Genomic DNA, 244,794 nt, shown 5'->3' on the forward strand with positions numbered 1-244,794 from the left:
TAGATATTCAGTGAAGAGCAGGCTTTTATTGAAGGAAAGGAAATTACATTTTCACACTCTAAAATCCGCATTGCACGGAGCTGCAGCAGTGTACACGGTAACTCTTTAGGACACTTGTAGTGGAGTACATGACACCCGATCTGCCTAATTCTGACAGTCAGCTGATTAAGCTTTCAGTGTCACACTCTCCCTAGCAACGCTCCCTCCTCCCTAGCAACAGCTTCAGCAGCTGCCCGGAAGCGGCGCCCGGATGTGCTGTTCCTCCCCTCACAGGTAGGGGCAGATGAGAGGCCCGCTGACTGCTCTGACCGGCGGCGGTGCTCAGAGCCCGGACTGAGTGATTTGTGCGGCCCGATAGGCCTTCGCTGGTCCCCGGAGTGGAGGAAGGGGAGAATGCGGAAGGCGGGGGCACCGGACACACAGGACAGGTAGGAAAGGCTTGGGCCGCATCCCCCGACAACCATTGTAATAATGGACAGAGCTCCGGCTATGCTCACTGTATCCATGGAGGACTGCAGACATGGCTGGGGATGGGGGAGCTCAGGGATAACTTTTATCCTTTGTAGCAGCTCAGTGTAGGGTCCATTGTGAGAGTCTGGGGCATTGCATGTGTGTTCTCATCTCCCACCCTCAGCCTGGACCTCCGTTGCCCAGTCATGTGATCTCTATACACAGACCAGCAATGTGTTCTCTATACACAGGTCAGCACCGTGATCTCTATACACAGACCAGCAATGTGTTCTCTATACACAGGTCAGCACCGTGATCTCTATACACATGTCAGCACCGTGATCTCTATACACAGGTCAGCACCGTGATCTCTATACACAGGTCAGCACCGTGATCTCTATACACAGACCAGCAATGTGTTCTCTATACACAGGTCAGCACCGTGATCTCTATACACATGTCAGCACCGTGATCTCTATACACATGTCAGCACCGTGATCTCTATACACAGGTCAGCACCGTGATCTCTATACACAGACCAGCAATGTGTTCTCTATACACAGGTCAGCACCGTGATCTCTATACACAGACCAGCAATGTGTTCTCTATACACAGGTCAGCACCGTGATCTCTATACACATGTCAGCACCGTGATCTCTATACACAGGTCAGCACCGTGATCTCTATACACAGACCGGCAATGCGTTCTCTGTACACGGACCGGCAATGCGTTCTCTGTACACGGACCGGCACTGCGTTCTCTGTACACGGACCGGCACTGCGATCTCTGTACACGGACCGGCACTGCGATCTCTGTACACGGACCGGCACTGCGATCTCTGTACACGGACCGGCACTGCGATCTCTGTACACGGACCGGCACTGCGATCTCTGTACACGGACCGGCACTGCGATCTCTGTACACGGACCGGCACTGCGATCTCTGTACACGGACCGGCACTGCGATCTCTGTACACGGACCGGCACTGCGATCTCTGTACACGGACCGGCACTGCGATCTCCGTATATTGTCTGCTAGGACCAAGAAATATCTCCTAAACCTATACGCATGTAGGCCACAGATCGCGGCAATATGCCGCGAGCGTAGGCTCCCGTGCGCATGCAAGACTCAGAAGTCGCTACGAGATCCATGGCAGCGGCGAAGAGGAAGACGGAGGACTGCTTCGGGGGCTTCATTCTCAGGTAAGTTATTCATAATGAGCTAGTATGCTATGCATACTAGCTCATTATGTCTTTGTCTTGCAGGATTTTTTTTTTTTTTTTCAGGATTTTTTAAAAAGGTTTTACAACCACTTTAATGACCACGATTACACAGAACGTACTGCAACGTACTCCCATGCCAGGTGTTTACATTCAGCTGGGCCACTCAGTTTAGAACAGACAGGTTGAGCCGCTTTGCATGTAATTGCAAAAGGAACATAGCAAATAGATTTTGGCTTAAAGCCACATAGGGCTGTAACTAACGATTATTTTCATAATCGATTAGTTGGCTGATTATTGTTTTGATTAATCAACTAATCGGTTAATAACCATAAAAAATAAGTAAAAAAAAAAAAAGTGGGTCAAATTGACGTTCATTTTCAACTACAGTGATGGGAAAATTTGGAAATAAATAATAGAAAACTTCTTGGTCAAAGGAATTTTCAGACAGTGTATGTGGTTTTCATTCAGAAATTATATTAATTTTAAAAACAAGTGAAAATTTCAAACAAAATTCTTTCATTCAGCGAATGTACAAAGATTTTTTGTCTGAATATTCTCATCTGAAAATTGATCCGTGTGGCCAGCATAAGGCTCGGTGCACACCTATTTAGTTTGCTTTTGATCTGTTTCTGCAGTGCTTTTTTCCGTGCGTTTTGGATTTCTGCGCACGTCATTTTACTGCAATTTGCGTTTTTGCATTTTTTTTTGAGGCAGATTAAAAAACACAAATTGCTTCAAAAACTCATTACATGCTTTTCTGCAGCTTCTCCATTGAAGTATATTGAACCAAAGGAGCACCATTTTGCGTTTAAAAGTCCCTGACCCTTTCCAAATATGCAGCGGCTGAAAAAAAGCACAGATATGAACGTTTCCAATAGGAAACCATGTCAATGAACTGTAGTGTAGTTCTGCAAAAAGCATCAATAAACATATAGATGTGAACCAGGTCTAAGACATTTAGTAACATAATGGGGTTAAAAAGACTAAAATGAGCCCTTTATAGTAAAAAAAAAAAAAAAAAAAGCAGATAATCATTACTTTAAGGGGTTCATTTTTTTTTTACTGTAGAACTGTTAAAGTAATATTTACAGTAGCGATTATTTACTCTTTTTGTACTATAAAGAGCTAATTTTAGTTTTTTTTTAACCCCATTATGTTACTGGCCGATTAATCGATTATGAAAATAGTAATCGATTAATTTCATAATCGATTAGTTGTCGGTTAATCGATTCATTGTTTCAGCCCTAAAGCCACATCTGACGTGGGAAATGCAAAAAAAAAGTGCGGGGCTGGCTAACGCCTAACCTGCCTACTTCACCTGACTTTAAAGGCTCCCCATGGGAGACACAAAGGAATGTGTAAAACATCTCTTTATTTATAAAGGTTAAAATAATGCACTCTTTTTGCACATGGAGCAGTTGCATGCAGTTAGGGACAAATCAGCATCCCTGGATGTAAACAGTCAGCATGCGGGTTCGCTCACCTGTCCCTAGTGTGTTAAAGAGCAATTGCACACAGTATCTCACAAAAGTATATACACCCCTCAAACTTTTGTAAATATTATATTTATTTATTATTTATTTATTTCAGGTACTTATATAGCGCCGCCAATTTACACAGCGCTTTACATATACATTGTACATTCACATCAGTCCCTACCCTCAAGGAGCTTACAATCTTAGGTCCCTAACTCGCTTTCATGCATACTAAGGACAATTTAGACAGGATCCAATTAACCTACCTGCATGTCTTTGGAGTGTGGGAGGAAACCTTCATGTTGTGATAACACTGAAGAAATGACACTTTGCTACAATGTAAAGTAGTGGGTGTACAGCTTCTGTAACAGTGTCAATTTGCTGTCCCCTCAAAATAACTCAACACACAGTCATTAATGTCGAAACCACTGGCAACAAAAGTGAGTACACCCCTACGTGAAAATGTCCAAATTGGGCCATTTTCCCTCCCTGGTGTCATGTGACTCGTTAGTGTTACAAGGTCTCAGGTGTGAATGGGGAGATGGCGTGTTAAATTTGGTGTTATCATTCTCACTGTCTCTCATACCGGTCATTGGACGTTCAACATGACACCCCATGGCAAAGAAGTCGCTGAGGATCTGAAAAAAGGTTGTTGCTCTACATAACGATGGCCTAGGCAACCTCAGCCCTCCAGCTGTTTTAAAACTACAAGTCCCATGAGGCATTGCAAGACCCTGACAATTACAGGCATGAATCCTAGAAACAGAGGCATGATGGGATTTGTAGTTTCACCACAGCTGGAGTGCCGAGGTTGCCTACCCCTGGCCCAGGCTATAAGAAGATTGCCAAGACCCTGAAACTGAGCTGAAGTATGGTGGCCAAGACTATACAGTGGTTTTACAGAACAGGTTCCACTCAGAACAGAACTCGCCATGGTCGACCAAAGTTGCGTCCACGTGCACAGCATCATATCCAGAGGTTGGGATATAGACGTATGAGTGCTGCCAGCATTGCTGCAGAGTTTGAAGGGGTGGGGGAGTAGTCTATTAATGCTCAGACCATATGCTGCACACTGCATCAAATGTGTCTACATGGCTATCGTACCAGAAGCAAGCCTCTTCTAAAGATGATGCACAAGAAAGCCCGCAAGCAGTTTGCTGAAGACAAGCAGACTAAAGACATGGACTACTGGAACCATGTCCTATGGTCTCATGAGACCAAGATAAACATAGTTTCTTCAGATGGTGTCAGGCGTGTGTGGTGGCAACCAGGTGAGGAGTACAAAGACAAGTTTGTCTTGCCTACAGTCAAGGATGGTGGTGGGAATGTCATGGTCTGGGGCTGCATGAGTGCTGCCAGCACTGGGGAGCTACAGTTCATTGAGGGAACCATGAATGCCAACATGTACTGTGACATACTGAAGCAGAGCATGATCTCCTCCCTTCGGAGACTGGGCTGCAGGGCAGTATTCCAACATAATGACCCCAAACACACCTTCAAGACGACCACTGCCTTGCTAAAGAAGCTGAGGGTAAAGGTGATGGATTGGAGAAGCATGTCTCCAGACCTAGACCCTATTAAGCATCTGCTGGGTATCCTCAAACTGAATTTGGAGGAGCGCAAGGTCTCTAACATCCACCAACTCCATGATGTCGTCATGAAGCAGTTGAAGAGGACACCAGTGGCAACCTCTGGTGAATTCCATGCCCAAAAGGGTTAAGGCAGTGCTGGAAAATAATGGTGGCAACACTAAATATTGACACTTTGGGCCCAATTTGGACATTTTCACTTAGGGGTGTACTCACTTTTGTTGCCAGTGGTTTAGTCATTAATGGCTGTGTTGAGTTATTTTGAGGGTACAGTAAATTTACATTGTTATACAAGCTATACACTCACTACTTTACATTGTAGCAAAGTGTCATTTCTTCAGTGTTGTCACATGAAATATATAATAAAATATTTACAAAAATGTGAGGGGTGTACTCACTTTTTGTGTGTGTGTGCTCAAAAGTTTGCATAACCTGGCAGAAATTGTGAAATTTTGGCATTAATATTGAAAATGACTAATCATGACAAAAAAGGTATTTTATTTAACCACTTAAAGCGGTTGTATAGTATTTTGTTTTATTTTTTTATTTTTTTATAAGTTTTACCTACAGGTAAGTCTATAATAAGGCTTACCTGTAGGTAAAAAAAAAAAAAATCTCCTAAACCTGTATGGTTTAGGAGATATTCCCCTTGCAATGGGCCACTGCAGTCAGAGGATTCTCGGCTGAAAGTCCAGCAGGCGCCGGACCCTGCCAGAAAGAAATCACCCGTGTGCATGCGCAGGAGTGACGATATCGCGGCTCCGCCCACTTACAGCGCGGGAGCCGCGATACACGGAACACACGCCAAGGGAACATGTCAGCTCCCTTGGCGTGGATTGGGTGAGATGTCGGGGCCTCGTTTTAAGGTAAGTATTTCATAATGAGCTAGTATGCGGTGCATACTAGCTCATTATGACTTTTCCCTTGCAGGTCAGAAAAAAAACGTCAGCGGGTTTTCTCCCGCTTTAAGGACTGAGCCTCTTTCTGAGATTTTGGTGTTTACAAGATGAAAACAGTTTTTTTTTTTGCTAAAAAATATACTTTTTTGAATAAAAAAAATGGTGCCCGCTCGTGGAATGGCAACAAACTTTTACCCATAAAAAATCTCCATAGGCAACATTTTAAAAAAATCTACAGGTTGCATGTTTTGAGTTACAGAGGAAGTCTAAGGTTAGAATGATTGTGGTGATACCTCACATGTGTGGTTTGAACACCGTTTTTATATATGGGCACTGCTCACATATGTGTTCACTTCTGCACGTGAGCTCGGCTGGATGGGGGGCGTTTAAAAAAAAAAAAAAATTCTCATTTATTTTACCTCTTATTTTTTATTTTTACACTTTTTTTTTTTTTAAAGTGTCACTTTTATTCCTATTACAAGGAACGTAAACATTTACACTAAAATGCAATAAAAAAGAAAAAAAAAAGTATCTTTAACCACTACAATACAGGGCACCCCATTCCTTCCCAGCCCAATTTTCAGCATTCTCACAATTTCAATGACAATTGCGCTGTCATGCTACGCTGTACCCAGATTAAATTGTTATCATTTTGCTTGCACAAATAGAGCTTTATTTTGGTGTTATTTATTAACGACTCAGTTTTTTATTTTTTGTGATATGAGCGAAAAAAGAGTGTAAATTTGTAAAAAAAAAAACAAACAGTATTTTCTTCTTTCTATTTTAAAAGAAATCCAATAAAATCGAATTTTGTCATAAATTTAAGCCAAAATGTATTCTGCTACATGTCTTTGGTAAAAAAAAAAAATTTGGTTAAGTGCATAATAATTGGTTTGTGTGATCATGGACAGATGTACGCAAATGATCATATACATATGTGTGCAGGTGATCACGGACATAGGTGTACAGATAATCATTGGGACATGTGATTTTAGTGGGACATATGTGGGGGTCATGTTTTTATTATTAGGGACATGTGTGTTTTGGGGACATATGTGGGGACATTGTGTTTATACTGTGTGGTGTGTTGTGTGTTGTGTGTTTTACACAAACTGGTGATCAGTGAGTAAAAAGCTGTAAAAAAACAGCTCATACTCGCTGATCATCAGCCGGCTGCAGCGATCGGCTCTCCTCTCCTCAGTGATGACTTCCGTGTGAGGAGAGGAGGAGCCGATTGCCTAGCAACCGGCTGTTTATTTACATCACATGACGGCCGTGATTGGACAAGGCCATCGTGTGATCAGGAGGGCCAATCACAGAGCCCTCCTGCCGATCCGAGATGCGCCGTGTCCGGGTGACACGGGCGCATCGGGATCGCGATTCCCCTACTTCTGATGGACGTTCAGGAACGTCCACTCAGAAGTAGAGAGCTCCCACCCGGCCGTATATGTACATTGGCCGGGTGGGAAGTAGTTAAGAGCTATAGGCAGAAGTGACATTTTGAAGTTGCTTTCGCCCTGCAATGGTATGGAGACGGGTGGGGACCATCTTCCCCTCACTCATCTCCATACCACATACGGAAGAGGACTCAATGGCCTCCGCCTCTACCAACGGCTCTGGTAAGCAGCGGAGGGCACTGGAGCGCTGTGGGAAGGGGCTCTCTCTCGCTGCCGATAAATATGATCTCGCAGCGAATCTGCCACAGGGACCACTTTTATCTGAAAGCGGACCGCCCATTGAAGAAGAGGATATCGGGGTTATGGTAGCTAGCTGCTGCCATAACAATGATATCCTTCGTCAAAGTGCTGACGTATAACATAGGCATGTGGTCCGTAAGTGGTTAAGGATAGCAATCACATGAAGCCATTTATTAACACATCATTTTTTGCATTCTTTTTAAATCATAATGATAACAGAAATCACCCAAATGGCCCTGATTAAAAAAAAGTTTACATACCCTGGAATGTTTGGCCTTGGTACAGACGCAGAAGGTGGCACACACAAGTTAAAATGACAATTAAAGGTTCATTTCCCACAATTATTGTCTGTGTATAAAGTCAATGAGTTTGTTAGCTCTCACATGGATGTACTAAGCAGGCTAGACACTGAGCCATGAGGAGGTAGAAAAGAATTGTCAAAAGACCTGCATAACAAGGTAATAAAACTTTATAAAGATGGAAAAGGATATAAAAAGATATCCAAAGCCTTGAATATGCCAGTCAGTACTGTTCAATCCCTTAAGAAGTGGAAAATTTGGGGATCTCTGGATACCAAACCAAGGTCAGGTAGATCAAGAGAGATTTCAGCCACAACTGCGACAGGAACTGTTCGAGATAAAGAGAAAAATCCACAGGTAACCTCAGGAGAAATGCGGGCTGCTCTGGGAAAAAGATGGTCTGCTTGTTTTAACCACTTGACCACTGGGCACTTAAACACCCTTAATAACCAGACCAATTTTCAGCTTTCGGTGCTCTCACATTTTGAATGACAATTACTCAGTCATGCAACACTGGACCTATATGAAATTTTTGTCCTTTTTTCACACAAATGGAGCTTTCTTTTGGTGGTATTTAATCACCGCTGTTTTTTTTTTTTTTTTTTTTTTGTGCTATGAAAGAAAAAATACAGAAAATTCTGTAAAAAAATTTTTCTTCATTTCTGTTATAAAATTTAGCAGATTAGTAATTTTTTCTTCATAAATTTTGGCCAAAATTTATACCACTACATATCTTTGGTAAAAATAAGTACAAATTGGTGGATATTATTTGGTCTTTGTGAAAGTTATAGAGTCCACAAGCTGTGGTGCCAATATCTGAAAATTGATCACACCTGAAGTACTGACGGCCTATTTCAATTCTTGAGACCCTAACATGCCAGGAAAGTACAAATAGCCCCCAATGACCCCTTTTTGGAAAGAAGACATTCCAAGGTATTTAGTAAGAGGCATGATGAGTTTTTTGAAGTTGTCATTTTTTCCCACAATTCTTTGCAAAATCAACATTTTTTTTACTTTTTTTTTTTTTTTTCACAAAATTGTCATATTATCAGTTTATTTCTCACACAGCATATGCATACCACAAATTACACCCCAAAACACATTCTGCTATTACTCCCGAGTACGGCGATACCACATGTGTGAGACTTTTACACAGTGTGGCCACATACAGAGGCCCAACATGCATGGAGCGCCATCAGGCATTCTGGAGCACCCAGGAAAATTCTGACATTTCTCTCCTACATGTAAAAATCATCATTTATTTGCTAGAAAATTACATCGAATCCCAAAACATTATATATGTTTTTTTAGCAAACACCCTGGAGAATACAATGGTGGTCGTTGCAACTTTTTATCTCGCACGGTATTTGCGCAGCAATTTTTCGAATGCTTTTTTTTGGAAAAAAAACAGTTTTGTGCTTAAAAAAAAAAAAAAAAAAAAAAAAACACAGTAAAGTTAGCCCAATTTTTGCATAATGTGAAAGATGAAGTTACACCGAGTAAATCGATACCTAACATGTCACTCTTCAAAATTGCACAGGCTCGTGGAATGGCGCCAAACGTCGCTACTTTTTTTTTTTTTTACTGGTTATATGTTTTGAGTTACAGAGGAGGTCTAGGGCTAGAATTATTGCTCTCGCTCTAACGTTCGCAGCGATACCTCACATGTGTGGTTTGAACACCGTTTTCATATGTGGGCGGGACTTAGGTATGCGTTCGCTTCTGCATGCGAGCACATGGGAACAGGGGCGCTTTAAAAAAAAAATTTAAAATTTTATTGTTCATTTTACTTTATTTTAGTTTGACATCACGGCCGTTTACCGTGATGCGCCGGGTCCTGTGGACCCGGCGGTCACGGATGCTCTCGAGTGTGCGCCCCAGGGGGCGCGCGAGAGCGGAATTCTGGGAGGACGTCATATGACGGCCTCCCAGAGTTAAGAAACCGCCCTGAAGCCGTCATTCGGCTATAGGGCAGTTATTAAGTGGTTAAGGAGCACAATACCATACTTGAACAAAAAAGTGCTGCATGGTCAAGTTACCAGTGAGAAGCCTTTACTGTACAAGTTCCACAAAAAAGCCTGGTTACAATATGCCCAACAACACCTTGACATGCTTTATTGGGCTTTTTTTGTGGCATTGGTGCAATAAAGGTTTCCTTCTGGCAGCTCTTTTTTTGTTCACGTGTTGTTGAATTGTGGTCCTTTTAAAAACAGCCACACCGTATTTTTGGAGAGCAACCTGTATTTCTCCTGAGGTTACCTGTGGATTTTTCTTTGTATCCTGAGCAATTCTTCCACCAGTTGTGGCTGCAGTCTTGCTTGGTATCAAAAGAGCCCCTAATTTTCCATTTCTTAATAAGTGATTGAACAGCACTGGCTGGCATATTTAAGGCTTTGGATATCTTTTTATATCCTTTTCCATCTTTGTAAAGTTTCATTGCCTTGTTATGCAGGTCTTTTTACTGTGCTTTTCTACCTCCTCATGGCTCAGTGTCTAGCCTGCTTAGTGCATCCACGTGAGAGCTAACAAACTCATTGACTATTTATACACACACTAATTGTGATTTAAAAAGCCACAAATGTGGGAAATTAACCTTTTTAATTGCCATTTTAACCCGTGTGTGCGCCACCTTCTGTGTCTGTATCAAGGCCAAACATTCCAGGGTATGTAAACTTTTTTTATGAGGGCCATTTGGGTGATTTCTGTTATTTAAAAAGAATCCAAAAAAATGATGTGATAATAAATGGCTTTGTGTGATTTGCTATCCTTAAATAAAAGACAGTTTTTTGCCATGATTTTCAATATTGATGCCAAAATGTCACAATTTCTGCAAGGGTATGCAAACTTTTGAGCACAACTGTGTGTGTGTGTGTGTGTGTGTATAGCTATCCTTTTTTTTTTTTTTTTCTCAGATAACAGGTGCCTGACCGCAACCATGGGGGTCCGGCGGTGTGCAGGATTCAGGGATGCACAGTATAAAGAGTGCACAGTTGGGGGGTCTACGGAGACTGCATATTTGGGGAGTGTGCAGAGTTCAAAGATCCCAACCCCCCCCCAACATCATACCTCAGATACGGTGCGGTCGACTGGCTGACAGGCAGCGGCAGCAGGGAGAGCTGCCGAGGATGCCGGCAGTTGAAGCAGGGCAATGCCTGGATGCCCTGCACTAGCAATACCATTGGCACCCCCCCCCCCCCCGCCTGTATGTCACACAGTACAGTGTCTGGGGATGGTGGGGAGGGTTTGGTGCAGCTGCTCAGAGGAGCTCTGTCGCTTCTCAATACGGAAGACGGGTTACCGTATTGAGAAGTGACATCGCTCCTCGGAGTAGAAAGCACAGAGCTAGCACCAGAGCCCTGTGTCCATGGGGTGATTGGGATGTGCCCAGGCACACCCAGCACACACCATGCACACACCTATCAGCTGTGTGAATGATCCCCACTAAAAAAAAAAAAAAAGTGCAATTAAAGTAGTAGAACAAATTTTTTTTTTTTTCATTTTGGATACAGTATGGGAGGGTTAGCCCCTGCCAGGTTTTTTTTTTTTTTTTCCCCATCTGTGTCTCATTGCAGAGATTTCCCTTAATTTCCTGTCCCATAGCCAAACCGGAAGTCAGGAGAAATTGATGCAAATTAAGGGAATTCCTTGGGGACCCCCAGGTCGCCAGAACTAGTGTCCGCATTGGAAGATTTCCCCTCTGTTACTTTCTGGGGACAACCCAAAATTTGGGATTTTCTTTACTTTGACTTTTAATGATAATAGTAAACAGGACATATAGAGAGGATGAATCTCTTTATTGGGGGGGAAGAGATAAAAGCCATTATGGGGGGTGTTATGGGGCTGGACAGAGGACTACTGGTGTGGTGATGTCTCTGTGCTTGTGCTCCATTGAAATCTACAAGTTTCTCTGCCATGGTGCCAGATGGGACTTGTAGTCTTCAATGCACAGATCACTGTGATCGTATTACTCAGCTGTGTGTGTGGAGCCACGCTAATTGGGGGGGGGGGGGGGGGAGGAGGGACCCTCCAGGGGCAAGTGCCCTGCGATTAGGTGAGGGGCTGGGACATGTCACCAAGTCTAATGGCACACCCTAAATATGGGTGCAGCATAAAACAGGTGACGTTTGCTTTTAAAAGGTTGGCTTAGCAGAGTTTAAAGATAATTGAATTCTGTGCATCCTGCAGCAGGTTAATTACTCTGGCAGTGTGTAAACACATAGATCTTTAACCACTTCCATACCGGGCCTATTCTGACACTCATCTCCTACATGTAAAAATCATCCTTTTTTGGTAGAAAATTACTCAGAACCCCCAAACGTTATATGTTTTTTTTTTTATTAGCAGATACCCTAGGGCAGTGATGGCGAACCTTGGCACCCCAGATGTTTTAGAACTACATTTACCACGATGCTCATGCACTCTGCAGTGTAGCTGAGCATCATGGGAAATGTAGTTTCAAAACATCTGGGGTGCCAACGTTCGCCATCACTGCCCTAGGGAATAAAATGGTGGTCGTTGCCATGTATTTGCGCAACAATTTTTCAAACACTTTAAAAAAAAAAATAAAAAAAAAATGTTTTGTGAATAAAGAGATAACAAAACAGTGAAGTTAGCCCAAGTTATTTAATGTGAAAGATGATGCTACGCCGAGTAAATAGAGTCCCAACATGTCACACTTTAAAATTGTGCACACTCGTGGAATGACGCCAAACTTTGGTACTTAAAAATCTCCATAAGCGTCGCTTTACATTTTTTTTTTTTTTTACAGGTTACTAATTTAGAGTTGCAGAGGAGGTCTATTGCTAGAATTGTTGCTCTCGCTCTAACGCACGCGTCAATACCTCATCTGTCGTTTGAATGGCATTTACATTTGTGCGCGAGACAAAATGTTTTTGTTTATTTTAGTTACTTTTTTTTATACTTTATTTAAAAAAAAATTATTTTTTTTTGAGAACTTTTATTCCTATTACAAGGAATGTAAACATCCCTTGTAATAGGAATGTTGCATGACAGGTCCTCTTTATGGAGAGATGTGGGGTCTATAAGACCCCACATCTCTCCTCCAGGCTGGAAAGCATCAGATCGAAAAAAAAAAAAAAAAAAAAGACAAATCTGGTGCTTTCCAGCTGAGATCTCGGCTTTGTTGACATCCGCAGCCCGGACGTGACGTCATAACGTCGCACCCGGGTCTCCAGCCTAACGGTCTTAGAGATGACTGGTCACCAGAAATCTCTATGCTCTTCGGCCCGGAGAAGCCCCGGAGGCAGGCAGGAGGGGGATGCCCCCTCCCGCCGCCTGGAAGAACGATCAAGCAGCTGAATTGCCACTAAGATCGTTCTTGCGGTGCACAGAATCGCCAGCTGAAAAACATATCTGAAGGATAGCTGCAGGCATCATTCGGATATCACCGCTGAAAGTCAAGGACGTCATAGGACGTCCTTGAGCCGGAAGTGGTTAAGTAAATTAAGGGCCTGTGCACATTAGAAAGCTGTGCAGTAATCCTGCGTTCCATGCTGGTTTCTCACAATGCATTCAAATTGCCTTTTAACCTGCAGCGTCTTTCATTACAAAGTTAATGACACCCAAGCGCAGGTTGCAAGCGCGGTGTATTTGCTCTCACCGGATCGCATGACACAAATATGCCATGAAATCTGGTTGTAGTGCATGCGCTACTTCTGGTGTGGTGTGATTTAAACCTATTCGATATTAAAGAGGAAGTAAACCCTTCCAAACAACTTGGACCTACAGGTAAGCCTAGATTAAGGCTTACCTGTAGGTCCAAGCAATATCTCCTAAACCTATATGGTTTAGGAGATATTTGCCCGAAAATGGGCACCGCTGTCTACGGCGCATGCGCCGTAGACAGCGGCGCGCAGGCGCACTAAATGCGGCAAATCCATGAATGGATTTGCCTAATTTGTCGACTCCCGTGCGCATGCGCGGGAGTGACGTCATCGCGGCTTCGCCGAGTGGCAGCGGCGGAGCTGCGAGACGCGACTCCCGTGCGCATGCGCGGGAGTGACGTCATCGCGGCTTCGCCGCTGTGATTCGTCGGAGCTGCGAGACGCCACCAGCAACATGGATGCGGCGGACTACAGGGATCAGCGGCGACTTCGCTGGCTCCTGTGTCAGGTAAGTGACACATAATGGGCTACTATGCGATGCATAGTAGTCCATTATGCTTTACCTTTGCAGGGAAAAAAAGAGGAAGTAAACCCATCAGGGTTTACTTCCTCTTTAATGGGTTGAAATTGCACTGCAGAGAACTGCATGTGAATCGCACAGGAACACACAGCATGATCCTGTGCAATTCCCAAGCAGTGAATGGGCCCTCAAACACAGGAGAAAGTGAGCTAGGAAGCTTAAAGTGTTAACCCAAGTTAAGAAAAAGAGAGATCCTGTTCCCTTAAGACCCCTTTCACACTCGCACAAGTTGTACCCCATTATTTCTAATGAGTACCATTCATATCTGTGCGACTTCAAAGTAGTCCCTGCACTACTTTGGTCCGACTTTGATTTGACTTGAGGTCCATAGACCTCTAGATTACACAGGCATTGCTTCAAGTTCAAGGCAAAATCGTGCTGCTTTCAAGACGCACAAGTGTGCAAGGGGCCCCTAGCAGCTTAAACGGCACATTTCTTGTGCTGTGTAATCTGAAAAACAAAAAACTGCTACTTCCTGTGTCCCCCCTCTGCATTGACCACGTCAATCAGGGCTGCTGAGCTCAGTGTATGTCCCTTCGTCATCCACAGCTCTCCTCTCTCCCCCTCCTCCCTGCCTGTCAGCACCATGTTCTGTGTCCCCCCTCCCCCCCCCCCCCCCCCCGCCGCCATTAGTAGAAGTTAAAGAGGGATTCCACCTACAAAAAAAATATTAAAAGCCAGCAGCTATAAATACTAGAGCTGCTGACTTTTAATAAATGGACACTCACCTGTCCCGGGTTCCAGCGATGCCGAGGCCGATCGATCGCTCGGCCCTTGGCTGCTGCCGCCGCCACCATTCTAGATGAGGGAATCAGGAAGTGAAGCGAATCGGTTCCCTACTGCGCATGCGCGAGTCGCGCAGCGCAATAGGAATTGTCCGCGCTGTCTCTAAAACATGTGTGTGTCCCAGCAGACAGCGCAGCAGGACAGGAAATGGCGTAGACTCCCACGGGAGTCTATGCCCAGAAGTGGGTGTAAATACCTGTCTTTGACAGGTATCTCCACCCCCCTGAAAGGTGCCAATTGTGACACCGGAGGGGGGGCGGGTTCCGATCAGCGGAGGTTCCACTTTAGGGTGGAACCCCGCTTTAAAAATATATAAATGGTCACTGCCAGACCCTCTATTATTATAGGCAGGCAAAGCACACTTTAAAATTAAAAATATTGCTGCGCTAAATATTTGTGAACACTCCCAAATAACCTTAATTCTAGTGATACATGAACCTACATAGACCATATGGGTAATCAATCAACTGTATAAACTCTGATATATATTTGTAAACAGTCCATGAACTGCACAACCGGACAGAAAATAAATTAATCCTATACCAGTCCAATGGTGATAACAAAAATCTTATTGAATGTGAAAAAAGCCAAAAATTGAAAACAATTGTGAGAAAATAGTCAATAAAAATCTCAATCCATTTATCGGATCAAATGTTTTTATCCCAAATCTTGAAAAACACCTTTTCTTGGTATTTTTAATACGTGTGGGTCCTTACCGGAGCCAGTGGACCCCCTCACAAGCATAGTCAGCAACGTGTATGGAGATACCCTCTCCGGAGGTGGACAGATCCTCTGTGTATGTACTTTTCCTCCACGGCAACCTGGGAACTCACTTGTGGATCATCCCTATCCTCCAATGGCTCCGGATACCCGCAAAGTCTGCCGATAATCTCCGAAAGTAACCAAACAATGTCTGCTGTCACTGGCGTTGCGGGGAAGATGGACAGATAACCTGGCCAATCCCTGCCGTAGTATTGCGTTTCCTCGCTGTTAGGCGGAGAAATCGCTGGGACACCGGGAGACTTTGCAGCCTATCAATCTGTAGTGATGGAATTCTTCCGCTGTATCCTGCATATCACTATCCCACCAGCAGCTCTTCTGTAATCAGCAGGAACACAGGAAGCACACTTTATAAGTCTTTTATTAAAACGAGGCTTGTAAATACCTTTTTTAGAGCAATTTTCAGGCTAGTCATGTGACTTGTGGCCAGTTTCCAGGGCTGCTGTGGGAGGGGCTGAGCAGCCATGTGACCTCCCCGGCTGACATCAGAGGGAGAGTTAGGACCCTCCTGCAGTAGCCATGTATCAGAGTTGTATAGTGGCTGCAAGTCACGTGACTGGCCTAAAGATAGCTCTAAAAAGGTATTTAAATGCCTCGTTTTTATAAAAGACATATACAGTGTGCTATACCTGCCTATAATAGAGGGCTGCCAGTGATTTATACTTTTTGGTTTAACAACCACTTTACATTTTTTTATTTATTTTCCAGATCAAACCAAAAATGGGAAACCAGTGCAAATGCAGCCTTAAAATACCCTCATAATTGTATCTGCAAAGTTACATCGGCAAAAATCCCCACAAAATAGCTTTCCCTAATGTCTAGAATTTCTAGAAATCATTTTTTTTTTCTAGTAATGTATGAAGTTGTGTGACTTTAAAAAAAATAAAATAAAATCGGGACATTTTGAAAGTGTTTTTAGCTATTTAAAATAACCTTCCCTCCATTTGTGTGAAGATATTGACATTTATTAATTTTGTTATATAGCAACGCAATGTGAAATGGGAGCAATGAGACCTATAACAGCTTGATGAATACGTTTTTTTTTTATTTTTTATTTTTTCAGCTGCTCTAAAGTGTCATGATAACATGGTTCTTGATAACGGGCAGCAATTTTATTTCTATTTCTGGGTCCCTAGAGATATCCCCTCCTTATATTAAAGGTTTTTTTTTTCACCTTGATGCATCCTTTGCATTAAGGCGAAAAAAGACCTGGCAGTCACTACCCCCATTACCGCCCAGTTTTTACTCACGTAAGCCCCTTCTTCTCCTCTGTGGTCCCGGCTCTTGATTTGATAGATTGAGAGCAGTGCAACCATTGGTTCCCACTGCTGTTAATCAAATCCAATGAGGCGGGGGGCAAGGAGTCTGGCATTCGTGTCTGTGGACGCAAATGCTGGAGTCGGGAGCGCGTCTGCAAGGTAACCCCTTCGGGAGAACGCTTCTCCTAGGGGGTTATTTGATGCAGGAGGAGCCGCCTAGGGACCCCAGAAGAGGATGATCGGGGCTACTCAGTTCAAAACAAGCTGCACAGTGGAAGTAAGTATGATATGTTTGTAAACGATTGTTTTTTATTTTAAGATCATCAGAGGCACCTTCCTCACATCGGGGTCCCCAGAGTTTGCCCACACTTACATCTGGGTCCACAGATCCACCACCTCTTACACCAGGATCCACACATTTCCCCCCTTCATCAGGGTCCTAGAGTCAACCTCCTTCTTAATTCAATCGCCCAGTATCTGTGTGGAATGGTGTAGGAATGGCACTAAACCTCGGGTGGAAAAAAGTATAAAGTTAATAAAATAATAATAAATTAGTGATAAATAATAAAACCCAATGGCTATGACAAGAGTTCCCTGACAGGATTCTGCTATACAGAAATAGCGTGTAGATCAAAGTGGTAAAGATAAAAAAAATCAGTGAATACCAAAGCTTCAAATGTTTGTGTTAGACCCTCTGTCTAGTGGGTGAAAATTATGGCTAGAAAAAAAATGTGATTGTTAATGTGCTTAAAGGCACCCAAAACCAACAAATAAGGGGAAAAAGATGAAGCAAGGAAAATAAAAATACACATTAAATTAAATTACACATGAGGCCCCTTTCACACATCTGGACATTATGTCCGTATTTCATCCATCCGTTAGCGGATGAAATACAGACATACATGCGTGGGATAGCGGGTGTCTGCGGATGAACATCTGCAGACACCCGATATCGTCCGCCTCCGCAATTGTCCGATTCTGCAGACGGAGGAAAATCCTATTTTTTCACAGGTCAATAACAGGCCTGTTAACACTATAGATTTCACAGGCAGAGGGTCTAACAAACTTTAATGTGTAATTAATTATATTTAAATTAATTTTTTATTTTCCTTGTTTCATCTTTTTCCCATTTTTTTGTTGGTTTTGGGTGCCTTTAAGCACATGAACAATCACATTTTTTCCTAGCCATAATTTTCACCCACTAGACAGAGGGTCTAACTCAAATATTTGAAGTTTTGGTATTCACTGATTTTTTTATTTTTACCACTTTGATTTACACGCTATTTCTGTATAGCAGAATCCTGTCGGGGGAACTTTTGTCATAGCTAATGGGTTTTATTATTTTATTAACTATATACTTTTATCCACCAGAGGCTTAGCGCCATTCCTACACCATTCCATTCATTCTTCTTGCTCCACCTTTGGGTGGTAGCAATTTGTAGAGGCAGCTTTTCCATTTTCTATCGATACATTTTACTCACCATTTATTTCACTTTTATATATTCCGTGGCGCAGTATCACACAACATTTTTCACCCAAGATCTGCACCTCCTCTAACATTAAGTCAATGTCCAGAAGCTCCTTACCTTCCTTGAGTTCACATCTACAGGTAAAGCAGGCAGACAGGGCACTGGCAGCAGCCAGGTCTTCAGAAGGAAGTTCCGTTCTCCACTGAACACTGGGGGGGGGGGGGGCTCAGGCAAACCTTGTTGGTTGCTAGATGCTGGGCAGTACTGGCAACCAACCATTAATACTAACAGCTGTAGGAGGGGGCCGGGAGGTGTGCCAGCAACCAGAACTTGAGGAGAAAGTTCCATTCTCTCCCAGTGCTAGGGAGCGGGATCAGACTAAACACATGGCTGGTTGCTAGACGCTGGGTGGTCCTTGCAACCAACCACTAAAGTTGGCAGTGGCGAGTAAGAGCCATGACTGCAGCGGTGCCACTGCGATGGGTAGGAGAAAAGAATGTTGGATATATGGCAGCACTGGTGCGTGCTCAAGGGGCAGCACAACAATAACTGGACCTGGGGCAGCTGCCCCTTTTGCCCCCGTGTTACAGATGGCCCTTTTCACAGATAATGAATATATACAGTGTGAGCCAAATGGGACGGTGTAAACATAAAACTGATTTATTCATAACTGAATGAACCTAACATGACTGTATTACCAAGGAAAGACCCGTTTCCAAGTTTTACCTTCAAATGTTCAATGTGAGCCCCGTTTGTGACAAAACAGATTATTGCTGTTTTTCACTGTTGTCAATTTCGCTGCAAGTTTTGATGACGCTCCTCCCCATTTCCACTTGGATGTTTACTGATACCTGAATGATACTCTAACACAGTGGTCTCCAAATTGCGGCCCTCTGCTTTCCTTTATTTGGCCCTTAAGGAATTATTCCTTCCCCTGACACCAAGAATGGGGCACTATTCCTTCCCCTGACACCAAGAATGGGGCACTATTCCTTCCCCTGACACCAAGAATGGGGCACTATTCCTTCCCCTGACACCAAGAATGGGGCACTATTCCTTCCCCTGACACCAAGAATGGGGCACTATTCCTTCCCCTGACACCAAGAATGGGGCACTATTCCTTCCCCTGACACCAAGAATGGGGCACTATTCTTGTGACTGACACCAACAATTTTTCCACCTAATACCAATGATCGGGCATTGTTTACTCCCACTGGGCACAGTACGGCCCCCTAAAGTCAGTAAACTGGCCCCTTTTTTTTTTTTTTTTTAGTAAGTTTGGAGACCCCTGCCCTAGCAGAACATTGGATTGTCCGTGCAACAAAGAACAATTCACCAATGATGCTCTGGCCTTTGCTATCGCCAGACCTAACACCTTGTGCCTTTTTTTCTGTGGGCGTACACCAAGGCCCTAGTGTATGTACCCCCCATGCCACAGAACCTGAGGAACGTGAGACGATGAATCACAGAAGCAGTGGAATCATTATCTGAGGATATGCTGGCACAAGTCAGGACAGAACTAGAGTACTGTCGCTGCATCTGTCGTGTCACCAATGGGCCTCACATCGAACTTTTGTATTGCAGAGGTAAAACTTGGACAGTTTTTAAAGTATCCTTTTGTGTTTACATATAAATAAAAAAAAAGTTTTTTTCCTTTTTTTTTATTTTTTAAATGTATTTATTTATTTATTTTTTTTAAATTGTATTTATTTTTTAGAACCACTTGCCGACCATGCACAGTACAAATATTGCAACAGTGTGTGTATATATGTGATTCTGCGGTTCAAGGTAGGGGGCGCCCCGCTTGTGCTGTTATTCGTCACAGCACAAGCTGATCAACAGGTGCTGACCAATGGATGTCCGCTGTCACCCGCTGATCAGCAAGGAGAAACACAGAACAGAGCTCTGTTCTGTCTATCAGCAGGGATGTGCTGGGTTTTGTTTCTCTGCAAAGCAGGGAAAAAATCCAGCACATTTCTTAGTAAAAGCACCACATATTAAACACAAAAACACTGGTTAGGCACACTTTTAACCCTTTGATCACCTAGATCAGTGATATGCAATTAGCGGACCTCCAGCTGTTGCAAAACTACAAGTCCCATCATGCTCTGCCTCTGGGTGTCATGTTTGTAGCTGTCAGAATCTTTCTATGCCTCATGGGACTTGTAGTTCTGCAACAGCTGGAGGTCCTCTAATTGCACATCCCTGACCTAGATGTTTACTCCTTTTCCAGGCAATGTTATTAGTACAGTGACGGAGCATATTTTTAGCTCTGATCACAGTATTAGGCCTCTTTCACACTAACGTCCCGTTCAGGCCCGCCTGTCAGTTTTTCAGGCGGACCTGAACGGGTGCTCCATAGAGCTCTATGGAGCGTCGGATGTCAGCGGTGACATGTCCGCTGACATCCGACCCGCTCCGATCCGAAAAAGTGTAACGGAGGAAAAAGCTATTTTTCCATCCGTCTGCGGATCGGATCGGGTGACGACGGGCACTGCGGTCCGTCGTCATCCGATCTCCCATAGGGGAGAGCGGCGCTGTGACAGGTCCGTCCCTGCGCGGTGTGCAGAGACGGAGCTGTCATCTCCCTGCTCAGCGGGGATCGGCGGAGTGATCCCCGCTGAGCAAACGGACATCCACGGGGCGGATCAGAACTGATCCGCCCCGTGTGAAAGGACCCTTAGTGTCGCTGGTCCCACTATGGGTCAAGTCAGTTTTTGTCAGATTGTTTGCTGCAACATAAAAAATAAATATTCCAGTATATGTACCTTAGTTTGTAGACATTAGAACTTTAGTGCAAACCAATCAATATACGCTTATTGCGATGTGTTTTTTTTTTTTTTTTTTTTTTTCTACCAAAAATATGTAGCAGAATACATATTGGCCTTAATGTATGAAGAAATGTTGGTTGTTTTAATTTTTATGGGATATGTTTTATAACAGAAAGTTACATTTTTTATTTTTTCAAACTTTTTCCCTTTTTTTTTTAGTTTAAGACACAAAAGATAAAAACTCAGCGGTGATCAAATAGAGCCAAAAGAAAGCTCTATTTTTGTGATAATAGGACACTGTGCAATTGTCAGTTAAAGTAATGCAGTGTCATGTAACAAAAAAATGGCCTGGCCTTGAAGGGGGGTAAATCTTCCAGAGGTCAAGTGAATACGTGATCACATTCATTCTGTTCTCAGCAGCATGATGAGCTGCGGGAGGGAGGAGAAACGATGACACTGATCTACCCAGTGATTTCCTATGCATGGCGGGGGGGGGGGGGGAGTTATCACAAGGCTGATCATTGGATTAACTTCCAGCACAGCCAGAACACTGGCCACGCTGTCCTCTGATGCCTAGTGTGGTCATTTTTTTTTTTTTATTATTCTGGCAGGAGCCCCAGGATTTTTTCACACAAAGGAAGCAATTTAAAGAAAGCTGAATACTTTTTCATACAAGTACATGGTACAGCAGGCACATGTCAGGAATGAAATGTTGGCTTTAATGTCTTTTTATGTTTAATACAGATGTGTTAGGTTCATTCCGTTATGAATAAATCAGCTTTACTTTTGCACCTTCCTTTTTAAGTCATGCTGTATTTTGGAGTGATTAATATTATACCAGACCTGTACAAAGGACCCGTGAAATGTAATACATTTTATCTTTTTCATGGGCGTCCGTTTCCTGGAAGCTGATATTTTTTCCGTCTTTAGTTTCCTATTGTGTCTAATGGTGGCTGCTGTATAAATGGATGTTTTCATCTGTAAAGCATTGCTAATTCATATGATCTGAAGCACGTGTTCTGTGCGTATCATAAGACTGGATTCCAGCTGTACTGGGAACCCCTCATTTACATGGATTTCTGCTCTGCCATTGAGTCTTGGAAGAAAGCTGAATCCTTTGCTGGGATTACTTATTACCTCTCGGGTATGTATTGTTATTATTGGGGTATGCTTAACTTTCAGTATTCTTTTATTACTTTTTTTTTTCTAATATTGTGATCTCTAGAGTTTTGGTTATTGCTAAAAGTAAAGTCCAGACAAATTTCAAAATTCGCTTACAAATGTAAGTTTTTATTTTTTACTTTTTTTTTTTTTTAAATATACTTTATTTTTTATTTTTTGCAGCCTGTAATGGTTACTTTAGGTGACCTCAGTGTTCTGTTAGTGGGGTCAGTGTGATGCAGCAGTGATCTCCTCTACTTACCCTTCCACAATGATAGTGAATCACTGCTGCTGGAAACGGATTTAAAACTGTCAGTGCAGAAACTCTGAAGAACAGTCAACATTGGCCTGCGCAAGAATCTGAATGTTTGATACTTGTCTCCTGCAATTTTAGCAGTTGTGCTTGCTGCTTCCATGTTAAGCTTCGCTTGTCTTGTCTGAACGTTACACTTTAGCTTAGGGATGATGGTTGATAGTTGCTGCCTTGTTAACTGTATGGCCTCCTACACTGTCCTCAACACACCAGAGGGCACACCAGTTTGAAATAACAGAGCCGTCTAGCTAAGAGAAACTTCCCCGTCTTGCGTTTTCAGGAGTTGGAGGACAGTGGGGGGGGGGATTCTGATTAATATCAATACATTTTCCATGCACCAACTCAACAATGCCAAGTTCTATGTGGTGTTCTGCCAGCTGCAGAGTGGTTTGGGGTGGTTTCTATTATTGTCCAATAGCATGTGCCAAAATATTCTTTTGATTTAAAAATTGTTGTAAAATGTAGAGCGTTCCCAAAGTGGCGTAGATACTGTTTTGAAGAGGGGAGGAGAGGTAGCGGTGCAGGAGAGGTGGGTGTGTATAGGATAGTGCACTACTATCACGCAGCTCTTTGCTGCATAAATTATTTATTTATTTTTTATAAAAAGGCCCCTATGTGTCATTCAGAACAATCATGTGCACAACAAAAATGCCTTGGATACTATTAGAACATGTTTACCCCATGTCGGCAGTTACCTATAAGAATAGAAAAAATCTTCCTTCTCTGAAGTGTGCCTATTAGTAGAAGCAGATTGTGCTTTTTTTTTTTTTTTTTTATTTATATTTTAATATGACTTTTTTTATTGGCAGATTTGTATTCCTAAAGCACACCTGTCACAAAGATCACGCAAAATTGAAGAGCTGCTGCAAATAAATAGCTGGTTTATATAGTGCAGTCATAAGGCCTTATTCACACCTATGCATTTTTAGGGCTTTTTGCATTTTGCAGGTTTGCACCACATGGTTTCCTATGGAACATATTCTATAGCGCAAATCTGCAAAAAGCACTAAAAATGCATAGGTGTTAGGGCTGGGGAAAAAAATCGATTTGAATCGAGTTGAGTAGTCAAATCGATTCAAATTTTCAGCAAATTTATTATTTTTTTTCACCAGGACCGGCTCTGACACCACGCCGGTCCTGAGGAGCTGTGGGCAGGAGTTTTTAGGCAAGGCCCGCGATTTCGTCCTAGTCCACGAGGCCAGATGCCGCAGACTAGGCCGAAGCTGCGACCTCGCCTAAAAACTCCTGCCTGCAGCACCCCAGGACCGGCGCTGACAGCGCGCTGGTCCTGAGGCTGGATGCCGCGGACTAGGCCGAAGCCGAGGCCTCACCCAAAAACTTCTGCCCGCAGCTCCTCAGGACCGGCGCGGTGTCCATCAAAAAAATTTTTTTTGAATCGTCAATCGAGGTTTTTTTTTTTTTTTTTTTTTTTTTATTTTTTTAGTAAATCGCCCAGCTCTAATAAGTGTGAATCAGGCCTACAGCCCGTTTTATAAAGCAGTGCGGCTCCTTTCACACAGGTGGACCAATCGGGTCCAAAACACAAACAAAAAAGGAAGGCGCACTGACCTAGTGCATTACCATAAATAGAGCTTTATTGAAAACAGAACAAATAGCAAAATGGCTACTCACAAACAAGTATTGATAAAAGGCAGAAAACGGCCGTTTTTGTTGAGGTATTTGTCAATTCATCTGACATCAGATCTGGATGTGTCGATGTTCGGTGCGATGGATCCAATTGTATTGATTTTGCCTTTTAACAATACTCGTTTGTGAGTAGCCATTTTGCTATTTGTTCTGTTTTCAATAAAGCTCTATTTATGTTAATGCACTAGGTCAGTGCGCCTTCCTTTTTTGTTTTTCTCTAGTATTTGAACACCCAATGTTCTAAGGAGGGCTGCAAGACCTTTTTGACACCACCATCTTAAACTGTCGGTATCACACTTCGAAGACCGAGACACCAGAGCGCAGGAGAAGTTGTCTCTTTCTTGGACCAATCGGGTCTGCCTGCCAGTTTTTCAGGTTGACCCGATCAGACCATCCATTGCCCTCAGTATACACCCGCCGACATCCCATCTGATCCTATCCACCAAAAACAGACGGATGGGGGATCAGTTTCCCATCCATCTGGTGGATCAGATCGGATGACAGTTGGACGTAAATGGATATCGGACCTCCCATAGAGGAAAGCAGGATGTGTCTGTGTCTGCTGTGCATAAGCTGAGCAGATATGGATCTGCCTGCTTAGCAGGGGTCAGCAGAGAGATCCCTCGCTGAGCAGACAGATCCGGTGCTGGAGTCCACCTGTGTGAAAGAGCACTGAATGTTGTTTTCTCCAAGCACTCCCTAGTGGGGAAACTTCCAAATCAATGTGTTTTAAATGAAATTGATCGATACTCCAACAGAGAATGTTTAAAGTATGCAAACCCAACATTTCAATTTCCTGATATGTGCCTGCTATACCACGTACTTTGTATGAAAAAATATTCTCTTTGTATTGCCTCCGTTATATGAAATCCCTGGTGTTTCTGTCGGTCCCTCTGCTTTCCTATTAATAGCTGACCACACTAAGCAGGAGAACACACCATGGTTGAATTACTAGCTGTGCTGGGAACTCTGCCTGCTCCTCTCCAATGATCAGACTTGTCCTGACACTCCCCCGCCACAGCCATTCACTGGGAAGCTTAGTGTGCAGTTGTTTCTCCTCCCCCAGCTCTTTTACACCCCAGTTACGCTGATTGTGACATTGAGATTGTGCAACTTCATGCACAGATATTTATGCAAGTTGCACCTTAACTTGCAAAAAGTAGTGCGGGAACCAATTTCGACTTGTACGACTTGTCATGCGATTTGAAACCATCAAATCGTATGATAAGTTGCATTGGTATGACCAGTGGCTTATGCAGCTGAGAACAGCGATAATGTAATCACTTATAAAAATCTATTTGTTTTTTTTTATATTTCTATTTTAAACGGAATGGGTTGTTTTCAAGGTTTGATGAACAGTATGTTCACTGCATTCTAAATAGACCTGTAACTTTTAAACAATTGTGTTTATGTGAATGCAGAGGGGATAAGAGAAGTTGAACGTAGAAAAAAATGAATTTGATGCCCGGATCAACTAATATTAATTCAATTATTTTTTTGGATAATTAATAATCAATAACTTAATTGTGGGATAAATTCACCAGAAAGAGGTTGAACGTAGCTTAAACTTTTCTGTCTCATTGCAAAACAATCGCACTTTCGTATGTTTTCTAACGTGTTCTATTTGCTATGCCAGTAAAGTATGGTAAGCCACCAGGCGTGTTTACCTCCGCAAACAATTCATCATTGCCCAATTTGGCTGAACGGCTGGATTAAAATAAATATTAGCATCGGTTCTACACTAATGCCAATCTTCACTGCATACAGTGTATCCGGAAAGCATTCACAGCGCTTCACTTTTTCCACATTTTGTTATGTTAGCCTTATTCCAAAATGGATTCAATTCTTTATTTTCTTCAGTTTGAAATCTTTGCAAATGTATTAAAAACAAATAAAATCACATGTACAGTATCTCACAAGTCAGTACATCCCTCACATTTTAGTAAATATTTTATTATATCTTTTCATGTGACAACACTGAATAAATTGCTTTGCTACAATGTAAAGTAGTGAATGTACAGCTTGTATAGCAGTGTAAATTTACTGTCCCTTGAAAATAACTTCACACACAGCCATTAATGTCTAAACCGCTGGCAACAAAAGTGAGTACACCCCTAAGTGAAAATGTCCAAATTAGGCCCAACGTGTCAATATTTAGTGTGGCCACCATTACTTGACAGCACTGCCTTTAACCCTCTTGGGTATGGACTTCACCAGAGCTTCACAGATTGCCACTGGTGTCCTCTTCCACTCCTCCATGACGACATCACAGAGCTGGAGGATATTAGAGACCCTGCGCTCCTCCACCTTCCGTTGGAGGATGCCCCACAGATGCTCGATTTGGGTCTGGAGACATGCTTGGCCAGTCCATCACCTTTTATCCTCAGCTTCTTTAGCAAGGCAGTGGTTGTCTTGAAGGTGTGTTTGGGATTAGAGGTCGACCGATATGGGTTTTTCTCTGGCCGATGCCGATGCCGATATTTAGAAATCATGGCGGCCGATAGCCGATATATGATGCCGATTTTTTTTGGGCCGATATGTTAGGCCGATTTTATTTTATTTATTTATTTTTAATCCCCCTTGATCTAACACACCTTTCCCACTGGGGCGTTTTTTAAGGCGCTTTTGGGCTAAAAATAGCGCCTGTAAAGTGCCTGCAAAATGGCTCCCCTGCAGTCTGTGTGAAAGACAGAGTGATTTCACACTGAGGCGATGCGCTGGCAGGATCTTAAAAAAAAAAGTCCTGCAAGCAGCACGTTTGGACTGGTGTATACCGCTCCTCCACCACTCCTGCCCATTGATATGAATGGGCACCACTGCCGAAGCGCATGCAATGCGATTTGGCAGCGGTGCTTCATGGGCGCATTTAACCTCTTCCTTGGCCGCTAGCTGGGTTATATGTGCCCCACTAGCAGCCAAATAGCACCGCTAAAATGATGGTAAAGAGCCGCTAAAACTTGCGTTTTACCATCAACGTCTGCCCGCTCCAGTGTGAAAGCAGCCTTCATAAGTGATACAGAAAATTTCTTACACTTAAAGCGGAGGTCCACCCTAAAATGGACCTTCCGCTCATCGGATTCCTCCCCCCCTCCGGCGCCACAATTGGCACCTTTCAGGGGGGAGGGGGGTGCAGTTACCTGGATAATCCAGGTAACTGCACCCACTTCCGGGCTAGCTCTCTGCGGAAAGGGGCGTACATTACGCCCCTTTCCGCAAGTGCCCCACTGCCTGCTGGGAAACACACAGATCCCAGAGGCAGCGGGGACCGTCCTCATTGCGCAGCGCGGCTCGCGCATGCGCAGTAGGGAACCGGGAAATTAAGCCGAAAGGCTCCATTTCCTGATTCCCATACCCAAGATGGCGGCGGCAGCACTCGAGTGTCGATCTAGAGATCGGCTTCGGGTGCCGACATCGCGGGCGCGCTGGACAGGTAAGTGTCACTATTTTAAAAATCAGCAGCTGCAGTATTTGTAGCTGCTGGCTTTAAAAAAAAAAAAAACGCGGAGTCCCGGCGGACTCCCGCTTTAAACATTTATTAAACAAAACAAACCTCCAATCAGTTTACTTGTATGTATGATCTAGATAAAAAAAAAAAAAAACATATATATTAAATAAAAACGGGTAGTCAAAACTTTTGGACAAAAAAAAAAAAAAAATGGGCTAACTTTACTGTTTTTATTTTATTTTTATTTTTTAAATGGTGTATTTTTTTCCCCAAAAAATGCATTTGAAAGACCTCTGTGCAAATGCCGTGTGACATAAAATATTGCAACAACCGCTATTTTATTCCCTAGGATCTCTGCTAAAAAAATATATATCATTTTTGGGGGGTCTAAGTGATTTTCTGGCAGAAAATACAGGATTTTTACTTGTAAGCAACAAGTGTCAGAAAAGATTTAGTCTTTAAATGGTTAAACTGAGAACTTCTACACACTGAGATGACTTCATTCATTCAGAAGTGTAAACATTGTATCATTTAGTTCTTTTCTTGGCAGTCTGCCCAGAGAGGAGGAAAGTGTTGCTATGACGACTCAGGCAACTCACACTGACTTCTTACAGAAGTCATTTCAAAGTCCCGCTGTAGAATCGGCTTTTTATCAACACAATCGGCCGATGCCGATTATTTAAAAAACGGCAAATATCGGCCGATATATCGGCCAGCCGATATATCGGTCGACCTCTATTTGGGATCGTTATGTTGAAATACTGCCCTGCAGCCCAGTCTCCGAAGGGAGGAGATCATGCTCTGTTTCAGTATGTCACAGTACATGTTGGCATTTATGGTTCCCTCAATGAACTGTAGCTCCCCAGTGCTGGCAGCTCTCATGCAGCCCCAGACCATGACACTCCCACCACCATGCTGGACTGTAGGCAAGACATATTTTGTCTTTGTACTCCTCATCTGGTTGCTGCCATGCAGGCTTGACACCTTCTGAACCAAATAAGTTGATCTTGGTCTCATCAGACCACAGGACATGGTTGCAGTAATCCATGTCCTTAGTCTGCTTGTCTTCAGCAAACTGTTTGCATGTTTTCTTGTGCATCATCTTTAGAAGAGGCTTGCTACTGATAAAACCGCTATATAGACCAATTTGATGCAGTGTGCGGCATATGGTCTGAGCACTGACAGGCTGACCCTCCACCTTCAACCTCTGCAGCAATGCTGACAGCACTCGTATGTCTATTTCCCAAAGACAACATCTGGATATGACTTTGAGCATGTGCACTCAACTTCTTTGGTCGACCATGGTGAGGCCTGTTCTGAGTGAAACCTGTCCTGTTAAACCTCTGTATCTTGGCCACCGCGTTTGCAGCTCAGTTTCAAGTTCTTGGCAATCTACTTATAGCCAATGTAGAGCAATAATTCATTTTTTCATATCCTCAGAGAGTTCTTTGCCATGAGGTGCCATGTTGAACTTCCAGTGACCAGTATGAGAGAGTCAGAGCGATAACGCCAAATTTAACACACCTGCTCCTCCTTTACACCTGAGACCTTGTAATGCTAATGAGTCACATGACTCCAGGGAGGGAAAATGGCTAATTGGGCCCAGTTTGGACATTTTCACTTAGGGGTGTACTCACTTTTGTTGCCAGTGGTTTAGACATTAATGGCTGTGTATTGAGTTATTTTGAGGGGACAGCAAATTTACACTGTTATACAAGCTGTATACTCACTACTTTCAGTGTTGTCCCATGAACAGAGAAAATATTTACAAAAATGTGAGGGGTGTACTCACTGTTGTAAAATACTGTACATAAGTATATACAGCCTTTGCTTAAAGTGGTTGTATACTCTTTTTTTTTAAACTTTTACCTACAGGAAAGCCTATAATAAGGCTTACCTGTAGGTAAAAAAAAATATCTCCTAAACCTTTACGGAAGAAACGCAGAGGGAACATGTCAGCTCCCTCGGCGTGGATCGTGCCAGATGTCGGGGCCTCGTTCTAAGGTAAGTATTTCATAATGAGCTAGTATGCGGTGCATACTAGCTCATTATGCCTTTTGCTTTGCAGGTGTTAAAAAAAAAAAAAAATAGCGGGTTTACTACCGCTTTAATACTTTGTTGAAGCACCTTTGGCACCAATTACAGCCTCAAGTCTCTTTGAGTATGATGCTACAAGCTTGGCACACCTATTTTTGGGCAGTTTCTCCCATTCTTCTTTGCAAGACTTCTCAAGCTCCATCAGGTTAGATGGGGAGCGTCAGTGCACAGCCATTTTCAGATCTCTCCAGAGACGTTCAATCGGGTTCAAGTCCGGTACTCTGGCTGGTCCACTCAAGAATATTCACAGAGCTGTCCCATAGCCCCTCCTTTGTGGCATTGGCCAGGAGATGAGCGGTGCCTGGTTTCCTCCAGATATGACGCTAGCCATTCACACCAAAGAGTTCAATCTTTATTTCATCAGACAGGAGAATGTTGTTTCTTGTGGTCTGAGAGTACTTAAGGTGCCTTTTGGCAAACTCCAGACATGCTTTTATGTGCCTTAACTTCCTTCTGGCCACTCTACCATACAGGCCTGATTGGTGGAATGCTGCAGCGATGGTTGTTCTGGAAGGTTCTCCTTTCTCCACAGATAAAGGCTGGATCCCTGTCAGAGTGACCATCGGGTTCTTAGTCACTTCCCTGACTAAGGCCCTTCTCCCCCGATCGCTCAGTTTGACTGGGCAGCCGCTCTAGGAATATTTCTGGTGGTTCCAAACTTCATAATTTTATGGATGATGGAGGCCACTGTGCTCATTGGGACCTTTTAATGCTGCAGAAATTTTTCTGTACTCTTCCCCGGATCTATTTCTCGATACAATTCTGTCTCGGAGGTCTACAGACGATTGGTCTTCATGGCTTGGTTTGTGCTCTGACATGCACTATTAACTTGTATAGGCAGATGTGTTTTCATTCCAAATCATGTCCAACCAATTGAACATACCACAGGTGGACCCCAGACAAGGTGTAGAAACATCTCGGGCCAGGTTCACACTGGAGCGACATGACACTCGTCCTACTTTTGGATCTGACTTTGCCCTGCGACTTGAAGTCAGAGACGTGTCCGAATTCAATGAATGGGGATCCGACTTGGATCCCTGCCAATACCAGGCACTCTGTTTGGTATGAATCTTGAGGGGGAACTCCATGCCAAATTTTAAAAAAATAAACCGGCATGGGTTCCGAGCGAGTGTTTTTTTTATTTTATTTTTTATTTTTTTATTGACACTTTTTTTCCACCAGGTGAATGGGTAGGGGTACGATGTACCCCATACTCACGTAGGGTGGAGGGGCCGGGATCTGGGGCCCCCTTATTAAAGGCCATTATCATGGCTTGCTCCTCCCCACCTCCTTTCCTGACCATCTGAGTTGCGTGCTTGGATAAGAGTCTGGTGTGCATTTTGGGCGGACCCCCACACCGTTTTTTCTGGGTAGGGGTTTCCCCTTAAAATACATATCGGACCGAAGGGCCTGGTATGCGCTTTGAGGGGGAACCCATTCCGTTTTTTTTATTTAAAATTTGCCCCCCCCCCCCCCCCTCAAGATCATCAGAGCATAAGTCACATGCCAAAGTCGGATCAGGCAAGACGGCGATCTGACTATGATCCGACTTCAATGATATTCAATGGGCTGAAGTAGGATCAAAGTCGGACCAAAGTAGTACGGGGAGCATTTTCAAAGTCAGACCGACTTGTGTCGGACCAGTTAAAATGACTCTCATAGGGAAACATTGATTTTCACACATCATGCGACATGAGCTCCCAATGTCAGAGCGTTTGTCGCACCAGTGTAAACCCGGCCTCAAGGATGATCAGTGGAAACCGAATGCACATGGGCTCAATTTTGGGTGTCATGGCAAAGGCTGTAACTACTTATGTACATGTGATTATTATTATAATTTTTTTTTTTATCTTTAATAAATTTGCAAAGATTTCAAACAGGCTTCTTTCACGTTGTCATTATGGGGTATTGTTTGTAGAATTTTGAGGAAAAAGAATGGAATCCATTTTGGAATAAGGCTGTAACATAACATGTGGAAAAAGCTAAGTGCTGTGAATACTTTCTGGATGCACTGTACATACAGTACATGTCCATGAGCAGAAACCCATAGCAATATGAAATCTCCTGACTGACCTGACCATAGTAAAACCTGATTGCGTTGGGTTATTGCAGATTAACCATGTGCTGCCTTCCTTAAAAAAAAAAGGGGGGGATGTTGAGCATTTGCTAACTGCAGATGGCAAAGATGCTGTTCAACAGTGTTCAATAAGTGGTTAAAAGCATTTTGACCGTGTACAATATCTGCTTATAAATTAGTAATTACATTTAGATGTACTGTAGGTTTAGAACTAAATCGTTGTGAAGTTTTAATGATTATTGATTGCATCAAAAAACAGGTGGTCAAGCATCTAAATGGAGTCTGAGCAGCTGTTTCAGAGAAGCTACTACCGTAACAGTTACAACAGTATTACTAGCGCAAGTAGTGACGAGGAACTCCTGGATGGAGCTGGGGGGATGATGGACTTCCACACCCTGGAAGATGACCACTTGCTAGATGGTGATACCTTACTCGGTAAGTCTGTATGTTTTTTTTGTTTTTGTTTTTGTTTTTTCTCACCAACATGTTCATTTTGAAGGATGCATGTTATTTGTAATGCTAGTTTTACATTGCCGACACATGCCTTATAATATTAGCATCAGGCAAGAAGTTTGGTGCTTTGCACCAAGCCTCTTTTTGAGATGTGTTTACAAGTTAAAAACCGGTATTTTTGCTGGAAAATTACTTTATTCCCAAACATTATACTCTTCTTTTTTTTTTTTAACACCCTAGAGAATAAAATGGCGGTCATTGCAATACTTTCTGTCACATCGTATTTGTGCAGCCGTCTTACAAGCACACTTTTTTGGGGAAAAAAACTTGTCACGCTTCGTGGAGTGGCGACCAACTTCTACCCTTAAAAATCTCTATAGGCAATGTTTTTAATTAAAAAAATTCTGCAGGTTGCAAGTTTTGAGTTGGAGGTCTAGGGCTAGCATTATTGCTCTCACTCTACCGATCGCGGCGATACCTCACATGTGTGGTTTGAACACTGGTCTCATATGAGGGCGCTGCTCTTGTATACGTTCGCTTCTTAATTTACCTTTTATTTTTACACTGTTAAAAACAAAAATAAAAATGGTCACTTTTATTCCTATTACAAGGAAAGTAAACATCCCTTGTAATAGAAAAAAAGCATGACGGGACCGCAGATATGATATCTGTGGTCTTTTTGACAATTTGGTTTTTTATTTACTTGCAATTTAGTGTAAATATGAGATTTAAGGTAAAGGCCTCATATCTCGTATTTACACTAAAATGCAATTAAAAAAAATAGCTATTTAAAAAAAAAAAAAAAAAAAAGAAAAAAAATGGAGACTAGTTGGGACCATCTTCCCCCTCACTTGTCTCCATGCCCAGCCAGGGTGAAGACCCTATCGCCTCTGGTGCTGCCGACACCTCCAGTAATAGGTGGAGGCCACAGGGGTGCGGCGGGAGGGGGGGCCTCTCCCACCACCGAACCGCCGCAGAGACCACTTTCATCTGAAACCGGACCGCCGGCCGAACAAGAGGATACCGGGGTTATGGCAGAGCTACCATAACACTGATATTCCTCTTTTTCAAAATAAGGACGTATATCTGCGTGCGTTGGTCCGGAAGTGGTTAATGATGGAGACAGAATATCAACCAAAAATCCAGAAAAAACACATGACAAATGTTATAAATGGAGTTGCATTTCAGTGAGTAAAATAAGTATTTGATCACCAAGCAAAACATCACTTAGTACTTGGTGGAAAAACCCTTGTTGACAAGCACAGAGTTGAGACTTTTTCTTGTAGTTGGTGACCAGGTTTGCACACATCTCAGGAGGGATTTTGGTCCACTCTTCTTTACAGATCTTCTCTAAATCCTTAAGGTTTCTTGGCTGTCGGTTGGCAACTCTAAGTTTCATTTCCCGCCATAAAATTTCTGTAGGATTAAGGTCCGGAGACTGGCTAGGCCACTCCATGACCTTAATGTGCTTCTTCTTAAGCCACTCCTTTGTTGCCTTGACCCTATGTTTTGGGTCATTGTCATGCTGGAAGACCCATCCAAGACCCATCTTCTGTGTTTTGGCTGAGGGAAGAAGGTTTTCATCCAAGATTTTACAATAAATGGGCCCCTCAATGCGGCAAAGTCGACCTGTACCTTTTAGCAGAGAAACAGCCCCAAAGTATGTTTCCACCTTTCTGCTTGACTATAGGGGTGGTGTTCTTAGGGCCATAGTCAGTATTTTTCTTCCTCCAGACACGAGGAGTTAATGCCATTTTGGTTTCATCATGAAGAAGAACAAAGGATTCCTCACTGGGGACTTTTGAGGCCCGAATGTACCAAGTGCAAAATTCTTATATATAAAAAGTATTACAAATTTTATTGAGAACATTGTTAAAAAAAAAAACTTGTATGGCTGATGTTCATACAGCATAAACGGTAAAAGCAAGGCAGTACTGTACACTGTCAATACATAATAGAATGTGATCAAACAGGGATTTGTCAAGTGATAGTCCCCTACAAGCATCCAATGGGTTTCAGTATATCATCCTTCCTATATACAGCAGGTCAGATGGGAGAGATATACTGTTCGGTATACAAATGACGGTAGCCAAAAGGTTATCTATAACAGGCCTGGGAGGAAAGCTCCAACAGCTCTCCTCCCGGACCAGTCCCTGGATGCACAGCATACTACTGTTCTCTCTCCCTGGTTGGCATTGTGCATGTGCTGATCACTGTTATAGATCACATCTTTAGAAATCTCGATCCATTGCTAGCTTGTGCTTCTTGGTTGTCCCGGGCACTGTCACAGGGTGCTTCTGCCTCCCCTTAGTGTTTGAAAGGACGCTGCTGCAAGTATTTTAACCTTTTGGCTACCATCATTTGTATACTGAACAGTATATCTTTCCTCAGTGCGGCCTGCTGTATATACACCTGTAGCGCTTACCCCCAAAGGAGTGGCTGAATTTTTCTGGGATTACCGATTACCTCCTCCAGCTCGTACTCATTGTCCTTGTCTAGGGGTTCCCAGAGTTGATAAGCCAGTAACTGTAGAGACCAACACTTGTTAGGATTTTTATTTTGCATAAAACGGTTGCACAAACTCAGTCTCTAAGTTTGGAATAGAGGGTATCGGGGTAGAGTTTAGCTCAGGTGCTTGGAACTTCTGACTTCAATAAAAGTCTCTCTCTATGTACTCCTTAACTGTTGGATAAATCCTTAAGTTTTGGGTTTAGCAGCCAACAGGTAATTCTAGCTTTTCAAAGTCTCTCACGCAGACTTGGTTGGAAACTTAGTTACAACTGTAAGGGTAGATGTAGGAACTTTTCTTACTGTACCAGAATCTTTCAGCCGGTCCGGCGATACCGTAAGAATTGTGGATTCAATCAATGTCCATGGCAGCTCAGCTTCCAGGCTCTTGCTGAGCAGCCAGCCTTGTGCGTGGCTGTCTTACAGAAGAGTCCTCCCCTGGTCGTGTGTAGAGTTGCTGGGCCTCTCCAAAATCCGAGATGGCACCGGAACACCTTAGAATCCTCCTTCCAGTTACTGCGCCTCGAACTAGCCAATTCTGAGGCTCGGAAACGGATGGATCCACACCCCTGGGGGCTGGTCAGGAGGACCAGGACCACGGACTCGGCAACAACTTCTGGACCGGAACCCCGAACCACGTGACTTCCGCATCTTAAGTACCCCTTCCCGGATTAGGCAGTGAGGCAAATTCCCACTGGTTGGCTCTGAGACAGAGATTGATACCCAATGTGTCCAACCAGACTGTGTTCTATAGCCTCTCACAGGTGTACAACCCCACCTATGACCAGGCAGAAATTCTATACAGCTCAGCCAAACTGATGCCAAAGTACAATTTAGTACAAAACTCATTACAGTTTTGGGCAAAAAACGAAATTTAACATATAGCGCTACCCGTTAGGAGTACCGGCACTACACACCCTTCATGAAAGGATATCCTGAAACGTGTTGGTTGCTTTGAGGGGACTATCACTGGACAAATCACTGTTGGATCACATTCCAATATGTATTGACAGTGTACAGTACTGTTTGTGTTGTATGAATATCAGGCATACTTGTGTTTTATCATTGTTCTCAATAAAAAATTTGTAATACTTTTTATATATAAGAATTATGCATTTGTTACATTCAGGCCTCAAAAGTCCCCACTGGGGAATCCTTTGTTGTTCTTCTTCATAGTGTAATAGGAAGTTGGTCTAAACCTTTTTCGGTGAACTTACCAAGGTCAACCCTTTGCTCATTTTAATGAGGTAGTGGGTATTGTGTTGCTCTGTTTGTTGCGATAGGTGTATACTCCAAATTAATCTTTGGACAGTGCTTGGTGCTACTTCATAAACAAATTCATAAAATTAAATCAAGTTAATGATAAAGTGAGATATGTTCTATTGAACTAACAGGTGAATGAATATTAATTCTTTTGTACGTATTCCTTGTGCACAAATTAAATAGCATCTGCAGTTAGTAAAGTGACAGGTGCGTTTATGGACATTAAATAATAAACATTAATTACTGTGGTAGTAACTGAAATCAATAAACAACAAATATGAGAACCACTAAACTTGTAGTCAATCCAGTTCTAATATTTGTCCATTTATAAAAAATGTAAACCAAAAATTGAATATAAATGTATAAAGTGACAGGTGCTCTATCTTCGGGCTCCCCCTATGCCATTGCACCCACTGGAGGGCTCTTTCCTCAAGGGGGTATCTCAGATAGCTCTGAGATACCCCCTTGAGTGGAGAGCCCTCCAGTGAGTGCATTGGCATAGGGGGAGCACGGAGTGGAACATCCGCACCAATATTCTCCTACAAGCACAAAGAAAGAGCACTTCTCATTTTATATTCTAATATTTTCATATTAAATTTTTGGTTTTACATTTTTTGGCCAGCTCCTCCTGCTGCCCTCCATCCTGAGCTATTCTGCCACCTGGTAGCCAACCTTCGAGAGATGGAGATGTACTTGAATAACACTGATGAAGTTAAAGATCATCGGGCACAGTGTGTGCCCCCAACCCCCACAAAAAAGACTGTAAGACCGACCCTTCTTTTTTTATTAAAAAAAAGTGTTTTGCAGGGATCAGGAGTGCATTGTGCTTGGAATGCTGGAATCGGGGGGGGGGGGGGGGGTTAGGGGTGATGTGAAGGGTGGTAGAGGGCACTGCTATGGGGGTGACCCTGCCCATAACAATGTCCTCTGCCCCTTCACATCACCCCCCCCCCCCCCACACACACACACAGTGGTGTCGTCTGCTCCCCACTTTACCTTATAGCAGTAATCTCTGCCCTCCTCTTCACTCCCATAGCATAGTATCTTACCTGTTTCCACAGCGGTGACCGGGAGGCAGCAACGTTTTGGACAGAGGGCAGAAGCTGGCAGAGTTAATTTTCATATAAGCAAGCTGGTGATTTTGTTGCTTAGGACCACCCTGTGTGCTAGCAACAAATCTCCTGCGGTTTAACATAGAAAGTTAATTTGGCCGTTTCATTGTTGAACACATCAGCGATGAAATGGACCCATAAAAGTATCCGAGAGGTGAAATTATTTCTTTCCTCCATGAATACTCTGGTACGTTCCCATCATCCTAAGAATAGGTTAGCATATGTTGGTGCACTAAACAAGACTGAGTTTGTAGCCTTGGTAAATATAAACACCATCAGTATGTACTTGACCAGTGAGATCCATTATGATAGTATTAACTTATTAGATCTCACTATAAAAAGAAATGAAAATGGATATATTGAAAACCAATGCCCTACTTCACTGGAATATCCTTCACCCGGGCTCTCTCAAACGTGGCATTCCAACTGGGCCAATTTCTGAGGGCAAAACAGAACTGCTAAACGAAAGCATCATTCCAAACTGAAACTAAGGTATTGGTTGAATGTTTTCATAAAAGGGGCTACAAAACACGTGATCTAAAAAACTCCTATCCGAGATTTAAAGATGTACCTAGACAGAGCCTTCTTGGCCCAAAGGAAAGCAGATCCCCAGGCAGGTATGCGTATCATAGGGACATATTCAAACCATGAGAACATTTTCAATATCATCAGGCGATATTGGGGCATACTCCATGATAAAGATCTTTTGTAAAGTCCTCCCCAAAAACCCTATGGCAGTAATGGTGAATCTTGGCACCCCAGGTGTTTTGAAACTACATTTCCCGTGTTGCTCAACTACACTGCAGAGTGCATGAGCATCATGGGAAATTTAGTTCCAAAACATCTGCGGTGCCAAGGTTTGCCATCACTGCCCTATGGTCACATAGAGGCCTAGAGGCGATTCAGTTCGCATTGTGCGCTATATAAGTATTTCATTCATTCATTCATTCACATACAGAAGGGCCAAAAATCTAAAAGATTTACTGATGCGCAGCCATTTGGAGAAAGCTTCTAAGCAGCAGCCTAGATCCACTTGGCTACCTGATCAACGTAAGGGTTGTTTTAAATGTGGCCACTGTAAGCCATGTAGATACGTTCCCACAACAAAAGAATTCTTTAATCCTAAAAATGGAGAGTCAAGCCAATTACAATCCTTCAGCTGTAGCTCTGAAATAGTTATCTATGCTGTACAGTGTCCATGCTCGCGCCTATACAGGCGGTCCCCGGGTTACAAACATCTGACTTAAAAAGGACTCCTACTTGGAAAACAAAGGAAGACAACAGGAAGTGAGAAGAAATGTTCCCCTAGGAAGGGAAATTCACTCCTGTAAACATTAATATGGGAAAAAAAATTCTCCACTGAACCTTCATCATCAATCCTTGTTTCCACAACAACCCCAAATTTTCCAAATCCAATTGTCATAGGGACAGAAAGTGAGGTGAAATCTTCTGAACAGGGGCACAGACAGGAAAACAAATGTTTACAAGGGTGTTAACCCTTCCCTATCCTATACAAAAAACATAAAAAATATAATGATATGCAGCACTATAAATGTAGAATTGCAAATAAAATGTCCATAGTGTTTGAAATAAAGTCCTTGTTCAGGAGAAAACACTGGAATCACCCACAGCGTAGACAAATACAAATAAGGTGAATATGGACTTATTCTCCACCGAACATTAACACACCAGGCCTCTTACCAAAAAAGAATAGACCACTTAATCACAGGTGGTCAAACAGGCATGATAAAACCACAGAGCCACAAAACCATTAATGGAGATCACAGATGGCTGGGTCAAAAATAATAGACCACTTAATCACAGGTGGTTAACAGTGGGTCTGTTATCCTGACTGGGCGTCATATGACGTTCCGGCAGGATAACATGCCGGCGGGTGTCGATTGCGAGTGCGGCGTGTCAGTCTGACACACCGCATCTCCGATCGTGATAAGAAGCCTATGACGGAGGTTTCTTACCATGTGATCAGCTGTGACCAATCACAGCTGATCATCGCGTGAACCAGGAAGTGCCTGTAAACGGCATTCCTCGTTTCGTGCTGACAGGGAGAGCCGATCAGCGCCTGTCCCTGTCAGAGGGGGGGTCTGTGCTGATAAGCACACTGATTATCAGCACAGCCCCCATCAAATGTACCAATAAGCTGCTAATCGATGCCCAGTCAGTGCCCCATCATAATCTCCTGCCAGTGCCCAATAAAGTGCCAATCAGTGCCCAGCATTTACACCTGTCAGTAGCTGCCCATCATTGCCATCTATTAGTATTCATCAGTGCCACCTATCGGTGCCCATCAGTGCTGCATATCAGTGCCATCTATCAGTGCCCATCAATTCTACATATCAGTGCCAAATCATCAGTGCCCGTCAGTGAAAAGGAAAACAAAATTTTATAGCAGAAAAAAAACATTTTTTTTTTCAAAAATGTCAGTCTTTTATAGTTTAGCAAAAAATAAAAACTGCAGAAGTGATCAAATACCACCGAAAGAAAGCTGTATTTGTGGGAGGAAAATGTTAAAAATGTAGTTTGGGTACAACATTGCATAACTGCGCAATTGTCATTCAAAGTGCGACAGCGATGAAAGCTCAAAACTGTCCTGGGCAGGAAAGGGCAAAAGTGCCTGGTATTGAAGTGGTTAAATAGATTAGCAGAACGCTGCTTTACTCACAGGACAGCTCTGTAAGTCCCTGCCTAGCTGGAGGGGGGGGGGGGGGTGTATGCCTTTCCTTCAATCAGCTGCCCCCCAGTGTAATCCAAGACTTCTCTCACATTGCAGAATGAGGAAGTGAAAATTCTAACAAAATGTACACTTTCTAAACAGTATATAAAGCTGAAGACAGCAGATATGTACATGTAAACGTATGTAGTGAGATTTGTGTATCATCTGAGGCTGTTTACGTCACTGGGTATATGTGAGGGTTTCCATCCACTTTAAGAAAAACGGTTTCTTGAGGGCCGGTTCACACTGCTAAGTGGTGCGGGATCACATGTGATTCGCACTGCGGTGCAAATCACATGCGATGTCCATGCAATGGCAATTCAGCCATACAGATATTATGGTTGAATTAACATCGCATTCGGACCTAACGGATATTTTTTTTGGTCCGCAGCAGAATCGGACACTCTCAGCAGTTCGCATAGAGGCCAGTGTGTGCCGTCGGGAGATGTGATGCGGGAACCCGCAGTGGATTTGCAGGGTTCCTGCATCACAGCAGTGTGAACCGGCCCTGCAGGAGGTATTTTTTGTTTTGTTTTCAGCCTTAATGCTCATAATGTCGTAAAATGTTATGTGATCACTTGAGTTAAACAGTGCGTAATGGAACCTTTCTTTAGGACACGTTCACTCTACAACACGTGTCACATGATGCAGAACATTACAGCGATATGTAAATGTGTTGTGTTGCGTTGTGTTTTCATTCTTTGCCATTTGCACTCCAACGCACAGCTACAACATGGGCTGCATTTAAAAGTTTCATCCACAATTTGGTTTAGTTAATCGTTGTTTGAGCGACACGGGGCAGAAGGCACTCTGAGATGTATGGGTTATACTGCAATCCACAGGAGGATCGGACACTGCCAAAGAAAAGTGTCATGTCAGCCAGTATAACCTCTCCTGCTCCTATCATGCAGTTTCTTGTCAGTTTTTTATTGATATCCTCTCTGCTTGGGAAGAGACAAGAGACCATTTTCTTAGTTTTAATCAGGGCTTTTTGCTTTAATTAAGTTTCTTAGATTACCGCAGAGCCAAAAGTGCTCACTTTTGCAGATTTCCAGAATAGCCTTGGAAGACGTACCTGGACCACATTGTGCCAAAGCCTTAGGCCAGTGATGGCGAACCTTGGCACCCCAGATGTTTTGGAACTACATTTTCCATGATGCTCATGCACACTGCAGTGTAGTGGAGCATCATGGGAAATGTAGTTCCAAAACATCTGGAGTGCCAAGGTTCTCCATCACTGCCTTAGGCTGTTGTGACTTACCATTCTAGATACATGAGACAAGTCTGTCCTGTCTCTGGATTTGTTTTGTCTGACATCTAGGACCAGGGTGGCTCCTGCATCTAGCCCTGGAGTCTGGAAAATAATTTTGTAAGATTCTCAGTTGGGTGTTAGCTTGAAGGGCTGGATGGGGGTGGGGGGGCTGTCCAGGTTATCCTTTTGGTGCAGAGGACTTGGATCACTGGAGGAAGCTCATCTCCTCATCTCCTCATCTTCATATTCACATATTCAAGCAAATCTATTATCCTTTCAACACTGGACCTCTCCACTGCAGGATCATCCAACTCGGACATAGTCGGGCTATGCCAGTGGCGCACATCAATTATCAATGAAAAACCAGAAGTATTGCAGTCCAAAGAGAAGTAGATGAGATTCTGTCTGTGTGGAGTGCCATGTTCCAGCTGTACCTGTCATGACCATTCCAGGAGTAGAAAACTGGCAAGTGAACTTCCTCCATCAACAATGTCTGGACTCAGAATAATGGTCTCTTTACCCAGAGGTGTTTTAAGACCTCTATCTCAAGTGGGAAACTCCAGATTTGGACCTCCTGGTGTGCAAATTCAAAAATGAATTAAGCAAATTTGTCTCCAGGGCTCAGAGATCTTCTAGTGATAGCAGTGAACACTCGGAAGAATTTGTGAAAGCCGTTCAACCTGATCTATGCATTTCTTCCTCTGATACTCCATACACATCTGCTCCACAGAATCAAGATGGAGAAATTAGTGTTTATTATTGCACGAACAGGCCCAGGCTGATGTGGGACCTGGATCTCATCAGTCTCTTGGTAGACTCTCCATGGGCTCCCGCAGCTTGCCCAGATCTTCTGTCCCAAAGCCCAGGTTACCTCCCTGCTTCATGGGGTAACATTTGCAGCCCCTATTGGGTCCATATTTTCCTGTCAAGGCACACTATTACATCAGTATGTGTTTTTTTTTTTTTTTTTCGGCATTATGCACCTGTTTCCCATATTACAAGTTTGCCACCTGGTCTTCTTTTTACACGTCTATTAAGTTTTACCATGTAGATATTTATGACTCGGCTGCTGCAAGTATTGATTGTATGGGCCTTCAAGCAGCTCATTGAACTGCAAGCAAACCGATTTACCTGGTTCCCTTTATGGGCTTTTCTTTCTTTTCCTGTGATTGCTAACCCGTTAGTTGGTTTTTCTTTGGACATCCTGTAAATCTCAGAATACATTCTGCCCTATGTCCCTAAAGAATGCCTAAGACCTTTTGCAGTGCGATTTGAACAGTGCGGGTTTATGTGGTTCATTGGCGATTCCAATGCGTTTATCATGCAATTTGGATACAGCTGTGACAGCAAAGTTTATTATATTACTCCGCTCTGAGATGAAAAGAAGCCATGGGGTTTATTTACTAAAACTAAAGAGTACAAAATCTGCTGAAACTCTGCATAGAAACCAATCAGCTTCCAGGTTTTATTGCCAAAGCTTAATTGAACAAACTTAAGTAAGAAGTTGATTTTCTACTGTGCAGCTGCACCAAATTCTGAGTGCACCAGTTTTAGTAAATCTACCACTATTTATCATTGGTTTCTTTTAGAGCGAAGGGATGAACTTCGGTCTGCAAATGAGTTCTGTTTAACCACTTAAAGACCAAACCTTTTTCTGACACTTGTTGCTTACAAGTTAAAGTCAGTATTTTCTGATAGAAACATATAACATAATTTATATATAGTGTGTGTGTGTGTGTGTGTGTATGTGTATGTATGTATGTGTATATATATATATATATATATATATATATATATATATATATATATATATATATATATTATTTGTTTTTTGCAGAGATCCTAGAGAATAAAATGGTGGTCGTTGCAATATTTTTTTTATGTTTTATGTCGCACTATATTTGCGCAGCGGTGTTTCAAATGCAATATTTTGGGGAAAGAGTACACTTCAATTAATAAAAAAAAAAAAAACTAAAACTAAACAGTCAAATTAACCCAATTTTATGGGAAAATGTGAAAGATAAAAAGCGAAAAATCATGGGAGAATCGCGATCTTTCTTCTTATTCTGTCTTTGTTTTATCCAGAATGATGCAGCTCTAGCGTACATGTGAATGGCCTCCAGAGAAAGTCATGTTATTTCAATTGCCATGCGATTCCATTTGTTCTGGAATGCGCGAACCGGTAAAAATAAGAAGACACATATGGATGAGATAGTGGGCTTCCTGCCAAGCTGGCAGATCAAGTAGATTGTATCAGAGGTAGGGAGACCTTCCTGCCATATGTCCTATATCTAAATGCCCTCACCCTGAGCTGTGTACGGTCCAATGCACCCCCACCCAACATGCACCTGTCATCCGATCTCACTGTTTGTATCTGTGTCCAGATAGTGTGGACACCGGGAGAGGTGGGACTTCTTCCCTAATATGTCATGTATAGGAATAGGCCAACCAACATGCCCCATGAAGAAGCTTGTGCTACAACACTGTCCCTAGCAAACGCACTGGCTCACTAATCCAGCACTGTTCCTTTTTCCAGGTTAATTTACAATCTACTTCCTGTGAGTCTAGGGTATCGTGATTCCGCCCTCACCCCCCAGATTCCTCTTTCCTTGAATCTAACCTGTAAAGTATCAATGCTTTTGCCCCTGAGAGGGGGTAAAGCACCATACCAGCGGTCAGAATATAGTACGAAAAGTACTGATTTTGCCACGATCCTATAATAATTTGATCGTTCGTACAGAGCTTTTGAGAACTTCCCAGGACAGTTCATCAAATTTATTATTTTATCGGAAATGCACAAAAAAATAATTCATACGATACCAGATCGTACGATTTTGTTTTATCAGTACAGTTGTCATTCGAAAATGCAATAAAAATTTACCACAACACATGACATTACTTTAGTTTTTTTTTTTTTTTCTTATTCTGTCGTACAAGATTTTTCGGGATCTTAGTAAATGTTTCGAGTTCGATTTTGAGATTAGCATGCAAAAAAAAGACTATCATTCGTCTGTTCTCATTGTGTGTATCAGGGGTTAGACTCTAATAATCCTCCTGGGTAAAGGTACACTACAGAACTCTTATTACTCTGTGTGAAACCTGTGGGGTATTTTATGGACAGTAAACTGGTGGTTCTTTTTAGCAGGGAAATGTTATAGTAGCAAGAAACCTTAAAGGAAATGGTTGCAACAGACTGCATATTTGGTATGGGATTTTATATATTGGCTGAATCAAAGATATATATATATATATATATATATATATATATATATATATATATATATATATATATATATATATATATATATATATATATATATATATATATATATATATGCCACTAGAGGGAGCTCTGCATTTGACTAATTTAAATGCCTTGCTTTTACAGTTATGAGGCTATTGGCCACATAGGGAAGTGCATTGAATTTTTCTGAATCAAAGAATTGCGTTGTGAGAAGGAGCAGTAGCAGAACAAAGCTATAGCAGTCTTTGTACGTATGCCCCCCCCCCCCCCCCCCCCAATATAGCGATATAATCAAACTTTACACCAAAGCAACCTTTTTTTTTTTTTTGTTTAATAAATTACCAAAACTATCTTTTTAAAAAAGGTTGGCAAGACCATGCCCCCTTTCTTTAACCGGAACTTCAATCCCCTTTTATCTTTTGGCCACGCCAACATTTTTTGTCAGGCTGGCACCTGTGCAGCTGTGCCAAAAGGCTCTACCCTACTTCGCACAAAAATGCTTTGACGTTTAAAAAGAAATTCCCAAGTGTGGGAGAGGGGAGAATTCAGGGGAAAATACGTTTTTTAATTCAGGGTAAAGTTCCGCTTTAAGCCATTATACTTGTATTGTTTAAATTTGGTACATCATTATTGTGATCATCATTAGCTCCAAAAACCTTTCCTCGTCATATGTATTTCATAATGCTGTTGAGTTGCTGCTATTTGCCACCATCTTGTTTTGTTAGCAGCATCCATAAGACAACACCCTTTGACTCCCCACCCCTGCTGCATGATGCCACTTATGCAAAGCAAGGAATAGGTTAGGATGCTGGACAAATCTTTTTAATGAGATTCCGCACCTGTCAGGAGGATGCTCTCTCGCACAACGCCTTGGCACTGCAGGAGAGAGCTGTGATATTATTGTGCTTGGGGAGCTGTGGCTGAACCAGGAAATCAATTTTTCCTGGTGCGGTCCCTCCGGCTGGATTCACACCTATGCATTTTTAGTGCTTTTTGCATTTTGCAGATTTGCACTACAGAACATGTTCCATAGGAAACCATGTTAGGTGGGCTGTAGTGCAAATCTGCAAAATGCACTAAAAATGCATACGTGTGAATCCAGCCTAACCATTTTACAGGCAGATTAGGAGGCTATAGAATTTTCTGGGAAATGGAAAACAATTCACGTAAGCATGAAATGGCCTTTTATTGATCTGTGCTTTTAAGTGAATTGTTTTGATAATGGAAAGTGTCTCTTTAACCATTTGAGTGCCAGCACCTTTTTTAAAGTGATTGTGTTTTTTTTTTTTTCCCCCCCAGTGCAGTGGTTTCGCACAGATCAGCCCCGATCCTCCTCCTTTTGGGGTCCCCCCCCCTCCCATTGCGCTCCTGGCTCCTCCTTTTCCCTGTTTGCCACCATAGGAAGCTGGGCTCAATCCCGAGTTGCACTGTCTGCATCTATAGACACATACATTGCAGCTTGGCCTCCTCTCCATCTACCTCCTCGCTAAATTTGATTGACTGCAATGGGAGTCCAGTGAGGAGGGAGAAAGGAGCAGCAACGGATTGGGTTTAGGTAAGAATTTAGGGGGTGAGGGGGTGGGTGGGAAGTGTCTGCACCTATAAGGTTTTTTTACAGTAAAGCAGAGAATTCATAAGAGTTTGGGATTCAGGCCTCATCAACTGCTAGCAGGAAAATGTGACTTCAAAAACATGTTTAAAAGGATGTGTATTGCACACGTGTTTATATGCGTTTAGGAACTTATAGCGTTTGAGAGTAATATGCATTCTACTGACCAAAATATTAATATATTGTAGACATTGAAATAAACGTACATACTCTTTATGCATCTATCGTTTGTGCATTTAGACACCTTTTTAGGTGCTTATAGCATTTTCTCTGCTCTTCAGCTCCTCTTAAGGCGCCATGTACATTGCTGCTGGTAAACGGACGTTTAGGAGCAGTTGGGAGTTCAGAAGCTGAGTTTACAGGTATTTCAAGCACCAAACGCTTCTAAATGCGGTAACTCACGTTTAGCCGTGTTTCGTTTATATATATATATATATATATATATATATATATATATATATAAATATAATTTTTTTTTTTTTTTAAACATCGGTTACTATCTGTCAAGTTAAATTATTAAGGAGAGGTTGTAAAAACATCCCGTGTACATGAAGCCTAAGAAGCTTTGGTGAGTTTTTCTTTCTGTCTGTAAACTCTGCTCATCTAATACCTCCATGTCTCGATGGACACACAGGCTGCAAAAAATCAAGATTTTACACTTCCTGCCAAGGAGTAAGTTGATAACCCTTTTCAGCAAGGAGCACAACTAATTTTTGTTTTTAAGTAGAAGATGTTGCCTAGGCAACCAAATTTGTTTCTCTTTTTTTTAGCAGTGCAGATTAGAAAATGAAACCTGATTGGTTAGTCAACCATATATTTCGTGGACTGTGATACGTGGAAATCGATGCTTTTGTTCCTTTTGTGAATACAGTTACAGTTTCTAAAGTGGAGCTAAACCCATCAAGGCATGCCGTTAATGATAATTGTCACAGTTGCTTGCGCTATCAGCTATCAAGCCAGCAAATGGCTGATGTCATAACTGATCACGTGTGCAACACCATGGCAACTGCAGTTGCCATACAGATCTGTTTTTAGAGTGTTTAATCTGGCTATACAGATCTGATTGTACAATCTTATTCTCTTTGTGTCCATTAAGTTTGTATCCTGATAGGCAGACCCTTTGCACTACATACACTGAACTAAATATTGGGTAGTTATGGATTCCTCCTATTTATTATAAATATGTATATTCCTATAGTTGGCTAGTCTGGCAAAGCTCTAGTATAGTTACTGGTGATAGTACAATAAGGTTAGCTATTAAAAATAAACACACTGCTTATATAAACAAGGGTCTTATTTATTTCCCAGAAAATAGGAATGCTAACATAAAAACATTAAAAGAAAATATTACAGAGCATATAAAACAAAAGAACATATAAGATAAGATACTGTTATATAAGGTCCTCCTCTATATTCAGTAGCTTTAAGCTGGGCTCAAAATGGCAAGAGCCACGAGGCAATAAAGAGTTTCCATTCAGTGAGCACTTTTAAAACAAATTCAGACCCCACCCATACACATCACCCATCTAGCCTTCTATCCAATGGAAAAGAGATAAGAAGCAGTCCTTAAAGAGGAAGTAAACCCTGATGGGTTTACTTCCTCTTTTTTTCCCTGCAAAGGTAAAGCATAATGGACTACTATGCATCGCATAGTAGCTCATTATGTGTCACTTACCTGACACAGGAGCCAGCGAAGTCGCCGCTGATCCCTGTAGTCCGCCGCATCCATCTTGCTGGTGGCGTCTCGCAGCTCCGACCAATGACAGCGGAGAAGCCGCGATGACGTCACTCCCGCGCATGCGCACGGGAGTCGCGTCTCGCAGCTCCGCCTCTGCCATTCGGCGAAGCCGCGATGACGTCACTCCCGCGCATGCGCACGGGAGTCGACAAATTAGGCAAATCCATTCTTGGATTTGCCGCATTTAGTGCGCCTGCGCGCCGCTGTCTACGGCGCATGCGCCGTAGACAGTGGTGCCCATTTTCTGGCAAATATCTCCTAAACCATATAGGTTTAGGAGATATTGCTTGGACCTACAGGTAAGCCTTAATCTAGGCTTACCTGTAGGTCAAAGTGGTTTGAAGGGGTTTACTTCCTCTTTAATATCTGTCCATCCACCAGGAAGCATGCTGTAGTGTCCACTAGGGGCAGCATCTGTCCATGCATCACCGCTTTTTTACCCGGGTCATCTTTAGTCACAGGTGGCCTTTTGATGTTATGTAACAGGACATTTGAATTTGCATCTCTTCAGGGGGTCTTCATCTACCCCTATACCTCCATCAGGAGGCCTGCAATGAATTCCCATTCATAACTCCTTGTTCGGAACACCCTGCTGGGTCAACCTGCAACTTCCAACTTAGGCCACCTGGCTGTATCAACCAGAAATATGATATTAAACCATGTTGCCTTCCAACATACACTATATTAGCAAAAGTATTGGGACGCCTGCCTTTACAAGTACGCAAACATTAATGGCATCCCAGTCTTATTCCGTAGGGTTCAATATTGAGTTGGCCCATCCTATGCAGCTAAAACGGCTTCAACTCCTCTGGGAAGGCTGTCCACAAGGTGTAGGAGTGTGTCTATGGGAATGTTTGACCATTCTTCCAGAAGCAAATTTGTGAGGTCAGGCACTGATGTTGGACAAGAAAGCCTGGCTCGCAGCTTGTATGTTTTGGTAGATCCAAAGGAGATTGTAAAATAATACTGTAAGTGTAGGACCTGCTTTTGTGGAACATTATGCTGCAAAAATAGCTTATATTGTAAAGAGCTGCATAAACTGTTTGTGCTTTGTAAATCCTGTGTAATAATTTAGTTATATTACAATATTAAGTTTAGAAGCTTTACCTGAAAGGACAATGGCATACAGATATTAACACAAAACCAGCACTTGTAGAAAGTGACTTTGCTCCATAGCCGTGTTAATTTTAGTCTTAGGACTAAAATGGCATTTTAGTTTTAGTCTAATTTTTGTCTTCTGCAATTGTTTTAGTTGTATTTGGTCGACTAAATCTCCAGTACATTTTAGTCCACTAAAATCTCCAGTACATTTCAGTAATTGCAATTTAGTTTTAGTCGTATTTTAGTCATCTCAATTGTTTGAGTTTTAGTTGTAGTTTAGTTGACTAAAATAGTATTCATTTAGTCGACTAAAATGTTTTAGTCGAGTAAATTAAAGAGGAAGTAAACCCTTCCAAACAACTTGGACCTATAGGTAAGCCTAGATTAAGGCTTACCTGTAGGTCCAAGCAATATCTCCTAAACCTATATGGTTTAGGAGATATTTGCCCGAAAATGGGCACCGCTGTCTACGGCGCATGCGCCGTAGACAGCGGCGCGCAGGCGCACTAAATGCGGCAAATCCAAGAATGGATTTGCCTAATTTGTCGACTCCCGTGCGCATGCGCGGGAGTGACGTCATCGCGGCTTCGCCGTATGGCAGCAGCGGAGCTGCGAGACGCGACTCCCGTGCGCATGCGCGGGAGTGACGTCATCGCCGCTGCGCCGCTGTGATTCGTCGGAGCTGCGAGACGCCACCAGCAACATGGATGCGGCGGACTACAGGGGACAGCGGCGACTTCGCTGGCTCCTGTGTCAGGTAAGTGACACATAATGAGCTACTATGCGATGCATAGTAGTCCATTATGCTTTACCTTTGCAGGGAAAAAAAGAGGAAGTAAACCCATTAGGGTTTACTTCCTCTTTAACACTGCTCTATATTGCTTTCCAAGGTTCACTTTTTTTGATATCATGATAGGTTGCTTTTAAAGCCAAACAACTCATAGGTTGATCCCTTTTGCCCTTCACTCCCCCTCCACAGTGATAGACTGGCAGCATAATACAAATCAACCCGTTTGATTTATAACTCCTGACTACACGTGTGGGGCACTTGCACAAGCTGTATTACTAAATACTTTTAACAGCTATTAACTGTATTATTGTCTTTTTTTTTTATATATGTGACTGGAGTTCAGCTATAAAGTCATTTTAAAGTTGCAGTTTACTAGCGAAAAAGTGTTTTAAATAAAACATCTAGCATCAGAGTAAGACCCCATACACACTATTCGATTTTCTGCAGATTTTTGTCTTCAGATTTACCAAAACCATATAATATGAGGTCAAACCTTAAGAGTTTCAATTTGTATGCAGTCAGGCAAACCCTTGCACTACATGATTTTGGTAAATCTGAAGACAAAAATCTGCAGAAAATCTAATAATGTGTATGGGGCCTAAGTTTGTTCAAGGAACATGTTTGACTGCTAAAGGTGTATAGTATTTGTAACAGCAACCAGAGCGTTAAAGTGATTGTAATGGCAGTTTTTTTTTTCCCAAGGCATTCTATGCTTTAGGGAAAAGAAACCTGTGTGCAGCAGCCTCCCTCATACTTACCTGAGCGCTATCTAGATCAAGTCATTTTGCAGGAGTGTCTCGTATGGCCAGGACTCCCCTCCCCATTGGCTGAGACCGCAGTGCCATTGGCTCCTGCTGCTGTCAATCAAAGTCAGTCAGCCAACGAAGGGATAAAGGGGCCTGGGCCGCGGCTCCATGTCTGAATGGACACAGAGCTGCAACAAGGCTCGGGTGCCCCCATAGAAAGCTGCTTGATATGGGGGCACTCAATAGGAGGGAGGGGTCGGGAGCACTGAAGAGGGACCTGAGAAGAGGAGGATCCGTGCTATTCTGTACAAAACCACTGCACAGAGCAGGTAAGTTTTAACATGTTTGTTATTTTTAACTTAAAAAAAACAAGACTTTAGCATCGCTTTAAGAGCCCTTTCATACTGTGCCACCTAGGGCGTCAGCAGTAAAGCTGCACTATTTTGCCACTAGCGGGGTGGTTTTAACCCTCCGCTAGCAGCTGAAAAGGGGTTAAATCCACCCGCAAAACGCCGCCGGAGCATCGCAGCGGTGGAGGAGCGGCGAATTCACCGTTCCAAAGAAACTGCTGGCAGGACTTTTTCTGACGCCCTGCCAGTGCACCGCTCCAGTGTGAAAGCCCTTGGTTTTTCACACGGGAGTACATGGAGCAGCTGTTTTAGGGCATTTTGCAGGCGCTATTTTTAACGCCCTTAGTGTAAAAAGGGTCTAAACAAAAAACTTCCTGGCTGCAAGAACAGCTATTAGATTATTTATATATTTTGTGTTTGGCCTTTCATAGGCACTTGGCTCATTTAAAGCGGTAGTAAACCCGCAATTTTTTTTTTTTATTTTTTTTTTTTTAAACCTGCAAAGCAAAAGGCATAATGAGCTAGTATGCACCGCATACTAGCTCATTATGAAATACTTACCTTAGAACGAGGCCCCGACATCTGGCCCGATCCACGCCGAGGGAGCCGACATGCTCCCTCGGCGTCTCTTCCGGGTATCGCGGCTCCGGCGCTGTGAGTGGCCGGAGCTGCGATATCGTCACTCCCGCGCATGCGCGCTGGAGATTTCAGTCCGGCCGCACGAGCGCTGCCGGATTTTCACGGAGAGAACCCCCTTGTGCGCATGCGCCGCTGCAGTCAGCGGCGCATACCGAGGGGAATATCTCCTAAACCGTACAGGTTTAGGAGATATTTTTTTTACCTACAGGTAAGCCTTATTATAGGCTTTCCTGTAGGTAAAAGTTAAAAAATTGACCATACAACCACTTTAATCCCCTGTGAACCTTGGACCAAAGGGCAGACGTCAGGATGGCAAGCAGTGGGCTAATGGTTCCCATACCTCAGTCAAAGCTGAGTTTATTGCTGCCTTGTCCCAGGGCCAAGGAAGCTGCAGATTGGGACTGGTACTCTCTGCTCCTAATCTCTCATGAAACAAACATGTCCTCACCTTAATTTACATGTGGGGCATAGCAGCCCAATTGTAATAGTAATAGGGAAAGTGGCTGGTATTGAAGTGGTAAAGACCCTGCAAGTGCAGAAAAATACCCACTGATCTTCCAGAAATTTAATCGGCTCCTAAGTCTGGTTGTGGGATGAAAACGCAACATTTTTGTGGACTTCGTGGTGTCAGCCCTGTCCAGTTTCTTCAGGTAAGCTACTGAACCAATCCCACGGACTTCATATCCTAAGCATAGGCACTGATCAACTTGAACGATAAGAACTAGGCTGGTGAGCGAACTCTATGAAATAACACAGGTAAGTGTACAGGACTTCTGAAAAAGATCATTTATTGCAAAATATATCAAATACAGGAAGTCAATTGTTTGGGTTCACATACAGTTTAAAAATCTAACCCTTTCCCCTCTGAACAATTAAAAAAAATCACTGCCAGCCCCCCTGCAAGTACAAAGTGTACTATACGGTGTATGTGCCTTTTTTTTTTTTCATTTTAGTTCTTCTAAATACCTTTTTTCACCTTGCCGATCAGCACGTGACCACCCACTGCTCTGCTTCTCTGATGTATGCACTACAGAGGTAGGGGCTGAGATCTCCCTCTGTCTGCCGGGAGGTCACGTGACCTCAGATCAGTGAAGTGAAATAAGGAATTTAGAAGAATAATAAAAAAAAAAAAGCCCATACGCTGTATAGTACATTTTGCCCTAACGGAGGGGCTGGCATTAATTGTGAGCAGTAACTTTACTGCCACTCGGAACAGTGATCGAAGCGGGGAGGGGAGGGACGGCTCACACACAGGAGCTGGAAAGCAGGCAGGTAGGAAGGAGGAGAAAGGGCGAGAGGAGAGCTGCAGATGACTGAAGCACATAAACTGACCACGGTAATCAGGGGTCAGCAGCTATGATTACCGTGGTCAGGACACATGGAGACACAAGAACTGGCAAGATCAACTAGTTTTTTTTTTTACCGCTTAGAGAAGGAAAAATGATACCCCTACAAGCAGTTTAACATGCTTTAAAGGAACAGGATCTTTCTTTTTTTTTTCTTTACAACCATTTTAAAGCATATACAAAACTTAAAGGGGTTATAAAGGTAAAAAATGTTTCACCCTAATGCATTCTATGCATTAAGGTGAAAAAACATCCGACAATGCCAGCCCCCCCGTTTTACTTACCTGACCCCTCGAAAGTCCCTCGCTCGCCCCCAACATCCTCTTCGCTGCTCAGCCTGGCTGATTGGTTATAGTGGATGGATTGAAAGCAGCGCAGCCATTGGCTCGCGCTGCTGTCAATCACATCCAATGATGCGGCGCGCTGGGGGGGGGGCAGGGCTGAGTGATAGAGTGAGTGGCTGTATCACGGAAGTGCGCCCACAAGCACTCCTCACCATGTGAGGGAGCTCGCATGAACGCGAGAAGTCCTTGCGGGGGGAGCCGAGACAGCCACGAGGGACCCCAGAAGACCAGGTTTGGGGCCCCTCTGTGCAAAATGAGCTGCACGGTGAAGGTAAGTATAGCATGTTTGTTATTTTAAAAAAAAAAAGGGGGGGGGGGGGTTTAAGTGCCCAGTAAGCAAGTGGTTAATGCTATTCTAAATTTAGTAATGGTATTTCCCTGTTTGTTCATAATTCATTAGAATGAGATTTTACTACCCCAGACAATGTAGCCGGTTACCTCGCTCCAGGCTGACATGTTAGCAGGAAGACAGATGACCTTTCTGCTGTTTTCTTGTAGTGTATTGAGAAAGCGAGGAGACAAGCATTCAAGCAGAGAGGTAATGATAGATTACAAACGCATACTGCATGTTATGAAGCTGGCAGGGGATGAGGGAAATTGATCAGTTATGACCAATATGTTATCGATGCGCACTGCAAATTTTGGTGCGCTTTATAGATTATGAAGTGTGACATCTACTAAATTGGTGGCTAAAATGTCATTGGATGACCTTTTACAATTGTTTTACCTTTTTCTACTTCACTTTTACGCTGAGGCCCTTTTCAGGCATTTTAGCACTAAAAATAGTGCCTGAAAAGCGCCTCTCAAGCCACCCCAGTGCTTTCACACTGGGGCGGTGCGCTTGTAGGATGGAGAAATAAGTCTTATAAGCAGCATCTTTGGGGTGGAGCTGGAGTGGTGTACACATCGCTCCTAAACAGCCCCTGCAATTAAATTCAATGGGCAGTGCTGCTGAAGCGCCTGCAAAGTGCTTTGGCAGCGGCGGTTTGCGGGTGCTTTTAACCCTTTTTTGGCCTCTAGCAGGGGTTAAAAGTGCCCTGCTAGCAGTCAAGAATTTTAACCAGGGTCTAATGTTGCCTTTATTCAGTGCTCGTACCCTATATGTTTGTCCTACAACTGCAGCACAATAGCTGCTATTTTGTGATCATTTACTTGTGTGTAGTGAGTCACAAAAAATTTAAATCTAAGGCTGGCCATACATCAAACAATTAATGGGCAGGCTGAATGTACCAAGGTGCTCAATCGATCAACTTTGGTACAACCAGCCTTCTGAATTTGCTGCCAATTATTGCAAGCATCTGCTATAGCCGCTAGTGATCACTGTCTTCTCCTGGCGGGGGAAGCCGTCCCTCTGGAGAGAAGGCAACTGCTTGGCAGAAGAGAGTGCTATGTCAACACTGCGTTGATGGGGAGTCATGCAAATTTATTTTCTGCAACCCGTGGTTGCAGGAAAAAAATTTGCACAGTCTATGGGCTGCCAAAGATCCAACGATATACATAGTTTCAACCCCAAATACAGAATACAACAGGGACGTGCATTGAGGTGAGGCAGAGTCACTGTGTACTCTTAAGATAATAGTCACACAGAGAGCACGTTGTTGAAAAAACTTGATGGATCCCTGCATCAACACAGGCGATGTTGCTGCAGGGATCTCTCCCGCTGTCCATCAGAATACAATATGTGAATCAGGCTTTAGGCAGCCAGAACCTTTGCCTGGCAGTATAAAGTAACATCAAGTATGTACAGAATAAAAATGGCTCATATACCGTATATACTCGAGTATAAGCCGAGATTTTCAGCCTCTTTTTTGAGGCTGAAAGTGCCCCCCTCGGCTTATACTCGAGTCACCGCTGTCTGACTGCCCGAACAGCGTGTCGAGCAGACAGACAGCGGCCATTCTACCTTTCAAAAGCCGCGCCTCCGCCTCCGCCTGTGATAGGCGGAACACTCAATTTCCCAGCAGTCAGTGTTCCGCCTATCACGGACATCGGCTCATCCTCGGATGAGCCGATGTCCGTGATAGGCGGAACACTGACTGCTGGGAAATTGAGTGTTCCGCCTATCACAGGCGGAGGCGGAGGCGCGGCTTTTGAACAGGGGAATGGCCGCCAGGGCGCCGACGAAGAGCGGCGATCCTGGCATGGGACGACACGGAGGCTCGGGACGGGACGACACGGAGGCTCGGGACGGGACGACACGGAGGCTCGGGACGGGACGACACGGAGGCTCGGGACGGGACCGGACGGAGGCTCGGGACACAGGTAGGCTGGACACACAAGGCTGCACGGACACACACACACACACACACACACACACACACACACACACACACACACACACACACACACACACACACACACACACACACACACACACACACACACACACACACGGATGGATGGACACACACACACACACAGGGATGGATGGACACACAAACAGGGATGGATGGACACACACACACACACACACACACACACAGGGATGGATGGATGGACACACACACAGGGATGGATGGATGGACACACACACAGGGATGGATGGATGGACACACACACAGGGATGGATGGATGGACACACACACAGGGATGGACGGACACACAGGGATGGACGGACACAGAGGGATGGACGGACACAGAGGGATGGACGGACACAGAGGGATGGACGGACACACACAGGGATGGACAGGCATATCTCACCCTCGGCTTATACACGAGTCAATAGGTTTCCCAGTTTTTTGGGGGTAAATTGGGGGCCTCGGCTTATACTCGGGTCGGCCTATACTCGAGTATATACGGTAATAAAATAAGACAGCAGTAAAATTAGCCCAATTTCTTTTTATATTGTGAAAGATAATGTTACACCGAGTATATTGATACCCAACATGTCACGCTTCAAAATTGCACCGCTCGTGGAATGGCGTCAAACTTTTACCCTCAAAAATCTCCATAAGTGACATTTAAAAAAATTCTACAGGTTGCATGTTTTGCATTACAAAGGAGGTCTAGGGCTAGAATTATTGCTCTGGCTCTACCGATCGCGGCGATACCTCACGTGTGGTTTGACTACCGTTTTTATATGCGGGCGCTACTCACATATGCGTTCGCTTCTGAGCGCGAGCTTGTCGGGACGGGGTGTTTTTAAATTTTTTGCTTTACTTGATTTTATTTATTTTTACACTGTATTTAAAAAAATAATAATTGGATCACTTTTATTCCTATTACAAGGAGTGTAAACATCCCTTGTAATAGAAAAAAGCATGACAGGTCCTCCTAAATATGAGATCTGGGGTCAAAAAGTCCTCAGATCTCATATTTGGACTTAAATGCAATAAAAAAATAAATGTCATTTGAAAAAATGTTCCTTTAAGAGCTATGGGCGGAAGTGACGTTTTGACGTCGCTTCCGCCCTGCTATGGTATAGACACGTGTGGGGGCCATCTTAGCCTCGCTCGCCTCCATACCCAGCAGTGTGAAGGACCCGATCGCCTCCGCCGCTACCGACGGCTCCGATAAGCGGTGGAGGGCGCGGGAGGGGGGGTGTCACCTCTCCCGCCGCCGATAACGGTGATCTCGTGGCGAACCCGCCGCAGAGACCACCATTATCGTACACACGACCGGCGCCTGAAGAGATGGACATCTTGGTTGTGGCAGCAGCTGCTGCCGTTACCAAGATATCCCTCTTCAAAAAATGGACGTACATCATCGTGCGCCGCTCGTAAAGTGGTTAAAAAAAGAAACAATCTGCTATTTAAAACTAAAGCAACGTTAGAGGATAACTCCACTTAATTAAATCTGCAGGTCTGAGAGGATTAAGTTCACCCTGCAATATTGTACGGCAGGTTATGGCATTGAAGAATAACTGAAGGATTAACTGAAACTACAAGCCAGAAGCCTGGAACCGTTTCAGTTTTCAACTGCAAAACATTAGGTATAACCACTATATATGTTCACAACTGCAGCTTGTTGGCCTTCAAGGGATCGTTTAGTGTTTTACATCTGCAAGCAACCTGGACACTATCAGTACACATAGGACTGCTAAGGATGTTGTGGAAGAAACCTTGGCAGAATAACGTCCAATCTGATACAATGTTGCTGTACGCTGCCTACCCCTTGTGTAGATATTAGCGATGCCCTAGAATTTTTAAGCTGGCAAGGCAACTCACATCCTATCATTTTTTTTTCTTTTGTTTTACCAAGATCTCTTTAGTACAGGCCTATCTGACGAGATATAATTGAAATAGTTGGTTTAGGTAAGCGTTTGCACAATATACAGTATGCACATATACTGTGTCCATGGGCAAATGCAGTGTGTTTTCAGGTTAATTTAGTTGCTGATACTCTTATAATGTCCTGTGTATATAGTGGCTCAACATAGAAGAAAAACCCTATCCTTCTGAAAAACAAGGTCCTGTGATGGTGGTGGTACTGGGAGAAGAAAAATACCTCTTTGTCGGTGTCAGTGGGATGAACCCAGGAAGATGGGAGGCTGCTGGGAACTTAGGTGTATACCATATTTAACTTGTGTGTCCAGTGCCTGTTCGGGTTTGTGGCCTGGATTCACTTGATCTAGGGGCTCCTCTGAGGTTTTGGGGCTGCTGTGGATTGGAGGGCTAGGCATCTCTCCATGATGGGGGTGTCTAGGCCACAGAGGATGCAAATAGAGCAAGGGTACAGTCTGGGGACTCGCCTGTATGTTACAGTTCAGGCAGGGTTGCAGTAGCACTTTCAGCGCGCTGTGGACTGTGTGATGGATGAAAACTATGCCACAGAATGGATCTTGTCTGCTGAAGGCACCTTAGACCGGAAAGAGGAAAGGTGGGCTGGTCAATTTTGTTGTGGCAGATAGAGCAGGGCTCTCAGACAATCCTTGGGTACCGGTGTATGCATGGTCCTGCTTGTGTCCCACGCTCACGATCCCAATGGATAGATATGATGTAGGACTTCCCACTGCCTGATGGAGTGAGGTGACCATGTAACCAGTCCCATCCATGTTTACCAACAGGCAGCCACGCTAGGGACTCAAGTCATGTGAAGCACCGGTGTCACTTACTGACTTGAATTTACAATGAGGCCACCGGAGATTTTTCTTGTCAAACTGGAAAGCTGCTACCAAAACAAAATAACTAATGTTTCTAGGTGAGATTCAGAAAGTTCCTATGTATTTCTGTAATAGAGATTGTACATCATGCACAAATTGTAACGTGTGGCCATCCCCTGTACAGCTTTTTAAGCAGTGTTTGCACATAATAATGTATATATTTACTATTTTGCATTCAAGGCTTTTACATTTTCAGACTTTCAGTGCAATTGAAACTTGTCCTATAAATCTGTGATCTGCTGTACATTATGGTTATTTCAGAACAAGCCTAATCCTTTCACACAGGGGAAATGCTCTGTTTAAAACTTACAAAGCCTAATTCCCTCTTGAAGCCTGGCAACAGCATACTGAGACTATTATTTCAAGCATATAAGCACTGTACAGGATCTATAGTGTATGGAAAAAGGGAATGCACAATGTAGCCGGCTAGAAATAACCTCTATAAATCCAGGCTGCAGAAACATTATATTGTTAATCAAAAGTTCTGCTAATGATGGTGCCAATGTACATTAAATGACCTTTGATCAGATATTCCGGGTCACACCTACATTCATGCTCCCTGGGTTCCTGTTGGACCCACTACCACAGCTTCCGGACCAGGCACTCCTTCCGGCCCTAACACCCTGGCCGTCCCATCAAAAAGTGATGTTTTAGGTATCATTCAGCTGAAGGTTTTTCTCTTCCTTGCCTATTGAATAACGCAGGAAGTATTTAACCTTCATGTGTTACTTCTGTCTACCGGAGGATTGGACCCTGACAAACAAAGTTGTAGGCCACCCCAGGGTATAATCACACCCCCCCCCCCCCCCCAATGTTTTGAGTTTGGAACAAGAGACACCTACAAGAGACACCTATTAGCAAAAGTATGTAGGCATAGGACACGCCCCCTTAAAATCTACAAAAAATGATTAGTTAATCCCACAAGTGCTTTTTTTCCCCCACTGCTATTCTTTTATACTGACTTTTAAAGTTTACAAATGCAGCAATGTAAAGTTTGGGAAAACTGGGAAACCCTTTCAAAAAGATAAAAAGTGCATTTTATATAGAACTATATAGATCAGACCAAAATGAGGGACAAATGAGGAGGACAGAGGGACTTTGTACCAAATCGGAGGCAGTTCCTTGAAATCTGAGACGGTCCCTTGAAATCAGAGACAGTTGGGAGCTATGATATAACTCCTACCAGCATGCCTCGGGTTTTTGCTACTGTTTTTGCATAATTTCTTCAGCCCTGCTGTTGTAAAGACCTAACCCATGTGTTTTTTTTTTTGCGTGTTGCATGTGCTCTATGCTGTGTTTCCCAGCATACAGTGTAGCGAAAGCATCTTGCTGCTTCTGTTGCAGAGAGCCATGTGGAACTTTGAACTGTTCCTGCTGCCTGCCCACAGCGATGTTGACCACCTCCAGCCATCTGACTCGCTGCCAGCTGTCCAGGTTACTTGCCTTGCCTCCTTCCCTGAGCAAATACCTGTTTACTTTTGTTGTCATTCTAGACAATAGGTGGGACCGTTCTTTTGCTTTAGGTGCCTCATTCGACCGGGTTCAGGTAAGTAAAAAGGGGGGGGGTCTGGGGGGCAGCTGCATTAAGGTAAAAAAACTTCAAGGGTTTACAACCCCTTTGATGACATTTCCACCCGACCAGCATACATAGATGGCCAGGCGGGTGCACTCTAGTTCCAGGAGGATGTATCTTTATGTCCTCCTCGAACTACTCCTTGTGTGTGCCCCCTGGGGGCGCGCAGCAGTGCAGTCTAACCACCGGACTACCGATTACTGATCACATTACCTGGCCACTCAGTAGCCCTGGTACCATATGATTGCTGTGACCAACCACAGCGATCGCAGTTACAATAGTAGGTTAACCACTTAAGGACCGAGCCTCTTTTTGAGATTTGGTGTTTACAAGTTAAAAAATTTATTTTTGCTAGAAAATTACTTGGAACCTCCAAAAGATATATATTGATTTTCTTTTTCTAACACCCCAGAGAATAAAATGGCACAGTGGTCTTACAAGAGCACTTTATTTATTTTTTAAATAAACTTTTTTTAATTAAAAAATAAGACAACAGTAAAGTTAGCCTAATTTATTTTTTATATTGTGAAAGATGATGATAGGTCGAGTAAATTGATACCCAACACGTGGCGTGGCGACAAACTTTTATCCTTAAAAATCTCCGTAGGCGATGTTAAAAAATCCTTAAAAATCTCCGTAGGCGATGTTAAAAAAAAATTCTACAGGTTGCGTGTTTTGAAATACAGAGGTCTAGGGCTAGAATTATTGCTCTCGCTCTGCCAATCGCAGTTATACCTCACGTGTGGTTTGAACACACCGTTTTCATATGTGGGGGCTACTCACTAATGCGTTTGCTTCTGCACACGAGCTCGGCGGGATGGGCGCGTTAATTTATATATTTTTTTTTACTTTTTTATTTTTACACTGTACTTTAAAAAAAAAAAAAAAAAAGTCACTTTTATTCCTATTACAAGGAATCTAAACATCCCTTGTAATAGAAAAAAAGCATGACAGGACCTCTTAAATATAAGATCTGGGGTCAAAAATACCTCAGATCTCATATTTACATTAAAATTCAATATATAAAAAATGAAAGAAAAAAAAAATTGTCCCTTCAGAGCGGTGGGCGGAAGTGATGTTTTGACATCGCTTCCGCCCTGCAATGGTATGGTGTTGGGTGGGGGCCATCTTCCCCTCACTCAGGTCCATACCACACAGGGAGAAGGATCCGATTGCCTCCGCCAGTTCTGGCAGCTCTAGTAAGCGGCAGAGGTAACTGGAGCATCGCGGGAGGGGCGCTCTCCCGCCACTGATAAGTGATCTTGCAGCGAATCTGCCACAGAGACCTGTTTTATTTGAAAGCCGACCGCTCACTGAAGAAGAGGATACTGGGTTTATGGTAGCTAGCTGACATAAGTGCCAACGTATAGCTTCGTGATCCGGTCCGGAAGTGAAAACATTCATGACATTCAGTGAGCACATGGTAACAGGACCAGTCACAGGCTCTGTACCATGTGATTGCTGTGACCAATCTCCGCATTACAGTAGTAAATAAGGTTTCATGAATGAAACCACTGCTGGCTGTTAGAGATTGCTTATTACAGTGACCAGAAGAAAGCTCGATCTGTCTCAAAGTTTAATTTGGGTACAGTGTTACATGACTGAGTAATTGTCATTCAAAAGTGTGAGTCCACTGAAATCAGAAAAGTGGCCTGGGCAGGAAGGGGGTGAAAGTCTCTGGTAGTGAGGTGGTTGAAAAAGTGAACAGTGTGATTTGCTGAGATTGGCACTGCAGTCATCCCACCGCACCCAGTGTTGTAATGCAACAACTGGTGTGAATCGACCCTAAGGGCCGGTTCTCACTAGTGCGATGCTAGAACCCTGTGAATCGACTGCATCGCACCCGACACGCACGGCAATTCACACTGCCATATGCTATACTGCTGAGGAGTGTCATCATATGTTAAGGACACCCCCATTTCAGCTCGCACATCGCACTGCGAACTGACCGGACATGAATTGGATCGCATATGTGTGAACACATGCGATCTGATTCTGGTCCGAACAGAAAAAAGGGTCCTGTGCGTGTTTGGACTGAATGCGGTCCGATATCAGCCATACTATGTGTATAGATGACATCGCACGCACAGACATCGCATGTAACGTGAACAGCAGTGGCGCTGTGAATTACATGCGATGTCTGGCATCGCACCAGTATGAACCGGCACTTGGGGTCAGTTCACATCGCAAAGCACACGTCAGCCCGTGTCTGACATTCGCTTTGCATTTATGTGAGTGCTGTGAGTGTGTGTTTGTTGGAGTGAGTTTTTGCTACTTTTTTTTTTCCCTTTTGTTGCAACTTGGTGTGAACTGACACAGTAGAGACAGACATTCTGCCTTGCCCATGTGTTGACTAGTGCGCCCCTATCCTATCTATGGGGACACAGGCTGTGATCTCTCCACTCCATGTTCATGGAGATTGTCCAGATTGAGTCTCCTGTATGGAGATGAAGGATCAGAGTCTTTCCTTCTCATATCTATGGACAGGTCTACCTGCCTGTTTATATATAGACATCTGCCCATCAGGCACTGCAAAGTACAGGGTTATATACAACTACATAGAAGCCTTTGCAGGGACAGTGTCAGGCCAGCCTCTGGGGGTGGTTGTATAATGCAGTGGGTGCTGACGATTCCCTCGGTCACCGCTAGTGTGCAGTGTTGAGTCCCCAATGCTGATCCCTCGCCTCTGATGACGTCACCAAGTGTCCCTGCAAGGAGGCAGCAGTGATCAGACATGGCAGCGTCCCGGGCTGAGCTGTGATCGTTCTATCTGTCCGCCGATCCCCGACTCGTCTGTACTGCGGGATCCTCCATGGAAGAGGCGGCGGACCCCTACCTTCCCTACGATGGGGGTGGAGATGACATACCACTGCGGGAGCTCCATAAGAGAGGTACGAGCTGTGATCACAGGCTGATCGCTTATGTTTATGCTACCGAGCTGTGAAAATGGCGATCCTCCCACGGCTGTGTTCGGTCAGGTGTGGGAGGATCATCCCCGGCTCTGTTATGTACGGGGGGCACCGGGCACAGATCACCGATTCACACTGATCCCTATCACAGATCGGCCTCTATATTCTGTAGTGTGGATGACAGGGACAGGACTTACCAGGCCAGCCTTCTGGAGGGATCACAACTGCCTTCATGGGCTGCATTCAGCTACACTGTGCTCTGCTGCAACATTCCTCTCCTACAAGTAAACATCAGCGTCATTATTATTATTATTATTATTATTATTTTTGCTAGAAAATGAATCGAAACTCCTCCAACAAATATATATATTTATATAATATTTATTATTATTATTATTATTATACAGGTTTTTATATATATATATGTGTGTTTGTGTGTGTGTATATAAAAAAAAAAAATATATATATATATAATTTATTTATATAGCGCCAACAGTTTACGCAGCGCTTAACAAAATAAAGGCAGACGTTACATTACAATTTGGTACAAGAGGAATTGGAGGGCCCTGCTCATAAGAGCTTACAATTTTTTATATATATATATATATATATTTTTTTTTTTTTGTAGCAGAGACCCTAGGGATAGACATGGCGGTCGTTGCAATATTTTATGTCACACGGTAATTGTGCAGCAATTTTTCAAAAGCAATTAAAAATAATAATAATAGATTCATGAATTAAAAACAAAATAATTTTTACCCTAATTATTTTGTATTATGTGGAAGATCACGTTACACCCGGTAAATGGATACATAACATGTCACACTTTAAAATGGCTGCTTGTGGAATGGCACCAAACTTCGGTACTTAAAAATCGCCATAGGTGACACTTTACATTTTTTTTTTTTTTTTTTTTTTACAGGCTACCAGCTTAGAGCTACAGAAAAGGTCTTGTGTTAGAATTATTGCTCTCACGGTGATGCCTCACGTGTGGTTTGAACACAGTTTACATATGCGGGCACTGCCTATATATGCGCTAGCTTCTGCATGCGAGCACAAGGGGACAGTGGCACTTTAAAAAAAAAAATTCTATTTATTGTAATTTTATTTTGTTCCCTTTTTAATTTTATTTATTTATGATAATTTTCTATTTCTATTACCAGAAATGTAATCCCTTGTAATAGAAATAAGGCATAATAGGTCCTCCTTATGGAGACATCTGGGGTCAGTGAGACCCCAGATATTTCCTCTACCCTGGAAAGCATGAAATAAAAAGTAAATACATTTTTTTATCTCTGCTTTCCAGATAAAAAAAACTGGCAGTGTTTACATCTGCCAGTGCCGGAAGTGACATGATGTCACTTCCGGCCTCCATCCAGTCCACTCCTAGCTCTATGCTGATCCGCTGCTGCAGCCTCCCAATTGCATGGGAGAGAACAGAAAGGCACTGAAGAATGGCTTTTACATAACCGGGAATCGCCAGCTGAAAACACCACTTCAACCCAAGGACATCATACAGGCGTGAAGTGGTTAAAGCGGAACTGAGCCCTTCTATCCTTTTTCAGCCCAGAAAGCTGCCATTTTAGCCTCTATTGATCTTTAATATGGTTGGTAAACCCTTAAATATAATCAGTGAAGTGAATATGCCCTCAGGCGATGCACAGACATGAAAAAAAGAGGGACACAGGAACAGAGCTGAGGCTGTCAGTCAGCTGGAGATCCCTCCCCTGTCACCTTTTTTTTCTCTCGGTGTCAGGAAAACTTTTCAGAAGTGATTCATGCTGATAGCAGAGCAGTGAAGTAGTAGAAAAAAAATGACACTTGGTGTTCTTAATTGAGATAAGCACACACTATAGAGGGATATGCTTTGTTCATATTTCACGTCTGAGGTTTACAATCACTTTAAAGTGGAACTTTACCCATACCAACCTAAAGTTGTTGTAAACCCCTTAGAACCACTTTTTACTACAGTTAAGCCTATAATTAGGCTTACCCGTAGCTACCACGGATATCTCGTTTGTGGCGTTGCTTCAGCTGAGGTGCCGTTACCGACATCTCCCGAGCACATGCACGAGAGTGACATCATCTCTGCTCCGGCCAATCACAGCGCCGGAGCCTGCGATACCGGGAAGTAACTCTGGGAGACATGTCACTGGCCAAAGCAGTGTGCAGGGACCGCTGCAGGGGCTTTCATCTAAGATAAGTATATCATAATGAACTAGTATGCTTTGCATACTAGTTCATTATGCCTTTGTCTTGCAGGTTTTCAATTTTTTTTATTTCTCCCTATGGGTTTACAACCACTTTAAGCAAGGAACATTGATTCCACATTAATAAATATGCTACCAATATTAGTGTGTGCTGTAAATTGCCTCCAGAATTGCTCCTGTTTCTTCTTGCTGGAGGCTGCCATTTTGCTGAAGCCCAGAGCCCCTGAGCAGAAGTAAATCATTAAGCGGAACTAATCCCATTGATTTAATTTTCCAAAAAGTTACATTCTTGGAATGCCAACTGTCACATTTGTTTGTCCCCTCGACCAAACTGTCAAAGGGCTGGTGTCGTAACTGATCACATGTGCAGCACCATGGCAGTTGCAGATCAAACAGTAGCCGCTTCCTTGGCTGTAAAGGATAGGAGGGTTTTATTCCGCTTTAAGGCTGTCATCAGATCGGCCTCTACAAGCTCAGCAGTGCATAAAAATAGGGAGCAACTGAGCATGGGCAGGAAGGGACAGTTAATTACTGGATTTGACACAATTATAGACTCTTATTTTCAATTTTTCATAGCTATACCCGCAAAAGGGGCCAGCCTGGAGTGATTTTCTGTCTAAAGTTCCACTTTAAATTCCATGGTGTTGCACATGTGATTAGTTATGACACCAGCCGTTTGATTAGTTGTGATTTCAACCAAACTATGTTGGTTGTTATTCTTGGCATGCCGGAATGTAACTGTTTTGTGAAAGCACTAAATTGATACATTTAGCTCCTCTTTAGGACTGGTTGACACTAGTCACTGCACGGCAGAGTAATCCGGCTGTGCTCAGCACATTGAAGATGCACTGAGCTCGGTGGATTGCACAGTTTCCTTTTTGTTAAAACAAAAACAGTTGAGAGGTCACAGACATCTCATTAAGTTGAGTTGGCGGTCGTGTGGCGCAGTAGATTGCCTCTAATCTCACTCCGGTGAGAAGTACAGCATGTAGTACTTTTTCATCAGCACACCGTGACCACACACAAACTGCAACGCAGTGATGTGAACCAGGCACATGGGAAATTAGGCATTTTGCCTTGTCCATGCGGTGGGGCTGCGTTGGAATAGCCACCCAATGCAATCCCACTGCACCTTGTGTGAACCAGCCCTTACCCAAATGTACCAATCCTAACGGGTCCAAAGTTTTTAATCAGTGATCACATCGGTACAGCAGATAGCAATGTTTCGGAGTCACGCAGGACCCCTTCATCAGCCATGTGACAAAGTGTGATATAAAACAAAGATATTTAAAGAACCATCCATCAATCGATGTGCAAGAAATAGCCTTAGCCCCGCCCCTGGCGTCACATTCCCGCCATCTAAATGGACCTATTAAATTAAGAATATAACAGAAAAACACCTTTATGCCAAAAGACATCAAAATAGCAATCAGGATATACATGCGGCATCTAACTTCATAGATGCATCCAGTGGTCACATACTGGTTACAGAACAAAGAATAGAATAGGAACCACTGCAGATGTTTGGGAAGCTGCTCACATCATAATGGTTCCTCTGGGTTGCTAAGCAGAAGTGGAGGCTTGTCACCGGCCCTTATCCAAGAGTTCACATTTCACCACACTATGATGCAACCCTCTGCCATGCAAGCATTCTCTGAAGTGTTATTTGTCACATATCAATGAAGTAAAAAAAAGAATAAAACTAAGTGCCCATTCACACGTGTGGTGACTGGTGTTTTTCTGCATCTGATTATCAACAATGATAAACTCGGGTTTATTCGGACATGATTTTTGTCCAAACATGCCTGAGCTCATCTCAGATTTACCGAACCCACTTGAGTTCTCCCTCTGGGAAGCGGTCAAAGCCAAGAGCCAATCATTAGCATATGTATGGCTGCAGGGTGGGAAATCGGCTTTGACTGCTTCCTGGCAGAATAGCTCAAGGGGGTTCGTCGGTGCTCCTTCCAGGAAGTATTTGACCCCCTGCTAATTTTGTATGTTTTCCCACTGACAAAGAAATGATTAGTCTATCATTTTATGGTAGGTTTATTTTAACAGTGAGAGACAGAACATCATCAAAAATATCCAGACAAATGCAAATGAAAAAAGTTATAAATTGATTTGCCTTTTTAATTAGTGAAATAAGTATTTGATACCCTATCAGTCAGCAATATTTCTGGCTCCTAGGTCTCTTCTATATGGGTAACAAGCTGAGATTAGCAGCACTCTCATAAAGGGAGAGTTCCTAATCTTAGTTTATTACCTGTATAAAAGACACCTGTCCACAGAAGCAATCATCAGATTTCAATCTCTCCACCATGGCAAAGACCAAAGAGTTGTCCAAGGATGTCGGGCACAAGATTGTAGACCTACACAAGGTTGGAATGGGCTTCTAGACCTTCTCCAAGCAGCTTGGTGAGGGGGTGACAACAGTTGATGTGATTATTCACAACTGGTAGAAACACTAAATGACTGTCAATTTCCCTTGCTTTGGGGCTAGATGCAAGATCGCACCTAGTGAAATGATCATGAGAACGGTGAGAATCAGCCCAGAATTACACGGGAGAATCTTGTCAATGATCTCAAGGCAGCTGGGACCATAGCCACCAAGGAAACAATTGCTAACACACCACGCCATGAAGAACTGAAATTCTGCAGCACCCGCAAGGTCCCCCTGCTCAAGAAAGCACATGTACAGGCCCATCTGAAGTTTGCTAATGAACATCTTAATGATTCAGAGAAGAACTGGATGAAAGTGGCCAGATGAGAAAAATCAACTCAACTCGCCGTGCTTTGCTGCCTATGACCCCAAGAACACCATCCCCACCTTCAAATATGGAGGTGGAAACTTTATGCTTTTGGAGGCGTTTTTCTGCTAAGGGGACAGGAAAATTCATTGCAACAAAGGGACAATGGACGGGGTCATGTACTGTCAGATCTTGGGTGAGAACCTCCTTCCCTCAGCCAGGGCATTTAAAATGGGTCGCGGATGGGTATTCCAACATGATAATGATCCAAAACACGCAGATTGGCTCAAGAAGCACATTAAGGTCCTGGAGTAGCCTAGCCAGGCTTCAGCCATTCATCCCATAGAAAATATGTGGAGGGAATTGAAGGTCTGAGTTGCTAAACGTCCGCCTCGAAACCTTAATGACTTGGAGAGGATTTGCAAAGAGCAGCAGGACAAAATCCCTCCTGAGATGTATGCAAACCTGGTGGCCAACTAGAAGAGACGTCTGACCTCTGATTGCCAACAAGGGTTTTGCCACCAAGTACCAAGTCATGTTTTGCGAAGGGGTCAAATACTTATTTCACTCATTAAAATACAAATAGATTTATAATTTTTTTTTAAATGCGTTTTTCTGGATATTTTTGTTGTTCTGTCTCACTGTTGAAATAAACCTACCATTAAAATTATAGACTGATCATTTCTTTGTCAGTGGGCAAATGTACAAAATCTGCAGGGGATCAAATACTTTTTTCTCTTGCTGTATAGAAAAAAAAATGAACGTGCGCAGTGTGGAAAAATGTGGACATGCTGAATAGAAAATCTGTTTTCTATAGATGATGTTGTCTGCTGCATTTGATGCATGATCCAGTGTGGCCCATTTCAGTCTGGTGAATGGGATCCTTCCGAGTGGCAATAGAACACATGTAAAAACTTGGCATTGTGGATCATTGTGTGAATAATGCCTGGTACACACTGAGCTTTTATTTTCGTTCAGCCCAAAAAATTAAAAAAAAAGAAGAAACTGAGGCCCTCTGGAGGGAAGTGATTTATGCTGATATCATAGGAACAAAGCAGCAGACAGAAATAACACTTGGAGGAAATGCAGTCTGCTCACACAATTTGTAATCTAAACATCTTTGCCATCCTGAAGCTTCCCTCCAACCTCTTTGTATATTATTTTATATATACTGTGATTCTGTACTTGCCATATATGTTGCAGAAATCTTCCTGCCCATGCCCTGCTCCCACCCACACCCCCCCCACCTCCACGCTGTGCCTGTCACTTCCTGTTCACACAGAGGCACACCCCAGCTCTGCCCCCCCCCCCCCCCCCCCCCCCCCCCCCTTTTTCTTGGCAAACTCTGTGAGAGAGCTGTGTATGATGTCACAAGCCTAGAAAAAAAAAGTTTTACTATCCAAAGGTTAAAACAACAAGGGGCAAAAGATTGAATAGATGGAAAGTTGAAAAATAATAACACTGCCTGTATGCTCTATAGAAAACATTCAGTGGTGGTACAAAATTCTGTACATTGTATATTTTGTTTCCTTTACATTCATCATAAATACTTTTTTTTGTGTGAAAATCACCTTTGCTCCTGTAGGCCCCATTTATCAAAGGATGTAAAAAAAAAACGGTCTGTGTTGCTTCGTGCTGCCAGTATGTGAATGACATGGCTGCCATAACTTGATTCATCAATACTGTTAACCAAAGTCATTTTCCTTTTAGATGTATACATCACTGGGTATATTTGTCTAGAATTCTGTGTTCAAATCTAAAAAAAAAAAAAAATGACATAATCAGGGTTAGGTTTTATTGTTTGCTTGCAGTACTGAGTTGCCAGCGTGGAAACTGTAGCAGCTGCCAGCAGTTGTCAGGCACAGACATCGTGACGCAGCAGTAAAATGCAGGTGTTAAGGGACATCGGTCGGGGTGACTCATCCTCATATCAGTTGCTGAGGTTTTCAGCCTGTGGGTCAAACATCTGTGAAAGAAATTTTCACCCAACTTTTCGTCTCAACGGGGGTAGAATAACACCCTATTGATTTTAGCTCAGCAGAGGATATTTACACAAAGACTTTGTTGTCAATGTTCTCCATATAAAAGCTGACTGTGTGACTTTAAAGTAGAACTATAGGCAAAACTTTTCTTTATTTTTTGAATAAAGTAAGGGAGAGTTAAAACTCCTGTCAGATTATTATTATTATTTTATTTTTTTGCCATCTGTGTTCCATTGCGGAGATTTCCCTTCACTTCCTGTTCCATAGCCAAACAGGAAGTGAGAGGAAATCCTGCAAATTAAGGTAATTCCTTATGGACCCCCAGGTCACCAGAACTATCCCCATTGTAAAATTTTACTTCTATTAGTCAAACCAGAAATAATGCGATTTCCATTTCTCTAACCTTAGGCACAAATACCGTAGTAGATGACAAAGGACTCTATTAGATGGTTATTTTTGCACCATCAAAGATGGTGTATGTGTAGTACATTAAAATAAACCTGAAGTGGCACCTCTAGTTGGCTCTGTGTGAGCTCTGTTATTAGATCTGTACAAGCTTTCCCCTAGCGTGGACTTTACAATATTTTGTATTATTGAAACATAGAATTTAAAGGGGATTCAATTAGGATTTTTACCATTTCAATAACATATACCTTATAACGGGGGAACTGAACTGAGATTGAAGATTTGCTACAGAACATTAAACGTGATACTAAAATCTTGTAAATTTTTTTTTTTAAATAAACAAACCTGCTGTGAATGGTTGTGCACAGAGCAGCCTGGATTCCTCCTTCTCAGGTCCCTCCTGGCCCCTCCCCTCCTGTCGAGTGCTCCCACAGTAAGTGGCTTGCTATGGGGGCACCTGAGCCGAGACGCAGCTCTGTGGATCCATTCATACACATAGCCACATAGCCGCAGTTCGGCCCGCCCCCTCTCTCTCCTGATTGGCTAAACTGACTTTGACAGCAGCAGGAGCCAATAGCGCTGCTGCTGTGTCTTAGCCAAATCAGGAGGGAGAGGGGGAAGAATGTCCACTCCGGTCGCCTAGGCAGTTAGAGCAGAAGGGGAAGCAGGTACATGCTAAAACTAGGCCCCCAAAAAAATAAAACCTCTAAAAGTGGGGAGGATAGGGAAAGAAGGGATTAGAGTAGAACCTTGCCTTTTTAGAGTGAAGTTCGGCTTTTAAGTACTGCTGTTCAGATTTGGAGTGAGATATTTAGTGATCTCACTTCTTTGCTGCTCACTGCTCTCCTTGCTGGGAGGCTCTGACATAAGGAATCAAAATCCTGCCACTACCAAGATAGCCACCTCCACCCCTGGGACATGCTGCATAGCCAGGCATTCTAAGTCAATAATGAGAATGAGCTTAGGCGTGTTAGAATACTAGTTCAATCTGCCTGAGCTATCTTGCCAGGAAGCTGTCACTGTGGACTGCCAGTCGCAAGTGGCCAGGCATTTCCCACCCCGTAGCCATCCCTAACACAAGGGGTGTGTGTACGTGCAGCTGTTCGGCCAATGCCCTGGCCGATTTTTATGATTGGCGGTCTGCAGTGACCCGCTTCCTGGTGGGATAGCTAAGGCAGGTTTGGAGTAGTAACATGCCCGAGTGTCACTTATCATTAATGGTAAAAAGATCCCCTGCAAGGGGGCCACCAAGCTATACTGGTCTATGCCCGATCCCTACCTTTTTTGGCAATGCTTCCCAGAGTTTTTAGTTCCTCTTCAAATCAGTAGTAAACTGAAAAAGATCAAAGTAAAATGGCCCTCCCTGCAGGATCGGATATGCACCGCATACAAGCCCATAATGGCAGACATTTTTTATTTAGAATTGCAACAGCCTTAGGTGGGCATTTGATTAGTTTCCACTTTATTGGTGGAATAATTGTAAAACCACTTTAAGCAAAGAGCAGCATTCAGTTTCCAATAATTATTTAGGGGAATCGGTTATGTGTGTCATTCTTTCATGTGATTCTGGAGTGATAAAATCTTGTTGCTGCATGAGCCATAATGTTACCGCATGTTGCAAGTCCTGCTAGCTTTGCATGTGTGGCAAAATGTTCCAGTACATACCAGTCCAGTGTAGAAGTGTGTGTGAGAGTCTACTAAGAAATGAATTAATTTCTGTGGACGATTAAGATATAAGAGCAGTCTTTGGATGACAGACACTGGTGCATAAAGCACCTTATACAGTCAGGAAAAAAACCTCACAATATCCAGTGCTGACATATTTAGTACAAATCAAATTGCTGAAACTGTCGAGCGCCTGCGGCTGTGTGCCCATGTAAGAATGATAATTTTCCAATGGCTGCAGGCTGCTGTTCAGTTTCTAGCAGATTTTTTTTTTTTTTTCTGCAGACCGTGTGGGTGCACGTGATCCAGTTATATTTTAGCTACTTTTTTGTGATCTTGTGTGTTGCAGTGCATCGTGTTCAAGGTTCTCTTTCTTTGTTCGTTACCTTTGTAGTAAGGTGTGAATATGTCACCTTTTATCGCACACACAGGAGGTCATGACCTAGGAACACACCTTTAGCATTCCTAGTAGTCAGTACGTGCCTAGTGGATATGATTTCCTAGCATGATGGTGTAATCAGCCTGACACAGTGTTGAGCAACGTAGTATTGCTCAGTAGTTGATAGTTAATGTAACACTATTAAAGAAATCATAATTGACCAAATGTATTTTTCTTTTGTTATAAATTTTGCAAATTAGTATATATTGCTTCATAAATTTTGGCCTAAATTTATAGTGCTACATATCTTTGGTAAAAATAATCCAAATCTGTGTATATTATTTGGTCTTTGTGAAAGTAATAGCGTCCACATGCTATGGTGCCAATCTCTGAAAATTGATCACACCTGATGCCACTGTGGCCTAATTTCTTGAGACCCTAACAAGCCAGGAAAGTACAAATACCCCCCCCCCCCCCCCATTACCCCTTTCGGAATGTAGACATTCTATGGTATTTAGTAAGAGGCATGGTGAGTTTTTTTAAGTTGTAATTTTTACCACAATTACCGTATTTTGCCGGCATAATCAGGCGACTGGGCGTATAAGACGACCCCTATTTTTCAAGTGAAAACATAGGTTTTGGGCAATACTCGCCCCTTCTGAGGCAACACCATTTAAAAAAAAACATTAGAACCATTAAAAAACACAAAGCAAGAATGCCAACTACTCATCCGCCATGCTGTGATATGTCATAAAGTAAATCAAACAATAATACACAAACAGAGATCTATTGAATGCCTCAACTATGGAAAGTAGAATTTTTCACTAACCAAACCTATACCACTTTTGGGTTACATTCTATGGGAATTGTCCACCAAAATGCATTTAATAAACCCCCTGTCATATGTCCCAGATTTCCTGTCCCTCTTGGGGTGCCTGGGACCTCAAAGGCAAACAGCAGGATGTATAGTAGTATGAGATCAGTGAATGGATTTACCAGGGAAGTATGGTGAGCGGTGTATTATTTTAATGAATACAACACCTGCTTGGATGGGCAGAGGCTGTAGCATCATCAGCCTTGTTCTCTCTCTCTCTCTCTCTCTCTCTCTCTCTCTCCTCTCTCTTCTCTCTCTCTCTCTCTCTCTCTCTCTCTCTCCTCTCTCTCTCTCTCTCTCTCTCTCTCTCTCTCTCTCTCCTCTCTCTCTCTCTCTCTCTCTCTCTCTCTCTCTCTCTCTCTCTCTCTCTCTCTCTCTCTCTCTCTCTCTCTCTCTCTCTCTCTCTCTCTCTCTCTCTCTCTCTCTCTCTCTCTCTCTCTCTCTCTCTCTCTCTCTCTCTCTCTCTCTCTCTCTCTCTCTCTCTCTCTCTCTCTCTCTCTCTCTCTCTCTCTCTCTCTCTTCTCTCTCTCTCTCTCTCTCTCTCTCTCTCTCTCTCTCTCTCTCTCTCTCTCTCTCTCTCTCTCTCTCTCTCTCTCTCTCTCTCTTCTCTCTCTCTCTCTCTCTCTCTCTCTCTCTCTCTCTCTCATCCGAGCAGGCTACTCTATGTAGCCTGCTCAGTTGACAGAGGTTGTTACTCCAATCCAAGCAGGCTCTGTATTCATTAATAGAATACATCGCTCGCCGGGATTGGCTCAACGGCGCATACTGTTTGTAGCTGAAGCCACATACAGTATTAGCAGACATTTGGGGGCTGACATCCATCGGGCAGCATTGTATACCCGGCGTATAAGACGACCCCCGATTTTTGGGCATTCTTTTTAAGTGTAAAAGGTAGTCTTATACGCCAGAAAATACAGTATTTGCATAATCAAGATTATTTTTTTTCTTTATTCATAAAATTGTTATATTAGCAGGTTATTTCTCACACACAGCATATGCATAGCACAAATTACACCCCCCAAAAAAATTCTACTTCTCCTGAGTATAGCGATACCACATGTGTGAGTCTTTTACACAGCATGGCCACATACAGAGGCCCAACATGCAGGGAGCGTCATCAAGCGTTCCTGGAGCATAAATTACATATATAATTTCTTGACTACCTCTTACACTTTTGAAGGCCCTGGAGCACCAGAACAATGGAAACTTCCCCAAATTGACCCCATTTTGGAAATAAAACAACCCAATGTATAATCTGAGGCATAATGAGTCTTTTTAACATGTTTTTTTTTCTACAAGTTTTTGGATAATGTGTAATAAAACGCTTTTTTTTTTTTTTACACAAAGTTGTCCATTTATACAATATTTCTAACACATAGCATGTACATACCAAAATTACACCCCAAAATAGATTCTCCTATTCTTCCTGAGTATGGCGATATCACATGTGGGAGAATTTTCCACAGCCTGGTCACAGAGAGGCCCAACATGCAGGGAGCACCATCAGGTGTTTTAGAGGCATATACGTCAAATCTAATTTTGACTACCTATTACACTTTTGTGAGGCACTGTAGTGGCATGGATGGGGATGGCTGAGTATGGATCGGATGACTGAGCATGGATGAATATAGCTGAATAGGGATGGATGGCTGAACTTAAATGATGAGTATTGAGTATTGCCGAGTATGGTTGGATTGCTGGATGAGTATGACATCATGGGTGGCTGAGCATGGATGGATTGATGGCTGGAATGGGCACAGATCAGCTCTGTGGGCACTACAGATCCAGCCCACAGCGCTGCTGCACCCAATCGCTCCCCTTTCCTCTCACTGTACCGAGAGGGGAGAGAGAAAGTGTGATGGAGCGATCACGTGGTCAGTGGATATTCCCGAGTGTGCACCCCAGGGGGCATGTGGCAGCGGGACTCTGGGAGGACGTCAATGTACGCCCTCCCAGAGTTATTGAGCCACGCTGTAGCCCTCATTCGGCTATGACGAGGTCATTAACTGGTTTATAAATATACTTCACAATGAAGTATGCTGGAATATCCCTGGATAGGAATCCCTCTTTGGGGCTATGTGGTTCCATTTTATGTGGTGGAGAGGAGGGAACAGTCATACAGTATACAGTGTCCTCAAAACCCACCAACAGGCCAGATTTTAACTAGAATACTGCAATCACTGAGCAGAAAATGATATCACCTCTGATGTATTTCAGTTATCTTGCAAACCTGGCCTGCTAGTGGGTCCTAAGGACAGGAGTTTAGAACCACTGGTACAGACCATATAACAAAAAGTTGAGTGCTTACTTGTGGCTATCCACAGTGTTGAATGTTGAAAGTACATTGCTGTTAATAATTAACGAAGTTATACGTGAGCGCTGCGACAATATTCTTCCACTACTTATAGATGATCTTGCTGTGTCTTTGTAGTTAGTTGGCCTTCTCAGTTGAGATAAAGGCATAAGACACACATCCTATTAAAGCATTACAGTTGCTGTTCTTGTTTTTGTTAATTCAGCAAGAGTTCGTTTGATATGTGCTGCTATCTGAGGGTGGTTCTTGTGGTGAGATCCTGTGTTTTTCTTTGATAAACTTTGGTAGCATTGTGTTAAGTGCAAATAAAGTTCATTGGGTTGCATTCTTCTGAAACAATAGGCCATTTAATATTTGCTCATCTGCCACATTCCAGGAACCGTTTAAAGGCCATACAGACACCTTTGGATACCTGCTAAACTTCCTGCCAGCTTATTGGCGTTTTCTTCCTATCAATTGGGGCATACAGTAGTTTTAGGTAAATGGGTTTTATTGGATTGACAATCTTGCTTGTCTCGTTGCATTGTTTTTTTTTTCCAAGCTGGCATGTTGATTTAGTGCATCAGCCCTACTGATCCTTTGTGCGTGTTACTCTAAGGGTCCTTTCACACGGGGCGGATCAGTTCTGATCCGCCCTGTGGATATCCGTTTGCTCAGCGGGGATCACTCCGCCGATCCCCGCTGAGCAGGGAGATGACAGGTCCGTCTCTGCATACTGCGCAGGGACGGACCTGTCACAGCGCCGCTCTCCCCTATGGGAGATCGGATGACGACGGACCGCAGTGCCCGTCGTCACCCGATCCGATGACGGATGGAAAAATAGCTTTTTCCTCCGTTTAAACTTTTTCGGATCGGAGTGGGTCGGATGTTAGCGGACATGTCATCGCTGACATCCGACGCTCCATAGAGCTCTATGGAGCACCCGTTCAGGTCCGCCTGAAAAACTGACAGGCGGGCCTGAACGGGACGTCAGTGTGAAAGGGGCCTAAATGTCTTCTGAGTCTTGCATTAGAGTGCTTGCCTTTCAGCCCAAGCTCTGATCTGTTACTGAAGGATGATTTCTAGGTCCAAAGTCATGGCAACTCTTTGCTGAAGCCTGACCCCATGGACACTCTTTGCTATGCGAGTAGGCTGTGCAGACCATTCATTCAAAGAACCCTCAGAGAAGACTGGAAGCCTTGGAAAAAGGCTGTTTTTGCACTTGCTAGTTCTACCCTGCAGTTGGTCCTGTTTGGGGCTGTCCCAGACCTTGGTGACTAGTCAGAGTACCTTAAATGAGATATCCAACAATGGCATAGACCAGAACAAAATTTTCCCAAACAAAATATTCATCACATTTTAACTTTGTGTGTGAGTCTTCGTTCTGATGGTGGCTTCTTTTGCATTGGTTTTCTTTGCAGTTCCATTCCCGGAATCTTCAGCTCAACATCTTGTCGCTGTGGGCAAAATCCTCTGTCCCTGGACATTGCTGATTTGTCACACCTCAAGGGCCAGGCTTTGTGGTTTTAGAACCCTACCATAACCTCAATTATTGTTTCCTTTATTATGAAACATTTTGACAAAGGATGCCATCCTTCAATAAATGCTAGGCACTCTGTCAGCACAGGGGCCATTGTAGACTGAGAAGATTACAGCTTTCAAACAAAATCTTTGAATGTGAGTCAGTCTGGTTGTCCGTTTTTAGCTCTGGACTCATCAGTTAGAGTACCTGGTTCTGATCCATTGAGACAACTCCACAACTGCGCCGTATGTCAACCATCGGTAAATAATAGGTCTCTCTACAGAAAGGAAGTCTGGCTCATTCTTCATCCCTGGTGTACAAAATTGGAAGGCAGATTTCTCAGACAGCATCCGGACCCAGAAGAGTGCTGGTAGGTAAGTATTGAGGGGTGCTGGTGAGGCTGCTACACACAGAAGGCCTTTTTATCTTAATGCATAGAATGCATTAAAGGGGTTGTAAAGGCAGAAGTTTATTTTTATTTTTTATCTTGCTGCATTCTATGCAGTAAGATAAAAAGCCTTCTGTATGCAACAGCCCCCCTAATACTTACCTGAGGTCCTTCTCTGTTCAGCGATGTCCATGCATCCCTCTGCCATCCGAGATTCTCCTATCTGATTGGCTGAGACACAGAAGCGGTACCATTAGCTCCCGCTGCTGTCAAAGTCAGCTAGCCAATCAGGGGAGAGATGGGGCAGGGCTGGGTTGGGGCTCCGTGTCTGAATGGACACACAGAGCTGAAGCTCGGGTGCCCCTATAGCAAGCTGCTTGCGGTGGGGGCACTGAACAGGAGGGGCCAGAAGCACTGAAGAGGGACCTAAGAAGAGGAGGATCCAGGCTGCTCTGTGCAAATCCACTGCAATAGAGCAGGTAAGTATATGTTAGTTATTTCTATAGGAAAAAAAATAAGGCTTTATTATCACTTTAACAATGGGGCAATGGGGCCGCATTATCACTAAAGCTTCACTTTAGTGCTGTTTAAGCGGCGCTTTTTTGCCATTAGTGGGATGCTTTTGAACCCAAAAAAGGGCTTAAAAGCACCTATGTTGCAGTGCTTCTGAAGCTCTTTTCAGGCGCTTTGGAAGCTGCCCATTCATTTCAATGAGCAGGGCCTTTTGGGAGCACTGTATTACAGCGCTCTCAAACCGCCCTAAAGATACTGCTTGCAGGACTTTTCCTAACATCCTGCAAGAGAACCGCCTCAGTGTGGGAGGCAGGTTTTCAGGAGCTATTTCTAGAGCTAGAACGCCTGAAAACTGCCTCAGTGTGAAAGGGGTCAAAGATAAAAAAAAAAACCTTCTGCCTTTACAACTAACTCCCTTAACCACTTGCCACCCGCCATATAGCAATATGACATCGGCAAAGTGGTTTTGATATCCTGACGGGACGTCATATGACATTGCCAGGATATTGCGCCAGGGGCACGCATCATGGCGATCATTGTTGCAGTGTGTCAATCTGGCACACTGCAACTCAGATATAGGTAAGGGTCTGACAGAGACTCTTTACTACGTGATCAGCCGTGTCCAATCACGGCTGATCGCGATGTAAACAGGAAGAGCCGGTGATCGACTTTTCCTCGCTCACGTCTATCAGATGCGAATAGAGGAGAGCCGATCAGCTGCTGCCCTGAAGGGGGGAGGGGCTGTGCTGATTATCAGTGCTGCCCACACTGGACCACCAGGGATGCCACCACTAGTCCCCATCAGGTATGCCACAATGGATGCCAATCAGTGCCCACAGTTGGCATCACTGATTGGCAGGCATTGTTTGGCATCCATTAATGTTCATCAGTGCCACCTCATTGGTTCCCATCAGTGCCTGTCAGTGCAGCCCCATCAGTTTTGTAACGGAAACAAAAAAAATGTAAACAGTCTTTCGGGCTTTTTTTATTTGTTTAGCAGAAAATAAAAATCCCAGAGGTAATCAAATACCACCAAAAGAAAGCTCTATTTGTGGGAACAAAATGATAAAAAATCTAGTTTGGCTACAGTGTAGCATGACTGCGCCATTGTCATTCAAAGTGCGACAGCACTAAAAGCTGAAACTTGGTCTGAGCAGAAAGGTATATAAGTGCCCAGTATTGAAGTGGTTAAATTTGACAAAGCGTGCCTGTTTCTTGAAAGGTTCGTTTTGATCATTCAGATGTCCTAAATGGATCCCCCCCCCCTTTACATAGAATCATCAGGCTCGTTCAAGAAGTGAAAAACCAAATGCAATAGAGCAGTAACCAATTCAAATTCTTTTTTTTAATGATTGTAGTTGGGTAAATGGAAGCCATACTTTTGTAAATTACTACTTTGCTCTTAGGCTATGCATTTTGCTCTCTAAGGGCCGGTTCACACTGCTGCGATGCAGGAACCCTGCGAATCCAATGCGGGTTCCCGCATCGCAGGTGTAAGTTAATGACACCCCCCAAATCAGTTCGCATATCGCAGTGCGATCTGCAAATTCGGACAGGAATCGGATTGCATGTGTGTGAGCACCCATGGGATACGATTCTGCTGCGGACCAAAAAAAGTCCTGTGTGAGTTTGGTCCGAATGCGATGCCATACGAGCTATGGCTGAATTCGCATCGCTTGTGATTTGCAGTGCGAATCAAATGCGATCTCGCAGCAGCGTGAACCGGTCCTAAGGCAATTTAATTTAGCAAAAAATGTAGCCCAAAATATAAGATACCTACTTTCTTATTTACTTTAGGGATGCCATGTTCTGCTTGATTCTGCATTGGGTTGAATATAATGATACAGAGTGTAGGGGATTAGTGATGTGTGACATACATTATGCAAACATGGAATCCTGTTTTACTTGCTTAACTGGTACTACTATCCCAGCATGACAGGTTCTATGGAACCTCCTATACTGGAATGGCTTTTCTCAATGCATGTGCTTTTTTTTTTTTTTATTTAATTTTTTTATCCAGAGGAAGGAGGGCAATTTAACTCATGCAAATGTCAATCAGGGCAGCAAGGTAAGTATATACAGAGTAGTGTATTTGTAGTATATAGTGTAGTGTCTTCTGGAGGCATGAGTGTACGTGGCGAATGGTTAGACAGCAGAAGCTAGGCATGTGACTTTGTGTACAGAGCCCTTTGTATTTCCTCACAGCCTACACTGAGGAATTGTTAGTTCCCATACCACTTCCCTGTGTGAAAAAACACTGCAGTCGGATCCTTCATGTGTTTAACAAAATGATATTATCTCTCTTGAACAGTTTGCTGAGAGATGCTTTTTATAGGTTTATTTCGCTTTCCCTGTCTTGTAGTGAACGAATCTCAGCAGTCTGCTCCGCCCGTACATCCTAAGGCTCCATGTACACTGGAGCTCATAAACTGCAGTTTATTGGAGTTTGGGTGTTTTTTTTTTTTTTTTTTAAAAGCCCATAATCTCCACTCTATGTTAGCCTACGTGCCCATGCACACATGGACATTTTTTTAGCTTTAATGAGCAGTGGAGTTTATGGGCTTTTTTCTGAACACCAGAAATTCGCATTCAAAGTGCCGTTTTTCCAAAAAACGACAAACGCCGATAAACGCTCATAAACACACATTAATTGGCATTCGGCGTTCTATTTTTTTCAGTGCATTGCACGTTTTTCAACCAGCGTTTTCTACCAGCAATCTGGCGTCCAGAAAAAGCTTTTTTGAGCTTCAAGTGGGGTGCCCCTAAAAAAAAAAAAAAAAAAATTAAAAGTCAGCAGCTACAAATACTGCAGCTGCTGACTTTTAATAATCGGACACTTACCTGTCCCAGGGTCCAGCAATGCGGGGGAACGAAGCCCCCCTCGTTCTCCGCTCGTGGCGCCGTCATTCGTACTGTGGGCACCCGGCTGCGGCTTCACAGCTGGGCACCCACTGCACATGCGCGAGCGGCGCAGGGCCCCGTGATACGCCACACAGTCACCTGGGACACGTGACAGGTCCCAGGTGACTGTGCGGCACAAGGGGAAGTGATGTCACTAGCCCAGGCAAGGAAGAAGGCAGACTACGAAGGACCCCCTAGCTACAGGTATTTACAGGTGAGTAAAACATTTTATTTTTCCAATAATTTTTTAAGAATTTTAAACAATTTTTTATTTTTTGGTGGCAACACCACTTTAAGTGTGCATGGAGCCTTATAGCAGAATTACACTCCCCTCTAGCTACTGCCTTGAAAGCATCCCATACAATCGCAGGATCTGTCAACTCAAGATTATCTGTCCAGTATGCGGTAATCGAATCTAGTAGGTGAGATGACAACCTGATCATTTTGCAGCCAACCAGGAGAAAGTTTCCAGCCCCTCAACCCCCTCCCAGCGGGTAAAGCCAAGAAGAGGGAAAATGGATCATGATCAGATATGCCCCCAGCCAAATATTCCGGATTGGAGGAGTCCAATGCATCCAGGGTAGCATTAAAGTCTCCCATCAGCAGCAGTGAGAGATGGGCATGAGGAGCCAATTTAACAAATAAGTCATTCAAAAGTTGAACAGTAAATGGGGGCAGTAAGTAAATATTTACCAACAGCTTATGATAGCAAATATCCAGGACCACTGACACATATCATCCCCCCAGATCAGAGATCACCTGGTGGATAGTAAAGGGAACAGCTCTGCTGATGAGAATAGATACTCCCCTAGCGAATGTGGAGAAAGTAGCATGAAATGCCCTTTGTATCCAGGGCCTAGGTAACACTAATATCCTGTTGCCATCCAGGTGTGTCACCTGTAAGAGGATGACTTGCGACCTAGCTTGCTTTAGATACTGGAACACCGTGGCCCATTTGAATTTGCTATTTAGACCCCATGCATTCCAAGATACTTAATTGGGTTAGCTATGACCACATATCTTAATCATTACATAGCTGGAGCCCAAGAGCCCAAGCGAATATAAAGCTATATGGTGTCCTGAAACAAATGAGCACCACCACCCATAGAAGGGGCCACCATAACTGTGACAGCTGTGTACTGAGTATGTAACTGCACAGAAACAAAAAAATAAAAGGAAAAAGAGAACAAAAAAACAAAGTCTTTTGTTCACTTTATGTTCCTGTGACTTCCAGAAATTCTACTTAATAGAAAACGGAGCAAAGAGCAGTATAATGCAACATTTGAATGGTACGTGGTAAGAAAAAGTCAAGAGACTGGATAATTGAATATCCATCTAGTGGCGTATGATACACCTCACATGTCAGGCTCATTATTGTGGTAATGAAACATGAGGGATCAGGAATACATCCCCTTCAAGGAAAAAATAAAATAGGACCAGGTCAAGGCACAACAGGTGCAACAAAATGGAAGGACAAATACTTATCCGGTCCCTGGCAATCTTCAGGGGTTCCTGTCCAGCCACTCGCAAGCAACAATTGGGTTATCAAAAAAATGTCACCGCTCCATTGTGCTGGACATGCAACCTGCTAGGATATAACATGCTGTATTGGATATTTTTATAACGCATTATTTTCTGGATATCATTGAAAGAGTGCCTCTTTCTGTGTTTCAGCAGAGAAATCAGGGAATAACATCACCCAAATATTTTCAAACCTCAGTTCATGGCGTTTCCTGGTTTTCTGCTAAAATCCTGTCTCGGTCCCTGTAATTCAGGAATCTGACTAGGAATGGACGAGGGAACTCACCAGGGGGACATCTACCTGTGGGCCCTTTTTTTTTTTTTTTTTTTTTTTTTTTTTTTAAAGGAAATTTTATTAAAGTTTATTTCAATACATGTGAACAGTAATACAAACAGATCTCTTCTGAGTTAATCCAAATATCAAGCATTGTCAATACAGTAAAACCAAAGAATGTCCCCAGTAGGGAGACTAACCGAAAATATTGACCTCATATATGTAGATGATTTTATCCCAATTGGTTTAAGCAAATGTGGATTGTATCTAGCGAACCCAATGTATGTAAGTTTACTCGGGAATCGGGCTCTGGTCTAAAGGCCATGTCTCCTAGGAATAATGAACTGTGTGTGCCTATCCACATATAAATAGTGTGGAATCAAGGGGTACATAATCATACATATTCTCGGAGACCAATAAGAAAACCCTTGAATCTTGTGTCTATTAGATTATGAGGAGAGCGTTATCTGTATCATATATTGAGATATTAGGTTGAAGCTACCCGCTTTGGGGTGCGCCGGATCTTAAGCTGTATTGGGAACTATCCAGGAGAGTGGGGTCTTACAAAAGATGATGGCTGGGGAAAAGCGTGAACGTGCATAACAAGGGGGCTCATAAATTCAGAAGAGAGGAATCAGTAGAGGGGGAATGGGTGGGAAGGGAAAGGGTAGTCAGAGGACATAGAGAGAATGAGAGAGATATAGCAAATATAGTAGATAAAAAGGCAAGGAAAGTGAGTGAATTTGCCTCCCGGGATCATTCCTAGTAGTCAATTGTTCCTAAGAGGGAAGATGTGTTTAAACTGTTACAGGAGAAAGTAGAACGATCTTTGTGTCTATTACACTTTCAGTGGTCAAGAATGACTATTCATGAGATTTGCATAGGAAGGGGTGGTTTTAAAGTGAATCCAGCAGGCCCATTTCGAGCTAAATTTTGATGGAGTGTCCCGAGCGATGTGAATCAGCTCTTCCATCGCAGCCGAGTGATTAATTCTACAAAACCATTCTTTAATGGTGGGTACCTGAATGGATTTCCATTTAGTCGGAATACATTGTTTTGCTGCATTTATCATGAACATAGCTAATGATTTGTGGTAAGTGTTATGAGATCCGGGAAAGATATGCAGTAGACACTGAGCTGGGGTAGGTTCAATGTTGTATGTAGTGACCTGGGTAGTTATGTTACAAACTTCCGTCCAGAAAGGGACCAACAAGCGGCAGGACCACCAAATATGCAGGAAGGTTCCCGTGTCCGTAAGACATCTCCAGCACTTATTTTGTGAATTCGGGAATAATTTGTTTAATTTCGCTGGAGTATAGTACCATCTGGTTTGGACTTTGTAGTTATTTTCTTGGGAACTAACATTTAAAGTGCCCTTGTGTGTGGTCAAGAAAATGTTACTCCATTGCTCGTCAGTCAAGGATAAGTTCAAGTCCTCTTCCCAGCGACCTGTGGGCCCTTTTGACCACATAAGTTGGAGGACGCTCCCCCCAAATCCAATAGCTTTTTGAAGAACTGTTCAGCAGACATGGTGGGCTGGGCCCCTTCGGCCCCCTCTGGCAGCCCCACCACCCTCACATTGTTCCTTCTATGCCTGTCTTCTGCGTCATCCGTTCTATTTTGCAGCATTTTCACCATGTCATGTAAATTGGATAAGTGGGTGCCCTTTGAATGGGATGCATCTTTTACCTCTGATATTAGTGTGTACTCAGTGGCTATGTGATCAATGCTCACCATCACTGCCACCTTGCTGGCATAAATCGCTTCCGGGATGGGTCTGCTGATGGCATCTTGAGCATTCTCCTGCACAGGAGAGGCAGACAAGGAACCTCCAGAGCCAGGATCTTGTGCTGTAGCCGCATTTGCCATCTTTCTGGCCTGCTTCTTGGTGCTCTTAGCTGAGTGAGGAGATGACAAGATGGCGGAGGCTGCTTCCAGCCTGCTTATGGAGTGGGTCTGGCACTGACACTTTGGCACCTGGATGCCCCCTCTTTCATGTCCAGGAATGCCGCAATAATGTCCGGTACTAGAAAGCAGGCAGGAAAACTTCTAAAAACTGATGACTTTACAGGAGAGATGTGGAAGCTTCAAGGAAACACGGTCTGCCTTGCTCACATCCAGTCACGCCCCATCATTATCCACTTCTTAGGGTTTTAACACTTCTGATTGGCATTCTCAGTTCCTTGGATATCTTTTTATATCCCTTTCCTGTTTTATACAGTTCAACTACCTTTTCCCGCAGATCCTTTGACAATTCTTTTGCTTTCCCCATGATTTAGAATCCAGAAACGTCTGTGCAGCACTGGATGAAAGATACAAGGGTCTGTCAGGTGTCCAGAAACTCCTTGACTAATATAAATGAAATATATATATATATACACATACACATACACATACACATACACACACACACACACACACACACACACACACACACACACACACACACACACACACACACACACACACACGTTACCTTTAATAGCCATTCAAACCGCTTTGTGTCAACTTGTGTGCATGTTATCAGGCCAAAATCACCAGGGTATGTGAACGTTTCATCAGGGTCATTTGGGTGGTTTATGTTGCCATTATGATGTAACCACTTGCCGTCCTCGCTATAGCTGAATGACGGCCACAGCGCGGACCTGAATTTCCAGTAGGCAGTCCTATGATGGCCTCCCCTTTGCACGTTCCCTGTGCACGCCCTACGGGGCACATGATGTGCTCACTGAGTCACTGAGACTTGGGTGATCACAGAGCCGAGTAAGGGGCCGGTTCCGGCCCCTTACGACGTGATCAGCTGTCAGCCAATAACAGCTGATCACATGATGTAAACAAAAGCTCAGTAATCGTTTTTTTTTCTCCTCCTTTTCTGAGGAGAAAAAAAAGGCGATCACCGGCTTATCTGCAAGGGACATCGGTTCCGAAGAGGAAATTGTCTCATCTGGGCCCACCAGTTCCCCCTGCCAGTGCCATCTTCCATTGCCACCTATCAATGCCCACCAGTGGTGCCAATCGGTGCCACCTAGCAGTCCTGCCTATCAGTGTAACCGATCAGTAACCATCACTGCCACCTATTGGTGCCCATCAGGGCTGCCTTAGCATACATCAATGGAGAAAAATTACCTGTTTGCAAAATGTAGCGTATAGTATGGCTAAACGCTTAGGTATTTTTTTTTTACATGAACCCTAATTGAATGCGGCTAGGTTCACATCTTTGCATTTTCGCATTCCGTGTTCATTTAATTTATAAATGAATTGACAGTCACATTCTCTGCTCTGCCCCTCCAGTGCTCATTGGAGCACTGGGCTATGGAGGGGGCGGGAGGGGTGGAGGGGCTGGCTCAGACTCTCAGTGGCACGCTGAGCCAGCTGTTGGTCCAGGCATCTGGGTGGATTCTGACATTAAAGTCAGGATCTCTTCAGAGAGCTTTGGCATGTTGGCTAAATACGAGTCAGAGGTGTGCAAAACTAAGTGCACTGTATACAATTCATACATTTTTTTTTTTTAATCATTATGCATTCAGTAATAATACCCATCCACCAGCACTAGTTCCAAGCCCATTTCTGTTCTTAGCTTTGAGTTTTTAGGGCTGAATTTCTACAGGCACGCTATAAATTGGGCATTTAAGTCTTATTTATTTATTTTTTTTCTTTAACCACTTCCCACCCGGCCAATGCACATATACGGCCGGGTGGGAGCCATCTACTCCTGATAGGACGTTCAGGAACGTCCATCAGAAGGAGCGGGATCAGGCGCGCGCGTGCCCACGCAGCGGCGCGATCCCGATGCGCCCGTGTCACCCGGACACGGCGCATCTCAGATCGGCAGGAGGGCTCTGTGATTGGCCCTCCTGATCACATGACGGCCGTGTCCAATCACGGCCGTCATGTGATGTAAACAAACAGCCGGTTGCTAGGCAATCGGCTCCTCCTCTCCTCACACAGAAGTCATCGCTGTGGAGAGGAGAGCAGATCGCTGCAGCCGGCTGATGATCAGTGAGTATGAGCTGTTTTTTTACAGCTTTTTACTCACTGATCATCAGTCTAGTGTAAACACAAATCACCACACAGTAAACACACCACACAGTATAAACACAATGTCCCCACACATGTCCCCAAAACATACATGTCCCCAAATAATAAAAACACATGTCCCCCACATATGTCCCACTAAAATCACATGTCCCAATGATTATCTGCACACATATGTACGTGATCATTTGCGTACATATGTCCGTGATCACACAAACCAATTATTATACACTTAACTGAATTTTTTTTAACAAAAACATGTAGCAGAATACATTTTGGCTTAAATTTATGACAAAATTAGATTTTATTGGATTTCTTTTAAAATAGAAAAAAGAAAATATTGTTTTTTTTTTCCAAATTTCCGCATTTTTGCGCTTATATCGCAAAAAATAAAAAACGGAGTGGTGAATAAATACCTCTAAAAGCTCTATTTGTGCGAACAAAATGATAACAATTTCATTTGGGTACAGTGTAGCATGACTGTGCAATTGTCACTGAAAGCGCTAGAGCGATGAAAGCTGAAAATTGGGCTGGGAAGGAAGGGGGCGAAAGTGCCCTGTATTGAAGTGGTTAAAAATAACAAACAAGTTCTACTTATCTGCTCTGTGAAATGGTTATGTACAGATCAGCCCCGATCCTTCCCTTCTGTAGCTCCCTCTGTCCATTCAAAAACGGAGCCCGCGGTTCAGCTCCACCCCCTCTCTCTCCTGATTAACTAACTGAATTTCATTTACAGCAGCGGGAGCCAATGGCACCGCTGCTGTGTCTCAGCCAATCAGGAGGGAGTGTTCTGGATGGCCGAGGCACTAGTGCACATCGCTGGATAGAGATGGGGCTCAGGTAAATATTAGGGGGGCTGCAACACACTGAAGGTTTTTTTTTTATTTTGCTGCATAGAATGCATTGAGATAAAAAAACCTTCTGCCTTTACAACCACGTTAATGAAGTACATTTGAATTAGTTGGTACAGGTTTATGTGGATACTTGTGTCACAGTATTGGGGAAACATTAGATTTGCAAATATCAAGTTTCCAGAACATCCATATATTTTGGAAGACGACAGGTCTTTGTACCGATGGCGTTTTTATTCAGCTTGCAAATTGAGACCTGATCCCCAGACGCTTCCTCCTCTGTTGCGGTTTTACTAATGTCAGTGTCAAATGTTTACTGGTAAAAATAGTCTTAGGAACAACTGCTGACCATCTGCTTTGCTTCTCATGGTTTATAACTAAATCGTTTTAGACATTAAAAGTGTACATCCAGCAAAACCTTTTTTTTTTTTTTTTTTTTTTTAAGTTTTGAACATAGTGGGGAAGGATTAGAACCCCCGTCCTTTCAATTATTTTTCTGCTGACATTGATTTCAAGAGACGGGAAGTGAGGGAAAATTTGCAAAAGGCACACATAACAAAAAGCTGAAAGGAAATCTATCTAATGGAGTATTGGATTGCAATAAAAACCAACATGGGTTCTAATGCTTTCCTCTTTTTAGCTCATGTACACACGGTCGGATATTCCGACAACAAAATCCGTCAGATTTTTTTCCGACGGATTTTGTCCGAAACTGGTGTTGCATACACACGGTCGGACAAAGTTGTCGGAAAATCCCATCGTTCGTTACGTGATGACGTTATTTAGTTACGACGGGACTACGTTCAGGCTAGTAGCCAATAGCTTTGGTCTAGGAATTTGATGCATGCGTGGCACTTTGTCAGATCGGAATTCTCTACAAACAATTGGACAAAGTCCGATTGGATCATGTTGTCGGAAAATTTTTATATCCAGCTCTCAAACTTTGTTGGTCGGACATTCCGACGGAAAAAGTCAGATGAAGCCCATACATGGTCGGATTATCCGACAACACGGTCTGATCGGACATTTTCCGACAGAATGTCCGACCGTGTGTACAAGGGCTAAGACAAAAAAAATTGTCTTGACTTACACTTTAACCCCAGGCCAATTCTGACATTTCGGTCATACATGTAAAAATCTAAAAAAAAATTACATTTTATTTTTTGCTAGAAAATTACTTGGAACCCCCAAACATTTATTTATTTAAGCAGAGGCCCTAGAAAATAAAATGGTGGGTGTTGAAATTTTTTATGTCACGTGGTATTTGCGCAGCAGTTTTTTCAAACACAAATTTTTGGAAAAACTACACTTTAATTCATTTTAGTGCACACAAAGACAATTTAATGGAAAGGGAATGCCTCCAGACCTTAACAGGTGCTCCCGCCCTACTATGAACTCTCAGATGCTGGCTATGCACTAGTCTGTAGAAACAAGAAAGGTCCTGGACTGCCGCATCTTTATTGTGAAAAGTAAAAATCAGCTATGAGTAAGCATCTAACGATGTGAAACGCGTTAGCTATTGATCCCTGTCTTGTCCTTGCTTGATGTGACTTGACTTGTGCCGTTGGACTTTTACTTTTCACAATAAAGATGCCTTTCTACGGAGTGCGGAAGTCCAGGACCTTCCTTGTTTCTAAACACAGTTGAATACCCAGTTTTTTTGGTAAAATATAAAGGATGATGTTATGCCTCATAAGTAGATGCCAAACAACATGGCACACGGAATGGCAACAAACTACGGAACATTCAGTTATCCATATTCAACACTTTAAAAGCTTTTACAGGTTACCACTTTTTACACAAGAGGTCTGGTGCTAGAATTATTGCTTTCACTCTGACATTCTTAGTGACACGTCACACGTGGTACAATCGCTGTTACTGTATGCGTACATGATTGACGCATGCATGCAAGCACGGAGGTACGGGGTGGCTTTACATGTTTTTGATTATCTATTTCATTTTTTTTTTCTTTTCATTTTTACACGGTTTAAAAAAAAATTTTCATTTATTATTATTTTTTTTTTTTGATTGATTGCTATTACAAGGAATGAACAACATTCTTTGTGATAGCATGGGCAGTGAAAGGTACTCTTTACTGAGAGATCTGGGGAGTATATTAGACATCTGATCTCTCCTCTGCCCTTAAAAGCATCAGATCAAACCAAGGTCGGTTTTATCTGATGCCTTCACAGGCTGGCGACGGCTTGTTTACATTAGCCGGAAAAGACAAAACACTCGTCACTTCCGGTTTCTTAGACCATAGAGCTGATTGGTGATGTTACGGTCCTTGGTCATCTCTATGGTCCGTCTGCTTTAGTCCTATGCTCTCAGGTAGCAGGGGAGAGCCTGGGAAGAGGGGGGTTGGAGAATCGCTGGGCTTCTCTGACAGCCAAAGCTTTGATAGGGTCTGTTAGTGAGTTTATTCCCTTGCCCAGCCCAGTCGTACGCTTGTTGGCCGATCACTAAAATTGGTTAGGAATGGGTTGGAAACCATAAGGGTCGAGCTATCTGAAAAGTTAGATGTCTAGTTAAATAAGGGCAATGGGTCTCCTAGTCCAAGCAAGATGATAGGAGCAGATAATAATAGTGCAGTTGTGTTCCTCCCCTCCCCCCAAGCAAGGAAAATGTAGTGCCAATAACAAATGGTGATATTCCTCTACAGTATCTGACAAAAGTGAGTACACCCCTCACATTTTGTAAATATTTTATTATATCTTTTCATGTGACAACACTGAAGAAATGACACTTTGTTACAAGGTAAGTAGTGAGTGTACAGATTGTATAACAGTGTAAATTTTCTGTCCCCTCAAAATAACTCAACACACAGCCATTATTGTCTAAACCACTGGCAACAAAAGTGTGTACACCCCTCCAAATTTGGCCCAAAGTGTCAATATTTTGTGTGGCCACCATTATTTTCCAGCACTGCCTTAATCCTCTTGGTCATGGAGTTTACCAGAGCTTCACAGATTGCCTCTGGAGTCCTCTTCCACTCCTCCACAACAACATCACAGAGCTGGTGGATGTTGGAGACCTTGTATTCCACCAGATTCCATTTGAGGATACCCCACAGATGCTCAATAGTGTTTAGGTCTGGAGACATGCTTGACCAGTCCATCACCTTTTCTCTCAGCTTCTTGACAGTGGTCGTCTTGGTGTGTTTTGGGTCGTTATGTTGGAATACTGCCCTGCGGCCCAGTCTCTGAAGGGAGGGGATTCATGCTTTGCTTCAGTATGTCACAGTACATGTTGGTATTCATGGTTCCCTCAATGAACTGTAGCTCCCCAGTGTCGGCAGCACTCATGCAGCCCCAGACCATGACACTCCCACCACCATCCTTGACTGTAGGCAAGACACACTTGTCTTTGTAGTCCTCACCTGGTTGCTGCAACACACGCTTGACACCATCTGAACCAAATAAGTTTATCTTGGTCTCGTCAGACCGCAGGATATGGTTCCAGTAATCCATTTCCTTAGTCTGCTTGTTTTCCGCAAACTTGTTTGCAAGCTTTTTTGTGCATCATCTTTAGAAGAGGCTTCCTTCTGGGACGACAGCCATGCAGACCAACTGGATACAGTGTGTAGCGTATGGTCTGAGCACTAACCGGTTAACCCCTCACCCCTTCAACCTCTGCAGCAATGCTGGCAGCACTTATATGTCTATTTCCCAAAGACAACCTCTGGATATGACCCTGAGCACATGCACTCAACTTTGGTCGACCATGATGAGGCCTCTTCTGAGTGGAACCTGTCAGGTTAAACCGATGTATGGTCTTGGCCACCATGCTGCAGCTTATTTTCAGGGTCTTGGCAATCTTCTTATAGCCTAGGCTATCTTTATGTAGAGCAATAATTTTTTTTTTCAGATCCTCAGAGAGTTCTTTGCCATGTTGTGCCATTTTGAACTTCCAGTGACCAGTATGAGAGATTGAGAGCGATAACACCAAATTTAACACACCTGCTCCCCATTCACACCTGATACCTTATAACCCTAACGAGTCACATGACATCGGGGAGGGAAAATGGCTAGTTGGGCCCAATTTGGACATTTTCACTTAGGGGTGTACTCACTTTTGTTGCCAGCGGTTTAGACATTAATGGCTGTGTATTGCATTATTTTGAGGGTACAGCAAATGTACACTGTTATACAAGCTGTAGACTCACTACTTTACATGGTAACAAAGTGTAATTTCTTCAGTGTTGTCACATGAAAAGATATAATAAAATATTTACAAAAATGTGGGGGGTGTACTCACTTTTGTGAGATACTGTATTTAAGATTGATGCAGGTACAGGAGGGATTCTCCTATAAAAAGCTTTACGGTATAGTAGCAAAGAAGGTGGCATTCCAAATAACACTGATGATGTGGGGTGTTTTATTCCCATATGAGGTTTATTTAAAAGAGCAACCTCCAACCCCCCTGTGCCACAGCAAAAGAGGTTTGCTTCAGCAGGTGTAATAAAAACAAAGTCTTCCCTCTGTCAGCCACGTGGAACCTGGCAGGATACATCATACTGTAAGAAATCCCGTACTCATGAAGGTGCCTCTTTACTGAAGTAATTTTAATCCAGTGAATACATTATGGCAGTATATGATGGCTTTGTTTGAATTTTGGAAACTCAGTCTACTCCTTTTTTTTTACGTCTTTCTAGGAACACACTACAACATGTCAAATGGAGGTGGTGCCAGCAGTAGCACCCATCTGCTGGATCTGCTAGATGAGCCTATCCCAGGTGTCGGCACTTACGATGACTTCCATACCATTGACTGGGTGAGAGAGAAGTGTAAAGACCGGGAGCGCCATCGGAGGGTAAGTTTCAGTTTCATTTTATAGATGTTGGCTAACCAGAATGACCATAAGTTAGCAATTACATTCTCCCTTTGTTTTTTTTCACTGCTCTAGACTAGTCACACATTTAACCACTTCAGCCCCAGAAGGATTTACCCCCTTAATGACCAGGCCATTTTTTGTCATACGGCACTGCGTTACTTTAACTGACAATTGCGTGGGCGTGCAATGGTGTACCCAAATAAAATTGATGTCCTTTTTTCGATCAAAGGGGGGTGTGTATGTTCCCTTGGGGGGGGGGGGGGGGGTGTTCCCCCAGGGTGTGTGTGTGTGTGTGTGTGTGTGTGTGTATATGTTCCCTCGGGGGGTGTGTGTGTGTGTGTGTGTGTGAGTGTGTGTGTGTGTGTGTGTGTGTGTGTTCCTTCGGGGGGGGCGGTGTGTGTGTGTATGTTCTTTCGGGGGGGGGGTGCGGTGTGTGTGTGTGTGTGTTCCTTTGGGGGGGGGTGTGTGTGTGTATGTTCCTTCGGGGGGGGGCGGTGTGTGTGTGTGTATGTTCTTTCGGGGGGGGGGGTGCGGTGTGTGTGTGTATGTTCCTTCGGGGGGGGGTTTGTGTGTGTATGTTCCTTCGGGGGGGGTTTGTGTGTGTATGTTCCTTCGGGGGGGGGGGGGGGTGTATGTTCTTTCGGGGGGGGGTGTATGTTCTTTCGGGGGGGGGAGGTGTATGTTCTTTCGGGGGGGGGGGGTGTATGTTCCTTCGGGGGGGGGGTGTGTATGTTCCTTCGGGGGGGGGGGGGTGTATGTTCCTTCGGGGGGGGGGTGTGTATGTTCCTTCGGGGGGGGGGTGTGTATGTTCCTTCGGGGGGGGTGTGTATGTTCCTTCGGGGGGGGGGGTGTATGTTCCTTCGGGGGGGGGGGTGTGTGTGTATGTTCCTTCGGGGGGGGTGTGTGTGTATGTTCCTTTGGGGGGGGGTGTGTGTGTATGTTCCTTTGGGGGGGGGGGGGGTGTGTGTGTGTGTATATGTTCCTTGGGGGGGGGGGGGCGGTGTGTGTGTGTATATGTTCTTTCGGGGGGGGGGGTGCGTTGTGTGTGTATGTTCCTTCGGGGGGGGTGTATGTTCCTTCGGGGGGGGGGTGTGTGTGTGTGTGTGTGTGTGTGTGTGTATGTTCCTTCGGGGGGGGGGTGTGTGTGTGTGTGTGTATGTTCCTTCGGGGGGGCGGTGTGTGTGTATGTTCCTTCAGGGGGGGGGGTGTGTGTTCCCTCGGGGGGGGGGGGGTGTTCCCTCATGGGGTATGTGTACCCTCGGGGTGTGTTTGTGTGTTCCCTCATGGGGTGTGTGTGTGTGTTCTCTCATGGGGTCGGTGTGTGTGTGTTCTCTCATGGGGTCGGTGTGTGTGTGTTCTCTCATGGGGTGGGTGTGTGTGTGTTCTCTCATGGGGTGGGTGTGTGTGTGTTCTCTCATGGGGTGGGTGTGTGTGTTCTCTCATGGGGTGGGTGTGTGTGTTCTCTCATGGGGTGGGTGTGTGTGTGTTCTCTCATGGGGTGGGTGTGTGTGTGTTCTCTCATGGGGTGGGTGTGTGTGTTCTCTCATGGGGTGGGTGTGTGTGTTCTCTCATGGGGTGGGTGTGTGTGTGTGTTCTCTCATGGGGTGGGTGTGTGTGTGTGTTCTCTCATGGGGTGGGTGTGTGTGTGTGTTCTCTCATGGGGTGGGTGTGTGTGTGTGTTCTCTCATGGGGTGGGTGTGTGTGTGTGTTCTCTCATGGGGTGGGTGTGTGTGTGTGTTCTCTCATGGGGTGGGTGTGTGTGTTCTCTCATGGGGTGGGTGTGTGTGTTCTCTCATGGGGTGGGTGTGTGTGTGTGTTCTCTCATGGGGTGTGTGTGTGTTATAACTGTTTGTGGGGATGGGCACACTGGGACAACACAGAGATCGCTGTTCCTGATAATTAGGAGCAGACTTTCTCAGTGTCTTCAACCAGGATCTGCCTTGTTTACAGATCCCCGTTCTGCCCCTCCGTGAAGCGTTTGCAAGTGGCCGTCAGACATTGAGTCCATGGGACCTGCGATTGCGTTCCCATTGCGTGCAGCGGGTGCCCACCCACACTATTGCATGAAACAACGTACAGGTACGTTGATTCGTGCGATAGACCAGCCCTGCGCAGTATATATATGGTGGGTGGTCTTAAAGTGGTTAAAGAATATCCTTTTTACTAACCAAAACCTAAGCAAGGTCAAGGAGGGACACTTTCCTGCGATCCTGTAGGCATTCCATGACACTTCATGTCCACACCAAGCCATAGGATATAGTCGTTTATATCCTTTTAAGTCTGCTCCCAGGAGTGAGTGAAGCAGGACTGCATTTGGAAGCCACGTGGAATACTACAAGTTGGGAGTTTCCCAGACCAATAGTTTAAATATCAGTTTTGGTGCACAGTGGTCATGGGTTCAGGTCCCACCAAATTCCTTTATCATGGAGGCTTTATGTTCCTCCAGAACCATATTGGTTACTTAATTAGCTTTAGCACTGGACCAAGTGTGTGTGGACATAGGGCGAGCTTCTTTGGAAAGCATCTACTGATGTGTCTGGATGGTTGTTCCTTGTAAGAGTAAGACCATTCAGAGAACACTCAGCAAAGTAAAATGGATTCAGTTTCTGTATGTCATTTTTTTGACAGTGTGAATTTTAGAGCCCTTTCACACTGACAGCGCCCGGGCGTCAGCGGTAAAGCTATTTTAGCGCCGCTTTACCGTTGCTTTTGAGGCACTTCCCCCGCTAGTGGACGAATAAAGGGTTGATTTTAATGGGCAGGGGCGTTTTAGGAGTGGTGTATACACCGCTCCTAAAGCGCCCCAAAGAAACTTTTTTTTAGCATCCTGGAAGCGCAGCGCCCCATTGTGAAAGCACTCTGGCTTTTACACTGGGATTGTAGATGAGGCATTTTACAGGCGCTATTTTTATCGCTAAAGAGCCCAAAAAACGCTTCAGTGTAAAGGGGTCTTATGGTTTTATATCTTGAAGGAAGGATATAACTGAAACTGTTTTGTTGTTGACAACAACTATTATTCTTTTTCCCCAGATTAACAGCAAAAAGAAGGAGTCTGCATGGGAGTTATCTAAAAGCCTCTATGACGCTTGGTCAGGATGGCTGGTTGTAACGCTAACTGGTTTAGCATCAGGTAAGTAACTGATTGACGTCTGCTTTTAAAAGCCAGGTATTTAAAAAAGGAGACATAAATGTTTTATGCCACTATTTTATTAACCACTTCCGTCGCCACTTTGAAGAGGGATATAGTTGTTCTGGCAGCAGGTAGCTACCATTACCCCGGTATCCACTTCTTCGGTGAGCAGTCTGCTTTTAGTTAAAAGTGGTCTCTCTGGTGCTCTCTGGCGAACGGGTTCACTCCCTGGCTTGATATGGAGACGAGTGAGGCAAAGATGGCCCCCACCTGTCTGCCTATCATTGCAGGGTGGAAGCAACGTCAAAATGTCACTTCCGCCCATAGCTCTTAATGAGACCTTTTTTTTTTTTTTATGACATTTCATTTTTTTAATTGCGTTTTAGTGTAAATATGAGATCTGAGGTCTTTTTGATCTCATATTTAAGAGATCCTGTCATGCTTTTTTTTTTCCTATTACAAGGGATGTTTAGTGACACAATTTTATTTATTTTTTAACAAGAACAGTGTAAAAAAGGTAAAATGAGAATTTTTTTTTTAAATGCCCATCGAGCTCGAATGCGAATGCATAAGCGAGCAGCGCCCGCATATGAAAACTGTGTTCAAACCACACGTGTAAAGTATCGCCACGATCGGTAGAGCAAGAGCAATAATTCTAGCCCTATACCTCCTCTGTAACTCAAAACATGCAAGCTGTAGAATTTTTTAAATGTCCCCTATGAAGATCTTTAAGGGTAAAAGCTTGTCGCCATTCGAGTGGGCGCAATTTTGAAACGTGAGATGTTGACTATCAATTTACTCTGCACAACATTATCTTTCACAATATAAAAAAAAAATGGACTAACTTTACTGTTGTCTTATTTTCTAATTAAATTTTTTTTATTCTTTACAAAAAAAAAGTGCGCTTGTAAGACCGCTGAGCAAATACGATGTGACAAAGTATTGTAACGCCCGCCATTTTATTCTCTAGGGTGTTAGAAAAAAAATATATAATGTTTGGGGGTTCTAAGTAATTTTCTAGTAAAAAAACAAACCAGTTTTTAACTTAAACACAAAATCTCAGAAAGCGGCTCGGTCCTTAGGTGGTTAAAGGACAGCTGTAGCTTTTGGTGGTACAAGTTGTCATTTAAGGCATGCCTTATGTCCCTGAGTTTAGCCTACCTGGTTCAACACTTATTTGTGTCCCATTTCTGGCGATCTTCGCTGTATGGCCCTGACTTTAGTTGCACATCCTTTTTCTTCTGAAAATTCCCTTCTTCATCTTGTGCTTATGTGCCACAGCCCCATTTCTTGCTGTGAGGAGCCCAATTCATGGCAGCCTCCTGTGGAGTATAGCTCCCCCCATAAGATTGAATGAGAACCAACCACCTCCTTTTCAAATCTATATATGCGTGCGATATATTCTGTTACTAGCATTAACACAGCAGTTTTTGTTCTCGTAATTGTAAAGTTCACGACAGAGGCCAGATATTCATAGAACCTGGGTTCATGTAATTGGACACTGGAACAACTTCGCATCCTTATGGCTCCCTTCACATACGGTATAGTAGTGACATCTACCTAGGGACAGGAAGTGTTATTTTCAGGAAAACCAGGTGAAAATAAAGCAGAAGTAGCTTGAAAGAATACAGCCACCATACCAAACATAAATGTTGAATCTGGAGTCAAAGCTGCATAATAAATCCATAATTCAGTGCAGAAACACCAGATTCTTGGAGTGAACAACTTTCACAAATATAAGCAAAATTGTGAAAATATCATAAAATCAGATTGCATGATTTTGCTGTCTTGCTTTTTAAAATATTCATAGTTCAAAAAAATGCAGCCGAAAGTTAATGCATATTACCAACTGCATAGTTAGTAATATGTTATGTAGTCACATGACATTTGGGGGGCGCTTTCCTCTGCAGACAGTAGGTGTAAACGGTCATTCAGTCTCTATGGGTGGAAGGGCTGATGTGAGTGGTAATCCATCTCTCATTCAAAATCTGAAATGGGAATTGCTACCCCTGCAGCCTGTGGAAAGCTTTACCTAGTTTGGGACTGATTTATGTTTCTATCTAGAATGCTGGCTGCAGAGCAATCATTAAATATTAATGTGCTGTTACAGATAAAGTGCCTTGACTTCCACTTTAAAGCACCTTTCCACACATTCCCCTCCTGAAGTGTTGTGTTACTACATATTTTGCATTGAGGCAGCCTATTCATTTGAATACAGATTTGAAAAAACCTCTATTGAGTGGGATTATAAAGGCAACAATATAAAGAAGAAAAAAATTATAAAACCCATAAATTTATTCACATAATCAAAAATACATAATTGTAAATGCCTATTCCTTTGAATGGACTGCAAACACAGAAGAATGGACAAAAAAAAAAAAACACTGTTTTTTTTTTTTTTTTTGTCTGGATTACATAAAAACAATTAGTAAGACCATATCGCCAAAAAGCCTTGTTTATACAAAAAAATATATATATATATATTATTTGGGTATTTAACAAAATATATAAGATAAGCATGTCGATAGCAGAAGTGTAAAAATTGTTATGAAACAAATTTGCTTATGTCCGCATGGCATGGCTACCATGGACATATGATAGTACGCTATGCCTCGCCCCTGAAACAGTGTAATGCCGTGTACACATGGCCAGAATTTTTTACATCAAAGGTCAGACGGAACAAATCCGTCGGACAATTCCATCGTGTGTGGGCTTCATTGGACCTTTGCTGTCGAAAAATCAGACGGACTTTAGATTTAGAACATGTTTCAAATCTTTCCGACGGACTCGAGTCCGGACGAAAAATCAGTTCGTCTGTATGCTAGTCCGATAGACGAAAACCGATGCTAGGGCTTCTATTCGCTACTGGCTGTGAACTTCCTTATTCTAGTCCTGTCGTACGTCATCATGGTCCATCGGACTTTGGGGTGATTGTGTGTGGCCAAGTCCGTTTGTTCGGAAAGTCAGTCGGGAAGACCGTCGGACCTAGTCTGCCAGAAAGTCTGGTCTTGTGCACACGGCATAATCGATTAGACCAGCTGATTATTCTCAGTGGTCTGTTTGGCAGTGAACAGAGGAGGAGTAGGCAGAGTCACACATGCTGAGGATAGGGATGTCCATTGGGAGGGCTCTGGCTGGGCATCTGTCTTGAAGCGTCAAACCAGAGTTGACGCTGCATGCTGGTTAAAGGCTTGATATAGGTATAGGTTTGCTTAGGTTTTAGGCTACTTTCACACTGGGACGCCCGGCCTTTAGTGATAAAGTGCCGCTCATTTTAATGGTGCTTTTGCAGCACTTTCCGACCGCTAGTGGAACGATTTTTACCAAAAGAAAAATGCAGCGCTGCTCATTATTCATTGCAATGGGCAGGACATTTTGGGAATGCTAAATACAGCACTCCCAACCTGCCCAAAAATGCCGCTTGCAAGATTATTCCTAACGTCCCACAAGCACACTGCAATGAATGGGAGACAGTTTTCATGCGCTTTTCAGAGGCTATTTCTAGCTCTAAAGCACCTGAAAACTGCCTCGGTGTGAAAGTAGCCTCATTTGTAGTCTGGCTTTCTATTCGGGTCCTTTTTATTTGAGCAATTACATTCATACACGACTGCAGATTCTTGCAGCTGGGATGAAAGGTGTATGCGAATGGTGGTGACTGCTTGGCCTGTACAGTACAAAGTAATGACAGGCTGAGAGAAGCCGTGGCTGGTTTGTATGGACCTGCAGAACCTGTGGTTAAGGCTGGATGAGCGAACAAATGCTTCAAGCCTATAACACATGTACCATGTACTTTTGCCATATTTAATGACCTGTATTACCCAGAGGTATCCTGGCACTGTCCTGAAATTTCTGTTTACTGGAAGGTTACCAGAATAGGAGAAATTGTTGCCTGAGCAGTTTGGGATGGGTAACTTAGAGATATATAAAAATGTCTGCTCTTGTATTGTATCTTTGTAAGGTGCTCTATACAAGCTTGATTCAATCCTACCCAAGTTGTAAAATGGGTCTAAATACTAAAATTTGTATCCACAGGTGCCCTTGCAGGCCTAATAGACATTGCAGCAGACTGGATGGCAGATTTGAAGGAAGGCATTTGCATGAATAAGTTTTGGTTTAACCATGAGCAATGTTGCTGGGACTCGAATTTTGCCACATTTGATGAAAGAGACAAGTGTCCGCAATGGAACACCTGGGCGGATCTTATCATTGGCCAGGCAGAAGTAAGTCTTCCTACACTTGTTATAAAAAGGATAATTTTATCTGTTCAATTCAATATACATATATTGTTTTCAGCTCAGAAACTTCATCTTGAGTTTTTGTCATTTTTGTTGGGGAAATATTACAACTTTATTATTTTTTGTGTGTACGTATGATATTTTTTTGTCTATATTATTAAACAAAAAGAGTTGCCGTTTTGGGTAATTTTCACCATGATTCATCTTTCTAGTGAAGTGCACTGTCTCAAGCCTGTCTACCACTTACACACCGTTTTGTTTTATCTTTATCCCCAGCAACATGTTCTGTAGTTCGTATTGAATTAACAAAATACTGGCTTGTCTTATAGCATATAACATTTCTATTTTAATCTTTTCTGAGGGACAGGGTCCACATTCCCGTGCAGTGGTGCAATAGCGACAGTCCATTTGTTTAAATGGGCTTCCAAGTGCACCCAACTGCTGAAAAAAGTAAAGCTGCACCAAACTGTTCTGAAACTGCATGGTACTGCGGTACTATGCTATTAGGTGCCCGCACGCGCAATGAGTTTGGAGTGCCATTAACAATATATTGGCACTGGCATGGGGATAGCAAGGCCAGTACGATCATCTGGGAAACTTGTACAAAATGAGCATTTTCCAGCAGCACGCTATGGTGTTAACCGTCCCTGAAGCTGTGGACAGTGTGTTTAAGATTTCACACACATTTGTGTAATGCATGTGCCCTTTCTTTGGTTACTTAAAAGTATTTTAATTGTACTAGTCAATTTTTTACAAACTGAACTGCATTTATCTTTTGTTCTCCATGCCCACTTAGACCCCTTTAACACCGAGCTGCCTAGGGTGTCGGGTAAAGCGGCGCTATTTTTAGCGCCGTTTTAGTGGTGCTATTCGGCCGCTAGCGGGACAGTTTTAACCCCCCCCCCCCCAGCGGCTGAAAAGGGGTTAAATCCGCCCGCAAAACGCAGCCGGAGCGGTGTTTTGATGGTGGTATCGCAGCGCTGCCCCATTGATTTCAATGGGGCGCAGCGGTGGAGGAGCGGGGAGTTCACCGCTCCAAAGAAGCTGCTGGCAGCAGGACTTTTTTAAATGGTTAAAAAAAACAAAAAAAAAAACAAACAACATTTTTTTATCGGAACTCTTCTTGGCTCTTAAAGGATCTTTGCGTAATAAGTTTTGCTGTACAAATGTGACACGCATTCGCACAGCTCCTACTTTGCCTTATTCTGCCGTAATGCTTTGTTTTTAAATACCTCAGTAAAGAGAAAAATGCTCTATGGCGACTAGATGGCGCTAACAATCATACAAGGTAATTATATTACACAGCATAACAGAATACGACAAGTTTCATTGGAGCTGTGCGGATGTGTGCCGCGTTTCTTCAGCAGACTTTTTATACATAGATTCCATAATGTTAAAAGGGACCGTTTTTTTAAAAGCACAATGATCTTATCCTTATAGACCAGTGATGGCAAACCTTGGCACTCCAGATGTTTTGGAACTACATTTCCCATGATATTCAACTACACTGCAGAGTGCATGAGCCTCATGGAAAATGTAGTTCCAAAACATCTGGAGTGCCAAGGTTCCCCACCATTGTTATATACTATAATCCATAGGAAAGAGAGTAATGAAACTGGGTAGATGCTATTTAGGCTTTATTATCTAGTATTTAGGCTTTTTTTGTTTTTTTAATCAAATACATTTTTTTTATTAAAATACTTTATTTTTTATTCTCGGTGCTGCAAATCTCTATGTGCATTTCTGCTGCATGCCATCGCTCTGGAATGGCTTCCTGATGGTAACATTGGTGGGCCATACCTACATAATGTTTCTTGGTACAGCTGCTTGTAGTCTCAACTAGGATCATGTTTTTTTACATGGTGACAACATAGAAGCACAATTTAAAGACTGTTGTCGCCTCATAACAGGAAGTGCCTTAACAAGATCATATCTACTGTAGGGATGCACCAATGCAAGTTTTTTAAGACCAAGTATGAACATCAATACTTTTTCTCAAGTTCTCGCCAGTACCAATTACCGAAACCTATTTTGCCTTTGGAAGCATTTTTTTTTTTTTATAGACATAACGCCCAGCTCACCTGCCTCTACCCTGGTGTTGTAGCGGTAGAGCACTTGCCAGAGCTTCCGTCGGTCCGAATATCACGTCTTACACTGCTGTGCCTTTGCCCAATATCGTCCTGTGTTTCTCTCCATAAAGGCATCAGTTCGGTTTTGACAGCGGCCTTTCAGCCCTCTCCGGTGCGTCTTTGTTCAGCGGTTCACCTGATCCATTCTCCAAAATCATACTGGGCTCTTTTTAAAAACATGCTGCAGCTGGCCTGCACATATGTGAACCGGCTCTAATGAAAAGACGACAGGTTCACATGTCACGCAAATCGGATTTGGTTTAAAAAGCATCAAATTCGCATATGCATGAACCGGGTCAGTCTGCGGTCTTGAAGGTATCCATTTTAGTATCGGAGAATTTGCATGAGTACAAGTACTTGTGCAAATGCTTAGTATCGTTAGTGGTGCAGCGCTAATCCTACTGTATATCAATCTAGGCAAGTCACTGCCATCCAAACTTCTCCAACTTCTTGTTCTCACTATGTTACATTTATTTATCCATTCCACATATTGAGCAAGATGTTTTGGAAGGAAATTACTTTTGTAATTTGAAATGTTCGTGTGACAGTTTGGCACCTGCATTTTGCATAAGATGATGTGTGCAACACACACACACACACACACACACACACACACACACACACACACACACCACACACCACACACCACACACCACACACCACACACCACACACACCACACACACACACCACACACACACACACACACACCTTTAAAGCAGTTGTAAACCGCTGGGTGCTCTTCTTTTTTTTTTTTTTTTTTTTTTTTTTTCTGACCTGCAAGGTCAAGCTGTAATGTGCTCGTATGCATCGCATATTAGGACATTATCTGAAACTCAACTGAAAACAAGGCATTCCAGTGATGTGCAGTCATCGCTGGAGGCCGCTTCCAACTTCGCCCATCATCTTTCCAGGTTCGCAAACTCTGGCTGTGTGACTGGCCAGAGCTGCGATGTCACTCCCACGCATGCGCTGTTCCTTCAGAGTGCATGCGCTGATGACTTTTGCTGCATATATAGTAAATATCTCCTAAACTCTGCACGTTTAGGAGATATTTACAGTAGCTATTAGCTGACTAAAGTCAGTGATTGACGTTTACAACCACTTTTAAGTGCCTGTTGTTCATTTAGATATGGTACAAATGGCATAACAGAATGACTTAAAATGCAATTTTTATGCTTTTTTTTTTTATAGGGACCTGGATCTTATATAATGAACTACATTATGTACATCTTCTGGGCTTTGAGTTTTGCCTTTTTGGCTGTTTGTCTGGTGAAAGTGTTTGCCCCCTATGCCTGTGGCTCAGGAATTCCAGAGGTGAGTTTTGGTTGTGCTGCTTCTATAGTAGTGTATATAATATGGTAGATACATCCGACTGTCCATTATTTACCAGCTGTAATCTTCCATTAAAGAGATGTATGTGTGTAAAGCCCCTTACTATTTTCACTGTTCACTACTGAGATATAAAATAAATTGATCTGGCTTGCTCAATGCAGGCCACATATTGTCAAACCAATGTGACAATGGAAGAAGTGATGACCTGCCTGTGGTCAACCAGTTGGGTAATGTAACTTGTATCAATACCCTCTTTCTCTTATATTTTGTGTTTTTGTTTTTTAGGCAATATTTATATTCCCCATGTTGCTCTTGGGAGAAAACCTATGTAATATCTTCATCACTGCTGATTACCCGTGATGTAATATCTTTATTGCTGCATCCATAGTAGTATTGTTGGCTTTAGTTAAGCAAAAGGTTAAAGTAATGATCTATTAGAAAAAATGGGCACGGCAATTCCAGCAATGTGTTGTACTGAAGTAGTAAGGCATTAAATTAATAATAATTTAAATAAAATTAATGAATTAAAATAATTTCTTTTTGCAGATTAAAACCATTTTAAGTGGATTCATCATCAGAGGTTACTTGGGAAAGTGGACTTTAATGATCAAAACAGTAACACTGGTACTTGCTGTGGCTTCAGGCCTGAGCTTGGGGAAGGAGGGTCCCTTAGTACACGTTGCTTGCTGCTGTGGAAATATATTCTCCTACCTCTTTCCGAAGTATAGCACAAATGAGGCGAAGAAAAGGGAGGTAAGCCTGGCATACACGTACAAGCTACAAAATGGTTGCACATATATGTGGTGAGCATTTTTTTTTTTTTAAGGCTATGTAATGGACAACCATCTCATCTCAAGTTAGGCTCAAATCCTGACAGTTGTATATACTGCTAAATGCTATCAATTCATTGATGGGTCATGGGAAGAACTGATAGTCAAAATCAATATTCATGAAAATGATCGTTTTCCCTTGTCTATTAAGGGACAAAGATATCCTAAACCTTTAAGTTATACTTGCGCCCAAATGAGGATTGGACCCTGGTAAACAAAGTGTAGGCCAGCCCAGAGATGACCCTTCCTAGCATGCCTTTGTTTTTTGCTAGTATCCTAGGAAGATAGATGTCTTTCCTTAGTTCCACTGATTCAAACAACCTATTTTTATTCTAGCAATTTATTATCTTAATTGTACAGCATAGGACTTCTATTTCTTGACTATTTGCATCTACCTTCAGGAGATTGGACCCTGCAAAAAAAAACTTGATCGAGCCTCCCGCAGAGAACACCATGTAACCCCACCCCCTGTGCGAGACTCCAGTTTTTTTTTTGTTGTTCTTTCTTTTTATGTATCCCTAGGTGATGTACCTGTTTTCCTCTGGAGAAGAAGTATTCATTTGTAAAACAGTCAATTTTTTTCTGGAACTTCTGTCAAGATTTGACTGCTGCATTAAGCTATCTGCCAGTTCTAGTATCCGTCACGTTTGGTTTGCACCTTGGGGACTGTTCCATGTATTTAATGCTTTGTGCACTGGATTCTGCGTTAGTCGTTTTGTCTCCAACATTTATCTGTGCAAGCAATTTAAAATTGCTGTTTTTTTTCTCCTGTGTAAAGGAAAGGTAAACCATCGCTCAGGGTGATGGCTGTTCTTCTGTCTTGGGGGGCAATGTCCTGTTATGACACCTCTCCCATTATATGATCTAGCTCCTTCTTAGGCACACACCCTCTGGCCTGTATGACAAAAGCAGGATGCTATTCCAGTCACTTCTAGAACCTTCAGCTTCCAGAGGCCAGAAAAACTGTGTCCTCTATACCTCCCTGATCCCATTCATGATTCAGAGGCAGAACCTCCTTTCTTTGAAGACATTATGGAGGAAATTATTGAGAACCATTATTTTGTAGCAGAAGCTGCAGGTGATTTTTCTTTCCCTTGCCGCAGTGCAAGGTCCTGTCACCATAAAGATGTAGTAGAAAACAACACAGGGTTTTCAAGAATACAGAATGAAGGGGCTCCAGAATGTCAGTTCTGAGCTGAGAAAGGTGTTTTTTCTTATTTCTTACAATCCAGGACCTGACAATAGTTTGGGTCTCCATCCAAAAATTGAGAGGTCTCTGCAATAGCGGGGAGTGTGTATGCACGGTGCAGTTGCAGTCTGTGACAAAGCAGCATGGTAAAAATTCCTAAAGTGGATGTTAACCCCATTCATGAAATTTGAGCTGGGCACATGCAGTGTTTATAGCTCATCAAAGCACTAAGTTCCGTGTATTTCTCCTGCTCCATTCTTCTGTTATCAGCTTGATCGCTTCTGACAAGTTCTCGCTAAAACCAGCCTGAACTTTGTGTCAAGGTCTCTGCAAGTCTCTGCTTATGTTGAGAGGGGGTGTGTGCCTTTATTCCAATCAGATATCTCACAGTGTATGGCAAATATCCATACCCGCAGGTGAATCAGGAAGAGAAAATTCTAACAGGAGCTGCACTTTAACCACTTCCTGACCAGCCGCCGCAGATAATGCACAGGGCTTGAAAGGCCCTATTGACAAGAAATTGGAGTCATTATTAAAAGCTTCCTTTTCTTTGGCCAGTTCAGCTATTCAGCAATTGGTATCTGCCAGTCTGTAAGGGATCAGATTAGACAGCCTGACAGACCTAAGCTGGGAGGATGATCTGCCTGAAAATATGACAGCTATTGCTCGAGTTTTGCTGTTGATGCCTTAAAGGATTCAATACAGCAGGTTTCTCGTTTGGCTCTATACATATGCGCAGACTTTTGTGGCTTAAGAACTGGTCAGCCGAGCTTCCTTGTAAAAAGTTATTGGCAGGTTTTCCCTTTCATCTGGAATGTTTATTTGGTGATCTAGACAAATATATCCAAAAGATTTCCAGAGGGAAGAGCTCTCTACTTCCTGTGAAGAAAAGCACAAGTCGTCCCTCGTTTAAAAACTCTGAGACTGCTTCCTCAAATGTTTCACCGCCAAGACAGTTACGCCACCAACAGAGCGCTAGGGCCAGGGTTAAGCCACAAGGCCAGGGCCAGAAAAAGTCCTGGGTCCAAAATTCTTCTAAACTGAGCACCAAGCCCTCCTTTTAAGGGGACACCCCCACTCCATAGGGTGGGGGTAAGGCTTCTGTACTTTGCAGACATTTGGAGAACAATAATTCTGGACGAGTGGTTCACCTCAGCTATATCCCATGGTTACAAGCTTGAGTTGTGGGGGGTTCCCCCTCAGAGGTTTTTAAGATCCACCGTCTTCCCTCAGATCCTCAAAAAATAGACTTATTGCTTCAGGCACTACATCATTTAGTTCATCAAGGAGTGAATGTAGAGGTTCCTGTATCCGAAAAAGGCATGGGGCTTTACGCAAACCTGTTTACGGTTCAAAAACAAAATGGGGAAACGAGGCCCATTTTGGATCCCTGAACCAGTATCTACTGATCCCGTCCTTTCGGATTGAGTCTGTCTGCTCAGTAGTAGCCTCACTCCAGATGGCAGACTTTCTAGCCTCCATCGATATAAAGCTAGCGTATATACACGTACATATTTTTCAGCCTCATCAGAGATTCCTGCAATTTTTCAGTTTGTGGCTCTACCCTTCTGGCTTGCTACAGCTCCTCGGGTGTTCACAAAGGTCCTAGCACCAGTACTGGGTGTTTTAAGGGCCCAAGGGATCTTGATATTCAGGTATCTGGATGACCTCCTGCTCAGAGATCACTCACTGCAGGCTCTAGAACAGAGCATAACATGCACAGTGCGGTATTTGGAAAGCTTAGGCTGGATCATAAATACCAAAAAGTCAACCTTGAGACCAATTCAAAGTCTAAAGTATTTAGGTCTGATGCTTGATACGGTCAAAGCAAGAGTATTCTTGCCACCCGCAAGGCTCTGTGCCCTGAAGGATCAGGTGCGTCAGATAAGGGGCACCAGACAACCCTCTATTCGGCTCTATAAGTCTTCTAGGGAGGATGGTATCCTCCTTCGAGGCAGTGCCCTATGCCCAGTTCCATTCCAGGACTCTTCAACAAGACCTCTTGTTGGCTTGGAACAGGAAAGGACAAGCCTGGATTATCCAATGCACTTATCTCCTCGGGCACACTTAAGCCTAAACTGGTGGTTGCAGGATTAGAACCTGTGAAAGGGAAGATCCTTCCTCCTGGTAACTTAGAGAGTACTGACTACAGATGCCAGATCTCTCAGGCTGGGGAGCGATCCTAGAAGAGCTCACAGCTCAGGGGAAATCATCAAGGACAGAACAGATCCTGCCCATCAAGGTCCCAGAATTACGGGCAGTACGACTGGCCCTACGGTCCTGGACAGTGGCGCTTCAGGACTACCCTATCAGGGTTCAGTCTGGCAATGCCACTGCAGTGGCCTATATAAACCACCAAGGTGGTACCAAGCGTTGTTCAGCTCTGAAGGAGCTGAACTACATACTAACCTGGGCAGAGAGACATGCAAATTCTATCGGCAGTTCATATCCCACGAGTGGAGAATTGGAAGGCAGATTTTCCCAGCCCCCAGCAAATCTGCCCGGGGGAATGGTCCCTAAACCCAGGGGTGTTCCAGGAAGTTTGCCAACGTTGGGGATGGCCAGAGGTTGACCTACTAGCATCCAGGTTCAACAACAAGCTTCAGCAGTTTGTGTCCTGAACAAGAGATCCTCTGGCAATCAGGGCAGATGCTCTGGTAGTTCCATGGAGCCAGTTTATGCTTTTCCCTCCGATCCCTTTCCTTCCACATTTTGTTGCTCAGAATTTGGGGAGAGGGAGTTCCAGTCAATCTGGTGGCACCAGCCTGGCTCAGAAGGCCCTGGTTCCCGGAGATTGTTAGACTGACAATAGATGGGCCATGGACGCTTCCACGCCACCCCAATCTACTGTCTCAAGGTCCTATATTCCACCCCAATTTACAGTCTCTAGTTTTGACAGTATGGCTATTGAAGCCAGGGTTTTAAAGGAAGGTGGCGTCTCAGAACCAGTAGTGTCTACCCTAGTGAATGCTAGAAAAACTTGCTAAGAAAATCGATCATAAGGTCTGGGAGATTTATATTGCTTGATGTGAAGCCAAAAAATGTCATCCTCGGAAATACGTGATTGTAGAAAAGAGAGAATTCTCCCAATCAGCTGTGGAAATCAAATTGTCTTTGAGTACAATCAAAGGTCAAGTTTTGGCCCTATCAGTATTCTTCCAAAGGCCTTTAGCCTCCCTTTCACTGGTCTGAACCTTTATGCAGGGGGCAACTCGCTTGCTTCCCCTAATTAGGTCACCTATGTGTCCTTGGGACTTGAACTTGGTGCTGTCTACGTTACAGAAACAACCATTTGAGCATATCAAGGAAATTCCATTAGGCTTGCTGTCACGCAAGCTAGCCTTCCTGATGGCCATCACCTCATCTAGAAGGGTGTCGGAGTTGGCGGCCCTTTCGTGCCGGGAACCATACTGGATCCTTCACCACAACAGGGGCTTGTTACGACCTGTTCTATCCTTTTTGCCAAAAATTGTGTCGGCTTTTCATTTAAATCGGGGCATTATTTTGCCTTCTTTTTTCTCTCAGCCTCGTTTGGCGGAAGAGAGACGACTGCATTCTTTGGACATTTTCTGGGCAGTCGAGGTTTATTTGTCTAGATCAGACTCTTTTTGGTAAAAAAAAAAAAAAAAAAAAGGACCCAAGAAGGGGCAGGCAGCTTCCATTGTCAATTGGGTCTGTCAATTGGTCATTCAGGCCAATGGTCTGAAACTTAAAGCTCCTCCCTTTAGGGTAAGGGCTCATTCTACCAGGGGTGTTGGAACCTCCTGGGCTTTTCGCCATCGGGTATCTGTGGCTCAGATTTGTAAGGCTGCTACCTGGTCTTTAGTGCATACGTTCACAAAATGTTATCAAGTGGATGTTCGAGCAGCCAAGGATTCGGCTTTCGGCCACAGTGTGCTGTGGGCTGCCATATAAGGTCTGATGGCTATTGTTTGGCAGGGTGTCTCCCTCCCCTCAAGGCTATTGCTCTGGGATGTCCCAGCAGGTAATGAATATTGGCCTAACTCTGTGTCCCATGATGTATGAAAAAGAAAATAGGATTTTTTCGTCATACTTGCCTTTAAAATCCTTTTCTTTGAGTGTGCATCATGGGACACAGAGGTCCCTCCCCTCTTTTTGAGGATTCGGTGCAAAAATGAAGTACTTACTGTATGGGAGGGGTTATGTAGGGAATCCCTTCCGGTCTATAGACCTTTGGTCTACCAGTGTCCATTCACCTGGAGATGAAGTATAACCCAGCAGATAATGAATATTAGCCTAACTTCGTGTCCCATGATGTAGTCAAAGAAAAGGATTTTACAGGTAAGTATGATGAAAAAAATCCTATTTTTGTAGAAAACCCAATGATCAAAATTAGAGAACAGCAATGACTGTAGCACTGAGAAAGATTACAACTACAATTTCTGAAGGTTTCAACAATTAATAGGAAGTGGGGGGGGGGGGGGGCCCTTGCTTTGAATGACTTCTTCAGAACATCTGCGGTCACAGGACTCACTAGTCTCTCACACTGCTCTGGTGTGATTTTGATCCGCTCTTTTTTCAGTCTCTTCCACAGAGACTGTATTGGGTTTCTTGGCCATAACTTTGTCGCCAAGTATTTTCAGAGGTTTTCTATTATATTTAGATGAGAACTCTGGGCTGGCCATTTCAATATTTCATGTTTTCACCTTCAAGGAACTGCTTTACCAGTTTTGCTGTGTGACAGGGGGCGTTGTGCATGAAAATTGCTGGCTGATTAGGTGGTGAACGTAGGGAAAGAAACCGCATGTTCTAGAAGGTTCTGATAAACATTTGCATTCACTCTGCCATGTAGCTGTATAAGAGGCCCAACTCCTGATGATGAAAACTTCCCCCACCCATGACTCTTCCCCCTCCACCTTTCACTGACTTCTTTACACACTTTGGGTTCAGTCTTTCCCAGTTTTATGACAAACATAATGTTTCCCATTGGGCCCAAATAAATGAAACTTGCTTTCATCACTAAAGGGAACTTTGGACTAGTTCTCCTCTGTCCAAACATGCTCCCCAACAAAGGTTAGTCCTAGCCTTTTGATTCTGTCTGCTAATGAGAGGTTTGGTAAGCAGAGTGCAATTCACTGATGTAAAGCACACAGCTTGTACTTTATAAATTTGCAGTGAGATTTTACTTTGGCCCTGAGTATTGCAGTTTAGTAGTTAGGCCAAATCTGCCAAGCAGATTTTCACAAGACCATTTTTTGCTTTTTAGACAAGAAAGATCAGGAGCAAGGATCCAGTTCTCGTTTCACTTTGGAAAACTCCTTTTATCTGACTTCTATCCAGCCTTTCTCATATACAGTATATATCTTGTCAGAGAGTGCTCTGTAGCTTTAATAGAAGACTTAATAACATTTCATTTTTCTGTTTTGTAGGTTCTTTCGGCAGCTTCAGCAGCTGGTGTATCTGTAGCATTTGGCGCACCTATTGGCGGTGTCCTGTTCAGCTTGGAAGAAGTAAGTAATGCATATTATTTATTTATTTATTTCCCTTACAGGTTTGTATAATAATTACTAGTGTATCCTAAGCATAATGTATATGGGCTCATTTCACTTGGGGTTCTGGACCTTGTTTGGTAGATTAGTTTCCAAGGTGGAGAATAGAAGTCCTCCCAAGTAGTTAAGCTATACATGTCCTTATTTGGTTGACTCCTTTAGGAACATTGCATGAAGAATCATAGCAGTGTGCAGTAAGCTTTCTGACATTTTAATCCAATGTTGCGAAGTAATACTTGGCTAGACAACTGAGTAGAGAGTCATTGAATGTATACCTGTATATGCCATGCTGAACAGTTCCAGACTGTTTAACACACAGTGCTAGAAGTTCTAATGGCTTGAATAGTTAGTCATGGTTGAACACTTGCAATTTGGCTGCATATATAGCCGAAGCAATTGAAATTCTCTGTAAACTTCAAAGAAAATCGAAAAAGATTTAATGGAAATTTGGAGTCGGTAGTAATTTCCCCTTTTTGTCAATGTTGTTTTCTCATATATCTCTGTTTCTCCAGGTCAGTTACTATTTCCCTCTCAAGACATTATGGAGGTCCTTCTTTGCAGCATTGGTGGCTGCCTTCATCTTGCGATCTATTAATCCCTTTGGGAACAGTCGGCTTGTGCTATTTTATGTTGAGTACCACACTCCATGGTATCTATTTGAACTGATCCCATTCATCCTTCTTGGAGTGTTTGGTGGTCTGTGGGGAGCCTTTTTCATCCGTGCAAACATTGCCTGGTGTCGGCGCCGGAAAACAACGAAGTTTGGAAAGTACCCAGTGTTGGAGGTTATTGTGGTGGCTGCCATTACAGCAATCATTGCTTTCCCAAACCCCTACACTCGCTTCAATACTAGCCAACTGATTAAAGAGCTCTTCACGGATTGTGGGCCATTGGAATCCTCTACACTTTGTGATTATAAAAATGATATGAATGCTAGCAAAATCGTGGATGATATTCCAGACCGGCCTGCTGGTAATGGCGTTTACTCTGCTATGTGGCAACTGTGCTTGGCACTTGTGTTCAAAATCATCATGACAGTCTTCACATTTGGCATTAAGGTAACAAAGTTCTGAGTCACTAGTTAACCTCAGGTATTTCTTGACTGTTCCATATCTCAAAGCCAGTACGGACAGTTTACGCAGACCTTTTCCAACCTAGAGTTTATGTAAGGAGGATGTTTAAAGCAAGTGATCTTTTATTTGTTGATTCTCCAGCCTTTCTATTAAAGGGCTCTTGTTAGTTTGTGGTTTGGTATATATATTTTTTCCTTTTAAATACTCTGAACGAGATTTTACTTGTAGTTTTCCCTTTGCAGGTTCCATCAGGCCTATTTATCCCTAGCATGGCAATTGGTGCCATAGCAGGAAGGATTGTGGGTATTGCTGTCGAGCAGCTGGCTTATTACCACCATGACTGGTTCATATTCAAGCAGTGGTGTGAAGTAGGCGCAGACTGTATCACCCCAGGGCTGTATGCTATGGTTGGGGCTGCTGCTTGTTTGGGTAAGTTTGTGATGCATATTGGAAATGAGCTTGGGCATTCTCCAAACTTGACTTTATCCAAACTTCCACTAAGTGTTCCTTTCTAGTCCAGTCAGCTGTGGGCTGGGTCATTATTTGCCCTGCAGCACATATAAACCACAGAAAAAGATTGTAACATCAGTTCCCTAGTATGGACACCCATATTTAGTCACTGCCATTGGGACACTGGCTTCACCAGCTTCTCACCCCTGTGTTTACATGTGCTGCAGGGCAGGGAATGACATCCCACAGATGATTGGACCAGAAAATAGATCAAAGTGTAACTTTGGCTAGAAATAGTTTGAAGGATGATGCCCAAGCTCATCTCTAATGCTTATGTTATATGCTATGTTGAGATCTCTGCATCTGGAGTTCTCAGTGCTGCATTCATCAATGAGATCTCTATAAAAGAGTTCCAGGCCCAGCTTTCAGTCAATGACATCTCCGCACCAATCTTCCAGGACCAACACTCAATCAGTGAGATCTCTGCTTGTGTATATGGTCAAATAATGTTGAAGAGACTATGGTGCAATCCAAACTGCTTCATGACCTCTTCTGGGTGAGTGTTGTAGTGACTCACAATGAATGGACTTTCTCCAAAATCCATGATGTGTATTTTCTCCAGAATCTTAGAACCCACCAGCACATCGGATGCTCAGTTTTGGTCAATTTATTAGTAGCAAATCAAAAAGTGCAGTGTTTTCAGAGCTTATACCAGCCCCTTCAGACAAATGATGAACATACTAGAATCCATTAAATAATAACACAGAACAATAAAAAAAAGCCCCACCCTTAACTAGGATCAACCCCTATCTTCACAGTATGCAAAAAAAAATGCCCAAAAAAAAATCGTAATATCAGAAGCACCCAATTTTCTCATCGTGTACACATGTTCATCAGGAACAGCACCAGCTCAGCTGAGCATCAGGGCATGCAAAATGATGACTATTGCCACTAGCACAAAGTTATGGTTAAGCAACCTGCAGGGACCCTGTTCCTGCCAAAAAATAAACAAAAGGGCTGGATTACAAGTGAGCAGAGCTAACACAGTGACTGCACAAGACAATAGAAAGGAGAGAAACCTCCACACATACACTGGCCAAGATGGAGGTTAGTAAACTAAGTTGAAAAATAGCACGAGAGGTCATTAAAGCGGCAAGTCATGTTTAGTCATGTTTAGTCAATTCTAGCAAATTTGCCAAGATTACATTCGATAAATCACTAAATAATTCAAGAAAAGGGGGAAGTTAGAGGCCAAGCACCGACTATAATGCTGCAACACTTTGATCAATGCTTACACGACACACCTTATATTACAAAACCCTCTCTGATATTTCAACATACTTGGGACATGGTTCATTTCTGGGACCTAGACAAATACGTTACAAAATAATGAATATAAATAGAATGTATTTTACTTTACACATGTCATACTATATCTTACTTAAGCACTTAAGGACCAGGCCTTTTTTTCATACTTGTTAAAATCATTTTTTCCTTGCTCAAAATTTACAATTATTCTAAATAATTCAAGAAAAGGGGGGACGTTAGGGGCAACACATCTGACAAGCTAATAAGCAAAAAAAAAACCCCAAACGATCTCTTGTGTAAAAAATGGTGGGAATGTTTGTTACTTCAGTTGTTATGGTCATTTCTTTTAGTAATTAAAGAGGCTGTAAACCCTCGTCCTATGCATTAAGGTGAAAAAACTTCTTCTGGCAGTGACCGGCCCCCCAGCCCCCTGTTTTTACTTACCTGAGCCCCGTAATTCTCTCGGTGGAGATGCACTTTCCCTCTCTATGCGGGGTCCTGGCTCTTGATTGGATAGATTGATAGCAGCACAGCCATCGGCTGCCGCTACTGTCAATCAAATCCAATGATGTGGGGCAGAGTCTAGCATTCGTGTCTATGGAAGCAAATGCTGGACTTGGGAGCGCGACCGCACGGGGCCACTATGTGCAAAATGAGATGCACAGTGGAGGCAAGTATGGCATTTATTATTTAAAAAAATAAATAAAACACAAAGGTTTACAATCAGTTTCATTGTTTATATGCTCTGGAGATGGGGGTAGTCAGTGGTAGGATGGCCATAGAATAAGCAATTTTCTTTCCTTCAATCATGGGTCAAAGGAAAGAAAATTGCTTGATTACCTTATTATCAATGACTATGTTGATGGGGGAATCCCTCCTGCTGTGCTATTGTATTCTATTCGGGAGGTTTCCCTGCTGTTAGAATACAATGACTGCTGGCAGCTGTAGCTGCTGGAAGTGATCACAAGAAGCAAATAACGACAGGCTGGTTGCACTAATGTCCATCAATAGAGCTGCCCATCAATGGTTCAAAATTTGTCTGGTTCAGCTAGAATTTCGATCCATTTTTGACCGGCTTTAGGATTAAGTAATTCTCATATTGTTATGTGCTTCTATTCAATGGGTGCTGGAGTGTTCAGAATTTCTCACTGCCTGAAGAAGATGTGAGTCTAAACCCCAAAACACTGCACCTGTCTACTTCTGGCTAATATATTGCTCACTACTGAGCATCTGATGAGCTGGTGATCTCTACAAATGGTTTTCCATGGGACCTCTGGCCACTGTTTTACATGTCTTGCACTCGGTCAGTTACATAGTTAATCTGGTTGAAAAAAAGACCATCCAGTTCAACATAGGGGAAAAAAAACAAAACGCATACAAAATACCCTCCATAAATACAAACCAATACCCACAGTTGATCCAGAGGAAGGCAAAAAAACAAAAAAAATAAAATAAAGCATGTTGGTGAAATCTCTGCATCCGTGTTTCAGGTTTGGCACTCAGTTGAGATCTTTACCTGAATTCCAGGCCCTGCACTCATCAGAGAGACCTCTGAATCCTAGTTCCAAGTCCAGCACGTAGTCACTTGAGATATCTGCAGTGAGTCAAGTGCAACTCCAGGTTTCCCTATTTTTTGCAAAAGGAATAGTGAGATTCTTCCTTTTGCATGGGACTGATATGTCATGGCTTTGAGTACAGATTGAATCTCTTGCTGATTTTAGCACTAATGTCCCCGACAGATAAATTAAGCCGTTTAGTGATTAGTTCCGTCAGTATCCTACAGATCTCTGTCCCAGGTGAATTTTAAAGGAAAGGACACTTCAGTGTGAGATGTTGATGGTCTTTAATAAATATATTACTACTCAAAAAAATGAGCGTAAACCACTATCTGTTTACGGTTTGTATTTGTTACAGGTGGAGTAACTCGAATGACTGTGTCCCTCGTTGTTATAGTCTTTGAGCTCACCGGAGGTTTGGAGTACATTGTACCACTAATGGCGGCTGTAATGACCAGTAAGTGGGTTGGAGATGCTTTTGGACGGGAAGGCATCTATGAGTCTCACATACGATTGAATGGCTATCCTTTCTTGGATGCAAAGGAAGAATTCACGCACACTACACTGGCACGTGATGTGATGAGGCCAAGGAGGAGTGACCCACCTCTGGCAGTTCTCACTCAAGATAATATGACTGTAGATGATATAGAAAGCCTGATCAATGAAACCAGCTTCAATGGCTTTCCTGTCATAATGTCAAAGGAGTCCCAACGGCTGGTCGGTTTTGCTCTGAGAAGAGATTTAACACTAGCTATAGGTAAGAAAGATACAAATTCCCTAATTCTGTTACGGTTTCTTTATAATCCAGTTGTTTGATTATGGGTAACCACATTTAAGCCGTAGAACTTCTTTTGCTCCCACAGAGTCATTTAACTTCAAAGCTGCAGATCACAGTCGTTTTTTTTTTTTTACTTTAATTTTTTTTATACTGACTTGGTGCACTTTTAGGCTTCAATGCACATTGTCGCTGCACAGCCATGGGTTTTGTAGTGAGAAGAAGAAAGACGGAAAGAGGGACGGGGGGAGTAGGAAGCCCACTGATCCTAGCCCATAGTCAATTCTGAGAGGTGCCGTGACTGCACTCGGAGGATAAGTTCCAGCGAAATTCCGCAGCAAAAATGTCAGTTAAAGGAGTTGTAAAGTCTTGTGGTTTTTCACCTTAATGCATTCTATGCCTTAAGGTAAAAAACCTTCTGTGCTGCAACTGCCCCCCTTTTTCTTACCTGAATTTATTCGTTCCAGCGCCGAGCCCAGCAGCTCCAGCCCTGCTGTCTTGGTTCCTCATTGGATAGATTGATAGCAGCCATTGGCTCCCGCTGCATCAGTCAAATTCAGTGATGCTGGGGTCTGAGCCAAATCCTGCTGTCTGTGTCAGTGGGCGCAGCAGCAGGACTTGGGAGCGCTCCGGCACGGGTGCCTCTATGGAATGCGTCTCTTTCTGGGGGCACTCAATGAAGAAGAGCCAGGAGCACTGCCGGGGGACTCCTGAAAAAGAGGATCGGGGTCGCTTTGTGCAAAACCCTTACACAGAGCAGGTAAGCGTTACATATTTTTTAATAAAAAAACAAACATACCTTTACAATCACTTTTAGGAGGATTTTCCAGTAAACCCCAGGAGCCCGTAATTTTGTTAATCTGAAGAACAAAAATGTAATATATTGCAGCTTACCAGTCATTGGATATGCTAGCTAGCCGCATTAATTTTTGTATTTTTAGGCTAAGAATATCTACTTCAAGTACAGAAAATATCTGCTGATCTAGCCATAAATGCAGTGTAGTTGTCACTTCTTGTAAGCTGAAGAGGTTGCAAAAAACCTCATCTTGTTTAAACTACTAATCCCATCACCCCACATGTAACTGACAGGGGGCAGACTCTTTAATCTCCTGTGGAACATATAATATGTATGTGCAGCAGCAGGGCAGGTGGGCTTTAACGCCCATGCGCTGCACATATGTGTCCATGAGGACCAAAGTTTCTGTGTTGAGGGTGCTCTCCCAGGACAGGGACAGCTGTCACAGACAACACCCGGTCTCTGTTTATGATTTGGAGCCAGCGTTGGGGGGGGGGGGGGGGGGCTCTCAATCACATTTGCTATGACAGCCAATCACTGTGATCACAGGATAGGAAAGTCCATCCCATCCCCAGCCTTAAGACCCACCTTGAAGCAAAGCTACCCAAAACAGACAAAATCTAAGAAACGGTAAGAAGATATATATTTTTATATATATAATATTTTTGTTTTGGAGTTTAGATATGCTTAAGAGGAACTTGTCAGGATAAAAGTATGGTAGATGATCCTGGTGGCTTGTTTTTTAAAGGTTCAAGCTCCATATATATTGTTGTTCTTCATTACTTGCTGAGGTACATGTTGGTTCCTTGTCAAGAGATTTACCAAATAATTAATCCAGAATGAGGATGACATCACTAGACTCACATCATCAACAAACTAAAAGCCTGCAATGGTTGCTGCCTTATTTGTATTCTGATGAGGTTTGAGTGTGAAAATCACACCAAGATTTGGAATCCAAAATGAAGTTTTATTCCCAAACTATAGCAGGTACTACAGCCCTGGACACATCAATCACATCAAATATTTCTGTCCTGACAGGTTTATGCTGAAGACCCGCTGGAGTGTCTGTTACTAACAAGAATATTTTGCTTCCCATTTTTAGAAAATGCAAGAAAAAAACAGGAAGGCATTGTTGGAAGCTCCCGGGTATGCTTTGCCCAACACACACCATCCCTTCCAGCAGAAAGCCCTCGCCCCCTGAAACTCCGCACCATCCTGGACATGAGTCCCTTTACAGTAACTGACCATACACCAATGGAGATAGTAGTGGATATATTCCGCAAGCTGGGGCTTAGACAGTGCCTTGTCACTCACAATGGGTGAGTTGCCTTCTTTATTTTACTTACTAATGTGTTGATGTATTACTTCTAGACAGTTAATCTACTTTTCTATTTTGTACCACTCGTGTGAAATGTTTTAAGATCATATATAAAAACTGAAAACATAAGGACTATTTAAAGGGAAACTATAAAGGTTTTGAGTCACTTTTTTAAGGTTTTATATTTCTTTAAACTAATATATTTTATGTATACGTAGCAGAGCTGCACGATTGATAAAGAATCGGATCACGATTCTCCCCTCCCCCCGCAATCTTAAAGCATTTTCCCAATTTCTATGCAGAGTTCTCTAACAGCTGAAAACTGCCTAAAAAAATAAAATAAAAATCCAGGCAGTCTGCCAAGATTATGATAACGTTGCTTAAGCTGGATACACACTATACAATTTTCTTTTGATTTTTTTTTTTCCTTTAGAAACCTAAACCCTTTCAATTTGTATGCAATCAGGCAGGCCCGCTACATAGTTAAAGTTAAATGTTAAAGGTAAAGTTAAAAGAAATTCAACAACAAAAGTTGTATAGTATGTATCCTCTCTTAGAGATAGAGATACATTGTAATGTTTAGGCTGGATTCACACAATCTGCAAAATGCAAAAAGCACTAAAACTGCATAGCCTTAGTCCTTTTAGATCAAAGGAATGAACTCCAGTCTGTAAATGAGGGAAGTTTAACCGCTTAGGCTAAACCTTTTTCTGGTATTTGTTGGTTACATGTTAAAATCAGTATCAGTATAGAGAATTACTTAGAACCCCCAAATATATTATATAAAATTTATTTATTTTTTTATTAGCAGGGACCCTAGAGAATAAAATGGCTTTTTTTTGTTGCACTGTATTTGCGCAGCGGTCTTTCAAATAAATTTTTTTGGGGGAAAAACACACTTTAACCACTTACAGACCAGACCATTTTGCTGGTCAAAGACCAGACCACTTTTTGCGATTCGGCACTGCGTCGCTTTAACTGACAATTGCGCGGTTGTGTGACGTGGCTCCCCAAAAAAATTTGCGTCTTTTTTTCCCCCCACAAATACAGGTCCTTCTCAAAAAATGTGCATATTGTGATAAAGTTCATTATTTTCTGTAATGTACTGATAAACATTAGACTTTCATATATTTTAGATTCATTACACACAACTGAAGTAGTTCAAGCCTTTTCTTGTTTTAATATTGATGATTTTGGCATACAGCTCATAAAAACCCAAAATTCCTATCTCAAAAAATTAGCATATTTCATCCGACCAATAAAAGAAAAGTGTTTTTAATACAAAAAAAGTCAACCTTCAAATAATTATGTTCAGTTATGCACTCAATACTTGGTCGGGAATCCTTTTGCAGAAATGACTGCTTCAATGCGGCGTGGCATGGAGGCAACCAGCCTGTGGCACTGCTGAGGTGTTATGGAGGCCCAGGATGCTTCGATAGCGGCCTTAAGCTCATCCAGAGTGTTGGGTCTTGCGTCTCTCAACTTTCTCTTCCCAATATCCCACAGATTCTCTATGGGGTTCAGGTCAGGAGAGTTGGCAGGCCAATTGAGCACAGTAATACCATGGTCAGTAAACCATTTACCAATGGTTTTGGCACTGTGAGCAGGTGCCAGGTCGTGCTGAAAAATGAAATCTTCATCTCCATAAAGCTTTTCAGCAGATGGAAGCATGAAGTGCTCCAAAATCTCCTGATAGCTAGCTGCATTGACCCTGCCCTTGATAAAACACAGAGGACCAACACCAGCAGCTGACATGGCACCCCAGACCATCACTGACTGTGGGTACTTGACACTGGACCTCAGGCATTTTGGCATTTCCCTCTCCCCAGTCGTCCTCCAGACTCTGGCACCTTGATTTCCGAATGACATGCAAAATTTGCTTTCATCCGAAAAAAGTACTTTGGACCACTGAGCAACAGTCCAGTGCTGCTTCTCTGTAGCCCAGGTCAGGCGCTTCTGCCGCTGTTTCTGGTTCAAAAGTGGCTTGACCTGGGGAATGCGGCACCTGTAGCCCATTTCCTGCACACGCCTGTTCACGGTGGCTCTGGATGTTTCTACTCCAGACTCAGTCCACTGCTTCCGCAGGTCCTCCAAGGTCTGGAATCGGTCCTTCTCCACAATCTTCTTCAGGGTCCGGTCACCTCTTCTCGTTGTGCAGCGTTTTCTGCCACATTTTTTCCTTCCCACAGACTTCCCACTGAGGTGCCTTGATACAGCACTCTGGGAACAGCCTATTCGTTCAGAAATTTCTTTCTGTGTCTTACCCTCTTGCTTGAGGGTGTCAATGATGGCCTTCTGGACAGCAGTCAGGTCGGCAGTCTTACCCATGATTGCGGTTTTGAGTAATGAACCAGGCTGGGAGTTTTTAAAAGCCTCAGGAATCTTTTGCAGGTGTTTAGAGTTAATTAGTTGATTCAGATGATTAGGTTAATAGCTTGTTTAGAGAACCTTTTCATGATATGCTAATTTTTTGAGATAGGAATTTGGGGTTTTCAGGAGCTGTATGCCAAAATCATCAATATTAAAACAAGAAAAGGCTTGAACTACTTCAGTTGTGTGTAATGAATCTAAAATATATGAAAGTCTAATGTTTATCAGTACATTACAGAAAATAATGAACTTTTTTTTTTAACTAGTTTTATGGCATTTTTTTTTTTTACTAGTAATGGCGGCGATCAGCGATTTTTATTGTGACTGCGACATTGTGGCGGACACATCGGACATTTTTGAAAAATTTTTGGGACCATTGTCATTTATGCAGCAATCCGTGCTATATAAATGCAGTGATTCCTGTGTAAATGACACTGGCAGTGAAGGGGTTAACCAGTGGGTGGCAGTGTAGGGGTTAAGTGTTCCTAGGGGTGTGTTACTAACTGTGGGGGGGCTGGGCTTTCATTTAGTGAACACTGATCTCTGCTCCATGTGATTGGAGCAGAGATCAGCGTCACTAGTTGCTAGGCAGAATGGAGAAATGCTGTTTACAACGTCATTTCTCCATTTAGCCGCCCCGTGAGACGATCGCGTGTATGTCCGCAGCGATCGAGTTCGCGGGACCCGTGACCGGAATCAAGGGGGTCCTGACCAGCACACAATGGCAGGGTGGCATTGAAGATTGGATGTACCTGTACGCCAATATGCCTGCCCGTGCCATTCTGCCGACGTACATCGGCGTGCGCTAGTCGGGAATTAATAAAAAACGAAACAGTAAAGTTAGCCCAATTTTTTGTATAATGTGAAAGATGATGTGCTGAGAGAATCGTAATCTTTATTCTAAGCCAAAAAAAAAAAAAAACTTGATTCTCATTGTGGTCAGAATCGTGCAGCTCTAATACATAGCGTTCCAAGAACACTGGATTTGCTAAGGAGACCGTACAGCAGTAATTGTTTATTTTTGGACTCTCATTGATCCCTCAGACAGCTGTACAGATGGAGGGTATGCCATTGCTTTGTTTCATTGGTTATGTGTGATGTTCAATTTCGGCTTGAACTATTGAACTTTGTCAATGGGCTTTTTTTTTTAAGTGGTGGTATAGAGAAACTGAAAAAAATGTAGTTTCAGTCTGAAAATAATCAAAATACACATTTATTAATAAGCAATATTTCCTATTAACCTGTCATTTTTAGTCCTAGCCATAAAACCACTATACATTCCCTTTAAATAAGGCCCATATAAGATTAAATGTGGAAACCTTTTCCAGTGTAAGGAAAGCCTTCACTTAAAACTATTGTTTTGCGTGGTGGATGATTGGAGCAGTGTTGATGTAAAATGAGCCTGAAATATGTAAATGATGTAGTAATGAATAATTTGTTGAAATTGACACAGCAGAGGCTGTCATCAGTGGCCTGTCATAGGGCAGCTTTATTTATCCAGTTCAGCTGTACAATGCTCACAGTTAAGGAATCTGTATTCTACAGGACAGATTACTGCACATATTTAAACACCAGGTAGTAATGGCAGTGATCAGTTTTTAGCAGGACTGCGACATTGTGGCGGACAAATCAGACAGTTTTGACACTTTTTTGGGACCAGTGACATTGATACAGTGATCAGAGCTAAAAATAGCCACTGATCACTGTATAAATGGCATTGGCAGGGAAGAGGTTAACACTAGGGCCGATCAAGGGGTTAAGTGTTCCCTAGGGGGGTATTTGGGTTTGTTAGACCTCACCATGGTCACAAGGATCACCTCAGAACTTGTCTTTGAAATCTAGTCAGTAGTTACAGCTCTTACGGGTTGTATCCTGACAGATTCCCTTTAAGTTAATTTATCTCAGGTACTTGTATAGGGCCATCAATTTACGCAGCACTTTACATATACATTGTAAATTCACATCAGTCCCTCAAGAAGCTTACACTCTAAGGTCCCTAACTCACATTCATACATGCACATTTAGACAGGATTGTATTAACCTACCACCAATGGATGCGGCTTACTCCGCATCCAATTTGCAGGACATTTTAAAATCTGGTAATTTGAATGAGGCTGGTTCACATATGTGCGTTGCATTCGCAGTCCGCATTGCCCAAAAAAGTGTGTGTTTTCTGGGCATTGCGGTGCAAATTGCAGGCACGTAATCTTCAATGGGACACATCTGATTTGCAGCGTTCCGTTGTAAACAGGCTTTCACTACACCTCCCCCATTTCCCTGCTCCACTGATCAGCAGATACAACAGAGAGGAATCACTACATTCAAACAAACAGCTACTTTTTCTCTTTGCAGAGAAAACGGAGCTTGAATTTGCACAGCACGTGTGTGACTCCATCCCTTAGGGCCCTTTCACACAGGCTCACTGATCAGGTCCGCCTGTCAGTTTTTCTGGTGGACCTGATAGGACCCACCAGTCTTTCCTATGGAGCGACAGGTGTCAACGGGCACATCCGATTATGTCAGATGTCCTATTTTCCATCCATCCAGCGGATCATATCAAAATGGGCAGGCGGTCCGTTTCTGTCCGATTTTCCCATAGAGGAGAGCGGGACTGTGTCCGTGTCTGTTCTGCACAGTGGAGCGGACACGGACCTGTCGTCCACCTGCTCAGCGGGGATCAGTGGAGCCACCCCCCCCTCTGAGCAAGTGGAATCAGCTAGTCAGAGGAGCCCCTCTAAAAGGTGTGGCAGCAGGGGGCAATTACTATACAGTACAGTCTTACTTATGTTTTACTATCACATGGCAGGTGTGCTTCGAAGGGTCACTTACCCAACACTGACACTCCAGTTTTTGATGCTGAAGCGTTAAACCATTGATTTCTCAGCGACTTCAATGATGAGAACTCCTCACGCCTAAATTGTCAGGCACACCTGTCTTAGACACTGGGAGGGTTTTTAATCATTGATTTTTTTAATTCTTGGGAATGCGACAAAAGCAGAGGTGACTTCTGCAAGTTTAAATCTAGCCTATTCCACAGGCAGCCTTCTCTGTCGCTCAGGGCTGGTACAAGAGGTGGGCAGGAGGGGAAGCTGCCCTGGGTGCAATGGTTTATTGCAAGGATGGGGGTGCCCTGACCTTAACCCTATAGGGAAGGGGGGGGGGCACAGTTTGGCATCTTTGCCCTGGGCACTGGATGACCTTGTCCCAGCTACTAAAGCTGCCGTTCCTTTAATGCTGCTCCTATCACCTTCCTCACAATGCAATGTATTTTATGATTGTAGATTTTTTTTTTTTAAGGATACCAGTGTGGTTTGGCTTTTAAGGTTGTACATGGTTTTGTTTAAGTTATGTTTAAAAACCTCTTGTATTTGAATCATTCTTTCAATCTAAATGACCTGTGTAGTTGGATGTGATTTCAGGACTTGTTATGAGTATAATGTTTATGTAATGTAAATGATAATCTTCATGTAACATTTCCCTCTTATTTGATACAAGCAGAACTTGACCAGATGCCATAAACTACAGTAAATTAACACTGGGCTGTATTTAATCATGTGTGAGCCCATTACTAATAATGTGCTGCTCAGCCATTTCCTGCTTGCTCGTGTTTTGTGTGACTAAATCTGCTTGCTGATATCATCATGAATATTTCTCTGCATTTATATAAACCATCTGCAGGCAAACAAATGTTTTGATGAATCCATTAAGACACCATTATACATTAGGAAATAAAGTTCCTTGGCAGAAGGTTGATTTTTGCTGGGGCTGCTCCTGGAAGATGAACTACTTGTCCCGTTCAATGCAGAGCAAGTCTCCCATCTTAAAACGGCGCCATCTAGTTGTGGCTGGGTGCAGTTTCTTTGCAGCACAACAGCATGAAAACACAGCTCTGGGAAATTGCAGGCCATCTTTCTTAAAAAGAACAGCCTATTATATGGACAGAAAAATAAATAAATCCATCATACCTTGTGAAAGTCCCCTAAACAATATAAGTATTACTTCCAGCTTAACGCACCCACTTTATTCCCAGAGTGCTCCAAAAACACACGTGTTTTGCAAATTCCAACCAGAACTTGCCAAATCAAAGCTTAGCCTTTTGAGGTCTGGTGGGAAATTGTATAATGGAGCACTTTGTGTTTTAGGGCTCCCAGTGTGTTATAGAAGCAATCGAAAAAGAGTATGCAGGTGCCTGCTATAGGGCCTAGTGCAGTGATGGTGAACCTTGGCACCCCAGATGTTTTGGAACTACATTTCCCATGATGCTCAACTACACTGCAAAGTGCATGAGCATCATGGAAAATGTAGTTCCGAAACATCTGGGGTGCCAAGGTTCACCATCCCTGGTCTAGTGTAACTTGTTACATGTCATTGCAGGCACATCAAATTGTCCTTTCTAGAGATCTCCATATTTTGCATTGCTATTTTTATTTATTTTTTCTATTATTTTTTTTGTTTTTGTTTTTTACAGACAAGGTCTTTCTTTATTGTCAGAGACTTGTACTAAAATAGGGACAGTTCTAAGCTGTTAAGCAATTGACTAACATTGTATATTATGCTAGGCACAGTCACAAAACTTTTCATGAAGAATCATTTACTTGTTTCTTTTCCTTGCAAGCTTCAGAATTGTGACTTCTCAATTGTTCATCCCATGTCCATGACGGTTCTTGTGCTTTAATTGGCATTTTTAGTATATTACATGTCACTAACTGAGAATCAGATCAAAGCTTTTTTCAGAAATGACCATAACCATGAAACCCATAGCAATCTCTTTTCTTGTGTGCCAACTTAGCCATTATGTTGCTTTTTTCCATTCCTGTGTTATCAATATATGTATCCCAGTGGGACAGATTTATAGAATCAAAAAAAGAGCTCTGACATGTTGAGCAACCAATCGGATTTGTTCACGTTTAGATTTAAAGCGGTCATGTGACAGCTGTGGACAGCACTGGCACTTTTATCTGTTTGCTAAATCGGTCCCACTGTGTTATCTGCTTGCTACAGATAACAATTTTATCAGCTCACCACAGAAAATCTTTCATTTTGTAGTGATTACTTTTTTTTTTCCTTTGCAGAATATCACATGACCTGCTTTTAACTCTTTCAGATCAGTGATACCTTTTGTGGCATGTTTTGTCACCTCCATTTCATTCTTTGGCCCATAACACTGTCATTATTTTATGTTGCTTCATTCTTTTTGTTTTTTTCCATTTGTAGTTCAAACTCAGTTATTAGCATAACATGATCTGTTTCAGGATTGTCTTGGGGATCATCACAAAGAAGAACATTTTAGAACATCTCGAGCATCTAAAGCAGCACGTGGAACCCTTGGTGATTAGACAAAGCACCTTTAACCTGTAGACACCTTTTTTTTTAGAAAGCAGGACGCATGAAATTTTGAACCTTTCAGACATCATCTGATCACAGCAACCACAAAAGCATACTTGGCAGTTAAAAGCAGCAACTCTTCTTACACACCCACATTCATCTCATTACACTATCGGGGAAAAGGCTTCCTAAATGTCTAACAACTTTTTGCAAAAGCTTATCTGACCTCTGTTCTGGATGTCGTAGCTCTCTTTGGCACACAGTGTCAATCCAATGTTTCACATTTGCTTTGTAAGAATTTGTAGTTTTCACCACAGCTGACTTTTATATATATATTAAAGTCAAATCTCTCTGTTGTGGTCCCAGTAGCAGTTACCTAGGCCGTTGTGGAGGTAATCCAAGTCTGAAGGCTTCAAGGGCTTGTAAAGGTTTGTTTTTTATTTTCTAAATAGGTTCCTTTAAGCTAGTGCATTGTTGGTTCACTTACCTTTTCCTTCGATTTCCCTTATAAATGTTTTTTTTTCTTTGTTTTCTTTGTCTGAATTTCTCACTTCCTGTTCCTCCTCAGTAAGCTGTTCAGTAAGCTGTTCTGGCTGACTAACCACCAGCTCGGATGATGGTGATAAGTTCACTGAGGAGAAACAGGAAGTGAGATATTCAGACAAAGAAAAAAAACATTTAGAAGGGAAATTGAAGGAAAAGGTAAGTGAACCAACAATGCACTAGTTTAGAGGAGCCTATGTAGAAAATAAAAAACGAACCTTTACAACCCCTTTAAGTCACACTAATCTGCTAGTAGTGCATTTTCATGCACAACATAATGCAACCTATTTACTGCACACTGCAACACATTGTATAAAGTCAGTATAGGATATATTGACTAGTATGCAATATCTACTTTCTGATTTAATCATTTTTATTGGGTTTTCAAAACATAACAAAATGAGCACCAATTAGGCACTTGCGGGTGCTAAGAAAAGAAAAATCCCAACCATAGTAAGTTGCCAAATAAGGGCAGAACATAGGCCAGAATACAAAATACATTGAATGAGAAGACCAAGTAGAATAACCCATAATGTAGGTCTATGGATACCAGAGAGTAGGCTTCCTATCCTTAAGCCCCGTACATGGGGCGAATATCGGGGCGGGGGGTGGTGGTGCTGTTATCGAGCGGTTTAATAGAAACCAGCTGAAATTCGGCCCATGTGTATGGTAGCTGGTCGGACAAATTCGGCAGCATGAAGGGGAATGACCGAAAGAGGTCTGCGATCAGCGCTCTGACAATGGCTGAGACTGTGTGTTCTGGCAGGGGGGCCTGTCCAACTGTCCGAACACAATAGCACAGCAGGAGAGATCACTGTACTAACATCAGATTGTTGGCACAGGATCGCCTCTGGAGCGCTTCAGTTTTTTTCCTTTCAGCCTGCTGGAATGAATGAAAAATCACTGATAGTGTGTACCAGTGTACCAGGCTTTAGTGTAACCCAAATTAACAGGGAACAGGGGTTGGAGGGCCCAAGAGTAAGGGAGAAAGTAAAGAAGTGGGGGGCGACATGGACTAGGGAACGCCTCAATCGTCAGTCATAGACGGCCAATGCTAGCCGAATGTAATGAGGGGAAAGAATACTCAATCCAAGGTTCCCAAATTTTGAGAAACTTGGAGTGGAGGTTCTTTAAAATACTAAACATCTGTTCGTTAATCATTAGGGCCATCCTATTGTTTTTCACTCCCTGGGAAGAACGTAGTTTTTTTCCAGGCCTGGGCAATGGTTCTCTTAGCTGACAGAAATAAGTACAATGCCAAGCATGCAATATTTAAAACCTCATGTGCCAGTGTGTGACCATAAGAAGACGTTACTCAGGCATTGTACAGTCTCCTATATTTAGGGCCCACTCCGGTCACAGAATTTGGGTGAAGTTAAAGAAGTTGTTAAGGCAGAAGGTTTTTTATCTTAATGCATAGTATGCATTGCGATAAAGGAAAACCTGTGTGTAGCAGCTGTCCCAGCACCCCCTAATACTTACCTGAGGTCCCACTCTGTCCAGTGATGTCTATGAATCCCTTGGTCCTCCTGATTGGCTGAGACCCAGCATCGACACCATTAGCTCCCGCGGCTGTCAGGCAAATTGGTGGAGAGAGGGGGTGGGGCTGAATGGCAGCTCTGTGTCTGATTGAACACACGGAGCTGCAGCTCGGCCCTTGTGCCCCCATAGCAAGCTGCTTGCTGTGGGGGCACGCGACAGGAGGAAGGGGCCAGGAGCAGCAAAGAGGGACCTGAGAAGAGGAGGATCCAGGCTGCCCTGTGCAAATGCAACTGCACATAGGAGGTAAGTATAACATGTTTGTTTAAAAAAAAATAAGACTTTACAATCACTTTAAGTGTGACTGTGATCATTAGGCTGTATTGTCTCTCATTAGATTGAAGCAGGCTGTACTGTGGTGTGATTGTGCAGTTCTGTGTAATATTCTCCATGGCAGGCATAGGGATTTTACAATCAAACATTTTGAATAGAAAACATACAGCCTTTCACCACTAATCACTGTTGCACTGCACAATGTTTTCGGTGTTGCATGGCCTATCATTGTATGAAAATACCATCCAAAAAGTTTTACAAAAAAGATTGTAGTGTAAAAATACTGCATGAAAGAAGCATTATTAGCACAGTAAAGTAAATCTGTCAAGAAAAATATGGGTTTTGCCATTGCTTTACCCACTTTTACAGAATGCTAGCTGCCTGCCTGTTTTGCTGACTGCTGACTTTAGTAGTTTTGGTTCCTAATTTAAGATAAGTTTGCAAATCAGGAACTTTTGAAGAGAACTCTAGTTTTTATCTGTATTCTTCTGGGTCAGTAACTCAAATTATGAAAGCTAGTGGGTCAGTGCGAAAGCCAGGAAACAAGCATTTCCAAACGCAAAGGTTGGCTTTCTTTAAAGGCTTCATTAAAAGGAAGAATTTGTGCAGGCAGGGATCAGTCACTTTGTGCAATAAATGATTATATAGAAAGTTGTTAATGCCTGCTAGTTAAGCGTTGCCTAGTCCAACTCTCACCTAAGATGGCAGGCAGTGCTTAAATTGGGTCATGTATGGCCTTGTCAAATGTAGGCAAAATAAAAATAGACTTGCTGCAGTCTGTCACCAGCATTCCCCAGTTTTATTACCAGTGGATTTTTCCACTTTCCTTAACTGGGTGACAACGCTGTTCATTTTGCAGTGAAATAGTGCAGTAGCATTTGTCAGCCTGTGGACAGGGTGTTTGTAGATGGACGTGTACATTTAGATGGATGTTGAAGTGGCTCTGTTGGAGAGATTCCTTAACTTCCAGTCTAGTAAATAGAGACATAGACAGGAGTAAAGAAAACAAAAAAAAATGTTTTGAATCTAGATATACTTAAAGTACGCAACAAATATAAGTCCAACAAACCTTTTAACAACTCCAGTACCGCCTTACACACACACACACACACACACTAATATATATATATATATATATATATATACACATATATATATATATATACATACACACACAGTGCCTTGAAAACGTTTTCATACCCCTTGAAATGCAACAGCTGTTCTGTGAAGCACTCAGAGGTTTGTTAGAGAACATTAGTGAACAAAGAGCATCACAGAGGCGAAGGAACACACCAGACAGGTCGGGGATAAAGTTGTGGAAAAGTTTAAAGCAGGGTTAGGTTATAAAACAAAATCCCAAGCTTTGAACATCTCGCATAGCATTGTTCAATCCATCATCCAAAAATGGAAAGAGTATGGCAAAACTGCAAACCTATCAAGACATGGCCATCCACCTAAACTGACAGGCTGGGCAAGGAGAGCGCTACAAATGAATGCTACAATTTTCACATATTTATTTGTAAAAAAAAAACTTTGAAAACCATTAATTTTTTTCCCTTAACTTCTCTTAACTTCACAATTATGTGCCAATTTGTGTTGGTCTATCACATAAAATACATCTACATTTCTGGTTGTAATATGACAAAATGTGGAAAATTTCAAGGGGTATAAATACTTTTTCAGGGCATTGTATTGAGGTGGTTATACCAGTTTCATGGTTGCATCTATAGGAGATTCTCTACAGAGCAGGCCATTCTCTTTCAGGTAAAGGTGACCCAAGAGGCTTTAAAGCTGCTTGATCATTTTTACAGGTGGTAGAAGTCGGTCCCCCCCCCCCCCCCCCACCTTTGCCTTTACCAGGCTATCCCATCCTACCGAGGAGCCCGGTACTCGTGCGTTGGGTCGTATGGAATGCACTGAACAGAATTCCATCGTTCCTCCTCCTTTGTGATGTCAGAAAGCAGAAGTGACGAGGATTTCGTCACTTCAGGTTTGTTTGTTTACAGAAATATCAACAAATTTAAGAATTGGCTCGGTTTTGAAGTTGCTAAGTCATACACCATGTGACTAAAGGGTGACTGCTGTAAGCATCCCTGTCAGTGTTCTAACCCCTCTAACTGCCACTTTTGTTGGATAGCCTGACCTGTTAACAGGTAATGAAACTATGTTACAGGGGACTCGTGTAATCAACACTGTCTTATATTGTTTATCTTATGTAGTTACATAGTTAGGTTGAAAAAAGACGCAAGTCCATCTAGTTCAACCACAAATAAATAAATAAATCTAATTTATTTTGCTCATAGTTTCATATTTGTCTGCTGTTCTTAAAGGGAAGGTATAATTGGTAAATTTTTTTTTTTTTTTGGATACAATATTTTACAGATAAATATTTAATACATAATGCTTGCATTACACTACAGGTAGTTATAATAATTAAAGAGGAAGTAAACCCTGATGGGTTTACTTCCTCTTTTTTTCCCTGCAAAGGTAAAGCATAATGGACTACTATGCATCGCATAGTAGCTCATTATGTGTCACTTACCTGACACAGGAGCCAGCGAAGTCGCCGCTGATCCCTGTAGTCCGCCGCATCCATGTTGCTGGTGGCGTCTCGCAGCTCCGACGAATCACAGCGGCGAAGCCGCGATGACGTCACTCCCGCGCATGCGCACGGGAGTCGCGTCTCGCAGCTCCGCCGCTGCCACTCGGCAAAGCCGCGATGACGTCACTCCCGTGCATGCGCACGGGAGTCGACAAATTAGGCAAATCCATTCATGGATTTGCCGCATTTAGTGCGCCTGCGCGCCGCTGTCTACGGCGCATGCGCCATAGACAGCGGTGCCCATTTTCGGGCAAATATCTCCTAAACCATATAGGTTTAGGAGATATTGCTTGGACCTACAGGTAAGCCTTAATCTAGGCTTACCTGTAGGTCCAAGTTGTTTGGAAGGGTTTACTTCCTCTTTTTAAAGTGGCATTAAACCCAAAAGCAAACATTTTATTATATCGAACCTTATTATTTATTTGATGTGATGGCTGCATTTGTTTAATTTTTTAGGCTTTCTTTCATTGGTAAGGCTAGATACACACGGGCTGGATATCCCCTAGTATTGTATTGGTTGGTTCAACAGAAACCAGCCGACATTTGGTCAGCTGTTTTTCCCAACAGAAGCTGGTCTAACGTCTGGCTTTTGTTTAAGGGGAAATGTTGGAAAACAGGCATCCGATCAGTTCTTGCAGATATATAGTCTCCCTTTTAGACCACAAAGGCACCATGGGGGAGATTGCCGCACCAACATGGCATGTGTTAGTATGTTGTTTTTATTCTGTTCAGCCCCAAAAGGAATAAAACTGTTTGCTGTAACTGCTTATAAAGTACTAGATGACACTTGTCTTCAATTTGCCAGTGTATTTAAATCTTCTAGTACATCTAACACCGCCCCACCCCCCACCCCCAGACTGACAGTGCAGATGTCCAAATGTGCCCCTTTTATCCAGAGTCAGGGCAGTCTAATACAGGAAGGGTGTTACTGGCCAGATCACCAGGTGAAAACGGGGGGGGGGGGGGGGAAGAGAGCCTCAAAAAAGAAAATGAATGCAACCAACACATCCAATGATTGGTAAGCTGTAAGATATTAGATTTTTGGTTTTGGGTTTAATACTGTTTGCTTTAAGCCAGCCACTGCCTGCATGATTGTAAGACTAAGGCAGATGATCTCTCTCTGCTAGGAAGGATTCTGCAGTCTATATAACCTGATCTCCTTGATATTCAGGTACGATTTGTTTCGATGCCACTGGTCACATCTTTACCGGGCTCCCTGATTGCACGGGAGAGACAGGTAAAGGCAGTGGGAGGGTGTTGGCACCCCGGTCCACCACCTGTAAGAGTAATCCAGCAGCTGCTTAGCCGTTCAGATTACTTTTACATAAGATAATCGCCGGCTCTAAAGAACGATATTGAGACCATGGTTGGAGCCTCAACCCCATGATCCCCGGTATAACTCTTACCAGGCTGTATATATACACACGTATGGAGGTAGGGAAGCGGTTAAAGACATATATCCCTTTTGATATACATACCTACTCTTCTGTAGGTTATTGTGTAAGCTGTAGCTGGAGACTAAAGACCAGAAGGGCTACTATGAACTTTAATAAACATTTTACTATTCCCTACATATTATCTCAGCCATACACATACATAGTTAATAAAACATTCTCTTCAAAGACTGTTGATGGACTGGATAGTCTGTCTTTATCTCTTAATTGTAGCCCTCCTGTTGAAAGCTTTGCTAAATTGGTTGGCATTAACAGCCATTGGTCACCTTTTATTAGCCCTGATAATACCTTTTAGTAGTTAAGTGCTTCTAGAAAGGCACTAATTCCTATACCTTGAAATAGAATTCATCAAGGCTGAAGCTATATATAGGTGAGCAATTTAACCTCATGTTGGCAGTCACCTAATGAACTGTTGGCAAATCGAAATCCTTGTGCTTGAAATAAGCTGATTGGTAACAAGAGATTAAATCATTCTAAAAATGACCCCAAGTGTGGATTTGCCACTTTCAACATTTACTGTTATCTTCACCAAATCCCACATTCCTTGTAGCATTCGTTAATTTCCCTGTAAAAGAACCAGAGGACAGTTCCTAATAATTGCAGGAAGAATGGGCGTCTTGCCTTAGAGCGGGCATAGACTGTTCGAATCTTGGCTGGGTCACTAGGAACTGGCTGAAATGTGGCCAGGCTAAATGTACCAAGTTGATCGATCAACTTGGGTACAACCAATCCTGACGGATTTACTTAAAATTATTGCTAGCGGCTGCTATAGCCGCTAGCAATAATCACTGTCCGAATACAATGTCTCGGCAGGAGGGATTGCCTCATGAGCCACAGACTGGCCTTCCCTAGTAACCTGGTTTCATGTTTTGAGAACAGGTTAAAGAATGAAAGCGAACACACAAAGGGAAACTAATGCTATTGCAATTGCTCCATTTCCCTCTTGATTTGATTAATCTTTTCATCATTGTAGCAATCTTTTCTTGGCTTTAAAATTAGCGTGCCTCTGGTTGCTTTAAATAAAACGGCTATATTTTGCTGCTGTTAAACATTCATTTCATATTTACTTGCTTTGCAGTTTGATATTTTTTAAGAATTTCATGCCTCCTCTCACAAATGAACTGACTAACCAACATATAAGTAGGCCATCTGCTCGATATGTTCCACTTTGTGATGTTATCCTGCTTGCTCTAGACAATTTAAGGAAGCAATTATCATCAAATTCCAAAGCTACATTTTTATTGGCGAATATAACTTTGTGGGCAGCTTGATGAGTGCGGGGTTTTTACTTCTGTACTTTCCTAAAAGAAAAAAAAAACATAAATTGGCACAAAATGGCTATTTAGCACCCAGGTGCCCATAATCCCAAGGATGATCTAATGTGAAAATATCAGTTTTCCTAGTTCCTTCACCCCCTATTGGCAGCTGTGACTGCAATATAGTGATTGGCCAGTCGGGTTCTGGACCAGGAAGGTTGGTTGATGCATGTTTATCAGAATGTCCTTGGGATTCGGGGTACCTCGTGCTCAGTAGCTGAACTTGACAGCAATTGTAATGTAGTAGTTAAACCTTTTTAGCTCTGGAAGGTTTTACCCCCTTCATGACCAGGCCATTTGTTGCTATGCAGCACTGCGCTATTTTAACTGACAATTGTGCGGTCGTGCAGTGCTGTACCCAAACAAAATGTTTATCTTTTTTTTTCACACAAATAGCGCTTTCTTTTGGTGGTTTTTGATTATCACTGGGTTTTCTATTTTTTGTTATATAAAAGACTGACCATTTTGAAAAAAAGAAACAATATGTTTTACTATCTGCTTTAAAAACAAAAATTTTAAAATCAAATCTCTTTATACATTTTGGCCAAAATGTATTCTGCTAGTTTTTAGTTAAAAAAAAAAATCCTAATAAGTGTATATTGATTATTTTGTGTGAAAGTTTAACCAGTTTCTGTCCACCTTCTACAAAAAAGAGGTCTCCAAACTGCGGCCCAAGGGCCAGATGTGGCCCTTTGCTTGCCTTTATCCAGCCCTTGGGGCACAATTCCTTCCACTGATATGAGGCACTATTCCTTCATTGACACCAACAATGGGGCACTATATCTTCCACCGATACCAATGATAGGATACTATTCCTCCTACTATAAGGGGGAATACTCCTTATTGACCACCAACCTTGAGGCCATATTTATTCTCACTGATGCTGGGCCCATGACATATATGGTAATGAGCAGTGCCTGGTTTTCTCCACACATACCGCTTAGAATTAAGGCCAAAAAGTTCTATCTTGATCTCATTAGACCAGAGAATCTTATTTCTCACCATCTTGGAGTCCTTCAGGTGTTTTTTTTTTTTTTTAAAGCAAACTCCATGCGAGCCTTCATGTGTCTTGCATTGAGGCGAGGCTTCCGTTGGGCCATAAAGGCCCGACTGGTGGAGGGCTGCAGTGATGGTTGACTTTCTACAACTTTCTTCCAACTCCTGACTGCATGCCTGGAGCTCAGCCACAGTGATCTTTGGGTTCTTCTTTACCTCAATCACCAAGGCTCTTCTCCCTCGATAGCTCAGTTTGGCCGGACGGCCAGCTCTAGGAAGGGTTCTGGTCATCCCAAACATCTTCCATTTAAGGATTATGGAGGCCACTGTGCTCTTAGGAAGGAACCTTAAGTGCAGCAGATTTTTTTTTTGTAACCTTAGCCAAATCTGTGCCTTGCCACAATTCTGTCTTTGAGCTCTTCGGACAGTTCCTTTTGACCTCATGATTCTCATTTGCTCTGACATGCACTGCAATGCTTTCCTAATCAAGTCCAATCAGTATAATCAAACACAGCTGGACTCAAATGAAGGTGTAGAACCATCTCAAGGATGATCAGAGGAAATGGACAGCACCTGAGTGTCACAGGAAAGGGTCTGAATACTTAGGACCATGTGATATTTCAGTTTTTCTTTTTTAATAAATCTGCAAAAATTTCACCAATTCTGTGTATTTCTGTAAATATGGGGTGCGTTGTGTACATTAACCACTTAAAAAACTGCCTCACGCCGATGTACATCAGCAGAATGGCATGGCTGGGCACAAGCACATACCTGTACGTTGCTTTTTAAGTGCCCAGCTGTGGGTCCTGTGCTCCGTGGCCGTGGGACCAGCGGACCCGATCGCTGCTGGTGTCCCGCGATCAGGTCACAGAGCTGAAGAACGAGGAGAGGTCTGTGTAAACAAACCTCTCCCCATGCTTCCCTGTGTGGCTATCACCAATCGTCTGTTCCCTTTTATAGGGAAGGACGATCAGTGACGTCACATGCCAGGCCACGCCCCCTACAATAAACCAAACACATAACGTCATATATAACACCTACACTGCCCCCTAGTGGTTAACTTCTTCACTGCCAGTGTCATTTACACAGGAATCGGTGCATTTATATAGCACTGATTGCTGTATAAATGACAATGGTTCAAAAAATGTGTCAAAAATGTCCGATGTGTCCACCATAATGTCGCAGTCACAATAAAAATCACTGATCGCCGCCATTACTAGTAAATAAAATATTAATAAAATGCTATAAAACTATCCCCTATTTTGTAAAAGCTATAACTTTTGCGTAAACCAATCAATAATCACTAATTGCGATTTTTTTTTTTTTTTTACCAAAAATATGTAGAAGAATACGTATCAGCCTAAACTGAGGGAAAAAAAATGTTTTTTTATATATTTTTGGGGGATATTTGTTATAGCAAAAATATTGCATTTTTTTCAAAATTGTCACTCTATTTTTGTTTATAGCGCAAAAAATAAAAACCGCAGAGGTTATCAAATACCACCAAAAGAAAGCTCTATTTGTGGGGGGAAAAGGATGCCAATTTTGTTTGGGAGCCACGTCGCACGACCGCGTAATTGTCAGTTAAAGCAGCACAGTGCCGAATCGCAAAAAGGGGCTTGGTCCTTTGGCTGCAAATTGGTCCGGGGCTTAAGTGGTTAATGAGGAAAAAAAGGACTTAAATGATTTTAGCAAATGGCTGCAATATAACGAAGTGAAAAATTTGAGGGGGTCTGAATACTTTCTATCTCCACTGTGTATGTATGTATGTATGTGTGTGTGTGTGTATGTATATATATATGTGTGTGTGTGTGTGTGTGTATCTAGGGGTGATCAAATACCACCAAAAGAAAGCTCTAGTTGTGTGAAAAAAAAATTATATAAATCTAATTTTTGGTTACAGTGTTGCATGACCACACAGTTGTCAAAGTAGCCCAGTGCCACATGAAAATGGTATGCTATCGTTTTAAGTATAGCGGCAGGCAAAGCTTTTTTTGGTTTTAGATAGAGAGGGATTATAACACCTGTTAGGTTTTTATTGATGTCTCTGTCAATGTTTGGGAGGTTTCACCCTAAAATTGTCCTGGTGACCATTATTATCAAAAGTAAAAGAAAATCCCAAATTTTGTGCTGTCGCCAGAAATATAGGGGAAATTTTCCAGTGGTGACACTAGTTCTGGTGACCCTGATATCTACTTCAATGTGATTTTCTCTCACTTCCCACTGTGTCCATGAGACAGAAAGTAAATGCTCCCTAATGAGACACATGGCAAAAAAAAGCCCCGATATGGGTTATATACCCATGTCCATTGGCAAAGTGCAGTCAGAATGAATGGCACTGCTCTGCACCATTGCAGTAACACGAAAGCAATAGTGTGAATGGGTGCTAAATGTTGGCAGTGTTGGCATATAGGGTGCAGTGTATCAGAAGGCCTCAACCAAGTAAATGGAGCATGAAAAATCTTCCTACTGTGCAGCACTGCTGAACTCGGTAAGCAGAGTCATCTGTAGGTATAATTAGGAATATTAGAATTTAGCGCTCAGAATGACTGTCCGCTGTGTCTAATTTAGAAGTACATTTTAATGAAGATTTATTTTATAATTTCTTTAACATTAAGCTAACCTAGTTGTCTAAATATGTAATCAGGATAACTATCACATACTCACAATTTAATGTCTTCTCTCTGTAGATTCCCATATTTAATTTCTTCATTGTCTGTCTGTGTACATTGAGCTTGTCATGTGATCCAGGGTATAAATAATATATTATTATATAAGACTGCTGAACTGTAATCTTCATGTTTGATTGGGCCATATACAAGTAATGGTTCTAATCTCCCACGCCCTTTTTATTCAAATAAGGCTGACGATAGTAATTTTGCATCCTTAACCTACCTTTTTATTTACCAATTCCATGTACTGGTCTAATAATGGATCTTGGTCAGTAAATGGCAAAGTGATTTAGGATAAGTATTAGATAATTTAATGAACTCCTACTCGTACACATATCTCTTAATTTATTAAGCATGTTTTGCTGTTGAGAAGGCTGCAGCATTTCATCAGCAAAGCTACTAAAACACAATCCTGTTATTATTGGTGGTGGTCTGCTCCTCCCTTGACACACATGATCCCGCTATCTGCATCATAGACTCTTTCCTCTTACACAATGATCCTAGCAGCCGAAACTTCATGTCTCCTGTTAGCAAGGTCTTTGATTTATTAACCCTCTTTCTTTTTCTTAGACGCCTCCTTGGCATTATCACAAAAAAAGATATCCTTCGCCATATGGCCCAAATGGCAAACCACGACCCAGAGTCAATAATGTTCAACTGAACAGAATCCAAGAAGAAGAGCAAGAGGAGAGTGAAGAGGAGGTTTTTTTGTTGAAGGACACTCTACCCTGATAGGAGAGTAATTTGGCACATTGGTAAAAAATGAAGATGATCTGTTTTACAGCAAAGTTGCCTCCCTGCTTGCACGACAACAGAAGAAGCTGCTCAGCTGTGTTGGGTCATCCGCTGTGAATAACTTGCCACTAGAGGGCAGTGTAATACTGTGACTGTGAGAGCATGAAATAACGGTCAAGTCTGGTACAGGATTGTTTTAGACTTGTTAAATTTATCCCTGTTGTATACAGGAAATATCCTGAATTGAGCCATCATTATTCAAGACTTGCTACCATTTTTATCATTGAAGGAAATCTGGTGTTCATGCTATCTACTGTCAGATAACTATACTACATTTTGTACATTCCAGGACAGATTTAATTTCTCGCTATCCCCTACCTTCTTCTATCACTCCTCACTCACTCACCCCCCCCCCCCCCCTCCCAATTCCTCAGTTTACTCCACGAGGAGTCACTTAATGCAGCAGTCTCATATTGAGATATACTGCCATTATCATACAAATCTTCAACATATGTATGTGCCATAAAGCAGTTAGCTTGGTACAGGGATGCTGAAAAGTGCAGAGGATAGATGGCACTTCGGCTTAACAGTTTAGAAAACTGAATTGTTTCCAATTACCCATCGTACTCTGTTCCATGGTGTGAAGTGGTTTATGCAATTTTATTTTTGTATGCTGGGAAATCCTTTCACCTACTAATGTTTTGCAGTGTTAAGATTATGATAAATGTCCCTGATCCTTGACCTTGCCACAGGACAGAGCGATAATAGGAGCTGATGAGATGGTGATAGCACTGCACTATATGACGCTTCAGGAAACCCCTGGAATACAACCCTTTACCCTGACCACCAACAATAATATACAACAGGCACTGAGAACAATTTCTCTACCTATATAATATTAGAAGTTTAATGATGTGACAGTGAAAAATGTTCCTTTGTATTTATATTCTGTTTGATATTAAATCAGTCATGACAGTTTCAGGGAACTTGGGAAAACCATTGGAGGAGAAACTTGATTTATAATTGCACTAATCGCACATCTCTTACTAGTGTGGTCATTGATCTACAACTGGAGGAAATTTTAGATTATATTTGACACTAGAAATTAATTTGTATTTGATTTTGTTAATATTGAAATGCTTAAAAATAATTTTCGATTCATTATGTTTTGGAAAAACACTTAATCCAAATCCCATGGAGGAAAAAAAAGTTCCACAATTATTTTTATTTATTTTTTTATCATGGGTAAATAGGAACTAGTGAAAATTATGCATTATGCAAAGTTATCATGCTAATCGCATCCACGTTGCTCCGCTATTACTCAGCAGGGATGATAACTGAGCCTTTGCCCAATCCTTAGAATGGGAATTTAAAAATAAAACATTTCTGCCCGCTCAGTTGGGGAGATGGAAATTTTCTTCATGGTGTCTGGAGATGTGGAGGAAGAGAAGTGCGTCACGTATAATTTATACCGTTCGTTATCAAGTATCTTTAGACAAAATATCTTAAAGTGAAATGCCAGCCAAAATGTTTTATTTTGGATAGTGTAGGAAAGGTTTAGAACCTGTGTAATTTTTTTTTATAGCAGTCTATGACCCTTTCAGGGTTTTTTCTGTTTACGTCCTGTTTTTGCGACAGTGTCGTCAGACCAAATTCGCTGAGCTGGGGGCACATACTGCTGTAAATAACTTGCAGAAGTTCTAACCATTCTTCGCTCTGTCTAAAACCAGAATTAAGTCCTACTTTAGCTACACTTCACTCTTGTAAAATATTACCCACAGATCCCAGGTCTTGAAGCAACGTGATCAGAAATCATCTCCATTCTGTTTGATTACAAACTAGGCTTGAACTATAAGCACAGTTTTGCCAACTTTGTTAATACTACTAAGCAACGGAAAAAGTGAAATACCTCTAAGAAAGCAATAAAATGTGATCATCCACGCTAAAATGAAAGCAGTCCTATCTAAATTGCAAAATATGAACAGCTATAACAATTTTTTGCTTTTTTTTTAAAAAAATCTCCAAGTGTGCACAATTGTTCCAAGAATTATGGATGTAGATGTGCCACACAATTCACTTGAAACTTTTCTTGCAGGTTTGTATTCATTTATTTAAATGTTTTATTTTAATAGACCACATATCTGAATATGACATTTTGTGTATTGGCTTTTAGATCTCCTATCATTTCTAATGGTTCAGGCCTTACAGAGAATGTGATTTCTCTATAACCAGATGCTCCTGCTCAGCGGTAGCCCATGAGGATTGCTTATGTATGTCAGCAGTTATTTAGAAAGAATTTGATTCTTGGAGCATTTTGTCACACTTGTATTAAGTTAATAACTTAATTTACTGAAAGCAACTACTGAAGATGAGACGTTCTGTATTGTGAAAAGTCCAGAAATAAACTTATTGGGGAACCTAGCACTGTTTCGTGTTTATTATTTTTTTTCTCCCTTTTTTATGAATGGTTATTATGTCAGTAGACTTATATAAGTTCAATTGCAGCTAGGTTTTCAAATTCAGATACAGTGAGAGAAAAAAGCATTTGATCCCCTGCTGATTTTGTACGTTTGCCCACTGACAAACAAATGATCAGTCTATAATTTTAACGGTAGGTTTATGTTAACAGTGAGACAGAATAACAACAAAAATAAATTGATTTGCATTTTAATTAGTGAAATAAGTATTTGACCCCTTCGCAAAGTACTTGGCAAAACCCTTGTTGGCAATCACAGAGGTCATTTCTTGTAGTTTGCCACCAGGTTTGCACACATCTCGGGAGATTTTGTCTCACTCCTCCTTTGCAAATCCTCTCCGAGTCATTAATGTTTCAAGGCTGAGGTTTGGTAACTCGAACCTTCAGCACCCTTCACATATTTTCTATGGGATTAAGGTCTGGAGACTGGCTAGGCCACTCCAGGACCTTAATGTGCTTCTTCTTGAGCCACTCCTTTGTTGCCTTGGCCGTATGTTTTGGGTCATTTTCATGCTGGAAGACCCGTCCACGACCCATTTTTAATGCCCTGGCTTGAGGGAAGGAGGTTCTCACCCAAGATTTAATAGCACGTGGCCCTGTCCATCGTCCCTTTGATGTGCTGAAGTTGTTCCTGCCCCATTAGCAGAAATACACCCCCAAAGCATGTTTCCACCTCTGTTTGATGGTGGAAACGGTGTTCTTGGGGCCAAAGGCAGCATTCCTCCTCCTCCTCCAAACACAGCGAGTTGAGTTGATGCCAAAGGGCTCTATTTTGGTCTTATCTTACCACAACCATTTTACCCAGTTCTCCTGATCATTCAGATGTTCGTTATTTCAGATGTTCATTCGCAAACTTCAGACGGCCTGTACATGTACTTTCTTGAGCAGGGGGACCTTGCGGGCACTGCAGGATGTCAGTCCTTCACAAAGTAGTGTGTTACCAACTGTTTTCATGGTGACTATGGTCCTAGCTGCCTTTAGACCATTGACAAGATTCTCCTGTGTAGTTTTGGGCTGATTCCTCACCGTTCTTATGATCATTGAAACTCCATGAGGTGAGATCTGGCATGGAGCCCCAGACCAAGGGAGATTGATAGTTATTTTGGGTTTCTTCCATTTGAGAATAATCGCACCTACTGGTGTCACCCTCTCACCAAGCTACTTGGCGATGGTCTTGACTACTGCTTGGCCCATTCCAGCCTTGTGTAGATCTACAATCTTGCCCCTGGCATCCTTGGCCTTCTCTTTAGTCTTGGTGGAGAGATTGGAATCTGATTAATTGCTTCTGTGGACAGGTGTCTTTTATATAGGTAACAAGCTGAGATTAGGAGCCCTCCATTTTAGGGAGTGCTCCTAATCTCAGCTTGTTGCCTGTATAGAAAACACCCGGGAGCCAGACATCTTGCTGGCTGATAGAGGATCAAATACTTATTTCAGTCATTAAAATAAAAAACTTGTAACCTTTTTGAATTTTTTTTCTGGATACTTTTGTTCTGTCTCTCACTGTTAAAATGAACCCATCAACAGAAGATAAAGCTCCTTTCACATGAAATGGACACAGTCAAGTCTGCATAGCTGAGTGGACACAGACACAGCCCACTGTTCTCTACGGGGCGGTTGGATGGAAACAGTCCATTTCCAGCTGTCATTCGATTTGTTAGACAGATGGAGAAGTATCCCCAATCCGTCTTGTTTTGGCAGCCCGGATTGGATGCAGGTGGGTGTATACGAACACGTCTGTTTACAGCTGTCTCCCCATAGAAAACAATGGGTGGTCCGATAGAGTCCGCCTGTAAATAAGACAGGCAGACCTGATTGGTCCGCTGGTGTGAAAGGGGCCTAACGCATAAACCAGTTATCTTGAAGCCTGGTGTTCAGATTTTTGGGGTAATTACATTAGACAAGGACGTTTATTTCATTATATTGTTATATATGGTAATATATTATGATTTTAAACTTATTGGCACATTTGAAATTCATTAAAATACCCTTTCTATGTGCATATGCTGCTTTCTGCAGTCATTCACCTGTGCTGTATGCTGCTATAAATGAAGAACAGCAACAGTTCTCATCGCAACACACTTGTACTTCTGAAAAAGATGAGTGTGTGGGCGTGGCCTATTAGCATGCACTGGACAGCATGGTCAGACTGATGGCTGCTAAAACTGCCAAGTTATATTAAAACAAACTGCACAATTTTGAAAATAAGACAGTAGGAGTGACACTATGAAAATGGAGGCGATCAGTACAAGGTGTATGACTGATTTTGTTCTGTTGTTTACTTCAATTTGGCTTTATATATGGTATGTAAAGACAAAAATTTGATGTTTATATTCCTAAAAAAACTGAAAATACTCTGATTCCACGATAACAGCCGTTTACATTCATGCACCATGGTTTACACTGCCACCTGTTACTTTATTAGACACTATGCACACAGACCAGAGGCTAGCCCCTAGGCGCTGTAACTCCTCCCATAACTAGCCTGATTAGTTATAAAAAAAATGGAAAGAACTATCAGAAGAGGGGAGGAAAACATGTCCCTTAATGTAAAAGTAAACAAAGGGGCGCTTTAAAATATTTTAGCCTCAATGTGAAAAACCTATATAATGAATGTACACAGTGAGCATCAATAAGAGCAAATACTGGTAAAACAGAAAATATATAAAAAGTCTGCAAAACAAAGTAAGAAGTTCCAGTCCAATTATGCCGTCAATAACTTCACGTATTCAGGCGACAGCGTCTATTCTAAAAAATAGTATTCTTCCAGTCCTCATCCTGTGAGTGTATTTAAATTCTCACCCAGTAAGCCAGACACACCATGCACTTACCAGAACATATGTGACGACCTATAATGCAAAAGGTCAAATAGCACTCAAGATGTTTATTTCAGCTTCTGTATTTCTCTCCATCAACCCCGAATCTCAGAGGTTAAATTCCAGGTGTGTCTCCCAACATTCTCCATAGCAAAGAAACTTCCACCTTTCACCATTAAAAACATGACAACATTGTCATGTTTTTAATGGTGAACGGTGGAAGTTTATACTGTTTAACCCAAATATTTGTAATAATTATGAACTTTTTAGATGGTCAACCATCTCTAGTTCTTAGGACTGTAACATAAAAGAAGGAACGAAGGGAGGGTGCACCAAACTTGTGCATTACCAAAAATATTTTTAAAAAGGTAAAAACGGCAATGGTTATACTCCCATAAAAACTTGGTATACAAGCATATCAAGGCAACAGCAACAGTGGTTTCTCTTGGGTCTATAGTCAGAACTGAAGATACCAGAGGACCAGACAGTACTGCAGGGTGGCCAGTGCGTTTTGAGGGAGGACCCTCTTCCTCAGAGCCAAAGTGATGATTCATTGCTTTGGTTCTGAGAAAGAGGGTCCTCCCTTGAAACGCGTTGGCCACCCTGCAATACCATCTGGTCCTCCGGCATCTCCAGTTCTAACTATAGACCTAAGAGAAATCGCTATTGCTGTTGCCTTGATATGCTTGTATACCACGTTTTTATGTGAGTATAACCATTGCTGTTTTTACTTTTTTTATTAAAAATATTTTTGGTAATGCAAAAGTTCAGTGCACCCTCCCTTCTTATATTTTACAGTTCCAAGGACACCCATTGTTCTGAGGAGGGCAGCAAGGCCATTGACATTCCATACAAAAAAAAGTTGACTGCACCTAGATCAAGCACCCAAGTGCAGAATTGTTTTGTAGTTCTTAGGACTCCCACCCCAATTCATCAGAGGTGAGTCGGACATAAATTATCTCCCTGATATTTATTGGGGGGGGGGGGGGGGGGGGGAATACTGCAGATGCTTTTATAGGTCACAAGTGTGTTATAACTGTGGGGGGGGCTTACAGGAACATGACAGAGATCACTGGGAACAGTAGATCTGTCATGTCATGTGGCAGAACAGGGAATCGCCTTATTTACCTATTTGTTTACAGTTCCCCGTACTGCCTCTCCTCACTGTGATCATGGGTCGCCAGCAGACTTCGAGTCCACAGGCACGCGCCCATTTTCCTCCTTGCACAGGCCGACATACAGGTACGTCTGTTCGCGCAGAACGTCAGCTGGTTGGAAAGTGGTTAAGGAGTACAAAATAGAGTACAAAACTACGTACCGGATTGGTTTCTTACAAATTAACCAAAGACTGTTCAAGGACCATAAGATTTCTGCAAGATGCCCTGAATCTTCTCCTATGAAATAGGTTTTTAGGATTTTATTCAGACCTTTTCATGGTACTAAAGCCTCGTACGCACGATCGGATTGTTGGCCAGCAAAGCGTTAGACTTTTTTTTTTTTTGAAAGGCGTGTGCCAGGAACTTGTCTTGCATACAAATGGTACACAATTGTCAGCCAACAAATACAAACCTAGTGATGTACTATGTACAAATTTCAGTTCTTGGGCGCCTTCTACTACTGTCATGTGAGCATCGATTCCGAGCATGCGTGTTTGTACTTTGGACTTTTGTCCACACCCTAGGAAAATCTGACAACAGACCGTTGTCTGCTGAAAATTTACTAGCCTGCCATCCAAAATTTGTTGGTGGAAAGTTGGACAATTGTCTGATGGAATGTACTAACGGTAGGATTTTAGGCAGTCTGTCATCACACAATTCAATGCCGAAAATCTGATCGCGTGTATGAGGCATAACTGTGGTATTTGTCCTGTTCTGAACTTAAAATCCCTTAACAAATGCCTTGCTATTCCAAAATTTTTCAATAAATTTTCAAGATCGGTACTTACCACTGAGACATGGGGAATAGATGGCATCTGTAGACATCCATGATACCTAGCTCCATGTTTCCATTTTTTCCACTTCATCAGTACTTTATGCAGTTTGTAATCACACACAATGGTACATAGTCACTTCCAATTTGTCACAGTGCACTTTAGCCTATCCTCTGCTCTCATAGTATTAGAAAATGTCCTAACACCGCTTCTTCCTGTTCTCAGAACTCTCAGATCATAGAGGTTATCTGGAGGAACGTCTAAAAGATTCATCTGATTTCAGCTGTCAACTGTCCACAGGACAATTCTAATTCAGGCTTTTGTTTGGGTGATTAATTTGAAAAGCAATCTGCGCTCCAGCCTTTTCTGCACCTGGAATACTTGGGCCTGGTCCTGGACACATTACAGGCAAAGGTTTTCCTTCAGAAAAAATTTTTTTCCCAGTGTCCATGCTTGAGAATTGAGGTAAAATAGACATGCCGCAAGGACATTTTTCCATGAGAGTTCCTCCGTTGAGGCAATACGATTTGCCCAGTTTAATTTAAGAATCCTCCAACACAACATAATTTTGTCGACCTGGAACAAGCATGCTCTTGTCCCAACGTAGCAAGAATTTCCCTAGCTTAGGGAATCTCTAGGGCAGTTTTGATAGGCTAGTCTTTGCTTTTCTGTCACTGGAAAGTGATAACAGACACCAGTCTTGTGGGGTGTTCCAGTTCCTCACTGTCTAAAGAGCATGGTCACTTGGGGATGTCAACTTCCCCATTAACATTGTGATGCTCAAAGCAGTATTGATGACTCTGCAATGCTGAACCCTCTTTCTGCTGGGACAGCCAATCGGGGTGCTCTCAGACAATGCCACAGGTGTGGCCTACATTAACCAAGAAGGAGGCACCAGTAGTCATGCAGCCATAAAGGAAGCAAACCACCTAACCTCATGGACTCACTGTCCAGTGATCTGTCCATGCGTGGACAACTGGAAAATGGACTACGTCAACTGCTACTGCCCCGGGAACAAGGAAAATGTAATCTTCACCCAAACATCTTCAATTTGATATATCAGAACTGGGGACTGTACATGTACAGTGCCTTGAAAAAGTACTCATACCCCTTGACATTTTCCACATTTTGTCATGTTAAAATCAAAAGCGTAAAGGTATTTTATTAGGATTTTATGTGATAAACCAACATAAAGTGCCTTTGTATTCAGCCCCCTTTACTGTGCTACTCACAAATGAAAATCTAGTGGTACTAATTGCTTTAAAAAGTCACCTAATTAGTAAATAGAGTCCACCTGTGTGTAATTTAATCTCAGTATAAATACAGCTGTTCTGTGAAGTGCTCGGAGGTTTGTTAATGAAGCTGTTTGCTCACGAAGGTTCTCTAAGGCCAAGGAACACACCAGACAGGTCAGGGATAAAGAAAAATAGGTTATATAAAAAAAAAAAAAAATACCCCAAGCTTTGAACATCTCAACGAAGGGCACTGTTCAATCCATCATCTGAAAAATGGAAAGAGTATGGCACAACTGCAAGCCTACCAAGATATGGCCATCCACCCAAACTGACAGGCTGGGCAAGGAGGGTATTAATCAGAGAAGCAGCCAATAGGCCCATGCTAAGGAGCTGCAGAGATCCACAGCTTACATGGGAGAATCTGTCCACAGGACAACTATTACAAATCTGACCATTATGGAAGTGTGACAAGAAAAAAACCATAAGAAGTCCTGTTTGCAGTTTGTGAAAAGCCATGTGGGGGGACACAGTAAACACAAAAGAATGTGATCTAGTCAGATAAGACCAAAATTGAACTTTTTGGCCTAAAAGTGAAATGCTATTTGTGGCAGTAAACTAACTTGCACATCACCCTGAACACACCTTCCCCATCATGAAACATGGCGATTGCAGCATGTTGTGGGGATGCTTTTCTTCAGTAGGGACAGGGAAGATGGATGTAGCCAAACACAGGGCAATCTTAGTAGGAAACCTGTTAGGCCTCTTTCACACGGACTGTCCATACAGGATCCATCTTGAAATACAAAAGAGGAAAGCAAAGGCTGAAGGATAATGTTTCCATCCCGATCACGTCCAACCAAGAGACTGAAACTTCCTTTGGGTGAACTGGATGCAAATGAAGGAACTGAATAAGGATGTCCTGTTTGAGGAGACAGATAGAAACGTGTTGACGCTATCACGTGACCTGAGCGAATGGGCGCTCGCTTGCCGGCCGGCATTTAACGCTGTTTTTACCTTCTGTTTGTGAGTACTTATATTTATTTTGTGAATAAAAAGTTTGCCTATCAGTTTTACGCTATGGGAACCTTTTTTTTTTTTTTTTTTTATCTATAGCCTATGAGCGATCTACATCTGTGAAAGTCCTTTGGGAGAAGTTTTCTGTCCTATTTGGTGGCCCATCCGGCAGAATAAGTGGCATTAATTGTGAGCTTACATATGCTTCTGTCTGGTAAGCGCGCATTTATATTGGTGACCAGCACATTGGTGGTGAAAGAGGATTGCACGGTGCACCGAAATTCATTGAAGGAGTCACTTTCCTTATTCAATATAATTTTAAATGGACTGTTGCACTTTTTTGGCTTGAAGCACTTTCTTGGTCACATTCATTTTTCATTATTTATTAAATCACAGTTGGACTCAAATACTATTTATTATTTAATTTATTTATATTTTTGTTAAATATTTCTAAAATTGTGAGAGCAATAAGTATGAGTTGCACATGCATTTATTGATCAGTATATATTTGCTCACATATTATTGTCTAGAGATCAGTATATATTTGCTTACATAATATTGCTGGAGACTATATGGCAATATATTGATATCTAATACGGTGTTGTAACACTAGCTGGGCAGAGATTAGTAAGGTAGCGCAGTTACATCTTGTTTATTTATAGATAGAAACTAACTGGAGAAAAATGGAGAACTGGTTTCTAATAACCTTGTCTTATGTTAAACCTGTGAAAGGTTCCTTGCCAGACAAGGCCAGCAGCCTTAAAATCAGTCCCCCTCCCCAAGTGAAGGCTATGAGTAAACTACTTAAGATCCCAAAGAGTCATATGGGCAGCAATATTACAAGCCAAATTCTAACCTCGGGCCAGCTGCAGGAAAGGACTGGGAATTAGCAGCAATGAATTGACCAGCATATAAATTGCTTTGGTCCACAATAGATCTATAGAAATCTTCAGTGAAAAACCACAAATAAAAATCAAGTGATGTAAACTCAACCACCTGAATTCCGGGCTGGCCAGTGAATGGGTTAAGTACGGGTGCTGCAGTAGTGGTGGACTCACTCTTCAGATTGGCAAATGCAGCAGAAAGGGTACTATGGGATAGACGGGCCTGTCTTTGTCTTCTGGGTGGCTGCGGGTCATTACTTGTGCTAGCCACTTATGGGACTTGCCACGTCACCACATGATACTGAAGTGCTGGTTTGACTAAGACCAGGATGTAATAGGCCAATGGTGCTTGCAGTTCCCCAGAAGGATGAGCCGCACTAGTACTGGCTCTCTGAGCCATACGAGAGCCCTGCGGTTCTTGCACCTCAACGACAGAACTGGGTCAGGTACGCCTGACCTTGGCAGGGACCACTTCTCCATCGTCAGAGCTATCTGTCAGGGTGCTGCTGCTGTCTACCGGTTCGTATTGAGCCTGAATCTGACAAATGGGTGACTTCCTCTTCACTATCTGTCATGCTCAGAAACGTGTAGACCTCTTCACTATTGTACCTTTGATTTGACATTTTGGTCTCCGAATTTACTGGTACAGTAGTGAGACTCGCATGAAAAAAGAGACCCTGTCAGCGACTGCTTAAAAAAAAAAAAAACACACAACTGTTAGCATTCATAGGGATCAGGCCTGACTCTGTGAATGCTGCAGTTATGTGTTTTTGTGACAGTGATCAACTGATACTGCACTTGGGTGCCAACACTGCGTTTTTGGGAACCCTAAACTGCTGGGGACACTAGTATAGATCTGATCAGATCCGTTCAGACACTATACTACTAAGGGAGGTGTATGATGCGTGGGTGGGTGTTAGCATTACTGGCACGAATCTGAGGCCTGGCCCGACACAGACCCTATCTGACACTAAAAACCTAACTGATATCACCCACTGGGTGATCAGGGGGTTAAACCCTTATTTAGGCAATATACGGAGGGTGCCCTGATGCTATATATATAAAAAAAAAAAAAAAAAATAGTTAACCAGCATCACCCGTGACACTAATACACCGGAGACGTAGGGTAATCAAGGGGTCAAACCTTTATTGAGGGGGTGTGGTCCCTAGACCTATCACTAAGTGCCCTAACACTCATTTTTGTCACTAATGATGCCAGTACAGTGAGCAAAAAAAAATATATATATACACATACATACACACACACACACACACACACACACACACACACACACACACACACACACACACTGCACTGGGTGACACAGTGGTAGGAGGTGAAGGGGTTAATTGGGGGGGTGGGGGGCGCACGATCAGTGCTGACAAGTGTGCCTACATGAACTGGTGTCAGTATAGTGTTGGTGCTATTACTCTGAGGGGTCTTCTCTCCTCTCTCTGGAATGTAAAAGAGTTCCACAAGGAGAGATGACATCACTTCCCCTGCTGTGTTTAAAGTTACACATGCAGGGAAGGGATTTCATTCGCCAGGACTGATCACCAGGTCTAGGCCAGAAAACATTGGCCTGGGCCTGGAGCCTGATCGGTTCTGAAGTGAATCCGATCATCACGACGTATAGCTAAGGCGCTTCACCAAGCCGCGCCAACTGGCTACAGTACTGTGGCAGATGGTCTGGCATTGGTTAAAGAAAATGGCCAACAGAGGCAAAGCCTTAGGCCAAACAAAGTGCCAGCTTATCCTCTGTTCTTCCTTGCCAGCAGTTGGCCTGCTCTATGCTGAGGGAGGCTTTATGCAGTTGGTAGCAACAGTATTAGAATGCAAATATAAAGTATGGTGTAGTACTTTAACAAATAAAATATAAAGTTCAAATTATTGATGGATGAATTCCAGACAAAGTCAGAATCGAATAGTTATCCTTCAATTCATGAAAGGGACAGGAGGAACCAACACCCGATATTACTGACTCTTACCGTCTGTGCACATAATATATGCACATAAGATCGAATTGTAAAAGATCAGATTTCCAGACTTCTCCTTATCCCAAAATGATTAATCCACATAAGGGGAACCATCCATAAGCAAAAAAAAATAAATGTTTTCTTTGCATTTCTCAAACCCTCCTCAAAAGCGTCCTCAGAAAGATTAATTTCTCCAATGGCCACATAAAAAAAAAAGAAGAAAGAATGACTTATGAAGTCTGCGCAATGAAACCAATCACCTTTTAATTAAAAAAAAAAATGTTAAACTCACATTTCAGATGAAATACAAACAGCATATAGATAATAGCAACATCCGGCATAAAGGATGGAAACCACTCATGCTCCTTCACATGTCATAGGTCCCTCTTTCACCCAACGTTTCGTCACAAACGTGCGTCATCAGGGGAATGGGTGAAAGGCGTTGGGTAAAAGAGGGACCTGTGACATGTGAAGGAGCACGAGAGTGGTTTCCATCCTTTATGCCGGATGTTGCCATTATCTATATGCTGTTTGTATTTCATCTGAAATGTGAGTTTAATTTTTTTTTATTAAAAGGTGATTGACTTATGAAGTCTGCGCAATGAAACCATTCTTTTTATTTTTTTAAATAAAAATAAATAGTGTTTTTTCCAAAATTGTTGATTTTTCTGTTTATAGCGCAAAAAAAATAAAAGCCGCACAGATGATCAAATACCACCAAAAGAAAGCTCTATTTGTGGGGGAAAAAAAAAAAAAAAAGTCAATTTTGTTTAGGTACAGCACACGACCGCACAATTGTCAGTTAAAGCGACGCAGTGCCGAGTCGCAAAAAATGGCCTGGTCATTGAGCAGCCAAATCTTCTGGGGCTGAAGTGGTTATGCTGTGTGTAGAAGGGGAAAAAAAAAAATGTAAATGGAACGGTTTTATTTTAGCATATTTTGTGGAAAAAAGGACTGGCTATGTGTGTTCAGTATACAAGGTGTAGGCGCAGGTATTAACTATGCCCCCTTTAAGTCCTTCTCACTATTGCTACACCAAATTGGGTGTAAAAAAAAAAATTTTTTTAAAATTAAATATTAGCCCCAGGTTCTAAGCACAGCCCTGGTCATGAATATACAAACCCAAGATTTTGCTAGAATACATTCTCATTTCCAAATGTCATTTTAACACATCTTACAACCATCTAAATACAAAAATAGAGATAAGATATGTTTATTACAAAACTATCTTTATAGAATAACACAGATTAATAAGAACAAAAGCAAAACACATTAAACTGTGCTTTAAGTCCATATTATGCATCAAGCTTGTTTACTTGATCCTTGCTCCGATTTGCCAGGTGAGATTCAATTATTTCTGCAAATAGATCCCTTTTCAGGAGCTTGTACGCCAGGGGTAAGAGTTGTTTAGCTACTTTATGAAAGTACTGTAAGAAAACAAAACAGCTCTTTAAACCCATTACTTCAGTTCCATATTGCCCTAGGCTGCAATGATAGTGTAGATTGTATATATAAAAGTAATCTCCAAGTAAACTACAGTCCTTTCTTCTGCAGCAAGGCCATATTCAAACAGCATTTTATTGCCAGTTGCAGCAAGAATCCAGCATAATCCAGTGGCCAGGTTCACAGATGGCTGCAGCTGCTCACCCTGCAAAGAAATGCAACCCTCTGCATCCACCTGTGAATCCATCTACAGGAATCTGCTGGATTCTTGTTGCAGCCGGCAATAAAATGTAGTGAATGAGGCCTTCCAGTTCAGAACAGACAGATCCATAACATTACCAATGATGACCTGAAGTTTTTCATTTACCCATCAGCACAAATTTAATATGTCTGTTACTGCTCTCAAAATGTAAATCTTTAACTTACAGTAAATTACAATGTTATCCGTATAGAATTGTGTGCAAATTTTTTTTTTTTTTTACAAAATAAATTATCGTACATCACAGGACATGGAGTCATCAGAATTCTTAGGACAGCATTATGCTGCCACCTACTGGACACTGGCTATAGAAAGGCTGCCAACCTCCCCACATGAAAGTTACGAATCACAATTCTAAATAAATTTACTGGCAGGGCCAAATTTTTACTGACAGATCAAAAAGTTATCCAAAAATACTGTTTTCAGTGTAAATAGCAATAATTAAGCTACAAACATGTAGCTAATGTGCTTAAGGTATAACAAAAAGGAAAAAAAAAAAAAAAAAAAAAAAAAAAATGTATATGATCCTTTTACATGAAGGTCAGGTTAATATAACCCAGCAGAGTTCCCCTTTAGAGAGGAAAAGGGAACTCTGCAGACCCTGATGTAAAGGAGAACTCTGATTAAGGGGGAATGCTGGGGAATGTGGTGTAAAAGGGTCTCTGGTCACCAGAGCTCCCCCTTACACAAAAGTCCATAAAGTACAGTGTAAGAGGAAACCCTGTGGACCCCAATGTAAAAGGGGAACACTGCAGACCGTGATGTACAAGGGAACTCTGATGTAAGGCCACCCCTTGCACCGTAAAGGGGAATCCAGCAGACTGATGTAAAGGGGATCTCAAAGGACACCGATTTTAGGGGCATGTGGGGAACTCTAATGTGGGGGTGTGGGGGTGTGGGGGTGTGTGTGTGTGTGTGTGTGTGTGTGTGTGTGTGTGTGTGTGTGTGTGTGTGTGTGTGTGTGTGTGTAAAATAAAAAAACAGACCACCTTCTGCAGAGTAAATACACTGAGGGAAGAGGTTGTGGATATATAAAAAGGGGATCCTTTATACTGGTGTCCCCCTATCAGTGACTCCCTTCAGACACTGACCTGTCTGGAGGCTGTCACGGACCTCCATAATGCTCGCTGTCACTCAGTTATACCATGGAGGGCAGGCTCAGTCAAGACAGTCCCAGTCCTCTGCATGATGTCACCACATGCCCATCCAAAGCACTGAGACCAGCTGGCTTTAGAATTGCACATGCAGTTCCAAAGCCAGCTTGCAGCTATGAGATTATAAACACACACACACACACACACACACACACGAGAGAGACACGTACGGAGTGCATATAACATCTACACACCCCTGTCGATTTATCTTCACAGAAGCCCGATATATTATTTCAGAACTTTTTTTCCACCTTTAAATGTGACCTATAAGGCCCCTTTCATACCGAGGCATCGGCGGTATAGTGGCAATGTTTCTAGCGGCGTTTTAATGTCATTTTTACTGAGGTTTTCAGCTGCTAGCAGGGCGATTTTATCCCGTGCTAGCAGCCAAAAAAGGGTAAAAACGACCCACAAAGCACAGCCGCAGCGCTTTGCTGGTGGTTCAGCAGCGCTGCCCATTCATTTCTATGGGCAGGGGCATTATAGGAGCGGTGTATACAGCGCTCCAAAGATGCTGCTTGCAGGTTGTTTTTTTAAACGTCCTGCCAGCGCATCGCCTCAGTGTGAAAGCACTTGAGCTTTCACACAGACTGCAGAGGGGCCATTTTTCAGGTGCTTTATAGGCAATATTTTTAGCCCAAAAGTGCCTGAAAAACGCCTCAGTGTGAAAGGGGTCTTAACTGTACAACACAAGTGTGCACACTCTTATAACTGGGGATGTAGCTGTGTTCAGAATTAAGCAATTAGCATTAGATATACCATGGGACAAAGTGAAGACCGTCATTATCAAGTGGGCTGAAAATATGGCACAGCAGTGACATGACCAAGAACTGGACGTCCCTCCAAAATTTATGAAAAGACAAGAAGAAAACTGGTCAGGGAGGCTGCCAAGAAGCCTACAGCAACATTAAAGGAGCTGCAGGAATATCTGGCAAATACTGGCTGTGTGGTACACGTCACAATCTCCTGTATTCTTCATATGTCTGGGCTATGGGGTAGAGTGGCAAGACAGAAACCTTTTCTCAAGAAAAACATGCAAGCCCAGCAAAATTTTGCAAAAGCACATCTGAAGTCTCCCAAAAGCATGTGGGAAAATGTGTTATGGTCTGGTTGAACTTTTTTGGTCACGATTCCAAAAAGATATATGTTTGGCACAAAATCAATACTGCAAATCACCAAAAGAACACCATACCCAACGTGAAGCATGGTGGTGGCAGCATCATGTTTTGGGGGCGTTTTTCTTCAGCTGGAACATGGGCCTTCATCAAGGGAGAGGGTAGTCTGAACAGTTCCATATACCAGTCAATATTGGCACAAAACCTTCAGGCTTCCGCTAGAAAGCTGAACATGAAGAGGAACTCCATGACAACAACCCAAAGCACACATCCAAATCAACAAAGGAATGGCTTCACCAGAAGGAATAACATTTTGGAATGGCCCAGCCAGAGCCCAGACCTGAATCTGATTGAAAATCTGTGTGGTGATCTGAAGAGGGCTGGGACCAGGAGATGCCCTCGCAATCTGACAGATTTGGAGTGTTTTTGCAAAGAGTAGGCAAATATTACCAAGTCAAGATGTGCCATGCTGATAAACTCATACCCAAGACGGAGTACAAATTATTTGTTTTAGGGTGCGAACACTTATGCAACCATATTTTAGTTTATTTTTACTTCCCTCCACCTAAAAGATTTCAGTTCGTTGTTCAACCGAGTTGTACAGTTTATAGGTCACATTAAAAAAAAAAAAAAAAAGGTGAGAAAAGTTCTGAAAGGATTTATCCTCATCTCATTTTAACATTGCAGAAACCAGACTTTTTTTTCTTCTCAACATTCAAAGTTTGAGATTTTTAAGTTACACAGGTTTTATACAGAGTAAGGGACATAGAGCAACAAGGATAATAAACAGACCACTCAGGATAGGCATAACGATCAGTAATGACAAATAGAATTGGTCTAGTAAGGAAACTGCATTTATACCATACTCAAACTAAATCAAACTGTAAGGAGATGTCAGTGCGATCCATGAACTCCACATCTGATTAAATTTAGAGATAGAACCTGTTCTAAGAGCTATACCTTTTTGATAGTTGTAGGTAAGGTTTACAAGAGCCACAAGCTCACACTCATTGGGTGCTTGTGCAGACCTCCAGAGTCTGGTGACGAGCATTTTAGTGGACATGTGAATGATTACGATGCTGCCAAAATGTATGGGTAGGTTCTCAATGCTTAAAGCGGGGTTCCACCCTAAAGTGGAACCTCCGCTAATCGGAACCCTCCCCCCCTCCGGTGTCACAATTGGCACCTTACAGGGGGGGAGGGGGGTGGAGATACCTGTCAAAGACAGGTATTTACACCCACTTCCGGGCATAGACTCCCGTGATTTGGGAAATAAGCTGGAAGACTTTATTCCAGTAGCTAGGGAGGCCCTAGATGTGTGAAAGAATGCCAATATGGCTACATCCCCTCCAGCGAAGTGAGTTTTCAGGGGAAACCTGATAAACAATATGGAGTTAAATACCAGCAGGATAATTTTTTAGACATTTCCCAGTGGTTAAAACAATGGGCGACACTCGGAGTAGCAAATGGCTGTTTTCCATTGAGGATCAGTGAAGGTTTGAGGGAGGTCAGACATCTACATAGGAGGGGTCTTAGAGAATATCCCTTTTACTCTATTCTTCAAAGTAAGCAGTGAGATACCTAGTTTTGGGATTAGGACTCGTGAGAAACTCCCAGGCTTAAGGATGTATGTGCAGGTGTGGCTTGGGATTATCCTTCAGAAATGTGGACACGTATGTAGGTAAAGAAATCTTTTGGGGAGATATGATGCGTTTTTATTAAGTCTTCCATGGGTTTGAGATGCGGCCTTTGGTAAAAGGTCTTCTACCTAGCGAATGCCAGTTTCCTGACACATTTTGCAGATAAGTGAGGAATGAGAGATTCTAAAGCCTAGATAGGGGTGAGGACTATGGAATTGTATGTGCCAACTTCCCTGCCTACCCCGTGAAGGCATTCCAGGCTAAAAGAAAAAGGCAGGATTCTATTGTAGCAGGGAAGGCATCATCAATACATTTCCACATGTCCACCAAGAGGATCGTTTTGAGGTCAGAGGTATGTAGCAGGCAAGACCCAACATCTACCCATAGATTGTCTGGGGCAGAGAGGAACCATTGTTTCAATTGAGACATCTGCATAGCGACCAAATACGCCTCCCCCCCCAGTTTCTTGTGCTCGACAGGATGGGCATGGGAGCAATAGGCCACTTTTTTGTTCCAGATATTTTTTGCCCAAAGATGAAAGGAACCTTATGTAGGAAGAGTTTACTGGGATGGGAAGGGTCCCAAACAGAGGATTTGTGGTAGGGTCATCATTTTGAACTGGGCCAATCTCCCCGTCCAGGAGAGTTCACAATGCAGTATTTATCTCTGGCCCAAAAAAATCTTTGTGAATTTTCTCAAGGAAGACCTAGCACTAATTTGAAATGACTGCTTCTGGAGTCCTCAAAGGTTTCTGGACGTAGGTAAATGGCAGCCACCCCAAGATGCTCAATCTTTCTTTATACATCCCCACCTTAAGGATGTTCCGATGCAGACTAGGTTAATACCCTGGGCTCAACCAAAGTGTTTACGCCACCAAAAAGGTTTGCTCAGCAATACCCCATGGAGAGCGTATGCATTCAGTAGATCTGGCAGTTTATCTCAAAAACCTTGCAAGCCAAGTTGATGGTGACCCACATTAAGGGGATGCTTTGGACAAGTGGCTGAAGCTTTATTTAAAGTCCCATTTGCCTTAGTGGGGGCATCTTTGCAGCTGGCGACTGCAGCTATAGCAGTCTGCCAAAGTTGGGGCTCAAGCAGGAACCTGGAAGATTTTCCCTTTGCCTTCATCTTGGTGGACACCAAAAGAACTTATACAAACAAAATCAGATTTTTTTTCCCTTGCTTCCTTTAGACCAAAATGCAGGGTCACGCAGCTTCCAATTCTACAAATTTTTTCAAGATTATGGTTTAAAAAAAAAAAAAAAAAAAAAAAAAAAAAAACACACCACAAACAGTTTCACCATTTTCGGTAAGGGCCCATTCTACCAAGAGTGTTGGTGCTTCCTGGGCTATTTGTTATCAAGCATCCAAAGCTCAAGTTTGTAAAATTTTACCAGCTGTATATTAGAGAAACCAAGCATGCTACCTGTTTAGGCTACTGTGCAAGGTTCTACCTTATTCTGCTGTGCTACCCACCTCATATTCAGCGCTTTGGGAGATCCCGGTCATAAGGATTCCGAAGACTATGTGTCCTATGATGTACAATAAGAAAATTTGTATTTTTTGTTTTACCTATAAAACCCCTTTTCTTGGAGTACATAATTGGAAAGAAGTCTTGCCCCTCTGTCTTGTGGTTTATGGCTTGCTACAAAGCTCTAGGTGGGGCCTTTTTCTTGTCCAATCACCTGAAGGTGGTGACATAACCATGTCATAAGGATTCTGAAAACGCATCATGTCCCTTGATGTACTCCAAGAAAAGGAATTTAGAGGGACCAAAAATCCAAATTTTTCATTTGTATAAACTCCTCCATTGATGCAGTGCAAAACAAAACTACTCACATGTGATCCATAACAGAAGAGGTCAATTCCCAGCTCATAACCCATACCATAATCGCATTCATCATTTGCAAACTGAACAAAAGTGATCATTTCCTGAATGGGAGCAAAGGCTTTCATTCTCACATCATCAGTAGGTGCTTCCACAATGGCTTTGCAAATTTTCTTAAGATTCCCTTAGAGAGAAAAAAAAAAAAAAAAATGGATGGATGGACATTTAAAATGTTACTTGCAACTAGACGTTTTTCTGCAAGTATAATAAACAGTTTAGTTAGAAACAAATGCCTCTGGTATGATGTTCTTCCTCAGCAGATACTTTTCAAGATCTCAACTTCAGAAAAGGAAGAAATTTTATACAAGACAAATTATTAAAAAGCGACTGGCTTGCAGATGCAATGCTATATTATACTATATTAAAAAAGTTCCTTGTTTTCTAAATTAAATAGCTAACATGACATGCTCACCTGCTCTGTGCAATGGTTTTGCACAGAGCAGCCTCGATCTTCTTCTGGCACCTCCTCAGTTTCCTATGTGGGCACTCCCGAGCCATACTGTACGTGTCTATTGACACAGACAGAATGGTTCAGCTCCTCCTCCCGCTCCCTTGTCACAGGATTTGCTTGACAGAAGCAGGAGCTATCAATCTTCCTAGTGAGGGGGATAGAGCTGGGAGAACTGCCGCTCCCATGCACGGTGCTATAGCAGCCTAGACTTCAGAATTTTTGCCATACAATCTTTATAACAAAGTTTAATTTATCTGGTGATGGGTGTAGAAACAGTTCCTGGATTACAAGGTCCAGCCTCCACAGAAGTTTTTTTTTAGGGAAGGTTCTAGGCAGCAATGAACATGGGAAACCACAATCGCTGACCAAAATGGGATTATAGGCATGATCATTCATGGAAATCAAGACACTCACATTAAGGACTCATTCACATCTCCATGTTCTGTATTGTGGTAAAAATCGCATTGCGATTGGGGTGCCATTGGAAGTCACAGGGAACGCACAGGCATCCCTGGGATTTGCTGTTATGTCAAATCCTGGTGTAATCGCAGCAACCTTGCTTGCGATTCAGAACACGGAGCATTAGAGCTTCCAATGGTGAGATAGGGCATCCACTCCAAGAGCATCTTGGATTCTATAAGAACATAGAATGCAGCTGCATTTCAGGTTTTCAGGACAGGCTAGGAGATCTAAGCTGTGCGATTAGTACCGAAACATGTTTTCAGAGTCTATTCGAGAATGGATCAGAAGATTCACCAAACGTTCTATGAATAGCTTGTAAATCTCATAATTTAGACTGAACCCAGGTAATCACTGGTTCCAGCATTTGCAGCATGATCTGCTGTGAATTCTTCCCTGTTTGTGGATGTATGAACTGCTGTTCATCCTTATTTGCACTCCTTTGTGAAAGTCAAAGTCTGAAGAGCCATGAAGGCTGCTTGGATTTTCAAAGCGTTTGAAACAAGAGTTGTTGTCCATAACCAAGAGGGCTCCAAGGAAAGCCAAGTCCAAACTTGGTCCTACACCGAGTCTACACAGTCTACTTAACCAACCAAATCTCTGAATAATTAAGAGCAGCAGTCTCAGATAGTGGGCCAGAAACAAGATGTAGTCTAGGTCAAAGGTCCCCAACCCCTGGAACAGTACCAGTCCATGGCTGTTGGGGAACCAGGTTGCACACCAGGAGGTGAGCAAAAACTACATCAGTATTTACAGCACCTCTTCTTCCTTTGGTCAGGGGCAGCAGTAGATTCTCATAGGAATGCAAACCCTACTGTGAACTGTGTATGCAAGGGAACTAGGTTGCAGGCATCTTACGAGAATCGAATGCTCTGAGCTAGTGATGCTAGTGCTGGGAAGCGACTGCCAGTACAGATAATCATTGGTGAATCAACTTTGTCCATGCTAGAAGAGGATCAACTGCTTGAAAATCAAAAATGAGGGTGTCTTTAAAAGCATGCTTCAGACAACCTCAAATCTGTATACGTTCTGGTTTAAAAAGTCAAAGCGGAATATCCTTAGATTGCCACAACAGCACTGAAAAGTTTGCTTCCATCTTTAACAGCCAATCTATTTGAAGCAAGGTTTTCTGCAGTGACAGCAACCAAAGCAAAAATTAGACTGGACATAAGCAACACTTCAGTTGTCACCATCTCCCAATGGTAGCGCCTGAGTTTTAGGTCCTGATGGGCATGGATGAGATCATCTCTGCCAAGCTCAATTGTGTTGAGGAGCAGATCGCTCTAGCTACAGAAGTTAGAACTATGGCATGACAGCATGCTGCGCCTGCTCACAGATCAGGTCTCCTAAGGTTAAGATCTGCTTTTCCTTGAAACTGGAAGCCTCATTTACTTAGTGGGTATTGCCTATTAAGGCAGGACTTTTATTCTGCGATTATCTCATGTCTTCCATGAAAGGAAAGGAACCCCTTGACTAAGCAGCAAACAAATATCTGCTCCCTCAACAGAATCTTCCCATTGGATGGCCTCTTTTACAGCTGCCTCAAAAAGATCTACCAGGGCGAAATCAAAATCTGTGGGACAGAGCCCCTCTGGGTCTTCACAGTGGTCGCTTAAATTCTCCCAAGGCCTCCTCTGTTAACTGCTGAGAGGTACCCATATACAGTGCCTTGCAAAAGTATTCACCCCCTTAGCATTTTTGTGTTTTGTTACCTCTCATCCTGGAATTAACATGGATTGTTTGAGGATTTGCATCATTTAATTTACAGTACATGCCCACAACTTTGAAGAAAAAAAAAAAAAAAAAAAATTGTGAAGCAAACCACAAATAGGATAAAACAGAAGATGTCAATGTGCATAACAATTCACTTCCCTAAAGTCAATACTTTGTAAAGCCACCTTTTGCAGCCATCACAGCTCCAAGTCATGTTGGATAAGTCTCTGAGCTTTCCTCCTTGAAAAACTGCTCCAGTTCCTTCAAGTTGGATGGTTTGCGCTTGTGAACAGCAATCCAAGTCTGACCACAGATTTTCCATTGGATTGAGGTCTGGGCTATGACTAGGCCATTCCAACACATTTACATGTTTCCCTTTAAATCACTCAAGTGTTGCTTTGTTTGGGGGTCATTGTCCTGCTGGAAGGTGAACCTCCGTCCTAGCCTCAAATCACACACACAGAGTGGTACAGGTTTTGCTCAAGAATATCCCTGTATTTAGCACCATCCATCTTTCCCTCAACTCTAAACAGTTTCCCAGTCCCGACTGCTGAAAAACATCTCCACAGCATGATGCTGCCACCACCATGATTGCTGTGGGGATGGGTTGGGTTTGCGCCAGACATAGCATTTTCTTTGATGGCCAAAAAGTTAAATTTTAGTCTCATCAGACCAGAGCACCTTCCTCCATACAATTTGGGAGTCTCCCACATGCCTTTTCGCAAACCCAAAAACGTGCCATTTTGTTTTTTGCTGAAATTGCCTTCTTCTGGCCACTCTGCCATAAAGCCCAACTCTATGGAGTTTATGGCTTATTGTCGTCCTATGTACAGATACTTCAGTCTCTGCTGTGGAATGCTGCAAACTCCTCCAAGCAAGGTTACCTAAGGTCTCTATGCTGCCTCTCTGATGAATGCCCTCCTTGCCTGGTCTGAGTTTTGGTGTGCAGCCATCTCTTGGCAGGTTTGCTGTTGTGCCATGTTCTTTTCGTTTAGTTATGGTAGATTTGATGGTGCTCCTAGGGATCAAAGATTTGGATTTTATTTTTATTTTTTTAACCTAACCCTTACTTCTCAACAACATTGTCCCTTACTTGTTTGTAGAGTTCCTTGGTCTTCATAGCAGTCTTTGGTTAGTGCAGCCTCTAGGGCCTTTCAAAAAGGTGTGTATATGTAATGACAGATCATGTGCCAGCTTGCACACAGGTGGACATTTAACTAATTATGTGACTCCTGAAGGTTTTTATGGGCTTCATAACAAAGGCGGTGAATACAGACGCATGCGCCAATGATTTATTTTTATTTTTTTTCTGAAAAAAATAAAAATAAAAAAGTGTATATATTTTTCTAGATAAATTAAAATCAATACTAAAATTGATTAAACCACACTCCTTCCCTAATAAAGTGCAAACATGCAAAAGTGATTTCAACTGAGCACCAACATGATAATGTGTATAAAAAGTCCAAACAAAATAATTTCACTAGTGCAAATAATGAATATTCAAACAACGTATCAAAGTCTTCAGACAATGTATCAACTTCATCAGATAGTGTACACAATCTTCAAATCCCTGGACAGTAGGTAAATTTGATTGAAATACAGTGGGGCAAAAGTGTATTTAGTCTGCCACCAATTGTGCTCCCACTTAAAAAGATGAGAGGCCTGTAATTGTCATCATAAGTATACCTCAACTATGGAAAGACATTGTCTGATTTTTGAAAGAATTTATTTCAAATTATGGTGGAATATAAGTACTACCTACAAACAAGCAAGATTTCTGGCTCTCACAGACCTGCATCTTCTTTAAGAGGCTCCCTCTGTCCTCCACTCATTACCTGTATTAATGGCACCTGTTTGCACTTGTTACCTATATAAAAAGACACCTGTCCACAACCTCAAACAGTCACACTCCAAACTTCACTATGGTAAAGACTAGGAGTCAACCTGTTTGAATCGGTACACCCCGTGATTCGCGGAGCGCTCCGCTGCCTCGGCCTTAGGAAATGACAGAACGATCACTTGTAAACAAACTGGCGTCATGACACTGGTTCCTCTCCCCTCTGTGTACTGATCTGTACAGTGGAGAGGAGAGATCGGATGGAAGCAGCGCTGTGGGCTGGATCTGTAGTGCCCATAGCACTGCTCTGACAATTGCAGCCACATGCATCCATGCTCTGCCATCCCTCCATACCCAGCCAATACCACAGGGGGGGGGGGGCCCCGACGTGGATATTACAGTGGGGGGGCCCGAAGTGGATATTACAGTGGGGGGGGGGGGGGCCCCGACGTGGATATTACAGTGGGGACTATCTGGTGGTGGAATTTTCACAGGTTTTTGCAAATTCAATTATTTGCTGATCCGAAAAACGATCTGATCCGTGACTCTGATCCGAGGAATGATCCGATCCGTGAGTTTTTGGATCCGTTGCACCCCTAGTGAAGACCAAAGAGCTGTCGAAGGACACCAGAAACAAAATTGTAGACCTGCACCAGGCTAAGAAGACTGAAATCTGCAATAGGCAAGCAGCTTGGTGTGAAGAAGTCAACTGTGGGAGCAAGCATTAGAAAATGGAAGACATACAAGACCACTGATAATCTCCCTTGATCTGGGGCTCCACGCAAGGTCTCACCCCGTGGGGGTCAAAATTATCACAAGAACTGTGAGCAAAAATCCCAGAATCACATGGGGGGACCTAGTGAATGACCTACAGGGAGCTGGGACCAAGATAACAAAGGCTACCATCAGTAACACACTATGCCGCTAGGGACTCAGATCCCTCAGTGCCAGACGTGTCCCCCTGCTTAAGCCAATACATGTCTGGGCCTGTCTGAGGTTTGCTAGAGAGCATCTGGATGATCCAGATGAGGATTGAGAGAATGTCATATGGTCAGATAAAACAAAAGTAGAACTGTTTGGTAGAAACCCAACTCATGTTTGGAGGAGAGAGAGCGAGAGAATGCCAAGTTGCAACCAAAGAACACCATATCTACTGTGAAACATGGGGTGGTAACCTCATGCTTTGGGGCGGTTTCTCTGCAAAGGGAACAGGATGACTGATCTGTGTACATGAAAGAATGAATAGGGGCCATGTATCGTGCGATTTTGAGTGGAAACCTCCTCTCATCAGGGAGGGCATTGAAGATGAAATGTGACCATTTTCAGCATGACAATGATACCAAAAACACTGCCCCGGCAACGAAGGAGTGGCTTCGTAAGAAGCATTTCAAGATCCTGGAGTGGCCTAGCCAGTCTTCAGATCTCAACCCCATAGAAAACCTTTGGGAGTGAATTGAAAGTCCGTGTTGCCGAGAGCATCACTGCTCTAGAGGAGATCTGCATGAAGAAATGGGCCAACAAAGCAGCAAATGTGCGACAGCCTTGTGAAGACTTACAGAAAATGTCTGACCTCTGTCATTGCCAACAAAGGATATACAACAAAGTATTGAGATGAACTTTTGATAATGACAAAACACTTATTTTCCACTATAATTTGCAAATAAATTCTTTCAAAAAATCAGACAGACAGACAGACAATGCGATTGTCTGGATTTGTTTCCACTTTTGTCTCTCATAGTTGAGGTATACCTATAATGACAATTACAGGCCTCTCATCTTTTTAAGTGGGAGAACTTACACAATTGGTGGCTGACTAAATACTTTTTTGCCCCACCATATCTTCCACCACCATCACCTGTCATATATCCTACTCACCAGACTTCCATGACCCCCATTACAGGTAGCCATAAAGCACATATGGATATATCCAGCATCCATATGTGCTTTATGACTACCTGTAATAGGGGTCATGGAAGTCTGGTGAGTGTACACTATCTGAAGTTGATACATTGTCTGAATATTCACTATTTGCACTACTGAGCTTATTGTGTTTGGACTTTATACACATTATATTATGTTGGTGCTCAGTTGAAATCACTTTTGCATGTTTGCACTTTATTAGGGAAGGAGTGCGGTTTAATCAATTTAGTATTGATTTTTACTTATCCATTTTCTTTTTTACAACGTACTGCTCCTTACCAACATTCACCTGCTTAATTATTCTAGTTGCACCAATTATCTTTCCACTTTGCGCTGATTCTGGGTTTGTTAACCCCTCAGTCACATTTATATATTTTTCTAATTTTACTTCACCAACTTAGACTATTGTGTTCTGATCCATCACATATAATTCAGATTAAAGAAACATTGAACTGAAGGCTGTAATGTAACAAAATAGGTAAAAAGCCAAGGGGGAATACTTTTGCAAGGCACTGTAGACTGTAGTGGTGGTTCCCCTAGTCCACATAATGCAATCCTGGACTTACTGCTTTAGAATCAAAGTTACATCAGGATAGATGACATTTGCTCTTGCTTGGCTTAGACAGGACAAGCATACTAGAGATTATTATGAAGCACCTGACGGCTACAAACCCAGAATGTCCTGTGATTATCCATGTCTGAGTTTTTTTAGAGTGATAACGGTTGTGTGTGGTGGTGGTGGTATGGGAGTGTGTACGACTGTCGATGGGGACCTGATGACACACATCAGTAGCTTCATGGAAGATACAGGATTTAGCCTGTAAGGGTTATAAAATCATTGCTAAGAACAGTGCCCAATCCTCACCCTAGCCTTTTGGAAGGAGGCAATGCATTTTGTTTCTGTCTTAATACTGAATAGAGAGAAGTAGGTTGGGGAGAATAGCAAGACCAGAAGCAACCAGGAAACCCAGAATGCAAGAGACTGTGTACTCATAGAAGGATGAAGTGTAGCAAGGGAGGGCACTGGCAAGGAGGAAAGTGTCCTGTGGCTCAAAGAGACCCCTGGCCACCATTTAAGCACTACATAAAAAATAAAATAAAAAACCCATACACACATACTGCTGTAACTGGGACACTTACAACATCATGGTTGTCTGCCCAGAAACGGTGTCAGTTTCAAAGAGGACTAAACCAAGCTAGAGAAAACAGGACTCTGCGGCTCATTTAGAGCCATAGGCAGGGACCTCAGACCAGGAAATATTTGAACCAGAGGATGACCACAGTGCGATGAAAGCTCAAAAAGCGTTTTACGCACTTATTTTTAGATAAACCCGAATAGCCACTTGCTGACCAGGCCTTGTCTGGAACTGTGTGTTTACAAGTTTAAATTTGTATTTTTTACTAAAATATTACTTCGAACCCACAATTTTTTTTTTTTTTTTTTTTTTTAGCAGAGACCCTAGATAATAAAAATGGTGATAATTGCAATATTTTAGGTCACCCTGTATTTGCGCAGCGGTCTTTCAAACGCAATTTATGAAAAAAAAAATGTAATACAAAAAAAGTGTAAACAAAAACACAGATCCAGAAAAGCACTAGTTAGCCCATTTTTCTTTGTATAATGTAAAATATGACGTTACGAGTATAGAGATACCCAACATGTCATGCCTTAAAATTGCACACACATGGAATGGCGACAAACTATGGTACTTAATCTCCATAGGCATCGCTTTAAAATGTTTTACAGGTTATCCGTTTAGGGTTACAGAGGAGGTCTAGCGCTAGAATTATTGCAGCGATACCCGTTGTGTGTTTTGAACACTGTTTACATACTGTATGTCTGCATGCAAACATGGGAGGGATAGAGCACTTTCAATTTTTTGGGGATCATTTATTAAACATCCCCTGTAATAGAAATAAGCATGATAGGCAAAACAACCCCAAATATTTCCTTTAAAAAAAATCCTGTCCATCTGCCCGAAGACAGGAAGTGGCCAAGGTCGCTCCGGTCCTCCAAGGGCAGAGCCTAGCGTGGGCCCTCTTTTTGATTTTACGTTCTTTGACTTCCCGCCTCTCTAGAAAAGGATCGGATCGTTTCTGGGTTTACCGATGGCTCTGGCAATTGCAGAAATGACTGTAAGGCGGGGGGTTGGGGTTTGCTACCTCTCATCTCAACTTAGTGACCCTGTGGCGAATCCCATCCTGCCTCTAGGAGTCATGCCTGCGATTGTTAGGGTCTTGCAATGTCTCATGGGCCAGCCAAGGTTCCCTACCCCGGGTATAGACACTCATTTGCAATGCTTCCCTGCAAAAGGGGCCAGCCTAAAGTGATCTAGCAGGGCTTATATTTTCTGACTAAAGTCAGACTTTAAGTAGCCAGCGTTTGTGTTCAAGAGAAACAAAATGACTATTACATAAATAGCATAAATGATAAAAAAAAAAAAAAAAAAAAAAAAAACACACACACACAAAAAGAAAAAAAAAAAAAAAAAAAAAAAAAAACTTACTATCAGTTTCAGGAAGCTCCCTGTATCCAACATCATTCTCATCTACAGGGACCACCAGACCAGCACCATGGAAAGACTTGGTCACCACCTAATAAAGAGAAGGAGAGAAGGAGAGAGGGATGGAGACAGATGGACATTTACAGGAAAATAAATCAAAATTGAATATCAGAGACAAAGATCTGCTCCAAATCAGGTTAGTTATGCTCACATTTTTTTTAAATAGATGAAAAAAAATAAAAGTATCCCAACTCTAGATTTAGGTCTCCATTTCACTGAGTAAGGTTTATAAATCGGACAGGTTTTTATTGTGGTCAATGCACTAGTGCTTCACTTTTTCCACATTTTGTTATGCTACAGCCTTATTCCAAAATTGAATTCATTATTTTCCCCTCACATTCACAAACAATACACCAGAATGACAACGTGAAAGAAGTTTGTTTGAAATCCTTGCGAAATGTAGAGAAAAAAAATAAAAATAAAAAATAAAAAGCCACACTATGTACATAAGTATTCACAGCCTTTGCCATGACTCATAATTAAGCTCAGGTGCATACCGTTTCCACAACTTAGTCCACCTGTGGTAAACTCAGTTGATTGGACACTATTTGAAAAAGGCACACAGCTGTATTTTTTTTAATAGATATACTGAGATATGAGATGTACAATATAATATATAATCAGTAAACAGTGCATGTCCGAGCACAAACCAAGCCATGAAGGCCAAGGAATTGTTTATAGACCCATTAAAAAACAGGATTGTATCGAGGCACAGATATGGGGAAGGGTACAGAAAAAGTTCTGCAGCACTGAGGCCCCAACCAGCACAGTGGCCTCCATCATCCGTAAATGGAAGTTTGGAACCACCAGGACTCTTCCTAGAGCGGGCTGCCTGGCCAAACTGAGCAATCGGGGGAGAAAGGTCTTAGGAAGGTGACCAAGAACCCGATGGCAATTCGGAAAGAGCTGTGTAGAGGAGGAGAACCATCTCTGCAGTACGCCACCAATCAGGCCTGTATGGTAGAGTTGCCAGAGGGAAGCCACTCAGTAAAAAGTCACATGACAGCCTGCCTGGAGTTTGCCAAAAGGCACCTGAAGGATTCTCGGACCATGAGAAAATTCTCTGGTCTGATGAAAGACTGAACTCTTTGGCATGAATGCAAGCATCACATCTGGGAGGAAACCAGGCACCGCTCATCACCTGGCCAACAACATATCTACAGTGAAGCATGGTGATGACATTTTTCTGCAACAGGAACTGGGAGACTAGCAAGGATTGAGGGAAAGATGAATGTAGCAATGTACAGAGACATCCTTGCTACTACTTTCTTTAATGTCACTCTCCCATTCGCTATGGGCTCTGCTCGAAGAAACACAGGACAACAAGGACCACCATTCGGAGGGAAAGATGTTATCAAAAAATGTAGATTAATGGGTGATATTCACCCTCACAACAGTACAGTTTGGCCTATTCAAAGGAGTATGGTTTATGCCTACTAATACATTTGATGCTGCTTTTCACCCACACAGCATTGTTGATGCTTCTGTGGTACTGACCTCTATCAAAGCATTCATAACAGCAGTGGACTAAGAAAACACCAATCCCCCACTGGATAATCTGCACTAAAGCACAATCTTACCAGAGCAGAGAAACCTGCCATTAAATCCCTATAATCTAACCCCCCCCCCCACAACAACAAGAGGAGATCAGGGAACATTTGTTTCATGATCTCCTCTGGCAAGTGTGAACTCGGAGTCATATCTGAGTTTTTGTAGTGCACAGCTAAATTTTTTTTTTGAAAACACCCACCCAACACACACACACACACACTCACTCCTGTTGTCCAGCACAAACACGAATGCGAACACACGTGCATATAACCAATTGCACAACACATAATTGGTATTGTCCAATATCCTGGAGTGAGAGGGATTAAATTGTTTTTGTGTGCAATAAATGCAGATTTTAAAACACTGCTACGGGGGGAAATAGTTAAAAGAAATAAGCCAACAATTAATGCATAACAGAAAACACAACTACTAACTTTCTTGTCTCTCCGTTTCATGGCGTTCGATTTCTGTTCCATTGAGTAACCCAATTTATCTGCTGCAGCTGTAAGTTTCTCGATCAAACCTTTTATTGTGGCAACTGTTTTTTTATCAGAAACTTCTTTTAACTTCTTTGTTGCAAATAACCTAGAAGAAAAAAAGATCAATAAAAACAAAAAAATAAATAAATAAATAAAATAAATAAAACACACCACCCCACAAAACAACTTATCACGCACATTGTTTTTTTTTTTTTTTGGTTTTTAAATTGATGGGCACTTACTTGACAGCAGAAAACACATTATCTCCAGATGGAGTGATGAGGCACCCTTTAACGGCTTCATTAGTGCCAACAAAAACCGGCATCTCCTCTGGAGAATCTCTGAAAAATGTAAATTGACAAAAGGTCTTTGACATAAAGATATAAATGCAATAGGTGACTTTACAATACAGGGGGGGGGGGGGGGGGGGTTTAAATAAATATACACAAAAAAAAGGTAATGCATAGGAAAAGTTCACATTAATCAGATTATGCTTTCAGAAGTAGCCTAGAATGACAGCAACAAACCAATGGGCTGCAACACTTTCAAACTATAAAATGAAAGTAGTGTATTAACTGCACTGGACCTGAATGTGGAGCAGGTGTGTTAAATTTGGTGTCATCACTCTCCATCATACTGGTCACTGGAAGTTCAACATGGCACCTCATGGCAAAGGATCTGAAAAAAAGTATTGTTGCTCTACATAAAGATGGCCAACCTTTTCACCCCAGATGTTTTGGAACTACATTTCCCATGATGATCAACTACACTGCAGAGTGCATGAGCATCATTGGAAAGGTCGTTCCAAAACATCTTGGGTGCAAAGGTTCGCCATCACTGGCCTAGGCTATAAGAAGATTGCCAAGACTCTGAAAGTTAGCTGCAGCACGGTGGCCAAGACCATACAGTGGTTTAATAAGACAGGCTCCACTCAGAACAGGCCTTGCTATGGTTGACCAAAGGAGTTGAGTGCACATGCTCAGCGTCATATCCAGTCTTTGGGAAATAGATGAACGAGTGCTGCCAGCATTGCTGTCAGTGCTCAGACCATATGCCGCACACTGCATCAAATCGGTCTGCATGGCTGTCGTCCCAGAAGGAAGCCTCCTTTAAAGATGATGCACAAGAAAGCCTGCAAACAGTTTGCTGAAGACAAGCAGACTAAGGGCATGGATTACTGGAACCATGTCCTGTGGTCTGATGAGACTAAGATAAACTAATTAAACTCCAGTGTCAACCTGTGAAGCTCTGGTGAACTCCATGCCCAAGAGGGTTAAGGCAGTGCTGGAAAATAACGATTGCCACACAAAATATTGACACTTTGGATGTTTTCTCCTAGGGGTGTACTCACTTTTGTTACTAGCGGTTTAGACATTAATAGCTGTGTGTTGAGTTATTTTAAGGGGACAGCAAATTTACACTGTTATACAAGCTGTACACTCACTACTTTACATTGTAGCAAAGTGTCATTTCTTCAGTGTTGTCACATGAAAAGATAATATAAAATATTTACAAAGATGTGTACTCACTTTTGCGAGATACTGTATATGCCAATGTGATATTTCAGTTTTTCCTTTTTGATACATTTGCAAACTTTTCTAAAACTTTCTAAATGTTGTCATTATGGGGTACTGGGTGTAGAGTAAGGATGAGCTCTGGCGTGGGTACTGGGTGTAGAGTAAGGATGAGCTCTGGCGTGTTCGCACACTCCACGTTCAGAGCCTGCCAGGAAGTCTGCACGGCGCTGCGCTAATCACTGGCAGTGAGACATTGTTCCAATGTGTGGCTGCAGAGACCTGTAAAGTCTCACTGCCTGTGATTAGCACAGCGCCGACTTCCTGGCGGGCTCTGCGAACACGCCAGAGCTCATCCATGGTGTAGAGTTTAAAAAAAAAACACAAACAAACAAACAAACAAACAAACAAACAAACAAACAAACAAACAAACAAACAAACAAACAAACAAACAAACAAACACACACACACACACACACACACACACACCCTGTTATCTCATTTTCCAGGACAGCTTAGAGAGATAGGCTCCTCCCACCTAGCACAGGAAACACATGATCCACATTATAAAAAGACAGCCCACAGGCAGTAGTCCTTCAGTATTAATAGATAACCAGGCACAGATAATTATTTTTTTTTTTTTAAACACCCAACCAGTTTAGGATTACATTAGAATTATAAAAACAAGGGAGGGAACTGACACCGTCCTGGAAGATTCCTGGAAAATGAATTGACAGGTAATAACTCTTGTTTTCCCCAAGTCATCTTCCAGGATGGCTTAAAGAGAGGACAAAATAGAACTACCTGATCAGGGCGGGACCGCAGCTTTAAAGGACCTTCTTAAGCACCTTCCTCCCAACAGCCTGTTTATGGCTAGAGACCAGGCCTGATCGGTAATATTTATGAAGGTTTGAAAGTTGGACCCGGATGCGGTATTACAGATCTGGGGAGGAGAAGTGCTGATATTTCCAGCCCAAGAAATGGCCCCTGCTCTGTCTGAATGAGCTTTGATGCTTTCCAGAGGAAACAGCGATGATGTCTGCTAGGCTTCCATAATTGCAAATTTCAATCACCTTGTGATAGTAATATTTTGACGTCTTCTTGCCTTTATCTAGGCTCCAGAACAAGTAAACTAGAGGTTGATTTCCAATCTATAGATCTCATCCTACCCAATGTGATACTCATGGACATTTAGATAATAGGCCCTAGTAATTATCCAGCAATATTTCTGTCCCAATGCTAGATGCAAATGCCCATACCGATGACCTTTCGCCACTCTGAATTCTGAGTGTCTGGAAAGGAACTGGGTAAAAAACAAACCTGGAAACTTCATGAATGACATGAGCTCTGCCCAAAGTTGGAAGTTTGAGTTCATAAGGCACATTGTGATGCTGGGGGTAAGTTATGCAGATCTCTAACCAGAAGATTGAGCCTGTAGTAGTAACAGAACATTTACTTTGACTTGCTACAGCTGTTCTGTTAGGAAGGCTGTGTAAAAGATGCAATGATCTTTTTATCATGTACAGAACCTAAAAACATACCCAGTCAGGTATAGGGGTCAAAGACATAGCAAGACGTGAACCCACAGCTACAGGCCATATTCCTGCCCATTAGTGCTGCAAGGAACACATCACAAGAAGGAGCCGTCTGCATCCGCAGCAAGATGCCCGTTACACCACCAGCGATACAAGTTTATACTGCTGTAGAAATCCTAAACCCTAGGAAAGATTATAGTGACCACACAACCCACAATTAAAGGGCTCAGTGATGCAAATCAATAGAACGTAAGCCCGATTTGTGAAATTTGAGCTGGGTACATATATCTGCAGTGTTTTATCATCTCTCGTCAAAGCACTAAGTCTCGTAGCAGTCTCCTACTCTGTTCTGCTATAATCCCAATAACTTCTGACAAGGTCTTTGTCAACCGAGATAAAAGCAGCTGGAGTATTGTATTGGGGAGGATGCTATAAAGATTAGCAGTGCTCAACTATTCAAACAGATCTGAAAGTCTCTACCTATGAGGAGAGGCCTTTCCTACAATCAGCTGTATGCCCAGACTACATTACCATTTCTCAACAGGAAGAGAAAATATAGAAATAGAGAATATATAAAGCTGAAGACAGCAGATATGCAAGTAAAGCCCATGCAGGGAGATCTGCCCCGTCCACCATCCAAGGCCGTTCACCCCACTGGGCACAAATCCTAAGTTACTCTTCAAATTGACTTGCAAAGTAGATTTTTCTACAGTGTCTGCTACCCATCTCTGCCAATACCTCCATGGACTGCCACTTGTCCAACAAATTAAATAAAAAATACTAACAACTTACAAAGCCATTCACAACTCTGTCCCCAGCTACATCACTAGCCTAGTCTCAAAATACCAACCTAATCGCCCTCTTCGTTCCTCCGAAGACCTCCTGCCCTCTAGCTCCCTCATCAACTCCTCCCATATCCACGCCTCCAGGACTTCTCCCGAGTCTCGCGCATCCTCTGGAATTCACTACCCCCAATCTGTCAGACTGTCTCCAAATGTATGCACTTTTAGGCGATCCCTGAAAACGTTCCTCTTCAGAGGCTATCCTGCCTCCACCCAACAGCACCATTTTCTCCATTAGCTCATCCCCCACAGCCATTACCCTTTTGTAAAACTTGACCCTCCCTCCTAGATTGTAAGCTCTAACGAGCAGGGCCCTCTGATTCCCCCTATATTATAATGTCTGCCCTAATGTTGTAAAGCGCTATGTAAACTGTCGGCGCTATACAAATCCTGAATAATAATAATAATAATAATAATAATAAATAATAATACTAGCTCCTTCCACTGGTAGATGGCTGGAACCATGTTCTCTAATCTTGTCAGTGACCAGAGATTTTCTCTAAGCCATTTACACACCTGTGTCTATAAACAATGCATTAAGCCAACCTATTGGAGATTGTACAAGACAATGTAAACAAGGTCAGGCAAAACCCTCCCAATTCATACAGCCACATATACAAATGAGGGATAAAAACTTCTTCAAGCAGGTCATTAGAACCATTAGGTTCAGTTTCCACTAGAGCAGTGATGGCGAACCTTGGCACTCCACATGTTTTGGAACTACATTTCCCATGATGCTCAACTGCACTGCAGAGTGCTTGAGCATCATGGGAAATGTAGTTCCAAAACATCTGGGGTGCCAAGGTTCGCCATCACTGCACTAGAGAGACACTGGACACAGTCGCATGACAAGTCACGGCCCATTGATTTCAATGGCGCCCGTTCCAATCTACGTGACTCAAAGTTGCAACGAACTAGAAAAGGCCCTAGTACTAACCCGATGCGACCCCGATCCAGAGGCTGTAAAGTTTGATCAAAGCTGCACTCCAAAGTCGCAACAGCAGAAATGTAGCCTCAGTCCATACAATAGATCATATATGAGGCATGAACCACAATGGTACCAAAAGAATATAACTTAAACATAAGGTCCAATGTTGGGTATTTAAATACATAGATTATATAACATACTTGGAGATGTGTAAGGACAGAGACATAGTGTATTCGTTCAATACCACCAGAAATTCATACGTAATTAATACCATTAGTATAAACAAAGTTCATAGATCTACCCTAATCTCTGGCTACCAATTATAAATCTATTCAGTGGAGGAACCCAGGGAGCTCCAGGTGATAGATGTCTAGGCACACAGACTGGAGTGCATAGCAGATATGGTTACCTCATAATAGGCACAGCTTCAGTTCCTAAACATAACCAAATATTTTATATGGAACGGAAGTAAAAAGCAAGTCTCCTTAAACTACATATTTAAACAACGTATGTGGTTAACAGAGATTGCTGTACACTTAACCTCTAAGGCGGGAGACAGACATGTCCAAATATAGTGATAAATGAAAGCTTGACACCTTTGGATAAGCATTGAATTGTGCAACAGGATGCCAACACCTGCAGGTATTAACCAGCATTGATTAAACACTGGTTTGTCCATGCAATCCTTGCATGAAGGTTACACCCAGGAGACTGTCAGCTGACTGTTGCAGGATCCATAATCCGTTTCTAGTCCTGCCTAGGGTTGGGTTATTGCCCAAATCCCAGTACAAAAAAGTACAGATTAAACTACAGCATACTCCACTAGCTGTGGCTTAATTGCTGAAAACAAAGTGTAGTTGATGGTAAATAAGCAGACCCCAGGAGCCCTGCACATGCAGGTTGCAGTTTCTGCTAATCTCTGAGATTGCCAGCTTTGCAGATTGTAGGTGTTAGGGCCTCTGCCTTCAAATGATCACATTAAAAATGGTAGCTAGGCACACAAAGCATATTCACCCTGTTTGTAGGAGGTATGCAAACACCCACAGCAACCACTACCCAAAGAGGACATCCTCCTAATGGTAACTACCTTGTGACCATCTACCAAAATTAAAGCAGGTGTCATGGTGGAACCAGACTACATGATGTAGCTTTGCAAATCAGATTAAGTCTGCAGTAATACTCCTGGGAAGTTCGAGGTCCACCTACTGCTTCCATAAAAGCACTCCCTCCCTGGTGTCTGTTGATGGCACCGGGGAATACTCACAAAACCACCCTATAGCCGTCCAATCAGGGTTACCTGCAGCATAGTAAGCTGCTTGATGTCTTGGCTTACCATCATTGTTTACCTGCCTCTGCAGACGTGTGCCCCATCCCCCATCTGGAGGTAGTCAGGGACTCTGGTTGCCTCTGCTCCAGCCATGCAGTACTCCACTCAAAGGATTTGGGGAAGCCAGCAGCCGTGATCCATTCATATTAATCAGCAGCAAACATGGATTTTAGCCAGCAACAGAGGATATGGTGTTGGGCCTTCGAGCCCACGGTGATAGCCTCTTCTCCTCCGGAGAAGCCTTCATGAAAAATCAAGAAAGAAAATTTGTCATTTCTTTTTTTACAAAGCTCTTTGAAATGGAGTCCAGATTAAGGGATATACAAAAACAGTGTTGTAGCACTGGAGCTGGTATCCAGGCAGTAAATAACCTGTACTTGCAAGTGGTAATGGCAATCAGGACCTGTCCCTGGCCTGATATGAAGACCAGTGAGGGGAAGATGGCCGCCCCCACCTGTCTGCAAGTCATTGCCCTTAGCTCTTAGGAGGGACATTTTATTTTTATTTTTCACAGGACAATTTTTTTTTTTTTTATTGCATTTTAGTGTAAATATGAGATCTGAGGTCTCTCTGATTTAAGAGGACCTGGGAGGGATTTTTACATTCCTTGTAATAGGAATAAAAGTGACACAAAAGAACAGTGAAAAAATAGAAAAAAGTTAAAAATTAAAAAAAAAAAAATTGAAAACGCGCCCTGTCCCACCAAGCTCGCGTGCAGAAAGTGAGTAGCACCCGCATACAAAAGCGGTGTTCAAACCACACGTGAGGTATCGCCGCGATCAGTAGAGTGAGAGCAATAATTCTAGCCCTAGACCTGCTCTAACTCAAAACATGCAACCAGTAGAATCGCCTATGGAGATTTTAAAGGGTAAAAGTTTGTCACCATTCCACGAGCGGACGCAACTTTGAAGCGTGACATGTTGGGTATCAATTTACTCGGCGTAACATTTTTCACAATATAAAAAAAATTTAAAAAAAAATAAAAAAAAATTGGACTAACTTTACTGTTGTCTTATTTTTTAATTAAATAAAATTATTTTTTCCCCAAAAAAGTGCACTTGTAAGTTCGCTGCGCAAATACGGTGCGACAGACAGTATTGCAACGACCGCCATTTTATTCTCTAGGGTGTTGGACTAAAAAAAAAAATAATAATAATAATAATAATAATAAATTATATATCTATCAATCCACCTATCTATATGTTTAGGGGTTCTAAGTAAAGGGAATGAGATGGGCGGGCAGGAAAAACAGGCAGGGGAAGCTCCATTAGCATTGCAGTTTGTCATACCAATGGCCACCACAAGAGGGCACCAGATTCCAGAAGGAAGCATAGGACCGCAGAAGGCCTCAATTACCGGCCGGCGGTGGCACGGCCCAACAAGATTACGCCGGGAGTGGGGGGGGGGGGGGGGGGGGGGGGGGAGTGTGCACGGAGACAGGATACCCCCCAGCAGTGCTGCTTCAGGTCGCCAATTCTAGTTGCAAACGCGACCTGGCGCCCAGGGTTTGACTGATATATAATGTTTGGGGGTTCCAAGTAATTTTTCTAGCAAAAATTATTGATTTTACCTTAAGAAACAAGTGTCAAATTTTTTTTAGACATTAAGTGGTTAAACTTTCTGCATTTACACTGTTAAAAACTTGGCAGACTGCTGAGTGAGCAGATAAGTCTCTTCACTTGTTATATGACAGAATCGGCAAACTATGCAATAGAGATGTCGGGGGGGTTGAATCGAGATCACGATTGTTTTTACGATTAATTGTGCAGCACCCATCCACCTAGGGAGACCCAAATGAAGCCGTACCACTATTAGGGGAAAAAAAAAAAAAAAGAAGGGGGGGGGGGGGAGATACACACACACACACACACAGCCAGACTCCCCAGTCTCAGTCTGTGGATAGTACAGAGAATCATCTCAAAACCCCTGGTGCCCTTCCACCAGGGAGCAAGAAAAGGGGGACCCCCATTTGCCTCTCTTACCTTAGGGTCAGAGTCTGCTGGTGTCCCAGACCTGCTTCCCGTCTCCTCCCTGGTGACTTACCAGCGCAGGAAAAAATGGCTTCCACCACCTTCTCTGTAGCCCTGAAAAGTTGAGCAGTGAGGATCCCGGTCTGGCGCTGTGGATCGGACGCCTCTTCTGGAACAGTGCATGGAGCTTGTAGCCCCAACCACCAGGTCAGTTTGCTACCAAAAACATAGCTGCTAAGCCACTTCTGCTCCCAAGGTAGGAGCGCAGACCACTACGCTATTGAGCTGAGCACCAAACTTCAGGACACCATAAGTCCGCACTGTCCCCCAGAAGACTCACCCGAGTCAAAAGCCCACACTGCCAGGGTACATGAATCTACAGGCATGCTGTTAACCAGCCTCCTGTGGCTAGAGGGGGTCCCCTGGAGTAAAAATTCAGACTCCCTTTCCAGGGCAGCCCGAGCTACCTGCCTCCCCAGGTTCACTGCTCCTGTTCTGTGATGCTGTAGCCGGGGTGGTCCCTGCCACCTAGCATGAAGGCCAGAGAAAAATGAATTTCTTCAGAATTCCTGTCTAGTCGGAGGAAACACAAATACTGAGGGACTACTGCCTGTGGGCTGTCTTTTATAATGTGGATCATGAGTTTCCTGTGCTAGGTGGGAGGAGCTCATCTCTGTAAGCTGTCCTGGAAGATGACTTGGGAAAAAATAATTTAAAATAATTAGGATGCAACATAAAATTGAGAAAAGTGAAGGGGGTCTAAATACTTTAGGAATGCACTGTATGAAGATAGAGATACACATACACACAGGATAGAGAGAGTAGCACGTCTGAAAGAAATCCTGAAAAATATTCAACACCAGTTGATCAGTTTTCTGTTATGACAAACTGCCCCAGTCCTGCATTTGTCCAAAGTAATGTTCAATGTCATTTTTGCAGACAGCCCCTTTTAAATTTTCTTACCTGTAGTAGCCCATGTGAAATTGTGTTCTGCTGTCCCCATCAATAATGGTCTGAAATTCTGGAGGATCATAGAAAAACCTCCAGTGCAGGTTATAATTCACATCACAATTTGTCTTAGATGATGTGTGTTTACCAGAAAGAATATCATACGGGCCTACGAGCTGAAGACCAAGGGTGTCCTTCAAAACATCTGAAATCAGATAATGTCTTCATTAGTCATAAGGGGGAGGTGTGAGTTTAGGCAAGCTTGAAAGTGGCTGTAAACCTCAGACATGAAATATGAACAAAAAATATCCTTCTAAATATAGCAGCCTCTCTCAACCTTTTCAAACAGAGAAACCCTCTCAGTCTGAGGGAACCCCTGCTAAAATTTATATATCTACAACTCATGGGACATTAGTGTGATGGTCGTGGGAAGAATGTTCCTTACACTTGTGGTCACTGGGAAGACTTACTCCCTTACACATGGCAAAAAAGGATTAATGGTGTCAGTGAAAACTTATCGGAGGCAGAAATTGCTCAAGGAACCCCTAGCAACCTCTGGAGGAACCCTAGTTGTGAAACCCTGATCTATAATGTGTACTTGTCTCAATCCAGAGCATCACATTTTTTATTGACACCCAAAAAGGTGACAGAAGAGGTAGCTCCAGCCGATTGACAGCCTCAGCTTTGTCCACGACTCACCACATGGCTGATTAAGAGCTCCTGTGTAGCCTTGAACTATTGCACTGATGCGTTTTTTATTGATGAAGTAGTATGTAGTATGACACATGTAGTATCGCCATACTCGGGAGGAGTAGCAGAATGTATTTTGGGGTGTAATTTTTGCTATATATACATGCTATGTGTTGACAATTGTGTAAAAAAATAAAATAAAAAAAGTTTTAATTTTTTTTCCACATATTCCAAAAACTTCTGGAAAAAAATTAACCATTCAAAAGACTCATTATGCCTCGCAGATTATACGTTGGGGTGTTTGCTTTCCAAAATGGGGTCATTTTATGGGAAATTCCATTGTCCTGGTACTCCAGGGCCTTCAAAAGTGTAATAGGTGGTTGAGAAATGAGATGCGTCATTTTTGCTCATAGAACTTCTGAAGGTACTACATCAATGTTAGTGCTCTGTATGTGGCCAGGCTGTGTAAAAGTCTCACACGTGGTATCGCCGTACTCGGGAAGAGTAGCAGAATGTATTTTGGGGTGTAATTTGTTGTATGCATATGTTGTGTGTGAGAAATAACCTGATAATATGACAATTTAGTAAAAAAAAAAAAAAAAAAACATCTTAATTTTGCAAAGAATTGTGGGAAAAAATGACAACTTAAACTCACCATGCTACTTACTTAATACCTTGGGATGTCTACTTTGTAAAAAAAGGGGTAATTTGGGGGGTATTTGTACTTTCCTGACTTGTTAGTGTCTCAAGAAATGAGGTACACCTGATGTACTGAAGGCCTGATCAGAAGTGATCAATTTTCAGTGATTGGCACCATAGTTTGTAGACTAACTTTCACAAAGACCAAATATATACTAATGTGGGTTATTTTTACCAAAGATATGTAGCAGTATAAATTTTAGCCAAAATTTATGAAGAAAAATTACTAATTAGCAAAAATTTATGACAGAAACAAAGAAAAAGGCATTTTTTTTTTTCCACAAAATTTAAGTTTTATTTTATTTATAGCACAAAAAATAAAAAACCCACTAGTGATTAAATACCACTAAAAGAAAGCTCTATTTGTGTGGAAAAAAGGACGCACAATTCATATGGATACAGTGTTGGATGACTGAGTAATTGTCATTCAAACAGAGCGCTGAAAGCTGAAAATTGGTCTGGTCAGGAAGGGGGTGTAACTGCACTGTATTGAGGTGGTTAAGAACTGAAAGCATTAAGCCCCATACACATATGCCCAATGTGTGTATGGTGGTCTGTTAGAGCTGCACGATTAAGTATTAAGAAAAAAGATTTAGATCCCCCCCCCCCCCCTCGCAATCTTAAGTGCCGGTTCACACCAGTGTGTGGTGCGAGATCAAGTGATTCGCACCGCAAATCACATGCAATGCGATTTCAGCCATATAGCTAGAATTGCTGATATTGCATTCAGACCAAACTCGCACAGCACCTTTTTTGGTCCACATCAGAATCGGATTGCAGTGCGATATGCAAACTAAAATGGGGGTGTCATTAACATTGTAATTACACTCCCTGCAGTTCGCATATGGCAATGTGAACTGCCTTGCGATAGGAGTATGTTATTGTCAGATCGTGCATGTTAATTTCGGTGAAGGGCAGGTTTGGGCATCTTCATTGTGGTGAGGGGTAGATTTTTAACCGATGATGGGCAGTGATGCAAAGGTAATGTTTTTATGCCATTCTTCCTGGACGCTTGCCGAGCGTGTTTAGTCTAGCGAACGGCGGGTTTTGACACCCAAACCCACCATTCGCCGAAATCTACACGCCTCGCAAGCCGTTGGCTATTGTCTGTGCAGGCGCCATCTCAATAGCTAATCATGAAATCTGCTGTTGTGTAGTTCCGTACGGTGCATGCACAGTGCGGCTTGGGCACTTCGATAGTGGGCACGATCCGATAGAACACTGACACCAACAGAGCATTTTCCCCAACTCTTTCTATGCAGAGAATTCTCTGCTCAAATCGGACAGCTGTTCCAAAAAAATAAAAATAAAAAATATAAGGTCCTGCTAGCAGCATCTTTGGAGCAGTGTGTATACCGTGCCTGCCCATTGAAATCAATGAAGCAGCGTGGCTATACCGCCAGCAAAGCGCTGCTGCAGCAGTGCTTTGGCTGCTAGCGGCCGAAAACCGCCGCTAAAAATAGTGCCGTTTTACTGCAGACGCTGCTCCTGCCCCAGTGTGAAAGGGGCCTTAAAGGGGTTGTAAACCCTTACAACACACTTTGACCTACAGGTAAGCCTAGATTAAGGCTTACCTGTAGGTCAAGAAATATCTCCTAAACCTATTTGCCGAAAGACAGGCACCGATGTCTACGGCGCATGCGCAGCTGACAGCGGCGCGCAGGCACACTGAGAATAGAATTATTTTTCTTTAACACTGACCAAAGCAACATAACATTTCCATTCCATAGTAACATTGTACTACTCTGGGGAAGTGATCAGAATTTTATTTTTACCCATTTTGTTTGCTTATAAGCAGTGCATTACATTGCTAGTATTTTACTGAATGAAACAGATTCAGTCTGTTTTGTTTTGGTTAGCTGTGATTGGCCAGAGCCAACTACATAGTACAGATGGGTTGCAATTGATCATGTCTGTACCATGCGAACACACTGAGCAATCACAGCTAGCAACACAGTTGAATCCAATGTATACAACTTATGTGACCCGTCGTGATTGGTCACGGCAGGCACATCTGCTACTGCCAGAGTATGTGTAAAACACGGCTAACTTTACCTCTTTGTTTTGTTTTTTTCAAACTGAAAAAGGTGTATTTTTCCTAAAAAAAAAATGCATTTGAAAGACTGCTGCGCAAATACCATGTGACATAAAATATTGCAACAATCGCCATTTTATTCTCTAGGGTCTCTGCTAAATATATCTATATAGCTCTCCATCTATGTTTGGGGGTTCCAAGTAATTTTCGAGCAAAAATAATCTGGATTTTTAACTTGCAAGCAACAAATGTCAGAAATGGGTTTAGGCATGAAAGGGTTAAGATACTTGCCCTAAACCCTAGTTCAGATTCTGCAATTTGAAATTTTGCTCATTGTGACCTCCATTCCAAAAACACAGCAAAACATAGGATGCCATGGATAGAGCAGTGCCATGAATGGTCATGTATGGTTCTGTTGAATTGCGCAGCAAAAAGCGAGTTTAAAAAGCACGCTAAGCTTGTCACCCAAATAGGAGGAGTTTATTTTAGGCGACAAACGTGCATAGGGGAGCCAATTGAAGTGAATGGGCTGCCCTTTCCGTGGCATGCGAAAATTGTATAACAAAAAAATAAAATAAAAATAAATTAATAATAATAATCATCATGCAACAAAAATCTTTGGGTCACTATCTAACATAATAAGAGGAAAAAAATGCCCTAGCTTGGCAAAGTTGCTCTCTCCATCTATAATTATTCAACTGTTTCCACAGAGGTAACGCAGTGGTTTGGAACGCCATAAAACCAGGACATTTGGGCACATTTTCCTGCTTTATAAGAAAATATGCGATTCCCATATCAAACGACTACCATTTGTTACTTTTCCCCATCATTCCTCACTGGCCTCATCTATAAAAAGCCTGTTCACTCTAGTGATGGCTACACAAGCATACCCAAACAAACCTTTTTACTTGCCCACTTTGTCTAGCTCAGGGATAGCTTAAAATGTTACAGGTTGATAAAAGCAACATATATAAAGCAAGCATTGTAATCTGCAACGTCTTTAGCTGTAAAAGGTCATTTGTCATTCTGCATAAGCCTTCTCTGACATTTATGCTTACCATAAAAACTGAATAAACAGAAAGCCAGACTGTAGAATTGAAAGTACAAAAGCGAGTACATTTTTTTTTTTTTGTGAAAGCGTTAAGTGAAATAAATAAGGCTGTATTTTTACCAGAGGGCGTCTTTGGGTCAATCTCCGTGCAAAATGTCCAGAATGCATAGAAATCTTCTGGCATAGTAAGCTTATACAAGCATTCTACCTCCTGTCGTAAGCTTGTGGGTACATCAGACTGATCTGACCGTCTCTTCTTGACATCTTCCTTTACTGTGTCACTATTCTGAAAACCAAAGACAAATGTAGATAAATAATCATGAAAACTGTAAACCACACCTCTTCATCCTCTTCCAGTTTTTTTTTCATAAAGTGATTGGGATATTTCAATAAGTAGAAGAAAAAATAAAAGTAAACCGTGCAATGTTTTAATACATTCATCCATACAACACAAAAATGCACACATTATACAGACTGTTATGCACCGCTGGTTTGAACAGACCTTTAACCGAATTACCTCGCTTTACGACAAGGCCATTTTTTTGCAATACGGCACTACGTTAGTTTAACTGACAGTTGTGCAGCCATGAAAAACTGTCCCCGAATAAAATTTATAGTTTTTTTTTCCCCCCACAATTTTTTTTTGTTGATCACCTTTTTTGTTTATAGTGCAAAAAAATAAACAGACAATTTAAATAATAATAATAAATAATAAAATATTTTACTTTCTGCTACAAAACATATCCAATAAAAATGTTAAAAAAAAAATAAAATAAAAAAGTCTTCATAAATTTAGGCCAATATATAATCTGCTACATATTTTTAATGAACAAAATCCCAAAGCGTATATTTGTGCAAAGGTCATAGGGTCTACAAACTAGGGTGTATATAATGGAAATTGTATTAATTTTTTTTTTTTTTTTTTTAAATACTAGTAAATGGCAGTGATCAGAGACTTCTAGCAGGACTGCAATATTGTGGGGGACAATCAGACACTGAAAAATAGACTTTTGTACTCACCGTAAAATCCTTTTCGCTGTAGTTCACTGACTGACACAGCTCCTTTCTTAGACCATCGGGTTGTTTTATGCCACCTTCAGGAGAGGACTAGGCAGAACATGTTGACATGTACAACAAAACCAGAACTTTCTAGTTCCGCCCAAGGGGCGGTCCCTTAGGTAACAACCCCCCCAAGCCTGCCTCCTGCAGCCTCAGTACGTTAACAAGCAGTATAATGTAAAAAAAAATTTAAAAAAAATTAGGAGGGTGCAGTGTCAGTCGGTGAACTACAGAGAAAAGAATTTTTACGGCGAGTACAAAAAAAAAAAATAAAAAAAAAAAAAAATCCAACAGAGTGCTCCTCAATCTGGGAGTCACTACCTTACAAACCACCTCAAAAACTTGCAGTAACAAATGCAACGGTCAAAAAAAAAATTAACAGAATTTTTTTTAGTGCAATTGCAAATTTCACGGCCGCCTTTGCGGCCAAAACAGGCATCAGCCAATGCACTATCTACCTTGTAGAATTTTGTAAAGGTGTGAACAGACGACCAGGTCGCCGCTTTACACACTTGAGTGACAGACGCTTTATGTCGGAAAGGCCCAAGACGTTCCAATTGCCCTGGTGGAGTGGGCTGTGACCGGAAAGGGGGGGGGGGGGGAACCTGCCCCTTCAAGGTGTAGGCTTGTACTACAATCTGTCTGACCCACCTGGAAATGGTGGCTGACGAGACCACCGTGCCCTTTTTCCGACCAGCCACCGAAACAAGAAGTCTGACTTCCAAAAAGGGAGCCATAGCAGACAAATACACCCTCAGAGCCCGGACCACATCCAGGGAACGGAGGACCACCTCTTCAGGATGTGTCGATTTAGACACAGATGGTAACACAATGTCTTCATTGATGTGGAACACCAAAACCACCTTCGGCAGAAAAGATTGCGGACGCAACACCACCTTATCCTTGTGGATAACCAGATATGGTGACTTGCAAGACAAGACCGCCAGTTCCGAAACCCTCCTGGTCAATGTAATGGCCACTAGGAAAACCCCTTTCTGGGAAAGAGTCAGAGGGATCTCTCTCTGATATTTTCAAATGGCGGTTTCTGAAGCGCCGATAACACCAGGTTCAGATCCCACGGGGTAACGGTGGATGCATCGGAGGAACTACATGTCAGACCCCTTGAACAAAAGTGCTCACTAGAGAGCGAGACGCCAGGGGTCACTGAAAAAAAAAAAAAAAAAAAAAAAAAAAGGAAGAAGAAGGACAGCCAAGGCTGATATTTGCCCTTTAATGGTGCTTAAAGCCAATTTCTGGTCTACTCCTTGCTGTAAAAACAGGAGCCTGGATATAGAATAGGAGCGCAGACGCCATCCTTTCTCCTCACACATGGAGATGTAGGCCTTCCAGCTATGACGATATATCTTCTGAGAAGATTTCCGTGCTCAACATAGTTGGAATCACAGAGTCCGAAAGGCCCCGGTTCCTCAACACCCGGCTCTCAATAGCCACGCTGTTAAAACCAGCGACAGTAAAGCAGGCTGGAGAATCGGACCTTGGGACAGCAGGTCCTCTCGTAACGGCAGTTGCCAGGGGGCGTCCGCCCCCAGGCACACTAGGTCTGCATACCAGGGACAATCAGTATTACTGGAATCCCCTCGGCCTCCACTCTGCGGACCAGACGTGGTAACCGTTTTAGCGGAAGAAAGGCATAGATGAGCTGGTACTGACCCCACGGAGCCACCAGCGTGTCTGATGTGTTTGCCCAAGGATTTCTTGTCCTGGACACAAATCTTTTGATACGGGAGGCCAGAAGATCCACGTCTGGAGTGCTCCATTGCAGGCACAGTAGCCTGAACATCTCCGGGTGCAACATCCATTCTCCTGGGTCCAGCATATGGTGACTTTAGTCCGGGGATGTAAATGGCCATTACATGTCGCTCTGCCGTGGCATTGTCTGACTGGATCCTGAGAGGACGCCCTCAAAGTCTTATCGACCATGTGGAGAGACAGCCTGATCGCTCACAGCTCGAGCACATTGATCGGCAACTTGGATTCCTCCTCTGACCAGAGGACCTGGGTCGACTGAACTCCCATTACACCACCCCAGCCGCTTAGGCTTGCATCCGTTGTGATCACTGTCCAATTCAGAGGTAGGATCGACTTCCCGGACCAAAATTCTGGGGATCTCAGCCACCAGAGCAGGGAGTCCCTGACTGGCTGGCTCACCTGAATCTGCCGATCCAGGGATAATGGAGATTTGTCCCATTTTGTCAAGATCTCCTTCTGCAAGACTCTGGTGTGAAACTGGGCTACAATACTGCCTCGGAGGCCACCACGAGTCCCACCATCAGCAACTTTACCACGGCTCAGAGTCTGCAGCTTGTCTGAAGGGAGAAAAACTCTCGCTTCCATGGAGTCCAGCAGTAAGCCTAAGTACTAAAAGCGCTGAGTCAGTACGATCACCGACTTTTTTAGGTTCAAAAGCCACCCAAATTCCTGCAGTGTCTGCATGGTGATCATCACATCCTCCTCTAATTCTGAGGCAGAAGATGCTCTCAGGAGGAGATCTAGGTAACCTACAATCACGATCCCTTGTTGTCGCAGCAATGCCAAAACAGGAACAAATACCTTGGTAAATATTCAGGGGGCTGATGCCAAGCCAAAAGGGAGAGTCACAAACTGGTAGTGGGCTTCCCCAACTGCAAATCGCAGAAACTTTTGATGCCGAAGGCATATGGGTATGCATCCTGGATGTCCAAAGATGCAAGGGAGTCCCCTTGATGGAGTGCAGCGACTACTGAGCGAACCAATTCCATTCTGAACCTCTGTACTGTTACAAAGTAATTGAGGGTTTTCAGGTCCAAGATTGGACATACCCCCTTCCTTTTTGGGGACTACAAACAGATTGTAATAGAACCCCTGGAACCTTTCTGGCTCCGGAACTGGTACCATCACCCCGCGACTCAGCAGGTCCTGCGAGCAAACCTTCATGCAGTAGCACTTTTGCTCGCAGGCTTGTTAGGCTTCAGGTTCCAGGGATGCTTTTGTCCTTCAGAGGTCTTCCTGTCAGGCTGGGGGAGTTTAGCCGAAGCCCCGGGCGGCCAAAAAAAGCCGTTTGTGAGCGGTAAATGAGGGCCCTTGCCTACGACGTGGCTCCTTAGCCATCCTGTTCTGTGGGAGTAGGGTATTCTTACCACCGGTGGCATTTTTAATAATGTCATCCAAAGAGGCTCCAAAGAAAGGGTAGATCCTTCAGGGCTTTTTTAGATGCCTGGTCAGCATTTTAGCCAAATCAGGCGCCTCAACACCACTGCTGACACTGAAGCCCTGGATAACAGAGGGAGGGTATCCAGGGCCACGTCACAAACGTACTTAAGGACTTGCACTAACTGGTCTGCTAGTTCCACGCAGACACGGGAAGCCTGTTCCCCCTATTGGCAGTGCAAAAGTTTTGCCCACTCAGTAAGTCTCTGACACAAGTGCGGATGCCAGTACTGGTCGCATTGCTGACCCCCACAACCATAAAGAAGGCACAAGCCACTGCCTCGGCCTTTCTGTCCGTGGGGTCCTTAAAGGCAGGAGTCCCCTCTACCGGGATCGTGGTTACTTTGTTTAACCTGGATACTGGGGGGTCCATGACCAGAGGAGTCGACCATTTTTTGAGAAGGCTCTCCTCAAAGGGGTAACGTGCATTTGGGGACCGAAAAGGTCAGTTGTGGTCGACCCCATTCCTTGTATATGAACTTATCGAAATAAGTCCGATACAGAAACACCCTAGGTGTACAGGCTGGCTTATGGGACCCAAAAGGGACCACTACATCAGCAGAGGGATCTGCTGTATCCTGAATTTTCAGGGTATCATGCACAGCTGTGATAAGTGCTCCAACAAGTGATTTACCACGCACGGACCAGGACGGGGACTCATCCTCACTGTCCGATCGGTCCTGGTAAGCGTCATTTGAAACGACAGAGCAGGGGTCATCAGCCTCAGCGGGGCCCGAGTCTGTGCCAGAACTCTTCCCGGAGGACAGGGGCCGCTTTTTACCACCTTTGCGCCCACGCACCGCCTCCATCTTGGGAACTAACGTGTTAAGGACTGCCGACAAAGCGTCCAGGGGCACTGCACTGTCTGCAGGCGAACCAGTTGCAATTGCCTGGATTTCGGGGGAAGAAACACCAGTTTATGAAGCTATGCTGACTCTACCCTGTCTGCCACCTGTTGGGGACTTAGGACAGTGATGGTCCCACCCTCATAACTGCTGCAGGCTGAGGGGGGCCCACACCACAGGACTCACCACACTGACCAAGTTCTGCGCTGTCCAGCTAGGTGTGCCCGTGTCAGCTCCCAAATGCCTGTGAGAAAACCGCGCTGTGCTGAGCCCCAGAGGACAGCGATGAGCATGAAAAACGTGCTCATGCTTCAACAAAATGGCTGCTGTGCGTCCAGTATAAAGGACATAATCACAGGGAAAATAGCCGCCGGACTACAGCAAAATGGAGTCTGACCATGCTACTCCCTGGTCACACCAAAAACGGCCGCCGAGCACTGTATGCAATGAGAGACAGTGAAAACAGGCAGAGGAAATGGCGGCAAACAGCGCTAAAGTGATCAGCAGAGAGACCTCCAGACACCCAGAGGAGAGACCTACAGACATCCAGGGCACAGCTACCCAGCGCACCTCCGACCCCAGGGGGCCCGTCTATGGCACACACCGCTCAGCAGCATCCCCCACGGGGGGGGGGGGGGGGGGGTGTTTGATAGGGACGTAGAGACAAGAGGGAGTGTCGGGCATTCCCGAATTCTACCTCCCAGCTGCTCAGCCCCACCGAGGCAGGGGAAGCTGTACTTACCAGTCCTGACAAGCTGGGGAACATTCCATCACAGATCCACTCTCCGATCAGTACGGGGTGGCTTCTGGCCCGACACACTGCGACGCAGATATCAGTAGCCCAGTCATGTGTGTGCCCCAGAGCATTACGCTCACCGGCCACCCCTGGAGCTGGGGGACATGGCGTGGCCGACCCAACGCGGAGTTCTGGTCTGCACACGCTCGCTGGTCAGGCTGGGGAGACTACAATGATAAGGTTATCCAGCCTGTCACCCAGTCGACTGTTGATAGCAGATCACAGGATCTTAATCTTGTGCAAAAGACAAACTTCTGCAGAAAAAAATCCACGGACCGATGGGCCCGCAGGGTTCCTAGGTCCTTCACTAGGCAGGAAAAAAAATAAAATAAAACGAGGCTGCAAGAGGCAGGCTGGGGGATGGTTACCTAAGGGACCACCCCTTGGGCGGAACTAAAAAATTCTGGTTTTGTTCTACATGTCGTCAACATGTTCTGCCTAGTCCTCTCCTGAAGGTGGCGTAACAACCCGATGGTCTAAGAAAGGAGCTGTGTCAGTCGGTGAACGTAAGATATATGCACTTTCACTGTACTAATGACAATGGCTAGGAAGGGGTAAAACATCTACGGCGATCAAAGGGTTAACTGTACCTAGCCAGTGTTTATGTGTACGGTGTTGTGTGCCTATACTAAAAGAAGGGGTCTCTCTCTCTCACACACATTGTGGGGAAACCCCTTGACAGCTGAAGAGTCATCATCGGTTGTTGAAGGGGTTGTAAAGGGAAGTGTTTTTTCACCTTAATGCATCCTATGCATTAAGGCGAAAAAAACACTTGGCAGTGACCGGCCCCCAGTTTTACTTACTGAGCTGTCTCTCGGCTAGGGGGTTCTCGGCTGTTGGATTGATAGCAATGAAGCCATTGGCTCTCGCTGCTGTCAATCAAATCCAATGACAGCAGCAGGGGCCGAGCCCTGCATTCGGCGTCTATTGACGTTGAATGCTTGACTCAGGAGCGCGCCCGCAAGGTAACTTCCCAGGAGCAAGCTCCTCCCAGGGGGTTATCTAATGCGGAGAGGAGTCGAGAGAGACACTGAGGGACCCCAGAAGAGCAGGTTCAGGGCCACTATGTGCAAAACAAGCTACCGAGAAGATGGATGCGCTGGACTACAGGGGACAGCGGTGACTTTGCTGGCTCCTGTGTCAGGTAAGTGCCACATAATGGACTACTATGCAATGCATAGTAGCCCATTATGCTTTACCTTTGCAGGGAATGAAAGAGGAAGTAAACTCATCAGGGTTTACTTCCTCTTTAACAACCAGCTATTCTTCACACAGAAATTGAAAAATTGGTCAATTTTCAACTGATTCATATTCAAATTGTTCTGAAAATTTGGAATTCATTCAAAAATAGAGACCAAATGAAACAAACATTTTTCCATTTTGCACGTGTCTAGCAACTTTGTAGAGCACAAACCAAAACGATCACAATGGTCAAAGTTGTACAAATACAAAGTCGCAATGGAAATCGCACAAGTCTGAGTGGACACTAACAGCAGTTGCCTATTCCTCCCGCTGCTCTCCCACCTATGAATACAGGAAGAGAAGAGAGCGGTACTAGAGTCAGGACAGCGCCTAATCGGTGAGAGGAATCGGGTACGTTTTTCTGAATTGGGGGGGGGACAAAGCGGAAGTTTTTTTGTTTATTACTGTAGAAAAAAGGTACAAAAAACAAAACACAAACTTATGTTGACTTTAGAACCACTATAAATCTATGGGTTTAGTTCCGCTTTCAAGGAGTTCTATGGTCCATCAGCTTTGTAACCATAAAAAACATTAGTGATTTTGTAATTTTTTTGACATTCCAAGTTGCGAACCCTGCCTGTTTGCTGCCATCGTTTTGCACAATGTCTGGATTCCCAGCATGCTTTGCAACTTTTCCTCTGCCGTTTACTTTCAATTTCTAAAAGGACTGTATATCCAATGGTACCTTGCTGGCTGCAAGCAATGATTCCTGTACCGATTCTGCCTCCTGAAACTCTTCAGCACCTCTGAAATGTGACAGCAGCGCCTACTCACAGGTCTTGTGAATATGTGTCACAGAATTCAAGGAAGTAAATGTGGAGATCAAAGTGTTTTTAAAAGCAGAAGGTTTATTATCAAAGTGAGATTGTAAAGTCTTTTTTTTTTTCCCGTTAAAACAAACATTATACTTACATGTTTTGCACAGAGCAGCCCGGATCCTCCTCTTCTCGGGTCCCTGGCTGGACCTCCTGGCCCCTCCCTCTTGTCGAGTGCCCCCACAGCAAGCGGCTTGCTATGTGGGCATCCGAGCTGAAGCATCATGTATCCATCTGGAGGGAGAATCCTGGACAGGGGGCTTAGGGAAGCTGCTGCACACAGAAGGCATTTTCTTAATGATTAAGATTTAGAAAAAAAAAAAAAAAAAAAAAAAAAAATAAACTGACTTTACAACCACTTTAACGCATTAAGATTAAAAAAAAAAAAATAAAAAAAAAAAAAAAAAAAAAAAACTGTGCTGCAGCCCCGCTCATACCTACCTGTGCTACATCTCGATCCAGTGATATTGCACGAGAGCCTCAGCTATCCGGGACTCTCCCCCCCCCTCAACCGCTTAAGGATGGCCTCACGCCGATATACACCGTTAGAATGGCATGGCTGGGCACAAGCACGTACAGGTACGTTGCGCTTTAAGTGCCCAGCCGTGGGTCACGCACGCCCGACCCGGAGCTCTGTGACCCAATCGCCGCCAGTGTCCCATGATTGGGTCACAGAGCTGAAGAACGAGGAGAGGTAAGTGTAAACAAACCTCTCCTTGTGCTTCCTAGTGAGGCTGTCACTGATTGTCTGTTCCCTGTCATAGGGAAAGACGATCAGTGACGTCAGACACCAAGCCACGACCCCCTACAGAAAAAATAAAAAATAAATAAAAAAACACAAAACAACACACACACACACAGTGACATTTTTAATCGCACAGATCGCTGAATTAATGGCAATGGTCCCAAAAACGTGTCGAATTGTGCGACATGTCCGACATATCGTAAAAATTGCTGATCGCTGCCATTACTAGTAAAAAAAAAAAAAAAAAAAAAATTTATAAAAGTGCCATAAAACTATACCCTATTTTGTAGACGCTATAACTTTTGCGCAAACCAATCAATAAACGCTTATTGCAATTTAACAAAAATATGTAGAATATATATCAGCCTAAACTGAGGGGAAAAATAATGTTTTTTTATATATTTTTGGGGATATTATAGCAAAAAAATATTGCATTTTTTTCAAAATTGTCACTCTTTGTTTATAGAGCAAAAAATAAAAAGCACAGAGGTGATCAAGAAAGCTCTATTTGTGGGAAAAAAAAAGGAGGACGCCAATTTTGTTTGGGAGCCACGTCGCACAATTGTCAAAGCAACACAGTGCCGAATCGCAAAAAGGGGCTTGGTCCTTTAGCTGCAAAATGGTCCGGGGCTTAAAGCGGGATTCCGCCCTAAAGTGGAACCTCCGCTGATCGGAACCCCCCCCCCCCCTCCGGTGTCACAATTGACACCTTTCAGGGGGGAGGGGGGTGGAGATACCTGTCAAAGACAGGTATTTTCACCCACTTCCGGGCATAGACTCCCACGGGAGTCTACGCCATTTCCTGCCCTGCCGCGCTGTCTGCTGGGACACACACGGGTCCCAGTGACAGCGCGGAGATTTCCTATTGCGCGGCGCGGCTCGCGCATGCGCAGTAGGGAACCGGGAAGTGAAGCAGATTCGCTTCACTTCCCGATTCCCTCACCTAGAATGGCGGCGGCAGCAGCCGAGGCCCGAGCGGTCGATCGGCATCGCTGGAACCCGGGACAGGTGAGTGTCCATTTATTAAAAGTCAGCAGCTGTAGTATTTATAGCTGCTGGCTTTTAATATTTTTTTTTGGCGGAATCCCTCTTTAAGTGGTTAAAGTGGATGTAAACCCTCACATCGTGTTAGGCTTCATGTACATGGACATTTTTACAACCTCTCCTGAACGATTTAACTTGGCAGATAGTAACCCACATATCGTCCAAATCGTCCCCTCCACTCCTCCCAGGACCTCCTGCTCTCTAGGTCCCTTGTTACCTCCTCTCATGCTCACCTTCAAGACTTCTCCAGAGCCCCTCACATCCTCTGGAACTCCCTGCCCCAGTATATCCGATCAGTCCCTACCCTGTCCACCTTTAGGAGATCCCTGAAAACTCATTTATTCAGGGAAGCCTAACCTACACCCACCTAACTGTCCCCGAGCCAGCCCCATCAAATCATTCTCTGCAGCTATTTACTTTTGTACCACCCCCTCCCTTTAGAATGTAAACTCTACGAGCAGGGCCCTCCTGTACTTTTTGTATTGAACTGTACTGTAATTGTGTTGTCCCCCCTACTTTTGGCGCTATATAAATAATAATCTGAAAACTGGAGTTAGTACTTACCGGTAACTCCTTTTCCGGTGGTCTTCCAGGACAGCCCTTGAGAGATGGAGCTCCTCCCATCGACACAGGAAACACATTGCCACAGTTCAAAAGGCGGTCCCTCAGGTCCCTGGTCAGTCATTCACCAAGAACCGAAGGATGGAACTGAAAAACATATAAACCATAACAGGTAATAACATTAGTACATCACTACAATCAAATAAAGGGTGGGATCGTGCTGTCCTGGAAGACCACCGGAAAAGGAGTTACCGGTAAGTACTAACTCCAGTTTTCCCAAGTGTTCTTCCAGGACAGCCCTTGAGAGGATCCCCAAGTACTTACCAGATTAGGGGGGGACCACGGCCTGGAGGACTTTCCTCCCAAAGGCCTGATCCTGACTAGACATTAAGTCCAGTCGGTAATGCCTTGTAAAGGTGGAAAAGCTTGACCATGTGGCTGCTTTACATACCTGCTCCGGGGTGGCACCAGCCCTTTCTGCCCAGGATGCAGACAACGCTCTTGTGGAGTGAGCTTTAACACCCTCAGGAGGATCTCTATTCAAGGCCTTATACCCCTCTGCTATAGCTAGCCTAATCCATCTAGCTATGGTTACTTTTGAAGCTTTCTGTCCCCTACGCTGTCTGGAAAAAAGGACAAAAAGGGAGTCTGAGATTCTGAATGGATTTGTTATTTTAAGATATTCTAGAATACACCTCCTCACATCCAATAAATGAAAACGTTCCTCTTTCTCATTTGCTGCATTTTGACAAAATGAAGGGAGGACAATATCTTGGGACCTATGGAAGCTAGATGCTACCTTTGGTAAGAACCCAGGGTCTGTCTTTAGAATGACTCTGTCTTCTAGTATCTGTAGGAATGGTTCCCTGATGGAAAGTGCTTGGATTTCACTGACCCTACGGGCTGAAGTGATTGCCACCAGGAGAACTGTCTTAAAGGTAATAAGCCTTAGGGAGGCCTCTGAGATAGGCTCAAAGGGTGACCCCAAGAAAGCTTTTAGCACAACTGCTAAATCCCAGGATGGGACTTTTGTGATTCTGACTGGCTTGCGTCTAGCGACTGCCTTACAGAATCTAGCGACAAAAGGATTTTCCTGTAAGCGTTCATCTAGGTATACACTTAAGGCAGCTATCTGTACCTTAATAGTACTTAGGGTTAAACCCTTGTTTACACCTTCCTGTAAAAACTGTAGAATATTAGCCGTATTTATGTCCCGGCTATTCAGCCAGCTATTGAATTTTTTCCAGACTTTTTTGTAAATAGCTCTCGTGACTGGTTTGCGACTCTGTAGTAAGGTCGCAATTACCTCGTCTGACAGGCCCTTACTCCTTAAGATTTCCTCCTCAGTAACCACGCTGACAGCTTCAGTGTGGCGACCTGCGGATGGTAAAGAGGTCCCTGCGACAGGAGGTCCTGTCTGTAGGGAAGTCTTAGAGGTGGATAATCTGTCAATTGTAGCAACGTTGTGAACCACGGTCTCTTGGGCCAAAAAGGTGCTACTAGAATCAAACAGGTTTTCTCCTTGAGGAATCTTGCTAGGACCCTCGGAATGAGATGAAGAGGGGGAAATGCATACGCCAGACTGAAAGTCCATGGAGTTTGCAAGGCATCTACCGCCAGGGGTTGATCTCCTGGGTTTAGCGAGAAAAAATTGGGAACCTTTGCATTTTTCTTGCTCGCAAAAAGGTCTACCTCTGGTTCTCCCCAGTGAGCTGTTATGAGATTGAATGCCTCTGGATGTAAGGACCATTCTTGGTTCGAAATCCTCTGTCGACTCAAGAAGTCCGCCTTGTTGTTCAGCTCCCCTTTCAGGTGAACTGCAGAAATGGATTCCAGATTGGCTTCTGCCCACTGGAGAATGCGTCTGGCTACCAACATCAAACGAGGACTTCTGGTTCCTCCTTGTTTGTTTATGTATGCTACAGCCGTCGTATTGTCTGAACGGATTTGTAGATGGTGACCCTGTATTGCGGGGTGGAAAGCTAGAACAGCTCTCAGGATTGCTGTTAGTTCTTTCCAATTGGAAGAGAAACATTTCTCCTCCGGGGTCCACTTGTCCTGGACCCAGCTTGAGCCTAGGTGGGCTCCCCAGCCCCAACTGCTCGCATCCGTTGTTAGTGTTGAAGTGATAGGAAGGACCCAATGAACCCCTTTGTTTAGGTTCTCCCTGTCCTTCCACCACCAGAGGGAGCGTTTTACCCTTGAGGGGATCAATACCTCCTCCTCCAGATCTCTGCCTTTTAATTGTTCTAACAGAAAACCCTGAAGTTCTCTTTGATGGAACCTGGCCCATTGTACGGCTGGAATGGCTGCCGTCATAAGACCCAAGACCGACATTACTTCCCTCACCGTACACTTGGGGCTGCATTGAAGAAAAGATATTCTCTGCCACAGATTCAAAATCTTTTCTTCCGGCAGTATAATTTTCTGATCTACAGACTTGATCCAGTACCCCAGATACAGGATCTCCTGTGTTGGGGTTGTCTTGGATTTCTCCTGACTGACAATCCACCCTAATCGACTCAGACTGAGTTGAGTCAATTCTAGGTCCTGAGAAAGACGACTCTCTGAGTGGGCTGTTAGGAGCAGATCGTCTAGATAGGGGATAATTGAGACTGATTGAAGCCTCAGAGGAACTAAAGCCTCTCCGAGAACCTTGGTAAAGATTCTCGGAGAGGATGATAGACCGAAGGGAAGTGCTCTGCACTGAAAGTGGTAAACCTTTGTGTCTATCTGCACTGCCATCCGAAGGAATTTCTGGCATTCCTCCCTTATTGGAATGTGCAGATAAGCGTCCCTTAGGTCCAGGGTTGCCATAAATGTCTCTTTCTGCAGGAGATTCTTTATGGAATAAATGGACTCCATCCGAAATCTCTTGTAACGGATGGAGCGATTCAGTGGACAGAGGTTCATAATTAGTCTGAATCTCCCTGACGGTTTTCTTACCACAAAGATGTGCGAGTAAAAACCGTCCCCTTGTTCCTGAATAGGGACTGGTGTCAATACTTCTTGATCTACTATTTCCCCTATTAGTAAGGGTAAGGCCCTGGCCTTTTCTGAGTGACTTGGAAGCTTTGTCACCAGAAACTTGGAAGGAGGGTTGCTGTGAAATTCCAGCGCATGACCCCTTTTTATTATATTTAAGACAAACTCGTTCGAGGTTGTCTCTTCCCATTGAGGAAGAAATTTGCTTAATCTTCCTCCCACAGGAACCCTGACGTCACTGGGGTTTGGGATCCTGATTGGGGCGGCTAAACAGTATGCCCCCTTTTCCTTTCCCTTTATGTCCCGACCAATGTTTTTTGGGGGTTGAACTCTTCTCTGGTTTAGAGGGTTCCTTAAAGGGACGAAAAATTTTTCTTTGAAAATTTTTCTTTTTTGCGGGAAAGGTTTTCTTTTTGTCCGCCGTCCTTTCTAAGGCGGAGTCTAATTCAGGCCCGAAGACTAAGTCTCCTGTAAAAGGGACGCTGCACAGGCGGGTTTTAGACGCCGTGTCTCCCCCCCAGGTTTTCATCCATACTGACCTCCTTGCTGCCACTGAAAGTGCTGCAGATTTAGCCGTAAATTTAACGGAGTCCGTGGAGGCGTCAGAGATGAAACTGGTGGCCTTAAAAAGCATAGGGAAGGATTTCAAAAGCTCCCCCCTAGGAGTGCCTGCCTTTAAGTGTTCTTGTAGTTGCGATAACCAGAACTCCAGGTTTCTAGCTACACAGGAAGTGGCTAGAGCTGGTTTTAAGCCTGCCATAGAGGCATCCCAGGCCCTCTTTAAGACAATGTCTGTTCTCCTGTCCATGGGATCTTTCAGGTGGCCCATATCCTCAAAGGCCAGATCAGCCTGCTTTGAGATTTTGGACAGAGGGGCGTCTAGTTTTGGATTTTTATTCCAGACCGCCTCTGGGCTCTCATCAAAAGGGAACCTTCTCTTAAGGGATTTAGGAAAGAAAACCTTCTTGTCTGGTTCAGACCACTCCTTAAGGACAAGGTCAGAAAGCACCTTATGTATAGGAAAAACCCTTGCTTTCTTTTTCCCCAGAGCCTCATACATTTGATCATGTCTGGATAACTGAGTTTCTTCCTCCTCAATTTCCAGCGTATCATAGATAGCCCCCCATTAGCTCATCTACTTCCTCGAGAGAATCTATATTTTGAGGCTTTAGATGCTGCTTGATCCTCTTCCTGACCCGAGTCAGTGTCAGAGGATTCGGGGCTAATCAACGTGGGGCTAGGCTCCCTGACCATACGGGGCTCCCCTGAGCTGGGTGTTGTAAGGCATGGTGAGGATGAGATTATAGTTGTTTTACTCGTGGAGGCAGCTGCAGCTGATCCCACGTCAGTGATTAACTCCCGGAGGGACTTAAAGGTCGACGCCATTTCCTCTTTAAAGGAGCCCAAAAACTTTGCTAAAGGGGAATCTGCCTCAGATTTAAGCAAGCTTGCAATGCATTGCTTGCATAGGGCTTTGTTAGAGCCAGAGGACAACCTATTCCCACAATTAGGACACTTTTTGCGGCCTGCCTCACTGTGAGTAAACCGCCACCGTGGGGCACTACAGGGCCCAGCCTACAAACACCACCACTCCACCAGAGTAATAGCATGCCCAGCAGCCTACCTGGGTTTGGCTGGTGCCTGTCTCCGCCGGAGTATCCTGGGGAATAGCCTCCATGGTCCCCCTCTGACGCTCCGAATCCCGCCGCTAATCCGGTATAGCTGGACGCTGGTCGGGCTTCACAGGCACAGCGCTGGCTCTCCCTCTCCTCCTTGTACCCTAGAGACCCGGAACCGGAAGTCTCGGCACGCAGTGATGACGCGGTTCCGACGGAAGTGAACGCTCGGCGTCTCCGACCCCCTGCAACGAGGAGGGAAGATGGAAGGTTCCACTCACCACTCCTGGGGGAAACCGGCGTCATTCTGCCCCTGGCCACCTCGGCACTGGAAGGAGGAGGGTAACGGGTCTGCTCCGGTTCAGCTGGACGGTACCCGAGCCAAAGAAAAAAGGTATGGACCCAAACTGCAGCCATAAACCAGGACCCGGTCCCTTAGGCTTGCAGGTTCTCAGGCAGCCCCTGAGAGGGGCCTCCAGGTTCCTGGCAACATGTTCCTCCGACGGAGGAAACACAAATGACTGACCAGGGACCTGAGGGACCGCCTTTTGAACTGTGGCAATGTGTTTCCTGTGTCGATGGGAGGAGCTCCATCTCTCAAGGGCTGTCCTGGAAGAACACTTGGGAAACATCCATTTTGCTGAGTTTTTTTTATTTTTTTTTATTTTTTTTACGCAGCAAAATGGATGTTTCAAATTATTATTATTAATTATATAGCGCCAAAAGTAGGGAGGACAACACAATTACAGTACAATACAAAAAGTACAGTGGGCCTTGTTGCTGATCTACCTTCACCCACTTTGCCAGCCATATACTTCTGAGCTCTGTAGTTCCTCTTTAATAGGCTCCTGAACTTGGTGAAAAAACGTTATTGTCTGCCGACTTCCTGTTAGTAAGACCACTGACTGTTATCCCTCTCCTCAGCAAGCGGTCTGGCGTGTCCCATTGTAGTCCTCTGAAAGCCTAGCAGGAGGAAGCAGACATGTTGTGGGTGGAAGGGGTCTCACAGCCCCTGGTCTGTGCCACTGTGTCAGTCACCACCCCACCTCCACTCAGTCACACCGCACCGCCGCCCAGCTTGCCATCTCTGTGCAGAGCGGGGAGCGTCATCAGCATTTATTTGTATGACACAGCGGGGGATCTCCCGCTGTCTGGTATTGTATATGAGAACACCAATGCTGATGTCTCGCCCACCGCCATTATATGAACAGTGCATTGTCAATCAACGGTGGGGGCGGAGCATCAGCGCTCAGCGTTCTCATATACCAAACACCAAATCATGTTTTCATTTATATTAAATGCATTAAATGTATTAACTTAAATGTATTAAATATTATATTAATATGCATTTATATTAAAATGCTTTGCATTTATAAGGCTGTAACCTATACCGTGTGTTATGTATGGCTTGCTGGCTGCAGAATGAGGGGTGCGATTTATGTTGAAGTGGGCAAGTTCACATTTACATATACAAATCTAGTGTACCTCTCACATACACTCCCATCCCAAGTATTCATGGAAAATGTAGTCTGATTACAGTTAGAGAGAAGAGGATATGATGTCATCACTGTTCTAACACCTCCTCTTGGACAGAATACAGGCTGCATTTTTTTTAAATCAGAAAACGGACTTTCTGAAAATGCAGTCATATCTATGAAATTACACAAATATAATACTGTTTAGTGTGTGTGTGTGGGGGGGGGGGTGTACTAATGGGGGATTATTTGAAAATCCCGGAGTTCTGCTTTAAGTTTACAAACTCCAAGATCGTTCAGATTAATAGGCGTTGGGAATAAATATACTATTACATGCCATGCATGGATACGCTTTAACCCTTTCACTGCCAAAGACATGTCAGACAAGCTGATGGTCAGATAAAAGCGATTCAGCATCTATGCAGCTGCTGGATCTCTTCCACACACCCCAATAATGGCCACCTATCTGTTCACTGGCCTCCCCTTCCTTTTGCTGACCCTGAAGTAATGTGTAGAAAGTCTCTTCCAAGTCCCCATGTTACTTTTCTATGGCCGGGGAAGAAGCTGATGGTATGCAATCTATGTTCCTTTAGATTCACTGGAGCACGGGTTTGAAAGAGAACCTGTCACCAAAAAAAAAAAAAGAAATGAGATATATATATATATATATATATATATATATATATATATATATATATATATATATATATATATATATATAAATTCTGCTTTGTGGGGAACAAAACATGTAAGCTTTTCATGCTGGGTGAGCACCCCCCCACTACTCATGGACCCCTGCCAACACTCCCGTTTATGGCTTTGAGGTCTTTGTGAATTGACACCTGTTTGAAAATTATGGAATGACCAATTTATGCAACCGGCATATGGTAAACCATCTTTCAGTGCGGACACTAGAATGGATTTGAATATCAGTTGGATTGCTATCTCTTGCTATCTTTTGGATATGCTGACACCGCATGGACTAAAGTTTGATAGGACAAGCATCTAGCTGGATAAAAATCGGTATGTATATGACCGGAAAAACAAAATCTCATTACACTCAAACAAGAGAAGAGTGTCTCAAACAACCAGCGATCAGTAAGTAACCAAATGAGCATTGTGTACGATTAACCGTGGCTTAAATAGTCTAGCGCAGGGATATGCAATTAGCGGACCTCCAGCTGTTGCAAAACTACAAGTCCCATAATGCCTCTGCCTCTGGGTGTCATGCTTGTGGCTGTCAGAATCTTGCTATGCCTCATGGGACTTGGAGTTCTGCAACAGCTGGAGGTCCACTAATTGCATATCCCTGGTCTAGAGGATATACCTACACGCTGTGGGCACCTCAACTGAGGGTCACACTGACTATATTTTGCTTTGTTCATCTGATTAATCCAGATTGCAGTGTATATCAAATCAATTGAGTGTCTGTCACCTACCATTCATACAGAGGAAAAAAAATAAAAAATCAGTAAGAAGCACTTTATCAAAAAAGACATAAGTATATATTGAGAGAAAAGCATCTCCTTTTCATAAGAAATGCACTGAACATTTACAACATACTTCTGAGGTTTCTTTTTTCATCTTTTTTATGACGGCTTTTTTGATACTTTGTGACTGACTTCTGACATTTCGGTTATATATCCGTGCACAGGTTTTAGGCTGCTTTCAATTATATCATTTCGTATTGAGCAGTGTAAATAACTCTGTATAACAGTATCACACTGCTCTTTACAGGATAACTCACAGTTTAGTCCTTGCCTAAGGTAGCTGGGGTTAATAATAGGTGTTTTGGGGGGTGCTCCTTATCAAAGGGAGGGGGGAATTCACTGAATGCATATTTCCACCTCCATTGTGGATAGGATGGATTATCTGGTTTAAATGTTTTTTTGGGAGAGAATATAAAACTAGTGGAAGTCATTTATTATCTTTGCGACTTCCCTTGTTTTATTTTGTAAGGGATTTTAGATTATTTTATTAGCTATATATAGCAAGTTACAAAATAGCAATGTAGTTTTACTCTTCGGGGTGTGTTTATCATATAAAGAACGATAAAAAAGTTAAATAAATAAAAAAAAAAATTAAAATGCCCCGTCCCTCCAAGCTCACGCGCAAACGCAAGTGGCGCCCACATAAACAGTGTTCGAACCACACGTGAGGTCCCCTCCCACCGCCTGTAAGAATGATCAAGTGGCTGAATAGCCGCTATGATTGTTCTTACGGTGAAGGGAATCGCTGGCTGAGAAAAATAATATCTGAATGATGTCTAACTGGAGGCATCATTCAGATATCCCCACTAAAAGCGCAGGACATCACAAATGACATCCTGCGGTACAGAAGTGGAAAAAAAAAAAATGCCTAGATCAAGGGTTGATCGAGGTCAACTCCAGAGTTAGTGCTTGGGTCAGTGTCAGTATTTTTTTTTTTTAATTGGTATCAGTGTGTTTTAGGTAGGATAAGATAAAAAAATAAATAAAAGTAAAATGCACACCATTGTTTCTGGACTGTACTACGGCTACACAAAATAACTGTACACATATGTAGTATCGCTGCGATCGTCCAGAGTGGGAGAATTCATTTATGTTGGATTGATTTTTTTTTTTTTTTGGGGTGGTAGGTTATGGTAGCAGCAATAAATATACAGAAAAAAATAAATATATATATATATATATATATATATATATATATATATATATATATATATATATATATATATATAATTATTATTAATAATAATAAATATTTTGCACTAGTTTATCTTCTTGGATAACAAAAAAAAAAATAACCCACCAGGAAATATCCATTTACCACTAAATGAAAGCCCAATTTGTCCTGGACGATGACGTGTACGTGTTTTACTAACACGTCAAAGTTGGCATTACAATTTGTTTCTCCCTTGGGCACAAAGGGGTTAACATAGGTGTATTCATTCAGGGCTGCCCACAACTTCCCCCTGCTGTGGTGATTTTACGAATAGAAGTACTGCTCCATCCTGAAAAAGCCACTTCTATAGGCCCCATTGGCTCAGGTACGGTATAATTGCATGCAGTCAGCAGTAGGAAGTGGATGAAGCAGTTCTGTCAGACGAGGTGTAATGGACAGCTCCGCAGCCTCCACTATAGCCTGACAGGTAGCGAGGAACATATGGCCGCCCCCTCCCCTCAGTGCGCTCCGCGGGTCAGCTCAGCCCTCACCTGTTGCACATCTTGTGTTGTTCTTTTCCCGCCTCCCGCCATGTCAGAGTTTAGCCTTACCGCGCCAGCTTGCCGTGACGTCATCCCCTCGGCTCCACCCGCTGCCTTCGCTTGCGAGGGTGCACGTCAAGGTTATTATCAGCGTTACGTACACAAGTCACGTGTTCCGCTGCAAAAAAGAAAACAAACATAAAAAACGCAACAAAGTCCAGCATGTAGGGATGTGTAGATAGAACGCTCTATAGAATGGCTGTTGTTCTGTTGATAAAAGTTTCAAATGTGCTTTTTGCAGAATGTCATTTGCCACTAATAAACATGGCGTGCCAGGCTTCAGTGTTTTGTCTGCTCCTGGATTTCTGACCAATCTTCCAGGCGATAGCTAACATGTAGTTTCGGAGTTCAGGCTTTAGAGGGCAGAGCCGTTTAAAAAACTGGCACATTTCCCTGACGTCATCGTTTTTCGTGCTCCAGTGAATCCTTTGAAGGGCTTGTGTTTTCAAAGCTACAAATTTGAGGTGATTGTAGCCATATTAGTGCAATTGTGACAGAGAAAATTGAGTTCTGTCTGTGATACTTTTTTTATTTGCACTAACATATCATTTTTCATGGATGAGCTTTCGGGGGTGTCCCGTCCCCTTCTTCACAGTCCAAGCAGTACTGAGTCACAAGAGTTTTAGTAGAAAATTTTACCTTCTGCTAAAACAGTTGTGAATCAGTGCTGCTTGGACATTGAAGAAGGGGGACACACCCCAAAAGCTTGTCTACTGCTTCAAATAAAACACTAATCTTCATGTATCCATGTATATGAATGTAGCGCTGGCTCCTGAAGAGCATGCGCTATGTTTTTATAAATTTAAGGTTATACCTGAACTGCAGTTTGGTTAAAATTGTTTAAATTTGGACCTCAGCATCAGTCTGACTGGACTATGGGATGTTCAGCCTGGCCACAGGGGACATTGTCTCTCCTGGCAGGCATGGAACTACAGCCTGGTTGGGTGCTTTAAGATTACTCACTCTCGGAGCCCGCCCAGTGGGAGTGGCGCTCTTACTGTGCTTTCTGGGAGAGGGTACTTAAGATGCGGATGTCACGTGGTTTGGGGTTCCTGTCCAGAAGGATGTGCTGACTTCATGGTCCTGGTCCTCCTGACCAGCCCCCAGGAAGGCTATGGCCTTGGGTGCAGATCCACCCAACTTGTTGTCTCATAGCTGGGTAGCCCGAGGCAAGGAAACTAAAGGAGGATTCTGAGGTGTTTGGGTGCCGTCTCCGGTTTGGGAGAGACCCAGTAGCTTCATAACATTCCAGGGGAGGACTCTTCAGAAGAAGGCCACGTACGGGTTGGTTTCTTAGTAAGAGCCCGGAGGAGATGAAGTACCTAAGAGAATCCGGTCTTGTGGATATCGCCAAGCTGGCTGAAAGATCCAGGTACCACACGAGTGTTCTACAAGTTTAATTTTCCTTGTTATACAACAAGGTCTGTGGCAGAGACTTATTCTTGTATGTTCTACAACAACATCTGTGGCAGAGACTTGTTCCTGAAGTTAAGCACCTTGTTGGCTGCTAAACCCTGTGAGAGAGGGACTATCCAACTTGAGTGAGCATTCAGTTGTGAATGGCTATTCTCTGGATTCAGTCAAAGTAATCAAGTTCTTCATTATTGACTGACACTAATGCCGCATACACACGATCAAACAATCGGGTGGAAAAGACGGCAAACTCAAGTCTGCCGGACAATCCCCCCGTGTGTAGCCTCCGGCATACTTTTTTGACCCGAAAGTACGGCGGACTTAGAAAGTAGTTTTGCACTTCAATCTTCCCGCCGGACTTGCATTTCGGCAGACAATCTGGCCGTGTGTATGCCAGTCCGCCGTACTTTTAAAAAGGAACGCACTTTTCCCGCCCGGAGAAAAGTCAGCTCATTTCGAGCGGGTCTCCAGGTAGGCGGGGCCCGCAAAGGAGACGTCGCTGGCCCCGCCACCTGGTATGGACTTAAAGGGGAACCCCAACGCCGAAAAAAATCGGCGTGGGGGTTCCAGCCAGGTCCACATCACACCCTTGTCCGAGCACGCTACCCGGCCGGCCAGGAAAGGGGGGGCGAGCAAGCGCCCCCCCTCCTAAGCCGTACCAGGCCGCGTGCCCTCAACATGGGGGGTGCCTTGGGGAAGGGGGGCCGCGCGGCCCCCCCCACCCCAAAGCACCTTGTCCCCATGTTGATGAGGACAAGGGCCTCTTCCCGACAACCCTGGCGTTGGTTGTCGGGGTCTGCGGGCGGGGAGCTTATCGGAATCCGGTAGCCCCCTTTAATAAGGGGGCCCCCGGATCCCGGCCCCCCACCCTATGTGAATGAGTATGGGGTACAATGTACCCCTACCCATTCACCTGTAAAATAAAGTACAAAAAAAACACAGCACACAAGATAAAATAGTTTATTGCACAGCTGCGGGGCTCTTCCGTCTTCGGGGCTCTTCTCGCCGGACTCCTCCGCTATCTTCTTCTAGCTCTTTTGCTAGCGGAGGAGCCCGGCTTTCTTCCTCGCCCTTCTTCCGACTTCAGGGGTCTTGTCCCCCTCTTCGGTTCTTCTGCCGGGCCACTGCGCCTTCTTATAGCTCTTTTACAGGCGGTGGCCCGGTCTTCTGTCGCCGCTGCCTTCTGTTCTTCTGTTCTTCTCTTCAGATGTTGCCTCGTCGCTCGCTCCGCTCACAATGACGGGGACTGGCGTTTGGCGACTTATATAGGGACATCACCGGTCTTCTGTCGCCGCTCTCGTCGTCGCCGCCGCCGCCGCCTTCTGTTCTTCTGTTCTCTTCTTCTATTCAGATCTTGACTCGTCGCTCCCTCCGCTCACAATGGCTCCGGCGCGATGCGCGGCGACTTATATAGGGACATCACCGGATGATGTCCCCGCCTATTATGATGTTACAGTCCCAGCATCCTCAGGGACTATGACACCATAATGGGCGGGGACATCATCCGGTGATGTCCCTATATAAGTCGCCGCACGCCCGGTCCCCGTCATTGTGATTCTGTCGCCGCCGCCTTCTGTTCTTCTCTCATCTGAAGAGAAGAACAGAAGGCGGCGGCGACAGAAGACCGGGCCACCGCCTGTAAAAGAGCTATAAGAAGGCGCAGTGGCCTGGCAGAACAACCGAAGAGGGGGACAAGACCCCCGAAGTCGGAAGAAGAGGCCACGGCGAGGAAGAAAGCGGGGCTCCTTCGCTAGCAAAAGAGCTAGAAGAAGATAGCGGAGTAGTCCGGCAAGAAGACCCTCGAAGACAGAAGACCCCCTGAGCTGTGCAATAAACTATTTTATCTTGTGTGTTGTGTTTTTTTTGTACTTTATTTTACAGGTGAATGGGTAGGGGTACATTGTACCCCATACTCATTCACATAGGGTGGGGGGCCGGGATCCAGGGCCCCCTTATTAAAGGGGGCTCCTGGATTCCGTTAAGCCCCCCGCCCGCAGACCCCGACAACCAACGGCCAGGGTTGTCGGAAGAGGTCCTTGTCCTCATCAACATGGGGACAAGGTGCTTTGGGGTGGGGGGGCCGCGCGGCCCCCCTTCCCCAAGGCACCCCCCATGTTGAGGGCACGCGGCATGATACGGCTCAGAGGGGGGGGGGGCGCTCGCTCGTCCCCCCTTTCCTGGCTGGCCGGGTAGCGTGCTCGGACAAGGGTCTGATGTGGACCTGGAGGGGACCCCACGCCGATTTTTTTCGGCGTTGGGGTTCCCCTTTAAGACCATACCAGGTGGCGGGGCCAGCGGCGTCATCTTCGCGGGCCCCGCCTACCTGGAGACCCGCTCGAAATGAGCGGACTTTTCTCCGCGTGTGTGGGCGAGTCAGTTCATTTCAAAAGTAGGGGGGATAGTACGGCGGACTTAGTACGCCGTATTAGTCCACTGAAAAAGTGCCGTGTGTGGGCAAGTAGCTCGTTCGGAAAGTCCGACGGACAGTCTGGCGGGAAGTCCGCCAGACTAAGTCCGTCGGATAGTCGGCTCCGTGTGTACCAGAACTTTCTTCCTAACCCTCTGATCCCAATTTAAGAGAGTGTTCATTGTCTACGTTTTTGCAAATAAAATCCCTTTATGCAGATTCTGTCGTCAGTCTCTCAAGTTACTGGGCCATCTACCATGGGACACCCCTAGACGTGAATTGAGGAAAAGAAGGTAACAGTAAGCCCAATCAAACCAGCAGCTCCTTCGGGGGTAGTGCTACATGAACATGTGAGGTAGGAGTAAATATTTGTTTGCAGGTATCTAAACAACGTCAGCTGATCACATCAGTTTAAAGAGGAACTGCAGTCTGCGCACATAATTTGTAATAAAAAACATCTTTGTCATTCTACATCTTCCCTCCAACCACTTTGCATATTATTGTACATATACTGTGATTCTGTACTTGCCAAATCTGCTGCATAAATCTCCCTCCACTAATTCTGGCTCCTTCCATTTTCAGACATTCCGAGGCTCTGCATTTGGCTGCAGGCTCACGGACACCCATGAGCACTGTGTGATTTCCAGGCTGGGCCTGTCACTCAGCCACAGACAGAAAACAGAGCAGTCTGAGTGACCAAATGGGGTATGGCAATGGCAGACGCTTGGGCTGCTCTGTCAGCGCCACAGCGGTACTTCACAGAGAGCAGGGGGGGCGGAATGGAGTGGGGAGCGCCACTGATTCTCAGACCCCGCCCCAATGCAGTCTGGTGGTCGGGAGAAGGCCCGAGGCTGCAGGTGCAGCTAGATATCGGGTCGGGTTTGGAGTAAAGCACGGATCAGAAGTAAGCTGGTTGTCAGATACAGTAGGTCCTTCTCCCCAATGCAATCATGTACAGTTAAACGGGCTGCCTGTGGATTGTCTGATGAGGCTGCACTGGTGGACACTGATGAGGTGGCACTGGTGGGGTGGCACTGATAGGCTGCACTTGTGGGCACTGATGAGGTGACACTGAAAGACACTGATAGGCGTCACTGATGGGCTGCACTGGTGGGCACTGATGAGGTGGGACTGATGGACACTGATAGGCTGCACTGATGGACACCGATGAGGCTGCACTGATGGACACTGATGAGGCTGCACTAATGAGACTTCACTGATAAAACTGCACTGATGAGCACTGATGAGGCTGCATTTAATTGACACTGGTAAAGCTGCATTTAATTTTAGGGGGGCCATTTCAGCGGCGCCTCACCGCTGTTTAAACTGTGCTTTTGCGCTGCTTTTTGGCTGCCAGCGGGCCCTTTTAACCCCATCAGACTGGAGCAAAAGCATATGGCTTGTGAGACCCTTCCTGATCTGTCACAGCATCCGCATCCGAGGCTTGACCTAGGCCCCTAGGGTAAAGCTTTCCAGCTTGTAACAGTAAGGAGATCCTAGCAGATTTTACGCTGACATCTTGCCCAGAGATGAAAATCCACTTGGAGGAACCTGCATGTAAGAACCACTGTTGCCCAATTAGGTCACAGAATATGGAATCTTCCCAGAAGTTCTGAATGTAGACTCAATTGAGGTGATAGAGAACTTCTACTCCACCCAAATCACAGTCATCTCTACCTCTTCTCAGTGGACTGATCCTGCAGGTTCTGACCTTCCCCTGGATGTAGCACACCAGTGTGACATTGTTCAGCCTCACTGGAGACTAAAAAGCCTGCTTTCAGGTGACAAAAGGCAAAGGGAGCAAAACAACTTCCTGACTGGCAATAGCTAAGCAGCACAGAAGATTTATTACTGTGCCAGCATCCAAGGCGTTGTGCAGCCCCTATCAAAGTATTGGAAGAGTAAAGAATAGTCTACCCATGAGACATTGGATATGACAGGGACTGCAGAGATCTGCCCTCTAAGAGAGCTTTCGGATCAGTTGAAGCCCAGAGTGCACCTGACCAGAGGACTGAAACAAAAGAAAACAAAACTGTCTGAACACAGCTTTTTTTAAATCCTTTTGTAGGATTTATAGATATTAGCTTAGACAAACAGCCAAGCCTGATCAGTCTCTTCCTGCCAAGATGAGAAACTGGAAGAGATGAACATGGGTGGAGTATTGTGATAGAAGATCTCATCCGAGAGAAAGGGCTTCAATCTGATAACCCAGCATCAAAGGCAGGAACCAAGGCCTGTTTGGCCAGTGGGAAATTACTGCAATAATTGGCATGGTCTTTAGCAGCAGACCCTCAAAAAATGTATATGGTGAACTTGATACATATGGAAAAATATCCAACCTCAAAATCAACTATAATAAGTCAGAGTCTATGGGAGTAGGGATACCACAAACGGCTATGCAAACACTGCGCTCCAAATTTAACTTTAAGTGGACAGAGACTGCCCTGAAATACCTGGGCACATCAGTTCCAGCTCATCTCAAGCATACCTTTTAATCTGAATTTTCCTCCTTTACTAATCAAAACTCGAACCTTACTAGAATCATGGCACAATGGCCTTCACTCCTGGTTCGGCAGGTGCAATCTCATTAGATGTGCATTCTGCCCAAGTTACTCTACTTGTTACAAGCACTTTCAATCTCTATTCCTGCATCGTTCTTTAAACAGGTACACAGGTACACAGTCAATTCAACAAATTTATACATACCCTTCTCTCCCTGCCAAAGATCAATGGTGGTCTAGCGGTCCCAGATGTAAAGAAATACTACCAAGTGGTATCGCTAGGTAGGATTATAGGCTGGTGCCGACACCATGACCCGAAACTATGGACATGTCTGGAATAGGCTCAAACACAAATACTGTTTGGTGTTATGAACACGTCCTGGCAGGCGTCAAAAAACATCCACTGATAGGGACGACACTCCACATAGAGTCACAAACATGCCTCACACAGTCGCTATCCACATCTAACTCCCCTCTATACCCCATTATAGAGCACCCCGAAATTTCCACCAGGACTGGACCCCTAGGTTAGGAATGTCTTTAGAGATATAAACTGTACACAAGCAAGACACTTCTTGACAAATGACTCTTGGCCCTCTTTAGAAACACTAAAGCCCCATACACACTATCAGATTTTCTGCTGACCTTTTCCTTCAGATTTACCAAAATCATATAATATGAGGTCAAACCTTAAGAGTTTAAATTTGTATGCAATCAGGCAGGCCCTTATACTACATGGTTTTGGTAAATCTGAAGACAAAAATCAGCAGAATATCTGATAGTGTATATGGGGCTTAAGAAGCGAAACTGGCACCTTTAAACTGCCATTTTGGACAGCGGTCCAGCCTCACTGGAGACTAAAAAGCCTGCTGTCAGGTGACAAAAGGCAAAGGGAGCATAAAATAGTTGGCCAGAAAACCAGAATGTTCAAAACAACTTCCCAACCGGGGAGTGCTACTGGCAAAACAACTTCCTGACTGGCAATAGCTCAACAGCACAGAAGATTTATTACTGTGCCACCACCCAAGGCTTTATCTGCCTGTTTGTGAGACATGAATAGCTAGGTGTATGATCAACATTGAAGAAAAAAACCCTTCTGGGACAGGAGGCAATTTCCATTGTGCACACCTCAATATAGGGATGTGAGAGACTATGGTCCTGACCATCAAGTATTAAGACTCTGACAGGTAAAGAGAGGAAAGCTGGGCTTACCATTGTTCTACCACCAGTATGCCATAGTGGCAAAAGCCATGTATCTGATTCCTACACTGTGATGAATTAGGCTCTTAGATACACAAGGATTTGCATAGGAGTCACATGACCCTTTTTGGAAGACTAGCCAGCCAATCTCTTGTATGGTTCTGAGAACTCCCTCTGTATTTTCGACAGGGATCCCTGTCTAGAGGAGGAGTGGATCGAGAACCCAACCAGCAGACATGTATGCTGGATAACATCTTGACCCATGTAGAAACAGAGGTATGTCAGAGAACACAGCTCTGAGGCCGCGTACACACGCGGGGACTGTTCGCCCAACTTTGTCCGTCAAACAGTTTCAGCAAACAGTCCGCTCAAAATTAGCATGGACGGACATGGCCACACACGACGAACGAACAGTTTGCTGAAACCGTGCGCGATGACGTGAACGGCACGTACGACGGGACGAAAAATACGAAAAATACGACGTCCTATACACTGCATTATAACTTTCGGCGTGTAAATCCTTTCTGAGCATGCGCGGAACTTAGTTTGACGAACAAGCCTACACACGAGGGGACTGTTCGCTGAAACTTCAGTTTTTCGGAATTTCCGAAAAACCTTGTTCAGCGGACCGTTCGCTGAAACTGTCCGCTGAAAGCCCACACACGGGCGGACTGTCCGCCGAAACACTGTTCAGCGGACAAAGTTGGGCGAACAGTCTCCGCGTGTGTACGCGGCCTGAGAGTTGGAAATAGGCATCCCTCTGAGCAACATTAGTAGTACTCCTTCTAAAATCAGTGGTAAATGCAGATAATGCAATGCCCGGTGTCACGCCATGTCTGGGATTTGATCCTTGGACCCAATGTTCATAGATGTTTTCCTATTGCCTGAACCACCAGGGAACTTGCTTTATGGTAGAATCCTTGTTATGTTCTGCTGCATAGGTGTGAATGTTGGCTCCACCCTGGGACCAGCTGTTGGTAGTCACCGGATCAGTGACCCTATAAATCTTCACTTCCCCTTCCTGTCCTTGTCCTTCCCTGTACCTGTTTGTGCTAATTTGGTGGAGGTGATGTGTTTCTGGTTGCTGACTGTGCTTGTTCCTGACTCTGATTATTAGGTTACCCCTTGGGTTTACTCTGATCTTCTGTTGCTGACTTTGCTGGTTCCCGACTCTGATTCTTGGATTACCCCTTGGATTTACGCTGATCTTGTTACCGACCCTACCTTCTGGTTGACCCCTGTGTACTTCTGCCTTGGATTGTCCTTTCACCTACCGGGTTCCTGTCTTAGGCATCTACTAACCGTGAGTTATTTGCTGGTGGTTCCTTGTTAGGCTGTCTGCACCATCTATTGCGGTCCCTTTATTTTGGCTGTAGGATCTCAACCATCCCTCCACCTGATATTGGGATAACAAGACCACTGCTCAGGTAAAATGGAGTGACGGTTGGAATCTCCTGGCAGACCTGACACTCAGAAACAGTTTGAAGGCTTTTGATAAAATCCACAGTGGCTCTGATGGCCTCTCTCACACTGATACAGACATAAATACAAAGAATAGAGCCAGCAACTCCAAACATCCTTGTTGCTTCTTTATTGGTGCAGAAAAGTGAGTAAAAATATACAGGGGCTCACACGTTCCCGGCTTACAAGCCTTGATCACAGCACAATTTTCAAGTTAAAAAACAGAACGTATATATTGTTTGCCAAACCACACCTTCCAATTATCTCATTCCTCCTAAAATCATATCTGCTGGAGATGGTAAGATCAACTAGGAGCTTGGCTAGGAGAACTTGTCTATTGTTGCTGGAGTAAAGGATTCCTCTTGGCACAATCAGAGGCTTGAAGGTGACTGATTGTCCAACTTGTATGTATATATAACGAGGGTTGCGCTAACTTTACTTTTTATTATATTACCGTACTTCCAAAGACATATTCGGTAGAATCTAAACCCTGTGATTCAAATTATAAACCTATAAATGTGTTAATACCACTACAAAATATTTCAATAAAACTAAAAAATATTACAATAAAACTAAACCCCGCTTTTCAAACTATAAACCCAAAACTGCGATGGTACCACTGCAGGGTATGCCTGTCAGCCAGGTCACCAACCTCCGCACTGGTATCAAATATTTAAGAAAATATATATTATACTGCAAAATATATATGAAATTTATCCTTATCAGACCACAAATGGCTAAAGTGCTCAAATACCCCAAATTATATAGGATTGCTGTGAATCTTTAAAAATGATCCACAGGAAACAACTCCGAAAATGTGACAAAAAATACTTTTTGTAAACCACATACAATATAGACCAAACTATAGCATAATGTAACATTAATATCACAAATGCATTAGTTCCTCCTATAGAAAAAGTGCATAGTGCATAAATACATATAGTGCATGAATATAAGCAATCCCTTCAGTGCCGACGAATTTCTCAATGGTGCTTCTGTCAACTTAAAGTGCTTAATACAAACACCGACACAGTGCTTCTACCACCACCGAATAGAATGGCCACTAATCTGTGCTTTCGCCTTTAGTTCATTTAAGGATAACCATTCCTTCACTGATCACATCAATAGTTTCTCCTCACGGAAAGTAAAATCTCTCGTACTAGTTGACTCAAAGAGATATACAAAAGACCATCGTAGTGTAGCAAGTAAATGCAAATTTATTAAAAATTTGTTTAAAATCAATCAGGTGTGCACTCACATAAGCCAGTGCCCCAGCCGTCACCAAGCTTGTCCAGCAATGTACGTGGAAATGGGAAACAAATCTACCTCTCCCTCCATTCACAGCCTTTAGTGGTGACCCGTGGTTCTCCAAGAGTATGTGCCAGCCTTTCTTCCAAATTAGATGGGGTTCAGACGGCCGCTATGCGTTTCGCAAATCGGTATTGCGTCATCAGTATTGTCCAACTTGTCCTGAGGGTCCAACCGTCTGAGACCAAAGCTGTATCTTCCTATCAGAAGAGGAGCAACCAGGTACCCATAAGATATGTATGGACAGCACAATCTGAAAAAGATCAGTAAGCAAGTGGCACTCTTTTCTGACTACTTGGTTGAGGACTCTTTCTCCCTTCAGTTCTTTCTGGACTCCAGAAAGAACTACAGGAGCAAACCTCTTTGGAGTTAGACACTGACTCTTGAACTGCAGTCTTCTTTCATTCAACGGACATTTACCCTGAGACAGGAGGCCAGACTAAACGCAGCTCTTAGCTATGAAATTAAGCTAGCCCTTGAAGGGGACTATTTAGACCAGGGGTAGGCAACCTTAAATTGGTTGAGATCTAACTGAACAACATAGGAAAAGTCAAACATCAGTGAGCACAGTGTCGCCTCCTCACACCTGATTTAAACTTCTAATTGCCGTACTACCATGCCGCAATCACGTGCATTGCACGGCAATCATGGGTTTAAATCAGGTGGCGAGGAGGCAATATATCGCCTGCTCACCAACTGTCAAACAAACTGGGATCACTATTCAGAGGTCCAATAGGTTAAAGCAACTGGTGAGAAAGCAATACAACGCTGCCTGCTTTAACCCCTTGTTTTCTGTACTACACAAGTTTGCAGGGCAATTGCAGAGTGGCCCCATTCACCCACCAACCACGCCAGGCAGTATAACTCCTGCTGCTGCATGTGTACACCCCTGGCCACTGCAGCTAAAGGGGTGTGGTTGGAGTGATAAAAACACATCTTAACTATCCCCCCCCCCCAACTGCAAATGGGTGCTTCCACACTGATTTGCTGCTGTTTATCTGCAACGCGAGTGCAGCATAGAGCATTTGCGACTTTCCTGGGTTAGTTGCACTTTGCTATAGACTTCCATTATATCCTGCAGTTGTGTGGTGCACTTTCAGAAAGCTGCAGGTACACAGCACTCCACCTGCAGTGTGGGTAAACTGCAGAACATTAGTGTGAAAGCAGCTCTATACTATTATGCCCAGTGTTTTGCTTCACACTGACCTGAAGATCTCTTAATTCCTGCTGCTGGCACAAGAGGTGGAGTGCAATTGGTATCACTCCACATTGGACAGGAGGTGGCACTACAGAGGAGGCATCGGCTTATGCTTTTGCTTCCTACTACAGATCCAACCTTACAAGTAATACCTCTGCATTGCACTTTGTGTGATGCTCTGGGATGGTGGGTCAGCAAGCCCAGACCGCGATCTACCAGTCACCTGTCCGCAATCTACTGGTTGCTGACCCCCGGTTTAGACTCTTTCAATGCAGACAAGATTGTCCCACTTGTAGAATTATTCCCAGTTCTTTGCTAGAGATGGGCCGAACACCCCCCCCTGTTCAGTTCTCACCAGAACGCCCAAACAGAGAAAAAGTTCTGACCCGAACAGCGAACCCTAATAAAGTCTATGGGACCCAAACTTGAAAAATCAAAAGTCCCCATTTTGAAGGCTTATATGCAAGTTATTGGCCTTAAAAAGGGTATGAGGGTATGTATGAATGCAAACTTAAAAAAAATATATATATAGCTTTTTCAGGAGCAGAGATTTTAATTATGCTTAAAGTGAAAAAATAAACTATTTGTTTAAATATATTGCTTGGGGTCCCATTAGCCTGCCTGTAAAGTGGCACATCTCTAACATAGATAGAACCTACTGCAGCAAAATAAAAAAAAATAAAAAAATGAATGAAATGACATTTAAATTGCTGGCAATAGAAAAATATTTAAAATAAACCATACCAGATCCTTATCCGAGCATGCAGCTTGGCAGGTCAGGAGGAGGGGGGGGGGGGGGGGGGGGGGCAGTCAAGCGATGCTGACATCACTGCAAGACCTAAAAAAGGAAAAAAATAAAAAACACTCCATGGAATGGCTTTCCGCTTGTTAATTCTTACCTGGCAACATTACCCAGTTGCACTGCCCCCTTGTGACATCACCGACCCAGCATGCATCAGTTGGTGATGCCACAAGGAGGGCGGTGCTACCAGGTGAGGTTGCCAGGTGCTTCTGCCCCTTATCTATATAAAATATGGCAAGCCAGGCATTTGGCAGTTTGCCTTAGTTGGCGCTCCCTCGTCCCCCCCCCCCCCCCCCCCCACCTGCCAGGCTGCTCACTCGGATAAGGGCCTGGTATGAATTCTTTTTCACTTTTTTTTGTTGCCAGCAATGTTTTTTTTTTTTGTTTTGTTTTTTATTCAGCTGTCAGTGGGGAAGCCCATTGATAGCTGATTACTAATCAGTTGTTAAGGATGCTAACCAGCTATTCACTGTGCCCTGAGTGGGCAAAGCTTTGCCCAATGAGGGCTTTGAATGCACTGTGCAGCAGATGTCCTGCAAATTTGGGTGTTTGTCAGACAGGCAAACAGGTGATGTTCCCGAATCGTTCGCCCAACTCTGCTCTTTGCTATCAAATGAAGCTAGCCCTTGAAGGGGTCAGTTTAAACTCTCACAATGCAGACCAGATTGTCCCACTTGTCCCACTTGTCAGAATTATTCTTTAGGATAGAACTAATATTCTTCATCCCAACTTCCACTGCATTGGAAGAGAGGCATGGGTCAACATAGGTCCCAGGTTGCAACTGCAGACAGAGATACCACTTAAGGACAAGTCCAAGACATAAAGTTTCCACCAGAAAACGATACACCCCCCAAGGATACAGCCAATCATCATAATTGGGTATATCCCTAAAGGACACAGCACCCTCCAATGACAACTCCATGTTGACAATGACAACTCCATGGCTAAGCTCATGAAGGCCATATCGACTCATTATGCTGGAAAACCTCTTACTCATAAGTGCCTAGTCTGACATCCTGCAGTGCAGGTAGACGTGTCCTGATTGGGGTTTGAACTGAGCAACTCAGTAGTGCAAGGTGCTGACCACTAAGACATTCTGCTGCTCTGTTCTTCTGTTCAGTTTGCACCCTTCTTCAAGAATGAGCTTCTAGCTTAAACATCCTGGGAGAAAAAAGCAATACACTTATTTGGAAGTGCTAAAACACTTGCATTGCAAGTACCTCTGCCATTTTAGGCATCCTAGCAGCTGTACAAAATCCTCCTTATCTGCCTCTTCCTTTTAGGAATTGTTTGAAGAGGGTTAAATTGGCCAGTTGACGGGTCCTGGAAGGAAAAGTATTGACACTGTCAGAGTAGGGAATCCCTGCACAGGGAGAGTTGTAACAGACTCATTTACAGTGTCTTGACTACCCATGGCAACCTGTTGGTCGCTGTCATCTTCCTCCTTGGATGGCTGAACAAAGCGGGAAATTCATACAGGTTTTTGCCTGCGAAAGCATGAACACCAAGGCCCAGTTTATGGTGTGCATAATACACACCCTGCAAAAAAATAAAGGAACACTTTTTAATCAGAATATAGAATCAAGTCAATTAAACTCCTGGGATATTGATCTGGTCAGTTAAGTAGCAGAGGGGGTTGGTAATCAGTTTCAGCTGCTTGAAACGACCTCCAAAACAGGAATGATTCCACTAGTCTTGCATTTGGCTAGGGTCAGTGTCACTACTGGTAGCATGAGGCAATACCTGGACCATATAGAGGTTGCAGAGGCAGTCCAACGCCTCTAGGATGGGACATCAATACGTGCCATTGCCAGAAGGTTTGCTATGTCTCCCAGCACAGTTTCAAGAGCTTGGAGGAGATTCCAGGAGACAGGCAGTTACTGAGCTGGACAGGGCTGTAGAAGCTCCTTCAGCAGGACCGGTATCTGCTGCTTTTTGCAAGGAGGAACAGGATGAGCACTGCCAGGGCCCTACAAAATATCAAGCCACTGGTGTGAATGTCTCTGACCAAACAATCAGAAACAGACTTCATGCGGGTGGCCTGAGGCCCCATGTCCTCTAATGGGCCCTGTGCTCACTGCTTCCTACGGTTTTCACAGATGAGAGCAGATTCACCCTGAGCACATGTGACAGACATGAAAGGGTTTGGAGAAGCCGAGGAGAATGGTATGCTGCCTGTAATATCGTTCAGCATGACTGGTTTGGTGGTGGGTCAGGGATGGTCTGGGGAGGCATATTCTTTGAGAGATGCACAGACCTCTACAGGCTAGACAATGGCTTCCTGACTGCCATTAGGTATCGGGATAAAATCCTTGCAACCATTGTGAGACCCTATGCTGGTGCAGTGAGTCCTGGGTTCCTCCTGGTGCACGACAATGCCGGGCCTCGTGTGGTGAGAGTATGCAGCAAGTTCCTGGAGGATGAAGGAATTGATACCATAGAATGGCCCCAATGCTCGCCTGACTTGAATTCAATAGAACACTTCTGGAACATGATGTTTCGGTCCATCTGACGCCTCCAGGTTGCACTTCAGTCTGTTCAGGAGCTCAGTGGAGCCCTGGTCCAGATCTGGGAGGAAATACCCCAGGATACCACCCGTCTTCTCATTAGGAGCATTGCCCAATGTTATCAGGCATGCATACAAGCACGTGGGGACCATACAAACTGCTGAGTATCATTTTGAGTTGCTGCAATGACATTTCAGCAAAATGGACTAGCCTGCTGCATCATTTTTTCGCCTTGATTTTTGGATGTCTTTGAATTCAGCCCTCTGTAGGTTGATCATTTTAATTTTCATCAAACAATGTGGCATCCTTTCATTCCTAACACATTACCCAGTCCATATCAATATAGATATCCAGCATGATATTTTTCCACATAGGGATCTGATGTTTTTTCAATGTGTTCCTTCTTAATTTTTTGAGCAGTGTACATGCAGATCTGGAGAGGCTTAATAGCAAGTGTCCATTAGTCAGTTTCCCAATCGCAGCATCACAATAGTAAGCAAAACAGCCATGAATGGAAGCCATTCATGACTGTTTTATTTACACTGTAATCACATGATTGCTATGACCACTCATAGCGATCTAGGGATGAGCCTGTGGTTTGAAACAAACGTAGGTTCGACTCGAACATTGGGTGTCCGATGCTCACAAAAGAAATTTGGGAAATTTGAACGCAGTGGAACGCCCCATAATGCACTGCAAGATCGCAGTGCATTGACGTCTGATGGCTGGACAGAGCATGCACCTGACTTGCATGTTTTGGACAATTACAGCGCACTCTGCTGCGAGAGCCATAATTGGCCAAAGGTAGGGTGCCTTTGGCCAATCATGGCTCAGGGGGACTAAGCCCACGCTCCACACTATATAAGGCTGCTTACATAGCAGCTGTGTATATTGTGTGGACGGAGATAAATTGAGCTAGATTGGGCAGGCAGGTTAGTTAGTGGTGTGCATAATATGATCTCTGCAGATACAGAATGATACAGAATGTATTTTGGGGTGTAAGTTCACATATGCCCATGAGCAATATATCATTTAGTGACAATTTTATGCAAAACAATTTATAAAAAAAATTGTCTTTTTCCTGCAACTTGTGTCACAATATAAAATATTCCATGGACTCGACATGCCTCTCAGTAAATAGCTTGGGATGTCTACTTTCCAAAATGGGGTCATTTGGGGGGGAGGGGGGGGTTTGAATTGTCCTGGCATTTTATGCACAACATTTAGAAGCTTATGTCACGCATCACCCACTCTTCTAATCACTTGGCGACAAAGCCCTTTCTGACACTTTTTTCGTTTACATGAAAAAATATTTTTGCAAGAAAATTTGAATCCCCAAACAGATTACAATGGTGGGTGTTTAATTATTTATTTATTTTTTCCACACAGTATTTGCACAGCGATTATTTTTTATTTATTTATTTTTTTCAAATGCATTTATTGGGAAAAACACACTTTTTTTTAATTGTAATGCATTAAAACACACTATATTGCCCAAATGTTTGATGAAAAGATGATGTTAAAAAAAGGGAGGGTAGGGTTTGCGCTATGGAGACAGTGGTTGGAAATAATAAAAACCCGAACTAAAACCGCTTGGAAGGGAGGCTGCCACTACCAAAAAAAGTCCCAACTAAATGAGTAGGGAAAAGCTGTATGAAAATAAGGAAGTAGTTACAGCGCTCTCCTATGCTAGTGGAATAAATCGCTTGCTGCTCATAGATGAAAATCGCATGACATAAAAATCGCATGTGGACTGAATTACCGCTATTCAACTTTCTCAAGTGTTAGTGTTGCTGAATCGCAGTGAAAATAACATATATTGATGCAAATTCTTTCAAACTCAAATGAAAAACTTATATGACATAAAAGATGATGTTAGGCCGAGTACATGGATACCAAACATGACATGTTTTAAAATTGTGAACAAATGTGCAGTGGTGACAAACTACATACATCTTTAAAAGCCTTTACAGGTTACCACTTTAGATTTACAGAGGTCTACTGCTAAAATGACTGCCCTCGATCTGATCTTTATGGTGATACCTCACATGCATGGTGCAATTGCTGTTTACATTTGATGCCAGACCGACGCTTGCCTAAGCCTTTGCACTAGAGAAGGTGGGGACAGGGGTGCTTTTATTTATTTATTTTTTAAACTGTTCATTTCTTTTTTTTTGCCATCTCAGGGAATGTAACTATTCCCTATGATGGCAATAGGTAGTGACAGGAAGGGGCGGTAGAAGGGGTGGGCAGGAGTGGCGGCTGCCCTGGGCGAGGTGTGGGAGGGGGCGCTGGGTCACCAGCAGCAGCATGCAGAGGAACCTGGGCAGAGAATATTTAGGTTATGGCTCCACTCAATGCTACATCCTGCCCAAAAAGTGGACTGAGGCTGTGCCAATACATATTGCTTGCCTCCTCTCTAGAGCAGCAACCACATCCTGGCACAGAGGGAGAAGAATTCACTCTCCCGAGCTTGATTTCTCATCAGTCTGGCTGGCTGGATCGGGCTGTGACACTGAGAGCTCTTCTACAGGTGGGCGGAGCAAGATGATAACACAATAGTGCAGTCCCGATCATTGCTTCCCGCCCCCGCATACATCACACAGCTCTCCCAACATGAAGATCTCACAGGATGGATGTCAGTTTTCTTCCATGTGAGTCCCCACTGCTCTGTGTTCCAAACTGTACCTGGCTGTGCTGTAAACCCGTCCTTTACTTTGCAGAGCAGGTTTACAAAAAGAACAGTTCTTGTATATTTTGGGGAATATTCTGGGACTTTTCAGTTGTTAATGTTCTCTGCTGATCCATCTAGTACTTGTGTATGGGGAGGGGATCCAGTGCTTAACTAACTCCCCCGAGCTGTCTCCCATCCTGAACACAGGATATGTCTCACTGTGTACTTACTAGATTATTTGCCTGATATAAGCTGGGTGCAATAAAAAAAAAAAAATACCTGTCCCTATTAGCCCAGCCTCCTGTCAGTGTATTGAGCCCTCCCCTGCTCTGTCAGCCCCACGTTCCCAGAAAACAGCTGAGGTGTTGGCATAGAGCTCTGTACATGTGCAGACTGGGGATAAAGGCTGGGGAAACATTATTTCAGCAAGCTGCAAATGCCATAGACGTTGTTGGGAATCAGAGCTCCCCCCCAATTAGGAAACTGTAATTGGTTTCCAATCCCTGGCAAGGGAGGACTGGGGATTAGCAGTGATGTATTGACCAGCATACAAATTACTTTGGTCCACAATAGATCTATAGAGATCTTCGGTGAAAAACTGTGAATAAAAATCAAGTGACAGAAAATCAACTGTTTCCACCTGAATGCTGGTTGGCCAGTGAATGGGGGAAGTACGGGTGCAAAAGTGGCGGGTTCCCAATTAGGATTGGTGAATGCAGCAGGAAGGGCACTATGGGCTGGATGGGCCTGTGTTTGTCTTCTTCTTGGTGGCAGCGGGACACTACTTGTGCTTGCCACCTCACCAGCTTGAACTGCACTTATGGGACTCTCCACGTCACGTGTTACTGCAGTGCTGGTTTAACAACGACCAGGGTATATTAGGCCGCTGGTGCTTACCAGTTGACCAGAAAGATGAGCGGCACTAGTACTTCTCTGCTCCATACGAGAGACCTGCAGTTCTTGCACCTCAACAGCAGAAGATCGGGGTCTGGTACGCCTGACCTTGGCAGGGACCACAACTCCACCGTTCAAGCTATCTGTCATGGAGCCACTGTCGTCTACAGGATCGTACTCTGATCCTGAATCTGACAGATGAGCGACTTCCTCTTAACTATCTGTCATGCTCAGTAACGTGTAGGCCTCTTCACTAGTGTACCTACGATTTGCCATTTTGGGCTCCAAATTTACTGGTACATTAGTGAGACTCACAGGTAAAAAAGCTCTTGACTGTTAGTGACTGATTCAAACGCTACCAAAAAAACTGTTAGCGATCGCAGGGATCAGGCCTGACTCTGCGAACGCTGCAGTTATGTGTGTTGTGTTTTGTAAGTTACAGTGATCAATCGATACTGCACTTGGGTGGGCTGGGCTGGTCAGAGGGGCAAAACGCAGATGCTAGCAGGTATCTGGGCTGATCCCGCTAACACTACTTTTGGGAACCCTAAACTGCTGGGGACGCAAGTATAGATCTGCTCAGATCAGATATTGATCCGTTCAGATACTATACCACTAAGGGGGGTGTATGCTGCATGCGTGGGTGTTAGCGATACTGGCACTAACCTGCCGCTGCCTGGTGCGACGCAGACCCTAAATGACCCTAACTAATATCACCCACCGGGTGATCAGGGGGTTAAACCTTTATTGGGTAATAAACGGTGGATATAAAAAACAAACTAACCAGTATCACCCGTAACACTTATACAGTGAGGTAGTATATGGGGGTACCTGACGCTATAAAAAGCTGATGGCAAACCTAAATACCTACCTGGCTAACTAGCATCACCTGTGACACTAATACGGCGATCAGAAAAAAGATTGCTTAGTGACACTGCCGACAGGGGGTGATCAAGGGGTTAAGGGGGATACCCTAGACCTAAAGGGGTCTACCACTAACTGCTCTAACAATTATAACAGTCACAAATTACACCAATGCAGTAATCGGTAAAAAAAATAAAAACTGCTATTGGTGTCACTTCGACAGGGGGTGCAGGGATCGTTTTTATGTGCCTATGTGTGCTAGTGTCAGTGTAGTGTTGGTGCAGACTCACTGTAGATGTCTTCTCTCCTCGGAAGCCAGAACAAAAAGGCTGCATGAGGAGACATCACTTCCTCTGCTTTCGTTTACATTACAGAAGAAGAGGAAGCTTCTCATTTGCCAGGAGTGAACGTGAGGGAGAGGCCATGAATCAGTGACCTCCCCCTTAGGAGGGATCGCTCCTGGGAGGGGAGTAACGTATCCATATGTTACTCTGCCAGTCTGTGCCATTCTGCCGCAGTATATCTACGTGAGGCGGTCGGCAAGAGGTTAAGAAAAAAAAATTGCAGATGACACACTTGTCTTGTCATCTTTTTGCCATTAAATCCATCCCAAATTTACTTAGTGTCCTGCACTCAAGCCTCAAAGTAAAATGTGCCAAATCTTAAGCCTTAAATATCTCCTTTAGATGACCATACCTTTTATAATGTAAAAAGTAAATTTCAATTCATTTGACAACCTCCCTTATCTGAGAATATACTTAACTCACTCACTTCAAATACCATATCGGAAACAAAAGTACCCACTGTTACACATAAAAATGAACAGGGGAGCTTGATGGGTGGAAAGTAAACCCTCCATCTTGGTTAGACAGACTGCATTTAGTGAACATGAATATTCTCCCAGGGGTACCATATTTGTTTTAGAACCCTCCCTCCAAAGCAAGATGTTAAAATTTATATGGGGAGTATACTGTATATATGTATTCATATACTGTAAATACTGTATATATTTATACAGTATATTCCAAGACAAAAGGGTGGATTGGGAGTGCCGGATTTCCTCAAATATGTTCAGCCCACATATGATTACGTTTCACTCATGACATTCGAGTCAATGGAATTATATTTATGCAACTTGAAACCATCTTATGTGGTTACCAGCTAAAGACAGGTCACCTACCTTGTGCCTATCCCTTTCCTCTTCTCTAAACCTAGAGGATAGAGTGCAATGTGGTACAGAATTTCAAATCTACCAATAGTCTTTTGGAGGGGACTGCAGGGTAACCTCTTGAGGGAGCTTCAAGGATCCAGGAAGATGTACTGTTATATAATGCAAGATGATATGTTATTTAACCACTAAAGCCCCAGCATTTACCCCCTTAATGACCAGCCCATTTTTTACGATACGGCACTGCGTCGCTTTAACTGACAATTGCTCGGTCGTGAAACGTTGTACCCAAACAAAATTGATGTCATCTTTTCCCACAAAGAGCGATAAGTTTGAAAATAATATATATTTTTTTTACTTTCTGCTATAATACATATTAAAAAAAATAAATGAATAAATAAATAATTCATCAGTTTAGGCCAATATGTATTCTGCTACATATTTTTGGTAAAAAAATTCCAATAAGCGAATATTGACTGGTTTGCGCAAAAGTTATAGTGTCTAGAAAATAGGGGATAGATTTAGGGACTTTCAATTTTTTTTATTGTTTTTACTGGTAATGGCAGCAATCTGCATTTTTTAGCGGGACTGCGACATTGCGGTGGATAAATCTGACCCTAATCAAGGCTTGTCGAGGGGCCTAGCTGTTGATTAGATTACTGCTAATTAGATCACTGTTTAATTAGGTTACTGTTAGCTGCTAGCTGTTTATTAGATGTACTGATGATATTACTGTTTAAAGTTTGCATTGTTTAGGATAATGTGATCAAGCTCTTATCTGATTTTGTGTGGTATAAATTCCGTGTAATGCCGTGTACACACGGCCAGACTTTTCGACAGCAAAGGTCCAACGGAACAAATCCATCGGACAATTCGACCTTGTATTGGCTTCATCGGACCTTTGCTGTCAAAAAATCAGACGGACTTTAGACTTAGAACATGTTTCAAATCTTTCCAACGGACTCGAGTCCGGTCGAAAAATCAGTTCGTCTGTATGCTAGTCTGACGGATGAAAACCGACGCTAGGGCAGCTATTTGGCTACTGGCTATGAACTTCCTTATTCTATTCTAGTCTGGTCGTACGTCATCACGGTCAAATCCGTCGGACTTTGGTGCAATTGTGTGTAGACAAGTCCGATTTTGACGGAAGTCTGTCGAAAGTCAGTTGAAAAATCAGACGGAATTCAATCCGTCAAAGTCCGGTCGTGTGTACACGTCATTAGTTTTCATTAAAGAGCTTCAGTTGGCACCGAGGCTAGTGTCGTCTAGCTCTTGGGTGCACTTCTCAGCTATAATACCTGGTTCCAGAGTGGAGGAAGTTTTATCTTGGCGGAGGCACCCAGGCAAGGTGTAGGAGGTCCGTCACAAGTCCTTTTAGCTCCTATATTTAATAATTCAGCTTTTACCTTGGGTCTCACTTCCAAGAATTTTGCTTGATGGACTAACAAAGGCTTTATACAAATAGTTATTGCAATAACCTGGGTATCATGCTGTGACAATTCTTAAGGGAGAAATATTATTTACCAGACACTATCACTATACTCAGATACCACATTTTTTGCAATCCTTAAAACCTCAATCAGATATACAGTACTGACTAAGATGTCTATGGAATATCTTGGAAAATCTAGGAAGAATCCAAGGAAACCTATCAGAGTTTGCTGTTGTATGAAAACCATCAAACTACCTTATATGGTTAAGTGGGAAAGGGATTTGGGTGAAGAATTGGAACAAGCTGGCTCTGAGTTTATTCAAGTAGTCATAAGTAAATATATTGTACATTGTAGAAGAAAGTTTAAAAGTATTGTTAGGATGGTGCATGGTACCCACAAGATTGGCATCCTTTGTGACTGGTGCTTCCCCCAGTTGCTTAAAGAGTTGTTAGCAGGGGGAACAGCTTTTCATATATGCCCAAGAGATTCTGGATCCACATATACAATGTTATATACTTTCTGACCGTAACCAATTAAAAAAAAATACCCTTACAAGCCCTACTAAACCAAACAATAGAGGGGGCCTGGACATATTTAAAGGCTAATTTCATTTAAATTCGTAGCCGTGAGGATAGCAATCACCAGGTCCTGGACGTCTTTATTCATCCCATTTGCAGTAGTAAATACCAACTTTTATGGAAAATTGTAAATGAAAAACTCTGTCACACTAAGAAACAAGATGAAATTATTTGAAAACACATGAGACCCGTAGATAAAGTATATCACTGGAGAAATGTAGAAAGCATTATGCTCTGGGCTTGTGGGATGGATTGTGTGTTGCAATCTGTTTTGTTCTGACTGTAATTCTTTTTCTTTTTTTCTTTCCTTTCCTTACTCATTCCTCTCTATCGTCTTACAAATATATTTTGGTTATGAACCCGCAAAAATACTCATAAGGCTATGTCCAAAAATAGAAAGGTGCCCCACAATGTGTATTGATATGATTATGTTGTCTTGTCTGCCTTTGCTGTCTGCAAGCAGGAGTCTGCGGTGGAAGTGTCTACCAGGCAATGCCTTAGCAGGATTGGTGGAGCTATTCACTCCTACAGTTAAGCAGGCTATACTTACTACGTGTGGATCTCTTGAGCTTTCTGATAATCTTAGGAGTTGACTTTTCCCCACCATACCACCAGTCTTCGTTACCTTTTTGCTTTCTGCTTTTCACTTCCCGTGATCAATACTCTCCATAGCTACTTGATGACCACTCCTGTATTCAATCTAACACTTGCCTAAAACTCCTGAGGAAGAGCTGAGACACGCAACATGTAGAGCAAAGTAACTTTACACCATATCCACTTCCACCGAGCCTTTTTGGACACAAGTTATCGTCTTTCAATAGACGCATACCTATTATCAACACAGGTTACAGTGGTTGTAGTGGTTTTGGTTATGGTTTTTACTCCTTTTAGGCATTATGTGTTTAATGTGATTTTGTTTATTTACAGTATTTTCTTTTTTTTTTTTGCAATAAAATAATATTTTTATGAATACATGTGTACCCGTGCCTATAAAGTCCAAATCCTTGGTCATACTTCATGTTGTCAAGATACCTGTGACCCTATACTCTTCATGATAATGGGGGGGGGGGTTACATAAATCTATCCAGATTGCAGAGACCTCTGCTTATCGAGGCCACAATAAGAAAAGAATGTTGCATGGACAGTGCAATGGAAAGTATGTCTACTTTTACTTTGTATGTTAATAATAACAACAATAAAAACAATATTGTACAAAAGAACAAACAAAAAAAACCTTTTAGCTTTGAAAAAGCCATACATACTCAACATTATAATGCGAAAAGAGAATGTAGTTCCAAACACAGTTCTGTATGTTGGTAGCAATGCCCTTAACCTCCGTCCTCTAACTGTATTGGAATTGCATTTCTGTTGAAGAAAAGCTTCAGCAATGGATGCAATGCTTTATGGTCCAAGGTCAGCAGATAGAAAATTACAATATCAGGGTAGTGAAAATGAGATGTTTAAAAAAAAAGAACACTGAGCAGCATGCTGCTCTGGTGTCCAAGGGAGCTTCTATAATTAATTTTACATCAAACATGGAAGACGCTGTTGTGTGGAACTGTAACCTTTTACCAACGCTGTTGTGGTCATTAATGAGGCAAAAATGGTAAAATATGTATTTTTCCAGTGGTGTAATTGATTAAATATACTTCATGTTTACACTTCACACTCATGGTAGGACAATTTTGCAAGGTGATTTTTTTTAACCCTGTAGTTGATATCTAGGCAGTGCTTTATATCTGTATAAGTTCCAAAAAGAGAGGTCCTGACCCAGGTATGGTGTTTATTTCATAGTTATACTAGTACAGCGTGGACTAATATAGATATACATATTCCATACACATGGGGCCACTGTTGAAGCTGAAAATCACTGTAAGCCCTTGTACACACGATCAGAGATTCCGACGGAATGTGTCCGATCTGACTGTTTCCGTCGGAATATCCGTCGGACCAAATTTTCCAACTTGCCGGAAATATTTTCCGACAAAATGCTCCGATCGGACATACTCCGATCATGTGTAGAGAATTCCGCCGACAAAGTGCCACGCATGCTCAGATCAAATTCCTACATCAAAGCTATTGGCTACTAGTCTGAACATAGTCCCATCGTAACTAAATTACGTCATTACGTTCTGAAAGATCGGATTTTCCGACAACTTTGTCCGACCGTGTGTATGCAACAGTTTCGGACAAGGTCCGTTGGACAAAATCCGACGGACAAAATCCGATGGATTTGGTTGTCGGAATTTCCGACTGTGTGTACAAGGGCTTATAGTCACCACTACTACAGTGATTACTGCGATTATCTGGGTCCTGTTCTTGACCACTGTTCAGAGGTAGGAAGCATATTTTTTACTGTTGCATCATTCTTCATTTAATATATACCAGATACTCAGTCTCTAGGCCACCAGTGACTTCCATCCTTGTACATTTTCTTCACCCCCCCCCCCCCCCCCCCCCACCAATGAACACCCTTCAGCTTTATCAGAAAAAACACAATTTTCTATGTGTCCTGTAAGGCTGATTCCTTATAAGAAAATATTTTTTTTTCTCTATCGTCAGATACTTACAGGTTCTATCATTGCAATTGATTATTAATCTTAGGAAATGTGTTCAAGTATTAAAATAAAGGATGAAGGATGATCATTTCAGTGATGAGGTCATGGTAGATTATTTGGTGGGTTCTCATCATTTTCAAAGTATGGTAGTCTTATTAGATTCATGAAGTACCTCATCCTCTTCATGCCCCCCTTTTTTAGTATATACATCTTACAGGCATTAACAAAAAATGTCCACCTTTTAAAGTGATACTAAAGTCTTAATTTTTTTTTCATTAAAAAAATAACAAACATGTTATACTTACCTAATCTTTGTAGTGGTTTTGCACAGAGCAGTCCAAAACCTCCTTTTCTCGGGTCGCTCTTCGTGATCCTGGCCCCTCCCTCATGTTCAGTGCCCTCACAGCAAGCAGCTTGCTATGGGGACACCTGAGCCATTCGGACACAGAGCCGTGGCCCGGCCCCACCCCGCCCCTTTCTCTCCTCACTGGCTCACTGACTTTGACAGCAGCTGAAACCAATGGCACCACACTACTGTCTCAGCCAATGAGGGGGGCGGAGGTAGAGTCCCGGACAGCCGAGTCTCTTGTTTAACATTGCTGGATCACGATGGGGCTCAGGTAAGTAGTAGGGGGCCTGAGGAGGGCTGCTGCACACAGAAGGTTTTTTATCTTAATGCATTAAAATGAAAAACCTTCTGCCTATACAACCACTTTAAGCAGTCCACTTATTGCCATAATGGTCATTCATATGAGGCTTTGACATTACTCAGCAATCTGCCTGAATTTAACATGTATAGTTATTTTAAATTAATTTAAAATAACTATATATCTAGATCTTTACTTCTGCCAGTGCAGTAAGAATGATCCCCATTTTCAAAAGTTTGTGGAGTCCTTGTGATCTGGACAATATATTTAGGGCTATACCCTAAAGATATCATTTTCCCAATATTATTCCCATGGTAAGACTGCCCATGTGGTAAAGTTACAATACACCTCCCAGGTTAGTTCTGGGGCCATCTCTAGCCAGCCCAATGTATGGAGGAAGTGTTATCATAAACATGGATTTTAATTATCCAGACATAGACTGGGTAGAAGGGAGCCACGCATTTGTCTAAGATTTGCCAGTTCCTATATGTCTCGCAGGACAATTTCATGGGTCAGATTGTAGACGCACCAACTAGAAATAAAGCGTTACTAGAGCTACTGATTACCAACAATACAGACCTGATCACTGATGTGGAAATACGGGGCAATTTAGGAAACAGCAATCACAGGTCAATTGCCTTCAGTATAAATCACACAATTAGGAAACATAAGAGGAATACAAAGACACTGAATTTCAAAAGAGCCTTGAACTTCCTTAAACTATGAACCTTGCTAGAAGGCATACATTGGGATAAAATCTTAGGAACAAAGAATATGGAGGAGAGATGGGTTTGCTTTAAGAGCATATTAAATTAAGGGCACTAGCCAATGTATCCCAATGGGAAATAAATTTAACTGAATAAAGTTTTATTAAACAGAAGCAAGTGTTGTTATTACAGTACAACATAATAGTACTTATAATGAATGTATACAGTTCTAATCAATCATCTTGCGCTTAAAATTATTCATTGTACAGACATTATGTGAGAATCTATCACTGAATAATATTAAACCTGTCAAAACTGTAATTGAAGTTACCAAAGTTTTAATGGGAGAAATATAAGAAAGTAAGGAAAGTGGAGGTTACAAAGGATGGGGAAATGGCAAAGATTTTGATTTTATTCTTCTCCTCAGTCTTCACAAAAGGAATCGGGGGTTCATTAACCAAAACGGCAGTGTTTACCATCATGACATATCACAGGAAGCACCTCCATGGTTAAAAGGGGGCAGAATTAAAATTAGACTTGGGAAACTTAACATTAATTACCAGGACTAGATGGTTTGCACCTGAGGGTACTTAGGGAACTCAGTCAAGTAATTGCCAGACCATTGTTACTAATTTTTACTGACAGTCTACTGACTGGAATGGTACCAGCTGATTGGAGAAAAGCCAATGTAGCACCAATATTTAAAAGGGCCCAAAATATATCCCTGGGAATTACAGACCAATTAGCCTAACATCAATAGTATACAAGCTCTTGGAGGGTATGATAAGGGAATATATACAAGATTTTCGTAATGAGAGTGCTATCATTAGCAGTAATCAGCATGGATTCATGAAGAATTGTTCTTGCTAAACCAATCTATTAACCTTCTATGATGAGGCGAGTTGCTATTTAGATAAAAGAAGGCCTGTAGACATGGTGTATCTGGATTTTGCAAAAGCAATTGACACAGTTCCTCATAAATGTTTACTGTACGAAATTAGGTCAGTTGAAATGGACCATAGGGTGAGTACATGGATTGAAAACTGGCTACAAGGGCGAGTTCAGAGGGTGGTGATAAATGAGGAGTACTCGGAATGGTCCGGGGTTGGTAGTGGGGTTCCCCAGGGTTCTGTGCTAGGACCAAATTAAATTTGTTCATAAACGACCTAGAGGATGGAGTAAACAGTTCAATCTCTTTATTAGCAGATGATACAGTGCAGTGGTGTAGTGGTTAGCACTTTCACCTAGCAGCAATAGGGTTGCTGGTTCAAATCCCGACCACGACACTATCTGCCTGGAGTTTGCATGTTCTCCCTGTGCCTGCGTAGGTTTCCTCCGGGTACTCCGGTTTCCTCCCACACTCCAAAGACATGCTGGTAGGTTAATTAGACCCTTTCCAAAAAAATTGGCCATAATATGTCTATATGTATGTCAATGTTGTAAGTGTGTCGGGACTCTACAGGTTAAAGGACCGCATAAATAGCTGCAGATGGACACTGGTGGCAAGAAAAGCACCCTGAGGCGATTCAGTTCGTATAGGTAGCGCTATACAAGTCATTCATTCATTCATACTAAGCTAAGCAACTAGCTAATAGCTTCTCTGCAGGATGTGGAAACCTTGCAAAAAGATCTGAACAAATTAATGGGGTGGGCAAGTACATGGCAAATGAGGTTTAATGTAGAAACATGTAAAATAATGCATTTGGGTCGCAAAAATATGAATGCAATCTATACACTGGGAGGAGAACCTCTGGGGGAACCTAGGATGGAAAAGGACCTAGGGGTCCTAGTAGATGATAGGCTCAGCAATGACATGCAATGCCAATCTGCTGCTAACAAAGCAAACAGAATATTGGCATGCATTAAAAAGGGGATAAACTCCAGAAATAAAACAATAATTCTCCTGCTCTACAAGACTCTTGGCCCGGCCGCACCTAAAGTATGCTGTCCAGTTCTGGGCACCAGTCCTCAGGAAGGATGTACTGGAAAAGGAGCGAGTACAAAGAACGGCAACAAAGCTAATAAAGGGTCTGGAGAATATTAGTTATGAGAAAAGGTTGCGAGCACTGAACTTATTCTCTCTGGAGAAGAGACGCTTAAGAGGGGATATGATTTCAATATACAAATAACATACTGGTGACCCCACAATAGGGATAAAACTTTTTCATGGAAGGGAGTTTAACAAGACTTGTGGCCACTCATTAAAATTAGAAGAAAAGAGGTTTAACCTTAAAATACGTAGAGAGTTCTTTACTGTAAGCCCTTGTACACACGGATTTTGTCCGAAACTGGTGTTGCATACACATGGTCGGACAAAGTTGACGGAAAATCCGATCGTTCGTAACGTGATGACATTATTTAGTTACGACGGGACTACGTTCAGGCTAGTAGCCAATAGCTTTGGTCTAGGAATTTGATCTGAGCATGCGTGGCACTTTGATCGGAATTCTCTACAAACAATCGGACAAAGTCCGATTGGATCATGTTGTCGGAAAATTTTTATATCCAGCTCTCAAACTTTGTTGGTCGGACATTCCGACGGAAAAAGTCAGATGAAGCCCACACACAGTCGGATTATCCGACAACACGGTCCGATCAGACATTTTCCGTTGGAATTTTATAAGGGTCAGGATTGGAAGTCCATAGCTGGCCATCCAGGGTGCATATCTACTTCTCCCAAGCCTCCAGTCCTGTTCAGGGGCTACACTTGCAGGCTACATCTGCTTAGATGTGGGATGTTTGGCTCTCATCCCCCAAAAGCACTAGGTCTCCTCCTAACCTGACTTCTATGAAGTCACTGACTCACTGATTATATCATTATAGGAGGGCTCTAGCTAAAAGGGGCCTAGCACCTGATGACACTATCTTCTGTTGTATTGTTCTGAAACAGAGCCACCTAGTGACAGACTAGCTAACTGCAACTGCCTACATACTCATCCGACCTAGCTTCTTCTCATTCTCTGTTGTGAATACCGTACAACCTCTCCATAGGTAAGAGTCAAATTTGTCTGAGCATGCACAGAAGACATGATGGAGTTTTTAATTGCAGCTTTATGGAGGCTGCACAGCGGGGAGGGGGGTAGTACAGCTAATCTCTAATGCAATCTCTCACAATACATATTTATTGGTATATCTAAAGACGATTATACAGAGATTGTATAATCATATTATAAAGTTTGGCCTCCTTAAAGTGAGGTTCCCTGTAGACTTAGCAGCCCTTTACATTTGCTGTACAAAGTTATGAATTAAAGTGTTTTATATTACATTTAATTACACATTTAACCACTTCCCGCCTGGTGAATAGCAAATTGACGTCCGGGAAGTGGTTCTGTTATCCTGACTGGGTTCCATATGACGTCCTTCAGGATAGCATTCCTCCACACGCCCATGGGGGCACGCATTGCGGCGATCGGCGGATTGGTGTGTCAGTCTGACACACCACTCCACCGTTCTCAGTAAAGAGCCTCCGGCGGAGGCTCTTTACCACGTGATCAGCCATGTCCAATCACGGCTGCTCATGATGTAAACAGGAAAAGCCGGTGATCGGCTTTTCCTCACTCGCGTCTGACAGACGCGAGTAGAGGAGAGCCGATCGGCAGCTCTCCTGACTGGGGGGGTCTGCATTGATTGTTTGTCAGTGCAGCCCCCCTCAGATGTGGAAACTGACTGGCACCATCATGTACTAAAATAAAAACAGTGATGCCCAGCAATGCCACCCATCAGTGTCATCAGTGCCCCCATCAGTGTCCAGCAGTGCCACCCATGAGTACCCATCAGTGCCACCTATGAGTGCCCATTAGCGCTGCATACCAGTGCCACCTATCAGTGCCCGTCAGTGCCACCTCATCAGTATCACCTCATTGGTGCCACCTCATCAGTGCTGCCTTATCAGTGCCCATCACTGAAGAAGAAAACATACTTATTTATAAAAAAATTAACAGAAACAAAGAAAAACTTCAATACCAAATATCAAATACCACCAAAATAAAGTTCTATTTGTGGGAACAAAATGATAAAAAAAATTGTTTAGGTACAGTGTTGTATGACCGCGCAATTGTCATTCAAATTGCTACAGCGCTGAAAATTGGCTTGGGCAGGAGGGTGTCTAAGTGCCTGGTATTGATTAAAGGGCTTTTGCTAAAGGGCATTTCCATGGGTTAGGAAAACTGAAATAGGATATAGGTAATGTTGTCTCTTGTGTAAATATAAAAATGGGAAGAGTCGATATCAGGACATCAAATTTCAGTTTTGACCCGCACCGCCATCTAATAGTGAGTCTGAGATAGCAGCACGCTTGTATTTATTTGGAGAGAAAAGCATGCAAGAGCAGTTATGATGTACAAAACCATTAACTCAAAAAAGAAATAAGTTGTTGTCAGAATAGGAAGGATAAATTATGAATGGTTGCTATAGTTTGCTAATAAAAGGCAGACATTATAGTAATATATATATAAATACTAGTGCCATCATTTTGTTTTTTGGGGAGATAAAATTTCAACTACCAACAAAAAGCAAATGTCAATTGAGAAGTTTAACAGTTGCTGTGTCAGAATTAATGACCAGATCCTTAACAATAATAATTAGTCTCATAGCAGGCAGGGTATTCAGCACAGGCACACAGTACGCTCCCAGAATTCCTATTACTTTTCTGCTGAGATGCTAGCAGCAGAAATATTGTACCGTCTAAATAACACAAGCAGCTTGTACTTACACATATGTCATTGCTTTCTGCATGCAGTGAACATATGTAGACCATGCTACCTTGAACATCTCCCTAATGATAATGGATCTTATATTTAGAAAGTGCACATAAATTTGAAATGCATTTTGCCTGTGGAAAGGTTCCAGAGCTTTTTAAAGCTGTCATATGCAGCATTATATAGTGTGTCCAAAAGATAATGTTGCCTAGTTACCATATCTCTATGATTCAGTTTCTTCAACAATAATCATTATTAAAAAAAAAAAAAAAGCTCAAGAGCAAAGATTACCTCATGAAATATGCTTTGCAGAGAAATACATTTAGGTTGTAGAGTCCCTGGAACCAAAAGGATTAAAAATAAATACACAAGCTGTAAGAATATTAAACAGCATAGGAGGAGAAAGAAAGTGGGCATCTATTGCCACATTTTTCTTCCGACTATGAAAATAAGTGAGCTTTAAGTGGATGAACTGTACATGCAGGTATAGAATTACTTTATGGTTATACTATATGATCGATTATAAAATGAACATATTTATTTTTGTTATATGTCTTGCATGTATGTGTATAGCTTGCAGGTATTTGTTACCGCTTACAGAAATCTCAGTTCTCTTCCTGCCAATGCCTCCAATGTCATCTAAAGTCTTATAGGTGTAGTGGCGGCTCCTGAAGAGCACGCGCTATGCGTTTTTCAAAGTTGAAGTTATGAATGAAATGCAGTTTGGTTTGGGTACAATTGTCTAAATTTAGACTTCAGCATCAGTCTGTCTGGACTGTGAGATGTTCAGCCTGGCCACAGGGGACACTGTCTCTTCTGGCAGGCATGGAACTATGGTCTGGTTAGGTGCTTAAGTTACTCTCTCTCGGAGCCTGCTCAGTGGGAGTGGCGCTCTCGCTGTGCTTTCTGGGAGAGGGAATTTGAGATGCAGACGTCACGTGGTTCAGGGTTACGGTCCAGAATAATGTACTGACTTCATGGTCCTGGTCCTCCTGACCAGCCCCCAGGAAGACTATGGCCTGGAGTGCGGATCCACGCGATTTTGATGTCTCGGGGCTGGCTAGTCTGAGGCAAGGAAACTAAAGGAGGATTCTGAGGTGGTGGGGTGCTGTCTCCGGTTTGGGAGAGACCCAGTGACTTCAAGCATTCCAGGGGAGGACTCTTCAGAAGAAGACCACATATGGGTTGGTTTATTAGTAAGAGCCTGGAAGGGCTGAAGTACCCAAGAGAATCCGGTCTCGTGGATATCACCAAGCTGGCTGAAAGATCCAGGTATCCTACGAGTGTTTTTCAACTTTAGTTTCCCTACGTGTTCTACAACAACGTCTGTGGCAGAGACATATCTTGTATGTTCTACAACAATGTCTGTGGCAGAGACTTGTTCCTGAGTAAGCACCTTGTTGGCTGCTAGGCCTTGTGAGAGAGGGACTGTCCAACTTGAGTGAACATCCAGTTGCGAATGGCTATTCTCTGGATGCAGTCAAAGTAAGCAAGTTCTTCAACATTTTGATTTTGACACTAAGAGTACCTGAATTTCCTTTCCAACCCTCTGATCCCAATTTAAGAGACTGTTCATTGTCTACGTTTTTCAAATAAAATCCATTCAAGTGGATCTGTTGTCAGTCATTTGCCACGGGACACCCCTAGACGTGAAACGAGGAGAACAGAAGGTAACGGTAAGCCCAAATCTAACCAGCAGCTCCTTCAAGGATAGTGCTACATAGGGGTTGTAAAGGTTTGCGTTTTTTCACTGTAATGCATCCTATGCATTAAGGTGAAAGAACACCTGTCAGTGACCGCCCCCCTGTTTTACTTACCTGACCCCTCGAACTTGACCCATGGGGACGCGCTGTCTCTCTGCCTGGGGTTCTCAGCTGTTAATTGGATAAATTGATAACAGCACAGTCAGTGACTCCCGCTGCTGTCAGTCAAATCCAATGATGTAAACGGGGGGGGGGGGGGGTGGAGCCGAGTCCTGCATTCGGCCTCTATGGACACCTGAATGCTGGACTTGGCAGAGTGCCCGCAAGATAACCCCCTCTGGGAAGCGCTTCTCCGAGGAGGTTATCAGATGTGGGGAGAAGTAGCAAGAGCCGCCGAGGGAACCCAGAAGACCAGGTTCGGGCCACTCTGTGCAAAACGAGCTGCACAGTGGAGGTAAGTAGGACATGCTTTTTATCTTTTTTTAAAAAACATTTTTACCTTTACAATCACTTTAAAAGAGAATGACACTTCCAGAAGTGTCGATCTCCTGTGTCACACCCTGTGCTCAGTAGCTTCTCCCACCAACCTCTATGTGTCAGTAGAAGGCACAGTAGTGACATAGGGGTCAGCGGGGAATCACAGAGCGCAGCAGGAACACAGGAGCTCGACTTCAATTTCTGCAAAGACTTTAAGGGTGTTAAACACATAAGTCTCCTCTTCGGCTACTAGATGGAGCTAGGCAAGGACATGCGCTAAAGTCACTGGCTGGTGAGGCACTGGCTAGTATTAGAGCCCTAGACACACAGGTTACATACCCCGCAATCGTTAGAGTGAGAACGAGAGCAATAATTATAGCACTAGACCTCCTCTGTAACTCTAAACATGTAACCTGTAAAAAATGTGAAAGCTTCACCTATGGAGGTTTATAAGCAGTGTTGGTCATCTTACTTTAAAAAAGTAATTAGTTAAGTTACAAATTACTTCTCCCAAAAAGTAATTGCGTTAGTAACTCGGTTACTACATTGGAAAAGTAATTCGTTACTCAGCAAAGTAACTGTGACTTTTTTAAAATATTCTATAGACGGAACTAGCGAGGGAAGAAGGAAGAAGGACGGAGGAGACCGGGCTCCTCCGCTCGTAAAAGAGCTACAAGAAGATAGCGGAGGAGCCCAGAAGAAGAACCGGAGAGAGCGGGAGAAGATGCCGGAGAGCGGGAGAAGATGCCGGAGAGCGGGAGAAGATGCCGGAGAGCGGGAGAAAAGGCCGGACACCGGGAGAAGAGGCCGAACAGAGCAGAGAAGTCGGAAGAAGACCCCCGGAGCTGATTAATAAATTACTTTAAAAACCTGTGTTGTGTTTTTTTTTTTGTTGACACTTTTTTCCCCAGGTGAATGGGTAGGGGTACACCATATTCATTCACATAGGGTGGGGGGCTCCTGGATTCCGATAAGCCCCCTGCCCGTAGACCCCCAACAAGCAACGGCCAGGGTTGTCGAGAAGAGGCCCTTGTTCTCATCAACATGTGGACAAGGTGCTTTGGGGTGGGGGGGCCGCAGGGCCCCCCTTCCCCAAAGCACCCCCCCATGTTGAGGGCACGCGGCCTGGTATATGGCTCAGAAGGGGGGGCGCTCGCTTGTCCCCACCCCTTTTCCTGACCAGCCGGGCTGCCCTCGGATAAGGGTCTGCTATGGACTTTGGGGGATCCCCATGCTGTTTTTTCGGCTTAGGGGTTCCCCTTTAAATCCATACCAGGTGACAGGGCTCGCGAGGTGTCAATCTCGCCGATGGAGGCGGCGACATTCACTTCCCGTCTAGTCCCATCTACCTGGTCCCGGGCGGTAGATGTAATTGTGGTAACACCACTCAAGTAATGGAAACAGCGTTACCATGAGGGGAAGAGTAATCAGTTAGATTACTCGTTACCCTCTAAAGTAACTGCGTTAAGTAAGTGCATTTATTTTAACTGAGTTACTTACATCACTGTTTATAAGTACTGAAGCTTGGTGCTATTCCACAAGTGTGCGCAATTTTAAAGTGTGACATGTTAGGTATCTATTTACTCGGCGTAACATGATCTTTTACATTATACAAAAAAATCAGGCTAATGTTAGTGTTTTTTTTTATTCATGAAACTGTTTTTTTCCCCCCAAAACAAGCGTTTAAAAAAATTGCCGAGCAAATACTGTGTGACATAAAAGTTGCAACGACCACCATTTTATTCACTGGGATGTCTGCTAAAACAATATATATAATGTTTGCAGGTTCTGAGTAATTTTCTAGGAGAGACGTTTCAGAATTGGCCCGGGTAGCATAAGTAAGTAATATACAAATAATTATTATATAGTGTTTTTAAAGTAATTTACTATCATTTCAAAATCTGTACTCAAGTGGCTTAACGGACAAATTACAGATTTTTTAAACTTTCAACCAGTAATTTCCAAGTAAATAGATAACTAATTATTATGTTATAACATATAGCATATATCTCTGGAACCACCTTGTAGCACAGATGCTAGGGCCTTTGGAGCTTAGAAAAAACCCTCCTTCTTTGGAAAGAAACAAGCTGATATCCGTCCAAGTTTTTTTTTTTTTCCAAAGAAGTAGAAATGTTATTTATGGAGTATAAAATAGACAATACAAACTAGGCACCATGATACCATACAGAAAAAGTTTCAAGTGAAGGAGCTACATGTGAGAATGATTACAAAGGCGCCCCAAGCAAATTGACAAGGATAGTCTAATACGCAGCTATTTAATGAGTTTAAGCTACACTTTAAAATGATATAAGGACACTCTCACAGTGTGGTGAAGGGGGGCCTTTGTTCTCTTTTTCTCCTGTTTGCTGAATAATAATAAGAGACATCTGTCAGTTGGGCCTTGGATTTGCACGTGTTGCACTGAGGTCTACTCCTTGATACTTGAACCAATGTCTAATATGTATGTATTTATATACCGTATATGTGTTGCTGTTTATATACCTGACTATACTGTGGTTTGTATTCACTGTATAACATACAAGGTGGCTATGGGAGACAGCAGAGTTGTATTTCTTCTATATGCTGTAGTATGGCATACTGTGGAATACACCATTAACCACTTCAATACCAGGCACTTAGACACCTTCCTGCCTAGGCCAATTTTCAGCTTTCATTTGCTGTAGCAATTTGAATAACAATTGCACGGTCATAGAACATTGTACCCAAACAAATTTTTTTTCATTTTGTCCCCACAAATAGAGCTTTCTTTTGTTGGTATTTGTTCACCTCTGCGATTTTAATTTTTTGTGCAACAAATAAAAAAAGACCGAAAATTTTGAAAAAAAACAACACGTTTTTCTTTATTTCTGTAAAAATTTTTTTGTAAATAAGTACATTTTCTTCTTCAATGACGGGCACTGATATGGCTGCACTGATGGGCACTGATAAGGCGGCACTGATGGGTACCGATGAGGTGGCACTGATAGGTGCCACTGATGGGCACTTATAGGTGGCACTGATGGGCACTTGTCCCTGTCTGGAGAGCCGCCTGTCAGACGCGAGTGAGGAAAAGCCAATCAACGGCTTTTCCTGTTTACATCATGATCAGCCATGATTGGACATGGCTGATCACGTGGTAAAGAGCCTCCATCGAGGCTCTTTACCAAGATCGGTGTAACGGTCTGTCAGACTGGCACACCGCACCACCGATCTCCACAATGCGCGCCCCCACGTGCGTGCAGCAGCTGTTATCCTGAAAGACGTCATATGACACTGTTAGAATATTATTCCAAATTCATAATTTGGCACTTATAGGTGTTATAATATATTTATGGCAAGCTTGCAAAACATATTTGGTTTTATGATTAATCATAATAAATAGTATGTGTGAATTACCTTGATCAAGTGTTCAGTGAAACATATCCTCATCTGAAGCTGAGTTAGTAATAAGTTTCTGATGTAGCCAATTTGAGTATGACATATATGGTATCTTGGTACAGAATGTCATGAGAAGACAAAAATAGACATGTGTCTACGTAGCTAAAGAAATGATACATTGTGGATTATATCTTGTTAAAATAAGTTAAGTAACTATGTACTAATATGTATTAACATGACTGAGACTTCTCTAAATGTAAAGTTGCTAATATGTGTTCATATTATGTAAATGCACATTATGTCACGTATGGAGTGTTACATGTGAGCTTGTCAATCAAGCTCCATATGACTCTCTGAGTTAGTATCTACTTTTGGATCGCACATTGCGGAAGTTAGCAGACATGAATGTGTGCCATACAAGGTTCTAAATTTGTGAGGTTATGACGTTCACATGTAATATTTAAGCCTATGCTTCCAGATTGAAGGAGCTCTCGCAGACACTCACACGGGCACTCACTCACACTCAGACACCCACACATGATACTGACATATTCACACAGAGACTGATGACTTGGGACAGCTGAATTCTGCCAGAAGTCTAAGAACGTCATTTCCTGTTGCTTCTTGAAGGACACACAAGACAGCAAGACAGCAACCATTGAAGCACACATGCTTTTCATAAGCTTATTACAGCTTTATAACTATTCTATTTTATATATTTTTACCTACACTGAACTGAACTATTATACTTTTTACATTGTATTTATGATGCTAACTGTGTGACAAATAAACTCACACTTTCTTTTAAGTCAGTTTGACTATCAATGCTATTGATTCGGAAACGCCTCTGACATACAGAATATAGATATTTTTAATATTCTTTAGACACCTAGTCAGGATAACTGAACCACCGCCCGGCCGTCATTTTGCTATAGGTCGGGCGGGAAGTGGTTAAAGTGTCTTTAAACCCAGACTATGAAAAACTCTCATTACATGTTATATAACAGAGTGTGCAGACTTACAAAGCCACTAAAGCATTCATTTTGTGTAGATTGAAATATACCTAGTTGATCCTGCCTTCAGCTGCCCCCCACCCCCCATCTTCTCTGTGTCCTCACTGCAAGCTGAGATTGTGTAGACCAGCCGGCGTCCTCTACAGAGCATGCTCATTTTCAGTCCCCCTCTAAGCTCTTAATTTCCTCCTTTTTCTTTTCTCTGTGCAGCCCACATGATTAGCACACATGTAGATATATACACATTGGTAAATGACACTTCACTCCCTCCCTCCTCTTATATGTTCTCCTTTTGATAAATACTATGGGCAGGATATATTCTGATTGATTACATTCACTAAGAAACTCAGACTTGCAAATGCTTTAAAAATATTTCTACTATAATTGCTAATACTTGAAAAGTAAAAAAAGAGCCTTGGATGCAGATGCTATATGAACAAAAAGAAAGCTAGTGTCAATCAGCTTTGACTCTCCCTACACCATATTAAACGCACAGAAATTACACATCTGATGTTCAAAAAAGATTTATAGGGAGCTGTAAAACAGTTATTTGATATTTGTAATCTAATTTGAATTGCTCTTCTTAACTGCTTGCCGACCAGCCGATGTCATTATACTGCGGCATGTCGGCACATTCCCACGAGCCTTCGTAAGTGTATGTCGTCCCTTTAAGCAGGGATAGCAGATAGGTGCGTGCACCTGCTGCACTGTGGGGAAACCAGTGCACATGGCCTGCTGTCTCAATGACTGGCGGCCACGTGCCATTGCGGGCACGAGAGCCAGAACAGGGATGTGTGTGTGTAAACACACACATCCGTGTTCTGTGAGGAGAGGAGAAACAGATCGTGTGTTCCTACTAGCTAGGAATACCGATCTGTCTTCTCCTCTAGTCAGTTCCTTCCCCCTACAGTTAGAACACACACTGAGGGAACACAGTTAACCCCTTGATCACCCCCTAGTGTTAACCCCTTTCCTGCCAGTGACATTTACACAGCAATCAGTGCATTTTTATAGCACTAATTGCTGAATAAATGTCAATGGTCCCAAAAAGTGTCAAAAGCGTCCGATCTGTCCGCCACATTGTCGCAGTCCCGATAAAAATCACAGATCACCATTACTTGTAAAAAAAAAATAATAAGAATATAAATGCCATAAATCTTTCCCATAGTTTGTAGGTGTTATAACATTTGCGGAAACCAGCATACGCTTAATTCGATTTTGATTACCAAAAATGTGTAGAAGAATATATATTGATCAAAACTGATGAAGAAATGTGATTTTTAAAAACCTTTTTGGGTATATTTATTATAGCAAAAAGTAAAAAAATATTGTTTTTTTCCTCAAAATTGTCGCTCTTTTCTTGTTTATAGCATAAAAAAACAAAAACGCAGAGGTGATCAATTGCCACCGAAAGAAAGCTCTATTTGTGTGAAAAAAAGGATGTCAGTTTTGTATGGGTACAGCATCGAACGACCAGGCAATTGTCCGGTTAAAGCGGCGCAGTGCCGTATCGCAAAAAAGAGCTTTCCCTTCAAATGCCAAAGAACAGGGAAAGGTCGTGTGATCACACAACTGTACTGAAGGAATAAAGTACTTAAAATTAAAAAAAATTAAATAAAGTAGAATGATCTATATGATTTATGTGAATTAATTATGGCAATTAACACTTCTCTGTTTAGTATCTCTTCAAGGGGCTTCTTACTATATACTCTACTGTAATCTGAGACTCCTGTGCTATTGCCAATCCGTCTGCCATTCTAATTTAGCTGCATCAGGATTTACACTTTTAATGCATACATTTAATTGATTTCAAACCCCATGGTACCATGGATACTTACTATAGTAATATCAGTTTTGGTGTTACCTTATGCACATTTCAATGCTACCCTGTTTCCCCAAAAATAAGACCTATTGTGATTGTTGATGATGGCTGCAATATAAACCTTACCCCTAAATAAGCCCTAGTTAAAGTCCTTGTAAGTCTTATTTTTGGGGTAGGGCTTATGTTGGGGCTTAGGGCTTATATTGCAGCCATCACCGACAATCACGCTAGGTCTTATTTTTGGGGAAACAGGGTAATAAAAATTATTTCGAATTAAAAAAATGCACAGAAACTATTCACATGGCATTATAGAGGCTAGAGGATTCAATAAAAATGAAAGCTTCTGCAAAACAGTTAGGAACGCCTTGGTTTTCCTCATTAAGCACCTTAAATCTATGGGTAAATAGATTTTTTTTATTCATGTGAATATTTAGGCATTTTTGGTTTTGTTTGATTAAAATGATATTTCTATATACCTGACAAAGACCAGCTAGAGGTATAACTAACGCAATTACAATACTCACGAAACCCTTACTTACCGTATATACTCGAGTATAAGCCGAGATTTTCAGCCTCTTTTTTGAGGCTGAAAGTGCCCCCCTCGGCTTATACTCGAGTCATCGCTGTCTGCCCGCTCGATCAGCGTGTCGAGCAGACAGACAGCGGCCATTCTATTCAAAAGCCGCGCCTCCGGCTCCGCCTTCGCCTGTGATAGGCGGAACACTGAATTTCCCAGCAGCCTGTGTTCCGCCTATCACGGACATCGTATCATCCTCGTACTACGGACGAGGATGATACGACGTCTGTGATAGGCGGAACACAGGCTGCTGGGAAATTCAGTGTTCCGCCTATCACAGGCGAAGGCGGCGGCGCAGCTTTTGAATTTTACAATGGCCGCCGACGAAGAGGGCACGGGACGGAGGCAAGGCAAGGCACGGCACGGCACGGGACGGGACGGGGGCAAGGCAAGGCACGACACGGGACGGATGCAAGGAGGCAAGGCAAGGCACGGCACGGGACGGAGGCAAGGAGGCAAGGCACGGGACGGAGGCTCGGGACAAAGGTAGGCTGGACACACACACACACACACACACACACACACACACACACACACACACACACACACACACACACACACACACACATGGATGGAGACACACACAGGGATGGATGGATGGATGGATGGAGACACACACACACAGGGATGGATGGATGGATGGATGGAGACACACACACACAGGGATGGATGGATGGATGGATGGAGACACACACACACAGGGATGGATGGATGGATGGACACACACACACACAGGGATGGATGGACGGACACACAGGGATGGACGGACACACAGGGATGGACGGATACACAGGGATGGACGGACACACAGGGATGGACGGACACACACACAGGGATGGACAGGCATGTCTCACCCTCGGCTTATACACGAGTCAATAAGTTTGCCAGTTTTTTGGGGGGTAAATTGGGGGCCTCGGCTTATATTCGGGTCGGCCTATACTCGAGTATATACGGTAACACTGCAGTATTAAGGAGACAACATCTTGGCCTACACAAGAAGGTGATGAGTCAAGATTACAGTTCAGCAGTTGTCTGGTTTATTGTGGGAGGGGCTGCATTTTATATGCATCCTTATCAGCCAATCATTGCATAGAACATGGGTGTGGTTAATACAGAGGCGTACATTACATATCATCATTGCATATCATTACATATCATTAATTATGTCATCTGCTTCTGAATCACAGTCATGAGATATGTGGCTCGGACATATTGTGACACAATTTCTTTATTTAGACAGTACAGAATAAAACTGCCTATGCAAGCTATATTTTCTTATATGCATGTCTACAGAAAAACTGCCATAGTCTGCAGATACAGAGTTTAAGCTAACTAGTAAAGTTAATCCAAGTTAATCTCATATGAACTTACAAAGATGAAGTCACTCTGGTTCAGCCATATGACAACAATCCCCTCTAAGTCATGAAATCAAACCATGAACATGACTTACTTCTTCTCATTGTGATATATTCATCCCGGTGACCATAGTAAAAGTTAAGATATATTCTATTAGCTGCAGCTGGGTCGGAAAGTCAAGTACCTCGGAAACCATGCACATAATAAACTTGAAGCAGGCATATAAAAGTAATACCATAAGCAAAATCAGTACAACAAACATCGCAATATCCCTAATCCAGGATTAATCTGGGATTCAGCATTGAGACCAAACCCCCCATGTTACCCAGGGGGCTCCAAAGCAATTCTTCTGCTTTTTCATCATGTCAATACCCCCTCAGGCTCCTGAGAGGAATCATGCCCAGGTTATGCTCTTTTCCAGAAACAATGACCCAGTATAACGGTGATTGAGGGGGCATCCAGGATGAACACTAGCCTTGAGCAAGTGACGTTCCTCACTGTCCCCGAGAATAACCACTATCGGAACCAATGAGACCAAGTAACACCATCCCTTGGAATCATTCAGAATCCATGGATGGCATGGTCTTCCACAACAAATGTATGTGCTGTTGTCCAAGGCCAGTGGCTGTCTGCTTAAGGACCTGTTGGGCACCCTCAGAGAATCCTGCAAAAGCAAGCTGTGAAAGTAGCTTGGCCATCTCAGTATTGGGGGCCAGAGGCATGCATGAAGTGTGATGTAGGGCACGATCTAAGGCGTCAAGCACTGTGGAGTTCCTGTAGACTCTGAATGCACATCCCCTCTATGTCCAATGAGTGTGTTACTAGTGATTTTATCGGGTGGGCCACATATAACCTCTAGGCTCCCCCTAGAACACAGAGGCTGGTAGATGACATGTGAACCAATACATATATAATACAGTGCCTATGCCAGCGTCCCTTCAAACAGTATATACTGAAATGGTCGAGCATGTCCTGGGCATACTACAACAACAATCCCAATATGCCCCCTGACCCTCACCCGGACCACCTTCTAAGCATGCAAAAATAGAAAACAACAAACATGTAATCTCAGCTGCATAGCAATTGTCTATGGAATGCAAAAGGGAGGAAGGCACGTGACAGTTCATATAAACAAGTGGGAGGGGCATGACAGCCTTTAGGCCAAATAAAAATAGTCCCATAGGAAAACTCAAAAAGAAAAGTCTCTTGGATGGCTTCTGAATGTCCATTAGATCCACAGAAAAAGAAGGAAAAGGAAATGTCCACATTATAACTCCTTTTTCTGCTCAACTTTTTCCAAAACCTTTTGGTTCAATTCTGTGATCACTCATATGTACAGACATGAATTCTCTACCCCAAATCACTGCCTCTTTGTAAGGACAGAACTTGATATCCACAGACAGACTGGAACTGATGCGTTGGGTGAGACCGGGGACTTTCGGCTGGCACATCTGGATCTTTTTCATGTGGTACTCACGGGAATTTTGTACCCCAGGTTTGCGTCATGTGGCTCCCCCTTGAGGTATCATTCGCAGGAACATTTTCCAGCAGGAGTCTGCCTTTAGTCATCTGAGCACCTCCTATGGTATTTGAACAACAAAGATGAACAACAGATTGAAACAAGATTTCCATGTTAAAGCTGTAGTCGTCACTTCAGGTAGGGTATAGGGCAGGAATGGGGTGTAGGGTATGACTGGGGTGGGCATTTCTTCATGTGAATAGGGCTGTGGGTGAATGCAGGCTGGCTGGGGCAGATACTCCTCATCTGACATGAGTAGTCACAGAATCTACCTGATCAATTCAGGCCTTAACCATTGGAGATATTAAAAATAACATTCTTAATTGACTCAAACATAAGTAAAACATGCAGGAATGAAAATGTTTCTCAGCAAGGGTTTTCATTATATAGCTTCAATATATTTAACTAAACATTTTTACAAATCCAGTATTATAGCAGAACTTCAACAAAACTTAAACCTCTTTAGTTTCTTCTATTCCCGGGATCCACGTCGACCCGAGGGACTTAGGACAGAACATTTTACCCAAACACATATTCTGACTCAGAAGTCTCCCAACTTTGCAAATATGTCTGATCATCAGCAACAAACAAAACATTGATGGATAAACAACATTTCATCACCAACACTTCATGACTGACACCCTGGGAATT

The 244,794-nt window shown here is 43.1% G+C and overlaps 2 protein-coding genes across 8 annotated transcripts; one reads left to right on the top strand and one right to left on the bottom strand.

The window, feature by feature from the left end:
- The first annotated feature begins 269 nt into the window (after positions 1–269).
- Positions 270–139,723, top strand: CLCN3 (chloride voltage-gated channel 3). Of its 5 annotated transcripts, none has more exons than XM_077477195.1 (14): positions 270–428; positions 31,902–32,077; positions 91,666–91,823; positions 94,875–94,974; positions 99,007–99,194; positions 102,532–102,654; positions 103,219–103,425; positions 110,082–110,162; positions 110,714–111,259; positions 111,517–111,703; positions 114,947–115,345; positions 117,262–117,478; positions 125,100–125,201; positions 137,138–139,723. In XM_077477195.1, exons 2-14 carry the CDS (start codon positions 31,918–31,920, stop codon positions 137,226–137,228), a joined length of 2,559 nt encoding a protein of 852 aa, XP_077333321.1. In that variant the 5' UTR covers positions 270–428; positions 31,902–31,917; the 3' UTR covers positions 137,229–139,723. The 5 variants fall into 5 exon arrangements, with proteins under 5 accessions (XP_077333321.1, XP_077333320.1, XP_077333324.1 ...); XM_077477194.1 differs by having other exon boundaries at positions 125,100–125,175; XM_077477198.1 differs by lacking the exon at positions 125,100–125,201 and having other exon boundaries at positions 271–428.
- An 11,108-nt stretch (positions 139,724–150,831) lies between these two features.
- HPF1 (histone PARylation factor 1) lies at positions 150,832–201,401 on the bottom strand. 3 transcript variants are annotated; one of them, XM_077477202.1, is made up of 8 exons: positions 201,291–201,401; positions 181,767–181,932; positions 177,187–177,376; positions 168,350–168,448; positions 168,063–168,213; positions 166,021–166,108; positions 157,085–157,257; positions 150,832–151,061 (listed from the first exon to the last, which is right to left on the bottom strand). In XM_077477202.1, exons 1-8 carry the CDS (start codon positions 201,312–201,314, stop codon positions 150,930–150,932), a joined length of 1,023 nt encoding a protein of 340 aa, XP_077333328.1. In that variant the 5' UTR covers positions 201,315–201,401; the 3' UTR covers positions 150,832–150,929. The 3 variants fall into 3 exon arrangements, with proteins under 3 accessions (XP_077333328.1, XP_077333327.1, XP_077333326.1); XM_077477201.1 differs by having other exon boundaries at positions 201,231–201,360; XM_077477200.1 differs by lacking the exon at positions 201,291–201,401 and adding an exon at positions 189,708–189,851.
- Between the last annotated feature and the right edge of the window lie 43,393 nt (positions 201,402–244,794).

The sequence above is a fragment of the Lithobates pipiens genome, unplaced genomic scaffold (genome assembly GCF_037356315.1).
Source record: "Lithobates pipiens isolate NorthernLeopardFrog02 unplaced genomic scaffold, aLitPip1_a1.2 Scaffold_13, whole genome shotgun sequence".
In the NCBI taxonomy this organism is placed as follows: Eukaryota; Metazoa; Chordata; class Amphibia; order Anura; family Ranidae; genus Lithobates; species Lithobates pipiens.

Coding starts and splice junctions, on each gene's coding strand:
- HPF1 (XM_077477200.1), bottom strand. CDS start 189,836: ATGATGCTTCAGCTCGGATGCCCACATAGCAAGCCGCTTGCTGTGGGG. Junction 168,449..177,186: donor TTTCACATGGGCTACTACAG/GTAAGAAAATTT, acceptor TACATTTTTCAG/AGATTCTCCAGAGGAGATGC. Junction 157,258..166,020: donor GGAGCTTCCTGAAACTGATA/GTAAGTTTTTTT, acceptor TTTCTCTCTAAG/GGAATCTTAAGAAAATTTGC.
- CLCN3 (XM_077477194.1), top strand. CDS start 31,918: ATGGAGTCTGAGCAGCTGTTTCAGAGAAGCTACTACCGTAACAGTTAC. Junction 111,260..111,516: donor TCTTCACATTTGGCATTAAG/GTAACAAAGTTC, acceptor TTCCCTTTGCAG/GTTCCATCAGGCCTATTTAT. Junction 115,346..117,261: donor AGATTTAACACTAGCTATAG/GTAAGAAAGATA, acceptor TCCCATTTTTAG/AAAATGCAAGAAAAAAACAG.